Source organism: Schistocerca cancellata, chromosome 8 (assembly GCF_023864275.1).
Source record: "Schistocerca cancellata isolate TAMUIC-IGC-003103 chromosome 8, iqSchCanc2.1, whole genome shotgun sequence".
NCBI classification, from domain to species: domain Eukaryota; kingdom Metazoa; phylum Arthropoda; class Insecta; order Orthoptera; family Acrididae; genus Schistocerca; species Schistocerca cancellata.
This window is the reverse complement of record NC_064633.1, coordinates 97,246,146-97,534,503: the sequence shown is the minus strand read 5'-3', so window position 1 is coordinate 97,534,503 and position 288,358 is coordinate 97,246,146. Positions and strand designations below refer to the sequence as shown.

The 288,358-nt window shown below is 40.0% G+C and overlaps 1 protein-coding gene across 2 annotated transcripts; it reads right to left on the bottom strand.

The window, feature by feature from the left end:
• Nucleotides 1-81,211: 81,211 nt before the first annotated feature.
• LOC126094685 (GRIP and coiled-coil domain-containing protein 1) lies at nucleotides 81,212-217,064 on the bottom strand. 2 transcript variants are annotated; one of them, XM_049909206.1, is made up of 12 exons: nucleotides 216,675-217,063; nucleotides 216,387-216,544; nucleotides 186,563-186,724; nucleotides 170,535-170,680; nucleotides 154,556-154,832; nucleotides 150,039-150,203; nucleotides 143,121-143,325; nucleotides 142,888-143,026; nucleotides 136,697-136,832; nucleotides 114,656-114,892; nucleotides 92,063-92,286; nucleotides 81,214-81,641 (listed from the first exon to the last, which is right to left on the bottom strand). In XM_049909206.1, the coding sequence occupies exons 1-12, from the start codon at nucleotides 216,757-216,759 to the stop codon at nucleotides 81,461-81,463; spliced, it is 2,115 nt and encodes a 704-aa protein (XP_049765163.1). In that variant the 5' UTR covers nucleotides 216,760-217,063; the 3' UTR covers nucleotides 81,214-81,460. The 2 variants fall into 2 exon arrangements, with proteins under 2 accessions (XP_049765164.1, XP_049765163.1); XM_049909207.1 differs by lacking the exon at nucleotides 92,063-92,286 and having other exon boundaries at nucleotides 81,212-81,641; nucleotides 216,675-217,064.
• Between the last annotated feature and the right edge of the window lie 71,294 nt (nucleotides 217,065-288,358).

Sequence of the window (288,358 nt, the reverse complement as noted above, 5' to 3'; positions counted from 1 at the left end):
CGTAGTCCTTTCTTCTGCATTCCTGTGATATTAAGACTTGTCTTGACATGCTGGTCTATTTGAAATTTTTTTTTGCACAAAACGTTTTTTTCGCAAACTCGATAATGTAAAACAATTCCGTCGTATGTAAATGTCCAGGATGGTCAGTCATCCACGAAACGACGTTTCTTTTTTCGGGCGGCATGGCTCACAACACCTTACACACTACACATAGTAAACAATGTCAACTGTGTATAATTAAATAGAAAGCTAAACTGAAACAATGAACGCGCGACTAAAAGCTTGCGTAGTTTACTTTAATTGTTGCTAACGTGTACGGTATGACTATGGAGGGGATTAACCGAGGGCGCGGCGCGGGAGCATTGACTCTGTCTGCCCGTTCCTGTTCCTCTTCTGTAATGATTTCGCTAGGCAGCGGCCTCTCGGTTAGCGATTGCACGCAGTTCTAGGTCGCAGTAATCTGTGAGATTTCAAAACTAGATCGAGCTAGAGACCGCCAGTCTAATTTTTTAAAATACTGTAAATACTGGGCGAAAATATGCATCGTCACTAGTTTTTAGTTGAAATATGCAATAACCAGAGACTAGGAGCCAAATATGCAAATGCATATGCAACATGCAAATGCATACAATCCGGTCTCTACTCATGACTTTTTGTCATCTCAGACTATGTTACACATTAATCCATATAAATCACCTTTTTATGCATTTAGCGCATAATGCAAAAATCGTGCGTTTTCTGAGTTTTGCTCCACAAAACAGAGAATTTTTATAAAGAATGGTAAACCATTTTATTCGACAATAATCTAGGAATTTTCATCAAGCAGACATATAATCTCGTTACTTAGTACTGCTGTATTTTGGCAAACCAATAAAAAGCAGTCATGCTTCTTAGCAGTCTCCCTTTATCTTCGAAATCCGTTTAATAATCTTCTTTTCTCAATCTGGAGTTGAGCATGGAAGTGATCAAGAGTAGACGAGCGCGAAATTTTTGGATACCGTCATTATTATTGACAGGGTGGTTGGAATAAACAGATTTGATATTCTTCTATTCGACAGAGAAGATAGAACAATATCTGGTGGCGAAAATACAAAGAATCTGGAATTATTTAGTCTCACACTTTCCCAAATTTCCTCATTTAAGTATGCATCTGTAACTTCTTGCAATGTAGAATGGTCATTTGCTGCATTAAAAAACGTTCTGGCAGACAAACGCATGAGGCTAAATAAGGAGAATTTGGATTATTATTTATTGATCATATGACTTTTAGTTCGTAAGTCTCAGAGACGTCTGGCTCGCCTTTGATCGAGCTCTTTTCATTTAAATAGAGAGGCTTCATCTTTAAGGAAATTAGACTCTGTCAGGGAAGAAAGCAATTCTGAAGCAATCGGCTGTGGCCCACAGTAAATGACCAATCCCAGCATTTCCCTAAATTGAAAATGAGAAAGAAACCACAAAAGCCAGTTTCAAAGTTGTCAGTGGAGGATTTCGAACTACCACTCACCTCGAAGCCACGGATTCTTCTCTACTCAGTGCCTCAACGTGCAGAGCTACTATGGTCAATGGAGAAACTGCTTGTAGCACATTGTTTTAAAGTAAAATGAAATGCATCACAACGAAAGATGGAATTCTGATATTCCATGTTTTTCTTTTAATTTTGCATGTTCGGTCATTTGAGTGTGCATGAACCCATGCATATTTTATGATTTAATAGTGCATGGAATTCCAGCCTAAGTTATTATAGTATGACACGTTCGTAATTTTAGGACGAAAGCGGGGAGAGGAGGGGGGTATATACAGGATTCAGGGCGCAGTCGCCTTGGACGAATTCAAGCCACCCACTGAAAAAAAAATCTTTTAGAAACGAATGAACTATAGAATGTGCTGTCATCACAAACCTCTCCCCATTGTTCCGTATTAGAACTGATTTTCATAAAAGAATACTACCCACCTGACCATATTCGGCGATATCTTGCTATTTGCGCTAGTAATGATAGAATTTTAGCAACTTTTTAAGGGAATGCTACCATTGCCATATGATCGATAAATTTGTTGATTGACGCGATTTTTGGCGACACACACAAATCCGAGTCTATTTTGATGCTGTGATTTTAATTTAATATTATTTCTAATAACGTTTATCGCTCAAACTTAACTGAAACTTAACCTATTCATTTATTACCCACAATATACAAGCGCAACGCCAACTGACTACCATAAACTGAAAACATAACTTCCAATAATTAACACAAAAGAATGGCCCTGAATTGCAAGAAATCCTAACTATAATTCAAATCCAAAAAAATGAAATTAAAGAAATATGAAACTACCTCCAACTCTGTTAATTGTCTAAACTCATTTCAATCACGAATCCCAACAGTGCAAAACCCGTTCTTTTTCATAAGTCACATATCTCACGGAACACAAACTACAGCAATTACAGCAAGTAGCAACTACAGCCAGCTAAATAAAAAGATTCTAACTACTATGGACTCTAACTAGGAGGTATATGATTATCGAAATCAAGATTTTGTTGAAGAGCAAACAATGTATTTAGAAAATTTTACCTTATTCATGTGACATCCAATTTCAAAAATTATATAAATGTCAGTAATTCCACTGCACAAACACTGAAACCAAACATACATCATCATACATTTTCTTGCATATTTTCTTATAAACACATGATTTCATCTCACTTTACAATGTATGTCCTAACATCATGGAGTCTCCACTATGAATACCATGTCCATACACTTTCCCATCCACTCACTAACTGCTAGTCCGTCCAACCACAGAATCTTTTGCCAAGGGCACAGAGCACTGTCAGCAATATTAACACAGTCTATAGCGCTGCCAACAAACAAACAGGCTACTTACACCTTGTGAAATACAGAAAAATATGTAACCCAAAAGTTCTACCAGTCTCCAAATAAAAACTCCAGTGCTAACATTAAACTGCTATGGGTTGTTATTTAGGCTATTATAATAGTGCAGACATATTTTTAACTACCTTAACTCTGGTGGACGAATCAAAATCGGAATTGATCGTCTTTCTTGTTGTCTTTCTTCTTATCGAAAATTAGAAATTATCACATCAGCACACAGAACAAAAACCATAAACGCAGCACACTGAATTGATCCATGGCCTTGTTGACTATTGATAGTGCATATCCCGTTTTCGTCATGTGATTGAAAATCAAAATATCTTTCAATTTCACTACAGGGCAACTAGGTCATGTGTAATTTCATTTGGGTGATGGTGGGGGACCAGATGCCTCGCATGCACCTCTTGGCTGTGTCCTTGTCTCTAGTTATTCAACAACTAGGCAAGTAATATTACGTAAAGGTAACATTAGTCAACATACCTGTCAGTTATTCAAACAAATTTGCTAAGATGTAACTGAGGAAACAGTATACTTTAGTCATTTAAAATAGGCTGACACTTAAGTTGAAATAGTTAACTTCAAAAACCAGCTAACATTCAAAGTACAGTTATCATGAAGAGGGAAAATCGTTTACCATACAGATCCTTTCAGTGTGATAATGAAGAAAACACAGGGAAAGAACTTGCGAACTGAGTGTTAACATAATATTAAAGAAATATCTTACCTACATGTCCAACTAATGACCATTCTAAGAGATACAGTACATTTAGGTTAATATAAGGATATAAACAACATTAGCCTCCGTTGTTCACTGCATGCTGCACTGGCATAGCCCTCCTCTGCATATGTGGCAGTACCCGTCTGTCAATTATGTGAGCCCATCTTGGATTTAGAAAATAGTATGTAGTAATCTCAATATTCAATAGAAAGACTAAGATAGCTGCCACCCACGACAGGACACAGTGAATATAACAGTACCTGTTAACACAAAGAAACTGAGCAGCCAAGGCTAGTTACACGTGCCCCATATGCACACTGTTCTGTACCACAGGCCTGCCAGGGTATTGACAATGGATATGCACTTTGCTAGTGCTCAGTGTTAATGCAACTCGCCACATCAGCTGCCAGCAGAAGCGTTCATGAAGCAAAAGGTACCACAGCCCACCATCCCGTTACAGTCCCATCATCTGCACTCCTTACTCTCACTACTTCCTCCACAGATAAACCACCTGCGCACCAACATTTTGGTTGATGTTGGTGGTGGAAGTGCTGCCAATTTAGGCTACTGGTTCGGACAGTACTAACAATGGAAAAATCTGTATAAATGGTTATGTTGATTAATTCACGATTTATAAATCTGATATAAATATATTTTTCTCAAGACATTTGATTCTCATCTTTACCTACAGTAATGATGGAAGTTGAAAACATTAGGTAAGGCAGGATTTTCCCATTACATTCGATGCTGGGGTGCTATTCCAATACTGGAGAGCATTGGCAGTAATGACGATCTAAGAAGGGGGAAGTAAGCTGAAGAAGTGAATTGAAGTTTGTGTTAGGGAGGGCGCTGGACTAGGGTAGTTCTTGCAGCTGTCTTAGCTGTAGTGCTGGGGTGGTATAGTTTTCATGTATTACTGTGTGAGTGATTACCATCTTTATTCTTGGTTTCTTTTTGTTTCAGTGTGATAGTACATCATTAGCAACACATACACCAACCTTCCAACTATTGCAAATGTTTTATTTCATTCTAGTTTGAAATTATCTGTATGTGCACATAAGTATGAAATATTATTACCATGTGTGTTTAAAATTTTTGCTATAACACAGCATTGAGTAGTCCAATGCATTCACAGTCCTACTATTACTAAAACAAGATAATTAAATAGTTAATCCAGACACATCATGATGTCTGCAAAAATGGCAAGGAATTTCACCATATGCCTAATCTGGTAACTTTTTGGGGTCCTCGGAAATGCATTGTATCCTGGTCAGTTGAAAGCAGCTGTATGGTTTTGAAGCCGGCCGCTGTGGGCGCTTCAGTCTGAAACCACGCTGCTGCTATGGTCGAGGTTAGAATCCTGCCTTGGGCATGGATGTTTGTGATGTCCTTAGGTTTAAGTAGTTCTAAGTCTAGGGGACTGACGACATCAGATGTTAAGTCCCATAGTGCTTAGAACCATTTGAACCATTTTACTTTTCGATGGTTTTGAACACTCATGTACATTACCACCAGGCAAAATATAGGCTGGTTTCAGTTGATCAGTGTAAATTTTGGTTATAATCGGCATAAAATGATCCCTGAAAGTTGGCAGTTCTCTTGCCAGCTTTCAACTGTGATGCGCAGACAGCTACAGGCGAAAACTGCAGTAGTGTATAGAGCTCCAGCGACACTAAGGCGTTGCCATACAGACATTCACAAAATCACATTATGTGGATGGTTCAAGTAGGTGCGTAAAGTTGCCATGCCCATGCGACTGTCAGGGATCTACCTACACCGACTCAACTATATTTTATCTTTAATATTGATGGAGAAGAGCTTGGGTAAACATTGAATCACCTCTTAAGGATCTTAATATGGTTGTGTTAGTCCATTCATTATCTTATCAATTCTAACAAATGCATGACTTATACTTTCAAAATCCTTAGCTATGAAAGGAGTGTCTTTGACCTTTTGGGAACGTTTTGCACGTTCCATGTGGTTCAGTTTTTTCTTCAGTCAGTCACAGAAGATGGAAAGTCAACACCCATTGTGATATGAGGTTCCTGATATAGACCTCCAGCTAATTTCATTGTATCAACAAATAACATTCCTGCTATTGCAGAACTGTTGCATTCCAGAAGGAGCACTGGGAATCAAGTAATATTGTAGGTGATTTATTACTCCATGTAACAGCACCATACGTTCACAAAGCATTCTCCAGGTTACAGTGAAATGTTTCAGTTTCTCCAGTATACTTTGGGAGGTTTGCAGTAGTTCTAGTCACTCTACAGGTACAATTTTTTGCTAAAGCTCAGAGTATGCTAGACTGATACTGTGACCCTTGGTCTGTTATTATCTGTTGTGGTGTTCTAAATCTGGTAATCCAGGTATTAAAAATGCTGTTGGTACTGTCTCTGCTTCAATGTTTCGAAAGGTCACAATTTCTGTCCAGCTGGTAGATTTATGAGTACAAGTTAAACAGCAAATAAATCCTTTGGAGGAAAGGAGGACCCGCTACATCAATATGCACCACCTAAAATGTTCATAGACAATGGACACCATTCCAGTTGGTTATTTAGTATGCCTTGTAATTTTACTCTTCTGGCAAACTGTCACTCCCTTTCCATTGTTGTACATCCTTCTTCAAATCTGGCCAATCAAATCTGGATAATATGAGTTCCACTGATGATCTAAAAATGTGAAACAATGTGGTCTTAAAATTTTTGTGAATGTATGCATGAGTGGTTTCTGTTGATAAGTCGCTGCATCTTGAATTGAGAGTCTGATCTTCAGCTTCGTCTTGTGATGTAACTATTTCATCATCATCAATCATCTCTAGTTCTTACAGTCTAGACAGATAATCGTCCACAGCATTTTCTGTTCTGAGAAATATAATGGAAATAATAGAGCTGCAGTGGTATAGCATTATTATTCTTCTGCTTGAGCACATAAATTAAAGGGGATGATCTCTGTGGACAGGACCTCGAAGTAGATATCTGATATATTTTATCACTAATTAACACTTGTGTTCTCTGTCAAAAACTGAGTAATTCTTCTGGGCAAGGGAAAACTACTTAGAAAACTAGGCCTCCCCCTGCAGTGAAGCTTGATGTATTCACAAAAAACGCGAGTTCATGCTCTATGCTTGGGAAAGCTAGAAGTGCAGCTTAGGCCAGATTTCTAGAGATTTTTCAAACTGTAGTGTTGCATCTGGCGTCCAGTCAGAGTTTCTTTTTTCATTGTTCTTACTTCATTTCAGATGGTCATTTAGAGGAGGTTTTCGCAGAATGTTCTAGTTAACAGTGACAGAAGTTAAGCATCCACAGAAATCTTGCAATTGTTTTACATTGTCTGGATGATGTGTATTTCCAATGTTTGTTACAATCTCTGGGTATAGTTTGGTGCCTTCTGATGCAATGATGCACCCAAACAGAACTTATTTTCTAATTGTCAAATGTAGGTTTCCCAAGAGGAATCCTCAGACCATTTTATCAAGATGTTTGAAAAGTTTGAACAGAAGTAGTACATAAATTAGAATTCTGGCACAAAGAGCATATTGGATTAAAAATTCCAGGATATAAAACAGTATTTCAATTTCACTGTATCCCCCATCAAAAATTTGCTATACACATGAACTGAAATTCTCATTTAAAATTTAAAAATCTAATACTTTTTTTTTCTTTATACCTACGAAACAAAATTCCATTTAAAATTCAAAAATCTAATAAATTTTATCCTTTACAAATAAAAATCATCAAACCTCATCTGTCTGTACCAACAAAGCGAAATTCCAATTTATTAAAAAAAATAATAATCTAATCAATTTTCCTCTTTATAAATAAGGTCTGCCAAACCTTACCTATATCATTGAATCAACTTTAAATTAAAAAACTCAAAGATACTTTTCAACTATAAATATTTTAATTTTTGAAAACCTAATTCTTTCTGTATAAACAAAACCAAAACGAAATGAACACAAAAGCTGAGCTGTATCAAAAGGAAAATAGGTATTAAGTTGTAAAAGCAAACAGATATTAAGTTATAATGATTTAGAAAAATACTGTAAAGAAAATGGTTATTCAAATGCAACTTGACAAGATCTAATGGATTTTTTTTAATTATTTTTGTAAGAGAGAAATGAAGATAGAACTAAGTTATAAAATACAAAAGAACTTCAAACAATTTGTAAAACAGAAAAACTAAATAAAGAAAAACTAATCAATCTTATTGTAAATACTAATGACAAGATTAATAACAAAGATAATGATAATGAATTGAGTAAAAAACCTATAAAAGAATTTAATAAAATGTAAAATGAAAAAATAAAAAATTATTCTCATCTTAATAAACAACAATCAATCGATATTATCAATAGATCTAAGAAAGATTCCAAAAAATATTTAAATATTCAAATGTGTGTGAATTCCAAACCTATGCTAAGAACAAAACTAACACTAATGCAAGAGGGAGGACTCGAACCTCTGGCCAGAGGGGTTGCACAGTCCATGACATGACACCTCAAACTGAGTGGCCACTACATGTTGCTAAGGAAGATTAATAGTAATGATAATGAGAATTATTTTCAAAAGCTTGTAGTAGATAAACGTCAAGAAATGAAACAAAAAAATTATCATAAAAATTTACCAGGTTTAAATTTTCTAGATGATGAAAATTTTTTCAAATCACCTAAACGAATTTACAGAAAACTTTCTGCTTTTAAATTAAGAATAATTACTTAAGGAATTAATGATAATGGTAATATTGTTGAACCACAAGAACTTTTTAATTAAGGAAGAAATAGCGACAAAATTATAAAAAAAACATTTCAATACAAAGAAGTACAACTACAGTTAAAATGAAATTTTATTATAATTTAAAATGACAAGATGAAATACAAGAATTTAATTTTAAAACAACTAATCAGAAATAGACGTCTAAATTGTGAAGAATTTTTAAAATTTTAATTATTTACCAAATTCAGTAAATTTATGTCAATGAATAAACAAACTTTAAGAATTATTTGTCAACGAAATTGTTTCAATGCTTTGAATAATTGTGTGATGATATAACTAATCTAGCGACGGTTTCTTACAATATAAAACTAAATTTCCAAGTACCTTTCTTGTTATTACTTTTTAAGTAACATTCATAATCATTATTTTAATATCAAAATATACACTATCTTCTTTAATCAAACAATAAGCATAATGAAAATGATATTCAATACCAAATATGTTTAAATTTTCAATAATTAGCTCCCTTTACATACAAAGTTTTTTCATTTCAAAAATTACATTAGTTTTATTTACTACATTAGCTTCATTTACCCAATTATTGTTCGTATTATCAAATCCTAACCATTTAACATATTTTTAATACCTGCCTTACTTAAAACATTTTGAACAAGATAAACATTTGGAAAATTCGTTTTCAGTAGCTCTTATTCATACAAAATTACCTTTCATTTGTTCACCAATTAAATATTTCAATTTATATGTGATATGGATGAGAATGCATAACAGCTTCAGTTTCTAAAATTTCTGGTGATAGATGCAAGAATATCCCTTTTCAAAAATTTCTTTCAATCAACCTGTTCTTAGTTTATCTCCATTTTTAAATTTAACATTAGGATCTAACAAATTCGGTATGTAAACAGTTTCCCATTAGAGTTTTGATTTTCATTGTTTCTATCTATCTGCTTCATTTTTATTTTTGAATGTTCTGTGTTATTATATTCATCAATTAATTCAGAAGCTACATCAACTCATTTATTATTTCCTTGAGGAGCTAAATTGTTCAACATCTCTTCTTTCAGTGTTCTATTAAATCAATCACCAATAGAAGCTTTTAATTCACTAAAAGTTGAACAATGATTGTTACTGTTGTTGTGGTCTTCAGTCCTGAGACTAGTTTGATACAGCTCTCCCTGCTACCCTATCCTGTGGAAGCTTCTCCATCTCCCAGTACTTACTGGAACCTACATCCTTCTGAATCTGTTTAGTGTATTCATCACTTGGTCCCCCTCTACGATTTTTACCCTCCACACTACCCTCCAATGGAAAATTTGTGATCCCTCGATGCCTCAGAACATGTCCTACTAACCGGTCCCTCCTTTTTGTTAAGTTGTGCCACATACTCCTCTTCTCCCCAATTCCATTCAATACTTCATCATTAGTTATGTGATCTACCCATCTAATCTTCAGCATTCTTCTGTAGCACCACATTTCGAAAGCTTCTATTCTCTTCTCATCCAAACTATTTATCGCCCATGTTTCACTTCCATACATGGCTACACTCCATACAAATACTTTCAGAAACGACTTCCTGACACTTAAATCAATACTCGATGTTAACAAATTTCTCTTCTTCAGAAACGCTTTCCTTGCCATTGCCAGTCTACATTTTATATCCTCTCTACTTCGACCATCATCAGTTATTTTGCTCCCCAAATAGCAAACCTCCTTTACTACTTTAAGTGTCTCATTTCCTAATCTAATTCCCTCAGCATCACCCGACGTAATTCGACTACATTCCATCATCCTTGTTTTACTTTTGTTGATGTTCATCTCATATCCTCCTTTCAAGACACTGTCCATTCCGTTCAACTGATCTTCCAAGTCCTTTGCTGTCTCTGACAGAATTACAATGTCATCGGCAAACCTCAAAGTTTTTATTTCTTCTCCATGGATTTTAATATCTACTCCAAATTTTTCTTTTGTTTCCTTTACTGCTTGCTCAATATACAGATTGAATAACATCGGGGAGAGGCTACAACCCTGTCTCACTCCCTTCACAACCACTGTTTCCATATCATGCCCCTCGACTCTTATAACTGCCGTCTGCTTTCTGTACAAATTGTAAACAGCCTTTCGCTCCCTGTATTTTACCCCTGCCACCTTCAGAATTTGAAAGAGAGTATTCCAGTCAACATTGTCGAAAGCTTTCTCTAAGTCTACAAATGCTAGAAACGTAGGTTTGCCTTTCCTTAATCTTTCTTCTAAGATAAGTCGTAAGGTTAGTATTGCCTCAGGTGTTCCAATATTTCTACGGAATCCAAACTGATCTTCCCCGAGCTTGGCTTCTAACAGTTTTTCCATTTGTCTGTAAAGAATTCGCATTAGTATTTTGCAGCTGTGACTTGTTAAACTGATAGTTCGGTAATTTTCACATTTATCAACACCTGCTTTCTTTGGGATTGGAATTATTATATTCTTCTTGAAGTCTGAGGGTATTTCGCCTGTCTCATACGTCCTCCTCACCAGATGGTAAAGTTTTGTCAGGACTGGCTCTCCCAAGGCCATCAGTAGTTCTAATGGAATGTTGCCTACTCCCGGGGCCTTGATTAATGAACAATGATAAATACTATATTTTTTCATCAAATCCTTAAAATAATATTGTAATATTCCTTACCATTATCTGTTTGTAAATTTTTTAGATTTCTAAACTCAAATTTTTTTGAAATAATGAATTGTATTTTTACCTGTTTTATTTTTATCTGTAATAGCTCAAGCAATTTTTTGAAAAATTACTAAATATTTATAATTTATAATTTTTTAAAATTTTTTTTAAAAAATTACTGAATATTTATACCCTTTCTTATTTTTAAAATTCCTTTCAGGTTACCTGAATCCATTTAGACTAAATCATCTTGCCATATATCATCTATTCCAAAGGAATTACACTTTTTCTTTTATAATTTCTTCTCATTGGTTTATATAATTCATTAATAATTTGTTTGCAAATACTTAATCCACCACCTACAAAATTTTTTAACGAATTTAATCGTTTCACTTTTATGTACTACACAAAGACATTCCATTTTTAGTTGTTAATTCATGAGAATTATGTGTTTCAGTATAAATTTTTAACCTTCAAGCAGCAAAAATATTTAAATTATTTCACCAAATAGAATTGGCTTTCCATCAACTGGAACAGTTTTAAGAGAATCTTTTAATCGTTCAGTCTGAAAATTTGCTCTGTGCACTATTTTGATTAACTGAATATCAGGAGTTATCATGTAAAGCTTAAGAAAAACACTTTCCAAAAGATCAAAATCATTCATTGTTAAATCTCTGTTTATGTTTACACCTAAAACAACAGCTTTTTTTTTAGAATAAAATCATTGTAGCTATGCATTTTTTGCTCTTCTCTGATCATAAAAATAAATTCAATTATTTGTTTATTATTTACTTTTTCTTTAAGAGTATTTAATTCCGTTATAGATTTTTGATTGAAAATCTTCAAATATTGAAACTAATTCATTATAAATTTTCATTTCTAATGATTGAAAATCTTTATTTTTTCTAAATCATTTTTGAGTTTAGCACATGACTTATTTCCATAAATATGCATTAATTAAATTTAAAATATCATTAAATATATAATTCGTACATAGTTTTAAAACAAATACTCACAAATTACTTAATCAAAGTTTTGTATTCCTTCAATATTGCACTATAAATCTTTTCTCCCAAACAGTTAATAAACAGATTATTAGGTACATCTCCTCCATATGAATAAAAAATAAATTTCTAGTTTTTAGATTTATAATCACAAATCTAATGACTACCAACATGATTAGATGTATCTAGATCTGCTATTCAACAATCTAAACTTTTTTGTTCATTGGGTAATTAATCAATCATAAAAATGGCATGACAATATCTAATTGTTAGTTTTTAATTAATTTTTATATGTCAAAGTTAGATAAAGGATTATTAAATGTATATTTTCGTTATTTGTTTAAAATTTTTTCCACACTCACTTCCTTTCTTTTACATTGCTAAATTTTTTCTAATTTCAAATTCTTTATCAACTTTTTTATAACTGTATTATCAATTGCTGTAGAACCGCCAGCTAGTCAAACAATAGCAGAGAAATATGGTCAAGCTGCCAGTAGTATTGGTAAAAATCTGCCTTCAAGTTATGTTTTTGTTTCTTATTCATAAGATGCTCAATAATCTTGTTGACTACAGGAACAGCTAATGTAACAAGTTCATTTCCACTAATCCTTTCTCTACCTTTCTTTTTTGAGCTTTAGTGAAAAATGGTTCAATACTATGTAATTGTTCATTATTGAGTTTAAGTTTATTTGATTTTGTTCAATTTTGCCACTAGGTAGCAAAGTATAATCAATTGTAAAGGTATTCATTTAAATAGATTAAAAATTAATAAAGATTTTTTTTTATAAATCCCAGTCTACAATATTCAGTCTTAACTTATGTTTTCCATACATTATTCCTCTAATTGCAGTTGAAATTATTTTTTCTCCTAATGAAGCATTGGAAGCATACACTCTTTCTTTTGCAAATAACTTATGTTCTTTCTTTCTCAGCTTCATGTTTTTTACAAGCCTTGTCTAATGGATCAATTCTTTGATCTCCTCTATCTAATCCTTCTTCTTCTGGATCACAAAGTTGATAGCCTGGAAGATCCATTTCAAACAGTAATTTTTAATTAAATTATTAACTAATCCTTTTCCATAATTTAACTTTTCCAAAAAGTGTGTGGTAAAAATTTAATTAAATAAGGAACTTCTTTTGTATCTTTAATAATATAACAGTTAAATTTATTAGTTAATATTTGAGTTATTCCAACTTTTTCATTAATATAATTTTTATTGTTTGCTAATTCTTCTCTGTGGATTACTGATAATTTATCAATTAATTGATGGACATCATCTATCCGAACATGCTCAACTAGTTTATCTCAATATTTTTTTATTTAACCTTTTTAAAATGAATGACTAAGATATCTTTCTTATAAACTTAGAAAATATTCTTCAACAACTGTTTTTATCAAATCATTATATTTATTTCCTTTATGTGATTTAATTTTAAATGGATTACTTTCATCATATACGGCATATGAGTCAAATAAAATTCTAGCATAATTTTGTAAATCATGAGAATCGAATTCTGTATCTAAATCATCGATAGTTACTTGTTTTTTTAGTTAAAACATTCATTGTTCCATCAGTTCCTTCATATTCTTTTTCACCAATTTCTAATTTATCACCATTGAACTCTACTGGTATTTTACCAGTATATTTAAAAGTACCAACAGGTTGTAATCCAAAAATACAAACGGCGTACAAAAAGTTTTTCACAATTGTCTCTGACTCTTTTATTTTTTGATGGAGGAGAACGAAACTTTTTGTGAATATATTTGGAAAATTTAACTAGAAGTTAGTATATAAAAGTATTTTCTTTTATTTACAGGTGAGCCAAATTGGACTGTGAAGTAGATGTCTGGTCGCAACAATGGTTGGTGATGGAGTTCCTCTTCAAGGCTGGCGATGACTCTGCCACATCGATTCACAGGAAGTTTCTCCCTGTTTATGGGAAGCACACAGTGGATCACAGGAGTATCCAACGGTGGTTGCAGAGGTTTAAAGAAGTTGATTTCTCTCTACTGGACTATCCACAATGCGGTAGATCATCAATAGCAATGAGTGATGTGAATAAGGAGACCACTGATCAAATCATCCAAAATGACAGATGTGTGACAACAAGACAGCTTGCTGAAATGACTCATTTGTCATTGGGTAATGTGGTACCACTGGTAAAGTCACTAGGGTACAGAAAAATCTGTGCATGTCGGGTGCCTAGATTATTGACAAGAGCAAAGAAAACGATGAGGAAGAATGTGAGAGGGTCTCATGAAGATCTTTACTGAAGAGTGGAAACAGTGTTTTGACAGCGTCATTACACAGGATAAAACATGGTTGTTATTGTCTGAACCTGAGAGCAAAACCCAATCCACGGAGTGGTGTCATCTGGGTTCCACTCGGAAGAAGAAACTAAGACTTTCACGAACAGCTGGCTAAAAGCTGATGGCCTCCTTCTTCTGAGATCAGTGTGGTGTCATTTTCATTGACTTCTTGCAACTTGGCTCCACAATTAACCAGGACCATTACTGTTTGCCATTGGACAAGCTGCAGTGTGCCATCAAGGACCAATGCCAAACCCCACAAGCCCTTATGACACAAGAGAAAATCATGAATATGGGTTGGAAAATTGTTCCTCATCCTCCCTACAGTCCGGACTTGGCTCCATCTGATTTTTACCTCTTAGGTCGTCTGAAGGCCCATCGATGCAGTAAAACATTTGATAGTGAGAAACACCTTATTTCCTGTGTCAAGCAATTGTGTAAAAGACAATACCCAGAAGTTTACCTAAGTGCATTTACATCATGGAAAGAACATCAGACCAGATGTGTCACAGTTGATACAGGCTACATTGAGTAGGCTCAATGTATAGCTAAATTCTATACATTACTTCTCTAACTGCAATTGATGTTATCGTTTCTCCTAATGAAGCATCAGAAGCATGCATTCTTCAAAACTTCAAAAACTGCAACTGAATTATCTTCACATTCATCTAACAGGTTAATTTCATCTCTTACAACTGCCATCTGGTTTCTGTATAGATTGTAAATGGCCTTGCCCTACCTGTATTTTACCCCTGCCACGATCAGAATTTGAAAGAGAGTATTCAAGTCAACATTGTCAAAAGCTTTCTCTAAGTCTACAGATGCTAGAAACGCAGGTTTGCCTTTTCTTAATCTATTTAAAATAAGTTGTAGGGTCAGTATTGTCTCGCGTGTTCCAACATTTCTACGGAATCCAAACTCATCTTCCCCGACGTCGGCTTCTACCAGTTTTTCCATTCGTCTGCAGAGAATTCGTGTTAGTATTTTGTAGCTGTGGCTTATTAAACTGATTGTTCGCTAATATTCACATCTGTCAACCCCTGCTTTCTTTGGGATTGGAATTATTATATTCTTCTTGAAGTCTGTGAGTATTTCGCATGTCGCATACATCTTGCTCACTAGATGGTAAAATTCTGTCAGGGATGACTCTCCCAAGGCTACCAGTAGTTTTAATGGATGTTGTCTATTCCTGGGGCCTTGTTTCGAATTAGGTCTTTCAGTGCTCTGTCAAACTCTTCATGAACTGTCACATCTCTCCCATTTCATCTTCATCTACATCCTCTTCCATTTCCATAATATTGTCCTCAAAATCATCGCCCTAGTATAGACCCTCTATATACTCCTTCCACCTTTCTACTTTGCCTTCTTTGCTTAGAACTGGGTTTGCATCAAAGTTCCTGTTATTCATGCAAGTGATTCTCCTTTCTCCAAAGTTCTCTTTAATTTTCCTGTAGGCAGTATCTGTCATACCCCTAGTGAGATAAGCCTCTGCATCCTTACATTTGTCCTCTAGCCATCCCTGCTTAGCCATTTTGCACTTCCTGTCGATCTCATTTTTGAGATGTTTGTATTCCTTTTTGCCTGCTTCATTTACTGCATTTTTATATTTTCTCCTTCCATCAATTACATTCAGTATTTCTTCTGTTACCCAAGGGTTTCTACTAGCCCTCATCTTTTTACCTATTTGATCCTCTGCTGCCTTCACTATTTCATCTCTCAAAGCTACCCATTCTTCTTCTACTGTATTTCTTTCCCCCATTCTTGTCAACCTTTACCTAATGCTCTCCCTGATCTCAACAACCTCTGGTTCTGTCAGTTTATTCAGGTCCCATCTCCTTAACTTCCCACACTTTTGCAGTTTTTTTAGTTTTAATCTACAGTTCATAAGCAATAGATTTTGGTCAGAGTCCACATCTGCCCCTGGAAGTGTCTTACAATTTAAAACCGGGTTCCTAAATCTCTGTCTTACCTTTATATAATCTATCTGAAACCTGTATCTATCTCCAGGCTTCTTCCATGTATACAACCTTCTTTTATGATTCTTGAACCAAGTGATTAGTTTATGCTCTGTGCAAAATTCTACCAGGTGGCTTCCACTTTCATTCCCTCCCCTTATTCACCTACTACGTTTCCTTCTCTTCCTTTTCCTACTACCGAATTCCAGTCCCCCATGACAATTAAATTTTCGTCTCCCTTCACTATCTGGTTAATTTCTTTTATCTCATCATACATTTCTTCGTCATCAGCGGGGCTAGTCGGCCTGTAAACTTGTACTATTGTGGTAGGCATGGGCTTCGTATCTATCTTGGCCACAATAATGCGTTCACTACACTGTTTGTAGTAACTTAACCGCATTCCTATTTTTTTATTCATTATTAGGCCACTTCCTGCATTACCCCTATTTGATTTTCTAGTTATAACCCTGTATTCACCTGACCAAAGGTCTTGTTCCTCCTGCCACCGAACTTCACTAATTCCCACTATATCTAACTTTAACCTATCCATTTCCCTTTTTTAATTTTCTAACCTACCTGCCTGATTAATGGATCTGACATTCCACACTCTGACCTGTAGAATGCCAGTTTTCTTTCTCCTGACAACAATGTCCTCCTGAGTAGTCCCCACCCAGAGATCCGAATGGGGGACTATTTTACATCCAGAATATTTTACCCAAGAGGACGCCATCATCATTTAACCATGCAGTAAAGCTGCATGCCCTCGGGAAAAATTACAGCTCTAGTTTCCCCTTGCTTTCAGCCATTCACAGTACCAGCACAGCAAGGCCGTTATGGTTAGTGTTATAAGGCCAGATCAGTTAATCATCCAGACTGTTGCCTCTGCAACTACTGAAAAGGCTGCTGCCCCTCTTCAGGAATGACACGTTTTTCTGGCCTCTCAGCAGATAGACCTCCGTTGTGGTTGCACCTACGGTACGGCTATCTGTATCATTGAGGCATGCAAGCCTCCCCACCAATGGCAAGGTCCATGATTCATAGGGGGGGGGGGGGGGGGAAGATACTCTCATCATTTTTTCCAAATTTAAGAAGTGTTAAAATTCGAATGAAGAAGTGGACTACCTGTTTATTTACTTCATAATTACATAAATGCATTTCCTTTTCTTAATCCCTCTACATTGCCTTGGGTCAATTAACATTAAGTTTGTATTAAGAGTTCGTCTGTTAGTAAAGGTAAGGCAGAGATGTTATCACTCTGTAGCTTGGTTACTGCCAACATAAATTTGGGGTAAAAGCAGTGATGATGCACCTGTTTGCCAGGGGAAGTTCGTGGTTGGTAACAGGTTCCCCTCACCTCCAGGGTGGATGAGAACAGCCAGAGACGGCCACCATGACTGTGTCACTCTGGGGGAAGCTGTTGAACTGAGCGGTCAGAATCGACAGTGATCTCCGTCTCTGCCGCCAATTTCTTTGTGGGATGAGGTGTAGTTTATTATATTTTTATTAATCCGCCCTTTTTCAGGATATAAGTAGTTAGCATGTCGTTATGATCATTCACTGTTTTTTTGACAAATTTTCCCGTAAAAATTATAATTTTCAGTTAGGGTTTCTTTTCCATCGGTGAGCCCAGGGGTCTCATATTAACCATTTGTAGTAATGCAATCAGTTAGTGGCTTCTACACACGAAAGCAGCAGTAGTATCAGAAATCATATAGCTCCACCTTTAGCAGTAGCGTTTTGCAATTTTAAATTTCTGACTGGTCTTGTTAAAGTATCTTGTGGCCTCACTCGACCTAGTTAGCTTAACATGTGGTCATAACTGCTGATGAGAAATGTAGACGATTATTTCGTGTGAAGCCTGCTAGGATGGGCATGTGTTGTGTGAGTTCGTGTCACATAATTTTTTAACAAATTCATAAATTTTGTGCACAGATCTCTCGATTCATAACAAAACCTCATTTGCAAGCAGCAACCTAGGCGATGCTCCACATATTAACTAATTGGTAAAGTATAGGTTGTGCATGTGAGCAGTTGTATAGATTGAAATCGAGAATGAACAGTGAGGTGAGTACAAAAAATTTGCCTTTGGTGTCGATCACCCACATAATGTCGAACTGCACCAATAGTGAGCTACCAGTTCGTTCTTGAAAACAGTTAAGGTGAGGAAGATCATGTGTTCTGTACACTGTTAATTTTTGTGTGCCAACTTTCATAGGATGTTTTATTTTTAAGAAAGTGTTTTTTGTATATGAGAAATGTTTGTGTCCGATTCGTTCTCCCATTATCCCATTAAGAAAGTTTTCTATAATTTTGACTAAGGGAATGGTGCTGAGAAGTAATGGAAAGAGCGACCATTGAGGAACCAAAGCTCAGCCCATTCATTCATAACAATTCAGTCCAAGTAATAACATGAGGTGCAAATCTGAATCACTGTCCAAGCAGACAGACTACATATGCAGTGTAGATCCCTCCCCTCTTCCAGTGCACAACATTAAAAAGGAACAAGACTAGATTTCTGACATTTAAGCACATTCAGTGCTAAATAAGATAAAATTTATTTGTCTTTTCTTTGTCAATTGCCATTATTAGATCGCTTAGGTAGCGAGTAAAAGAGATGGTTAAAACATATGTAAAGTTTCTGGGTAAATATTTAAAAATGGCATATGGATTTAATTTCATGGATTCAGTGACTGCTCATAACACCCCCATCCTGTGTAGAGAACAATCTTGGTACTAAATTGATGATAATCTAGTGGGAATGAAGATTAACAAGGATAGAGAATATAGATCATGTTAGAGCATGGAATTTATGTACTTGCCCACTTTGTTGCTTGAGCCCTCCCCCGCATTATCTGTTGCGAAATATTAATATAGTAATCAGCTAATCAATCTGATACTAACTTTGGGCCGATCCCTTTTCAATTAATCCTTCTGAGCATTCAGCCAAGCATGTGAGCAGTGTGTACATGCAATGCCTTGGCACGTATGCAACTGGCATGCTCTAACATAGATTAAGAGAGTGAGGAAAAAAGATAACAACAGAGAAGGTAACTGTTCAATACAAATGATCAATTTCTTTTCAGTTTAACGATCCTGAAGCTATAATATAAGAATCAATCATTAACGTTGTTTTCCCAGAACCACTTCATCCTATGATAGCATATTGAATAGATTTTGGTAGAAGTTTACTGTATTTTTCCTGGAATTCTTGCATTTGGTTCCCAATCTGTCATTTCTTTATATAATTTTTGTTAATATAAACAAGTAGATTAATACAGTTGAGAGATAATTCATCTATTCTAAAACAAAAAATTAACTTTTCCAATAATTGTTTCACTAGTTGGTTTTTATTCAGTTCTTTATCTCCAAATATTACACTGAAAAATAATAAACTTTATATCAAATTTATCAAAAAATGATAAATTATATATTAATGTAGAAACGATAGAAATTCCTGTTGGTCAGTATACTACGAAAAATTTAAAAAATTATTGAAAGGAAAAAACCTAATATTAGGATTACAGAAGACAAAATTGTAAGAGTTGTTATTGAAAGTTATGTTAAATTACTTATGGATAAAGAAGATAGTATTGGTCAAGTTTTAGGATTTAATAATCAAATTATTCAAGCTAATGAAAATAGTGTTGCTAACAATGTTCCTAGAATTATTACATTTGAATTAATAAACATAAATTTTAATCCAGCTGATGGAATGTTTATTATACATAATGATCATTTTCATAAAGAAACTAATATTATTTCTTCATTTGAAGCAAATGCTGGATTTGGAGGACTAGTCATTTATGAACCAGATCATCCTATAAGTATTCCTATTTTTGATACTATTCAGAATTTGGAAATAACTAAAACTGATGAAAATGATAATCTGGTTGACGTCAATGGTGCTTATGTAACAGTTGTTTTAGAAATGAACTAATAAATTTTTACCTTAATAAACAATGAACAATACTGAGAGTTATCAATTTTACTCATATCCCATTCATGAGAAAACGAAAAATAATTTAAATCTTCCTAATAAGGAAATACAAATTAATATTAATATTGGTGATGGTTGGATTCATCCTAACTGCTTACAAATTTATATGACATTTGATGTTATTGACACAGATGGAACAGATTTTTCTGCATACGATGGAAAATCGAATACTAAACTAATTGATAATTATGTATTAAGGATATTTGATGTTATTACAACTAAAATAGGAAACAATATTATGTCTAGAATAGAATATCCTTTTATTTCATCAACTCTTATTCAATTTACATTATTTCTATCAAATAAAGGAAATATAGCAGGTCATATTCTTAACAATGGTAAAATTAAAACCAAACAACATGAAATACTTTATCCATGAGAATTATTTGGTGGCTTTTTTTAAAGATTATACAGAAATTATGTGGGAGAGTGACTTGATTGTAATTTTTACTTGGAGTTCTAGAAAAGATCAAGCAGATTCTATCCTTCATTGAACTACTGATAATGATAATAGTTGTAAGGTGTCAGGCAAATCCAACACCTTCCATGAAAACCCTGACTTGATAAGCAAATCAAGTAGTATGTCACGTAACTCCAAATAAATCGTGACATTAAATTAACCAAAGTAATACGAGTAACGAGTAAGCAAATGGAATACCGATTTTAGCACATCCTGATCCAACACAAAAATTTTGTATGGCCACTGATAGCGCGAAAACAGGTTTAGGAGTTGTTTTATTCCAAGAATACGAGCAGGCAGGGCTAAGATCATATAGAACAATAGCATTTGCCAGTTGTGTACTCATAAAAAGCGAGAAAAACTATTCAGTCACGGAGCCGGAAGCATTGGCCATTGTATGGGGATTCCAACGTTTTCGATACTTCCTATTCGGAAGAAAAACGAAAGTATACACTGACCACAAAGCATTAGAATTTCTGTTATCCGCCAAACTAACTCATGGGAGGTTAGCCAGATGGATGTTAATACTACAAGAATTTGACTTCACTATTACACACATACGAGGACCAGCGACCATGCTTTATCATGATGTCCACAGGGTGCATCCAATAACATAGGTTGGGAAGCAGCACAAGACCAGTTTACAATGTACTGTATGAAACAAGTACCTTTCGAAAACTACATTACGACAGCATTGAAAAACATAGGCAAAGAACAGGACAAGGATCCCGAAATACTAGGAATCAAACGCAAGTGGAGAAGTAAGGATTTTACAGACATTCGACAGCACTATCTCGTAAAAAACGATGTTTTATTTTTTAGACGAAATGTTGTAACGGTTGAATGGTTAATTTATATCCCAGATGAACTAATTAATAAGTACATATGGTATACACACTTAAGTAATGGCCACTTTCGACCAAAGAAATGCTTTTTAAAAATAAAACAAGCATGCCATTTTCCTAACATGGAAAGACGAATTAGAACAGTATTAGTCAAATGCAAAAAATGTATGAGGGCTAAACACGTCACTTCCCAAACCAAACCACCTATGTTTCCAATAATCCCTAAAAAATTAAAACAAACAGCTGCAACAGATTTGATGGGACCCCTCCCAAGCACAAATAATGGATATATTTTCATATTTGTCGTTTTGGAACTTACTTCTAAATATGTTACCTTGACACCATTAAAACGGGCAACAAGTCTTACTATAAGTAAAGCATTTAGACAAGATTTTCTCAGACAAGTAGGTCGAGTGGAACAAATAATTTCGGATAATGGCCCACAATACAAATCAGTGCAATGGCAGAACACGTTAAAACGACACTAAATAAAACCCATCTACATATCTAAACAAACCTAGCGTAAATCCAGCAGCATGATATATGAAGGACATAGGCACTTTATGCTGATTATATGCAGGCAAAAGACACAACACTTGGGATATATACCTTAAAGATTTTCAAGACGTAATAAATGAAATACCACATAGTACTACACTTCTACCTCCAGTTACTGTACTTAAAAATATTGAACCCACAAACATAACCAGAGAAAATGTTAGATTTACTATTGTACCACGTAGACAGCACAAACAAGTCATAGCAACAGCACTCTCCAACATCAGAAAGGCAGCCATTAAAAGAAAAGAAAGAGGAGATAGAACAGCAATTAAAAGAACATTCTCAGTAGGCCAGAAAGTATTTGTAAAAGCACACCATATCTCCAGCAAACAGAAATACAAAATACATAAGTTTTACGCTGCATACAAAGGACCTGTCATAATTAGCCGAATTGATCATGATAATGCTGTGGAACTAATGAACCCAAAAACAGGCAAAACCTTAGAACTTCACCATGTGAGCCATATCAAAAAGTTTGAAGATTAATTTTATTACTGGTAAATAATCAGCACAATATTTCAAGATGATGTTGCAGATAAGATCCTCAGGAGAAAGAAGAATGAAGAACGAGGAAGGTGGGAAAAAGAAATAGTGCCATAGATTAAGATGAAGGGATAAAGTGTAGATAGTCTAACAGCATGAAATACTAAAATGCTATACACCATAACACTACACAAAAATAAAAAACGAATATGAGGATTCTTGTAGAAGTTAAGGCTCAAAATATCTTAGAATTGTAACACGGAAAGGGCGCCGAAATTTGTAAAGCTTTTTAAGAAGGCATAAAACAATGTAGGTACTAGACATATGTTAGATGATTATAAGTAAAACTTTTTGTAAGAACCATTGTAAAAACTCCAGCAAAGACCAGATGCAACGACCCAGAAGTTGCAACGCGAGAAGTATCAAGAAAGAAAAGGATGTAATTTGCAAGACACGATTCCTACAAGGCAGAAGCGTCGAGAGAAGGGAAAGGACAGCGAGACCAACAGAGGGCTCTTGTAGCTGAAGTGTACAGAAAATCTGCTGGGACAGAACACGGAACCACAGAGTGGTGGAACCCTGCTGGGGCAGAACACGGAAGGCCAAGAGGGTCTTGGAATGCCCCCACTCAGCAGAGCGAGCAAAAAACGGCCTGACGAGAAGACCACTTGGGCAAGCCACCACTGGCAAAAAAAAAATGTTTTAAAGTCACAAAGTCACACTACTGCTATTAAACAGCACGCTGATGCACGAAACTGATGAAAACTTCCACAAAGTAAAAACGACATGCCCAAACAATTTATCAAACTGTCACTAAGAGAAGAACTTTAAAGCGACTAGTTATCAATAAAAATTTCCATATCCTGCCCAGAGAAGAACCAAGAAGCAAGTAAGAAGCAGAGAAAAAGCAGGAAGAACAGAAGTTGAAGATTTGCAAGATAGAGACCAAGAAAGAAGATGGGTGAAGAATAGACGACATACCTTCCCAAATCCCTATCCTATTGTAAACTAGTCATCTGCGAAGTATTACAACGAAAAACGACCGCTTTCAGCGGCACATAACGATGACTTTCATGCATACAAAGTCAGTAAACCACGAGATTCTGCACTCACAGCTCCATTCCATTATGGGACCTCCACAACAGCAACACATACTTGCAAAGCCAACAAGGAACGACGAACGAAGCTGTACATCAAATACTTGCCCACATCCATCTCGCTCAAGTCCATCACCTTCATGCAAAAACATTCACCAACTTCATGCTTAAACATTCATAGGATTGTGTGAATGTGTGAAATCAAATTATGTGATGTAGGTATTGTGCAAAAGAAATGTGTGAAAAATTAAATAAGTTGAGCACACCAGACAGCTAATAAACTACAAAATAGACTATCGATAAAAATAAGTCATTAGTTCTGAAATGGACAGTATATAAAGAACAAAAGTAAGGCATAATAAACACTGAAACTATATGCCACTTATTTTCTCCTCATAAAAATAAAAGAATAACTATATTTTACTTATTTTCTCCTTATAAAAACAAAGAATAGAAAATTCTCTTGTTGGATGTTTTCCCTTATTTTTAACATTTGTACAATTTGTTAGGATAATATCTCAATACTTGTGTATGTATATTTCTTTGTCAAAGCAATTCTTGGAAATAATTCTTATTTGTTACTGTAAGAATGTTGAAATAAGTGTCTAGAAACAAAAACATTTTACTTGTACATGATATTTAGAAAATTTGTTAGAAATAGATTTTCCTTAATTACTACATTTATAAAAAAATATTTCTAAGAAAGTCGATGTGAAAGACTCCTCACTTTCGATAACAAACTTCTTAAAAAAAACAAACTTTACACTTAAATAAAGAAAGAAAATAATTAAAAGTTAATAATAATAATAAGAGCATAAAAATATTCTTCTCTTGTCAATATAAACATATTTTTGAGAATAATGTGGAAGAATATAAAAATATATGGCTCTGAGCACTATGGGACATAACTTCTGAGGTCATCAGTCCCCTAGAACTTAGAACTACTTAAACCTAACTAACCTAAGGACATCACACACATCCATGCCCGAGGCAGGATTCGAACCTATGACCGTAGCAGTCGCGCAGTTCCAGACTGTAGCACTTAGAATTGCTTGGCCACTCCGGCTGGCTATAAAAATATAAATTAGTAATACAAACTAGCATAGAACCAGACTAACGTGGCTGAACAGTAGGCAACAAAATTTAGATAAAGGAATAATTTTTGACTGACTTAGACAACAATTCACTCATTGCCTAACTTCAGTGCAACAATTAACTTCGAAGGGTGGTGATATGTAAGGTGTCAGGCAAATCCAACACCTTCTATGAAAACCCTGGCATGATAAGCAGATCCAGTAGTATGTCACATAACTCCGAATAAATCGTGACATTAAATTAACCAAAGTAATACGAGTAACGAGTGAGAAAATGGAATACCACAGACTAACACAAGAATGCCTAAATGCATGTCATACCTTCCCACTGTGAGACAGACGCAGTTCTGAGGGGAGAAACGAGAAGAGAAGCTGAGAGCAGAACCATGTTAAGCTAGAAGGCCCTACGTTAAGGGACGGACACCCACGTCGCCAGCTAACCACCATGACCACCCCCCAGCCCATGTTAAAAGATAGAGCCCTCCAGAAGAACAGTATAGATCTTATGATAACACTAAAAGGGCCACACCAGCTGCAAGTTTTAGTGTGAGACTTTTTCGCGTCTCTGTTACGTTGCAAACTTTAAAAACATTGCCCCACCACGAAAAGTATAATGTTTCTCATTGGATAAATAGAATTTTTGTAGGCAGAGATTAAGGTTAACACTGCGAGCCTGATTGGTCAGATGAAAACACAGCCAGATAGTTTTTTTTAAACCAACTTCAGTAAATTGTAGTAAGGAGAAGTTGGGAGAGAGTTGCTTCGGAGATGGCGAGCTGTATGGAGCTGCGCCAGCCGCTGCCACCTGACGAACACCGACAAGTTAATGAACGCACATGATGCCGTATTTTTGAGCGCATAAGGCTTCACTCAGAACTGCAGGTCTGATCTGTTACACCCCCGTTTTGCCTAATACTAGTGTCGATCATCAATTAAAACTCATGGTATTCACATTTGCTACGTAAGTTAAAATCTGAAACTAGATGATTTTTCTGTCATATAATTATTGAGAAGCCACATCAGCCACTGTAATTTACGACAAGTTAGATAAGTAATTTAAGATAATTGAGGGTCACTGTAGACCATTTTCATAGTTTTCTCTTTTGTGAAACTTAATTTAAACCTAGATTATAGATGTGATATGGCATAGGTCATCCTTTGATCCATTGTAGAACTTGGAAACCCATTCAGGGAATATTCGTTCGCATTTTTGTTGAATGCAGTTGGTTTTTATCATCCTGTATTAAAACATTTCCTTTTATCAGTAGTGCAATTTATAAATAATGTTTTGTGATTAGAATAAAATTTCCAATGGTAAACTTAACTGCTTTTTCTATGTTATTTTACCAGCTAACTAAAAATAGGGGAGCCTTGAACCCCTTCCACTAAATTTCGTTAGTATTAAGGTTCTTTTACAGGGACTGCAGTGGAGCTGACGCTGAAATCATTAAGTATTTGTTTATATCATCGCTAGTCTCACTGAACTCTTCTGAACTCTACATGTCTTGTGTGGTCTGGCGTCTCCTTACCAGCAACAGGTCCCAGGTTCAAACTAATCAATTCCCTAAAAAACACACTCAGAGCGTCGTTGCGTGAAAGTAGTAGGGAGACACGAGAGAGAACAACAGACACCACACAGAATGTTAGATAGTACACTTCCAGAAGAAGGTAAAATTGTTGTAAAAGGTATGGAAATTCGTGTTTCTGTTGTTAAATACGAACCTGAATATTCACTTGAACTGGAACAAGGATGACTGAAAAACCCAAAAATTCCAATTTCTTTCTTTGAACTACAAACAAGTGAATTTGCTGGGTTATATGGAAAACGAAATTCTGAACTAGATACCACAAATGATAATAACTTCACCAAATTTCATTTGCCCCACTTTATTATCGTTGTTTTCCAAACTAATCGAAAAAATAATCAGTTAAATGTCTCTTCTTTATTCGATCATGTTAAATTACAGAACATCTATGTGAAAAATGGAAGAAATGCAATTTTTCCTCACGAATTATGGAATCCTGATCCACTGAATAACTTTTTAAAAGCTTATGATGCTTTTAGAGATTTTAAAAGAATAGCCCAACTAAATAATGATATAAATATAAGTCCATTCAATATGATTCAAAATTATTCTGTCTATGTAATAAAAAGTCTGGAAGAATGAATGTTATGACTACTCAAGAAACGTCATCGAAATTATATACATTCTTTAATGAAAATATACCTAATGATACAATTGTATGTTATTTGGTGGATTTCTAAAGATTATAAAAAAATTATGTGGTAGAGTGACTTGACTGTAATTTTTACTTGGAGTTCTAGAAAAGATCAAGAATGTCATGTAAATGTATGGTAAAAAATATCTGACTAATGATACACAACATTGAATGCTCAAAGAAAATTTTTAATTACATATATGACGAAGAAATTAGAGAAAATTAAAGAAGTTTTAACTTCTTGTTATCATTTACTTTTGAAATATTTTCAGAAAACTACAAAAGTTAAAACTGAAAACTTTAAATGTTTTGAAAACTTCAATTTTTTCCTAGATAAATAAAACCAAAAGAAAATGAACAAAATTTATAGTGTTGAAAATCTGGGATACGAACTTAATAGTTACAGTAATGGTCATGCATAAGCGTTCACTAAAATATCTGAAATGAAAAAATATAAATCTTACAATGTTTCAAAAGCTGAAATTTTTATCAACTAAATATAGTGGAAAATGTTTATTACTTTTAGATGATAAATTTGAAATTACTGTTCAACATCATTATACTAAAATCTTTTCAGAAGACAATGAAAAGTTAGAGAAAATAATTAGAAAGAATTTTATACACTGAGGTCAAAAACAAAATAAAGATCATTCAATTCATGTTATTAACTGCAATAAATTTTTGAGTTTTTAATTTTGTTTTGATTATTAAGTTTTAATTACATAATTTACTTTTTAATTAAAATTTATATTTCGTTTTTACAGATACAGATATAATTTTGGTTGGGGGTTATGGTGAAACTGAAATTTTGGTTTATAGCCTGGAATTTTTAATCCAATATGCTCTTTGTGCCAGAACTCTCATTTATATACTACTGTAAGCGTTCTTCTTCCAAATTAGTTGCAGTGTTTCTACATTATCTCTGTATGCCGAACAGAAATCAACTCCTTGTAGTACTTCATTTACAACTATTTGAAAAGTGCTAGGTGCATTCCGTAAACTGAATGACGAGAAATTTAATTCATAAAATCTGCTCTGATAATTGTTTTTTTCTGTTTTACCTTCTTGTGACAGTGGGATATGGTAATAAGCTTCTAAGAGATCTATATTTGCAAACTTTTTTGACTGTGAAGGATTAAGTTGACACCATTTGCTCTTGTCATTGGATAGCGAGTGGTCTGGGAGGGTGCAGTAATTTGCCCAGCGATAATCTCTGCAAACACGACAGGAACCATCTGGTTTTATAACAATATGTAGAGGGACTGGCACAATGTGATTTAGATGGATGAATAATGTAGTCATTTAACATGTACTGGAACTGATGCTTCGCAATATAGATTTTGTATGGGTCTGATCTATGAGGCAGAAGACTGGAGACAACCAGGTGTTGAGATGTAATGCTTAAACATCATGTTTACCTCCATTTAGCAGTACACATAGTTTTGTTATCTCAGGAAATTTCTTTAAAATGTCGGTGAATATATCTACTAGAGATATGAAAGGAATTAACCACTTCATTCCGTTTCAGTTTCAAGTGAGTGTTGTTGTCAATTAATCTTTTGTTCTCGATCTTAACCAGAAGATGAGGCTGAAGAATAAAATCGGAGCATTAAATGCCTTTTAAAATGCCTGTGACAATAAGTGACCACTGAATGCCTGTTAATCCAAGGTCAATATTCAGCAACTTTCAGCCACAGGTTCGAATCCGAGAACCATTCACTGCAGTTTACAATCATCAACTTTTATTCTGTAATTTTTTTTATTGCTGGTAGTACCGAAGACAGTTGCCTTCAGCGTAATCTTTGATAAACATTCGATGTTGGTGGCCTGTAAAAGCATCAGTAGCAGGCTCCTTTCCCGTTCTTGTGTCTGCTTGTTCGTGTTTCCCCGATTTCACCGTTCACTGGGCTGAACACATTTTCTGGCCTGCAGTCTGCCACAAAACGAAAATAGTAGTAGCTCCAGTCGCCCATTAAGACAAAAAGTGTGGAATGTCTTTGTTTTAACTTACATTGGTGTGTTTTCCGTTTCCCGCTTTGTCTTTGTGTATTCCACTTGCGTAACGTGTATGCTTTTGTGTTGTATGCAAGCCACCAATAATTTAATGAAGTGTTTAGTGCTAACACTGGTCTTAATTGTGGATCGTCATTCCCATATATAGTGACTCAGACGGGCACAATACAAATGATAAATATATAAAAGGTTCCTCACCGATTACTGTGGACGACGCCTCTTGCCAGTTGCTGTGCGCATCATAGGCTGCTACTTCTACCATTCCACAGTCAGTGTTACATTGAGGTCACGCCGGCGACTTCATGTAATATACAGCTGGCGGACACTTCATTAACAAAATGCATCGCGTCTTCCCTGCTGCGTGGAAAATTCATCGTCCTGTCTTACGTGCCGCAACAACCAGATCTTTCTTATGGAGTCTACAATATGATGGATGATAATCTGAAAATCATCTTGGCAATTAGACTCTCAAACCCTGTTATTACTGTCTGACATGCACAACATGCTGCAAGTGGACAAATATACGCGTCTTGCGGACAACAGCACATTCTTCTCTACAGGCAGCAGGCGATTTCCCCCAAGAGTAGTGGGTTGTGCCACTCGCATATAAAGCAGCAGAACTTTGACTACCCGAGCTGCAAAGCGAGCAGAATTGCAATAACCTTGAGATCTCCACAAATATGCCATTTGTATTTCTCGTATGAGATATGTGTAAATAGCAGTTTGAAGTTCTCATAAGTCTGCTACATGTTAACTGCATGAGAAATCGGAAGAGAAGGAAATTTGTTCCCACTGTGGAAAAGTACTACTAGAATCTATGAGCAAGCCCCAAACACTAATATTGAAATAATGGCCAGGAGCCTCCATAACTGATTCGACGCCGTTACAAAAAACCATTTCACCTTCCTTGGAGAAATATTCAGAAAAAGGAGCATGGCGGTTACGATAAATACTCACTTCGTCTCAGAAAGAAGATAATTCCTTTCTCTTATCGTTAAGTTAGAGGCTCTGCCTGTTGCTTTGACAAATTTAAATCACGAATAAGTTTGTTGAGGTACCCTTGAGAAAAAAATGTGGCTCACTTGATTTCACATGAGGCGTGAAACGTTGGGTCAGCATCCATACGTCCCTCTCTTGTCTTCTAGATATCAGTCTCCACATTCATCGTCACTCACTGTCACATTCGCAAGAGGCAATGGTGCCAGCAATTCTTTCTTTACTGTGACTCTTAGGTCTTAAACGAGGTGGTAAATTAGGATATTGCACTGCTTTTCTTGTTTTAGAGGTGATGCCAGCTAGTTTTGTCACCCACAAATAACAGTCAGTTGTATGATCCGTTGGTTCTCTTCACATCATGGGTTCACCAAAGGACATGTATTATTATTATTATTATTATTATTATTACAAGACGATTAGTTTTCGTGTTTCCGATTTCAGAGTTAACTCTCAAAATATGAACATACAGCGCACTTCACAAGATCAGAGGTCTTTCACTACTGAGAATGACACAGCAAACACAATACGACGTGGTGCCTCAGGATGATTCATCGGCCTCCTTCTGGAGGAGGGGGAGGAGGAGATTAGTGTTTAACGTCCTGTCGACAATGAGGTCATTGACGACGGAGGACAAGCTCGGATAAGGGAAGTATGGAGAAGGAAATCGACCATGCCCTTTCAGAGGAGCCATCCCGCCATCTGCCTTAAACGATTTAGGGAAATCACGGGAAACCTATCTCAGGACGGCCGGATGCGATGTTTGAATTGTAGTCCACGGTCATCTCAGTATCCTGGCCGTGAATGTCGAACTGCGGGTCATCTATGTAATGCCTTGTATATGTTTTGATTGTTTACGAACAATTACATCCTCAAAAACTATATAAAAGTAAATTAATTAAGCTATACTAAATGCATCAGTTTCAAGTTTTTCTGTAGATAGAAGGTACTGTAAACAAAAACTGAGCCTGACAGAGAAAAACAACTTTTCATTTTCAAATTCAGTAACCACGACTTAGCTGTGAACACCATTCACATTCTTTGTAACAAAAATGCTGCTGACCAGCGATATTATTTTCCATACTTCGACGACGCTTATCACTCTGTTTCGTGTCAGACCGCACCAGTTGTATAAAACGATGGACATAACACATATAACGAGTATTTAATTTTTCATTTTTGTCCAAAAATTACATTTGTAGTAGTTTCTTAGGTTAAATAACAGTCCTATACAAAATATCGATAATTAAGAATTTACACCCGCAATGAAAAATGGAATTTTGCATGCAATATAAAATTAGATATGAGAAGACACGCATTTTTTCATAAAAAAAATTGAAATGTATTAATTAGCATATGTCTGATGAATTTTATGTAAATGATTTAGGTATTCGAACTGAACGAAGAAAGAAATTTAAAAACAATAATGGACTCAGGCAGTTCCACAGAACAGCTGATTACTATTCTACAACGCTACCGATTACGCCAAGCATCTCACTGATAAAAAATGCCTTAACTACAGTAACTGGAATTGCTCAGAAAAACTTCAAAGCCGATTTTCTCGGTAAACTTGCGAAAAATGTTAAGAAGGACTTGCTTCTCGCTAATTTTAACAGAACAGCTGATTACTATTCTACAACGCTACCGATTACGCCAAGCATCTCACTGATAAAAAATGCCTTAACTACAGTAACTGGAGTTGCTCAGAAAAACTTCAAAGCCGATTTTCTCGGTAAACTTGCGAAAAATGTTAAGAAGGACTTGCTTCTCGCTATTTTTAACGGTTTTCTACGCGCTTGTTTAATTTCGGAGCGGGAAGTAGCGGCAGCCATTTTCCCAGTACAGGGAACCTATTAAGAGCGCGACAAAGCCCAAAGCGATTACAGATCGACTGCACACGATTTTTGAAATAAAAACTTCATAGCTGAAGTATAATTGAGAATAACTTTGATACATTAGAACGTCTGAAAGTTTCATTTACACTACGGTAACGCGGCAGTAAGGTCTCTAATACATAAGTAGAACCTACTTTCAAGAATGGAACAACACCAGTGTACATGCTGACCATTCAGCACGTTTGTGTTTGTTTATATCAGGTTTATTCTTATGATGGGCGATGTACAGTTACTTGGCTGCAGTGCAGCTTCAGCGCTCTCAAACGACTCTAGCAAGTTCCTGCGACTCCTGGCAAGCTAAGACCCCTACAAGCTGAGCTGAACTTCCGCCATGTTTTCCCCAAAGTACAGGATATTCATACTTCTTTACATACGAGTCACCATGCGAGTGGAGATTCCTAATTAAATGTATCGAAGAATTCGTCGTAAATATGGGTAGCTTCTCAGCTGTGAACTGCACAAACTCTTGAAAAATAGTTTTCGTATGTTTAGGTTTCCTAGCAACCCCGAACGCAAAAAAAAAAATGGGGCATTGACTGCCAGAAGACAAGTTGGAACCACCCAGCGCTCAAATGTGTATTGTAAATACACATTAATAAAAGTAGCTATAAACATAAAATCAGTTGTATGCAGTTGCATTTCTTCCCAGTCGAAAACTGTACTGCAGCAGTTCCTCTCAAAAGTTTTCGATTCCTGAGATACTTTCCCAACTGGGGAAGTGGAGAGGAATATTTTTGTTGTATTTATATGTCTTATCATAAACATACATCCACAAACTCAGTAATAATTAAGCCCATTTCTTATATAAGCACGGCAGAACGAGTGATAATTCAGATATTTTTATAACGGATTGGTCATTGTCAGGATACCCGCACAAATAAATAGCCTTCAAAGAATAAAGTTTTTACCACAACTCAACAAGCAACAAATCTGCCATGAAGTACATAAAATGAATACTGGTTACATGATAGATGAAATTATTAATAAAAATTCGTTTTACTGTGAGATGAAACTACACTTTCCCCCACTTCTGTACAATAAATATGCGGCATTTCTTAAAGCACGTACTTGTGAATAAAATGTAAACATCCTTTTTATTTTATTTATTTATGCATTTATTTTACCTGGCAAGATTAGGGCCTTCAGGCCCTCTCTTACACCTAACCAGGCATACTCAGATTCAACAAATTTCAGTTTCTACAGAACATTAAGGACATATAACATGTTATAGAGTATTAATGTTACAGAAAAAATTAGAGATTATAAAAGTACTACAATGATAATTATAACAATCAAAAAGTAATTATAATAATCAAGAATAATAATAATAGTAATGACTATGTATAGGAAAGTGAACATATTTTTTCTTTTATGAATGTCAGTCCTATTGCTAGTTGGGAATTTTCTCGTTATATTCTTGCAGCTTGTGAGTTATTTTCATCAAGCAGAGACATAAGACGATAGAATGGGGTGAAAGAGATATAGAAAAGGTAGATAAGTTAGAGGAGGAGAAATAGAATGGTAAAATTCGAAGCTATGATGGAGAGGAGAAAGAAAAAGATGAGAGGGGCACGACAATGGTGGCTATACCGTCCCTAATATGTAAGTCTTGAGTTCCCTCTTGAATGTTAAGTGGTTCTGGATAAGACGCAGATCACAGGGGAGCGCGTTCCATAGTCGTATGGCTGAGATGGAGAATGACACAGAGAAAGATTTTGTGTTATGTAAAGGTACAGCCAAGATGCTAGATGTATCCGATCTGGTATTGCGGTTGTGGAATGATGATAGGTGTTTAATGTGAGAAGATAAGTATTGGGGGCACCAGTGGCTAAGAAATCGTTGAAGTAAGCACATCGTGTGGAGATCGCGTGCCTTATGTAGGCGTATCCAACCTAGCTGGGAGTATGAAGGACTGATATGATCATACAACCGTATATTGCATACGTATCTAACGCAAGCATTCATCACTAGCTCGAGGCATCTCGAATTTTCACTATTTGTGCCGTGTTGAACTACATCACAGTAGTAAAGATTAGGCAAGACTAGTGTTTGGACTAATTTTTGTTTAACATGGGTTGGAAATATTTTTCTAAATTTTTGAATTGCATGTAGGGAGGAGAGCGATTTCCGGCAAGCTGTGACTGTTTGTTCTTCCCTGTTTAGGTGTTCATCCAAGATTATTCCAAGGTCTTTTACTGTTTTTTGGTATGGTAGTTGGGTACCATTGAGGAGTATTTGAGGGACTGTTTCGCGAAAGTACCGACTGATTAACTTTGGATGAGATATAAGTATGACCTGGGATTTCTTGGGGTTTAGTTTCAGACCTAGGTTCTGTGCCCATCGAGAAACAGAGCAAAGATCTGCGTTCATACTCGCTACTGCGTCAGCAATGTTCTTGGGGCTTGCACTTATGTACAGTTGGATGTCGTCGGCATATAGATGGTAGTTGCAGGAGTGAATCACTGAAGAAATATCATTAATGTACAGTGAGAAGAGTAATGGACCAAGGATGGAGCCTTGGGGAACTCCAGAGCGCACGTTTTTCCATGATGACTTTTCCGACCCACAAATGACTTGTTGACTTCTGTTTTTGAGGTAGCTGTCGAACCAGTGTATAGCGCTGTTTGAGAAATTCAGCTGTTTCATTTTAATTAGTAATATATCAAAGTCAACTGTATCAAAAGCCTTGCTAAAGTCAAGCAGTGTTAGGATGGTAGCTTCACGTCTGTCCATAGCATGTTTAATGTCATCAGTTACTTTGATTAAAGCAGTTGCTGTACTATGGTGCTTTCGAAAGCCTGACTGATATTTGTTGTGGATGTTATGAGTTTTGAGGTAATCCGTCAGCTGTTCATGGACGATGTATTCTAGGGCTTTAGATATTGCAGGTAGTATGCTGATCGGCCTGTAATCACCTGGCGACTTAGGGTTGTCAGTCTTGGGTATAGGTTGAATTAAACTTTGCTTCCACTCAGTAGGATATGTACTACTGACAAGAGACAGGTTGAAGATGTCTGTGATAACTGGAGTAATAGTGTCTACGACGTTCTTAATCATGCCAATGCTCACTCCATAATTTCCTACTGCCTCGGAAGAGATTCTCATAATTGCCTTGTGTACTGTGCCAGTAGTTACATGTTTTAGGTAAAACTTGTCTCTCGAGAGATTGATATCTTGGGGCTGGTAATTTGTCGCTGCGTGGCAGTTTATAGCTGTTGAGAAGAAATCATTGAATTCTTCTGCAGACTCTTGATAAACAGCGTCAGATCTTCGCTTCCCTATACCGAAACTGCGCAGCTTTTTCCACAGTGCAGCAGGTTTTGTTATACCGCATACGACAGAGCGGGCATGTCTGATTTTGGCATTCCTCACGCATTGCTTGGTTCTATTTCGGAGTTTCCTATAAGCTTCGTACGCCTCGGGAGTTGGGTTACGCTTGAAGGCCCTATGTGCAGCATCACGTTTATTCATTAACTGGCGTAATGCAGTGGTGAGTCACGGAGCGGGAGCTCTCTTTACCTTGACAGTGCGTTGAGGAGCATGTTTATCATACAGTGTAATAATTTTGCGACATAATTCCCGAATTTTTCCGTCTAAAGTCGGTTCATTGCTTATATCATGCCAAGGGATGTCTGAGCAATCCTTTTGAAGAGCGTCATGGTTAACATTTTTTAGGTTTCTGTAGGTTACCAGGTGAGATTTTTCTTTGGTAGTATGCACTGAGTAATTTAAGAATATCACGTCGTGAGCAGAGAGTCCTGGAGCGGATGTCTGATTGGCGCGAATTATTTTATCTGGTCGCTTTGTTGCTATTATATCTATGAGTGTATGGCTGTGTGGCGTGTGATGAGTTGGGTCCAGCGGTGTTAAACTCATATCATTGGAGTGGAACAGTCTCCTTAGTTTTTCTGCAGAGGGAGATTTTAACTGTAAGTCGATGTTTGTGTCGCCCATAATGATTATGTGTTCATACAGTGTCACGAGCGAGGACAGGGCAGACTGAAAGGAGGACATAGCACCGACGTTTGGAGGCTTATTAACATTAATTGCTATTTGGTTCACTTCATACGTGCAATCTCAAATATTTTATGAAAAATACTGTAAGAAGTTGCGTGAATACGTTAACCACCCACAAGGTAAACACTGCTGAACCCTCAGAAATTGGGAAAACATGGTGGACGATTCAGCTTGTTACGAGGGTGAGTCAAATGAAAACCTTAAATATTTTTTTAAATATTATTTATTGTGCAGAAGTGGTAAAAAGTGTGTCACTTTTCAATTTCCCCCACGATCAATGCAAGTCCTCCAGCGCTTACAAAGTGCATAAATTCCTTTAGAAAAAATTCTTTTGGTAGTCCTCACAACCACTCATGCACCGCGTGGCTTACCTCTTCATCAGAATGGAACTTCTTTCCACCCATTGCGTCTTTGAGTGGCCCAAACAGTTGGAATCACTTGGGGCAAGGTCTGGTGAGTATGGTGGATGAGGAAGACACTCAAGATGCAGGCCTGTGATTGTTGCAACTGTTGTACAGGCAGTGTGAGGCCTTTCACTGTCATGTTGCAAAAGGACACCTGCTGACAGCAGTCCACGTCACTTTGATTTGACTGCAGGTCACAGATGATTTCTTAGGAGATCTATGTATGATGCACTGGTGACAGTGGTCCATCTAGGCATGTAATGCTCCAAAATGACACCTTTTTCGTCCCGAAAGAGAGTCAGCATAGCCTTGCCTGCTGATGGTTCTGTTCGAAACTTCTTTGGTTTTGGTGATGAGGAATGGCACCATTCCTTGCTCGCTCCCTTCGTTTCCGGTTAGTGGAAGTGAACCCAGGTTCCGTCCCCAGTAACGATGCTTGCAAGGAAGCCATCACTTTCTCGTTCAAAACACCCAAGAAGTGCTTCACAAGCATCAACACTTCATTCTATCATTTCAGTGCCGTGGCACCCATCTTGCAGACACTTTGTGAAACTGGAGCACATCATGCACAATGTGGTGTGCTGACCCATAACTAATCTGTAAACATGCTGCAATGTCATTCACTGTCACTCGGCAGTTTTCCTTCACTATGACTTCAACTGCTGCAATGTTCTGTGGATTCACAACTCGTTGTGCCTGACCTGGACGAGGAGCATCTTCCACTGAAGTCACACCATTTGCGAACTTCCTACTCCATTTGTAGACTTGCTGATGTGACAAACATGCATCACCGTACTGAACCTTCATTCATCGATGAATTTCATTAGGTTTCACACCTTCACTACGCAAAAACCGAATAACAGAACGCTGTTCTTCACTGGTGCAAGTCGCAAGTGGAGCAGGCATCTTTATACTGATACTGCGACGGTATGTGTGCATCTGCACTATGCTGCCACCCAACAGGCCATTCCGCAAGCTGTTTGTAGCACACTTACCAACTTACAGGATAAACGCGCGAAATTTCGATTTGTTATTACAAATTAAAGGTTTCAATTTGACTCACTCTCATATATGAAGAGCCCAGGGATAAAACCGGAAAAGTCCAAAATTTCTGGTTTTTTTTCATAATTTAATATACCAGCCAGTGTAGTTTTAGCTGATTTTACAGAACTGGTCAAAAACGCGATGAGTCAAGAGATATTCTGATATCTTCATAAGCATGTGAAGGTGAAAAACATTAAAGTCCACACAAAATCCTGACAAGTCCAGAGAATGCAACGATAAAATTTTATGACTTAATGATTCCCAGCCCGCGCAGGTCTGTTTTCACTAATGTTATCGTTGTTTTATCATTGTTGCCACAGTCATTGTTGTTCATAAGTTGACCATTGTTGTTATCTTTGTGTAGTTTGCGAAGGAAATTAGATCTAGCATTGTATTCTGTCAGTGTAAAATGAATAAAGAAGACAGTGACTCATCTAAATGCGAAGAACGCTATAGAATGTCATAAAAGAAGCTGACAAAGAAAAGGAAGAAGTATGGTCGCGTTAGACATGCCTCCAAACGTTTAAGATCGCAGTCACATGAAACAGGAGAACCATGTAAGTGCAAAAACAATTGTTTTGATGTTGTCGGTGAAGAAAATAAAATGAATATTATTAATAACATGAACCACTTTCAAAATCACGATGAAATAAACCTCTATTTAATTGGTTTAGTCACAGTGGTCCCTGTACAGCGCAGGCGTCCTAGAAGAGAAGAGCAGGAAGCAAAGTTTTGTGATGCATCATATAAATTCAGTGTTTGTATTACCATTAATGGAAGTGTCCAAGAAGTACATGTGTGCAAGTAAGCATTTATGTCGTTACATGGAATAAAGAAGGGCAAGGTAGATCATTTACTGAAGAAACTTAACTCTGGAGACCAAACTCTACGAGACGGCCGAGGGAAACCGCGCACAGGTTTTGAAAGATGAAACACGTGCAATAATAAGAGAGCACATTAAATCATTTAAAGGTCGCAACAGCCACTACAGTTTGACGAAGTCAGAAAAAATTTACCTACCAGAGTCTTTGAATAAAAAAAAATATGTTCCATACGTTCATGGAGAAGTTGCAGGATCAGGTGTCGTATGAAACATCCCACACTATATTCTACTCGGATTTCAACATAAGTTTTGGATATCCACGATCTGATACTTGTGGCTCCTGCGATGAGTATCTAGCCAAGAAGAAAAATTTGGAGAAGGAACTGACTTTAACATCATCTGTTGAAAATAAAGTAAGGCTTCATTCCGAACTTCGATCTAATGAAATAGCCCATGAATTGCATATCTGAAAACAAAAAGTGTTCTATGACAGGAAAAAAAGGCAAAGATGGAATGTCAAAAAAATCCATCGAAGATTGCAATTACGATGGACTATAGCAAAAACTTTCCTTGTCCAAATATAAAGACAAATGAAGTTTATTATAAACGACAGCTTTCTGTATTTATATTCAATGTTCATGTTTTGGCAACAGGGGACAGCTATTTGTACCTGTATCGAGAGAGCGCAGGCAGAAAAGGAGCAGACGAAGTTTCATCGTTCCTTCATCATTTTGTGCACAATTTTCTAAATCCAGAAGTCAGACATCTGGAGATCTTCTGTGACTCCAGCGGAGGGCAAAACAAGAATGCCACTGTGTTCAGATGCCTTCACCATCTGGTCCATACAGAAAAACGATTGGACTATGTAAAGATGACATTCCCCATAACAGGTCATTCGTACCTCGAATGTGATAAAAAATATTGGTATGATAGGCCAAACGCAGGTCTGCAGACAACTGGCTGTATGATGAGAAAGGATTGGTGTCAGGTTTCTCAGAATCCACGCACACACCCCTCGCCTTTTGTCATCATTGATGTTGAGGAGCAACCAGAGATAATCAAATACTGGACGGAGCATCTGGATAATACAATATACAAGAAGAAACTCCCTTTCCAGTCCAGGCCAATAAGAGAATTGGAAGTCACAGGACACCATGCAGCACTGGTTCGGAAGCTACAATGGAGCATATGAGCAAGCTCCATTACTTCTTCGTGGAAAGACAGGGCAAGATTCCAGTCTGAAAGAAGGCGAATTCAGCCTACACTCTGCTAAATATGAAGGTATAGTAATTCTTTTACAGCAATGTGATTTGAAAGTTTTTTTTATTTACTGAAATAAGTATTTTTTAGTATTAGGCATATAGCTATTTAAATTAAGGGATTATGAATTTTTGCAGGTTATCTTAAAATGTCTGCTCAGAAATACAGAGATTTACAAAACTTGAAAAGATTTTGCTGTAGTGAAGTGCAAGTGTATTTTGATTGTGCTTTGCATTAACCCACCATCGAAAAAGCATAGGACCTTTTATAGAAGATTATTAAATGATTATATGAGATCATTTGTTGTAACATGAATTTGAAATCTTGTAGTTACCTGCAATATGTTATCGACTTGTCATATTTTTCCTCCGTCCCACCTTACCACCTGCCTTCGTAATAAAGATGCATCTTATTATTTAAATGCTATTCAGATGTGTATAATGTCAGCAGTTCTCTGAAAGATATATTAGCGTTAGCAGCGTTAGTCAGTCATGCCAGGTTCAATCACATTTTTGATGCATGTATGAGATCTGCCTTTTTCGACTGAAAGCTCACTGCAGACAACTGGCTGTATGATGAGAAACTTTTCGCAGTGATGTGCAGACACTTTACTGTGGAGCATGCATGCATGGTCATGCTTAATCCTTCGAGCCAGTTGTCCAAAACGGGAGTGATACCAACACCAACTGGGGTGCTGGGTGACGTCATGACGAGCGCTGCTAGCTCCCATAAAACAGGCTGAATCGTCTACCATGCTTTCCCTATCTCTGAGGATTCAGCAGTGTTTACCTTGTGGGTGGTTAACGTATTCACGCAACTTCTTACAATATTTCTCATAAAATATTTGACATTGCACGTATGAAGTGAACCAAATAGCAATTAGTCTTAATAGAGGTATTTAGAACGCCGTCTTCATATAGAAACGTACACTTCAAACTTGCATGATAATTTGCAAATATTATATGTAATGAGTTAAGAACTCGGTACCAATGTCTTCAAATATGGGTGTTATTCAGTAACAATCTGTGGCTATTTATTAACTTTGCCTGCCTATAGCCACTTGTAAAAAAAGATGTTTACGTGCTTTAAGAAATGCCGCATATTTATTGTAGAGAAGTGGGGGAAAGTGTAGTTTCATCTTACAGTGAAACGAATTTTTATTAATAATTTCGTGTATCATTTAACCAGTATTCATTTTATGTACTTCATGACAGATTTGTTGTTGCTGAATTATGGTAAAAGCTTTATTCTTTGAAGGCTGTTACTTCTGCAGGTACCCTCACAATGATCAATCTGCTATAAAAATATCTGAATCATCACTAGTTCTCGGTCTGAGGCGCCTTGCCACGGTTCGCGCGGATCCTCCCGTCAGAGGTTCGAGTTGCTGAATTATGGTAAAAGCTTTATTCTTTGAAGGCTGTTACTTCTGCAGGTACCCTCACAATGATCAATCTGCTATAAAAATATCTGAATCATCACTAGTTCTCGGTCTGAGGCGCCTTGCCACGGTTCGCGCGGATCCTCCCGTCAGAGGTTCGAGTCGTCCCTCGGACATGGTTGTGTGTTTTGTCCTTAGCGTAAGTTAGTTTAAGTTAGATTAAGTCGTTGTAAGCCTAGGGACCGATGACCTCAGCAGTTTGGTCCCATAGGAACTTATCACAAAGTTCCACTCATTCTACCGTTCCTACATAAGAAATGTGGTTAAACATTATTCAGTTTGTGAATGTATGTTTATGATAAGACGTATAAATACATCAAAAATATTCCTCTTCACTTTTCCAATTACGAAAATATCTCAGGAATCGAAAAATTTTGTGACGAACTGCTGCAGTACAATTTTCGACTGGGAAGAAATGTAACTGTGCGCAACAGGTTTCATGTTTGTAGCTAGTTTTCTTAAGGTATGTTTAGAATGCACATCTGAGCGACGGGTGGTTCCCAGTTTTCTCTCCAGCTGTCTATGACCCACCTTTTTCTTCATTCATGATCACTAGGAAATCTAGACATCCATTCTTTCAAAAGTTAGTGCTGTTCACAGCTGCGCAGCCACCCATATTTATGACGAATTCTTCAATACATTTAATGAGAAATCTCCACTCGCATGGTGACTCGTATGTAAAAAAAAGTACGAATATCCTGTACTTTGGGGAAAACATGGTGCACAGTTCAGCTCAGGTTATAGGATTCTTAGTCCACACTTTTCCCACTTCGCACGTTCAGACGCCTGCAACGCATAAAATTATCTAATCGTCTCGGAATCGGGCGTTAATGACCTACCAGCGAAGTTTGAAGGGCGATATTTTGTTGCATCTTGGCTCATGACCGCAAAAGAGTTCGGACAACTCAGCAAGATGAGGAGTTCGGGTTTCACGAAAAAGTTCTGGTGGACGTTCCTTATTGTGGATGTCACCAAGCCTATTCTCACGTTAAAACATGGAAATAACCTGTTATAATGAGTATGCGACCAAATTTTGACTGGCGAACATTTACAATGACTATTGGGGTGCAAGAGTGCAACGTTTGCCAGCCGCGAGGTGGCACAATTTCTGGAAGTTGTCGATATTAAGCTGTGCATGGGTACATTTGTGTCGACTTCTGCCAACTTCAAATTCAGGGATATAACAGCTGTAGTACTACAATAGTGCATTGAACTCGTGCCGTGTGTCAACTGAAAAATAAGTATCGTAACGAGTGTGTTTGAAGATGAGCAAGTCTATGATATGCTTTCACATAACTTTATTTCCGTGTGTAATTTATACCAAAGCCGCTGATTATCTACACGCACGCATGCCTGAAGTTACATCATTTTGTAAAAGACAGACAGCATTCCCTTTCTTACATCACTCCTCAACGTGGCGACAATGTTTTCCTTCCTGCTGTCTTACACTCCGCTCAAGCGTAACTTAGTTACCTCTAACAACTTACATCAACTTTTATCGATATTTATATAGCGGAACTATTGCGTCTGACAATACTAAAATTTGAAACAAAAGAAAAATAGCTTAAACAGTAAACTGGCTACAAAAACTTGAATTCTTTTAATGTTTTAGACTTCAGAGTGTCTGATTTGTATTCATAGTGATGTAAAAGTTATATACCTAATAAACAAGTTAGACCTATTTCCAGTGGTATAAAACCCGATGGCTGTGTGTTAGTGTCACTGAGCACTCGCTGAGCTTGTGGTTGTTTACATGATGGTTAAACGACGAACACAATCTGTGGTAGTATCAAAATGTTTCGTCACTCTGATAATAAGAACGAAGTTGCAATACTCAGCGCGACTGAAAATGTGTCGTTTGTTCAGTTCATCTGAAATGATATTTCACGGTGATTTTCTCATTTATATTAAATAGTGAAGAACGATAAGAAGACGTGGAATACGGAGCTGAAGATGTTCTTGCTCAACTACATTTGCGAAGAAGGAAATATATGAAAGACGATTCCATAGTTTCATCTACCATGGAAGCACTCCAGTTATACAACAAAGATCTGTATCCAAATGTTAACAACCTAGTGAAGATATTGGCCACACGTCCTGCAACTACAGCCTCAGCAGAGAGATCACTCTCCACTTAACAGAAAATCAAGACATAGCTGCGAAACCCAACGGTACAGGCAATATTGTCTCACATTAAGTCATACAACAATTATTAGATTATCATTTATTATTATTTACAGGTTCTAAAAGTAAATAATGTATGCCGGTGTATCAGTTGAATTTAGTTGATAATTGTGACTAGCTTAGCCCACGCTGCTTCGTTGGCATACAGAGATTTGTTTTTGTTTTTATTTAATCGAATTTTTATGTTGTTCGGAAAGTGAACCACCTAAGTTTTGCATTATAATTAAGGCCATACAAGCACGGACTTTTCCGATTGTACTTCTGACCAAGAAGCAAGTCTGGTAGCTGAAGTCCAAAGTTTTTGTTAATCACGTCTTTTCCGTTCTTGTGGAGATATTTCATAGCAGCTTCCATCCACTAACGAATATTTCTTTATATTTAACTGAGAAGTGAAATACCAACTTTCATAAATTTAGCTTTAAAATTTGTTAATGTAACGAAACAGTTCCTTAGATTTTCATCCGCTTTGCAGTCCCTCAGGGCTTGAATTTCCAAAAACACTAAAACACGCATTGTTTTATTTCTAACCGAGAAGTCAAACACCAGCTGTCATGATGTAGCCTTAAAAATCCTTTAGTAGTTAGCCTTAAAAATCCTTTAGTAGTTGTTTAGTAATCATTTATATTCAAAAAAAAGTGTCACCCACTATTTTACTCCCTTAGTGGTTGAACTTTCAAAAATACTTATTTTTTGTTTTCTGACAGAAACCAAATACCAGTTTTCGTAATTCTAGCTTCAAAATTCCCTTAATAGCGACATGCTTTCAAAAAATCTTTCATCCCCTTATGAGTGGAATTTCGGACAGTCAGTTTTTAAACAATGTCTGCAGTTTAAGATCCACACCCTCTCCAAATTTCAAGTTTCTATCCTTAGCGGTTTGTGCTGGGCCATGATGAGTCAGTAAATCAATCTGACTATTTCACTTCCTTAAGCATTTAATTTGCAAAAACAGTGAAATACATATTTTTCCGTATCTAACCGAGAAGCCAAACACCAAATTTCAAAGACTTAGCGAAAAAACTGATTTCACAACGAAATCTTTTCATAAAACGTTTCACCCCGTTTCACCCCCTTTGGGACTGAATTTCCATTAACACAGACATGCATATTTTTTTCTAACAGAGAAGCCAAGTACAAATTTTCATAGATTTACCTTCAAAAAGGAACACTGAAATATTTCCATAGAAACCTTCTTCTCCCATTTCACCCCTTTAGAAGCTGAATTTCCAAAATCAGTGAAACACGTATGTTTTTGTTTCCAACCGAGAAGTCAAATACCAAAGTTCATAGATGTAGCTTTAAAAATACTTCAGTTGCTCTTTAACAATGACATCTTTGCAAAAAAAGCTTTCACCCACTATTTCACTCCACAGGGTTAAATTTCCAAAAGTGCTGAAATACTGATTCTTTATTTCTGATCGAGAAACCAAATACCAATTTTCGTAGGTCTAGCTTCAAAATTGCCTTAATACTGAAAGTTTTCCAAAAAAAAAAAACCTTAATCCCCTGTTTCATCTCCTTACGGTTGGAATTTCGAAAAATCCCTTCTTCAACGACGCATACATTGTAAGAGCCACACCCTCTCCAAATTTCAAGTTTCTGTCCTTCGCCAGTTGGGCTGGGCGACGATGAGTGAGCGAGATTTAATCTTCATGAAAATTGTGTTTATGCTTAATATATGACACAAAGGTTTTTAAAATTGTACTAATTATTGTGATATTATTAATATCTAACAGATATTCCGCTTCAAAATGAATCGTCGTTCACTGATATCCAATGTAAGGGTCTTGAGTTACACAGTGCACAAATTGTCACATTCAGAAAATAACAAAAACCGTACCTAATTTTAACCCAAACAGCAGTAAACATTTAAGAGATATCTTTAAAAAATTGTTTTCTTTTACAGTAATTGACATATGTAGAAACTGAAACTTACTGGCGGATTAAAAATGTGTGCTGGGCTGTGACTCGAGCTCAGGACCTTTGCCTTTTACGGGCAAGTGCTTTACCGATTTTTTAAATCTCATTTTGTTCGTTATTGTTCGTTGCCTTTATTCGGGGCGGATGTCCCATGAAACCTATTCAGCTTTCATTGGATATTCACTCAGTTTTTTTGTTATTATTACGGAGGGCAGCTAAACCTCCGACATCCGATTGAGCTACCCAAACACGATTCATGATCTGTCCTCATAGTTTCACTTCCGCCAGCAGCTCGTCTGCTACCTTCTAAACTTCACAGAAGTTGTCCTGTGAAACTTGCAAGACTAGCACTCCTGGAAGAAAGGATATTGTGGAGACAAGGCTTAGCCACAGCAAGAGAACGTCTGTGAACTTTGGAAGGCAGGTGACGAGGTACTGGAGGAAGTACAGCTGTGAGGGAAAATTGTGAGTCGTGCTTGGGTAGCTCAGTCGGTAGAGGACTTAACCGTAAAAAGCAAAGGTCCTGAGTTCTAGACTCGGTTCAGCCGCGCCAGTAAGTTTCATATCAGTGCGGACTTCGCTGAAGAGTAAAAATGTCATTCAACATGTAGAAATTATTAATGATTTAAAAAAAAAATACAAGGCTAATTTTGTCGTGTTTCGGCCAGTCCGAAAGGAAATAGCCCATGTACTTCGAACTGCCGAAGAGTTGCACTTACCAACATGATTTGCTACCGGCATATTACCTTGGGTCAGTGTCAGCTTACTTTGTCTTGTATAAAACGACGCCCAATTGTGTTTTTGGCTCCCTACGAAATTATTGGATGGCAGAGGCACTCGGTTACAGACGTTCAATAAACTCTGCTACTGCTGAGTTGAAAGGTGATTGTGTTCTTTATTTGTTCAAATGTTTCCTGTACATTACTGACATGATGAGAGTTCCATGCTAACTTACGTTGTTATTTGAATGACAGAAGTTGTGATTTTTCCTAAGCCATTCTTAATTGGTAGCCATCCTGATTCCTAATGTTTGAGTTTTAAGTACTGAGTATTTTGAGTGGCCTTATTTTGAATATACTCTGTCTCTTAATGCCTCTGGTATTACTGTAAGAGGCTGATTTTTTTAACCATTTAACTGGATTTTAAATAATAATGCACATTGTGTAACTGTTTCAAAAATGCAAATGTAAATGGTACCACAGATCTGAGATTTCTCGGGTATTTTAACTGCGGCATTGACAACTGGCTAGTGTGAGAATTCAGTTTGACAGCTGCGTAAGTAATTTTGTTCTGTGTTTTCTTTTAATGACCGTGTTTTGACTTCCTACAACCTGTGTATTGTATTGTATGGTTAACTGTGAAGTGGGGGGGGGAGAGGGGGTGAACATCCTGTACTTGATAAAAACTAAAAAACCCATCTTCCAGAAGAAAAAATTATCTGCACCCCTGCTCAGACTGAATGAACAGACTATTTACAGCAATTGTACATGTTCACGTGATGTTCACAAAGGGACAAACAATGCAATTTCGTACATCGCAGCATCTGTGTGTTTCTCTGTAAACGTGAAATCGCCATTATTAAGTCTGTGGAGCACAGCGTTCTTACTATAATGAACATTGTTAGTGAACTCATTGTGAAATGACAGCTGTGGAAGACGAGGAAGCATGCGTTAGTGTGTTGTGTGCTCGGATAACTGGTTGAACTGCTGGACTCGAGATGGCTTTGGTTCAAAAAAGAAGATTATAACGACCCCTCCTACGGCGACTTCGGATGACGCGAAACAGCAGTCAGGGTCACTGCTTGGAGTATAGTGTAACAATACATACCACATCACTACTATGCCGGGACTGTCGGCTGCTTCCAAAGCCGGCTGATTGGCGCCACGGTGAAGAAAGAGTTTGAAGAATTAATAGATGGATGCGTTATTAGGTATTTAGATAGTTCGTAGGCGTCATCTCTCCACTTAGTAAAGAAGAAAAAAGGTTCCTGGAGCGTTTGTGGGGACTATCGCACTTTACATTATACAAGCACCACTCACTGCCACACTGTACGACCCAACTTCACAAGGGCAACGCTCCGTAACGTGGAATCCAGCTATGTTGTCTGCATTCGAAGACGCTAAATCCAGCTCAACAGATGGAATGTTACTAGCACAACCTCTTCCTTCTGCACCCCTAATTATTGTTGTGAATGCTAGCCAGACTGCGAAAGGAACGGCCCTAGAACAGCAAGTGAATGGTATGTGGCAGCCACTCGGTTCATTTCCCATAAAGTGACGGAGACAGAGACAAACTGGAGTGCCTACGAAAGGAAATTTCCGGCGGTCTACAAAACCAATAGGTATTTTCGACTGCATGTAGTGGCACCGACCACGAACCAATTTCCTTGGCGTTCAAGACTACCACGACTCTTTCTCACCATGTCATTTCTGCCACACAGCATTCATCAGCCAGTTTACTACTGATATTCGTCACTTCCGAAGTTCTGATAATGTGGCTGATTATTTCTCTCAAATAAATGTACTTTCCACAGGCATCAATTACAAACACTGGCTAGGGCACAAAACACCGACGCGGAGCTACAGGAGTTTATCAAGAAATTAAACATGGGATTGTATGTACAGAAGTTATCAACGGCCATCTTCATTGTATGGTGTGACATTTCTCAAAGCTGATCGCGACCTTTCGTTCCATCACGTTCTCGGAAACAGGTTTTTAACGCCGTCCACTGACTCGCTCATTCTGGAGCCAACGCCACTATACGAGTGATGACAGACAGATTCGTGTGGCTAGGTGTGCAGCGTGATTGTCGTATAATTTACAACTTGCTTAGCTTGTGAATCACCTACAGTGGACCTCCTGGTGCACAAACCAATTGGCACATTCAAGGAGCCTACACAACATTTTTCTCATGTCCACATAGACCTTGCATGCCAGCTCCTCACTGTGAAAGGCTTCAAATATGTATTCGCCGGAACAGATAGGTCCACCCGAAGGGTAGACAGTGTACTCATCGCGGACATTTGGCAGAGATGGTCACACGCACAGTTCCAACCACACGGATCTCGCTATTTGGCTGCCCTACGGCCGTGATGAAGAACTAGGGCTGCCAGTCCGAGTCACCCTTGTTTCATGAACTGGCATATTTATGTGGTTGCATACAACATCGTACCACCAGCTACAACCCATCTAGTAACAGCGTCGAGGAACATTGGCATCAGAGCTTCAAAAAAATGGTTCAAATGGCTCTGAGCACTATGGGACTTAACTACTGAGGTCATCAGTCCCCTAGAACTTAGAACTACTTAAACCTAACTAACCTAAGGACATCACACACATCCATGCCCGAGGCAGGATTCGAACCTGCGACCGTAGCGGTCACGCGGTTCCAAACTGACGCGCCTAGAACCGCACGGCCGCACCGGCCGGCTCAGAGCTTCAAGTCGGCCCCAATTTGTCGAAACTCTTCTCGGTTGACGGCTTTGTCTGACTTAGGGCATCACATCTCAATTTTTCATTCAAATAATCTTTAGAAGCTGCACTCCATACGACTTTTCTTCATCTGTAATCATCGATAAATTTAAGCGTGCTTTCTTTGGAATCAACAGACATTTCTGCACATAATTCGCTTCACTGCATAACCTCAATACATTACACAACGGAATACACATCAGTCCCAGCTTCCTGTCTTCCGCTAAGAAGCGCAAAGTTTCTCACAGAAGGCGGAAAGCGATGCGCTAAAGGCACAGGCTCCATCTTCAGGAAATTACACATTGCGTAGTTGCGCTGTTGGAAGCTTAGGCGCATGAGCAAAGATGAACAGAATAAAGGCATTGTGTGGACGCATCTTTAGTTACGTGCGCTTTCTTTTTCCTGTTTTGTCTTGCACTTAACAGGAGTAAAGTGTACGCTTTTGTGTGTAACACGTTGGTTCAAATGGCTCTGAGCACTATGGGACTCAACTTTTAAGGTCATCAGTCACCTAGAACTTAGAACTACTTAAACCTAACCAACCTAAGGACATCACACACATCCATGCCCGAGGCAGGATTCGAACCTGCGACCGTAGCGGTCTCGCGGTTCCAGACTGTAGCGCCTAGAACCGCTCGGCCACCTCGGCCGGCGTAACACGTATGTCATCAATAATTCAATGAAGTCTTTATGTTAACAATGTTCTTAGTTAACTGCAGAAGATCTTCTCCACAAGTATATCTGATCCGAGTACGAAAACGACATTGTCTTTGATTCCTGTTTTCTCTCAGTTGCCTTTCTAGTTCATCTATTCAAGCATGCAGTTCATGTAACTGACAAGAAACTCAAATCCGCTGAGACAGAAACTGAAGCTGCATGGGAGATTAATTAGACAAGACTCATTATCAATGGTGGGCATAAAATTATAGCTAGATTCTTCTATCAACCACCAGACTTACCACCTGGTGTAACCAAAAACTTTAGAAAAAATATCAGTGTGCTTGTGTGTAAGTTCCCCCAATAATACTATAATCATTAGAAGAGGCTATTACAGTTTGTTAGTGGTGGACATGACAAAACACACTTTGAAACATTACTAAATGCCTTCTTTGAAAATTACTTACCTACAACGGATAGTTTAACATCCCACTCGTGATGGAAATATTTTAGATCTAATTGCAACAAAAAGACCTGACCTCTTTAAGGTCGTTCACATCTAAACTCTTATTAGTGACCAAGGGCAGTTGTACCAACAATGATTACCGAAGTCTGAAGAGCAACTAAAACAAATAGATTTGTATGTTCAGAATACTAGCTAAGCAAGCAGTAGTGTTATAACCCAATGAGGAAGTTAAAACTTAGGATAGGAGCGTGTAATGGAATTATGCCTCAAGCTTGAAAGAATAGTTGACCATGTGATGGATGGATACATACCCAATGGAACGGTTTGTCTTAATTTTATCCATTATTTGCAGTGTTTCTTCCGTGGTTGTATTAGTTTCGTAATAATAAAGAACAACTGCCCTCAGCCACAAATCGTGATTTTATTAAAATGCGCGTTGCATTTTGAGCACTGGGCGCTCATCTTCAGCTGCTTTGACAGTCTACATCAAGATTACATTTCGTTTAATTCTGCAAATATTATCTGTGTATTTGTAAAAATGCAGCATCTACACGCTCGAAATCTTGAACTTGTTTTGTATTATGTTTGAAAATGTGTCAAAATGTTTCTGCAAATGTGCTGTTCAGGGCCGGCGCAAGGCACGTGCGAAACGTGCGACCACACGAGGCGGCACTTACCGAGGGGCGGCAAATCTGCCAGCCTTTTTTTTATTTTTTAAGGACAAACTCAACATTCATGCCCAAGAGGGGATTCGAAACCAAACCTCGGAGGGAGCGGCTTCGGGAACTGTGGCATGGCGCCTCGACCACCTGCCGGCCGCCCCCCTTGAACAAGGGGAGGGAGAAGGACTAATTTCTTCCTCGCCACTGTGGCAGCAGCGGTCGTGTTTACGCCGAAGGAACAGAGAGGGGGAAGCAATCTGGCCAGTATTCTTATGAGTGGAGCGCTGCCAGCCTGTTAGGCGCCGTGCGTTTACTCACAACTAATTTTGCAGAAGACGAAATCTAATTTAGAAATTCGAATGCAATGTTCGATACTGCAGTTACATGTTAAGCCTGAACCAATTTTGCTAAGCCCTTCAATGGCACCTTCCGAGTGTTTTATTCTTCCAGCGTTATGGAAAAAAATGGTTGAACATTACTACAGTCAAACATGTCCAACACCTACAATGGCTAGAAGTATTCCGAATGGATAAATACACTGCGAGTAATTAGAAGGGATAAAGACATTGCTAATAAGCCTACCATAAGTTGAATTTCGACGTACTTCTGAAAATTTTTGGTATCCGTTTCTGAGGGTCGGACGTTTTGGTTTATGAGCCATGAAACACCTGTCTCCGCCCTCAGGAACAATGATTAAACTCTGACCGGCACTTTTGTTTGGCAATATTACTCGCACACTATCACTTTGCCAAGATTTATTTACTGTGTAATGCGTGTGAATCCATGTTTCATCTTAGTAAACTACTGGTCGCTTTGGTTCTGATGAAAACCTGAGAAAATATGGTCTTTTAGCAACAATGCCCTTTCGTCCGCACAAAACAAAATGGTTCAAATGGCTCTGAGCACTAGGGGACCTAACATCTGAGATCATCAGTCCCCTAGAACTACTTAATCCTAACTAACCTAAGGACATCACACACATCCATGCCAGAGGCAGAATTCGAACCTGAGACCGTAGTGGTCGCGCGATTCCAGACTGAAGCGCCTAGAACCGCTCGGCCACAACGACCGGCCCACAAAACACAACGTTAATTTTGACACCTTCTAAAACGAAAATCCATTGACAGAACATTGCTTCTAAGGGTTTCCTTGCTAGCTTTGAAGCTCATTTCTGTTTGACAAAAGATGTGCAGTTTTCGCAAAGTTCGTATTTCTTTATATTGTTCGTAATGCCATAGAAATTGCTGCCTGATAATACATTTATCCATATCATGGGTCACATACTTATTGTGAGCTTCTTGCTTCCTCTTCTTGGGCGTTAGTTTAACCGTAGCCTCGCTGTACCTGGTGACGTGACCCAGCTCCTGGCACTGCCTCGTCACCACTTCGCCTTTCCAGGCAATAGGTATTGTTGCATTCTCTACAACGAAAACTACAGAATTCGTTTCGGTAGTTGGCCGAGGGAGTCAAAATTGGTCAGAAACACTTTCATTGCGTTTCGTAAGAACAGAAGAATTGGTGCGTCCGAATTTCTTGCAACTTTGGGTGTAACAGGTAAGTGCTTTTCATATAACGTACAATTAGTGTTGCGCATGCATGTTACTCATAAGTTAGAATTTTTCTATTTCAAGATTGCAGAATAGGAAAATTTATTTTTCTTATGATCTGTTAGTTCAAAAATCGGCAAGTCGGCAAATAAGCACGCGTCGTCCCAATAGCTAGAATGAAAATAAAGTGAAGAAAAGTGAAGTGATACGGCGATGACTAATTTGTTACCCCCTTATTCCATAATTAGACATGGAAGAAGTGACACACGGAAATTACGACAGATGACGAGTTTCAGTTCTTTGAAATTAACAACCGCAGTGCTGTGGGTTAATATATTTCGACTAGCATTAGTACCCGCGATGCCCGGGACTTTTTATTGCATTATTGTGTTACTCCACCTCCTTATTCTTCTTCTCTCTATTGTCTTCCGCCCCACTCTTTGACCGTTTCACCTGCGTCTGTAGTGAAATTCGGGCTGAAATTTAATTTCACGCGGCTTAATTCTTATGACTTCATCTCCTGAACAGTGTATCCTACAGTAATATAATTTTCAGTTTACGTGCAGTGGAATATCAGAAAATTGTTTGTGAAGTGTGTTGCAAATGAAGTTAGTACACTGACATCAACAGTTAGTTTCACATAATCGCTCTTTACAGGCTGGATTGAAGCATGTCCGACGGTACAAAAAGACTGTCTAGCAGTGAATATAGGAAGCAGCAAAAGTATGCACTACAACGATATTTCAAGCTAAAGAGAGAACGACCTAGCAGCGGCGAGGGAGGAATAATGGATCCTGAAAGTACAGAAGCTAGTGGAGCTACCGCAGCTACATCTCTATCTTCAGGACATGACCAGAGGGTTGACGAACACAGTACCGCGACGACCGTATACAGTAGCAATGATGACGGTGGGCCATCCACAACATATTCAACAGACCTCGTCTGGACTCAAGACCTGCTTTGTGACGAAAAGCTCCGAGATTGAAACATCAGGCAGAACTGAAATTAGGCGACACGATTCGGAAAATACCGGAGGAATATCAGCCGAGGTACTCACCACCGGAGAAGGGATTGAAGGCGAGGCTAAATTGACTCTGATCCCGGAAGATGGCCGGAAATTATTAGTGACTGCATTCAAACGACTTTGGTCATGCAAGGTCCTCCCGAGTGCATTAAGGAAGCTGAAGAATGTCATAAAAACGCTGACAACCGGCGTTTCAGCCCTGTGTAGGCCCTACTACAGCTATTCTTTGAAGAATTTACACGAAGCGGATAGACATTGGTTGGTGTACTCAAAGAGCAAGGATGCTGTGTTCTGATTTTCTTGCAAACTTTTTTCGTCATCTACAGTAAAAATTGTAAAGAGCGGTACAAGCGACTGGCGGCAGGTTGCTTCGTATCTCGAAAGTCATGGGAAGTCTACCGAGCATTTGAATTCACATAAAAAGTGGATCGTGTTTTCCGAGGGACAGAAAAAGTCACGAACTGTCAACGCCCATAATCAAAGGCTTCTGAATATTGAAAGCGAACATTGGAAAAATGTTCTTAAGTGCTTAATAGGAATAATTCATTTCCTGGGTCGGCAATGACTGCCTTTGAGAGGAAGTACGGATACACTCTTTCAGCCTGACAACGGAAACTTCTTGAAACTCGTTGAATTATTCGGAATGTTCGACACTGTGATGATGGAGCACCTGCACAGAAACGTAGCAAGATGAGAACAATGGTCATCATTATCTTGGAAAAGAAACACAGAATGAAATTATTCATCTTATTGGATCATCTATAACCAACAACATTCTATTAATGATGAAATCAGCAAACTATTACAGTATAATTCTGGACTGCACACCAGATATTTCAAAAGTTGAGCAGATGACAGTTGTGGTACGTTTCGTCCAGGAGACAAGACTCGACGGGGTATACGATGACCGAATTCGGGAGCATTTACTGGGATTTCTTCCAGTGCCCGATTCTTGAAGATCCACTTTGACGCAGGTCGTACTCTAGTTCTTGGAAGATAAAAAAATCCTATTGTGTAATATGAGAGGGCAAGGATACAAAAATGGAGCAAATATGAAAGAAAAGAAGTCTGGTCTCCAGAAAAGAATTTCAGATGTGAACAAGAGAGCATTTTATGTACCATGTAGCAGTCACTCATTGAATCTTGTTGTAAACGATGCCGCTATGTCTTCTAAATACGCTATTTCCACGTGAAAAGCTTGTATGACTTCTTCTCGTCCTCCGTTCGACGTTGGGATGTCTTGAAGAAGTATCTGCCTAACCTGTGAAGCCACTGAGCGATACTAGGTGGGAAAGTCGCATCGATGCACTTACGTCCCTGAGGTTCCAAATTGGAGGCGTTTATGACGCACTGGTTCAGATATCAGAAGAATTCGACGCCATGAGCGTTCACGAAGGAACGTCACTTGCGAATCCAATAAAAAATTACACCTTTCTAACTTCTCTGGTAATCTGGTACGACGTTCTACTTCACATCAGTGTAGTCAGTAAGACCCTCCAAGACCATTGACATAAATGTTTCTGAGGCCGTGGAAATGCTTGAGAAAACGAATGCATATTTTGAGACCTGCAGAACAGAAGAAAAGTTTGTGTCTTTCTTGACAGATTCCAAAGAATTGGCTACAAAATTAGAGCTGGAAGATCTAACGTTACCACGGATAAGCGTTTCCCGGCGACGAAGTAAGAAGCCAATACACTTTAACTATAAAGGAAGGGATGAGACAATAGATGACCCACCAAAACGGTACAAGATTGAATTCTGCTATTATTTTTAGATATAGTAACCACATCTTTGGATGAGAGATTCAATCAACTGAAATCTCATTGTGATTATTTTGATTATGACATCGGCGAGCTGAAGAATGCACCTCCAGACAGCCTGGACACAAAGTGTAGAAACCTCGCAGCGATTTTGCAAGATAATGAGTCAAGCGACATTGATGCACTGGAGTTGAGGGAAGAAATGAAGGTGCTTTCAACATTGTTGAAACCTGGAATTGGTCCAAAACAGACTCTGGAGTTTATAGGGAGGCATAATTTTGTTCCTAATGTTAACATTGCTCTGAGAATTCTCCTAACACTCCCAGTGTCAGTTGCGAGTGGAGAGAGGGGTTTCTCAAAACTGAAATTGATAAAGACATACCTCCGATCAACGATGAGCCAAACTCGTTTGAATGATCTTGGAACAATATCGGTTGAGCACGAGCTTGCAGAGGACTTTAATTACACAGATCGTGTGAAAGAGTTTGCACAAGCAAAAGCCATGAAGGTTCGATTCGTCTAGTATTTTTTTAAATTTTTATATTATGATCAGTGTCTTGGTTATTTACTGTTTTGTTTCTTATTTTGTTCAACATTAAAGAGTTATTGTAAATATTATTGCTCAAACCAAATTATCGTTAAATTGTAAATATATTTTGTTTTCTGTTGAATAAATTATCTGTTCACAGCCATTGAAAAATGTTTATTTACGTTAACTGTAAGTTAATGCCGCGCGGGATTAGCCGAGCGGTCTGGGACGCTGCAGTCATGGACTGTGTGGCTGATCCCGGCGAAGGTTCGAGTCCCCCCCTCGGGCATGGGTGTGTGTGTGTTTGACCTTATGATAATTTAGGTTAAGTAGTGTGTAAACTTAGGGACTGATGACCTTAGCAGCTAAGTCCCATAAGATTTCACACACATTTGAACATTTTTGTAAATTCACAAGGCTTATTAAAGTTAGCTAGATTTCTTCAATCAGGTTTTACTTCATTTTTGAGCTGGTGCCCAGCGACTGTTTTGTAGAAATTTGTAGAGAACATCACCAATCAGTCGCAATTTTTGTTTTTATTTTCCAGATCTACATAGATTTAGGGACAGTGTGGCTATTCTCAATGCTTTGAGTTATGTTTACATCTACACCGTAGGTTGAACGTAACTGTCAATATGACAGTTTAGATGTAAGCACATATTAGAAGCTTTGAGACTGGCCACTCAGTGGCCGAAACCTGAAAAGTAAAAACAAAAATTGCGATTGATTGCTGACATTTCCTACGGATTTGTTTAAATAAAAGTGCACAAATGTTTTTGTAAAAAAAATGGAGGGTGGGCTGCAATTTAGCAGCTCGCACAGGGCGGCACTTGGGCTTGCACCGGCCCTGGTGCTGTTTAATTGAAAGTGTGTATTTGTACATAAACGTTCACCACAACCATACATCTACTACTAGAAACGGTTAGTTACTTTTCGATTTATCATAGTTTTATAAACTTAGATTTCATAATGCGGTATTTTGTAATGTAACAATGTGGTCTTGCCAGGCCCAGAATTAAACGAAATCTAAATTTGATATAGACTGTTAAGGCACTTGAAGATGAGCATTTTAATAAAATCACAATTTGTGACTGAAGGCGGTTTTTTTTATTATTAACGACAGTTCATGATCGGAGAGGTCCACCAGGATACAAAGTCACAGAAAAAAATAGCTTCTGAAGAAACAGGGAGTGATGTGTAATGGGTGTAAAACAAACCTTAGTACTATAGGTAGGCTAGAGAGATGCTGAATGAGACACAAGTGGCTGTAAAGACGGCAGTGTATGAAGCCTTCAACAATTACCATAGCATAAACTGTTAAATGATGTTTCACAAAACCAAGGGAAAGCTGATAATCGTTCTTAGTGACATGTCCAGTCACTCACTGATGAGACAGCAACTGAAATTGAGGTTAGCAAACCAACAACAGAAATGCTTAAATCCATTTTCAAATGTCCCTTTAGAAAATAAAATTCAAGAGAAGTGCCCTAGATTTATCCTTGTAATATTGAAAAGATCAGTGAAATTGTGGTGTCACCGCCAGACACCACACTTGCTAGGTGGTAGCTTTAAATCGGCCGCGGTCCATTAGTACATGTCGGACCCGCGTGTCGCCACTGTCAGTACTTGCAGACCTAGCGCCACCACATGGCAGGTCTAGAAAGGCGGACTAGCACTCGCTCCAGTTGTACGACGACTTTGCTAGCGACTACACTGACGAAGCCTTTCTCTCATTTGCCGAGAGACAGTTAGAATAGCCTTCAGCTAAGTCCATGGCTACGACCTAGCAAGGTGACATTAACCCTATCCGGAACGAGTCTTATTTGTATTATCAAGAGCGATGTACCACAATGATGGAATAAAAGTTAAGTATAACCTAAGCTGCATACTTTTCTCTATAGCATTCACAACTTATCCTGTTCCAGACTTCACGCCAGTCGGTGTGAGTTGATGCGTGCCCCTCGGTAACCTCACCCTGTGTCTAGACTGTCTTGTCTAGACACAACAGAAATAGTTGAAATCAGGCGCGGCTCGTGGTTTCTATACTGGGGAAGGCTGCGGCATTTATCAATCGGAGCCAATATAGACCTCTGGTTACGTTACAGATTAGTCTGACAAACAACTAAGAATTCAGGGGGAGGGGGGTGGGCAGATCACTCTCTACCCATAATTTTACGTACTGTGTCTTCTATAATCAGGTATTTATTAAATATCATTAGGAGCTAACTTTGAGGTAAAATCTTTGGTTAGTGTTTTTATACGTCATCATTACATTTTCTGACACTTTGCAGCAAATCATATGAAAAGACGCGTTTCGGAGAGGTCTTTAATGCGATGAATGTAAACTTTGCAGCTGCTTAATATTTTTGGTGTTTCCAGTTCTAAATTTAAGGCGTTTATTGTAGTTTACCTCCAAAGCTCGAAGTTAAATGTTTTTTGCTGGAATTATGTTTCTTCACCTTTGCGTGAAAATTCTTTAAGACAGTGATACCAGTTTCAGTCCAGGCACTATCAGTACTATTTGTACGAAGACAGGTGAAACAGAATAATGCGTTTTTCACTTCACAACCACTCAGCTGCATCGTACATTGCTCTATTAAAACTGCGTTTGTATCCTTGCCTAGATTTGCACTGTTTCTGTTCTTGATTGATCGTTAGATCGGGTCTGGGTGCACCAAGTTCTTTCACTTGCATCCTATGGCCGTGTTCCAAGTTTTTACCTATTAAATTGCACACTGAATTCATATTGCGCTGGTTTCACACTCGCGGTATGTCGCAGATATTCACAAGCAAGTAAAACTCACTAAAACCTTGCAAAATACACTCCGAAAAAGAAACTTGCTAATATCACACGATATCAACAAAAGCAGTCAGCATCAGCAAGCAAGGAAAGTAAAGTCACGGGACAAATTTCGTGCGCTTTGTCCTCTAATCACTTATGAAACTCTCGCTAGATGGCAGTACTCTTGTTACGGTTAGAGAGCCTGTAGTTACGGTGGTCTAGTGCACTCTGGCGGGATATTTGCAAACTTATTATAAATGTGGATAAAGTAGCCAATGGTAGAAACAAAACAACTATGTAAAACATTATCATAACAATAATACTAAACGTCAATTAATGACGCATCGAAGCGTAGTCGAGATGTGCAGAGACAGAGATTGGATAGCGAAGTTTCGGCCACTCTCCATTCCTTCATTACATAGATAGTGGAACGTGAAAAACGTGTGGTGGTTGGTATGACACCCTTAGGCTGCAGGCTCTGAGCCTTCCGGTCGCCCATAAACAGCGGTACTATGTAGAAGCCACGCCCCCAAATCGCTACTACATGCGGCTTATGGACGTTCCAAGGCGCAGCCTAAACACTACTAACCGTTCGGAAAACATCTATCGATACAAACAGTTCCAAAATCGTTGACCGTCGTTATTTTAATCGGAATGGGAAATGTGCGAAATTCGTCCTGATAATTTAAATTTTGTAATATGTTCTTGCGAAATTTACTTTAACATATATTTTGGGGCGGCTCCGCCTCAGAGCCTTTAATTACGAGCCGCGCCTGGTTGAAATTGTCAAAACTGAATAGAGCTCTTGGGCCCAGTGGAATCCCTATCAGGTACTGTACTGAATTTGCAGCTGAGTAAGCCATTCTTTTAACTACAGTCGACTATAGACTCCTCAAACAAAACACTGTGCCCAGTGATTGGAAGGAAGCATAATTCACACCCGTCCACAAGAAGATTACAGAAATGATCCACAAAACGACTGACCAGTATCCTTGATATCCATCTGGTGTAGAATCTTAGAATACATTCTAAGCTCAGGAGTGATGAGGTATCTTGAACAGAATGACCTTCTCCATGCCAACAAGGATGGACTTCACACTTCTTTGACATGACACACTGATAGCCTTGGAATAAGGCAGTCAGGTAAATGCAGTATTTTTTTCAATTTCTAAAACGCATTTGATTCATTACCATATTTACCCTGATCAAAAGTACAGTTGTAATGGGTATCAAGAGTAGTTTGTGACTGGACTAAGGATTTTTTTGGTAGGGAGGGTGCAGCAAGTTAGTTTGGGTGGAGAGCCATCAACACATGTAGAAGTAACATCACTTGTGCCCCACGGATGTGTGCTGGGACCATTGCTGTTGGTGTTGCATCTTGATGATGTGGAAAATATTACTAGTAACCTCAGATTTTTCACAGAAAAGGCAGTTATATATACTGAAGTACTGTCTGAAAGAAGCTGCAGTAGTATTAAGTCAGATCTTGACAAGATTTCAAAACGAGGCAAAGATCGGGATCTACCTTTAAATGTTCAGAAATGTAAAACTGTCACTTCACAAAACATAATACATAGTATCCTATATCTATAAGATCAACAAAGCACTGTTAGAATCAGTCAAATCATACAAATACCTGGACATACCATATGAAATAGAACAAACACATAGGCTCAGACATAGGTAACACATGTGGCAGAATTCAGTTTATTGGTGGAATACTAGGAAATGCAATCATCCTGCAAAAGAGACTGCTTACAAAATACTCAGGTGACACATCCTAAAGAATTGCTCAAGTGTCTGCAATTCATATCAAATAGGACTAACAAGCAATATTAAAAATATACAAAGAAGGGCAACATGAATGGACACATGGACACAGGTTTGTTTGATCCATGAGAGAGTGACACAGAGATATCGCAGAAAGTGAACTGGCAGATGCTTGAATATTGGCAAGAGTTATCCCAAGAATACCTACTTATAAAGTTCCAAGAACCAGGTTTAAACTACGATCCTTGGAATGTAGTACAACCTCCCTCACACTATTTCCATAGCATTATGGCTCATGAGGGCTAAATTAGATTAATTAAGCACATCTGGAGGCATTTAAACAGTCATTCTTCCAGTGTTGCATATTTGAATGAAATGGGAAAAAGTCTTAGTGACTAGTCCTCTGCCATGTACTTCACAATGGTTTGCGGGTATAGATTTATATGTAAGATCTACAGCTGATGGCAGCATCCTGTGATGGAACTGATTGTAGTTCATTAACTGATTGTATTTCTATCATTTGATCTCACATTGTGTCAGTTTATCTATAATTTCTTCAGAAATAGTTAAAATGCTTTGAATACAGACAGAAAATATGTCTGAACCACAAAGTTTTTAGAATCTTTTCATTCACTTTTTTCCTACATAACTTTCATTTTTAACAGCCTCTGGGTGGGTTTTAGTTTGCCTAACTGCATTTCACTGACTAAGCTCGTTATTTGGTGCTCTTCCTCTCCTATAGAACTTTTAAGAGAATTCTGAGCAATGATTCACCGTTATAAACTACAACTTAAAAGTATATGTGAATAAGTAAAAATTATGACAACTCATACAATTAAATAATTTTAGATTATAGTACTGATATTTAAGGAGAAGCTACTGTCAGTTGTTAAAGCAGCAGAGAGATTTCGTAGGGAAGAGGATCTTTCTTGCTTATGTTCAACTTTTCACTTGGTCATTCTGCTGAGGTATTGATAAGCATGTGTGGCAAACTTGTAATTTGATTTAGACAGAGTAATAATTAATTATTTGCACCCATGTCTATAATGTAGTCACCTATGGATTTTTTCATATTTGTTTTTATGTTGTATAGTTTGTGTTACAGAAAAGATGCTTCTGGAAGTACATCGCTCGAAAGCCAGCAGACTGATCGTGTCTTGCTGTTTAAGCATTCCATTTCAAATAGAACCTTCACCTTTTAATACGGAGTCCGAATCACTACTTAAGGTGGAACTTAAAATTAACTCTTTTCACTCTTATTGAGCTATGGTATGTTCAGCAACACCCACAGTCTGAGACACTCATCTGTCAGCAAAGTTGTGACTATCTTAATTTTCAGGAAAACAAGTCAGTAATTAACAGAGTAATTAATAATGTTGTGTGTGGATTTAAATTCAATACATCATGCCACCGGATTTGTAACATGTCCTTCAGACGACAAATCTTTACTTATACATGGCGTACTGTTGAGCATATTCAGTTACCTTTACCATTTTCATACAATACCAAGGAGGCATTACAAGCTCTTCCTGTGGAGGGGAATGTAATTATACAATTGGATTTAGTCTGAATTTTTGCTGGTCAGAGTTTTTCTAGGGCCAGTTGTACATTGCTGCAAAATAGTTCCCTTTATTGATGATCTCAAGTTTATAATGTCCTAGCACACCTGCTAGACATCTTCTAATTAAATTTATGTAGCTGCAGCTAGATTTTATAAATGAAACTAGGCATCACAACATACTTGTTTGGATTGCTCTTGTTTATTTAATAGCAGCAGTTATGTATGTAACCTCAACAGCAGACAATTTACCAGACAATTCTATCTTATGCCCTGAAAAGAGGGACATCCTCTCTTACAATTTGCAACTAATTGTTTCCGAGTCTGATGGCACAGGTATTCCAAACTACAATAAACCCACTCAATGCTCAAAGCTCTTATAGTTCAATCACATACAAATCTTCTAAACACAGCTAAGTACAAAATTTATTCAGTACAGGAAACATAGCTCCTAAGGCAAATACGTCTAGACCCTTTTGAGTCCACAACTCAAATGCAGTCATGCTAGAACTGAAACATCTTGATTCTTCGAAGTTGCATAGAGGAGTCTCCAATCCACAAAACCAAGAGTCACAGCTCAGTCCAACATGAAAATGACTGTACTCTCTCTAGTTTCCAATCCTAGTTCCATTACATCTCCACTTCCATTCTCAGTTAAGCTTTCAATATCATTTCCATCCCTTTGGACTATCTGTGCTTCTTCCACCATTCTATTTTGTCATCATGCCCTGCCACATAACATAAATTTATAAAACTGGCCAACCTTAACAACTACAATTAAACAGAAGTGAACAAGAACCAGCCTCAAAGGAGTGTCCCCTTCATCACCCAGTACCACCCTGGGCTGGAACAACTTAACTACAACCTTTGCCAGGGCTTTAATTACCTATCTTATGCCCTGAAAAGAGGGACATCCTACCTGAGATACTTCACACCCCTCCTAAATTGTGCTAACCTCCACAATGTCCTGCTCCATCCCTTTGCAACACCCAATCCCAGTAACTTGCCACAAGGATCATACCCCTGTGGAAGACCCACATGCAAAACCTGCCCAATCAGCCCACCCAGAACTTCATATTCCAGTTCTGTCACAGATTTATCCCACCCCATCATGGGCTGGGCCACCTGGGAAAGCAGCCATGTCATTTACCACCTCTGCTGCAATCATTGTGCAGTTTTTTATATTGGTATGACTACCAAACAGCTGTCCATCAGATTGAAGGGACTGTGCCAATAGCAAAGTGGACCCCCCTTCAGCACAACATGCAGCTGAACATAATATACTTGATTTAAAGGGCTCACTACCTGAGCCATCTGGAGCCTTCCCTCCACCATCAGCTTTTCTGAATAGCAGAGATGGGAGTTCTCCTTACAACACATTCTCCGCACCCGTAATTATCCCGGCCTCAACCTATGGTAACATACTATCCCCACATCCTCCACCCAACAGTTTCCACCCCCTCTGTCCTATCATCATCTCCCCTTCCTCACCTCCCACTCTGTTTATTTGTAGCCCTGTGCCAACACAGCCACCTCTCTTTCCCTGTTCCTCTCCTTTTTATCTCCACCTTCCTGCCCCACAATCTCCTGATGCTTCACCTGTTGGCTGTATAGTCACTGCACACTCCATCAAACAGTGTTCAACTCTCTCCCCATCCGTACATTACTATCCCTTCCCCTTCCCCACCCCCTCCAGATTGCTGCTTGCATCCCACATGATAGTTGCATTCCAGCCTGAAATTCTGAATGTTGTGTGTGCCTGAGGTGCACATGGTGCAACTTGGTAACAGGCAGACTGTTACATACAACTATGCAAAGATGCATTTGTAAAACAAATGGTTTTATATTTTTTTACACCATTCACGCAAAAAGTTCCAAGACTGATTTTATTCCTGTTGTGTAAGTGACATCAGTGTAGTACCTATAGTGGTGGCTTGAACTAACAACTGTAAGCAGATGTACATTTGACCAATCATTTGTAAACAAGCAGTATCAAGTAGTGGATGTACTGCCTTAGTATGTCAGTTATATCGTGTTACAAATCACAATGGATCAACATTTCTAAATCAATTGTTTAAGACATTCTGCAGAAAGTTTTGCAGAACAGTAAAGCGTGTGCAAAGCTTGTTCTGCATATCTTGATTCCCAAACAGAAACGATGCATGGACGTGTGCTGCTACTTGATCTAGATACACGAAACAGAAAATTCTTTTCTCATAAAATCATGGGTGATAAGACTTCGGTATTATCAGTGCAAACTTACCACAAAATGACAAAGTGCAGGTTTAACTGTTTGACAACATAAACAACATCCAAAACAATGTGATGCCCGAGTTGAGCAACATCCAAAGAAAGCACTTCTCTAAAAGTTTCACATTGTTGTATGATCGTATTGTGTGTTATACTCATGTAGAGGAAAACTATGTAGAACACCTGAAGCATTAAAACCACAATCTCAACATTTCTATAATTTTTATTAATACAGTCTCAAAACGTTTTGGACTGATCGGACACATACTCAGAGAACCTACATCAGACATACTGAATGAGTTAGTAACAAAATCATGACCTTGCTACATACAACACTCGCTACCTTTGGGAACAGTTAAGAGTGTGACTGAACATGTCTACATACAACTTTATTTACACATAATGTACAGATCATGGAAGTCACATAATGCCTTTAGTTACAAATGTTGTGCTACAGATATAAGTCAGAGTTGCCATTTAGTGAATCCCTCTTATCCTCTTCACCCTGGTCTACCTCCACAGGCATGACCAGCTGAAAAGACCTGGTGATGTACTTCCACTGGTAATGACAAGGATGGCTGTGTGTGGGACACCATCTCTGCTTTCTTTCAGCTCCTCTACTATTCCTTCTTCTGCTTGTGCCATGGCAGTACTTCCTGCAGAAGGATGATTTTATCTACTCGTTCCTTTGCAATCTTCCATTTGGGCGTTTTGCTTCATGGAAATTGTGCAAGAACATGAGATACTCTTCACTTGAGCACTTGTAGAAATCTTGTACTGTTTCCTGATGAAGTCTGTTGTGATTTATGACTTGAGCCCTGTTGGCAATGTTGTGCCTTCCTGTGGGGGAGTCTGCTATGGGGAGCACATCTTCAATTTACTGTTACACAAATCTGTTGGTCAAATCGACTATTCTATCCCACCAAGCTGCACACTGAGTTATAAACTCCAGTAGGGGGAATTGTGGGGATTGGCACAGAGTCTTGTTGTTCGCCTGGCTAAGGAGCAACTGTACTCGAAAGGCAAGCATGCAATCTTCATGACATTGCAGTTGTAATAACCAGCACCACCTCCTCCCACTTCTCGAACATCACAAAGCAAAATGGCAGAACTAGCCCACTTGTGCTGTGTGTAAAAATGATAGTTAATATTTAAAAAATTGAATGGCTCATATGTAATGTTTAACCACACCTCAGAGTTCCCACGCCACCACTTGATCTACTATGTTTTATTATAAACAATTACCACCATGTGGACTACAATACAAATGTTTAAACAGTTCTAGACCATGCTGTGCCGAGTATCAGTAAGCTGCAGATTTCTGAGAGAGCTGTAGAATGGGCTACAAGCTCACCATGAAAGATCTGAACAAGTTCCATGGCATTCAGATACCAGTCACACAGATACAAGGCAGATGGGGCATCCCAGCCAATGATGCTATGTGCTCATTTCATTTTTCCAGGGCTTTTGGAAATCATTCGGTCATTCACAGCTCCCAGCCACACCAATGCAGGCCAAGTCTAATGACACAGTGACGTAAGGCAATGACTGAGCTAGGAATGGCGAGACACATAGTAAGCATAGCCGTAACCTTCATAGTATACATCAAGCACAACTGGTGAAGACAAATACTGGCAGATATTTTACTAGTTGTATAATATTGGACTTCAACTTTCAGAATCAGATACCTGCAAGACTTGTAATAGGCTGTACAATGTACTTACCAATCCATGGAGTCCAAACGATGGGAAGAATGAGGACCTTAAACAAAAAGGGCTGTATTTCAGAAGAGCTGAAGACTTGATGGTGAAACATGAATAACCAAGTGCCACAGCTAAACAATGCCCTGAAAACATACACACAATTTCTATTGATCAGCAGCAAACACTAACCACACCATAAGTATCTTGTGGGCCTAATTTTCATTTGAGCAAGACTTTAACAAATAATGTGAACACTCAAAACTGTGCCACAGATGTCAGAATTATCCTAATGTGGGAATGAAGTTTAGCTGCTATGGGCAGTAACAAGATGGGTAGCTGTTTATTGAAGTGCATCCATAATATTAAGACACAAAGGAAGAGGATCATATTTATGGACAGCTGTAATGGGCAGAATAAAAATTGCAATACGCTTGCCTTGTACAACTATTATATACCTATATGGGACCTAGAAAAAAATTTAACCTTGTTTTCTGACTCCAAGCCACTCTTTCATTTCATTCAACTGAAATTTTACAGAAATTGAGAAATGCTGAAGGAAATAGCTAGCTATTATCGACAAAACAGACCAGTCGAGGGTATAAAATGAAATTTATAGTTGCAGTTTTAACCAGTGAAGATGGTTTTGAGCATTTCAGATAGAAAACAAAACTGCACGCAACAAAGAAAAAGTGTATTAATGGAAAAACATCAAGTTCAAATGCATTGTTTGCGATAAATTTGAACATACAAACTGCATGTCAATGAAGGTCAAAATCACTTGAATGCAGATTTTTTAAATGTTTCATTACAAAAAAGAGGTAGGGAGCACCTTAGAGCTACCAAGAAAATCTAACAGAGTACATCCTGTCAATCAAAAAGTAATTGTGTGATATAAAACAGCTGTTTGCATACATACCACCTATACATAATTATTATTTTGAATATAATAGAGGGAAACATTCCATGTGGGAAAAATATATCTAAAAACAAAGAAGATGTGACTTACCAAACGAAAGTGCTGGCAGGTTGATTGACACACAAACAAACACAAACATACACACAAAATTCTAGCTTTCACAACCAACGGTTGCTTCATCAGGAAAGAGGGAAGGAGAGGGAAAGACGAAAGGATGTGGGTTTTAAGGGAGAGGGTAGGAGTCATTCCAATCCCGGGAGCGGAAAGACTTCCCTTAGGGGGAAAAAGGACAGGTATACACTCGCATACACACACATATCCATCCACACATACACAGACACAAGCAGACATCCCTTAAAACCCACATCCTTTCATCTTTCCCTCTCCTTCCCTCTTTCCTGATGAAACAACCATTGGTTGCGAAAGCTAGAATTTTGTGTGTATGTTTGTGTTTGTTTGTGTGTCTATCAACCTGCCAGCACTTTTGTTTGGTAAGTCACACCTTCTTTGTTTTTAGGTATAATTATTATTTTGAATGCTTTCATCTTCAGTACTTCTCGAATAGACAGGAGATCTAGAAATACTGTCTGGCTGTCAGTTTTATTGCATGTGTGGAATCTCCATATATGTAAATGTGAGAAGTTTTGACTTTCAAGTATTCTGTTTTCGGATGTAAAAGAGGATGGTTGAAAAAGTTCAGAAAAGCTTTGTGTATTAATTTAGCCATTACAGACAAACTGATGTCATTACTTTTTGATTATATTAAGGCCCTTACTGTAACAGTAATTCTTTTTTTCCTTTCTTTCTTATCTTAAGCGACTCTGGTATACTACTCTCTGAAACAAGACAATAAAATCACACTCTTGCTCTAATAACTCTTCCGGGTGTTTTTGAGGAACGATTTTTTTACCCATCTAACAGATTACATAGAAAAAAATAGTGTAATAATTTGTGGAAAAGTTACAAACAAGTCCATTGTGATTTACCACTTACAGATTTAACCAAACACACAACACAGAACTCAAAACTATGCTCTCTTGGGTTAGCACTTCCTTTCACCAACCCCTTCAATTTTTCCCACAGTCTCTGTTCCATTCTATTCATTCATTTGGCCTCATATGAATTCATTTTGGCTGTTCACAAAAACTGCTGCTGTCTAGAAGGATGTTGCAATGGTAAAAGACTGAAGCAAACTGCAGGAACATCTGTGGAGGATTAATAATCGGTGCAGCAACTAAACCTGTCAATTACTATCAAAAAGAAATTTCCATTTTCAAATATTGCCTTCAAGTGAGCAATGCTTTCTTTCTTGGTGAATAGATTGCCTTGTGAAATATTGTCTATTTCTGTCAACTGAAGCCTTCACTAAAGAACTGCTTCCTAACATGGAGAGATACAGCTAAAACAATGTGATGTGGCTGCTTACGCATTTATGCAGCAAATTGACACACAGTCCATTAAGTACTTTGTTTCTCTGACAATGATAATTACATTGTAACTTTGGGTGTGCCCCAAAAAGTGTGTTGGGACACTTGCTGTTCACATTGTGTAGTAATGACCTTGCAGACAATAGTAAAATCAGGAATTTTGCAGGTGATGCAACTCTCTATACTGAAGTGTTATCTGAGAGAAGCTGCATAAATACTCAGTCAGATCTTGATAAGATTTTGACTCAGTATAGAGACTGGCAACTTGCTCTAAATGTTCAGAAATGTAAAATTTTGCAAATTACAAAATCAGTGAATATAATATCAATGAGTCGCTGTTGGAACTGGCCATCTCATACAAGTATTTGAATGTAGCACTTTGTAGGCTTATGAAATGGCATCATCACATAGGTTCAGTCATGGGTGAAGCAGGTGGTAGACTTTGATTTATGGGTAGAATACTGGGGAAGTGCAATCAGTCAGCAAAGGAGATACATACAAATCACTCATGCAACCAGTCCTAGAATATTGCTGAAGTATGTGTGGCCCATACCAGATAGGACTATCAGGGGATACTGAACATATACCGAGAAGCATAAATGGTCACAGGTTTGTTTAAACCTGAGAGAGTAACACAGAGATACTACAGGAACTGAACTGGCAGACTCTTGAGTACTTTCCAAATAAAGTCTATTAACAAAGTCTCAAGAACTGGCTTTAAATGATTACTCTGGGGATATACTACAACCCCCCACATATTACTCACGTAGGGATCGTGAAGATAAGATTGGAATAATCACTGCATGCACAGAGGCATTCTTACTGCCCTCCATATGTGAATGAAACAAGAAGAAACCCTAATAACTGGTACAATGGGACGTATCCTCTGCCATGCACCTCACAGAGTACAGATGGATATGTCAATGTAGCTCTCCTTTGCTGTAATGTCTAATTCTTCATACTTACTGATACACAGTTTAGCTTATGAATTTCCAATTATGCTGAATGTGGTACTAAGCGGCATAATTATGAAGTACTAAAACCACTATAATGCCAATGTTTTGACTGGACTTTTCAACAGTGCTCTTTAGGGAGCCCTAGAACAGACCACCACTAAGTCACTTGAAACATCAGAATTTTTGTTGTCTGTCAGCATTCTGATATATGTCAAAGGTAAAATTACCTGCTAGGACAGGTTATGTGACGAGATTTTATCTGGAAAAAGCACTGCAATTTCCAAAATATATAGGATATTATAAGACAGGGTGTATACGCTGACAAGGAAAAAAATTCCCGGATTTTTCCCGGATCTCCCAGTTAAAAATACGTTTTCTCCAGGATGAAAATACACATTTTCCGTAGTAAGTGACACTATACTTTGCGTCGGAACTGTAAAATTTAATTAATCCTTTGAGAGAATATGGTTTTATACAGCAGCGTAGAATTTCTCGGTACTTTAGAAAACGAAACTCAGGGGAAAAAACCACGTTTTGGAAAGATCTTTCACGTGCAGCAACATGTACGCTATTTATTCTCGTATTACGGAAGTATAAATTCGAATTCCATCAACAGGAAAAGTTAATGGTTTAAGTTAATATACATAACGTTGCTACAAGAAATGCAAAACTTTCGCATATAATATTTGTCTCTAAGATTAATAAGCTACAAAAGCTAAGCTTCCACATATAATGTTGATCACACAAATACGCCAGTAAAATTTTTAATACTGACAAATGTCTCATCTTCTGGTCTCGAAATTCTTCTAAATGGCTCGTCATCGAAGAGTTGATTTTTTAATGAGAGTAAACGCTCTGAGATTTAAGAAATTCATCGTACATTCTCGCACATAGTTCATCTTGTGTAAAAGGAAATTTACTTTGGAACTAACTTTCGAACCGCAATATTTTCCTGCGACCTGTTAAAAATAGGTTCATTTCAGCAGTTGCCAGAAAGCGCCAGATAAGAGGCGTCGCCGCACTTGCGCAGCTACGGTGACGTAGGAAGCCCATTACGTTGGTAAAAACATTGAAAAATCTTTCCTATATTATGTTATAAAAGGGAGCGAAAGGCTATTTACAACTTGTACAGAAACCAGATGGCAGTTATAAGAGTTGAGGGACATGAAAGGGAAGCAGTGGTTGGGAAGGGAGTAAGACAGGGTTGTAGCCTCTCCCCGATGTTATTCAATCTCTATATTGAGCAAGCAGTAAAGGAAACAAAAGAAAAATTTGGAGTAGGTATTAAAATCCATGGAGAAGAAATAAAAACTTTGAGGTTCGCCGATGACATTGTAATTCTGTCAGAGACAGCAAAGGACTTGGAAGAGCAGTTGAACGGAATGGATGGTGTCTTGAAGGGAGGATATAAGATGAACATCAACAAAAGCAAAACGAGGATAATGGAATGCAGTCGAATTAAGTCGGGTGATGCTGAGGGTATTAGATTAGGAAATGAGACACTTAAAGATGTAAAGGAGTTTTGCTATTTGGGGAGCAAAATAACTGATGATGGACGAAGTAGAGAGGATATAAAATGTAGACTGGCAATGGCAAGGAAAGCGTTTCTGAAGAAGAGAAATTTGTTAACATCGAGTATAGATTTAAGTGTCAGGAAGTCATTTCTGAAAGTATTTGTATGGAGTGTAGCCATGTATGGAAGTGAAACATGGACGGTAAATAGTTTGGACAAGAAGAGAATAGAAGCTTTTGAAATTTGGTGCTACAGAAGAATGCTGAAGATTAGATGGGTAGATCACATAACTAATGAGGAAGTATTGAATAGGATTGGGGAGAAGAGAAGTTTGTGGCACAACTTGACCAGAAGAAGGGATCGGTTGGTAGGACATGTTCTGAGGCATCAAGGGATCACCAATTTAGCATTGGAGGGCAGCGTGGAGGGTAAAAATCGTAGAGGGAGACCAAGAGATGAATACACTAAGCAGATTCAGAAGGATGTAGGTTGCAGTAGGTACTGGGAGATGAAGAAGCTTGCACAGGATAGAGTAGCATGGAGAGCTGCATCAAACCAGTCTCAGGACTGAAGACCACAACAACAACAACTAAAATGCATAGTTCGCCTTAAAGCGCACATTCGTTATGGCCAGATTCCAAATGACGTAGGCCTCGATCTGATATTAAGCTTTTCGGTGTGTTTTTCGGAATGTAAATTTTCTTGCAGTACCAGTACTCTATCATCTCATGTTTGGTTCTTTATTATGGCATAATGCCATACGTGCTAGAAGATGAAACGTGCACTTGAAATGCAGCGAACAGTTGAAACTAGCCAATACTGTGGAATTAAACACTTCGTTTCAAATAAATTAACTGCCTCAGCAGGAAAGCTTAATAAAACCCAAATTTCTTTAGCAAACCGACAAAAATAACTTCATTGTTCTGCAAGGCGATTAATGCTTGATTGTCAGAGAGGTGGAAATAAAATAAAATCTGAAACTAGTAACATATATTAGCCTTCCATAATCATGTGAATGTGTTTTAGTCCACTCGATCGCTGCCAGCCACAGAAATCCGTCTTGTTTTCATTTGACGTGTGAGCAGTAAACGAAGAGGAAACAGAAAAATCACTAAATGTAAATACGAGTCACGTGGGGACTCTCTCCGCCCCCCCCCCCCTCCCCCTCTCCAACACTATAACTCAGACTGCTCCGCGCATCGCTCTGTGGAACTCTAACATGTATATTTCGTAATGGATGCCATCAAACTATATCAGGGCAGTGGAAATTAAAATGTCATGTAGTTCCTCTCCTGCTCCCAGTCGGCCGATTTGACATCCTGTCCCTCTTAAAAATTAAAAAAAACCGCAATTAATACTGGATGGGATTATTTGTAACAGGGAGAACAAGAACTCTTCAGAAAAATCTGACTCTTTGTGCCTATTAGCTAATAACCTGCTTTCTGTGTGACATAAAATTAAATATAAGATACCTAAAACAAGACAAGAGACAAGCGCGACAGTACACATTTCTTCAATCCTTAGGTCCTAGCGATTTTTCTCTCTAATCTTGCTATGGCTTAACATGGTGTGGTTTCCTTTCTGCGAAAGAACTATTACTTCATCAAAGTTCGTCAAACGTTTTGTTACATGAATAATCGAAATGTCGTCGTCTAATACTGAAAAAGCTGTTAATACAAATAGCACCCAAGACTGGCGTGGCTTCTCAGTCTGATTACGTCTACTTGTCACTGTGCTGGATAAAACAAAATAGCCCTTTACAATATTGCAACAGTTGTAACACACACGACTGTTTTGCCAGTAATCATCATTTTTATAGTACGACAATATAATTCACCAAGTACCGATACGAAATACCTATTTGGCGTACTACAATCAAAAAGCTTTATGTTAGAAAATAGTTTCACATTTCTTTCATACGCTCCAGTCTCTCATGCGCGAGACCAAAAAGTGGTAGAACGAAATTTTTGTATAAATTTGGAATAGTCATATTCTTCTATAGTTTGTGTGATGTCCCCGTTTCTTCTCCTTCCTCGTTCTAACAGCCGCCCGATGTGGCCGAACGGTTCTAAGCGCTTTTGTCCGCAACCGCGTTGCTGCTAGTGTCGCAGTTTCGAATCCTGCCTCGGGCACGGATGCGTGTGATGTCCTTATGTTAGGTTTAAGTAGTTCTAAGTCTAGGGGACTGATGACATCAGATGTTAAGTCCCATAGAGTCATTTGAAGCTCGTTCTAACAAACAATCTTGTCATCACTAACTCTGTAACTATTCCTACCACTGTCAAAACTCATTCCCCAGTTACCTTTACTAACCCCGCCACAATCACCGGTTTAGTTATCCAGTGATTATTCTCCGGTTAGGCGTTATTACGTGTTCGAACAATGCGTTTTCCGCGCTGCTCCCAGAATGGAACTTAAGCGGCTGCTAGCCGGGGACTACAACTGGCCCTGTCTAGTGTAGCGATCTGGCCAAAAATTTTCTGTCAAAATTTCACTTTCTTGGATACACCTGTTATTCCTGTTAGTCGTTTATTTCCATCCTGGTAGTCTGAATCTATGGATTTCGCTAGGAATTATGACAACACTGAACATTTGTAAACCGAATCAACCACATACACAAGCAGCAGTTGGCATTCACCGGTTCGGCTTTATTCTACTCAACTCGTATAGCCCCGTCCCGTTTTGTCTGCAGGAAAGTTCATTTCCAGCTGCGACAAGGATTCCCCTGGTAGAGACATCACGTACATTATGCACGCATTCAAAAATCAACTTACAATTCATTCAGAAATCAACTTAGGATGTGTTCAAAAATGTCCAAAATCCAGCAGGGGTGCGTTTGATGCTAGGTGCTTACTGAAACAGGGTCTTTACCCCTCAAGAATATGAATTTGACCCCCCCCCCCCCCCCTTCCCTGAAATTGCCGACCGGATCAGATACCCCGATTTGCCAGTCCGCCGTCTAGATCCAGGCCCACTGCGCACGCGTGAGTCTGGCAGCTTGGTCGCACCAGTAAAATTTTTTCCGTGTACCCCATGTCGCTGGTTGCTGCTTACACAGCCAACAGCCACATTTCTGTAGCCAGAAGCGGGAGAAGGTATTACTCATACGCGACTCAACTGAGCGTTTGCATGAGCCCGCTCGTAACTGTTTAATTGAATCTAATGTAAACAATTGTGACGTCACGCTCATCGGAGGCAATTTGTTGTTACGATGCATTGCATAGTATTCTAAAGCCTTTGACACATTTTGCTGTTGGCAGAAGCTTGTACGCGCACTGTGTTATTTTATATGGCGCATTTCCTTTGCAATTTAAGTTTTATTTTCTTTTTTCCTTTCGTTGTTGTTTTAATGCTATAGTATTATTCTACAGTAGCAGTATACAGTAGTATCCTTTGTTAGAGTATCGGTTCTTACCAGTCAAAATTACAGACATTTAACTGGAAACTAACACAACGAAAAATTCCCGGAATTTAAAAAATTCCCGGATTTTTCCCGTTTTTCTCACGGATGAAAAAATTCACGTTTTTACCGGATCTCCCGGGTCGTATACACACTGTAAGAAAAATGTATATGTTTATATGTACATGTTTATGAGGGTCAGAACTGAGGGAGGTAGCTCCAATTGCTGTGAAGGGCAATAAAGAAACATAAAAAGGCTCTAACACTCTTTAACTATGTTAACAGTCTTCAAAACAAACCAGAAATTACTCATCATAAATTTCTTAAATCTAGGCATTCGTACCTTCCAGATGACATTGATTTTGGTTTAATCAACAAGAAAGCACACCTTCAATGTGAAATTTGTTAATTCAGTGGTTAGCTAGACATACTGATGGCAGCTAAAAGAAACCATTTCAACACACAGATTTCGTGTCAACTGAAGCCCTCGAAATTGTATAACAGAATGAAATTAATCACTATTGCTGGAAAGGATGTGAACTAGTTCAAAATTATGTAGTTGCAATTTGAGATGGGTGCAATTTACCATTAAGTTTGAAAAAACACACAACTTTGACTCTGAATTCTACTTGGTAAATCTGAAGATGGGAAGCACCCGTGGGATAGGGGTAGCGTCTTTGATTAATAATCAAAATGTCATTAGTCCTGCGTTCGAAGCCCACCACTGTTTATATTTTGATTAATAGTCAGCATTTGTGGCCGAAGACTTTGTAAGTAGGCTGTTTAGGTTTTTTTAATGGTAACGCCACGTAGCGCTCTGTATGAAAATCACTGGCTGTGCTGTGTGCAGTCTGTGGCTGTGTGGCATTGTTGTAATTTGCCATTGTAGTGTTGGACAGTTGGCTGTTAACAGCGCGTAGCGTTGCGCAGTTGGAGGTGAGCCACCAGCAGTGGTGGATGTGGGGAGAGAAATGGCGGAGTTTTGATATTTGTAAGACTGGATGTCATGAACTGCTATATATATTATGACTTTTGAACAATATTAAGGTAAATACATTGTTTGTTCTCTATCAAAATCTTTCATTTGCTAACTATGCCTATCAGTAGTTAGTGCCTTTAGTAGTTTGAATCTTTTATTTAGCTGGCAGTAGTGGCGCTCGCTGTATTGCAGTAGTTCGAGTAACGAAGATTTTTGTGAGGTAAGTGATTTGTGAAACATATAGGTTAATGTTAGTCAGGGCCATACTTTTGTAGGGATTTTTGAAAGTCAGATTGCGTTGCGCCAAAAATATTGTGTGTCAGTTTAAGCACAGTCATGTATAATTTTTCTAAGGGGACGTTTCATATGGCGACCCTGCCAGGATACCTCACTGGAATCTTCTGATTTTTTTCTTGTAGTTTGTGTAATTAGTGTAGCTTTTGTTTATTGCTAGCGCGTAATTGTAGAGAGAATCTCCTTTGTAGTTGCAGTCTTTCATTATTGTACAGTAAAACAGTTGTGGCATGCATGTAGATTTGCACCAAGTATTTCGCAGCTGCGCTTGCAATTATTCCTTGATGCCTCAGAACATGCCCTACCAACTGATCCCTTCTTCTAGTCAAGTTGTGCCACATACTTATCTTCTCCCAAATCCTATTCAACATTTCGAAAGCTTCTATTCTCTTCTTGTCCAAACTATTTATCGTCCATGTTTCACTTCCATACATGGCTACACTCCATACAAATACTTTCAGAAACTACTTTCTGACACTTAAATCTATACTCGATGTTAACAAATTTAATATTTCTTTTATTTCCTTCACTGCTTGCTCAATATACAGATTGAATAACATCAGGGAGAGGCTACAGCCCTGTCTCACTCCCTTCCCAACCACTGATTCCCTTTCATACCCTTCGACTCTTATAACTGCCATCTGCTTTCTGTACAAATTGTAAATAGCCTTTCGCTCCCTGTATTTTACCCCTGCCACCTTTAGAATTTGAAAGAGAGTATTCGAGTCAACATCTTCAAAACCTTTCTCTAAGTCTAAGAATGCTAGAAACTTAGGTTTGCCTTTCCTTAATCTATTTTCTAAGATAAGTCGTAAGGTCAGTATTGCCTCACATGTTCCAACTTTTCTAAGGAATCCAAACTGATCTTCCCCGAGGTCCGCTTCTACCAGTTTTTCCATTCGTCTGTAAAGAATTCGTGTTAGTATTTTGCAGCCGTGACTTATTAAACTGATAGTTCGGTAATTTTCACATCTGTCAACACCTGCTTTCTTTGGGACTGGAATTATTACATTCTTCTTGAAGTCTGAGGGTATTTCACCTGTCTCATACATCTTGCTCACCAGATGGTAGAGTTTTGTCAGGACTAGCTCTCCTAAGGCTGTCAGTAGTTCTAAGGGAGTGCTGTCTCCTCCCGGAGCCTTGTTTCGACTCAGGTCTTTCAGTGCTCTTTGAAACTCTTCACGCAGAATCATATCTCCCATCTCATCGTCATCTACATCCTCTTCCATTTCCATAATATTGTCCTCAAGTACATCGCCCTTGTATAGACCCTCTATATACTCCTTCCACCTTTCTGCTTTCCCCTCCAAAGAGGGGTCTCCATCTGAGCTCTTGATATTCATACAAGTGGTTCTCTTTTCTCCAAAGGTCTCTCTAATTTTCCTGTAGGCAGTATCTATCTAACCCATAATGAGATAAGCCTCAACATAGTTACATTTGTTCCTTAGCCATGTCTGCTTAGCCATTTTGCACTTCCTGTCGATCTCATTTTTGAGACGTTTGTATTCCTTTTTGCCTGCTTCATTTACTGCATTTTTATATTTTCTCCTTTCATCAATTAAATTCAATATTTCTTCTGTTACCCAAGGATTTCTACTAGCCCTCGTCTTTTTACCTAATTGATCCTCTGCTGCCTTCACTACTTCATCCCTCAGAGCTACCCATTCGTCTTCTACTGTATTTCTTTCCCCCATTCCTGTCAATTGTTCCCTTATGCTCTCCCTGAAACTCTGTACAACCTCTGGTTTAGTCAGTTTATCCAGGTCCCATCTCCTTAAATTCCCACCTTTTCGCAATTTCTTCAGTTTTAATCTACAGTTCATAAGCAATTGATTGCGGTCAGAGTCCACATCTGCCCTTGGAAATGTCCTACAATTTAAAACATGGTTCCTAAATCTCTGTCTTACCATTATATAATCTATCTGATACTTATTAGTATCTCCAGGCTTCTTCCATGTATACAACCTTCTTTTATGATTCTTGAACCAAGTGTTAGCTATGATTAAGTTATGCTCTGTGCAAAATTCTACCAGATGGCTTCCTCTTTTATTTCTTAGCTCCAATTCATATTCACCTACTATGTTTCCTACTCTCCATTTTCCTACTACCCAATTTCAGTCACCCATGACTATTAAATTTTCGTCTCCCTTCACTACCTGAATAATTTCTTTTATCTCAGCATGCATTTCTTCAATGTCTTTGCCATCTGCAGAGCTAGTTGGCACATAAACTTGTACTACTGTAGTAGGCATGTGCTTCGCGTTTATCTTGGCCATTATAATACGTTCACTATGCTGTTTGTAGTAGCTTACCCGCACTCCTATTTTTTTATTCATTATTAAACCTACTCCTGCATTACCCCTATTTGATTTTGTATTTATAACCCTGTATTCATTTGACCAGAAGTCTTGTTCCTCCTGCCACCGAACTTCACTAATTCCCACTATATCTATCTTTAACCTATCCATTTCCCTTTTTTAAATTTTCTAACCTACCTGCCCGATTAAGGGATCTGACATTCCACGCTCCGATCTGTAGAATGCCAGTTTTCTTTCTCCTGATAACGACGTCCTCTTGAGTAGTCCCCACCCGGAGATCCAAATGGGGGACTATTTTTCCTCCAGAATATTTTACCCAAGAGGACGCCATCATCATTTAACCATACAGTAAATCTGCATGCCCTCAGGAAAAATTACGGCTGTAGTTTCCCCTTGCTTTCAACCGTTCGCAGTACCACAACAGCAAGGCTGTTTTGGTTAGTGTTACAAGGCCAGATCAGTCAATCATCCAGAATGTTGCCCCTGCAACTACTGAAAAGGCTGCTGCCCCTCTTCAGGAACCACACGTTTGTCTGGCCTCTCAACAGATACCCCTCCGTTGTGGTTGCACCTACGGTACTGCTATCTGTATCGTTGAGGTACGCAAGCCTCCCCACCAACGGCAAGGTTCATGGTTCATGGGGGGAGGTTTAATACACATATATCTCACAAATTAGTAATGAAAATAAAAGTAAACATGGAAACAAAATCCACTTACATTAGTAAATGCGAGGCCTATCTTCAATGTTTTACACAAAAATATTCACAACCCTTCCTCATCCACTGCCTCCTCTTCCTTCTGCACCTTCCAATACTTACGTAATACAGAACAAGGATTTCCACTGGAGACGTAGGATAATTTTTTCTTAAGCAATAATCTTGTTGCATTCTTCACAGAATTTGTGAAACTATTTTTGTAACGTGCTCTTCCAGAAGACAAAGGTTCATTTTACTGATCATCAAAGCACTCAAGATTGCTGTATTCATACCAGATGAAAATTCAATATTGTTTTTCCTAATGACACTAAAAACTCCATCACAGGCAGTATTACAGTAATGAAAGCATAAGTTTGCTCAGTGAGAGATACTTCTTATTGTGTGATGCATCACATATAGTAGATATTTTGCATCAAGCAATATCTGCTCTCTTTTTCTACTTTTCAAAAGTCGTCAGACTTCACTTTGGTGTTTTCTTTCCTTCTTATTACAATCAATGTGAGAAGTAAATCCATGACTGTTGTTACGTGGAACATCTACAGATGCTTCCACCTTTTTTTTTATTTTTTTCACTTTCATTCCTGGTATCATTTGCAGTGTTTAATTTCACATCTTCATTTGTGTCACACTTGTCTTTATGGAAACTGTAAACGGTTGCTAAAGGCACAAAAAAGTCTAATTTCCTTGAATTTTACACAAAACAACTAAAAAATTCTTAGCAGCCAACATCATATAAACAGCATTTCTCTTCTAAAAAGATCAATAATACCACCGAATACAGATAATGTCACAAAGTTACTGGAAGTTTTATTAAGTGAATAACTGTATCAGATACTGTGCTGTGTGTAACAACCAAAGACGTTGCTCCTTGCATAAGAAAAGCGAACATTATTATTGCATTATACCTGATTTTCCTTATCTCTGTTGTTGAATGTAATGTTAATGATTCTGACTTTCTTCTTGCTCTGATAAAGATGAAGAGAACTTATAATTGTGAATATTATGACTCATTAGTAAAAGTAGTATCCAAGAAAGAAAGAAATGAGTGTTCACCTCTTTTAAATAATTAGGTGAGACTTGAACGTAAATATTACTCTTTCCTCATCATTCTAATTACTACAAGGAAGTTTCAGCTACACTGCATCGATTTGGAGTACGAGACGCTGAGGAGATCAGCGAATGAACCTGGAATTACTCAAGAGTATGCAATAACAAAACTGTCACAGCTCTTTACCAACATATTATCACATGACAAAACACATACAAGATGAGTTTAGTTTCAATGAACATTTCGATACACTATTTGAAAACCGAGAATACATGCTTATCTTGTCTATAAAATATAAAGTACCTTATAAAGCAATTTAATGTGTATTATTAAGAATGGATAAATAGGTGAACTCTGGATATGGAAGTCATTTAGTTAAAAATACCGCAACAGCTTACAGGCGAATGCCTGGAACTTTGTGATGTTCAGTTCCGAAGTAGTTTTATTCCTATTCTTTTAGCCTGACATGGACAGAATGAAAAATTTTGTTGCTCAGCATATGCTACCTTAGTAAGTTGTGGTGACAAAATCATTCAGACAGGCTTACTACGTACACAGGAAGGAAATCATTACAATCAATAAAACATTTTAGTAGCATCTGATTAGTGAAATATAAATAGTACCTTTCCTGATTTTTTTTTTATATCAAATTTTTGTAATTTTTTAGTAACCTCTCATAGTTCTGCAATTAAGGTGATACACCAATAATGATTATGGACAATCCGTAAAAGGTGACAGTTCTGCACAAGCAACACTTTATTAGCATGTTACATATTACTAATGTCTCAATGATTGTCAACCCATTAATTATTTACATTTATTATTCATTTAAGGGTATATTAGAATATAAAGTATATAATTTTAATTGGATGGGATAAATACGCAGTTCACCTGTCAATGACAGTCACAGAACGGTACTCCAATTTCATTGACAAAAATCTCATTGTATAAAAATGGATTGCTTTGCCACACCATTGATCAATAATATACACAAACAACTCCGTTTTTATGTAGGTCAAAAAACTTTGTCCAAAAACTTATGGTAGGTTCATGTTGTGAGTTTCTCAGGTTGGTTATGTCTTGTTGGACTCTAGGAGCAAATTTGCCACCAATTTCTGGAAATCAAACAAAATTTGTTGGTAACAGTTTTTCTTGAAATTCTAAACCCATAGTGGGATGGATTTGAATACAGTACAGAAAAACTTGAAATTATGCTCTTAGCCACTGTAGCAACAATTCATTTCATTTTATGCTGCATGAGCAGAGTGATAAAGTGATATCAAAACTTGAACAATCATTTTATTGGAAACTGTTCTCAGTACACAAGCCAAAATATGTGACCCACTGCTTTCATCCTTCAAGGCTTTGACAGTGTCAGAGAGTAACCTATGGAGGGTTCCCTTCTGAGCTACCAAATAATGGCTCACAATCCATCCTCACAGCTTTACTTCTGTCAGTCCCTCTTCTCCTACTTTTCAAACTTCTCCACAGCAGCATGAAAATTCATACAGGAGACAATCTCCTAGGCTGTCATTATGCCATTAAACCACATTGTCCTTTGTTCCAGGAGTACTAGTCTCGCAAGGAATTTGAGAGAGTTTTTGTGAAGTTTGGAAGATAGGAGGAAAGGTACTGGAGCAAGTAAAGAGGTGATGGCAGGTTGTGAGTCATACCTGAATAGCCTACTGCTACAACACTTGATCACTGAGAAGAATGGTCCCAGGTTTGAATCACGGTCCAGCACACAGTTTTAACCATCCAGAACGTTTCAATGTATGACCTATTGAAAGTACAGAGTGAGTTTTTACAAATCTTTCATTAGTTAAACACACTGGACAAAATGTGAAACTGCCAATTGTATCTTGATAGAATATAGTTAACTATTATTTTTGCTTGTTTTCTCAGTATCAACAATTTCAACTTGCGGATGGGTGGGCAACTTTTAGGCAAGCTGCTAAATTGTCTATACATTTTCGCTATTCTGAATTGCACTCACAAGATGGAACCAACATTTCTGCTCGCAGCCTAATAAATGTCACAGGATGTGTATACGCCAACTGCACTGTTGACAAATATACAATGAAACGTGAGAAACTTAAACGCCACTTTTGAAAATGAAATGACTATTTTGAAATGTGTTGTACAAAAATGAAATAAGTAGGCCAAAAACACTGTGAAATCAAATAAAGTATTTATTATCTCATACACTACAAGTGCAAGTTTTATGATTTGGTCCACTGAACCCTCAGAAAGATAAGTGAAAAGCAACTTCATCAGTAAATGAAATGGATGGGATTTTTCAAGGATAGGGGGAAGAGAGCACACACACTCTCTCTCTCTCTCTCTCTCTCTCTCTCTCTCTCTCTCTCTCTCACACACACATACACACACACACACACACACACACACACACACTGTGTGTGGGGGGGAGAGAGGGAGGGTGAGAGAGGGGGGAGGGGCGGTTAAGGGGGGGGGGGGCGGACAGGGATAAAATATCTTACTGGTGCCATGCATAATATATCCACTGGAATCAACACACATAGGAAATACTATACGTCCAGATAAACTCTAATTTCATAATACTTCAGGATCACAGACACAGTCGATTCACTGTTACCTCAAAAGTCAACCACTACAGTGTTTCTATTACTTCACCAACTACGATGTTAGTAGAGGCTTCGTTGTGTACTTTAACATGCTCCACATGAGTCATAGATGTTTATGGATTCGGTTAAGTTTCTCTTGTTCTAAATCGCTAAATTTGAGCACTGCTGCAATAGCATTTAGCATGTGTTTCTTGGAATTGGACTCATTCGTCGTAAGAAAACAGAGAACAACATTCTTCAGATACTCCAAGTTTGCTCCTTCTCTGGACTGACAACGATTTAATCTGAAATAACACAGCATATTGATGTCATTTACAATAATAATAATAATAATAATAATAATAATAATAATAATAATAATAGTGATAACAATGCAAACAAAAGAAATGGTCTATTAATAAACAATAAATAGTTTACATATTAGCATTCAAAATATTTAAATTTACAAAATAGTTTTCCATAAAAATAATAGAAGTGAAAATACAAATGGTTTGTGGCCAAACAATACACCAATTTCTCTTCATATATAGTACACCACATGATAAAATAAATTATCTATTAATTACAGAATCATAAACTCAATTAATGAAGTCAAGAAAAATAGGGGAAAGATCAATTCAGTATCAGTAACACGTGCAAGGAGTGGCTAATGCAGAATATTAATTTAGTTTGCATTGCTACAATGTTTAGATATTATGAATGATCTAAGATTAATGTATTCGAAAGTTCTGAATGGAAAACAATTGAATGAGTAAAGATAAGCACAAAGCAAACACTGAGAGTGTAGGACAGTGTATAGGAATATAAACAAGTACTAGAAGAATGCAACGTCATTTCTGTGTTCTTCAAGTCACATAGACATACTGTTTGGCCATGATAAGCTGCCCCACATTAGGACTACTGAGAGGAAAGGAGCGATGAGAGAAGACAGCACCAACTCCTTCCCACAAAGTTGGAACCATTACTTGTATCTTTTGCTTACACGAAAGCAGAGGTAACAAATGCAGAAATATTGGCAGTGCTTGGAAACAAATCATTATATATGAACTAGTGCCAGTTCTCTCTGCTACGGGCAACCAGTAAAAAGTATTGTGGCCAAACAGTACACAAACACAATGGGTTATCACATTATGGGGAGAGGTTATGGTGAGTCAAGTAGATGAGATACACAAGAAAGGAAAAATGAAGAGATGGGAGGCATGAGAAAGGGCAGAAAGGAAAGAGGATAAGAATATGGCATTTGAGGTAGCTCTCCTTCATGCAGGCAGAGGTAGAACTGATTTACCTCAAAAAGGTGTGAGAAGGCAAGGGATAGGGTAAATAGGTATTTACATTTTGCAGCGTGCAGTTGCAGTTGTAGTGGTTATAAAGCTAAGTACTGACAGAGTTATTTGTGCACTGTTACACAGTTATTAACTTTAACAGTTTTTAGTGGTGTTTCATGCTGTTTGTGGTAATATAACGATTTAATAAACTTTTGGTAACATTTTCTCAGTAAAATTTTCATTCAGTGTTTTAACTTTATTTGAATTTTTGGTTTTAGCTAATAATTTTGTCAATTTTTGTTGGTACTGGTATCAGCTGTGGTGTAGTAGTATTAATACAAATAGTTGCTTTCTTAGTAGACAGAGAATTTCGAGACCGCTACTGTTAGTTCTATAAATAGTTCTACTGGTGTAACTGAACTTTGGTAAAGTAGACGTACAGTCTTTTTTTTTTTCTCCAGTAACTGTAAAATTTTACCATGAGTGAGAAGTGTGGGCTCTGTCATAGGTTTGTGAGTAGTGGGTTACGGTGTGGGATTTGTTCAAAGTATTTTCATTGGGGGGAATGCAGTGGGGAAGCCAGTGGGCATTCTAGCAAGATCATCTCCAGGAAATGCAGAATCTGTGGTAGAAATAAGTTGGAAGAGGAGCAGGAACATACGATCTGTGCCCTTCAGGTGCAGTTACAATGCACAAAGGAGGAGCTAGATAGGTTGAGGAGGGTGAAGGGTGGTGGGGAATGGGAACTGGCAGTTGGCAAGAAGGCAGCTAGGAAGAGGAGGTATTCAGACAGTTATACTTTGCATATATGCAATAGATTTGATCAATTGTCAGAGTTGAGTGGAGAGGAGCCTCATGTAGCCGTAGATGTAGGGAACATGCAGCAGTCCTCAGCACTCAGGAGGCCCAGGTCAGTTGCAAAGCCTAACAGAAAGAAGAAGGTTCTGCTGCTAGGTAGTTCACACAGTAAAGGTGCGGCTAGCAGTTGCAGGAAGTATTGGGGAGTGAGTAACAGGTCACCAGTATTGTGAAGCCTAGTACAGGGTTGGCTCAAGTGACTGACAGAACAGGGGAGTTATGCAGGAATTTTATGAAGGAGGATCAGGTAGTGACAGTGGGTGGAGCAGGGAACAGTCTTGATAGGGACGAGGAATATGATGTAGGTAGCGACCTGGTAAAGATGGCTACTCAAACTGATGGCACTAATGTGCATTTCATGCAACTGTTTCAGCATCATGATTGGGCTCATCTTAATGCGGCTGTTAGGTGTGTTAACATTGGGCTGGGGAGGGTGTTGATGGCAGAGGGCATGGGTCACATATCGATGGTGCTGGTTGGGTCTATCAGTAGATCGGTTTTCACAAGGCATGGCCTGCACCTCAATTGGTATGGGAAGGAGAGTCTGGCAAAGCTTATAGAGGACGGTACAGTAGATGGTGGTGGTGGGATCACTCATGCAAAAATTCTTGTAGTAGTTGGTGTTAGAGCTGCACCTTTTTTAAACTGAAGTCAGCTGACAGGTATACCTGCTTAAAGGAAGTCTCTCTAACTAATGGCTCACCTTCAGAGGATGTAATGTTTCCAAGAAGAGATGGAATTAGAATATTTCATCAAAATATAAGAGGTATTAGAGATAAAGTTAGTGAACTGCTTACAGATGTTGACACTGAAATTATTGGTATATCAGAGCACCACTTAAATAATTTGACAATTCAGAGGCTTCCTTTACCGGTATACAGATTAGCTGCCTGTTTTTCAAGGAGTACCTTGCAGGGTGGGGGGAGTGGCTATGAATGTAAAAAACAGTATTCCATTTGAGTCCATAGACTTATCACAGCACTGCACTGAACAGATATTTGAATGTTGTGCAGGGGCAGTTGAATTTAATAAAATTAGACTTCTAATTGTTGTTTCTTATAGGTCCCCTAACTCTGACTTCAGAGCATTTCTGCTCAAGCTAGAGAGGGTTCTTGATTCACTTTGTAGGAAGTACCAAAAATTAGTTATATGTGGTGACTTCAATATAAATTTGGTACATGATGGTGCAAGAAAAAGGATGTTCGCGTATCTCATAAATTCTTATGATCTGATGCAGACAGAGTTTTTTCCAACTAGGGTGCAGGGCAACAGTAGCACAGCCACAGACAATATTTTTATTCATTCTTCATTACTAGATGGGCATTCTGTTAATAAAAGGGTAAATGGCCTTTCAGACTATGATGCACAAATTTTTACATTAAAAGGCTTTAGTACTCAAATGTCACATTTAATTAAACCTATGTAGGAAAGTTAATCCAACAGCAAGAGAAAGGTTTTTAAACCTCATCAAGGAACAAGAGTGGCAGGATGTTCATAGTGCCGATAACATAGATGATAAATATAATGCTTTCCTTAACACATTTCTCATGCCCTTTGAGAGTTGTTTTCCATTAGAACATTCTAAACATGGTACTAGCAGAAATAGGCAGCCCGGGTGGCTGACTAGTGGGATAACCACTGAAAATGCTATATTCTCTTTTGTCTATGAGGTACTGGATGGATTAAATAGAAGGTTTCGAATGCTAGGCATATTTTTTCATTTAACTAAGGCATCTGATTATATTGATCAGAAAATATTGCTCCAGAAGTTGGAACATTATGGAATATGGGGAGTAGCTCACAATTGGTTCACCTCTTACTTTAGCAACGGGCAGCAAAAAATCATTATTCACAATGTTGAGAATGGCTGTGATGTGGGGTATGAGTGGGGTACAGTCAAGTGTTTGGGGGGGGGGGGGGGGGCAGGGATACGTGCTGGGGCCACTCCTGTTCCTTATTTATATAAATGCTATGCCCTCAAGTATTACGGATAACTCTAAAATATTTCTGTTTACTTGGTAGTAGAGGATGTTGTGTGCAACCCTGTCTCGGTTTCAAATAGTGCAGTTCATGACCTAAGTTCGTGGCTTGTAGAAAATAAACTAACACTAAATCACAGTAATACTCAGTTTTTACAGTTTCTAACACACAATTTAACAAACCCTGACGTTTTAATTTCACAGAATGGGCATATGATTAGTGAAACTGAACAGTTCAAATTTCTAGGTGCTCAAATAGTAAGCTGTTATGGAAAGCCCACGTTCAGGGTCTTGTTCAAAGACTTAATGCTGCAATTTTTACTATTGGAACGGTATCTGAAGTGAGTGAGTGTTTCGACATGAAAACTAGCCTACTTTGCTTATTTTCATTCACCTACGTTGTATGATATTATATTTTGTAGTAATTCTTCCCATTCTAAAAGGATATTTTTGGCTCAGAAACTGACAGTTCGGGCAATAAGTAACCTCTTGTTGACCCCTGTTCACGAGTCTGGGTATTTTGACATCAGCGTTTCAATGTGGGCCTCAGAGGGGTAGCATATCCATGCCAGACTGTGTTAATGTATACAGTGTGTGTACAATTTCATATGGATACAAGCCATGGCAGGGGTGGACACAGAAATGACAATTTAGATGAGAATATTTTGTAAGCAGGTTGCATAGGGGAATATCACTTCAAGGGAGAAGGAAAGGATTTTGAGAAAATGAATTCTTTCAGAGCACAATGAAAGGCAATCGCAGCCATCGAAAACCAGATATGCTTCTTTGGAGCCATCAGTGGCTTAGGTAAGAGTATTGGAAGTACTGGAGGATATGATTTGGGTTACCTGTGCATCATGTCTAGACATGGTGCTAGCTGTGAAGGCCTTGGCAAGCTCTTCGGCACATTGGGAGGAGGACTGCTCAATAGCGTCGATGTGCCTTCTGCAAGTGGAAAGATTACAAGGGTGAAACTTTTTGGTGTGGAAGGGATGGCATTTGTCAAAACAGAACATTACTGGAAGCTGTTAGGAATAATAAGTCCTCACAGGGTTATTAAAAAAGTGAAAGTTTCCTTGCAGAAAAGCAGCTTGTCGGGACAACGAGGACCAGGTTTAACACACCGGAGACGAGATGTTACACTGTAGAGGAATAAGTACAAAGTGTCTAGTCTTGGGTCAAGATCAAGAAGATATCATCAACAAAGTTGAAACAAGAAAGGAGTTTACAATTTTAAGGGAGGTATCCTAGAATGGCCCTCAAAGGGTTTGGTGTGCACATGTCCATAATTGTGTTGTACATCTGTTTGTATGTCTTTCTTTCACAGCAACTCAATGTATCGTCTTTACGGTGAGTAGTAGTAGTCTATCTTTTTCATATTGTTGATATTTCTTTCAAAAAAGACATAGTTAGTTGTGTGTGAAGAAGCAGTGTGTCATCTATAAGAGGAATAACACAGTATGTGAGATTTTAAATGACATCATAATCACTGTTGAATGTAGCAGCTATTTAATTCACAATTGCAGTTTCAGCCTTTGTGTAATTTTCAAGTGGTACTGCAAAAGCTAAAAGAATACAAAAACAAGGCACAGAACATATATATGTCTGCTGTCTGCTTGTGTCTGTATATGTGTGGATGGATATGTGTGTGTGTGCGAGTGTATACCCGTCCTTTTTTCCCCCTAAGGTAAGTCTTTCCGCTCCCGGGACTGGAATGACTCCTTACCCTCTCCCTTAAAACCCACATCCTTTCGTCTTTCCCTCTCCTTCCCTCTTTCCTGATGAGGCAACAGTTTGTTGCGAAAGCTTGAATTTTGTGTGTATGTTTGTGTTCGTTTGTGTGTCTATCGACCTGCCAGCACTTTCATTTGGTAAGTCACATCATCTTTTGTTTTTAGGTATATTTTTCCTTCGTGGAATGTTTCCTTCTATTATAACCATATATATATATATATATATATATATATATATATATATATATATATATATGAATATAATAGAGGGAAACATTCCCCGCGGGAAAAATATATTTAAAAAGAAAGATGATGAGACTTACCCAACAAAAGCGCTGGCAGGTCGATAGACACACAAACAAACACAAACACACACACAAAACTCTAGCTTTCGCAACCAACGGCCGCCCCGCCAGGAAAGAGGGAAGGAGAAGGAAAGACAAAAGGATATGGGTTTCAAGGGAGAGGGCAAGGAGCCACTCCAATCCCGGGAGCGGAAAGACCCACCCCAGGGGGAAAAAAGGACAGGCACACACTCGCACACACACACACATCCATCCACACATACAATGTATGTGTGGATGGATGTGTGTGTGTGTGTGCGAGTGTGTGCCTGTCCTTTTTTCCCCCTGGGGTGGGTCTTTCCGCTCCCGGGATTGGAGTGGCTCCTTGCCCTCTCCCTTGAAACCCATATCCTTTTGTCTTTCCTTCTCCTTCCCTCTTTCCTGGCGGGGCGGCCGTTGGTTGCGAAAGCTAGAGTTTTGTGTGTGTGTTTGTGTTTGTTTGTGTGTCTATCGACCTGCCAGCGCTTTTGTTGGGTAAGTCTCATCATCTTTCTTTTTAATATATATATATATATATATATATATATATATATATATATATATATATATATATATATATATATATATATATATACACCAAAAAACAAAGATGATGTGACTTACCAAATGAAAGTGCTGGCAGGTCGACAGACACACAAACGAACACAAACATGCACACAAAATTCAAGCTTTCGCAACAAACTGTTGCCTCATCAGGAAAGAGGGAAGGAGAGGGAAAGATGAAAGGATGTGGGTTTTAAGGGATGTCTGCTTGTGTCTGTGTATGTGCGGATGGATATGTGTGTGTATGCGAGTGTATACCTGTCCTTTTTCCCCCTAAGGGAAGTCTTACCGCTCCCAGGATTGGAATGACTCCTACCCTCTCCCTTAAAACCCACATCCTTTCGTCTTTCCCTCTCCTTCCCTCTTTCCTGATGAGGCAACAGTTTGTTGCGAAAGCTTGAATTTTGTGTGTATGTTTGTGTTCGTTTGTGTGTCTGTCGACCTGCCAGCACTTTCATTTGGTAAGTCACATCATCTTTGTTTTTTAGTATATTTTTCCTTCGTGGAATGTTTCCTTCTATTATAACTATATATATATATATATATATATATATATATATATATATATATATATATATATATGGTTATAATAGAAGGAAACATTCCACGAAGGAAAAATATATTTAAAAACAAAGATGATGTGACTTACCAAATGAAAGTGCTGGCAGGTCAACAGACACACAAACAAACACAAACATACACACAAAATCCAAGCTTTCGCAACCAACGGTTGCCTCGTCAGGAAAGAGGGAAGGAGAAGGAAAGACAAAAGGATATGGGTTTTAAGGGAGAGGGTAAGGAGTCATTCCAATCCCGGGAGCGGAAAGACTTACCTTAGGGGGAAAAAAGGACGGGTATACACTCGCACACACACACATATCCATCCACACATACACGGACACAAGCAGACACTTGTAAAGGCAAAGAGTTTGGGCAGAGATGTCAGTCGGGACGGAAGTACAGAGGCAAAGATGATGTTGAAAGACAGGTGCCGCCGCTCATACCTCACCTGTCTTTCAACATCATCTTTGCCTCTGTACTTCCGTCCCGACTGACATCTCTGCCCAAACTCTTTGCCTTTACAAGTGTCTGCTTGTGTCTGTGTATGTGTGGATGGATATGTGTGTGTGTGCGAGTGTATACCCGTCCTTTTTTCCCCCTAAGGTAAGTCTTTCCGCTCCCGGGATTGGAATGACTCCTTACCCTCTCCCTTAAAACCCATATCCTTTTGTCTTTCCTTCTCCTTCCCTCTTTCCTGACGAGGCAACCGTTGGTTGCGAAAGCTTGGATTTTGTGTGTATGTTTGTGTTTGTTTGTGTGTCTGTCGACCTGCCAGCACTTTCATTTGGTAAGTCACATCATCTTTGTTTTTATATATATATATATATATATATATATATATATATGGTTTTATCTTTTAGATATATTTTTAGATATATATATATATATATTTTTTTTGAACTGCTGAAATATATCATGTAGACAGCATTACATTACCAAATTGGTGAAAATAATAAATCACTTACATTTTGCTTCAGCACATGCCCGACTTTAAAATCCTCCTTCAAGTGTACATGTTATCATTGAAAGTGAGCCTTTTCACTGTAGAAATACATATCAGATGACTGCGCAGTTCTGTACATCACAGAACGATGTAAATTACATGAAATTATTTCATGTCATTTACATCATTTCACGATATACAGAGCTTCACACTTATTGGATGTTATTGTATTTCTACCGTGAAAAGCCTTACTTTTGACAATGACATGTATACTTGACACAGGATTTTGAAGGCTGACGTGTGCTGAAGGAAAATGTAAGTGATTTAATATTTTCACCATTTTTATAATGCACTGCTGTCTACATGATATATTTCAGCAGTTCTATAGGCCTCAACCTCCGCTAATTTCAAGTTGCCACCCCTCGTACATCACTTGTCACTCAACAACATCTTTGCCTCCGTACTTCCACCTTGACTGACATCTCTGCCCAAACTCTTTGCCTTTACATATGTCTGCTTGTGTCTGTATATGTGAGGATGGATGTGTGTGTGTGTGTGTGTGTGTGTGTGTGTGTGTGTGTGTGTGTGTGTGTGTGCGCGCGCGCTCTCTCGAGTGTATACCTGTCTCTTTTCCCCCCTAAGGTAAGTCTTTCCACTCCCAGGATTGGAATGACTCCTTACCCTCTCCCTTAAAACCCACATCCTTTCGTCTTTCCCTCTCCTTCTCGCTTTCCTGATGAACTCGCTTTCCTGATGAAGCAACCACGGGTTGCGAAAGCTTGAAATTTGTGTGTGTGTTTGTGTGTTTTAAATTGTGTGTATTTACCAGCGCTTTCTCATTTGGTAAGTCACAGCATCTTTTTTTAATATATTTTTCCCATGTGGAATGTTCCTTATATGAATATGACCCAAAGGTGCGAAATTGCAAATGTGAAATAAATAACTTCTGCGGTCAATAGTAAATACGACATCCTTTAAAAACTCTACATGACTGTGAACCCTGACCATTAGAAGTACACAGAGAAGTGTTGTTAGTAAAGACAAGCTGCTGTAAATATCAGGACATAATGGAAGAAGTGGTTGGTGTCTGTGATACAGTACGTTAGGCTGCAAGCAGTTTTCAGAGGCATTTGTTTGTTATGATGGAAATCTTCACAGTGGAAACATCTAAGACACTAAGTCAGTGAACTTTAAAAAGCACACATTGGGTTGAGGTGTAATGGGTAACAAAAAAGCAGACAGATTCATAAAAAGAGGGTCTGAGAAAAAGAGGATCTGAGATGGCCTGTCTAGGGATCTGAGCAAAACACCACTAAACACAACCTTTCATCTGAGCTCGGCCACAGGGGAGTGCAGTTAGGTAGGTAGGTTGGTTTTGTGTGTGTGTGTGTGTGTGTGTGTGTGTGTGTGTGTGTGTGTGGAGGAGGAGGGGGAGGAGGAAAAACAGATGAAGTCCAGAAGACATGATGGTTGGATATGAATGTGCCTGTGTGCATACACAGTCATCGGATTTGTAACTGATTAGACTTGCAATTCTCTGTAACAGGTAAAGCACCCATCAGAGTGCATTAATGTTGTTTGTGACAATGGCCTGATGCTGGATTGCATGAGAGCATGCAGGCAGGTATACCCGTCGTCAGAGTTTTGGTTGACCTCACATCTGATTGCCACAAGGGAGGACTGCCATATTATACATAAAGCACATCAAAAACTCCATCACATCTCCACCTGCCATCCAAGAGTAAGTAATGGATACCCTGCAACATTCTGTGTCATCCTACAATGCTAGTCGGAGATTAGCAGTAGCCAGACAGGGAATTACCACAATGCAAACAGCTGCGTTTGGAGTGGTGCCATAACCGGAAAGGATGAACAACTGACAATTGGTGTCACATTGTGTCCAGCAATGAATCTTAATTCTGCATGACCCCTGATGGCCATTACTGGTGATTATGGTAGCAACATGGGGAGGACACAAATCTTCCAGTGTTTCAAAGAGGCATGTTAAGGATCAGTTACCAAACTGTGGTCCAGCTTGCCTCAGGAGAGGATCCAATGACTTTATGACACCCTTGTTAACTGAATCAGGGCATGCATCCAGATCGGAGGTGGTGCAGTGATATACTGCTAAATGGGCTCCTACTGTCAAGTTCTTTGTAAATATGATTCGATTTTGTAAAGACTGACATAATGTCACACAATCCATCACCCCATGACATACCATTTCATTTCCTTGTCCCCTTCTGGATGTTTCACTTTTGGTCATGCAATGTATGTGCTGCTCCACTATTCAATGACTTCATCAATGTGATATTATCTTTACTCATTCCACTGTAACCCACCCAGAGATTAGGTAAGAAAGGCTCCCGGAATCTTTATTCAAAGGAAAGTGAGTAGGATAGTACAAATGAATTATGTAAGTCAACAAACATTAACCTAAAAACAAAACTCTACTGTTAGCGCATTGTTACCTACTGACCTATCAATTTCCTCCTGTAGGCTCTGTACCTCATCTGCATGTTTTTCACGATCAGTGGCAGAAAGTCTCCTGAGTTCACGGAGTGCCGCTTCCAACTGATGGCGTTCCCTCCGCAGTGATGAAATCTCCACATCACGCCGAGCCAATTCGTGGGCATAGTGTAGTACGTGTGGGCTGTCACTGGTGTTCCCCAAATTTGCCAGAACGGTTTCTGCATCCTGGACCTTAAAATTAATCCCAAATATTGGAAATCAATGAATCTGATATCAACACTCAAACTTAACAACTAGTGCTTTGTTTCCTTAAGAAATGAAATGTAAGAACAACTCCAACAGCACACACCAAAAATGTTACCTGAAGTTTCCAGAAAGGCTTTCGGATCATTATGTACGCCCCATGTATACACAAAGACAGAGTGTATTGAAACACAATTGTTGTTAATTAACTATGATTTAACTTTGTGGGAGATTATGATACACTGATTAGATAAGGAATGTCACACCGTCACATTGTACATATCACTTGCTTTAGATTATGTGATCCAAATAGACAAAATGTTGTGAAAGAGACTCTGTCAAAGATATTGTTTGGGCTGTAAATTTTGAGTTTCACACTCAGATGATCGTATTTTATGGAGTCATAAGCTTGACCATGTATGTCAAAAATTATATCCACTCTATATGTATTAAAGAGATTATCTTCACACCTTAATTCCAAAAAATGGACAGTGTATTTTGGATTACCATATCCTTTCTCGTCTCTGTGAGGCACGACTTACCAATTTAATATGAAAAGGGATTTTGTACTGCCAAAGAAATCCTCGAGGATTGTAGTGAAACTTAAATCAGGAACATTTAGCAAAACCTATTTACTCGTAATTTATGGTGTGTCTGTTCTATAAACCACTGTTTGTGAAAGACAACACTCAAGTTACAAACAGGAACACGTAAATTCACAACCCTCATATGAAGCTTAAAATTATTTCCATACGAACAACAGAACATTAGCTTTGACAGCAAAAAGCCTGTAGATAAAAGAAACTGTTTTTCACAATTTCTATTTGCCACAAATGCCCATATAACTTGGAACTAACAAATGATAATATAAGCAACAATCTTGTCCTAAACACTAAGATTAGTACTAAATTGCATGTAAAACCAACTCCTCACAATCGAATGAATTACTGTCCTATTGCATGCGCCAAATAAATGTTGAAAGGCATTCAAAATCTTCTTTGTAGGTATGAATAATGCCATAATTTTATTTTGAAGTCGCTGCCTATGCAGGTAAAATTACATTTGACAAAGTGCAAAATAAATTTGAAATTTAAAGGTCCAGTTCACATTCCGCTTATGTATCTCTTTCTCAGCTTAATTTTTTTTTTTTTTTTTTTTTTTCTGTTCCACATATTATTTTATAATTAGTTACATCATTCAAATGGCAGTAATTATTTCAAAGGTGTTGGTTTCACTTCCATAATCTTTCCAGAACTTCTACATCAATAGGACACTTTCTTTTTTATTTTACTGTTGTGTAATTCCTCCTATTTGTTCACTACAGGTGCAACCCTTCATTGTTCAAAAAGTTTCATCACATTTGACCCTACTCTTTCTCTTTTATTTACTCTTTGCCTATGAATCATTACTGTACAACAACTCTTGTGACAGTTCTTATCTATTGGACATTAGTGAAATATTGAATACTGTAGGTTAGCCTCAATTTTTGTAGTCACAAGTGATCTTCCACATAATATTTACACAGTTTGTTCTCATGCTAATTTTATTTGAAGCTTAAATTCTTGCTTCCACTGTTGTGCAGTATCAATACCTATACACATGGACATCCACATAAATTTATCCAAGAAGGGGACAAGACTCTAAAATTGCAATGTTTATATAACTGATTCAACGTATTTGGACAAAACTCATTGCATCTAAACAGATTGGTAGTTATTCACTCAATAGGTAGCTTACTTTCATACAGAAAAAGTAAACAAACATGTTTACAGTAGTACATATAAAGTACAGGCTTTTATATTATTAATTAATGCTACCTTTTTCCATTTATGATATGAAATCATTTCCTACTATAAATCCAGAAATATGAAGTAGCCACAGAAGATAATTTTAAACATAAACCAATAATGTTGACACTGAAAATTAGAAACACAGAGAAAAAACGGGGTGACAGAAAATCCAGGTGGATATCGACAAAAATAGCTTTGATTAAATGACAATGATTAATTCTCAAAGTGGATAAGGAGGAGGAAATATGCTAAAAACAAAAATGGTTATTCAACTTTGATACAGTACATTAATAAACCCTTTCTTCTGGAGGGGGGGGGGGGGGAGGGGGATTACAGAACTCCATGTCTGATCATGTATTTGGAACTTTTGCATTATCCTCATGTCTTCAATATTTTTAACGTTTCATTGGAACTGAGCAGATGAGTTTAAGTAACATTTTTTGGTTTATTTGTGTAAAATGTAACCATCGCACCACCATCTGACACAGTGAATATTGGGAACCTCTCAAAACCACACTCATATTGCCCTTCAGACGAAACTCATAAAAAGCAAGGACAAAATGGGACAGCCCACATTGTGAATCAACACAAACTGTGTTGCAGAATTTGCTCCTTCTAGATTTCAAGAAGATGTCAACTTTCAGATAATAAATCTTTACAGTCTTGGTATTTAGCTCTTCTTTTTGTCTCTACTAACACATAAAATGGTATTTATTTCTCTCGAGTGGTGAAGTTGGGTCCATAACAAAAATGAGTACACATACAGCTTAACATGGTATTGTCCTTCAGGATCTACTAAAATCACTGTGTCATGTAAAACTGAGTATATGAGTCACAGTAAGTCCCCAGATGTCAGATTTGTGGACTATCAAGAGATAATCTATGAAACACACACCAAAGTACAATGTGATTTTACTCGTGGATAGCTATGGAAGAAATCTAGCTGAAATTCTAAATAACTCAAACAATCATCATCAAGTGAGCAGTGTTGTGAAACCCTGTGCGAAAACAAAAAACACCATACAAGGTGCCAACTTGACAGGTAAAATGCTGCATAGAAATGATTTCATAGTTTGTGTAAGTGGTGCCCCAAGTGATGTGGGAAGCAATGAATCTGGTGTTTGCATTGAAGCTCTGAAGAATTTCCTTGAAGACAATAAGGAGAAAAACACGATTGTCGCTACTGCCCAGCATCGGTACGATCTGTGCAAACATGGAAATAAGAAAAACAAATATTAAAATTAAGGCACTATGTTCAAACTATGGAAATTGTTCAATTCTAGGTATAGGAAAGTTGAATAGAGGTCAACACACTAATCATGGGTTTGATTTGAACTATGCAGGTAAACATTGTGTGAAAAATAAATCAAATAATAAAAGAAATGATCAAACTGAAAAGCCTTATATTTAAAAACAGTTCATTCACAAGTGAAAGTAGTCCTACAGAAACATTTCTAATGAAAAACAGCCTTCACAATATATATGGGGAGGTAAAGTACTTGACAACATCAAATGACAGTAAACTCAAAATAATATCACAAAATGGTCAATATATTACCAACAAAAAAGAACAAATTAACAAATTTTTAAGTCTCAGTAGTCCTCATATTTATCTTGTGAATGAACTAGGGTGCAAAACCAAAGAAGTGTGTAGCATTAATTTAAGTAATTATAAAATGGTCAGTGTCTTTTGTAGGAAACAACAAAAAAGTGGGGGTGTTGGTATTTATGTCAAAAATAATGTCCAGTGCAAAAAAGTTGATTGGGTAGATAAACCTGCATGTGAGAAAGTTTTTGAAATAGCTGCAATAAGAATAAAACTTAAAAATAGCAGTTTAATAATAGCTAGCCTGTACAGATTTCCTAACAGAAACGTGGAAGAATTTATCTTTCATTTACAGGTACTTGTTGACAAACTTTCACCTCATAAAAAACAGACTATAATAGTAGATGTGAACATAGACACCTTCACTAATAGTATAAATTATCTTAGATATACTGATATTTTACAGTCCTATAATTATACCCATGTGAATTCAACACCAATAAGAATTACATGTGACTCTCAGATATGTACGGACCATGTTATTACAAAACTTAAGAAAGGAAGATCTTGTAGTTAGAACTGTTGAAAATCACTATTCAGATCATTGGGCATTAGTCCTAGAGCTTCTTACAGACAAAGAAATAGTATCTGATGGGGACCTGTTTACCTATAAAAGAAAGCTTGACTATTGTACATTAAAAAAGAACCTCACACACACAAATTGGCATCAGGTAGGCCTATATGAAATAGAAGATATCGATGAAAAGTAGGACAAATTTTATACAACATTAACCCGCAGTCTTAATCAAGTGTGCCTATGTGTCCAAATACTAAAGAAAACTGACAGTTCCGACAGATTCACAAACCAGTGTAGTAAGATGAGTAGGGAGGATGTGATTGACCCACCACAGGTGCTAAATCCCAGTATTGGCAATAATAATTCATTCTTCCTCAGGTGTGTTACAGCATTGGATCCTGAAAAGCATTTCCAACTTAAAAGCAAATACACAAACCAAAAAAAAGTTTTGGATCACCCCGGTTCCCAGAACTCCTGAAGATGGACGTTGACTATTGGTATGGTATCACAGATACAGTCCCTTTGACTTTTCAGAGATGTCACTAAACCCGCTCAAAGACATAAACAACCTCACAAGAGCAGCACCTATTAGACAGGGGGTCTGACAGCTGATCAGTTCCAGTCATTCCACCAGGAAGAAGGTACACAGCTCGCATTGCCAGTAGTTCAAACATGCCTAGACGGTCAATACCACACTTCGATCACGTCTGCATTGTTACTTTGTGCCAGGAAGAGCTCTTAACAAGGGAAGTGTCCAGGCGCCTCTGAGTGAACCAAAGCAATGTTGTTCAGACATGAAGCAGATACAGAGAGACAAGAACTGTCGATGACATGCCTCGCTCAGGCCGCCCAAGGGCTACTACTGCAGTGGATGACCACTACCTACAGATTATGGCTCAGACGAATCCTGACAGCAACGCCATCATGTTGAATAATGCTTTCATACAGCCACAGGACGTTGTGTTATGACTCAAACTGTGTGCAATAGGCTGCATGATGTGTAACTTCACTCCCGACGTGCATGGCAAGATCCATCTTTGCAACCATGACACCTTGCAGCGGTACAGATGGGCCCAACAACTTGCCGAATGGACCGCTAAGGATTGGCATAACATTCTCTTCACCAATGAGTGTCACATACGCCTTCAACCAGACAACCATCGGAGACGTGTTTGGAGGCAACCCGGTCAGGCTGAACACCTTAGGACACACTGTCCAGCGAGTGCAGCAAGGTGGAGGTTCCCTGATGTTTTGGGGTGGCATTATGTGGGGCTGATGTTTGCTGCTGGTGGTCATGGAAGGCACTGTAACAGCTGTACGATAAGTGAATGCCATCCTCCAACCGATAGTGCAACAATATCGGCAGCATATGGGCGAGGCATTCGTCTTCATGGATGACAATTCGCGCCACCATCATGCACATCTTGTGAATGTGCTTCCTTCAGGATAATGACATCACTCGACGAGAGTGGCCAGCATGTTTTCCAGACATGAACCCTATCAAACATGCCTGGGATAGACTGAAAAGGGCTGTTTATGGATAACGTAACCCACCAACCATTCTGATGGATTGCTGGATCTATGCCGAATCGCCATTGAGGAGTGGGACAATCTGGACCAACAGTGTCTTGTGGATAGTATGCCATGATGAATACAGGCGTGTATCAATGCAAGACGACGTGTACTGGATATTAGATGTACTGGTGTGTACAGCAATCTGGACCACCACCTCTGAAGGTCTCATTGTATGGTAGTACAACATGCAATGGGTGGTTTTCATGAACAATAAAAAGGGTGGAAATGATGTTTATGTTGATCTCTATTCCAATTTTCGATACAGGTTCTGGAGCTCTTGGAATGAAGGTGAAGTAGAACTTTTTTTTTATTTGTGTACATCCAGTGGCCGCTATGACATCTCAGCAAAATTTCTGAAAGAATGTAGTAATGAATTAATAAAGCCACTACAACATTTAATAAACAGCTCTTTCGGTCAGGGGTCATTTTCTGATCTGTTACAAGTCACTGAAATAAGACTGGTGCGTAAAAAGAGGATAACGACAGATAGACAAAATTATAGACATATTTCATTGACATCAGTATGTTGTAAGTTGTTAGAAAGGCTACTTCTTGATCAACTTGAACCACTTTTCTGTAAGTACAATGTATTAAAAAACTGTCAACGCGGTTTCAGGAAGGGCTGATCTACAATAACAGCTGTAGCCATCTTTTTACAAGTGGTATTGAATAAACTTGATGAAGGAAACAAAGTTATTGGCACCTTTATAGACCTATCCAAGACTCTGTAAATCATTTTGTTGTTCTACATAAATGAGAAACTTATGGAGTCAGAGGCATAGCATTAGATCTGTTAAGGTCCTACCTTGCTGACAGGAGACAATGTGTAAAGCTGTATTATACAACTGGAGACACACACAAACAGCAAAATCATCGTATGGAATTCTTAACTGTGGAGCCCCTCAAGGAAGCATTAGCGGGCCTTTTTTGCTTATTGTGTACATCAATGATATAATAATTCCACAAAATTCAAACCTGGTAAATTATGCTGATGAATCCTCCTCCATAAGCTGGGGGTCTACAAAACAGTTAGCAGTGCAAAATAATGCAGAGAACATTAGCCTCATCAGAGAATATCTCACTAAAAACAAATTGGCACTAAATAAGGAGAAGACAATTCTGATGGAGATTCTGCTAAATTATAAAGCAAGCAAGTGGATACAGAACCAGAGCTATCAGTTGAAACTGTTGATAAACATAAATTCCTGGGTATTATAGTAGACGAACATCTTACATGGAAGGAGCACATCAGCTACACGTGTAAAAAAATCTCCTGTAGCACATACCTGCTAAAAAGCCTTTCTAGCGTAAGAGCGCAGTCTGTTTTAAGACAAATCTATTTTGGAATTATACACTCCCACCTGCAATATGGTATCAAGATTTGGGGTGGGCACCAACTGTATGTATGGACAGGGCTTTTAGAGCACAGAAAAGAGCAATTAGGATAATATCTAATACTAGTAAGCAGCAGTCCTGTAGAGAATATTTCATTAAGTATACCATGCTGACAATGTATTCATTGTTTGTTCTCAGAACTATACTGTTTTGTAAAAGAAAATATGGAGCATAGTGTAATTAATAGTGAAATCCATAATTATAATACATGAAAAAGAGAGGATTACCACATAAAATTTAGTGACAAAAGAGAAACAGATCATAGTCTATTTTCTGCTGGAAGACACTTTTTATAACAGATTGCCAAATAATATAAGACTGTTAAAAGGAAACATATTTAAGACAAAATTAAAGCAACTGTTAATTGATAAATGTTTGTACTCCATCAAAGATTTCTAATGTTATTGTGTATAATTTATCTTTACTTTTCAACTTTTTTTAGTGTTCTTGTGTTTGTAAACTGACTATGTCCATGACTGTTAAGTTATTATGGACAACTAAACCATTTATTATTATTATTATTATTATTATTATTATTATTATTATTATTATTACTATTAATGTAATGCAACAGCTGAGACAGGAGAATGCTATAACCAGCTTTGGCAGTAACATGGGACTGTAACTGCTGAACCCTTCTTGCAGTCCTCACCACAGGTGGCATCACGATCGCCAAGCGGTCACCATAAGGGGCACTCTCAGAAGAAACCATGCTCCCAGGACATAAGTCGCATTACCTGGAGGGACCCCATGACCACAAACTATCTGTAAATGTACTCCCGCTACTCGGAGAAACCAGTCTCTCCTGCCATTGTTTACATGGAACATTCAATGAACTGGCTGCTATCCGTTGAGAACTTTGACTTCAACTCTGGACATTGACACAGGCTCTGTTTCTGGCTGGCTACATTCTGTCTGTGTTATGCAAAACTTAAAAGTTTGTTAATTGTCTGCCTCTAATGTGTCTGTCTATTTGGAAAATAATTATAGACTTCAACAGAGAATGGGTCCTTGTGCTAACTTAATGAGCTTTAGTATATGCTTTTCCTATGTCTAAGTCTATACCTACATTGGTACTGCACAAGCCACAGCACAGTGCATCATATCCTGTACCACGACTTATCATTTCCTTTCCTGTTCCATTTGTAAACTGAGGAAGGAAAAACAACTGTCTAAATCCTCCACATGAGTCCTAATTTCTTGTATCGTATCTCTGTGGTCCTCAAGTACAATGCATGATGGAGGTAGTAGAATCATTCGGCAGTCAGCTTAAAATACTGGTTCTGTAAATTTTCTCAATAGTGTTTCTCGGAAACGACATCATCTTCCCTCCTGGGATTCCCTTTTGAGTTCCTGAAGCACCTCTGTGACACTCACATGATGTTTGTATCTGTGTTAGTTGCCTTAAATTTTGGTCTAGAGATAAATATGAAAAACACTAAATAATGGTTAGCAAATCCAACAAACATTGCATAAAGGGTCTGTAGATAGTGAATGACTGTGAAAATTTAGGATGTCTCATCAATGACACAGGAAATTGTGATAAAGAAATAAAATGCTGAATTGTTCATGGCCAAGCCACAGTGGTTGAACTCATTAAGATCTGGCAGGACATCCAAAACAACAAAGATGCATTTGGTGGAATATTTGTGTTCCCTGTGTCCATGTACGGCTGTGAGAGGTGGAATATGAAAGCTAGTGACAAGAGCTGAATTGATGCCTTCAAGATGTGGTTTTGATGGTAGATGTTACAAATGCCACAGAAAGAAAGAATAACAAATGCTTCCATTGCAGAAAAACTTAGCAACACAATAAATTTATCTTGCCACTTCAACCATAGATATGAGCAGTTACTTAAGCACATTTTGAGAAGATAAAGGGATAATTCAGACAAGGCAAAATCAAAAGCAGACCACAAATAAGAACAGTGATTAGAGTGTTGGATCTAGCAAAGAACATTACTGGCCTACCTCTTCACATTATGCAGGGTGAAGAAAAATTTCCACACTGACTTCGCAGGGCTATTCCTCACATACTAGCAATACAAAACCTTGTCACAAAATTTTGTCCGGTGCATATTTTCAGCAGCAAATGGACATTAAAGATTGGTAATCTGGCAACACTGCAATCATGTGCATAGTAACTACCTCTGTCTGGATATAGCAGTAGTGCTATGCAATTGGTGCAGTGGATAGCACTTCGAGTTCATGTACAGGAAGTGAAGGGTTCTATACTGGATTGCAGCTTATTTGTTTTTATTTGCTAAAAGTAGTCTGTGTGGTGCGGTATTCGCTGGCTTAATCGTCATACAGTGATTACAGTGGGTTTTCTACAAAACATTTACAGTTACGTACTACAAACACAGAAATGGAAATACAATTGATTTTATTAGTCAGCTTTTAAAGAAACTTTTTGCACATCATGAACATGAATTGTTTCGCACCACTGAATCTGCAAGATTCCAAACATTTTGTGTGTATCCGCCCACAGTGGTCCCATTGTACCAATTATTATTTTTGCCACGCTCAGGTCCATTACATTTTGTTAGAGCCTTACGTCACCAGTAGGAATAGCATCATGCTATGGAAATAATTTCGATGGGACAATTGGGGGAGAGTACACAGAAAATAGGTTTGGAATCTAGTAGATGCAGTGGCATGAAACAATTCACATCCATGATGTGCAAAAGGCTTCTTTAAAAGCTGACCAATGAAAATGATTTTTCTTCCAATTCTGTGTTCGTAGTACGTAACTGCAAATGTTTGGTAGAAGAGCCACTGTAATCTGTAACACAAAATGCTATCAACTGCACCAACTGCATAGCACTGCTGTAACACCTGTCAAAGGTCATTGCTATACAAGCCGTTACAGTATTGCCAGATTGCCAATCTTTAATGTCCATTTATTGCTCGAAACACATGCAGGACGAAATTTTGTGATAGATATTTTTGTATTGCTGGTATGTGTGGAATCGTGCTGCGAAGTTATAAAGCAAATGGACTCTTACATGTCTGGCAGTTGTGACTGATCATGTGATTATGTAACATTAGCTCCCTCTGATAAACTGCAAGTTTCGCTGTATTTTGTAACAATTTTCTGATAAAATGATATTTCTTTACATAATGATTATATATACTCCAGTAATCATTGCTGTTCTGTTTCATGTTGCACTCACAACCAGGGGAAAATGTGCACTCATTATATGAAACACAACTATTCATCATTCATCCTCCCAGTTGTCTGTCTTGCGACACTATCAGAGGTGATGTGCATATTGATGAGGAAGCTGAGCAAGTTGCATCTTTACTCCTATTCAGCTTCCAGCAAGTCGAATCATACTTTTCTTACACTCTGAACCATAATTTATGTTTTGGTCACCGTACAGTGATGATTACTTGTGTGATCTCAAGGTCACTATTATATGGCATTACAACAACAAGCACATGGTCCTTCCTTGGACCACCAGTGTGGAATGTGATGCTCAGAGATATCTCCTGTCAAATACATTGAGCATTTCTTAGGGAACACTGTCCAGTCTCCCAAAAACCCACAATACTATCTCTCTGACATGCAATTAATTCCAGTTGTCAGTAATACTGTTGTGGAATTCTACAATATTTACTACATTAGTCCATCTTAAAATAAATAAATAAAATAAGATCACTCTTCCAGAAGTCTAATATAGTTGTTCAGGGTCAGTGTGTTTACCGCTCTTTAAGTGACACAGTGCTATAAATTGTGAGGGATCATAACTTCATTGTGATGACATCATTATACTCTTTGGCAGCGCAGTTTGTGATGAATATGTGGGACAAGGTAAAATTGATGCCTTACTGGTACTTGAACTCTGATTCCTGTCTTTTGTGAGACAGTGTGCTACCAACAGTGCTATTTGTACATGTCTCATGAAGCCATTTGAAGTTTTAACTTGGGAGGTGTTTCCTCTATGGTTTCCTAGTTCCTGTGACACTGCTGGAATTGGGAAAGTACAGAAGGGAGCAAAAGGAAAGGTGAAATTTTGAGTCCATCCTCGATGTACACACATCTTACACAACTGGTAGCTTAATGTGTGGGAAAGGCAGGAACCTGGTAACTGATTAAACTAGTGATAGATGTTCAGAACTGTTTTGGTAACACTATTTTGAACACACAATCTTATTGGTGTAGAGTTGTGTAAAGGAACTAGTGTGTTAATAACAGAAATTTTTATTTTGTTTACTTGTACAGTGTGCCAGTTAGTATTTAGACTGATTTTTTTCCAGGAATATTAACAAGAACTGCACTAAATGTGGTTACCACTTCATCCACTAGATTGAGCCGAACATGCAGTTGTATTGACTGACATGCACTTGCTTCGACTGAGTGAATGCCTCAGCCAGCGCATGCATAGCTGCTATTAAAGTAACGTTGTACAAGTAGTGGTGGTCAAACATAGTTTCCTCGATGACAGAGCTGGGCTAAAACTTTACTGTGAATTAGGAAAAATATGAAGCCATGCAATGTGTTTTCAGTGCTGACTATCTTAGTCATGCACAAGTGGTCCGCTGTATATCAGCATTTAAGGAGATGTGCTTCCTCAGGTGGATGAAAATGTGGAAAAAGCTAAGGTAATTCTTGCTGGTGGTAGACAAATTACCATCAGAATGCCTGTGAGGAATGGTCAGGTCCATTTCAGAGAAAGATTTGTTCCCAGTTTGTGCCACATTAATTGACAGGAGGACAGAGAGAGCAATAAGCTGCTGGTTGCACCAGTTTCATTATCACAGTTGACGAGGATCATAATCTGTTGAAACAAATGGTAGCTGCAGTTAAAAGTTGATGTTTTCAGATCAATTCTGAAACAAAATAACAGAACATGGAATGACATGAAACAGGGTCACTGAGGGAGAAGAAACTCAAGATTGCAAAAATCATGATTAAGAAAATAGTGATTTTTTTATGCTTCTGGAATGATTCATTGTGAATTTATCCTTGAGGGTGCAACGGCGACTGAACATTACTTGTCAGGAGTCACAAAATGTGTCTAGCTTTGGAACAGATGCATCTTGACATGACACATGTGAGCAAAGAGTTGGGTTCTTCTGTAACAATAATCAGCAGATCACTGTGCCCTAACTGTGAAAGAGTTTACAGCATCAAACACATCCAAGTGCTCGAACACCCACCTTTCCGTTTTCGAAAATTAAATGTGTCTTAAGGGGGAATATTACAGTGACACTGAGGCCATACAATATGCTGTGACTGACAGACTGAAGGAGGTACATAATCAGGACTTCCAGCATTCTTTCAACAACTTTTATTATTGCTGTAAACATAGTGTGAAGATGGAAGGGGATTATTTTGATTCCATGTAAATGGAAAACTGAAATAAAGTTCTTAGTCTGGATGTAATGATAGTTGTCTCCTTACTTATTGGCAGTATTACTATTGAAGTGTTCAGATTTTTATGATTCATGTTCCTCCGCAGACAGAGCACAGCAGCAAATGGAGAGCTGTAGGGCACAAGAAAATTTAGTAAAGTAACAATAATTAAAGCTGCTGCTCTTCCAGAATTAAAGCCAGGTTAATAATGGCTGCAGAATAAAAATGCCTCATAAACTAATAAAAATCATGGCTGTTGCTTACTTGAAAAGCTCTGTGGTGGGAGACAGTCACATTCTCCTGCTCATACTACATAGACAATGAGTTAACATGAACTCATTTTCTATAGCTGCATAAATAAACATACACTCCTGGAAATTGAAATAAGAACACTGTGAATTCATTGTCCCAGGAATGGGAAACTTTATTGACACATTCCTGGGGTCAGGTACATCACATGATCACACTGACAGAACCACAGGCACATAGACACAGGCAACAGAGCATGCACAATGTCGGCACTAGTACAGTGTATATCCACCTTTCGCAGCAATGCAGGCTGCTATTCTCCCATGGAGATGATCGTAGAGATGTTGGATGTAGTCCTGTGGAACGGCTTGCCATGCCATTTCCACCTGGCGCCTCAGTTGGACCAGTGTTCGTGCTGGACGTGCAGACCGCGTGAGACGACGCTTCATCCAGTCCCAAACATGCTCAATGGGGGACAGATACGGAGATCTTGCTGGCCAGGGTAGTTGACTTACACCTTCTAGAGCACGTTGGGTGGCACGGGATACATGCGGACGTGCATTGTCCTGTTGGAACAGCAAGTTCCCTTGCCGGTCTAGGAATGGTAGAACGATGGGTTCGATGACGGTTTGGATGTACCATGCACTATTCAGTGTCCCCTCGACAATCACCAGTGGTGTACGGCCAGTGTAGGAGATCGCTCCCCACATCATGATGCCGGGTGTTGGCCCTGAGTGCCTCGGTCGTATGCAGTCCTGATTGTGGCGCTCACCTGCACAGCGCCAAACACGCATACGACTATCATTGGCACCAAGGCAGAAGCGACTCTCATCGCTGAAGACGACACGTCTCCATTCGTCCCTCCATTCACGCCTGTCGCGACACCACTGGAGGCGGGCTGCACGATGTTGGGGCATGAGCGGAAGACGGCCTAACGGTGTGCGGGACCGTAGCCCAGCTTCATGGAGACGGTTGCGAATGGTCCTCGCCAAAACCCCAGGAGCAACAGTGTCCCTAATTTGCTGGGAAGTGGCGGTGCGGTCCCCTACGGCACTGCGTAGGATCCTACGGTCTTGGCGTGCATCCGTGCGTCGCTGCAGTCCGGTCCCAGGTCGACGGGCACGTGCACCTTCCGCCGACCACTGGCGACAACATCGATGTACTGTGGAGACCTCACGCCCCACGTGTTGAGCAATTCGGCGGTACGTCCACCCGGCCTCTCGCATGCCCACTATACGCCCTCGCTCAAAGTCCGTCAACTGCACATACGGTTCACGTCCACGCTGTCGCGGCATGCTACCAGTGTTAAAGACTGCGATGGAGCTCCGTATGCCACGGCAAACTGGCTGACACTGACGGCGGCGGTGCACAAATGCTGCGCAGCTAGTGCCATTCAACGGCCAACACCGCAGTTCCTGGTGTGTCCGCTGTGCCGTGCGTGTGATCATTGCTTGTACAGCCCTCTCGCAGTGTCCGGAGCAAGTATGGTGGGTCTGACACACCGGTGTCAATGTGTTCTCTTTTCCATTTCCAGGAGTGTATGATTATTGATATGCTTCTATAGTTAAGAATATCAGTAAACACACATTGACTAAATCTAAAGCTTTTTATTTATGACGCATTTCGGACGTTTTACTCTATCAAATGTTGTTAATTCCACTATTTAGCTCAGCTGTACGATTGCCAGAAAACCAAATATGTTGGAATATCAAAAAAAGTTTTAAATTCATCATTCTGAATACAGAATGCTTGTGGTGGATTCATAAGATAAAATATTTTGTGTTGATGCTGCATACCTGCAGTCCTGTGCATCATCACTGTGTTCCTTCTTCAAGAACTGTGCATTGGATGTCCATTCCTTCACTTTTTACAAACTTTACAAGAGATGTTCAGCATCTCTTGGTTTACACAGATATGTTGTTTTGTCTTATAATGTGCAAAGACTATAATAAAGTTATACCTCAGTAAATATTTTTTGCACTTTCTATGTAAATACCAAAAAGAACTCTGTTAAGTTTATTTTTCCAATATGGAAACCATATAATGAAAAAAAAGCAATAATAATGTTACTTCTTTTGAATGTGTGTGTGTGTGTGTGTGTGTGTGTGTGTGTGTGTGTGTGTGTGTGTGTGTGTGTGTTTCTTAAAAGAATATTTATTTATTCATCAACATCAACTTTGTCCCCTTCAAAGTAGTCTCCCTCAGATATAATACACTTGTGCCAGCATTTTTTCCAATCCTGAGAGCACTTTTGGAACTAGCTTTTCATTATGGCATTCATCTGCTTCAGTTATTCTGTTTATGTCTCATCATTTGTGGCAAAACAACATCCTTTTATGGTTCTCTTCAACCTTACGAATGGTAAGAAGTCATAGAGGGTCATATCTGGTGAATACTTTGGCCGAGGCAACATAATGGTTTTGTTTATTGCCAGAAAATCATGAACTAGCATTGATGTATGAGCGAGAGTGTTATTGTGATGCAATTTCAATGATTGGTTTTGCCACAATTCTGATCATTTCCTTCAGTCTGCTTCAAGCAAATGGTGCATAAGGCAGGAACTCATGATTCACTTTACCATTGCAAGTGAAGAAAACATGTATTCATCGAACTTTTTTTTTTTTTTTTTTTTTTTTTTTCTTGGCTCTTCAGGCAGTTTCCACTGGGACAATTGGGGCTTAGTTCCAACATCATACCCATATACACATTTTGTCATCTGTTATAACCTTCTTTAGAAGTTCTGAATCGTCATCTACTTCTTCAGCAATTCCTGAGTGGTATGTACGCCATGTCATTTTTGGTCAAAATTCAACCATTTTGGAACAAATTTTGTTGTTACATGTTTCATACTCAAAACAACTGAAAAGATTGCTGGGCATGAGGCAAAGGATATGCTAACATCAGCAACCTCTCTAATTATGATTTGGTGATTTTCCAGAACCGTTTTCTTTACTATTTCCACATTGTCATCAGTAACTGATGTCCTAGGGCATCCAGGGCAGTCATTGTCTTCAAAGTCTTCTTGACCCTCTTTGACACGTTTGTGGCACATGCAAACTCTTGCCTTACTCATAAGAGATTTGCCAAAAGCCATACTTCAACGTTTTGAATGCACTGCTACATTTTATTGCATTTTTCAAGCAAAATGTAATGTAATTTTTTGATCCACCTTTTTCAAAAGTAAAAATTAGTCAAACTCTTGAAAACACGTATGACCTGTATGACTGTCAACAATAACTAAATATTCAAATTGACGGCTGAAAATGCAAATATACATCAGGAACATGTGTACCAACAAGGAACAAAATTGAAAATCAGACTATAAAGCCTGGGAAAATAAGAAATACCCATTACTTTTTGATCACATCTCATATACGTGTCTATCAATTGTATTGCATAGTTTGCCTCCTGAAGGTAAGTACTGAAAGGCAATCCTACTCATAATTTATTAGTAATATTTATTATTGTTTTTAATTATGTGGTTTCCATATTTAAAAAATAAACTAGTCACAGTTCTTGTTTATGTAGAAAAGTGTAAAACACAATATGTGCCGATGTATAACTTTATAGTAATTCTGGTCGGAGACGTTGGAGAGAGGTGTCATGTGCACGAGATGCACGATATTTGTTTGTTTGTGTGTGTGTGTGTGTGTGTGTGTGTGTGTGTGTGTAGCTTAGCTTGACATCTTTATGGTGAGTAGCAATCTATTCTTTCCTAGCATTGCTGATATTACACAATCTGGCCTTTCCATTGTTTGGTTTAGTTTAACTTTATACTAATCTTAGCATGTCATAAGACAAAACATCTCTGTAAGCCAGGAGGGACTAATCACTTGCAACACTCCTCCCCCCCCCCCCCCCCCCCCCCGGCCCCGGCCCACCCTCCCTCACGTCTACTTCCTTGGGACCAAATTGAGGAGCAAATGTCGAAGGTCGTGGAACATGCCAGCACATGAAATTACAACATACAAGTAATAACAGATAAAATTAAATGTTTATGAACCCAAAAAGGGACAAGTCATAAGTTTGTGTCAACACAATCAACAATACAACACAGGAATTAGTTTTGGTAGCTTATTGAAAATGGAAACAGCAGTGTACTGCACACCTTTCTGCACAAGAGTCAAGGAAACGTAATCCAAATGCAGATTGATTTCTGCCTAGTATTAACTGAGTGAAAGTTGCTAATTCTTGTGAAAAGCTGATATTCTTAACAAGAAATGACAATAAAGAATTTATATATTGAGAGGCCACTGTCAGAATACCCAGACTAATGAATAAGGGTTGACAAGAGGTTCACGAACTTACACCACTTATTGCCTGAACTGTCCATTTCTGAGCCAAAAACATCCTTTGAGAATGGGAAGAGTTACCCCAAAATATAATACTATATGTCATAAGCGAATGAAAATACACAAAGTAGACCACTTTTCATGTCAAATTATCACTTACTTCAGATACTCTTTGAATAGTAAAAGTGGCATCATTAAATCTTTGAATAAGATGCTGAACATGGACTTTCCATAATAGTTTCACATTCTGTACAATTTAAATGTCGAGTTTCATTGAATTGTGTGTTGGAAAATGTAAAAACGCAGTCTTACTATGATTTAGCGTTATTTTATTTTCCACCAGCCATGAACTTAGCACTATTTGAAACAGTGTCAATGTTGCACACAACATCCTTTACTACCATGCCAGTGTCATCAGCAAATAGAAACACTCAACGGTGTGTCATTTATATAAATAAGGAACAGTGGCCCCAGCACTGATCCCTGGGACACACCCCATTTGACAGTGCCCCCTCAGACCCCACATCACAGGCATTCTCAACACTGTGGATAATGACCTTTTGCTGTCTGTTGTTAAAGTAAGAGGTGAACCAATTGTGAGCTACTCCCCATATTCCATGATGGTCTAATTTCTGGAGTCTTATTTTGTGATCAACACAATCAAACACCCTAGTTAAATAAAAAAAAGCTGCCAAACATTCAAAATCTTTTGTTTAATCCAATCAATACCTCACAGAGGAAAAAGAATATAGAATTTTCAGTTGTTAAACCACTTCTAAAACTGAACTGCATATTTGATAGCAAATTACATGAAATAAAATGCTCAATTATTGGTGGTATAGAAATAGGTCTAAAATCATCTACGTTATTCATTTTTCCCTTTTTATAAAGCAGCTGTCCTACTGAGTACTTTAATTGTTCAGGAAAACTTACCATTTGCAAAGAAAAAGTTACAAATATGGCTAAGTACAAGGCTAACATGTGCAGTACAGTACTTTAATAGTCTTCTAGATACTCCATCATATCCATGAGAGTCTTTAGTCTTCAGTGGTTTAATTATTGACTCAGTCTCCCCTTTGTAAGTATCACAGAGGAGTATTTCAGACATCAGTGTCGGAAAGGCCTTTTCCAAGAATGTTATACGATTCTCTGTAGATACTAAGTTTTTATTTAATTCACCAGCAATTCCCAGAAAGTGATTGTTAAATACTATACATCTATCTGACTTATCAGTAACAGCAATATTTTTACTACAAATTGATTTTATACTGTTGACTTTGTGCTGCTTCCTTCATGACTGACCGTATGGTTTTAATTTTATCTTGTCAATTAGCTACTGTATTTGCATACCACATACTCTTTGCCTTCCTAATAACATTTTTAAGCACCTTACAATACTGTTTGTAATGGGCTACTCTATCTTGACTGCGACTACTTCTAACATTTTGATATAATCCCACTTTGTTGTACATATCCTTATGCCACTAGTCAGACACCAATGCTGCCTTTTACTGCTACTATCCTGTTTAGAATGTTATAATCGAAAGCAACTTTTAAAGAGCATAAGAAATGTGTTGAGGAAAGCATGATATACTTAATCTATATTAACAGCACTATAAAAATCCTGCCACTTATTTCTTAACAACGTTTAAAAAAACTCTACTGCCACTGGATTTACAAAACCCTTTTAGTGTTAAAATTTGTGGAATTCCATGCACCTTTTTACTAATAGAATGCACATCTAGTAATGAAGAATGAATAAAAATATTGTCTATGGTTGTGCTACTGTTCCCCTGCACCCTGGTTGGAAAAAACAGTCTGCATCAGATCATATCAATTTAGATCTTCCAACATAGATTTTCTTGCACAATCACATACAAAATTAATATTAAAATCACCACATGTAACAAAATTTTGGTACTTCCTATAAAATGAGCCAAGAACCCCCTCTAGCTTGAGCAGAAATGTTCGGAAGTCAGAGTTAGCAGACCTATAAACAACAATAATTAGAAGTTTAGTTTCACTAAATTCAACTGCCCTGCACAACATTCCAATACCTGTTCAGTGCAGTGCCGAGATATGTCTCCAGATTCAAATGGAATACTGTTTTTTTTATACATACATGGCCACTCCTCTGCTCCACAATAACTCCTTTAAAAACAGCCGGCTAATCTGTATCTTGGTAAAGGGAGCCTCTGAACTGTTAAATTATTTAAGTGGTGCTCCGATATACCAATAATGTCACAGTCAACATCTATAAGCAGTTCAATAACCTATCTCTAACACCTCTTATGATTTGATGAAACATGCTAATTCATTCACTACTTGGATACCTGGCCTCCTTTGAAAGTGATTACTTTGTTAGAGAGACTTCCTATAAGCAGGTATACCTATCAGTAGACTTCAATCTAAGAAAGGTGCAGCTCTAACACCAACTAATACAGGGATTTTCCCTTGAGTGAGCCTCCCATGGCCCACTACACTGTCACTTATAAGCTTTGCCAGCCTCCCCCCTCCCCCTACCTATTGAGGTGCAGGCCGTGCCTAGTGAAACCTGATCTATTGACAAGACTCAACTGGCACAACTGCAATGTGAACCATGCCTCCGCCATCAGCACCTTCTCCAACCCCTGCTAACATGTGTAACAGTAGCATTAAGATGAGGCCAATCATGATAGTGAAACAGTTTCATGAAGTGCACATTAGTGCCACCAGTCTGAGTACCTGTCTTCACCAGGTCACCACCTGCATCGTATTCCCTGTCCATATCAAGACTATTCCCAGCTCCACCCAAAATCATTACCTGATCCTCTTTCATAAAATTCCTACCTAACTCCCCGACATTGTCAGTCACCTGAACCAACCGTGCACTAGGTTTTGCAATGCCGATGACCTGGTTCTCACTCCCCAACACTTCCTGCAACTTTTGGCCCACATATCTGCCAAGCGAACTATCTAACAGCAGAACCTTCTTTCTGTCAGAATTTGCAGCTGACTTAGGCTTCCTAACTGCTGAGGACTGCTGCATGTTTCCTACACTTACAGCTGTAAGAATCTCCTCTCTACTAAACTCTGACAGATGGCCAAATCTCTTGGTTATACACAAAGTACAACTGTCTGAATATCTCCTCCTCGTAGCAGCATTCTTACCAAATGTCAGTTCCCATTCCAGTGTCCTTCACCCTCCTCAACCTGTCTAGTTCCTCCTTTACTTTTTGTAACTGTACCTGAAGGGCACAGATCTTATGGTCTTGCTCCTCTATCAACTTATTTCTGCTAAAAAGTTTGCATTTCCAGGAGAGAACCTCACTAGAATGCCCACTGGCTTTCCCACTGCATGCCCCACAATGAAAATATTTTGATCAAATCTCACACTGTGACCTCAGGTAAAGTTTGTAAACAGCGTCGCACTCAGGTGCAGTGCTCTTGAGGAAAATATAGAAAGAAGATGCACAGAAGCAGGTCTATGATATCAGTTCCCAGATATTTATTCTTACTAATCCACTGAAAGCATTCTCCATTCTGAATGATAAACTTGAAACACAAACACTAAATATTTTGATACTTTTGGTTTTTCAGAAGCAATGTATCTGAGCTAAACACCAGAATTGCGACCTAATGTTGGAGCAAACAATCCTAAATGTAATGCAAATAAAAAACTGAAAATTTAGCGACTAGTTGCATCTTGTTTTCATTTATATTTTGAACAATGTTCCTAACAAGGACATGTTTAGCCCATCAGTCTCTATCAATGACGAACCAGTTGGTAACAGTACTGAAACCAAATTCTTAAGACTTTGGATGCAGAGTAACATCAGATGGAATAAGCATATTGAATGTCTCAATGCAGAACTGAGCAAAACATGTTATCTTCTTTGTTCATTAAAATCATGCTGTAGTGAGAAAACAGTATTGAATGCATATCATGCATACTTTCATTCTCGTCTTAGATATGGGGTCACCTTCTGGGGAAACTCTAAAATAGCTAATAGCACTTTTAAACTACAAAAAAGGGCCATTAGAATCTTGTTTGGGTGCAAGCCTAGAGACTCTTGTAAACCCCTATTTAAGAAATCTGGTATTCCCCCATTACCGTGTGTATACATTATGGAAACCCTTTTGTTCTTTAAATTAAATGTAATAGGCAAGGACCAGAGGCTACAAAAAAACTGTGATATACATGAGCACTTTACCAGACAAAACAGGAACTTACATATGACTCAAATCAGCACAGCACTGTGCCAAAAAGGTACTTTTCCCATGGGAGTTAAGCTTTGTAACAAACTTCCTGAAAACATAAAAGCTATCACTGAGGTCAATACATTTGGAAAATCTCTAAAGTCATATTTACAGCATCACTGCTTTTATTCCATTGAAGAATATTTAAATTTATGAAATGTGTTATATAAATACTTGTGTGTAAAGTGTATTATTGTAAGCTTAAATATGTATGCCTTGAAATTACTTTCAGCCTGTATATTTATAACTTGACTTGTCCAATGTCTTATGCATAAGCTGCTATGTAGACAACAGGACCAATAAAATACAATACAATACAACAAACAGTCATGGAAACAGCCTACCAAACATGTGTATCTGTTAAGTATTTCTTTTCTTCCCTGAAATATTTAGTAGGCACTGTGTCAAACTTTGATTGATAGCTGAAGGAGTTGGGTAAATTATTTGTATAGAATGTAGTGAATTTTAAGATTCTGTGATCAGTTCAGTTTTATATAACAGAGATGGTGATTGCTGACATTTAGCGACAGGTTGAAAGTTTAAATGTAGCAGATGTATTACCTTTGTTGCTTTCTATCGGCCCCTAATGGGAAACTTGTGTTTCTGTGTCACATCTTAAGAGTTGTTCATTTGCACTGGCTTGTCATCTGTTATGCGAATAATGATTCAATTACCTGACAATAGCATCTGTAACAGCCAGCAAAAACTGTGTCATCTTGTACTGGCAGTATCTTTGGTTGAATCTTAATAAATTTGAAAGCCTTTTTCCTTTCTGCACTAAGTTGTATGTCAAATTCTTTTGTTTCATACATAAACTAAATGTTACTGTAACAGCAGGTTGGACTTTATATATATATATATTACATTTTTTTTTTTTTTTTTTTTTTTTATTTTTTTTTTTTTTTTTTTTTTTTTTTTTACACACGAGATGTGGCACCATACTAACCTATCTTTTACAATTTGCGGTGGCTTGCGGAGTACGTATGTAGATGTAGATGCAGATGTAGATGAATGTCTGTTGATTTTTCAATGTATTGACTTTCATGTTGCCTTTAATACCTCTAGTAAGACTAGCAATTTTCTCAACCAGTTTTTAATACAGCTTTCTTTTGGGTTACTCACGATGTATATCGTCACTGCTCCATTAAATAGTATGCCCATAATTTGTGCATATTTGATTTACTGAATATAACTGCCTAAAATACAGCTGACAGCCAATCTACAACAATTTTGTCTAACTTGGAAGTACATATGTATAATGGCTAATCTTTTTCTTAAATGGACAGCTTTGCACCAAAGAAATTTCTTAGGTCTGTTAAGAATTACTACTCACCTGATCACTATGAGGCAGACTCCAACTTCTATCATCACGTGATGATGTCTTCCTAGGCAACAATGATTGAAAACTGGATTTCAAAACTTGTATCTCTTGGTCCTTCTCCTCCAACAAAGCTAAAGTCCTTTCTCTCTGTTTCTGTAATTGTTGCTCTAATAAGGACAGACGAGCTCGAAATTCTGCTTCACAAGATGCAACTGCTGCCTTGCAGTTTGCCCTTTCAGCTTTCAAAAGCTGGAAAATCCAAATTGTTATAAATTTTAAAAAATACAATAAACACAAATTAAATATTTCAGTGAAATTTAGTATTTTTGCTGGTCAGAATATTTGGCCGAGTAATGCCTCATCCTGTTCAGACTGTGTACTTCAGCCACCAGTTTACTTGCACATGCCATTGAAATGCTCGGACCGAATGCTGACTGGCATGGCAACAATGTAGAAACAACTCCCTAAACCATATTACTTTTGGGTAACAGTGGAAGACCCATCTGGAAGTAAGCAATACCCCTCCCCCGAACTTTCCATTTTTCAGCTAAGTGATACAATATAACTGTCAGTCGAAACAAGAGTTCTAAATTCAAATGCCAGATGTCAACTGGTAAACTTTTATGATTTCAATTCAGTATTTCCCAGTGCACAAAACTCTCACGTTTCCACTTGCATTATTATCAAATGAGTATTTCACAATGATGTAACAGTTTTGAATAGCCAGTAGTCACTTCAGGATGTCAACAAGTAATAGGAGGAGACAGAGAATCCCTGCAGAATTTATAAATTTGCCAATTATTACCCAGCATACCAAACTAAAGATGTGGCCAGGATGGTAGGAGTGTCATATTTAGACTCAAGAAACAGGGTGGGGAGGCTCTGACCATATACAAATCTCCCACTGGCACATGCTGCATGTTTGTAGCATAACAACTACACGTAGACTGATGCTTCTGATTCACAATACTCCTCAGACACTATCACTTTGCAAGTACTTATTCACAGGATGAAAACACATTTTGTTTAAACAAACCACTGACAACTTGAATTCTTATGCCTCATATGTTTGTGAAAATCAAATGTAGTTTGCTATTTTTGGAACTATGTTGTCTCATTCATACATGATAACTCATTTATTTGGGCACATTTTAAAACAAATTTCAGAGAGAGAATGATTTTTCTCATAAGTGGAGAACATTAGCTGGGAACAGGGGTTAGAGAGGATACTGAATGGTGATATAGTTTAGTGTGCCAGGAAAATGAATGGTGATGTAGTTTAGTGTGCCAGCTATCTCTTAGCAAAGCCATTCACGCTGATAGGCCTTTCTAAAAAAATAATATCCTCAGTAACCAGATGAAATATATTTATCTATCATCTATCAACAAATCAACAACAGTTAGAATGGTGAGATAGATGAGTAAATATAACATTGGACTTTTTTTCATATTTCTGTTGGGATCAAAATGTATTGGTTTATATGACCGAAATTATGGTAGAAACCATTGAATTCATGTTAGATGCTGGTATATGGCTGCAAAACTAAATGAGGAACCAGTATTGCAGAATGTTAATGACGAAGGTTTCCCTTTAAATCTATAATCAAATGCCACAGTAGCAAGGTGTCCCACACACAATGCTCATGGTGTGAGAACAGTTTATGCTACATGTGTTTCTAAGTGACTACCACTCTAAAAGTTATAGATCTTAACACTTAACATGATAAAAAATATGTATGCTCTTGTAACATATTAAGTAAAGTGGTTGGCAGAAGAAATACTAGCTCACAAGAGTGTTTTTGATTTATTCCACTTTTATGTTTGGTTGGATTCAAGAGGCGAAAACAGAAATAGAGTAAGACAACACTGATATAGTAGATACTGCTTTCTAGTGGTATTTATGGTAGGTATTATTTGCTAACAGTGTTTGTTACATTCAAAAACACAATAATGTGACCACACTAATCCTTGCAAAACTGGGGGTTAGCACTTGCATCTGCTAACCCCCTGAAAAATGAAATCAATAGTATTCTCTCTATTATGTTCATCATTAAGATTAAAAATTTCCATCTATTACAACTGAAAATTTATTTTGTGTTTAATCATTCATTATTCACCTATTCACACTAGCCATCATCAGTGGTTTGTAACTCAAAGATAATGATTTATTACACATTTTGTTAGGAGATCTGGCAGCACATTTAAATTACCTAATAGTTTAATGATATACTGATGTGATTTATCATTTACTTTCATTTTTCTATTCTTCTCCTGTCCATCAATTCTTCTGTAGCCATTACAAGCAGGCATTACAGGTTTCCAATTTACAGCAGGTCACATTTATACAGTTCACTATACACAACCTTTATGACTGTGCACGGCCTTGCTCACTTGCCATAGGGTTGACTGAGGGATCATGGGAGCTGCTTAATAGGTGAGTGGCATAGTGTGTTGGGATAGGAATGGACAGAGGGTAGGTTGTTAATGGAGACACACTGACTGAGTGTGTGTGTGTGTGTGTGTGTGTGTGTGTGTGTGTGTGTGTGCATGTGAGAGAGAGAGAGAGAGAGAGAGAGAGAGAGAGAAGTAACATGAAACAGTATGTAGTGAAGTAGAGTTCTGTACAAAATAAACTAACATTTGCGTGAAGTTGGCATTCCCCTCTATTATCGATAACAGCACAAACATTTGTCCCAAATAACATTAATCCATATTGATGAATAGGGTATCCCACAAAGGGGTTTACACTATTTGAACTTTAATAAATGAGGAGGTATTAATGATAACCTGATCCAATAGTGATTACGATGAAAATCCTATTTTATGTTTTCATGTGGTCCAGACTTAAGAAACACAAAATTGAGAAAATGCAGAATCAAGGTAAATGTTAGAAAACCTCCAAAATACGAGTAAAAATATACATAATTGGCATATATGATTAAAAATTGTTATCTACACCGACATGATAGAAAATCTATATAAGTGAAGGAAATTTAATGTACAATGCAATGTTTATACAATAAATTGTGGTAATGAATTTCATCAGTTGTTAAAAACCACAGATGTGTAACAGCAAGTAAATACTCACCAAAAAATCAAAATTGATCTGTGTACAAGGTCATTGAGCTATTTTCCAACATGCTACAGCCACTACATATATCCTTTGTGCTCTCCCAGAAAAAAGCAAAAATTGATGACTAAACTACAAACATGTAGGGGAGTGTCTTCCTTCTGTAGTCAATGGCATACTGTTGTGACATGGCACAGTGACCTCCAGTGTATTGTCCATAAACTTTTCCTTGTTCGTTGTACTGAGGGATCGAGAACGTTTCACATGTAGGAACTGTAGGAATCACGACGTAGTAGCACTGCGAAGGTGACCAGAAATGAGGATCAATTTGTCAATCACGACGTAGTAGCACTCCGAAGGTGACCAGAAATGAGGATCAATTTGTCAATCACGACGTAGTAGCACTGCGAAGGTGACCAGAAATGAAGATCAATTTGTCAATCACTATAGTGCTGGGTTGATGTTTATGGATGTGTTAGTGACAGAAGACTCTCAGTTGTAGCAAGAACTCTTTATGGGAATGTGTTTGTGCTTGCACAATGTGTGAAACATTTGTGACAAGGAAGAATATGAACGTTATTGCTCATCGTTTCACTTGCAGCAATTTCAGTTGTCCTCTTAGGTTCCTGTCTAACCACACACTCGGAAATTGCTACATATTCAGAAATAAACAGTGAAGTATTTGTGACAAGGAGGAATGTGAATTTTATTGCTGCACTTGTTTCACTCACAGCAATACAAATTGTTCTCTCTGGTTCCTGCCTAACAACATACTCAGACATCACATATTTGAAAACATACATCCAAATATGTATTTCATCCTTTGATCTCTAATCACACTGAAATGCTAAATAAGACTGAATACTGCAGAACATACTTGTATTTTATTCATTCATTTATTCCGGGGAATGTTTTGTGACGGCTCCCAAACCCAAGGTCCTCGGCAGTACTCTTGGGGCAGCCACCACAAATTTTATAAAGCGTGAGTAGTGACCAGGATGTAGCTATGTCTGTTGGCCGAAAAATAATTAATGACAAGAATTGCGCTAGCTACAATGAAGAGATAACTTATCTTTATTTCTGACGATATGTGCACCAGCAATACAAGTCCACGTAATATCCAAGAGTAACCCGTGTACTGAGCCTAGTCGAATACAATAGCAAATATCACACTGCAATGGCTCCGCTATAAACTCCACGAGAGGCTAGCAATAGACAATCGACAATAGACTGTCCATCTTGGGGCCAGCACTCCTCCTTATATGCAAAAGGTAGACGGCGCTGTGGACCCGAGCTCAGCCATGGCGCAACCTCTTCTGTCGGTGGTGATGCCCTGAGACGCCGACAGCTGCGACAGGAACTGTGGCCAGCGATGTCACGGTCAGGGCACGCGTGCGCGAGTTGGGTGGTTGGTTGGGTCCGTGGATACAACAGAATGTGTTAACAATGCTAAGATGTGGAAAAAAATGTTAGTTGTAGCAAGATGAGAACCTACCATGTCTAATTCAATAAACCAAGATGCATTCATTACCCTACGAATTGATAGTATACATTTTCTCTCGTCTCAGTTACCATAATATCTCTTATCTCTTAAAGCATTGTATGTTTGATGCTTAATTAACTGACATTTATGGTAAGGTTGATGCGTGTGTGATACAGTTTCAATGTGTCACTGCTTTGAAACGACATACTGCGGCACACACACTACAAAGGAAATGAATAATCAAAATACACGCAAGTTCACACTGGGGTCATTCCCACACACTCACAAAAAGTGATGGTCAAAAGTTTACAAGTGACGCAATGATTGCAAAAATTAGCATGAAGTCTACTGGACCCTTGTGGCTGAGCAGTCTAAGTGGAACGTTCTGCATTATTGCCAAAGGCGCACCGTATGATGTAATGTAAACACAGCAGGTTTTGTGAAAGCACTTATATACATACAAGTTTTCCTTCACATGTGGTACTCAATTACACTAATGAATATGAAATAAAGTTAAGCCTGCTGTGATTTCAGTGTTTCTCTCCCCCAGCAGTCCATTAAATTTATAACAATCTGTCTGTTATTGCAACACATTAACATCATTGGGGACCGCAACAAAGATGAACAAGCCATCACACAACATGTTCACTGAACATGTACCTTTAACTGTGGTGCTGCGCATAACAAATGGAGGAGCCTTTATTGGCTGCAGTCACTAGAGGCACAATATGTTCTGGATTCTGTCGACAGACTCCAAGCAAAACTACTGTAAGTAAAACTAATGCACAGAGTGAAGGACATATGAGGTATAACTATATAAATTAAACCTAAATGGCAGTCACAGTCACTTCATTTGCTATACACCAACCACATCAGTTATACCTTGGAGCAAGCCACTAAGTAAGCTTGTTGTTTATCACTATTTGCTAAAAGTCAATGCATTAGTGTGGCATCAACATCCTATACAGCTATTAGCTGCAGGTGGAAAACAAATATCTGAGATGGCAATTTTCACCATTTTTTACAGTTTCAGTATATTTCATTATGTAGGCTATAAATTTTTATTATTTCCCAAATCAATATACAATGAGAGAACCAACAAAATTCATGTTTTAAGGTACAACTTGTGGTGGCAGTATGTTGGGAAATGGCTCAATTACCTCTTACATCATTAGCAAAAGGAATTCTCTTTTTGTACCCTACAGTATTACTAGTCGCAAAACCCACTTTTTTCCTAACAAGTCTATTATATGACATAACATTTTGAAATGTCTTTCTCATTTGTTTTTGGATTTGTGATTTGGTTATGTCAGTTGATGTTATGAGTGTTAGTAAAATTGCTACCTAGGAGGAGAAGAATGAAATTCTCGCACCGACTTTGATTTACAGCTTCTGTTCCTGTTTAGACTTTATAATCCAGTACCTTAGGAATTATCAAAGTTTGATACACTAAGGCCAGTAAACTTATTACATGTGTTAGTGTGGTGTGGTGGCTGCCCTGGCTATTGGGTGACATAACAAGTCGCCAGCCAATAAGAGTTCACTAGCCACAAATGACATATGTTTTCTCAATTCTGGTTGAGCATATTCTTCAAGATTCAATGTTTCAATTTAAAAGATTGATAATCAATATTGCTGCTGAATACATTACATCAGAAATACATGCAAGAGGACGAGACAGAGTTATAAGTGGTGCAGGAAAAGGTGGCGGCTGGGCCCCTTTGTCATGTATTGGTTCGGTGTGGAACGCTTCACATCAACCGTCCTGTTTTTCCATTGCTACTGCAATCTGGCAGTAGTGTCATCATAATTGCACACTGAAGCTGAATGTTGCAAGTTGCATTTGCAATGTCAATCATGAATTATGTCAGCATTTCCTATCTCACGTCTCCCATGTCTGCAGTGGCTTACAATATTCCCTTAACTCCACCACCACCACCACCACCACCACCGCCACCACCTGCAGAGCAAATTGTCTGTCTTTTGTGCCACTTATAGCTCATTCAGTTACATCAAATTTCAATTGGTAAAAAACGGGATGAAGTCAAGCAAGACATTGAGTAAGAACGTAGAATCGAAGTAACCTTTACTATGAAGACAAGTAAAATAGGGGAATTTTTGGCATTGATCTTACATGTTTTCCACAGTGGCTATGAATTTATGGCATAGAATCACGAAACATGTAAAACTGGAGAATGTAAAATTTGTTTATTTTCACTTGCCAGTTAACTGCACATACATATACAACAAGATGGCTGGAAACTTGTCCTTTGGATAAAGGAAGTGGATTTTGAAGTGTTATCGGAAATGTGAAAATATGAAAGCTGTGCAGAGACAACGGCGGGCAGAGTATGACACTGTACCACAGTCACATATAACAATGATAACATTACATACCAGATTTGTGTGGAAATTAAGTGTGAGTGATCTGATGAAGGAACTGTGTGCCAAAAAGAAATCAGTAATGGACAAAAGAGGGTAGACAAAGTCATACAAGCCTTCATAAGATCCCCAAACAAGTCAATATGGCAGGATGTGTGTGAATCAGGTGTACACAAATGAAGGGGCACTGCATTTTAAAGAGAGCAAAGTGGAAACTTTAAATTCCCAGGTGGATTGCTGGTAAAGAATGATGTCACTGTTTGGTTGATGAGATAACATTTCAATAGAATGAAACCTTCAATCGCCATAACTGTGTGTGTACTGCAAGAGATAATTCCCATGTTACAGAAGAAAGGACTGTTAATCTTCTTAAGTTATCAGTATGGTGTGGTATGTCTGACAGAAGACTTGTACAGCCTAGAGTTGTGCTCTACCAAAACTATGGTTCTTCTGTAGTTTTCATACACTACACAAATAACACAATAAATGGTTTAAGATTACCGGCATTCTTCGTAAGTTCAAAGGGGGACATCAAATGATACTACATGTGACCTCCAGCCCCCGCCCCCTTGAGTAGGGTGGGGGCAACTTTTAAATCTTAAATGGAAACACCCTTTTTTTATGACAGATTTGGATTCTCCATAAAAAAGTAATCAAGTTTCGACTGAAACATTTTTTTAAACCATTGACAGATTGCACTGAAATCGAGAAAAAAGTAAAATTGGGGAAGAACTCTGATTTATTTAGAATTATCTGAGAAAGACGCATCAAATCGATAAAAAATGTGCAGCAATTCTTTCGTTATGCCAAATTAAGGTATTTTTGTACAAAATGTACTTTATCCTATTTTTAGCATTACCCAGGAACAACAACATGGACGTAGTAGAATGATGTTCCCATGGGGTGCTTCATTAGTGAGCCCCCTTGCCTCTCACAATTTGGATAGCTTAATTAATGAAATTAGCCATGAAGAAATTGTTCAAAATTATCCCCATTTGCTTCAATGTATAAAGTCAATAATCTGCTAAAGTTGTCCACAGTTTTGAGCAGCACATCCCGTGGTATGGCTGCACATGCCCTTCGAATGCGTTGCTCCATATTGTTTCGGGTTGTGGGCTGATTTTTCATTAACAATATTTTTTAAATAATCCCACAAGAAAAAAATCAGGAGATGTTAGGTCTGGTGAACGAGGAGGCCACTGAATTGGTCTGCTGCATCCTATCCACCGACCAGGGTACCGTAAATTTAAAACGTTCCGCACATTTTTAGCATGATGGGGAGCTCCCTGCCACAGTTGGATAAACAGCAGCCAGCAGCAAGTCACAGTCTTAGCTCACTTATTTGTTTCATAGTTTAGTTCTTAATTTCTTTGTGTGTTTTTGGCTACTTGCATAGTTTAACTCACAAGTTTCGGGCATATTATAGTATTTGAGAGTTGTAGCACTGCGTTTTAGTACCCGTATAGTGTAAATTCACTTAGGCGTCAGTCATCTGTTTGTTTTAAACGGCTTGTGACATAAAAGAGAGGAAGAAAAATTGTTAGGGATGGATAGAGACTGCACCTGTTGTGTACGGATTCAGGGGAAACTGGCCATCATCCGTAAACAGCTGGAAGCTGTGTTGGCCATGGTCGACAGGCTCCAGGCTGTTGCCCTGGGCTGCAGTGACACTGGGACACCCGAGGCGAGTGCTATGGCACTTCTGGAACCTGTAGCATCACCTGGGATCTTGGATGCCGCTGCACCCTCGGATTCGGACATCCCTGCCGATCAACATTTGCCTGACAGTGATTGGCGAACCGTGGTGGGGTTGTGTATCCCTCGGCAGAAGGCGAAAGTTGGCACTGGCCGCAAGGCTGTACCCTTACGCCTCAGTAACAGGTCTGAGGTACTGCCCACTGCTGAAAGTACTTCCGAGCCAGCAAGGGCAGCCTCGCCTGTTGTGGCAGTGGCCGGTATTCCTGAGAGGTCCGGAAAAGTGCAGACGGTGGTACTGCTTGTCATTGGGAGCTCCAATGTCGGGCAGGTGATGGAGCCCCTTAGGGATATGGCAGCTAAGGACAGGAAGAAAGCCAATGTGCACTCCGTGTGCATACTGGGGGGAGTCATCCGAGATGTGGAAAGGGTCCTTCCGGATGCCATGAACGGTACAGGGTGCAACCAACTGCAGGTGGTGGCTCATGTCAGCACTAATGACGTGTGTTTCTATGGATCAGAAGAGATCTGAGTTGGTGAAGACTGCCAGTCTTGCTAGCGAGATGAAGGCAGAACTCACCATCTGCAGCATCGTTGACAGGACCGATTGCGGACCTTTGGTACAGAGCCGAGTGGAGGGTCTGAATCAGAGGCTTGGACGGTTCTGCGACCGTGTAGCCTTCAGATCCCTCGACTTACACCATAGGGTGGTGGGGTTTCGGGTTCCGCTAAATAGGTCAGGTGTCCACTAGACACAGGAGGTGGCTACACAGCTAGCAGGGGCTGTGTGGCATGGACTGGGTGGTTTTTTAGGTTAGGCAGTCTTGGGGAAGATCAAAAAGGGCTCCAGTCTCAAAGGGTACAGGGCAAAGAAACGACAAGAACTGACCAAGCAACAGTCGGAATTGTAGTTGTAAACTGTCGTAGCTGTGTTGGAAAAGTGTCAAAGCTTCAAGCGCTGATTGAATGCACTGAAGCTGAAATTGTTATAGGAACAGAAAGCTGGCTAAAGCTGGAGATAAATTCTGCAAATTTTTACAGAGGCGCAAAATCGTGTTCAGAAAGGACAGATTAAATAAAGTAGGTGGTGGTGTGTTTGTGTCTGTTGGTAGTAGTTTATCTTGTAGTGAAGTTGAGATGGATAGTTCCTGCGAATTACTGTGGGTAAAGGTTATACTCAACAGCCGTAACACAATAATAATTGGCTCATACTGACCCACCGGCTCAGATGATATAATAGCTGAACGGTTCAGAGAAAACTTAATCTCATTACAAATAAGTACCCCACTCATACAGTTATAATTGTTGGAGACTTAAATCTACCCTCGATTTGTTGGCGAAAATACACGTTCAAAGGCGGTGGTAGACAGAAAACATCTTCCGAAATTGTACTAAATGCTTTCTCTGAGAATTACTTTGAACAATTAGTTCATGAGCCCACACGAATTGTAAATGGATGCGAAAACACACTTGATCTCTTGGTCACAAATAATCCTGATCTAATAGAGTGTGTCATGAGGGATACAGGGATTAGTGAACACAAGGTCATTGTAGCGAGACTCAAAACCATATCAACCAAAACCACTAAAAATAAACACAAAATATATCTATTTAAAACAGCAGACAAAAATTCACTTGATGCCTTCCTAAGAGTGAGTCTCCATTCCCTCCAATTGTCGACCAGATATGGCTCAAATTCAAAGATACAGTATCGACAGCAATAGATAGATTCATACCGCATAAGTTAATAAGAGACGGGACTGATCCACCGTGGTACACAAACCATGTCAGAACACTGTTGCAGAAGCATTGAAAAAAGCATGCCAAATTCAGAAGAACGCAAAATCCCCAAGACCGGTTAAGTTTCATGGAAGCTCGAAATGCTTTTAATAGTTTTCACAATGAAACATTGTCTCAAAATATGGTATAAAATCCAAAGAGATTCTCGTCATATGTTAAGTACATCAGTGGCAAAAAACAGTCAATACCGTCACTGTGCGATAGCGATGGAAATGTTACCGATGATGGTGCCACTAAAGCAGAGTTACTAAATACAGTTTTCTGTAATTCCTTCACGAAAGAAGACGAAGTAAATATTCCAGAATTCGAAACCAGAACAGCTGCTAGCATGAATGACATAAAATTAGATATCTTACGTGTTGCAAAACAACTCAAATCACTTAAGAAACACAAGTCTTCCGGTCCAGATGGTATACCAATCAGGTTCCTTTCAGAGTATGCAGACACAATAGCGCCTTTCTTAGCAATCATATACAATCACTTGACGAAAGGTCTGTTCCTAAAGACTGGAAATTAGCACAGGTCACACCAATATTCAAGAAAGGAAATAGGAGTAACCCATTGAATAACAGCCTCATATCACTGACCTCAATTTGCAGTAGGATTTTAGAGCATGTACTGGACTCTAACATTACGAATCACCTTGAAGAAAATGACTTATAGGTATATAACCAACACGGATTCAGAAAATACTGTTCTTGTGCAACGCAGCTAGCTCTTTACTCCCATGAATTAATGAGTGCTGTCGGCAATGGATCTTAGATCGATTCCATATTCCTAGATTTCCAGAAGGCTTTTGATACCGTTCCTCACAAGCAACAATTAATCAAATTGCATGCATATGGAGTATTGTCTCAGTTGTGAGACTGGATTCATGATTTCCTCTCCGAGAGGTCACAGTTCGTAGTGATGGATGGTAAATTATCGAGTAGAACAAAAGTGATACCTGGTGTTCCGCAAGGTTGTGTCATAGGCCCTCTGCTGTTCCTGATTTACATGAATGATCTAGGTGATAATCTGAGCAGCCCCCTTAGATTGTTTGCAGATGACACTGTAATTTACTGGCAGGTAAAATCATCAGACGATCAATTCCAATTACAAAATGATATAGAGAGAATTTCTGTATGGTGCGAAAAATGTCAATTGGCACTAAACAAAGAAAAGTGCGAGGTCATCCACATGGGTACTAAAGGAAATCTGATAAATTTTTGGTACGGGTATACGATGAATCACACAAATATAAGGGCTGTCAATTTGATTAAATACCTAGGAATTATGATTACAATCAACTTAAATTGGAAAAATCACACAGATAATATTATGGGGAAGGTGAAACAATGACTGAGCTTTGTTGGCAGAACACTTAGAAGGTGCGACAAACCCACTAAAGAGACAGCCCACCACTTGTCCATCCTCTGCTGGAATATTGCTGCACAGTGTGGTATCCTTACCAGGTAGAATTGACGGAGGACATCGAAATAATGCAAAGAAGGGCAGCTCATTTCGTGTTATCGCACAATAGGGATGAGAGTGTCACTGATATGATAAGCGAGTTGGGGTGGCAGTTACTGAAACAAAGTGGTTTTCTTAGCGGCGAGATCTACTTACGAAATTTCAACCACCAACTTTCTCTTCCGAATGCGAAAATATTTTGTTGACGCCCACCTACGTAGGGAGAAATGATCATCATAATAAAATAAGAGAAAAAAAGAGACCTCGAACAGAAAGATTTAGGTGCTCCTTTTTCCCATGCACCATTCAAGAATGGAATGGTAGAGAAGTAGTGTGAAAATGGTTCGATGAATCCTCTGCCAGGCACTTATGTGTGAATTGCAGAGTAACGATGTAGATGTAGCTGCTCCATCCTGTTGGAACCACATTCATTGCCTAGTTTCTAAATCAACATCTTCCATTAGCTCCAACAAATCAGCACGGAGTAGTTGTAAATAAGATTCCCCAGTAACATTTTGGTCAAAAAATGCGGTCCTATCCTAAAATTCCACACCAGACCATTAATGACCATTTGTGTTGATTTTCAATAGGTCTGTGCCAGAGTGGATTGACAGGGGACCAATAATGACCATCATGACGATTTAATTCACCATTGTTTTTGAATGTGGCTTCATCGGGGAACATAATGTATCTAAAAAAATCATTGTCACCTCTTATTTCCAAGGCCCATTGGCAGAAATGCACGCGTATTTGCATTACTTTCGGCATTAATGCCTGTGTCAGTGTGATATGATACACACAATATTTATGTGCCTTCAAATTCCTCAAAACAGTTTATTTCAGTATTCCAGTTTGTCCTTGAATCACATGACAACTCATTTTGGGATCCAGTTTAACACAGGCGAGAACGCTTAAGGTACAAGCGTCATTTTCATTGTATTCTCGATGACGAGGTGGATGGTGCGTGTATCCATTTCGAGCTCGTTGAGTGCAATTTTGAATAATGTTTTTGCTTGGATGTTGTCTGTTTGGGAAACAATGCGCATACAACTGCAGCGTAATTGTTGTGGCATTCACCTAACATTAACATCATATCAACAATCTCTGTAGGAGGATACTGAGCCATGTTTCTCTAAAGAATAATTTACTTTCATCAGTTGATGTTTACGGTTCACAATCTGAAAGTGATGTGACATCTGATCACATTGCACCGACCTTTCTACTGAGCCATAGTTCACAGTTTGGCCACGGTAGCGCCACAATCGAGTGAGTAATACAATTGTGAAGAGTACCCTAACGAGATTTTAATACCATTCTGCTTCCCTCCATCAATTCCTGGATGAAACATTTGTTGAGAAGTGGGTAGGTCAATGAGGAAGTGTTGAGTTTCCTCCCGGATCTCCCAATCTAATTCCATTAGCCTTCTTTCTGTGAGGAACTCTGAAGGATATTGTCTGCATCAGAAAGCCACATACACTGGATTCCAATCCATTTCAATGGCAACCATAACACATGTGTGTTGATTAGTTCTGAAATGTTTCAGATACTGTATTGCTGCTGATGGAGTACATTCTGAACAGATCTAACAGTAAAACGTCATCAGTAATGTCGTGACTATCTATATCACTTAAAAACCCATAGTTTTTGTTATACATGTTTGAGTTATTAAAGTATAAATGGTGTATGTCCCTTTGTGAGAAACCTTGTATTTATTGTGTGCACTTTGCTGCAAAACCTTGTCCAACCTGCTGTAATTTGAACAGCTTCAACTTGCTCAGTTGTAACATTTTGCTTGCACATTCAACTACCTTTTATAACTGCAATGGTACTTTTTTTTCCCCTTGTCACCAATAAATTTTATTTTATTAACAACATGCTGCCACCATCTGATAACACACTAAATTCTGTAACAGAGTGTGATTCTACCTACTCATGAGAGCGACTTTCATTGCTGCTGTACCTATGGTTCATTATTGGTAATAAATGTGTATATAATGATGAAAAAGAATAAAATTATAGTTTTGTATTTTGTATCATTATCTATAGAGTTACTTGGTAAATTTATAGTTTCGGTAGCGGTCCTGTGTCTCTTTCTATTGACACTTTGAGGTTTGTAATCTCCCCACGGAAAATTACCCTCTACCACGCAATAATTAATAATGGTCAATCAAATCATCCACATTTATTTACGTTTGAAAAGTATCTGAGCAGATTTTCTAGTAATATATGCGCCGACAGCTCGTCGACGCCAAGGTATTTTTCTAGTACGTTTATTCTTTGGAACAACAGAGGTACAGAGATGTATGCTCCATGGTCATTATATAGAGAGAGGAGAGAGAAAGGAACAGCTTCGGAAAGTATCGGTTGGAAGATTTTCGGATTGCTAAAGGAGATTTTATTTACTCTTCTTCGTGCTAAAGCGAGACAGGAAAGTTTGTGCCGCTAGCGTGGTAGATAAAGAGAAAGAAGGACTTGTAAAAGTAAATTGCGTGAGACTTAAAATCCACGGAAACGGAACATGTACGGAAATGGATTCAATATACAATTTTCCTTAGAAATAAGGTTTGTGACCATTTTATTCTAGAGTGAATGACAAATGTGTTCTCTGTCTGAATCATTGATGATTGTCTGGGCCCTGTAATTAATTGGGAAGTTTCAGCTGTGACGAAGAGAGCCTGCAATCTCTGAGTTTTTATTGAAATCGTCCAAAAAGGCTTCGTCCACATCTGAAATTTTAGATCTGTCGTAAACTGAACGAAGTGTTCAAACGATCAATTTTCCCAACTGAATGCAGCGCTTAATAATAATAACGTATGTAAAGATCTGTACAGACAAAACATTACACTGAGTTAGCGGCAAGCTGCATTAACACACACAGACTTTCATCAAAACTAAAGCAGTAAGAGAAATCATTAGAATGGCCAATCCGTGACAGGACACGTTTTTGGACGTTGTTAAAATAATTTTGTTCTTTGTTTCATGTGAACTACGACGAGACAACTTAACGTGGAAGAGACAAGAAATACTCGCAGTCGTATTATTTGATCTACAAATAAAAGCAGCACGCTGGACGCAGAAAAAAGGCCAGATCTATACTTTTTTATTAAACTTGCTAGTATTGAGGAAGTAGACGTAGATTTGAACATTTACTAATTGTGTTCATAACAGAAGTAGTTTGACTGACCTGTCCTAGTTGCATTTACCTGTATAAGTACTATAAGGAAGTAGCCACAGAAGTATTCTTGTGAAGGGAGATATATATACATCTTGACTGTAGAACATTTATATGGTTTTAACTAGGGCAATGTTTAAGATGAGTCAAGCAGAGCAGAGCAACACGCAACAGCCTTCAGCTGTGAGCACTGATGATAATGATGTAGTAAGAAGTGTTGTAGAACCGATCGCTACAGATAGCGCAATAGAACGCCCGGTAGACACGGCTGGAGATGTAACAGCCAGTATGCAACATGGATTAGACCCATTGGTCATTATCATGAGGCAGATGCAGATGTTAACGGAGACCGTGAATAATATGAATACGAAATTAGCCTCAGTTACTGAAGGGCAAAACCATTTGAATACAAAATTAGCCTCAGTTACTGAAGGGCAAGAAAATTTGAAAACCGACATTAACGCGAAGTTCGCCGCAGTGAATGAAGGGCAAAATGATTTGAATGCGAAGTTAGCCTCAGTTACTGAAGGGCAGGAAAAGTTGAAAGCTGAGATTAAGCAGCAGTTACATGACAGTTTTTCCGAATTAGACCAACGGATAGAGGCAAAGACAAAGGAACTTAAAGATCAGGCCGAAGTGACGGAACGAAAATTAACTGCACAAATCGAATTGGTTAAAGCTCAATGTGAGGAATCTACTCAACGCGTACGTGTAGAAATGAAGGAGTACGTGGCTATTAAGATAGATACCGTACGCGAACAGGTGGAAATGGTTCCGCAATTAGTACAAAAGCAAGATGCCATATCATGTGCAATTGCGCAACTTCCTGAATTGGCACGTACGCAGACGAACCTAAAGGAAAGTGTGGAACATCTGACAGAACGTCAAGACGTTATAGACCACCAGATTAATGTATTAACGGGTAAATTATCCGAAATCACATTAGAAAACAAAAGGCTAATGTGTGAAAACGTTGAGCAAAATGTTAAAGAAGCATTCCAGAGTCTGTGCGGCAAACAGGAAGAGAATTTGTTTGCGAAAGGACTAGAGGAAGTGCGACAGCAGTTAGGTGCTGATCTTGAGCATTGGAAACAAACGATAGCAGAGTCGATACGCGTTTCACAACAAGGCTCAGAACAAATGAATACAGGCCAGCAGCAGAAGTTGTCAGTGACTATAGAGCCAGTTACTGCACATTCGCACACAATACCGACTTGTGTGAGTAATTCAAATATTAAATTGCCACGAGCTAGTTGTTCGCGTGAAGTTTTATCTGACGGAGATTACGAAAGCCTTTGCCATGCCGAAGAAAAAATGATAAAGCATCGGCAATTTCAGATTTTTAACACTGACAAAAGGGTGGTCCATCAGATTGTTTTTATTCGAAGTTTTAGAGGAGTTCTACCCCGAAATTGGTCGGAGTGGCAGAAGATCAGTTTCGTTACTGGGTATATACAAGGTTCGGGGGCGATCTGGGCCTCGGACATGACTTCTGTTTGCTCGACCTATGACGATTTTGAAAAAGCGTTTCTAGCAAAGTTCTGGTCAGAAGGAGTACAGGAACGCCTAAGGCAGGAGGTGCTCTACCCAGAGCCTTTCTCTTTTTCGAAAGGAAGCCTTAGGAAGTATTTTGAAAAATATATAAATAAAACTAGATATTGGGACAGACCTATGCCTTTGGCAGACATAATAAACATACTTAAGGCAAGATTACCAACTAGCATCCGGAATCAATTAATTTACGGCAACGATAATAAAGACCTGGAGTCGTTCCTCACAACGTTAGATCATATAGACATTATAGAAGAGAACAACCAGAAAGCCCGTAACAACAGATTCCAATATAGGGAGATAGAACCTCCGCCAAATGGTAGGCAAGGGAACGCACAGAGATCGATAAATAGTGGAGAAACCCCTCAAAATCTCAATAATAATACCGGCAATAGTCTTGCGAGGGGCTATCCAAGGAACAACAGGAATGGGAAACGATATAATCCCGTATGGGGGAACGAAAGGAATTTCAGACCACAAGCTTCGAACAATAACAGTAATAGAAAGTGGAACCAACCGGGGGGAATAAACTCAAATAACCAACATCAGTGGGGACGGACATCCGCGAATCAACCGGTAAATACCGAAGTGACGGATGAGGTCAACCACCAGGTGAATCAAAATCCAACAAACTTGTAAGGACCCACTCGTGCCCCGGAGGAGCGGTCAACAATAGGTTGAGGGGCAACAGGATATGTGTACCCATGCTAACGTATAATGATGGACAATTACTGGCAGATGAATTGACCGAGGACTTAGAACCCCAAGATGAGAATAAGGAACAGGTGGCAGTAGCCGACCGAGCGAGGTGGCGCAGTGGTTAGCACACTGGACTCGCATTCGGGAGGACGACGGTTCAATCCCGTCTCCGGCCATCCTGATTTAGGTTTTCCGTGATTTCCCTAAATCGCTTCAGGCAAATGCCGGGATGGATCCCTTGAAAGGGCACGGACGATTTCCTTCCCCATCCTTCCCTAACCCGAGCTTGCGCTCCGTCTCTAATGACCTCGTTGTCGACGGGACGTTAAACACTAAATCTCCTCCTCCTCCTCCGCAGTAGCCGAAGTGCAAGTCATTTTGGAAACTGTACCTATAGTGGCGGTTTTAGACACATCTGCAACCACAAATGTTATTTCGGAGGCTCTATTCAACAAGATCAGAAATATAAGACAAGTACCAATTTTTCCAGTTCAAAATTGCAAAATAATAGGCGCCGTTGGGGCTCGATCGGCGAATGGAAAAGTGCAGTCACTACTTAGTGTAGAAGTAGGAAAGGTAGCAATATTAAGCACATTCCTTGTTGTGAAAAATTTGGTGGTAGACTGCATTATCGGAGTCGACAGCCTACGTCAATACGGATGCAGAATAGATTTTAAAACAGGAAAAATTTGGTTAAATGTAAATAAACAAGAAATTGAGTTGGACTTGTTGAAAAAAGAAAGCCTTACCAGTAAATATAATAGTGGGATCAGTGTGCAAGTAATCAGGACTGCACAAAATTTTAAACAGCACATGAATAATGAGTTCAAAGTCAAAAGAGATTTCGGTCAATTAGTGTATGAGAAGTTAAATGAATCCGACTGCATCACTGAAGATCAGAAGAAGCAGCTCAAAGAATTATTATCAGCGTATGAAAACGTGTTTGATGAAAGGCCAGGAGTGATTAAAGGATACATATGCCATCTCTACGTTAAGCCGCACGAAACGTATTGTAGAACTTTCTATCCTGTTCCCTGGAGGTTAAAGGCTCAAGTTCAAAAGGAAATAGATCGCTACCCGGGATCGAACAAAATAAAAGGGTTATTTCCTCATAACGACTTAAAAAGATATAATGAAGATTAGAAGATAGGGAGGAATGGTGTTCCGAGTGACAGAGATGAACGCTCGTAAAAAATATAACAATAAACTGTATGTGTGTAGTGTTAAAAGCCTTTAAATTGAAATAGTTAGTCAGTGACATAGAGTATAGAAATAGTGACTAATTAGTACTATTGAGTGTTGTAAAAAAGATAGTGGAGATAGGCTTCACCTGTGGTTTGGGTGAACATAGAACTTCAGCATTGCTAATGTTATCAAGATGTATAAAGGATCTGACTGACCTTTAAGAAGAATGAAATGTTTCCCCGCAAATGACGCTGAATAATCTAAAGAGGTTCGAGTGAAGATTCATATATAATCTCATGTGAACGCTTAAATGTGTAAATTGTGAAGGGATGTGTTGTGGTAGTGAATCGTGAGTGACGGTTAACGCCGCAAAGATTATTTCCCGCACAAAACAGTTGACGTCGGCGCGAGAATTAAAATCGATATAGACGATACAGATATCCTTTGTAAGAGACTCGCACCAAACGCGAGGATAAACTGATTCATGTTGAACTTTAAAAGGAATAGGTGGTATAATTTGAAGTTAAGAGTTTTAATTTATTATTGAATGATTTAAGAAAGTAGTATTCATAGATTCAGTAGTAATTTAATGGTTCGTGTTCGTTTGGGAATTTTGTGTGAAAAATCCATTTCCATATATGAGCATGGATGAACGCCGTATGAATCAGAGAGTAAATGAAAGAAGTGAATCCGCATTCCTCAATGCTAATAACTTCTACATTTCAGCACTCAAGCGTAGAAATATATGTATTTAGAATAAAAAGTTTTTTTGAGTATAGCTAAATTATATGACTTATCAAGGAAATATGGATAATGTCTTGGAATAAAATGAACTACACTTTCCATTATTCGATGATTTGAATCCAAAATCTATAGCCAGTTACATGAATCCTTTAAATTACGAAGAACAAATCAGTCATAGAAAATCTGTTAAAACTTTTGGACTTATAAGCACAAGTGGGGAGGCAAAGTCAAAAGGAGTATTCAAACGAGAGTAAATCGGATGATGCTTTTGGCAACATCATTAATTAAGAGTTGAATTCCTTGAAGTACGTCGTAACAAAAAGGATCCATGAAGCCACAAGGACTTTGCTTTCAAAAAGGAGAATCTTGGACGGTGCAACCTAATCAGTTCTCTTACAGGAAGAGTTTCCCTTTTGGTCATTGCTAATTCTTTTGGAATGAATGTTGCATGTGAATTCGAGTATCCCTGTCCCTTCTACTCTTCCCATTGTGGGCCGCGTAGAAGATCAACGACAGAGGGGGCCGCATAGAAGACCGACTACAAATGTGGACGTCGGGGACATGCAAGACCCGGGGGAGTTTAGCACCGCAAGATATTGTCCTAGGAGCAAGATTGTAAAACGCAAATTCACGTTATTTATTGTAAAACGTTTTTTTTGCTAGAGGCACAAACTACTCTTCTCCAAATCGTGATACAAATTAAGCCCTATCTTTCCTTTAGAGATAAATTTCAAAATTATTTTTGTTCTTCTATAGGCTTTCCTATCTTCTATGTATCGTAGGCTGGTGGTCTAAGCTTAAGAGGTTTTCCAAGGTTTCCCTGCTTAAGAAAGTTCCCGAATGGGTAGACCCTGACATAAGTTCATGAAAGATCATCTTCCTTGGTTGTGCACAGCAAACATAACACCTAGATGCACGTAAAAGTAATACAGCCGCGGTACCGGTCTCTTCATTTCTTCTGTCTTCAACATTTCTTTTCTTCGTCTAGTTCAAACATAATATTCCTTTTCAGTCGGAGGACTGACAATCATCACTTCCGGGTTATCCACGCTAATAGATAGCTCGCGAAGTGTGTTCGGTGAATAAAAATTGACCTCACAAACTTCGCTCGCTGCGAGGGGCATTGTAATCTCCCCACGGAAAATTACCCTCTACCACGCAATAATTAATAATGGTCAATCAAATCATCCACATTTATTTACGTTTGAAAAGTATCTGAGCAGATTTTCTAGTAATATATGCGCCGACAGCTCGTCGACGCCAAGGTATTTTTCTAGTACGTTTATTCTTTGGAACAACAGAGGTACAGAGATGTATGCTCCATGGTCATTATATAGAGAGAGGAGAGAGAAAGGAACAGCTTCGGAAAGTATCGGTTGGAAGATTTTCGGATTGCTAAAGGAGATTTTATTTACTCTTCTTCGTGCTAAAGCGAGACAGGAAAGTTTGTGCCGCTAGCGTGGTAGATAAAGAGAAAGAAGGACTTGTAAAAGTAAATTGCGTGAGACTTAAAATCCACGGAAACGGAACATGTACGGAAATGGATTCAATATACAATTTTCCTCAGAAATAAGGTTTGTGACCATTTTATTCTAGAGTGAATGACGAATGCATTCTATGTCTGAATCATTGATGATTGTCTGGGCCCTGTAATTAATTGGGAAGTTTCAGCTGTGACGAAGAGAGCCTGCAATCTCTGAGTTTTTATTGAAATCGTCCAAAAAGGCTTCGTCCACATCTGAAATTTTAGATCTGTCGTAAACTGAATGAAGTGTTCAAACGATCGATTTTCCCAACTGAATGCAGCGCTTAATAATAATAACGTATGTAAAGATCTTTTCTAGCAAGCCAGCCGCTGAATATTAAGATGAAGGGCTCCACCAGAGATTCTACTAGGCTGATTTCATGTAACTTATATTTGAACTGTACACAGATAAAGGACAGAGAGAGAGAGAGAGAGAGAGAGAGAGAGAGAGAGAGAGAGAGAGAGAGAGAGAGCGAATGGAATTCTAGAAGTTACTCAGAATCCTCCCATTAGTATAATTTTTTTGTCTGTCTTTGCACGGATAAGCCTGATAAGAAAACCTAAGCCCTTGACTTTATTGTACAGAATTGTGTGTGAGGGTGAGAGAGCGATAAAGGCGACAGATACACTTCTGTACAGACAAAACATTACACCGAGTTAGCGGCAAGCTGCATTAACACACACATAGACTTTCATCAAAACTAAAGCAGTAAGAGAATTCATTAGAGGTTGACCAACAAAGGTCAGAAAAAGCTACTGCATTGTGTAATGAACGTGTGACTGTTTCACATAAATTACCAAAAATAAAACAACATTAGTGTCAATAACTTAACATTGATGGAAAGCATGCCATTTTTTCGCAAAATGTTTGGTTTCCCTTCTATAATAACCTTTGTAATGTAAAAAATGGAAGGTATTGTGGCAATAAGAGATCAACACGAACAAATGCTGTTGAGCTTTCGGACAACTAGCTGTGTTAGGTGAAGTGGGTGGGAGGATGATGGTGCAATGGGATGTATGGCACCCCTCTGCCATGCACATCACAGTGGTTTGCAGAGTATAGGTGTGGACGTAGAAAGAGACTGTGTGGAGAGAATGGGAAGTAGAGGGAAGAGAAGCTACTGTCAGCTAGAGAAGAATACAGCAAAATTTCACTGGTGATTGCAACTTGCTGCAGGTTGGGGGAGACAGAGAGAGAGAGAGAGAGAAGAAGGGGGGGGGGGTTGTCAATAATATAAAAAATTCTATAATAATAATAATAATTAACAAACACAACAAGCTTAGTAATGATTTACCTTTTCAAGATGGTCAATTTCTTCTTTGTATTCTTTTTCCACATCTTCAAGCTGTGTAGTCAATATACGAATCCTCTCCTTTAAACTTTTTATCTGACCTTTAAGACTGCTTATCTCCAGTTCTGTATCTTCATTTCTGCAAAAATTAGAAAATAAATGGCAACATAAATATAAAAGAGAAGAAAGTATAGTGAAAATTAAATTTTTCATGTGTCTTCGTACAGTAAAATCTGCATGTCGTGCATTTTCTCATCATGCAATCAATATTTTTATCCAGTCAGAGCTTCAGAAGCATATTGTACTGGAGCAAATAGTGTTATCTCTTCAATCAACAATAAACAAGATTTTTATTATGAATGTTAAAAAGTGGAGGAGGCAGTCGTATGGGTAAATCTGAGTTAGTATAGTTTACATTATCTCAATGCCCAGCTTTCAATGGCTATATCAACCTCCGAATTAGTTGGTAAGCCCACCAAGAGTGTCTGCCATCTTCCACAATAGATGGCAGGTGACTGACTATGCACCTGCAGACTGTGACACCAATCAATACTTAATGTACGTTGGTGATGCACTGAACACCACCTGCAGTTTAGCGATAATGCTCAGTGAAGTAATCAGGTCAATTCATATGCAACAGACTCAGTGACCAGACTGGTGCAGTATTTGGATCCCAACCAAGCCACACTGGAACTGACTGCACATTTCATTGTAGCTGTCACAAAACTGGTTTCTGTACTCATTAAGAAAACAAATAGCAACTATTTCTTGTTTCAACATTATGAAAGTTCCAGAAACTAGAATAATGGTTTATGAAAGCATGCTCTGCTGAAAATGTTGCAGCAGCAACAGCAGCAGGAGAAGCACCAGGACACACTGAAATAGCAAAAGACAAGTGTTGCCTACCCAGCAAGAGGCAGCATTTATTCTCTCAGCTTCCACCATGTTCACTGAAGGAATAGATGAGTGTAACATGTATTTGCTGTCTTAATATAAAACTCTGCTGGATCCCAGCCAGAAGATCCTACTATTCACTTTTTCTCTTGTTTCTGTCAGTTTTTGAAAAACTTATATCGAATACTTATACCCAATGCTAATGCACATGAAATAGCCTTTCCTTATATCTTCGGGGCATTACAGCTGCAAAATGTATGCAGTGTCTATATGTTTAGAATTTAGTCAATATTACTCCGTTCTAAGCAGGATGGGTTACTAATTTAAAAGGTTTCAGTAGAAATAGTCACTTTTTGTGTAATAATGATGCAGATTCTTTGAATTACAGGTGAGGAGGGGTGCAATCAGCATGAGATTTGCAATGTGGGGGCAAGAATTTGCAGTGCTTATTTCATGCATATGTTATGCATGATATGATATATATTTATATAAACGAGTGAACTGTTCTGTCAATTTCTTCGCTATTAACACAGGGTGCACTTGTACTCATTACTTATATAGCGAGTAATGTAGCACATGAAATGCTGAATTTCGTTTGCTTGCCCTTATTATACCAATGGCAGCAATGCATAGACAGAACTTCAACTTTTTAGCACTTGAAAATGGCGACGTGTCCAATGAATGATGAAGAAAAGAAAAATTTATTTTAAAAATATTAAACAGCAGAAATTGGCAAAATGATTTTTGTATTCAAAAAGTGAACAATGGTTGTGGGCATATCCATAAGTAAATTGATACTTTTTATTAATTGATGAACCACTTACCCTCCTGTCTGCACAATGCATCTTTCTGTAATTGTTCAAAGAATTTTTGAGTCTGTTTTTGCCCATTTTTGGGCTAGCCTCTGATACACTGATGCACACCATCGTACAACTGCAGGCAATTTCAAAATTTGTGTAAGGAATGTTTATGAAGTTTTAAATACCACGTCAAAAAAATTAAATTATATAATTAATTTCTTGTTTTTTTTCCCCCTTTAGGTAAATGACTGCAGTCCTGGTACACACCATAGCCTCCATGCCACCATACCATCTACATCTACATCTACATCTACATCCACACTCCGCAAGCCATCTGACAGTGTGTGGCGGAGGGTACCCTGAGTACCTCTATCGGTTCTCCCCTCTATTCCAGTCTCGTATTGTTCGTGGAAAGATGGATTGTTGGTATGCTTCTGTGTGGGCTCTAATCTCTCTGATTTTATCCTCATGGTCTCTTCGCGATATATACATTGCAGAGTCTTCCACTGGAGTTTATCTATCATCTCCGTAACAGTTTCGCGATTACTAAATGATCCTGTAACGAAGCGCACTGCTCTCCGTTGGATCTTCTCTATCTCTTCTATCAACCCTATCTGGTACGGATCCCACACTGTTGAGCAGTATTCAAGCAGTGGGCGAACAAGCGTACCGTAACCTACTTCCTTTGTTTTCAGATTGCATTTCCTTAGGATTCTTCCAATGAATCTCAGTCTGGCATCTGCTTTACCAACGATCAACTTTATATGATCATTCCATTTTAAATCACTCCTAATGCGTACTCCCAGATAATTTATGGAATTAACTGCTTCCAGTTGCTGACCTATTTTGTAGCTAAATGATAAGGGATCTATCTTTCTATGTATTCGCAGCACATTACACTTGTCTACATTGAGATTCAATTGCCATTCCCTGCACCATGCGTCAATTCGCTGCAGATCCTCCTGCATTTCAGTACAATTTTCCCTTGTTACAACCTCTCGATACACCACAGCATCATCCGCAAAAAGCCTCAGTGAACTTCCGATGTCATCCACCAGGTCATTTATGTATATTGTGAATAGCAACGGTCCTATGACACTCCCCTGCGGCACACCTGAAATCACTCTTACTTCGGAAGACTTCTCTCCATTGAGAATGACATGCTGCATTCTGTTATCTAGGAACTCCTCAATCCAATCACACAATTGGTCTGATAGTCCATATGGTCTTACTTTGTTCATTAAACGACTGTGGGGAACTGTATCGAACGCCTTGCGGAAGTCAAGAAACACAGCATCTACCTGTGAACCCGTGTCAATGTCACCATCACAGAAGCCAAAACCAAATCGTGCAGCCCATAGCCATTTTATTAACTGGCTATGCCATTCTCTTTTGGCTCCTCTAGCAGTGTGTTACAATACTATAGTGTCAGAATTTCAAAGTGTACCAGGACCGCACATGTGTACCTGTAAACAAACAAAAATTTAATTACAGCATTACCAATAGCAAAAAAATATGTGGAACAAAAGTGGTCATCACTAGCTCCAGAAAAGCCATGAACCCTGGACCTTGCTCAGGTGTGATAGCTTGCCTGCCTCAGCTATAAAGATTGCTGAATCATAGCTGGAACTGCACTGAAACATTATCTGTTGAGAGGCCTGACAAACATATCGTTCCTCAAGCGGGCAGCAGCCTTTCCAATAGTTTCAGGGATAACAGTCTAGATGACTGAATGATCTGGCCTTGTAACGTCAGCCAACATGCCCTTGCTATTTTGGAACTGTGAATGGCTGAAGCAAGGGGAAATGTATAACTGTTATATTTCCCAAGGCCATGCATATCTACTATATGACTTGATAATTATGGCATCTACCTCACTAAATTATTCCAGAGATAAAATGATGATGATGATGGTGATGAGATTTGGTTTGTGGGGCGCTCAACTGTGCGGTCATCAGTGCCCGTACAATGTCCCATTTTTTAAACAGTTCAAGCAAGCCACTGTCATGAATGGTGGTGGTGATGATGATGATGATGATAAGACAAACACTCAGCCCTGGGCAGAATAAAATTCCCAACCCGGCCGGGAATCGAACCCAGGACCCCATGACCGAGAAGCAGCAACGCTAGCCACTAGACCACGAGCTGTGGACAGAGGTAAAATAGTTCCCCATTTGGATCTCCACGTGGGGACTATTCAGCAGGATGATGAGACCAGGAGAGACAGAATATGAAGTAAATGAAGATCAAATGGAACATATGAGAGTGAAACAAGGCCTCAGGGGTAGATGACATTTCCTCAGAATTATTGAGATCCTTAGAAGGAACAACTGTGATAAACTGTGTCACCTGGCATGTAATATATAAGAGACAGCTAAAATACCCTCGGATTTCAATTAGAATGTAATATGTGGAATAATCAGGTCTACTGCCAGAAGTTTATGTCGCTTTGGCACAATATTTCGGCCACGTAACTCGTTGCCTTCTTCAGGTGCTACCTGAGACTGCCGTATTGGAGGATCTTGTCCAATATTTAAGCCCAGAGGGTGGTGGACAAGACAGGCGCAGACGTCTGTTGGAGCACCAGGGAAGTGCCAACACCTCAGGACCAGCACCAAGCGTGCGTGGACCACAAACAGAATACCAAACATGGGTCCGGCCCCAGATAGCTGCCACGACCACAGATGGTGAACGAGCCGAGTGCAGACATCCGTGGGAGCACCAGGGAAGGGCCAAAACCTCAGGAGCAGCACCAGGGGAGCGCGGATCGTGAACGGAACGCCCGACACAGGACGCGCCTCAGAGAGCTGCCACAGATAGCGACCAAGTCGGGCACGGATGTCCAAGGAAGCACCGGGGAAGAGACAACACCTTACAAGTAGCACCAGGCGGGCGCGGATGGCAAAGAGAGCACCCAGCGCCCTCTGGGCATAAATATTGGACAAGATCCTCCAATACGGCAGTCTCAGGTAGCACCTGAAGAAGGCAACGAATTACATGGCCGAAATATTGTGCCAGAGCAACACAAACTTACGGCAGTAGACCCGATTATTCCACATGTCAAGATCTCGCCAGGAAAGCTTGAAGAGTTACATTAGAATGTAATAATTCATATTCCAAAGAAGGCAGTTGCTCACAGGTGCAATTGTTACTGAAACACTAGTTTAACAAGTCATAGCTGCAAAATACTGATGAATTATGCACTGAAGAATGTAAAAATTGATAGGCAGGTGACATCAGAGAAAAACAGTTTGGGTTCTACAGAAATGTAGCAACACACAAGACCATACTGATGCAGAAGATTAATGGAAAACCTGCATTTATAATATTTGTAGATTTAGAGAGAGCTTTTGACGCACAGAAACAAGAATGTAATTTTAAGGGTTGAAGAATGTGAAAGAAAAGCAGTAGTTGAGAAGGAAGTGAGACAGGACTGTAGTCTATGCCCAATGTTATTTAATCATCTGTACAACGAGTAAGCAGTAAAGGAAACCAAGGAGAAATCTGTGAAGGAAATTAAACTTTACAGAAAAACTTTTTAGGTTTGCCAATGACATTGTAATTCTGACACAAACAATGAAGAACTAAAAAATCAGTTGAAATGAATGGATAAATTCTTGAAAAGAGATTATAAGATGAACATCAACAAAAGCAAAATGATGGTAATGAGATGCAACTGAATTAAATCGGGCAACTTGCTCAGCAGCTTGTTGCTGAGCATGACACCCTCACCAAGTTCAACAACTACTTCACAACCTGTGCCATTTAGTTCCTTCCCTCCAGAACAAGTTTATCTGAACTATCTAGATGGGCATTATCCTTACAACACACTCTTCACCCACATAATCCTCGGGGCCCCAATCTTTGCTAAGCCACTATCCCCCCATTCTCTACCCAAAAATTTCTCCTTTATCTGTCCTGTCACCCACTATCAATCTATACATCTGAATCATCATCACTGTGCACCGCACAATGGTGTCCATGTGTCACATGCCTAGCCTGTGTACCTGCCACCCAGACCTTCTGCATTCTTACAACTTTGCCACAGGTGTGTGTGTGTGTGTATGTGTGTGTGTGTGTGTGTGTGTGTGTGTGTGTGAGGGAGGGGGGCACACACTCAATCATCAAAGGATGTCTTCCAAAAGTTAGCGAAGTTTTCATTCTTTTTTGTATGCCTGTCAATGACTCAAAATGTCTGCTCTTCAGTGAGTGGTCTCCTTTACACCCAAATTATTTTAGGTTTAGAGACTTATTTCAGGTCCTATACAGGAGTTTTTGCCTGAAGAGTACTGTCTTTGTCATGACTCTTACTGTGATTTAAGCTTATAATAACTACAGCTGTCATCACAGTTTTACTGTTTGGAGCTTTCACTTTCTTTCCTACTCGAATTTTAAATTTCTTACAAAACAAAAATATTAACAACATAGTGCTGACAACACATTTAAATACTGTGTGTTAAACTGTACATAAGCATAAATGTTTCACATAATAACTACTACCGCAGGTTAGCTGGCACCTGTCGTTGATTCTGTTGTTTATATAACTCAAATTCTTGCTTCAGTAAGTTGTATTCATCTTTGCAGGCTCTGTGCTGAGCTACAGTATCAATAGGAAAGCCAGAGACATGGTTCCACAGCACTGAAAGAAAAGCAGAGTTTTTCAGTAGTTCTTGATTTTGTCCTATTTTAACAGTTCACAATTTGAAATAATTAAAAATAATTCCTACACTGACCTGGAAAATCAACTGTTTTCTCTGCATGTTTGCTGGCTTCTTCCAACAAGCCTTTCAGATAAAATATTTTATCTATAATTGACTGGATATCATTTGTTCCTCCCAGTTCCATCTTCATTTTCATCTCTGTTGGGTTTGCAACATTTTTGTTATCTTCGGGCACTGTACTTATTGTTGGATCTAAGTTAAGTTGCAATAACTGATCCTGAAATACATTACTAGTCAGTGGTCCTACAAGTAAAGTTAGACGATACAGAAAACAACACAATGCTGTGTTTACTTTTAAGCAGCTTCCTGAGAAATAGTTAAAAATGAATTAACCTGCCCTGTATCATTATTCTTGCAATGGAAGAAAAAAAGGAATTTAGTGTGTCCCAACGACGATGCGTTCATTAGAAATGGAGTAGATCCTCAGAGTAGGGAATGAAATCAGCATCCTCCTTTCCAAATGAAAAATTTCGGTATTTGCCTCTCTTCTACACTCTGTGATCAAAAGTATCCGGACACCTCAAACATATGTTTTTCATATTAGGTGCGTTGTGCTGCCACCTACTGCCAGGTACTTCATAGCAGTGACCTTGGTAGTTATTAGACATCGTGAGAGAGCAGAATGGGGTGCTCCGCGGAACTCACAGACTTCGAATGTGGTCATGTGACTGGGTGTCACTTGTGTCATTCGTCTATACACGAGATTTCCATTCTCCTAAACATCCCTAGGTCCACTGTTTCCAATGTAAAATTAAATTAAATAAATAATAAATCAAATAAATAAATAATTAATTAATTAAGAGGAAATGTAGCAAATGAAAAGTAAAATAAATTTAAATTTTGCTGTTTGAAGTGAAGGTCAGTAGACTCTTCACATGCTGAAAAATGTTTAATTTACTTTCCTATGATCTCAGGGATATGATTAGCTGTCTCCTCGCCTCACGAGGAAATTTAGAACAGTTTTAATTTAATTTCATGGGTATCGTGTTGGCAACATGAGAAAAAATGTAGTAAAGCAAAATCAGTAACATTTTATAAATTGGGTATAAATGATTGTTTCTATGAAATAAAAAGCAGAAATACCAAATTAAACTATTATTATTTCACAAAGTAAGGTTTTTTTTACAGACATCTGACATCTCACGCTCTAATCTCACAGTTTTGGACATAATAAAGAATTATTATAATAGTCTTAGCTCAGCTATGGAGTGGAAGGAAAAAGTGTTCATAGTAAAGTCATGTTGGTAATCGCCATTGGCAATAGTAATGGCACAATTAAACAAATCCCTAACAGGAATACAATTTCAGTTCATTTGAACAAACATGGAAGAAAATAGGAGTCTGATAGCGTAAGACGCTGTCAGAAAGGCGTGCAACTAAGGAGAGAAAGAAAAGACGAGCGCACATTCTTATATAGGACAAAATACAGATGATAATGCTACGCCACTCGCGTTATCCTGGGTGTATATATTGCAGTGCAGTTAATTGGCACAAAGATTAAATTATATCTTAAACTTCTGACATATCGATAGGAGAGGAAGATAGTATGTTATTGTGTCACTGGCAGGGCACACTATTACAATATGTTTTTCATATTAGGTGCGTTATGCTGCCACCTACTGCCAGGTACTTCATAGCAGCAACCTCAGTAGTTATTAGACATCGTGAGAGAGCAGAATGGGGCGCTCCGCGAACTCACGGACTTCAAACATGGTCAGGTGACTGGGTTTAACTTGTGTCACATGTCTGTACATGAGATTTCCACTCTCTTAAACATCCCTAGGTCCACTGTTTCCAATGTGATAGTGAAGTGGAAATGTGAAGGGACACGTACAGCACAAAAACGTACAGGCCGACCTCACATGTTGACTGACAGAAACTGTCAACAGTTGAAGAAGGTTGTAATGTGTAATAGGCAGACATCTATCCAGATAATCACACATAAATTCCATACTGCATTAGGATCCACTGAACGTAGTATGACAGTTAGGCGGGAGGTGAGAAAACTTGGATTTCATGATCGAGTGGCTGCTCATAAGCCACACACCACACCGGTAAATGCCAAACAACGCCTCACTTGGTGTAAGGAGCATAAACATTGGACAATTGAACAGTGGAAAAACATTGTGTGGAGTGACGAATCACGGTACACAATGTGGCGAGCCGATGGCAGGATGTGGGTACGGCAAATGCCCGGTGAACGTCATCTGCCAACAGTAAAATTTGGAGGCGGCGGTGGTATGGTGTGGTGTAGTCATGTTATGAGGAAGGGGTACACACCCCTTGTTGTTTTGTGTGGCACTATCACAGCACAAGCCTACATTGATGTTTTAAGCACCTTGCTTCCCACTGATGAAGAGCAATTCGGGGATGGCGACTGCATCTTTCAACATGATCGAGCACATGTTCCTAATGCACAGCCTGTGGCGGAGTGGTTACAGGTCAATAACATCCCTGTAATGGACTGGCCTGCACAGAGTCCTGACCTGAATCCTATAGAATACCTTTGGGATGTTTTGGAACACCGACTTCATGCCAGGCCTCACCCATCGACATAGATACCCATCCTCAGTGCAGTACTTCATGAAGAATGAGCTGCCTTTCCCCAAGAATCCTTCCAGCACCTGAGTGAACATACGCCTGTGAGAGTCAAGGCAAGGTGGGCCAACACCATATTGAATTCCAGCATTACCGATGGAGGGCGCCATGAACTTTTAAGTCATTTTCAGCCAGGTGTCCGGATACTTTTGATCACACAGTTTATATCTGAATGCTCGTCGGGGATCTGAACGCTCACCTTCCCAAATACAAGTCTAATACTTCAACTAACTACAATGCAGAAAACTGATATATGGTTTCAAGGAAAGATGAACAAACAAATCTGGATCACATCCTCGAACACCGTCCCCCGTCCCATGTCAAACTCTTTATGTGTGATCTAGAGGAAATTTTCCTAGCCACCCAGCATCCAGAACTCTTTGTCTGATTCATGTCCATTGATATCTTGATGATCTAGACTGAGGGTCAATACATTCTATCCTTACTCCTCCACAGCCTGAACGGTTTCTCTCACACCTGCTTCACCTGGTCCTCCTCAGCCCTGCGTGTAACCTTCCTAATGTTGACCTTCAACTCTCCAATTGCTCTATTAAAAGCAATTCCCATATCAAGCCCACTGGCCATCAAGCAACAATTTGGCTGCATACTGAAGGTGTCACTGAGGGCTTTCATAGCGAAGCCATCACTGTCCAGATACAGTCCATAAACACATCTCCAATATCACACCCACACATATTCCTAATCCTTCGACCACCTCCATCTACTAACTGAAATAGGATACACTACTCCTCCCCCCACCCCCACAAAAAAGAAAAAGACCCATGAATGAGGAACAGTCAGCAATCCTTCTGACACCTTACAAAGTGGTATTCCACTGCTCATGCAATTAACAGAATAGCCTGATCCATTCGTACGTTACACCTTATTCCCAACACCTTGCCACACGGGTTATACCCGTGTGGCAGAGCTAGGTGCAACACTTGTACTATGCACCCTCCCAGTATATCCTATTCGAGACCTATCACAGGCATGTCCTGTCCTATATTAGGCACAACCAACTGTCAAAGAAATCACATCATATACCGTTTCTGCTGTAAATTCTGCAGAGCCTTTATGTGGGAATGACCATTAACCAACTGTCCATGACCACGCAGTGATACAACATGGTGTTGCAGTGTGTCAAACTATTCCACACATTATGTTTCTCAAGAGATGAGTTATGTAAGGTGAATGTGCATTATTTTTAAGTAATGACTTCAATGTATTAGGATCAAAGTAGGTTAAGATGAATATTTATGTTACTGAACGAGACCAGTGGAGACTACCGTATTTACTCGAATCTAAGCCGCGCTTTTTTTCCGGTTTTTGTAATCCAAAAAACCGCCTGCGGCTTAGAATCGAGTGCAAAGTAAGCAGAAGTTCTGTTGGTAGGTGCCGCCACAAGTAACTTTTGCCGTCGAATATATGTGGCGCTACACTATCATGCTTTGAAGGCACAAAGATAAATACTGGCACCAAAACCTCTGCGCCAGTAAATAAATTTAAAAAAAAGAAAAAGGTGGAAAACGAGCTTTTTTTCTCCGCCCCAAGTTTCGACCACTGCATTTTCATACATTATCCAACGAAGTAAATACAAATTACGTATTGTTCATCATCGAATGTAGCAGCCTTTCAATGTACTACGAAAATCCGACTGGCAAGACTGTTTGGGATGATTGTCAATATGGCCAACTCTACGTTCTGAATTTGTTCCTATCTGTGACAAGAGATGGTTGCTAATAGGAACTTTTATGAATTGTGAATCACATGCAGTATTCTCTTCATCATAAGAATAATACGAATATAAACATTTTGCCATGTATTCTTTTGTGTTTGCTGCTACTTCATTTAAATCATGTCTGCCTAATAAACTTCGGAACTAGAGTGAGACAACAGCAATCGCGGAAGAATATACATATCATGCCATGTTTATATTAGTATTATTCTTACGCCGATTAGAGATACGGTCAGAAATGAAGCACGACAACTGACTAGATTTTTAAATTTAAGATGACTCTAATTTCTGTGCAGAAGGTAATGTACTAAAGAGGTATCTGGAAAGATATTCAAACGGAGAAAATTTTTCGCTAAACTCTCCTTTACAACATCTTCTATCACAGGCAGTCTATTATTTGGTTCTTGTTGATCATTATCAAAGAAAGCAGCAGTGTAAGTAACAACAAATTGCAGTCTCTTGCCATTGTTTCGCTAATGAGACGATTTTATTTATTTATTTTTATTTATTTTCAATTGGAAGCTGCGGTAGCGCGTACAAAAGCAAGCCATGCCTTGAGCTGCGACAGGTCGTAAACACTCACTATCAGAATGTGACAAACAATGCGTGACACAGTACAATAATGCATTTTCAGCTTAGAGTGACGAAACACCTATAACAAAGTAACGGCACTTATCAGATCAAAGAAAAATAAGCAATCAATTCAACCCAGACGAAGCACGTGAAAAAGGAAGGGTACCCGTATAAATATGGACGGAGCACCTGACGCATAGCAATGGCTACCTGGTAAAGCTTAACTGCTAAGCTTACGACTCGAACCAAACTACTGTAGCTGTATCGTCATTCATTCGACCTAAATTGTATCTCATATTACAATGGGCCAACTTTGTTTCGATTTGGAGGTGCGGCCTAAAACTTTTCTCTACCCTTGAATTTCGAATCTCAAATTTCAGGTGCGGCTTAGATTCGGGAAAAATTTTTTTCCTTGATTTCGAGTCTCATTTTTCAGGTGCGGCTTAGATTCGAGTGCGGCTTAGATTCGAGTAAATACGGTAGTGCCACAGGCCTCTTTTGTGTTGGGTCTGATTAGCACCATCGTGAAAAACCTACCAGCCAGTGGCCATAAGAGAATATGGCCACTCACTGGTGTACTACATCACTGATATTTAATTACTGTACATTGTTGAAGACAGATGAAATGTTTTGATAACACAAATCAGTTACTCATTGTCCAATTGCCACACTGTGGAGCCTGTTTTATCTACTAAGCTGTTAACAGTATTGAAAGTAATACATTTGATTATGACAGAATGTTGTGTTGTATATTGTGTGTGATTATTTATAAAGAATATAATAAAGTTTATTCATGAGTGTTTGACTAAACATTACGAGTGGAAAATGTGTAGAAAAATTTAAAAATCTATCAGAAAAAAGGTTGAAGACTATAAATGTACATCTGTGTTGAATTGATTTTAAATAAATTGACATGGGCAGTGTTATAATTTGACAGTGATTAAAACAATTTTAACCAAAACTAGGAAGTGAGTAGTCCTAGTGATCCGGTATTACCTATTTATTTTTGCCAAGGTACATTATTACCTATTTATTTTTATCATGATACAGGCAAAATCTACAATCAATAATGAACTTTGTAGCAGCCAAAATTCAGAAGTAACATGTTGGCTGCAATGTATGATTTATGTAATTATCTTTGAAGCAACAGTGTCACTGTACATTTATCATACCTATAGAAAAATCAACATGACAAAACAAGATATTTTAATAATAAATTTTCTGCTCCCATTAGCTTTACTCTGTGAGAATCTAAGAACCAACCTTTAATGATGGATGAAAACAATAGACCATAAATATTACTGTGAAGAAAGGATGAAAAAAATTGCAAAATAGCAAACACACTGAACCGATGTACTGAACATAATGAGGGTTTCTGTCCACTCCCACTGTATCTATCTGCTTACTGCTACTGCACTGCAGCAGGGCCTAATTGCAAACTAGAATGTAACACTACACTGAGCACAACATGCTCAATTTCAGTAGGTGCTTCACAGTCTACACTGTACAAAAATTCCCTCACTATCAAAAACGCTGGCTTCTCTCAAACCACAATCTTCCTTAGTCCCTGCCCCATACCTGCCTAGTACCATGTCTCCTCATGTCACCCCATCCTTGCTTCACTCATTTTACACTCATATCCTACTCTCTGTAGCCTCGCTCTTCCTCTTTTCTATCTTTTCCTTCCAGTCTATTCCTATACATTGTTGTGTACCAAACATAACACCCCCTAGCTGCACAAGAGCAAGCTTACGGATGCCACATCCTTGTCCTGAGCATTTTTTGCCTCTTTATCCCTGAAGAAGTAAACTGTCACATAGCTTAGAAACATATTCAGTCATATTTATGTGCCTTCTGGCAACTCACTGTATAACCTACACAATGAATTGTTAACTTCAGTCTTTCTCTCTCTCATTTTTAGTTTCTTCTACTTCAGAATTCTCGGGATACAAGAGCAACAAAACTGAAAACAAAAGCAAAATTAAGTGTTAACACAGAGGAATGCAAATTACAATTATAGATACCTTGAGTTTTTGTATAGCAACTTGGTCCTGCTGAAGCTGGCGATCATACATGCCAACTGCTGATGACAACTCAGCAAGCCGAGCTTCTAAGCTAGCCACACGTTCTTCGTGCATAGCAGCCATATGCTTTGCTTGTTCCTCAGCATCAGCAGCCTTTTTCTGTTCCTGAAAAATTAAAATAATTTCACAGCAATAACTCACTGTAAAAATCTGATATTATTTTGGTAGCACAGAGAAATATGTTTCTCAATACCGTTACCAACAGATGAATAGAGTCTGTTTTTAGACAATGCAACATTTTAAGAATCATTAGAGGAGTGACACTTACAGAAAATCTTATGATGAACTAAGGCGTGCATATGATTTGTACACAGTGTGACTGCACATTCATAGGTTCCGTAAAACCTTGTGAATAATTGTATACGATCCATTGGATGCAATTCCCTCTTTTGCATCATGCAAGGATTTTCCAACATCCCGCAACTGCAAACTCATTGATGTGTAAGTGTGCCTTGTCACTATACATGATGTTGCTCAGAAAACTACCTTCCTCTCATCTACTTCAAAATCATTCAACAAAATCTAATCTATTTTTGTGATCATCTCCATTCATTCAGCTACTGCAATAACTGAATTCTGTAAAAATAAGAAAGTGGAACATATTGGAGAATTTGCTATACTGAAGAATATCCACTAGCCAATTTTTCAGAATGGCAAACAACTGACTTCACTGGACAAACAGCCACAGTGTCATTAGCCATTGCAATGTTTTGCAAGGAACAAGAGTACGCATAACTCAGTTGCTGCACAACTTATTCCATTCTGATAAAATATTTTCATTATTACCATATGATGTGCTTTAGTAAACTGCTCCATGGTTAGACACACAATAAAGAAATGTGAGAAATTCAGACTGGAACAACAATTAGAATATTTATGGAAATTGATAAGATTCACAACAATGTGTTCAATGAATAAACAGAAATATACTACGTAATTCAAAGCTGGCGCACTTTTTTAAAGACCCTTTATTGGAATGTTTTCAGGGGTAGTGTAAAAGTGATGTATCAGTATTATAGAAGTCATTACAACTTTAATATTTTAAACAGTGTCATGTAAGTAAATATCAGAGTTTAAACCATATTGAGCAAGTAGCCTGCAAGTAGTATTTTCACAATACAATGTATCACAATTTGAGGGAACATAAAAGCAGTGAAATTGGGAAAAAATGGAAACCAACCATAAATGATGTGACAAAGCAATGATGTACCTAACAGCTTCTGTCAGCACAATACTGGAGCCCTACCACACATATGGTAATGTCTGCTTCCCCAATTAGTTGTTACATACTGCAGAAAATTAGAGTAGGGGCACAGGTACACATGCACACACTGGCACGTGTGTGTGTGTGTGTGTGTGTGTGTGTGTGTGTGTGTGTGTGTGTGTGTGTGTGTGTGTGTGTGTGTGCGCGCCTTTCAATTAATAGTTATACATAGGGCATAGAGGAAAATATAGACACTGTAAGGTGATTTGTTCTTCCAATGTAATTGTAATTAAATAAATTTTAGTTTTTTCCCCTGAAAAAGACAGCATAAAATGACCCAACAATATAGCATGGCTGTTAGACTCAATGACCCAAGGAGACGATTCTCAGATAGCCACAAATATACCTGTGGCACAACCATCAATAACATTTTAGCACAGTTCATAGCAGATTTCAATGGTCCCAATTTTGTTTCCAGGAACTAAACAATGATCTCAATAATTTGTTTACATTTATTATTAATTAATCTATAGTAAATATGAGTTACTTTTTGGCAGCACTTTTACTATGTTTCAATTTTACAAATATGAGTGCTGCTGCTGAAACTATAGTTCTTTTGCAGTGATGACAATAGTGCTAAAGAGTTGGTATCGACCAACTTTCAGAATCTGAAACGCTATGGGTCTAAGAAGAAATACAGAATAATGGCTGCATTCAGAAATGTCAGGCAGAAATGGAAGCAAATTTTAGTAAACGAGGAAAAGCAAAAATAGAATTACATACACACAATAACAGTTAAGCGCTATAGTGCTATTCCTTACATTACCTGTTTATCATTCAATGCTTTGCATCAAATACCAAAATGCATCCCTGACACCCTTTTAACCTCTTATCTCTCATTTCCTAATCCTTCTAATCTACCTACCTGTCTCCCTCTTAGCTGATGTTTGCTGTAGAGCTATACCTTCTCATCAAGTCAAGTCACTTAGGTGGAGGAAATGAAAGGCCCTCTATATCAAATTCTACTGAAGAATTCACATCTTGGTCTCGTTTCGATTTATTTTAACAGATAACATATCTGATATCCATATACCCATCTTACAGATTAAATATTTATACAAAAGGAACTCCAGGTAAAAATAAATAAAGACACGCAAGCTTATACTTGTGGGTGTTTAAGGGCTGTCACCAAAACACACACACACACACACACACACAGAGAGAGAGAGAGAGAGAGAGAGAGAGGGGGGGGGGGGGAGGGAGAGAGAGAGAGAGAGAGAGAGAGAGAGAGAGAGAGAGCGCATTCTGACTGGAGGGGAGGGGAAGGGAAGGGAGGGGACTTGTAGCATCTCTACTTCTCCCTACAACTAACAGCCCCACCAGGAAGGCACTAGCATCCTCTCCCAGATCTACTAAGTTATCCCCTCTCCCCACCTTGTGCCTCCTTTTTACCCTCACCATCCATCCCAGCAGATAGTTGCTACAGCAGACACAGTCGGGCTCTAGCACCCTGAGACAGTGGCCACACATGTGTGTGTGTGTGTGTGTGTGTGTGTGTGTGGTTTTTTTTTTTTTTTTCCTACTGCAGAAGGCCTCAAGAACTTGTCCAAAAGCTTTAATATTTTGGCAGTCTCTTTCATTGTGCCTTTCTCCGACTCAATGCTTCTTTATATGCTGAACAGTAATTTGCTATTTTAATTCCATCCTGGACTGTCTTCAGTACAGCACGGTGTTTACAGTCCAAATGATGTTATTAAATAACTCCTGTTTCACAATGCAACATGTTTATTTACAAATTCACTAATATGGATGCTTTGAAATTAACTAGAAACAGTTTATTAAGTTCTATGAATGATACTACCAACTAATCAACTTCCTTCTCAACAAAATTATTACTATCAAACAGTAACATTGTGTAAGATGATATACTATAAGTTTTATCTGTCAAAGCCAGTTTATTATGGTAAAAAAGGAGTCTAGGGAGTCTATTAATAATGTATAAAGTTTTCCACCATGGAAACAAGATAACGTTCACCAGTTAAAATCATCTTTTGACTGTATTTCTTTTCTTTTTTCTTCAAGTACACCACCATCAGTGTTGCATATAGGCAATAAAAAAATCGTAAACTCAACACAACCTTACTTACGAATCACCTTTCATGAAAAGTTAAAACCTCAACTTCAAGATCTGTTACCTCCCCGAAGACTATGTAAGATTTTCCAAGGTAGCTGTTTTGCATTCCTTGTCATAGATAAATGTCATCTTTTAATGTATTTCTATGTACAAGGGTTATTTGGAAAATAAGGAACAATCGGTCACGAAATGGAAACTACAGTGAAAATCCAATGAAGTTTTGCACAGGTGTGTTGGGCTGTGTCTAGTACGTCCGTCGAACGCATTACATCATTCTTTTTAGTTCTGAGTACACAGGGAGCACCTAAAGATACCTAGAACAATAGTGTCTCCCGCCAAGTACAGGGGCCTGGTGAGAAATTTCACCTGAAGCTATGCAGCCAACATTACATAACGGTCGTGTGTCTTCTTCTTCGAGACAATTCTCAGCCGCATTCTGCAGGGGCAATGAAGATGCTCCTGCATCGTTTTCAATCGGATATATTTGATTACCGACAATACAGCCCATAAATGTCTCCCTCTGAGTTTCGTCTCTACTCACATGAACTGCTGGCTAACAAGACAACATTTTGGCACAGACAATGAGCTGTACGCCAGCGTAGAGAATAGGCGGAAAGCATAGGCGGCTGCCTTCAATGACGAAGATATCGAGAAGTGGGTAGAATACTAAGTCCGACAGGTGACTATGTACATAAGTAGCTGGAAGTTGTACCTAACTGTTGCAAATAAAACAGTTTTGATTTTCACTGTGGTTTCCATTTCACGATCTATCGTTCCTTACTTTCTGAACAGCCCTCATATTTTAAGTAACTACTTCAACATTCACAATACTAGCAGCATGTGTGCGCGCGCACACGCACGCACGCACACACACACACACACACACACACACACACACACACACACACACACACACACACTCTCTCTCTCTCTCTCTCTCTCTCTCTCTCTCTCTCTCTCTCAATACAGTGCAAAGACTGCGATTGAAAATTTAATTTCACATTAAAAATATCTGATAGAATTACAGTTTGTGCAATAAGGTCTGTCAATAACACTGCATAGCCCATAGCAGCAAAAAGTATTACTATTTAGCTTAGCACAGATTAATTGTTCACATACCTGTAAAATTGCAATCTGGTGTTGAGTTTTCATGTTTGCCATTTCTTCCTGTAATTCAAGCAATGCAGGTGGAGTTTCTTTGGCTTTACCTTCTGCCTTTTTCAGTTTTTTCCTTACTGACTCAAGTTCATTCTGTAGTTCTCTAATTCTTTTTTCGAACAGTTCCTTTTGATTTAAATTTAGATCTGAAACAACTGATTTACTTTTTAGTTCTTCAACTTGATTTTCCAGCTGTTCTTTCGTTCTTCTTTCTTCAGATAATAACATCTGCAACTCCCTAAAAGAGTACCCAGGAAATTATTATAAATTTGTTCACTGCTACCCTGTCATACATTATGAACCAGGAGCAGATGTTGAAATATAAACATTATCATCCTGGCAGTCCAGTAGCAAAATCCTATGTTATCCCATTTCTATCTTTTGTGATATATAAAGGGCTTACAAGAATGATGGAGCATGGTCCAGCAGTTCTGCATTTCACCTTCAATGTTTGGTATTTCGACCCCTCAATACGCATGGCACTGATCTAAATGAAACATCAGAAATGTGACACACTTGCTGCACCCTGGCCTATTGGCCTGGTATGATCTGTCATAGAAGTGGTGCTGGCAGTGAAAGCCTTAGTACATACTAATATCTTTTCTGTTTTTCCTTTCTTCCCATTCATTCATGCCAGAAAATGTAGCAAACAAACAGAAGGTCAAAAAGCACCACAGCTATTGAAATGAGAAGTCACCTACTCAACAAAATAGAGCAAAAGATTTGAAGGAATAAAAACATTTACATCTAAATTTGTACTACCGGTATGCAGACCATTTTATGGTGTGCTGGAGATGGTGGTGTGTATCACTGGTTCCCTCCCGTTTGTGAATGTTGCATAGGTACAATGACTGAGGGTAGCCCTCTACATAAGCACAAATTGCTTGTGCATCATTGTTGCAGTTATTTTGTGAGAGACGTGCAAGAGAGAAAACAATAAATTTTTTTAAACATACACACTCAGAATTTGATCATCTTCATGAAACATAATTCTGTTCTTGTTGAGTTTGCCACTAGAGTGGAATGAATTTCTCCCAGATGCTTTCCCATTCACTAAGCAAACACAGAAAAAAACACACAGTTGTTCTCTGAATCATTCGTATTAATATTAACTAGCAAAAATCCTAAACTGTTAAACAATAATCTCCTTTGGATGAATTATATTTTATTGTAATTCCTGTAACGAATTTCAGTCTGGCATATTCCATTAATAATTTTATGTGGCTGTTGCACAATAAACTTCTCCTAATACATGTGTCAATGTATTTTTTTAAACTAGTTATAAGTGCATAGCAGAGGTCCCTTCACACTGTACAAAATGTTAGGGTTTCTATTCGTGTATGCCACCTGTAACAAATGACTGCTTAAACACATCTACGAACCTTGTCTTTGTAGACTCGGTGGGTGTGCTGTGTAGGCACTGTAGTATATTCACAGATTCCTCACTTAATACTGATTCTTAAAACTTTGCCAAGGTACAATGCGTCATTTCTTCAAGCATCTGTAAATTTGGATTTTTCAACTTTTCTGTGATATTCTCCAATGAGTCAAACAAGCCTGTGACAATACATTCTGCTCTTTTTTGTACACCTTCAACATTCCCTGCTGTACTCCACACATTTGAGCAACATTCTAGGATGGATTGCAAAAGTGTTTTGAAAGCAATATTCTTTGAAGATTGCATTTTTCTAGTATGTTACAAATGAGTCTAGTCTACCACTTACTTTACGTGAGATTGAATCTATGTCCCATTTCATAACCCCACAAATAGTTACACCCAGGTATTTGTAGGAGTTGGCTGATTCCAACTGTGTGATGCTTTGAGACACTGTAATCATGGGTTGTTACATTTATGTACTTTTGTAAAATGTGCAGTTTTATATTTGTAAATGTTAAAAGCAAGGAGAACCTTGTTGTTTGATGCAATGGACTTGTGTTCTGTCTGAACTTCTGATATCAATGCACCATCTTTCCTTGCTTACATCAATAATATTTATCAACCTGATGATGCTTTGGATCAAAACTAGTCAAAAATAACACAGATTATTCATAAAGCAGCTTTTGGTGGTTTTAAAATGTCTTAATAACTATAGAGCATTATCGATAGAAGGTGTTTTGGATACATGTATCTGTTCTACTAGTCATTTCTTTTTAGGTGGTATATGGAAAGAAAAATCTGCAACAAACATGGCACTCACATACACTATAAAAACGCAAGACTAATGCCAAAATTCAAATGCTGCACTGGACTTCCCCAAGTCAGAACTTAGTGAATGCTATGCTTAAAGAGTCCCAATCCTGGGTAACACTAATCATATTCAAAATGTCACTAATGTACTAATTTTTCCATATATTATTAATTTTTTTGTTATCTAGTCAATTCACTAATTTCACACAAAAACCTGACAAGATAAATTATTTGTTTAGTACATACAGAGCATCAACAATGTTTAACATAAGATTCTCTATTCAAGAACCGCCAAACAGTAAAACTGTAAGCTCTCCTTCGTGTTGCATCAACTACAAATGAGTAAATTTATTGCAAAGACAAATGAAAATTGAAACTAAATACTTAAAAGTGCAACAGACACAAATTTTGATATTTAACTAGTAACACCCAAACATTACACAACTTCTTCAGCAGTTAGCTCAGCACATACAAACTGACAAATTTTTGCCTACATGGATACTAATATGAAACAGCTGAATATACAGTTACTGTGAACTATATCTCTCTTATTCCCCATAAAAAGTGCTGTAGAAGACCATCATCAAGAGTTTAGAAAAACTACAAATGTATCAGTCATCCTCTTTGTCTTGACTGCTGCACACAGCTATAACTACAATGCTGACAAAACAGTAAGAAATTTCTGGCAGAATGTAAATAATAAAGGAGTAGAGAAGACTACTCACTCTCACTTTAATCCTAAATTACATTTATAATGGTAACTGTGTATCCAACTGACACTGCCAACAACATTATTTAACTTGCTATGGTACTGTATTGCCAGATATTACAAAACTTTCTGAAGATCTCACTTGTGAAACCGTATAACTGATATGTATTGGTTTTTTACCCTGCATCACATGCCAAGTTATATGTAATGACAACTTGCCTGCCTACAAAAGTTGCTCTACCTGAAGATAATTTTTTAAATTGTTTAACTGTTCAAAACTTGCCCATGATCTTTTGTGTGACAACTATACAAACTTATACAGGTTACACCCATTTATTTATTTATTTATTTATTTATTTATTTCCACAAATCAGATGATGAGAGCAAGCTTCTGTCAAAATCAGTCATAGTAAAATAAATCATATTTAGTCATCTTGGCTTCAGAAGAAATTTCTTTGCATTATACAAACTTGCTGGGCCTGCTTAACTTTGATCTATATTTTTTTATATTAACAATAAGAATTAGTAAGCAAAAGATTTTAAAGTCAGCTTCACAACACTTTATACTTGGAAAATTTCAAAACAGATGTGTCTATACTTTGGCACTAACATTTTCAATGTCTCTGTACAAGTGATGAAAACTGTATTTTAGCAGCCAAAAGGAATGAATGCAAGAATAACTATATTTAATAGACAGATCCAAATCACCTTACCACACTTCTAATAGTAGTGGAATCATTTTGATAACATTGGCCAGTTTCACTCAGATCCACGAAACAATATTAAATAGCTCAAAGTATAACACCATTAAATCTCTACTTCGTGGCAACTCCGACAACCTCAGGTTTACAAATCAAAGTACCAACAGCCTCCCTTTAACCTCTTAACTGGTTCCTTTCAGCACCATCAGAGCCTTAGGAAAAGATAATAGAAAGTATGTGAGTCATCCAAATGAAATCAAACATTAGTTTCCACTGAAACTGCTACATGTGGACATTTTCATCTTTGTTTTTTGACCTCTGTTTTTGCAGCTCCAGATATACTATCTGCATAAGTTACAAACCATCTTTTGCAACTGTAATGAAAGTAGTATTAAGATTACACACATTTCACTTTGTTCTAAAGGATCTTCAGTTCTCATGTTTTATTGACTACTATAAACAGTATTACTTCTTGTTGTAATGGTACGAATTAACACTGTTTATAGTAGAAAATAAAGCATGCATACTGTTTATGATCATAAAAAACCAAATTGTAAGAGAAAAAACACTTTGTTAAAGTGACCATTGAAGATGCTTTAGAATTACGTAAAACACGTTCGGTCTTAATAAGACTTTCATTACTGTTGCAGAAGACAGAACGTAACCAATATTACATGTACTATATATGCTTTGCACACATTTTGAAAAACCTAACCACATTCCTCCCTTTGATTAGAGCCTTCTCCAACAAGCTGTTAGCGCCATATATTAAGGTAGAGGTGCCTCCAAAAAGTCATGCCCATTATGTCTGATACAGAATCAGGTCACTCCAGATGACTATTCCACAGCATCTGATAACAAAAAGAAACTTGAGACATTACTTTGCCCCAGCTTGCATCTTAAGAAAATCTCAAAAGCTGGAAATCTATCATTGTCTTTCTGTGTTTCACAAAATGATAAAGCTTGTATTCAGTAACATATGCAGATCCACAATTGACTATGCCCAATCGAATCCAGAGTAACTTCACAAAATGATTGAACATTAACCATTTTAGCTTACATTTCGATAACCCACTATTTAGTTTTCTCCTCAGTACTGAGCATTCATAGTAATTTTGTTTCCTCTATCATTACTTGCAATCTTCTGTATGGAACTCCCCTCTTTTAGCACTTCTTGTTACTATTATTTGTTCTACAGTCAGAAAAGTTTCCACTGTTATTTTATTTAAACCATTCTCTGTCATTATATTAATGTATTTACTTAAATACGACTCAAACTCTAAGTCAGAGATTTAATCTTCCAATGGTTCAGTCTAGTTTCTTTTAAATTGGAAGTCACCTTTATTGTTGCAGAAATTGCAACCTTTGGATGAATGTGAACAAGAGTGGCTTCAATGACTTGTGCATGGCTACAGTGTTCATGCGTAGTCCACTGAATGGAAGCCTTTAGAAGACCTGAGTAAGACATTTTCTGTGATATAGCTTGCACTTACACACAATAGTGTATCAACTGGGGGAGGGGGGGGGGGGGTGATGCAGGTCGTGCAGTGCGCCCCGACCTGCTTCCCCCCCCTCCCCCTCGCACTTCAAATCCTGGAGGGGGGGGTTGGGAGTTGGAGAGGGGGGGTGGGCGAGATATGGTTTCTGCCCTGCCTGCCCCCTTGCCCCCCAATTCAATTGGAGTTTTATTTCATCTATAGGCAGAACCAGTGAATAAACCACGCTGCCACCAAGAAAAATGCAATCAGTATTTTTGTTGGCAGTGATTTTTGCTTTTGCTCTCCCTTCATCTCATTTTTCATTCTGTGATTCCTAATGAAGCACAGCCTTTGTATGCATATGTAACAAATTCTACAAAGCAGTTTCGAACAGTAGTCGAGACTGATCAGTCCCTCAGGGCTGGCTACGTCATATAGACGAACTACAGTGAGGCCAGTGCACTGAATTTGGGGGAGGAGCGTCAGACTTAAGGTAGAAATCTTGACTGTAAAAAATTTGTTTTGCTGTCCCTTTACATTGGTAGCTGTTGTCCTCTGCACCTTCAAAATTAAATACCATTCAAAACACACATTGTCACCACTCTCATGACTTACTGTTCAGATCCCCTTGAATCTAAGTCCACATACATTTTCAGATCTGTAGTTGATTAAAACTTTTTTTGATCAGTTTAGTCTCGAGGTCGCATAGACACGAGCCAAGTGCAGTCCTATCAAAAATGACAAACACCGGCCAACAATGCTATGGCATACACACACAGTGGAAATGCTTTTGAGTTACAGGGAGCACCACATCTCGATACAAAAGCAACAAATCGTGCCTGGATCTACACTGGAATACTCAGAACTTGCTTGACCATCCGTATCAGTGGCAAACAGATCAGTTCCAAGGACTTAAGCAGGAAAAAGGGAAGAAATGTTCCAGAAATAATTAACAACGGTCAGTGAATAAACATTCCCTACCACTATGACAAGGCAATCAGAGGTTCAATCAGTAAAGGTATCAATAATCACTATGTAACAATATTAGTTAAACTTGTACAGAAAGGCTCAAACTACGTACATGTAACATTGTATCGAGAACTAAGATGGAATAATTCTTCTTAGTTGCATGAAAACCAGTATCTGGGCGCAAGCATTTGAGCTAGGTGTAGAATTGCAAGAAAATCCCTCCATAACCCACTGCAGCTTGTCCTGAAATTAGGCATCCATGAAAGTGTACTTGGATCATCCTTTTATTCCACAGCAAGAAAAAGTCCACTCTTGTTGCAGGATCAGAAAAGTGAGACGTATGTTCCAAAATACTACCATATAGCAAGTTGTTATAAAGTTCATAGTCCATGACATGCACGACTAGTAACAACATCCTCCATTTATGTCTCATCAGAATACGTAATACATTCATGATTTGACACTCACTGCTTTGTTTAGTGGCCACATTTCTCATAGTCAGCCCTGTGATACTAGTTAAGTAATGCACTCAATCTGTTGTGACAATTATTGCTTGGATAATGTCTTTCTTACTGAAAGAAGGATTTATAGACAATTTTATTAAGAAGTCTAGTATGCACTGATTTATTATCCAGACTCATTATCACAATCCTTCCAAGGGGACACCGCCTTATTGTAGGCACCTTCATTGCCGGGCGGGAGGGTTTGCGTACTCCGATGAAGCCGAGAGTTGTGCCAGCGGTAGCGTAGCTACAGTGTCACCCAAGTCTTGATGGAGGAGACAGACGAAGTGAGTCCTGCAACATAGGGAGGGGAGGGGGGGGGGGGGGGTGGCTCTATGGGCGTAGGGAAGCCAATCCTCCTAGGGGAGTGAACCCTAAAAAAATCCAGGTCCTCCAAGAAGGGGGTTGGGCGTGAGGCTAACAATCTCAGCCCGGAAAAAAGAGCTTGTTACGGAACCAAAGGACAAAGAAAGCCGGATGGATGTAATGGATAAATGGCCTTGGCAACGGACTGGTATTTACCGACATGGAATGTTAGAACACTGAACAGGCCTGGAGGACTATAGAACCTTAAAAAGGAAATGAAGAAATATAATGTGACGATGGCAGCAGTACAAGAAGCAAAATGGAAAGGAAGTGGAATATTAGCATCTGGGACACGCACACTGTTTTACAGCTGTGGAAGCAGATGATGTGGAGGCACAGGTTTTCTGGTTGATAATGCTCAAAAGGCTGCCACATTGAACTTTAATGCTGTTAGTGAAAGAATCTCTGTATTACGAATGAAAGCCCGTTTCTTCAATTTATTCTTTATATGCACCAACAGAAGATGCAGAATTGTTGGAAAAAGATGTGTTCCATGAGCAACTGGACCAGGAAATAGCAAGGGTGGCAAAGCATGATGTTAAGGTGATTATAGGGGGACTTCAATGCTCAAGTAGGAAAAGAAATCGCATACAGGAAAACAGCTAGTAAGGGGAGTCTGCATGAAGTTTCTAATGATAATGGTATCAGACTAATTGATTTTGCCATCAGCAATAACATGATTATTAAAAGCACATGGATGCAAAGGAAGGATATAAGGAAAGTTACAAGGAGCTCCCCAGATGGGATCACAAAAAATCAGATTGATCACATACTCATTGATAGACGACATGCTTCAGATATATTAGAGGTGGGTAGCTGTCATGGTGCAGATGGAGATAGTGATCATCATTTGGTAAGAATCCAATACAGACAGAGGATAGCCAATTATAGACAGATCAAGAAAGCTATCACACCAAGGTTTGATGATACCAAGTTAAAAAAATAATAAAATACAGTACAACAGTATAAAACTATTCGACAAATAGACCTAATGAAGCCAAAGAGCAGGCAGGAGAGGATATTGAAGAAAGATGGGAAAAGGTTAAAGGAATAACATGAGACAGCTGAAACTGTACTGAGCGGAAAGAAGAAATCGAGAACCCAGCGCTGGTTAAATGAAGAGTGTACGAGGAAGATAGAAGAAAGAATTGAGGCAAGAAAAAGAATGCTAGAAGAATACCAGGAGATGAGAAGGGAAGCATATAAGGAATATAGGAGGAAAAAGAGAGAATCTGAAATATAGTGGACTGATGAGTTAGAAGGGAGAAATACTGCTCAAGAAACAAGGAAATTCTATATGAGGGTTAAAGATAAAAGGAAAGGATTCCAACCCAGAGCAGTTTTCTGTAGAGATAAGGAGAGAAATCTGATTGGAGGAAAAGAGCAGATTTTAGACAGATGGGTGGAGTAGTTCAGTGAACTATTGAATGCAGAATCAAAAAACGAAGGTGGGGCTGATGCTGGTATGGCAGAAGAGGTGGAGCAGGAAGTAAACAGAGATGAAGAGCACCAGGGATCAATAGCAGAACCCACACTGGAAGAAGTTAAAGTTAGTATCAAGACTTTTAAAAACAATAAGGCTCTAGGCAATATTACAGCAGAAATGATAAAATATGGTGGAGAAAAACTAGTAAGGCTTTTGCATGAGATTTTCGTGGAAATATAGCGGAAAGAAAATATGCCGAAACAGTGGGGTACAGCAATACTCTGCCCTATACACAAGAAACATGACTACGCTGACTGCGGGAATTATAGAGGAATTGCACTGCTCTGTATAGTATATAAAGTATTAGGATAAATCGTGGCTGGGAAGTTAAAAACATACATAGAAGAGTATCTACGAGACTACCAATGTGGTTTCAGAACTAATAGATCCACTATAGACCAGATTTTCACTATCAGACAGATCCTTGAAAAATGTTATGAGTACAACATCGATGTCCACCAGCTGTTCAGTGACTGCAAACAAGTTTATGATAGTATAAAAAGAGATCAACTTTGGAAGGCAATGCAAGAGGCAGGAGTCACTAACAAACTGATACGATTGGTAAAAATGGCTTTGAGAAGAACAGTATGCAAAGTAAAGACTGAGGGCACTTTATCAAAGCCATTTGAAGTTAACTAAGGACTGCGGCAGGGTGATGTGCTCTCCACTATTCTGTTCAATGTCGCCTTGGAGATTGGAGAGTGTAATGCGAAAGACACAAAGCAACAACCCTGGGGAAACACTGTTTAATAGAATGACTCAGGAGCTTACATATGTTAACGACACTGATTTGCTATTACATATGTTAATGATACTGATTTGTTATCCAGGAAAAAACAGGACCTGGAAGAAAAGCTTGAAAAAGTAGAAAGAAATGGTGCGGAGATGGGGGTGACAATTAATCACTCAACGACTAAGCATATGTTAACATCTAGGAAAAGATATATTTAAAAACAAAGATGATGTGACTTACCATACGAAAGCGCTGGCAGGTCGATAGATACACAAACAAACACATACATACACACACAAAAAATACATCATCTAGGAAAAGATATAGTGAAGGAGAAAGAAGCATGACTTTGAACAGAAAAGAATATGAATGCTGTGAAAGCTTTAAATATCTTGGGTCACTGGTAACTGAGAATAATGATATGAGAGAAAAAAACATGCAAGGATTGCAGCTGGTAAAGTATTTAAAGCAAGGAGCCTTAGTAGGAACCTGAAGCTGGCTGTGTATCATACAGTAGTTAGACCTGTGGTGATTTATGGTACAGAAACCTGGACTATGACACAAAATGATGATGAGTTATTGCTGAGATGAGAAAGGAAAATACTTAGGAAAATCTACAGGCCAGTGAATGATAGGGGTTTTTGGAGAATCAGAAATAATAAGGAGATCAGAGAGTTGTACAACAAACCAGATATCATGACTGGAATAAAGAGTAATGCACTACACTGGTTGGGACATGTAGAAAGAATGGTGGAGAACAGCACAGTCAAGAAAGTTTTCAAAGGAAAACCCGGTAGACGTCGTATAAGGGGCAGACCAAGGACCAGATGGCTAGACAATGTGGAGGAGGACTTGAGAAGGATGGGAGTGAGAAGATGGAGAGGCAAGGCAGTGAGCAGAGAAGAGTGAGTGGAGGTTGTCCAGGAGGCCAAGGCCCTACAAGGGCTGTAGTGCCAAGGAGTAGTAGTGGTGGTGGTGGTGGTGGTGGTGGTGGTGGTGGTAGATTTTTATAAATGAAGTACCAAAACTCAATGAATGTAATTTGAAGAATTTGCAGTGAAGAATAGCCTCACTGCCTATTTCACATTTTGTGCACTTTTGGTCATGTATTGCAGCATACCAACCGAAGCTAACATACCGAAGTAATTTCTTATCATGGTAGGAAAGCTGTATCTTTCCAGTGATGAGTAAATGGATTGTATGTCTTGGTGGTATGCCACACATGATAAGTTTCTGCACGCCATGCAGAGTGCAGCGTGACAAGTCACTACACACAAACAGTTCAAGATACTGAAACAATGTTTTCAGCACATAATGTACGCAAAGAGATAAGTAGTTCTCTGTACAATAAATACTGAGATTTTTTTACCTCTCATAATGTGGAAGTATATTAATGCCATTTGTTAGCTTATGAAAGGAATATAGTGCTATAATGCAAATCAATGTTTTATTTACACTTGTCAAAAACAGCAGCAAGTAAAAGTACAAAGTTGTATCTGGCAAGAAGTTTTAACATATAGAGAAAAGCATTCTATACCAGTTTCATCACAAATGTTACATTTAATGGTACAAATACAGTTCAATTTACTCAAATTGATTTGACAACTGAAAATTGAATGTCGAATAAACACTAAAACACACTGCTTTACACAACAGCTCACCACTGAACAAATATAGTAGTACACATCATCTTTACAGCTGAAAATATTTTGTTTACCATGCAAGTTTCCTTCCAATAAATCATAAATCACAATCGACTTGGTATGAATTCTGCAAGTTTGTTGTTAGGTCTGACAATGTTCTTCCATTTACACTGCAGTATTGCTTTAAGGTCTGATTTGTACCCTTTTTTGTAATTTACCATGTAGATGTTCAAAAATGTTTACAGTGATTCCTCTTACTTGCGACACATACAATTAGTGAATTAGAGAATCATTTTTAAATCTCAGTATCTAACTTTTTATTCCCTTTTTATGTGTACATCGTTTCATGGGTCGTGGCTGATATTTATATGTGACTATTACTATTTTGTTATTTTAGGTGTGGAACTGCACAATGTCACAAAAATCTATAAAGGAATTTTTGGAGGTGGTACTAGTGCTAAAATATCTCAGATCATTTGCATTAGCATTACTAATGACAGTGGCCAGTCTCAATCTGATAGTAGTAATACTAGTCAAAGATACTTCGAGAAAGCATAAGCACTGATACTGTTAGGCTAAATATTTCATATGAATGTTTCTTCCTATGCTTGTGTTGTTATACACAGAAGAGCCAAAGAAACTGGTACACCTGCCTCATATCATGTAGGACCCCCACAAGCATGCAGAAGTGCCACAACACAATGAAGCATGAACTCAACTAATGTCTGAAGTAGTGCCGGAGGGAACTGACACCATGAATCCTGCAGGGCTGTTCATAAATCTGTAATAGTATGAGGGGGTGGAGATCTCTTCTGAATAGTACGTTGCAATGCATCTCAGATATGCTTGATAATGTTCATATTTGGGGAGTTTGGTGGCCAGTGGAAGTGCTTAAACTCAGAAGAGTGTTCCTGGAGCCAGTCTGTAAAATTCTGGATGTGTGGGGTGTTGCATTGTCCTGCTGGAATTGCCCAAGTCCGTCAGATTACACAATGGATATTAATGGAGGCATGTGATCAGACAGGATGCTTACACGCCCAACACCATTACAGAGCCTCCACCAGCATGAACAGTCACCTACTGACATGCAGGGTCCATGGATTCATGAGGTTGTCTCGATATCCATACACGTTCATCCACTCAATACAATTTGAAATGAGATTCGTCCGACCAGACAACATGTTTACAACTAGCTCCAATGTTGGTGTTGACGGGCCCAGGTGAGGCATAAAGCTTAGTGTCATGCAGTCATCAAGTATACACGAGAGGGCCTTCGACTACAAAAGCTTATATCAATGATGTTTTGTTGCTGACACTTGTTGGTGGCCCAACGCTGAAATCTGCAGCTCTTTGTGGAAGAGTTGCACTTCTGCCAGGTTGAATAATTCTCTTCAATCATCATTGGTTCAGTTCTTGCAGGATCTTTTTCTGGCCACAGCAATGTCAGAGATCTGATGTTTTACTGGGTTCCTGATATCGACAGTACACTCGTGAAATAGTCATACAGGAAAATCCCCACTACATAGCCACCTCAGAGATGCTGTGTCCTATCACTCATGTGCCAACTATAGCACCACACTCAAACTCACTTAAATCTTTATTATCTGCCATTGTAGAAGAAGTAACCGATGTAACAACTGTGCCATACACTTGTCGTCTTATATAGGCGTTGCCAACCGCAGCGCCATATTCTGCCTGTTTACATCTCTCTGTATTGGAATATGCATGCCTATACCAGTTTCTTTGGCACTTCAGTGTATTCTGTGCTCAACATTAACATACATTGCTTGATGAAAGCTATTTCTAAGTTAGTGTGATGTGTGCAAGATACATCATGTTGCACGATTTTATCCTTAACGATTTCAGGTTGAGGCAATGGACAAAAAAGTTGTGGCCATAGGACTGTCAAAGCATGCAGACACCCCAGTCTCACATGAAAACACAATGGGCTCTACTTCAAGTTTACTTGTTTTAGAAAAAAAAAAATTCCACCCACCTCAGAAGCATAAGAAATCGAAGACCTTGTAAATCAGAATGGTTTGTGGCTTATCCAGGGATACGTTATGAAGAAAAGAACATTTGGCCCATCCACTTGGTGAACAATAGACGACCACAGAAAGAGAGAACTTTTCTTAAAAAAGGTTTATGAAGAAAAAGAAAAGAAGGGAAAAAAAGAAGAAGAAGCCATGGAAAAGCCCAAGATACACAAGAAGAGTCTTTCTCATCGAGGGCCTCTCGTAATTATTCCCAACGTGAAAACAGCAAACCTGTGATTGTCCAGGTCGCGATCAGGAGAAAGCTAGAACTGCTTTACTAGTAATTACCAGTTCACTCAGGTTCCTATGTTGAATAGGAAACACACTGAGAGGTCATGAAACGGTCTCTGGGAACCCCTTGATACTTCTTGATGAGAAGAAGAATGCTGTGCCAGAACTGAAGATATGGCTGATACACCATGACCATGACATTTGGGTGGTGCCAGCAATACAAAATTAAGTACTGGAAATTATGGCTCCCACGATCCAGCGAGAAATTGTGCAGCAAATAAAAAATTCCCCACTTCATAGAATTATGGCAGATTCGATGAAGGATGTGGCTGGCCAGGTGCAGTTCAATCTTTGTGTACGTTGTGTACTCAAGGTACCCTCCGCCACACACCAGCAGGTGGCTTGCGGAGTATGGATGTAGATGTAGATGTAGATGTATGTTGTGTTGACCCTGAGACACTCAAAATAAAAGAACTTTTCCTGGTTTTTTATAGTCTGCAGGACTCCAAGGTGCAAACACTGGCAACTATCATTAAAGACATCCTTCTAAGACTGTCACCAGATATTGGGTTTCTACACGTCCACTGTTTCGATGACGCAGCTAACATGTTGGGGCAGAACAGAGGTGTGAAGGAAATCCTTATTCAAGATCAGCCAAGGAGTTGTTACATCCACCACAGCAATCATTGTTTAGGTCTGGCGCTATAGGAAATTACAAGAAGCTGTGATCCATTGTGTGATGTACTGGTAACTGTGAAAGACATCTCACTATAATTCTAGAATATGCAAAAAGGAAAGACATGCATGAAGATATGGTGGTCAATGTGGTGTCAATCAAACCAATCCAAGCCCAAAAGCTCAATGACTGATTCCAATGCGTCTTTAAGAGTAAAATCTTTGACATGTTTCAGGGACAACTATGAGCAGGTCCAGAAAATGGTGACAGATAGTGAATGTATGCAGCTCAGAGACAAAAGAAAGTCAGTCCTTCGGGCCTATGCGAAGTGGCTCAAAAAGTTTGAAACTATTTTTTATATACCAGTAGCAACTGAAGTGCTTGGACTGTGTCAGGAATTGGCCAGATCCCTACAGGATCGAAATTTCAATGCAGCTGGAGTGAAACACTCTGTAGAGGTTCTGAAAGTAGCTCTTGCAAGTCTTAAAACTATGGACACATTTGATATGCTGTTAGAGAAATCAAAAATTTTCTAAAAACCTAAATATGAAAGACCCAAATATCTGATGGCCAAGAAAAATACCAGCAAAACTGCACCACACTAAAACACATCTGTTCCCAGAGAACTGTCTCAAGAATGTAAATTTAGGAAAGATTTTTTGAAATTCTTGATCTCCTTTTGAATGGAACTGAACAAAGGTTCAACCAAAAGGATCTAAAGTGACTATCCCATCTTGAAGAGATACTTATTACATCCTCCTAAACACATCCCCCATCCACAAGATGTTTGTAGGAATTGCTTGGAGTACATACAACAGACTTTAACCAGGGCAGGCTTCATGCACAGCTCAAAATGCTGCAAACCATCACGACTGGTATATAACCATGTAATGTATTCTCTACTGGAAGAAAACTTATTTCTGAACCAGGTAGGGTTAAAGACCTCCTTTACGAAGTCATTCACCTCATCAATCTGATTCTGACAGTTCCCATATGGTCAGCATCCTCTGAGAGGTCCTTCAGTGCCTTGAGGTGAGTTAAAACTTGTCCCACATCAACAATGACTCAGTTGAGACTCACCCATCTACTCCTCCTCCATGCTCATCAAAACAAGGCTAGAAAAATTAATCTTATGAATGTCATGACACAATTTGTTCCCCAAATTGTTCAAAAATAAAATTACATTTTTAGTCTAAATAAAAACTAAATAAATGTCTACTTTTTCAAACAAATTATGTTTTTTTCATTAAATATCTGTAAAACAGTAATAATAAGATATTTCAGTCTAAGTAAATATGAACTACTTTTCGTAAATGGTCTCAAAACAAAGTAGAACCAGTGTCTTCCCAGATAAATGATGTCTTTTTAAAAATTAAAGCAACAAAATTGATTTCAAGAGCATGACCTATAAAATTGGGTCTATATTAGTATTAACGAGTTGTTTCTCTCTGTAGAACAACATAGCGCTGATTACATAACACACCTTCCAACACTATTGGTGTGCCTGTATTCTTAAAGGTTTTGCTGAAAGACAAAATCAGTAAATGGGTTTACTGGCCCCCCTCAAGAAATAGTTGGTACACCACTGTCTACACAAGAATACATGCAACAAATGAAAACAGTAGAAGGAAGATTACAGTTCTAAGTCATATCACTTGTGAATATGTTCAGATTGCAGAAGGCTGTGGAAGGAAACCATTGTGGAACACCCCTAAGAAGTTCAAGGAAACCACAGAAGGAAGAAAGGAAGATTGGGTTTAACATCCCATTGACATTTGACATCGACGTCATTAGAGATGGAGCACAAGCTCTGACTGTCTCAAGGTCTGGGTCGATTTATGGAAATTCTAAATCTGGATGGCAGGATGCAGGTTTGTAAAGCCATGCTCCCAAAAGCAAGTCTGGTGTACCAACCACAAGTAGGAGGGGAGGGGGAGTTGAAGGCCACAGAAAACCTAAACCTCGATGGTTGGACAGCTATTTGTACTACTGTCCACTCAAATGAGAGAATGGTGATTTAACACTGCACCACCTTGCTTAGTATAAACAGCAGAGGGAACATCATTTTGGTCTATCATCAATTTGATGAAGGAAATGGCCTAAAATATTTATTGCTAATACATTCAAATGAGGCTATTAAAACTAGAAAATATCTGTTTCCTTCAAAATGCTTAAAGCACTGAACTTTTGGGATAAGCAGACCAAGGCAGTAAGTTCATACCTCATCATAACAGCGTGGTCATTTCTTTCTTTGTCTCTCTCATGTCTTTCAACAATTAGTCTGGATTTCACACACTCCATCTCAAATAGGTGCTGTTTTGTTAGGTTCTGCATCTTTTCTTCCAGGCCTTTGATAATCTTGTCTCGCTGAAAATAAATGTTTATTCAGTCAGTTAGTTGATGTTTACGCACTATGGAGAAAGTTATAAAACTTAAAAGTGCTTAAGATTTCAACAAGCAGACCAGCTATCTCCAAAGTGGTACACAAAATCATTAATTTTGACAAGATAAAATTACAGATAACATTCTAATATTTAAGTGTCACCAGTGATAACAAATCCTTGGTCAAATAAGGATGCACTCCTACCTGCAACTATTCTTTAAATCTATTGATTCTATCAATGTAGCATTTTATGCTGAAAAATTGTCCTCCTGTCACCTGTAGTAAGGACTAGCTCTGATAAAACTACATGTGAAGTCAAAAACTGGTCACTTGTTGCACAATATACGTAATTGTTCACTTTCTAACAATTGTATACTGCTCACTCAGAGTGGTGTGTGTGTGTGTGTGTGTGTGTGTGTGTGTGTGTGTGTGTGTGTGTGTGTGTGCGCGCGCGTGAGAGAAAGAGAGAGAGAGAGAGAGAGAGAGAGAGACACCATCAGTACACCTGTCTGGCCTGTGTGCGCGCGGGAGGGCACGGGGCGCGGGAGGGCAGGGGGAGTGGGAGGGGGGGAGAGGGGGGGAGAGCACGTGCATGCTCGTAATCATTGCGTGCATCTTGACATATTGCCTCGACAACAATGTGTTTACCGTTCTTTGTTTTCATTACTAGTGGATGTCTTGGGTTCGTTTGGTTGTCTCTGTCACCCCGTTGCTTCTTGTGTGTTGTTGTCATAAGGTCTCTCTCGATCATCCGTCATTGTTTCGTGTCTGTCCTTTCTGTTTGTCTGTTTGTTCGTGGGCTGCCGTGCTTTCTCGGCCACCCCGCGACTGTTCCGGCCGTATCACATTACACCGACCATAACGCACACTACAATGACAGAACAGTCAGTCCCATAAATATATTAAACTACAATTAATCCTAATGTTGAACATGCACCCAAAAGTGCACACTGATGCTATTGTCTCTTGATACTGCCATCTTTCCACTGCAGCCCCCCCCCCCCCCCCATTTTCATCAATCTTTATCAATCTAGGACTAGCGGGTTCAATGAACGGAGCAATGCACTAACCCCTTCCTTTCTTTTTTAGTTGTTTACAAAAATTATCAAATTTTGAAAAGCAAGACTGTTCCGGTGTTCCAGTGTAGAACTATTAGCCATTAGCCATTTGACAATATTCATTTATCGTATGATTTTAATTCTATTTACTCCCCGTACACCAAACTATCATTCTAACCATTCACTAATAATGTTCAATACACTGTCTTATCTCTCCTCTTATTTTACTTTCATCATATGATAGAGAATTTCACATATTTCCAGATTATAACATGCAGCCATTATACAGGAGTGTCTGCAGAAGTCTCTTAGTGGCTCTCTTTGGCTTGAATTATTTCAATTAATTCGAGATGTGTTCGAGCATGCATCATTTCCAAGCAGGGTCTGCTAACCAGCTCACTTTGAATCACAAAAAGTGTGTAGTCTTGCATTAGTAAGCAGCAGTGTTTTACTTGTAACCAAGTATCAATTACATTATGTCATTAACCCATCATTCCTGTCCTGTTGACAACACACGCCATATAGTGAACTCAACGGGAGGGGTGGAAACTGTGAACTGAGTTGCAGCCCCATACAAAGATGCGTACACCACTATAACAGTTATCAGCAAGAATGCTTAAAAATGCGCTAGGAGAAGAATCGGATGAAACTCATCAGGTTGTCAACCAACCAAATGGAGTGCATCGGATAAATGAGTTTCACACAATGGAATACTACAGATGTCGCCTTGACTAATCCAACCCAAGAAGACCAAGGACAAACGTGACACGACAAAGATATCATCAATTGGCAGAGAGCTAAGTCAAGAAACTTGGAAATAAGAGCGGATTTGTTAATTATTTTCAGCAATATCTTACCCAACAATTATGATAGTTCCTAAGCATATATAGGGAATCACAGACCCAGGGGCATTTATGGTTTTCATGGAAGAAAAGGATAAGAACATACGGAAATTTCATGCAACAATTATCAGGAATCTGCCAATCGAAGTCCTCATTTATGTACAGTATTGTTAACATCTGTAATGCTGTCTGGAACAGGACTGAAGTAGAATGAAATCAACTCTTTCATCAAGTGATGTAGCACTAGGAGAATTTGAAATATTAGTGAGTAAACCAATGACAGTATGTGAAGCCTTCACAGAATACTTAAAAGAAAGCAATTAACTCAGCTAAAATGAGTAGTTCATTTTTCCAAAGGAGTGTAGCAGAACACAAAGTAATGACAATAATTTCAAAATAAAAACATCTCATGGCTGGGATGGTATATCACCTACATCACTTGAAGTATGCAGAAATTAATTAATAAAGCCACTAACACATTTAATAAACAGCTCAACTGAGCTGGAGACCTTTCTTGCTATTTTAAAAATTGCTGTGATATTACCAGGTATAAAAATGGAGCAACCAGTGACAAATAATTGTAGGCCTACTTCATTATCTTCAAAGTTTGTTAAGTTACTTAAAAGGGTAATTCTAGACCAAATAGAATCTTTCTTCCATTAATACAATCAACTAAGCAATTCACAGCACAGGTTCCAGAAATAAATTGTTTTCTATGAATGGCTAAACAAACTTGATAAAGGAAACAAAGTCACTGAAACTTTTCCAGATACATCTAATGCATCTGACTCCGTGACTCAAGCAGTTTTATTCCAACTAGAAACTTATGGTATAAGAGGAGTGGCACTAAATTTCTGAATTTCTTAACCTTGAGATAGCTTAGCACACTGTCTTTTATATTATATGAATGAAGTTATAATGAAAATCAACAAATGAGACTCTGAATTGTGGGATGCCCCAGGGAATTATTCTTGCATGTATTAATGACAAAACACTGTGTTATAACTTCAAGTTGAACAAATATATTACAAGGAAAACGCAATACATGAAAATCACAGATCAAGTAAACAGAGTAAGACGTGTGTACACTTTAACAGTCAAATCATAACTGAGTCCAAGTCTAGTGGCCGCTGGCTAGCTGGCCACTTAGGTGGCGCTGCTGCTGTATGGCTGGCAGACAGCACCGCATGTAGAGGACGCGCGTAACTGCGCGGCGGCACTTTGAAAGATCGGCGAGTGACAACACTTTTCCCCCCTTTGAATTTTTTGTACAGGTCTTGATGGAGGTGGCCTGTAGATTGCTAACATCCTTAGGTGTTGTCTGACTGGCCGTAAAGTCTCGAGGAGGTGGTTTCCCGTACGGACGGAAGTGTCCCCGTTGGTAACGGGTCGAGATGACAGGAGACGTGGGGGTCAAATCTGCTGGGGCCCTGTGCACCAATCTGCCTGTTGTGACAAGTCCGGTTGTTATAACAGGAGACATGGGCGATGTGTCCGCATCTGTAGGAGAAGGAGGCGAGTAGAGTTGCTCCGACAGATGATGGTCATCTGGTTCCTGCATGGGCATGTCTCCTGGCGGCGTCTGTTCTTGTGCTGGCACCGATATGATGGTGAGAGGACTGTGGTGTGTGTAATGAGAGATTCCAGTATCTCGAGCGTCAGATAGAGATGAAGGTGGTGTAGCGGCATCTGGAACAAGCATTGCCAGCACACGAGGCCGAAGCTGGTCCGAATGACGCTCTGCAACACCCGTGTCCGTGCAACAGACAATGAAAGGAAAGTTAGAGCAGGCGTCAATAACGAGAAGCCAGTAAGTACCTAAAAATGGTCCCGCGAAGTCAGCATGAATACGCTCCCAGGGCTTCTCAGGTGAAGGCCACTGTGACAAAGATGACTTTGGGGCGGCGGCCTGTGACACACAAGGGCCGCATGCAGCGACCATGTGTGCAATTTCAGAGTCGATGCTGGGCCAGTACACATGACAGCGCGCCACAGATTTTGTGCGAGAGACACCCCAGTGCCCCTGGTGAAGGAGGCGCAAGACCGAAGCACGCAAAGACGCAGGTACCACAACACGCGGTGAATCATTTTCGGTGGAAAGGAGGATAACACCATCCCTAGCCGTAAGGCGGTAACGCAAAGCGTAGTAGTTCCGCAATGTATCAGAAGTCTTAGCGGACGGACGATCTGGCCAACCTTTCTGAATACAGCGTAAAACCCCGGAGAGGATAGGGTCAGAACCCGTAGCAGCCACCAGCCGGTCCCCAGTGATGGGGAACCCATCCACAACCCGCTGCTCGGGAACATCCAGGTGGAAACACAAAAGTTCGTCCCTATCGAATGCCAGATCAGGACCCATGGGAAGGCGAGACAGTGCATCAGCATTCGCATGTTGAGCCGTCGGCCAGAAATGAATCTCATACTTGAAACGAGACAAGTAAAGAGCCCAACGCTGGAGGCAGTGTGCAGCCTTGTCGGGAAGTGATGATGATGGATGAAACAAGGAAACAAGTGGTTTGTGATCTGTAACAAGACGAAATTTGGAGCCATAGAGAAAAACACCAAACTTATGAAGAACATAAATAATGGCCAAAGCTTCTTTTTAAATTTGAGAATACTTTTGTTGGCCATCCATGAGCGTTTTGGAGGCATAAGCAACGAGTTGTTCAGAACTGTCACAAAAACGGTGCACAAGGACTGCACTGCACTGACCCCGTATTGTGAGGTGTCCGTGGCAAGAACAAGATGTTGCCCAGGTCGGTAAGTAGCCAGGCACGGGGCCTGTTTCAGCATAATCTTCAATTTCTGGAAAGCCGCATTGCATGACCTGGACCAGTGAAAAGGCACGTTTTTATGCAACAGGTGATGCAACGGCTGAGCCACCGAAGCAGCATATGGTAAAAACTTGTGATAGTATGCTATTTTCCCCAAGAAGGCCTGCAGTTCCTTAACAGATGTAGGGCGAGGAAAGGCATCGATCGCAGCGACAGTTTGCTGAAGGGGACAAATACCATCCCAAGAGAGTTGAAACCCCAAGTACGTGATAGATGCCTGAAAAAATTTTGATTTCTGATGATTACACTTAAGACCGGCAGTCTGTAAGACATCAAAAAGTGTGCGGAGATTTTGAAGATGTTCATCAGTGGTGGAGCCAGTGACAACAATGTCATCCTGTTAATTTATGCACCCTGGGACAGTGAGTAATAATTGTTCCAAGAATTGCTGAAAGAGAGCAGGGGGGCTGGCAACCCTGAATGGCAATCATTGGTATTCATAGAGGCCAAAAGGCGTGTTAAGGACCAGAAACTGCCGGGAAGCAGCGTCGAGAGGAAGTTGATGATAAGCTTCTGACAGGTCAAGTTTAGAAAAATACTGGCCTCCAGCAAGTTTAGTGAACAATTCTTCAGGTCGAGGCATAGGATAAGTGTCGATAAGGCATTGAGCATTTACAGTGGCTTTGAAATTGCCACAGAGACGAATATCACCATTTGGCTTAGCAACGACGACGACAGGAGAGGACCACTCACTGGAAGTGACAGGAAGCAAGACCCCTGAAGCAGTGAGACGATCCAGATGACAGGATTGGAGAACCCAACTGAAGATACGTCTGAGAATTGATGATAGTGGCAGCAGAACCAGTATCCACCTCCATGCGAACATCTCGACCAAGTATCTGGGCAGTGAGGAATAACTTCCCTGAAAGGGAAGAAGTACAATTGACAGACAACACAGAATCAGAACCAGCGTCATGTTCATGAACATCATGTACGCGATCGGATTTGCCAACAGATGACACATAACCCCTTTTTTTTTTGCATTTGTGACACACGGCCCAATGTTGTCGACAGTCTTCTCGTGAATGTTTCGTAAAACACCCCGGACATGAAGGAAGTTGCCGTGGGTTTTGCTGCAGTTTCTTAGAGGTTTGTTTACGGTTAGGCCGAGGCTGCACTTGGGAGCATACTGCGGCCACGTCGGCCGGCGGGGACACGCCACATGCTTTGGCAACATCGCACAGAGGTTGTATTTCCCCGGCGTCGCCCCATGCCTCTATTTGAACTCCAGCAGCACGAGAAATTTCAAAAGACTGAGTGATGGATAGGACTTCATCTAGAGTCGGATTTGCCAACTAAAGGGCTCATTGCTTAACTTCTTTGTCGGGCGCCGATCGGATAATAGCAACCCGTACCATGGAATCGGTGTAGGATTCTTTGTGAATTTCAGTAACAAACTGACAGTTTCTATTGAGGCCGTGAAGTTCAGCAGCCCAAGCACCATAGGATTGATTCGGTTGTTTCTGACAATGATAAAAGGCAACACAAGAGGCTACCACATGTGTTTGCTTTTGAAAATAAACGGACAGAAGTGAGCACATTTCAGCAAAAGACAAAGACGCAAGATCTTTCAAAGGAGCCAATTGCGACAACAACTGATACATTTGAGGTGAAATCCATGAAAGGAACAGACACTTACTGGTTTGTTTGTCCGTGACATGAAATGCCATGAAGTGCTGTCGAAGACGTTTTTCGTAATCGGACCAGTCTTCCGGCGTCTCGTCGTAAGGAGGAAAAGTAGGTAGAGACAACGATGAGAGACGCCCCGCATTTGATGCCGTGACGAAATCACGAATCGCATTTGTGAGAAGCGTTTGCTGTTCTATGAGACCTTGCAATAGTTGCTCTAAAGTAGCCATGGAAACGTGGGTCAACGATGGAAAAGAAAAATCACTACCTCGTTGTCAACTGTTATAACTTCAAGTTGAACAAATATATTTCAAGGAAGACGCAATACATGAAAGTCACAGATCAAGTAAACAGAGTAAGACGTGTGTACACTTTAACGGTCAAATCATAACTGAGTCCAAGTCTAGCGGCCGCTGGCTGGCTGGCCGCTTAGATAGCGCTGCTGCTGTATGGCTGGCAGACAGTGCCGCATGTAGAGGACGCGCATAACTGCACGGCGGCGAGTCACAACACATTGCCACAAAACTCCAAGCTAGTGAACTATCCAGACAATACATCACTTATTTGCTAGGGCCATACTCAAAGCAAGCATTGCAAAACAATAAAGAGAACTTTGATCTGAGCACGGAATATCTAATCATGAATAAACTTTCACAGAATAATGACAAGACCGTTGTAATGAAGTTCTTGTTAAATTAGAACCCATCTCAAGTGGACATAAATACTACAGTTGAAACAGATGATAAACTTACGTTTTTAGGCACTGTGACTGATGGACATCTTACATGGAATGAGCATTATCAGCTACATTTATAAAAAGTTTAGTTCCAAGATTTATTTGTTAAAATGTCTCATATTTATACTAATTCCACCTGTCTTTTAACAAATGCAATATGGATTAGTTCATTTGCATTTGCAATAGGGGATTGATATCAGGGGTGCAGTCCCCACAGTCTACATGGATAGGTACCCAATATTAATTTACTGCCTGTACTCTTTAAACCTTGAGCAGGAGCACCATTTTTCCTAACATGAGTGGGTGCACGGTGCACTTTGTGCACATCTGAAGAATAGCTGGATTTATGTTACCAAGGGCTTCTGGAGGAGCCAAGGTGGAAATCTGCTCCAACTTTTAGGCCGGTCACACCCGTATATAAAAGGTAATTCTTTGTGCAAATCCCATAGGGCCTCGTTGCTCGTTGCCAGTTACGAAAAAGCCTCTCATTGGAGGCCAAGCAATGGTATGGTATGCAGGTTTGTATGGCATGGACAGTGTTTTATATGCCTGGCACACCATAAGTAGGCACTGCCTGATGTGAAGTGGTCGTTCAGCAGCCTCTGCACAGAGGCTTGGTATGGGGCTTGTTCTGAACACCCCAGTGGCCATCCGAATCCCTTCATGATGCACCACATCAAACATCTTTAAATAAGGGGGTCTTGCAGACCCATACACCGTGCACCATGATCTAGCTGAGAGCACACAAAGGCTTTGTAAAACTGCAGCAGACAAGTCCTGTCTGCTCCCCATGTACTGTGATTATCACATTTTAAAATACTTAAAGCCGTAAGGGACAGTGTTCTCAGATCCTTAATATGTGGCAACCATGTAAGTTTACAGTCAAATATGAGGCCCAGAAGTCTCACTGTGTCTTAAAATTAAGAACAGTGTCCCTCATCCTCATTGTCAGCTCAGGAAAGTTTAAAATGGAATGAGAATGGTTAAAAAGAACACAACAGACTTCTCAGTTGAAAACTGAAAACCACTCTTCTGCACCCAATCATCCAGAAGTTGAAGAGTCAATTTCCACTGACGTGTTTCTGTTGCAAGGCTTGCAGAAGAGTAAAACACAGAAAACTCATCCACAACACTGGACAGGACTTTTTACTACTGATGTAATGCTACTACAAGCTATGGCAAAGACAGTCAACTTAAAACACTACCTTGAGGAACACCATTCTCCTCTTCAAAGCAATCAGACACTACGTCACTGATTCAGTATTGAAAATATTGTGGTGAGAGTAAGGACCGAATTAAAATTGGGAGACATCCATGAAGACGCCATTTGTGAAGTTGCTCGAGGATAGATGCCTCCAAGTAGTATTTTAGGCCTTCTCTATGTCGAAAAATATATCTAGATGGTGGTGCTGGTGCAGAAAAGCCTGTTGTGTAGCCACCTCCAGGAGGGCCAGGTTATCAAAGGTGGAGCAATACCTCCTGAACCCACACTGAAAGCAACTAAGGAGTTGCCTGGAGACCCAGACCCAGATAAGACAGCAGTTGACCATCTGCTCCAAGTTCTTGCCCATGCAACTAGTGAGGGCAACACTACAATAACTACTTGGGCATATACGGTCTTTTCCCAGGTTTTAAAAGAGGAATTAAAACTGACTCATGCCATGAGTTGAGAAAGTGACGTGAAACCTAAAAAGTGTGAGGAGGATCTCTCTGTTTTGTCTAGTGAGGTAGCATAACATACTTTTATTGATTCTGTCGTGACCAGGGTATGTGTCACAAGCGGAAGCAATGCAGAATCTAGCTCCCACAATGCAAAATGGGCAGTTGTAATCTTCATCAATGGTGGACCGAAAGTTCAAACTGCTCCTCTCAACAACTGCCCCATGGTGCTTGAGGCCTGGATCCTGGCTGGTTGTTGCAGAAACTCTGGCCAAGTAGGCTGCAATAGTCTGAGCACAATATCTCATGGACTGGTTTGGATAGTGTCATTCCCCATTACAGGAGCCATGGAGCACCTCCCTCCACACCCAGTAATTCTCCTGATGGTCTCCCATGTAGCACAACTCTTCATCGGATGATTAATGGTGTTCAAGACTTGTTGCCATGACCTTTTCTGGCTCTTGTGAATAGCCCTGCAACATTTTGCCCGTGCCACTCGAAATGCTGCAAGATTCTCACAGTTGGCTGGAACTTGAATCTATGCAGAGCCATGTGCCTAGTCCTGATTGCAAAGTGGTATTCGTCACTCCACCAAGGGACAGGCTGCCTCTTCAGTTGTCCCGTGAACTGTGGAATAGATGCTTCAGAAGCGCAATGGATCATTCTGGTAATAAGATCCACCCGTACTTTGACAATGACCCGATGCTCAAACTGGGCTAGCCAACTATGAAGTGTCCAGTCTGCTCTACTGAGCACCCATTAATGCAGTTTCCTTTGTCCCCTTCCATCTGGAAGGTGAATCCAGATCAGGAACTGATCACTTCCGTGCAATACATTGGCCACTTCCCACTGAGCAGTGTGAGCAAAGGCCGGAGAGCGAAGCGAGAAAGCAACGGCAGAGAACGACCCAGTTGCAGTGCAGAAGTGCATGCTCTGTCCTGTATTTAGCAGACAGGTACATGATGATATGAGAAGCCTCTCAACAGATCTACCCCTGCGGCAGGTAGTTGCAGAGTCCTAAAGTTGTCATTAAAATCACCACAAAGGATGAAGGGGTGGGGGAGCTGTGTAAGGTCATTGAGAGCCTCCTCATCGGGTACATCATGGGGGACACATAATGGAACATATTGTCAATGGGTAACACACGTGCACTGAGATAGCAACTGCTTGTAAATTCATTGTAAGGGAGAGAAGCGAGGAGTGGTAGTTGGTACTGACGGAAATACCTACACCTCCTCTAGTTCTCTCTCCACTCAAGTAATCCTTTTTGTGGGGTACGTAACCTTGTAGCTCACGGGTGTATGATTGATGGAAATTAATCACCTGGAAACACAGATACAATGGTCTACTCTGAGATAGTAGCCGAAGTTCCCTCACATGTATCCTGAACCCCTCCAAGTTCCTCTGAAGTATGGGAGCCATCTATCATGGGGTAGCACATTCATCCTGTCTCTCCACTGGGGTGGGGAGACTGCAATTGGTGGAGCTTCAGTCGTGGGGTGAGATGATTGCTCCACACATACCTCATACTCCACCAACTCTGGGCAAGAGTCAGATGAAGTATCAGGGAGAATCACATCAACATGGTCCAACGGTTTATTACTGGATTTGATCTATTGTTGCTGCTTGTCATTAGCTTTTTTCTGTTTTGATGGCTTTCTTGGAGATGAAGTAGGAGTAGTAATGGCCATGCTGAGCTTCTGAATAGCCTCTGCCATTGAAGATGCCTTGGTTTCTCCCATGCTGACCATTGTTGTACCTTTTTCTGTCATTCATGGAGGGGAGGGGCTGGGGGGGGGGGGGGGGGGGGGGCTACAGGCACTGAAATACTTGCTGCCTTGCAAGAGCACTGATACTTACAGTGTTAGTGTTGACATTCGCAACCTCTGGGTGGGTAGAGGCATCAGCTTTTGGAGTAGGCTTTAGAGAGAGGATTGATGCACACTGTGGTGTCACCAGCAGACACCACACTTGCTAGGTGGTAGCCTTTACACCGGCCGCGGTCCGGTAGTATACGTCGGACCCGCGTGTCGCCACTGTCAAGGATTGCAGACCGAGCGCCGCCACACGGCAGGTCTAGAGACACTTCCTAGCACTCGCCCCAGTTGTACAGCCGACTTTGCTAGAGATGGTTCACTGACAAATTACGCTCTCATTTGCCGAGACGATAGTTAGCATAGCCTTCAGCTACGTCATTTGCTACGGCCTAGCAAGGCGCCATTATCATTTGCTATTTATCTTGTGATGCATGTACCGTCAGACCAATGTTCACCAATTATGGATTAAAGTTCAAAGTATTCCAGCAGCTACGTATTATTTTTACTAGACTCAACTCCTTTAACTGTTCCAGACCTCACGCCAGCCTGCGTGAGCTTAAACGCGTGCCTTTCGGATAAGTCATAGTGGCTTGGCTGTCTTGCCAAGTCACAACACACACGATGTAGCAAATGTGGGAGGCTGCGAGGACTTTTAGATCTTCTTGGCCTCACCAAAGGGGATATACTTTGTTGTTGTTATTCCATGTGCTCAGCATTCCTTTACAAAGATTCTGCAGTCCCTGCTCCACACAGGGCAGTTTCAAGGGCACTTTCGAGAGCAGTTTACACATTTGGCAAGAGACAAACAACTAACTCCTTCATGAGTTACTGCAGTTGCCACATTTTCCTTCTCCCTTATATCCTAGGGTGATATGCCCAAAACACTGGCATTTAAAACACTGCATCGGGTTTGGGACATATGGCCGTACATTTAGCCGGTCTTAATGTGCTCTGAGAGTTTTCTGGTATTGAAGACAAGAATAAAGGAGTCTGATTTCACCATGTCTCCATACACCCTTTTCATAATGTTCTTAACATCAACATTCCTCTCGGGAGCAAACTCACTCTTCAATTCTTCTATATGAATATTAATTAGGTCCTTACATGACAACACCTTTGCTGAAGTTCAGGGTGCTGTAGAGCTCCATGTCCATGGCATATTCCCCCAGGCATTTAGCTCTCTGTAGGTTCTAAGCAAAGAAGGGAAAGCAGAAAGGTGGAAGGAGTATATAGAGGGTCTATACAAAGGCGATGTACTTCAGGACAATATTATAGAAATGTCAGAGGATGTAGATGAAGATGAAATGGGAGATATGATACTGTGTGAAGAATTTGGCAGAGCACTGAAAAACCTAACTCGAAACAAGGCCCCTGGAGTAGACAACATTCCATTAGAACTACTGATAGCCTTGGGAGAGCCAGCCCTGACAAAACTCTACCATCTGGTGAGCAAGATGTATGAGACAGGCAAAATACCCTCAGACTTCAGGAAGAATATAATAATTCCAATCTCAAAGAAAGCAGGTGTTGACAGATGTGAAAATTACTGAACTATCAGTTTAATAAGTCATGGCTACAAAATACTAACAAGAATTCTTTACAGATGAATGGAAAAACTGGTAGAAGCCGAACTCGGGGAATATCAGTTTGGATTCCGTAGAAGTGTTGGGACATATGAGGCAATACTGACACTACGACTTATCTTAGAAGATAGATTAAGGAAAGGCAAACCTATGTTTCTAGCATTTGTAGACTTAAGAGAAGCTTTTGGCAATGTTGACTGGAGTACTCTCTTTCAAATTCTGAAGGTGGCAGGGGTAAAATACAGGGAGTGAAAGGCTATTTACAATTTGTACAGAACCTAGATGGCAGTTATAAGAGTCGAAAGGCATGAAAGGGAAGCAGTGGTTGGTAAGGGAGTGAGAAAGGGTTGTAGCCTATCCCTGATGTTGTTCAATCTGTATATTGAGCAAGCAGTAAAGGAAACAAAAGAAAAATTTTGAGTAGGAATTAAAATCCATGGAGAAGAAATAAAAACTTTGAGGTTCGCCAATAACATTGTAATTCTGTCAGAGACAGCGAAGGACTTGGAAGAGCAGTTGAACGGAGTGGACAGTGTCCTGAAAGCAGGATCTAAGATGAACATCAACAAAAGCAAAACGAGGATAATGGAATGTAGTCGAATTAAATCAGGTGATGCTGAGAGAATCAGATTAGGAAATGAGACACTTCAGGTGGTAAATGAGTTTTGCTGCTTGGGGAACAAAATAACTGATGATGGTCGAACTAGAGAGGAAATAAAATGTAAACTGGCAATGGCAAGGAAAGTTTTTCTGAAGAAGAGAAATTTGTTAACATCAAGCATAGATTTAAATGCCGGGAAGCTGTTTCTGAAAGTATTTGTATGGAGTGCAGCCATGTATGGAAGTGAAATGTGGACAATAAATAGTTTGGACAATAAGAGAATAGAAGCTTTCGAAATGTGGGCTACAGAAGAATGCTGACGATTAGATGGGTAGATCACATAACTAATGATGAAGCATTGAATAGAATTGGGGAGAAGAGAAATTTGAGGCACAACTTGACTAGAAGAAGGGATCGTTTGGTATGACATGTTCTGAGGCATCAAGGGATCACCAATTTAGTATTGGAGGGCAGCTTGGAGGGTAAAAATCATAGAGGGAGACGAAGAGATGAATACACTATGCAAATTCAGAAGAATGTAGGTTGCAGTAGGTACTGAGAGATGAAAAAGCTTGCAGAGGATAGAGTAGCATGGAGAGCTACATCAAACCAGTCTCTGGACTGAAGACCACAACAACAACAACAACAACAACAGGTTAACAGCCTGTTGGGAACTGGATGTTTCAAAAAACAGCATCCCATTTCACAATCACTTTATAGATCTGACAGTCCCAGCACTTCCTTTTAAGCCCTTCTGGATATAGAAAGGCAAGACTCTCAAAACTTACTTCTTTCCTTTTTATTACTAAAAACACATTCTGTTTGCCAGCCTACATTCTGTTACTCTTTAAAGTACACCTAGACAAAGCCCTGTATGCCTAGGGAAGCCTTATACAACTGAGGTCAGCACTTTCCCCAGAGGTTGCCCACTAACAACTGTTCGTTTATTCCATCCTCGCGATGCAAGCCATCAAGCCAAGATCCCCATTCCAAGTGACACACACAGCGTTCTGCCACCGCGCCGCATAGGGGTTGCAGAGGCACATCCAGAGTTTATGGTGACAGAGGACAGGCAGCATTTATCAGTCCCCAGCTCAGGAACTACAGGGTCGCCAAGCCAGTGTTCAGCAAAAGAATGCTTAGCCCCTGAGAGGGCTGCAGATTAGAAGCATCACATTCAGTATTCTCTCACCATAAGAATAATACGAATATAAACATTTTGCCATGTATTCTTTTGTGTTTGCTGTTATCTCATTTAAATCCTGCCTGCCTAATAAACTACGAAACTAGTGTGAGACAACAGCAAACGCGGAAGGATATACATATCATGCCATGTTTATATTCGTATTATTCTTATGCCTAATAGTGATACAGTCAGAAATGAAGCACGGCAACTGACTAGATTTTTAAGTCTAAGATGACGCTAATTTCTATGCAGAATGTAATGTACTAAAGAGGCGTCTGCAAAGATTTTCAAACGGAGAAAAATTTTCGATAAACTCTCGTTCAGAACATCTTCTATCATACGCAGTCTATTATTTGGTTCTTGTTGATCATTGTCAAAGAAAGCAGCAGTGTAAGTAACAACAAATAGCAGTCTCTTGCCATCTAATGAGAGGATTCCTCTTTTTTTTTTTTTTTTTTACTGTAAGCGGCGATAGCGCGTATATAAGAAAGGTAAAAGAACAGACCTTCAAAATTATAGGCCAATATCCCTAACTTTTGTCTGCTGCAGAATCCTTGAACACATTCTCAGTACGATAATAATAAACTTTCTTGAGGCTAAGAGAGTTATGTCCACACAAATCAGCATGGTTTTAGAAAGCATCATTAGTGCAAAACTCAGCTTGCCCTTTTCTCGCGTGATATACTAAGAAGCATGGACAAAGGGCAACAGGCAGACTCCATATTATTAGATTTCCAGAAAGCATTTGATACAATGCCCCATCACAGGATATTAACGAAGACATAAGCATGTATAATAAGCTCACAGATATGTGAGTGGCTCAAAGACTTCTCAAATATTAGAACCCATGATTTGGCTGACAGGATGGGCAACAATCTGCAGTTGTTTGCTGATTATGCTGTGGTGTATGGGAAGGTGTCGAAATTGAGTGACTGCAGAAAGATACGACTAGGACAAAATTTCTAACTGGTGTGATGCATGGCGGCTAGCCCTATGTGTGGAAAAATGTAAGTTAATACAGATGAATAGGAGATCAAACCTGCAATGTTCAGATTATTACTAGTGTCCTGTTTGACAAGTCAAGTTGTCTAAATACCTGGGCACAATTTTGCAAAGCGATATGAGGTGAAACGAGCATGAGAGAGCTGTGGTTGGTAAGGCAAACGGTTGACTTTGGTTTATTGAGAGAATTTTAGGAAAGAGTTGTTCACCTGTATAGGAGACCACATATAGGACACAGGTGTGATCTATTCTTGAGTGCTGCTCGATTGTTTGGGATCTGTACCAAGTCGGATTGAAGGAAGACATCGAAGCAACTCAAAGGCAAGATGCTAGATTTGTTACCGGTAGGTTCAAATAACACAGAGATGCTTTGCGAACTCAAATGGAAATCCCTGGAGGGAAGGCGATGTTCTTTTCAAAAAACACTATTGAGAAAATTTAGAGAACTGGCATTTGAAGCTGACTGCTGAATGATTCTACTGCTGCCAACATACATGGCTTGTTAAGGACAACAAAGATAAGATATGAAAAATTAGGGCTCATATAGAGGTGTAAACTTGCTCAATCTGTAAGTGGAACAGGAGGGGAAATGACAAGCAGTGGCTTGTGGGGTATCTATATTGATGTAGATGTGCACGAGTCAGGGCTGAAATGTCCTGGAGCTTAACTTATATTCATGATGTATGAATCACTCCATTCCACACTGAGTAACTGAATACTGAAAAATGAGATATTTAGTTCCAATATGTAACATACTATATAACATATTTCTACTTGATTGCTACTTGATTGGATTACTAAATACATTAGTATTTAGTAAGTGAATTCTTTTATACAATAAACCTAATTCATTTTTTACAAAAAACAAATACAGAAAACTGTGCTATGGTGAAAAGTAATTAAATATAACAAAAGTGACCTCATCTCTCTCATGGCGAAGTTGCTTCTTGTCCGCTTGAAACCTTGCTTCCATGCGAGATTTTTCAGCTGACAAAGTAGCTAATGAGTCTGTCAGAGTCTGGAGTTGTACTTTAAGTTGCTCTACAGATTCCACATCCTCCGCACTTTTACTGTTCTCAGCCTAGAAAACATATAAAAGTAAATATCAGTTGCAGAAAAATGGAAATATCAACAATACAATCAATAAGAGCTCTTTCACTATTGCGCTCTCTCTCTCTCTCTCTCTCTCTCTCTCTCTCTCTCTCTCTCTCATGCGCATACATAAAGATCCTCACAAGGTTTGGTGTTCCAGAGTTTGTTCAACTATGTGTTAGAAGTTACTGGAAAGCCTATGTAGCACCCGCCGTGTTATACTAAATATTTTGTTCTGAAAGAGAACTGCAATGGAAAACATTCTAATTTGTGGCAGTTTGATTATTTAAAAATATTGAACAGCCAATTACTATGAAATCTGTTGAAACACTTATGACACTCTTCAAATTTGTAACTAAAACAAAGAATGCCTCCCAGTAAAGTGAGTACTTGCTAGTGAGAGATATAAACACCTTCCAATTTGAATTATTTCACTGAAGGGCCATTCCACGCCAAGTGGTCTAATTTTGGAAAAAGTTTCTGCGTGACTATCACAGAGTGGGACAAAATATTGTGTGGACGCTCATCCATATTCCCAATGAACAACTGCTACAGTTCTACTTTCACCAATTCAATACTTGCAGAGATACAGTCATTTGTTTGACCCCGTAGCATAGCTTTCAACAGTGCACCTGAGTTTTTGGCAACTTTGAGACATATCATGAGCTCCAGCAATATTAGCTTGAAAGAAACAAAACTAAGCCATCTTATCAACTTTTTGCTCTCTTTTATATGGAATAATAAAAAAGCATGTCATGAGCAATTTTCATATAGATAATTTGAAGCAGTCACCCAAACAATAGCTGGTTGAAGGAAATGTGAAGTTTTGGCTATTTTATCTCTGGACGTAAGTGTGTGATAAACCTGGATTTGTTCAGCCCACTACGATGAAAAAAGTATTTCCTGCAAACAATTTTGTACAATTTTTGTTAGAAAGGCTGTGTTCTAAGCCCCCCTAAAAAACTAGTTCTGGTTTTGTAATGTGACCATATAAGGCTCTAAAAAATACTGACAATGCAAAGGTGCTGCAAAAGTACACCCATATTCCGCTGGTACTCAAATACAACATTTACAATTGTTTAGCAGTACATGTAGAAAGTAAAACTGGAAGTCCTAATGAATAGGAAGTGAATTTGAATCACAAAACTTGAAATGACACAAAAAGGTGTTTTTTTTTATCATCTGTAAAGTGTTCAGTTCTATAAAATTCTTTTTATAAAAAATTAAAGGGCATAAAGACTCCAATAATAAGGATAGTGTTCTCTTTGTGTATATCTCTAATAATCTCTGGTTATCACCTGAGCTTCTCAGTGGGGCAGTTTGAAATCTGCTACATAAAGAGTGCATGCTACTTTGCTGTGAAAAATGTCCTGGACCAACAGCTATAGCATCTACATTTGCTAGCTATTTCATATAGCATGATCCACAGGAAATTACTGTCTATAAGTAATGTATCCATACAAATCAGGACAGTCTGGACATGAAGCAAATGGAAGTGGATGATTTTATTGAAGAAGTAAGAATAAAAATTTAGTCTGTCATGCTATCATTACATCATCAATCAATTTTGCTGAAGATTATTCACTTAGGGTTCAGGATGCACTGCAATGTTTCCATGAGGAAAATAATCAAGCAGCCACAAAATTGGAAGGTGGAGTCTTTGAGTTTCTGCATTGTCAGTGCCTGTGACACGGCATAATTACTGTTCATGTCTTTATCGAGGAGCTGATCAAATATGTAAAAACACAGTTTTCTCACATTTTCCACATCCATTACTTCAGTGATGGCTACAATGCCCAATACATAACTATCAAAATGACTTGGAATGACAGAATGGAATTTTTTTAGCACCAAGTCATGAAGGTCCCTTTGCAATGGGACTGGAGGTTCAACAAAGTGATTAGCAGCAAGAGCAAGCTTGCAACAGGCAGTTAATAAGCAGATTCTTAGTCCCATAGATCTGTTTAGCTTCTTCAATGAAAGCATTAATTGCATTAAATTTGATTTCCTCAGCAAAGAAGAAATTGAATAAAATAAAGTGTCACATGAAGAGAGATTTTAAACATGGGCATACTCTAGCAGGAACTAGAGAAATTTGTCATGTTTTGCCAACTGATGGAGTAACAGTTCGGGTCAGTTGTGTTTGAAGTGAAGCATCCTATTTTCCAAACAAAATTAGTGACAGAGAAGGAAATATATTAACACTGGGGCTCCAGCCAGGCCAATATGCTGCATGTATTTATTAAAAAGAGGGGTGGACTGGAAAATTCTATAAGACTTCCGCTGGGCATAAAGACACTTAAATAAGCTTGGCCCAGCAGATTCATTTTACTGGCTGTCAAGAAGTGAAAAGTGCAGGGCGCTGGACAGCACATTATTGCAGTTATAACATCTCTATCAGTGACAGAATCTGGCTGGCAGTACAGTTTTTCTTGTGTATACTACACAGAATTAATGAAACCTATAAAAAATATTGTTGTACTTTTGCTCTGAAATATCATGTGGATGCACAACAGTATCTAAACTCTTGTGGGAATACATTTAGGCTATGAACAAGTGGATTAGTGGGAACGTGGCACTACTCTGTAGCATACAGCAAACAGAGATTTGGGTTGGACGTAGGATGTGCTCAGATAGCCAAGGTGGTTAACAAGACCGCTCATGTAAAGCAGAAAATCTGGGTTCCGGCACAAATTTTCACCTGTCACTATCGAGTTCACTCAGTGCCCCATTACAGCTAAATGTCAGATATTTCTTTCATCATGTATTGAATACAGCTGCCAATCGAATCAATGCTGTCTATTCTGTTGGACATGCATATCCAAAAGATTACAAACCATCCCTAAATAGCAATGAAAAATGTTGGATTAAATTTAAGCACCAGCAGCATATGGGCATATTTTCACTGTACCTATACCTTGTCATTACTTTTTAGAGGCTTATATGCTCGAATTGCAAAACCAAATCTCATTTTTATGTGGTTTATAACACGGCTTTCTAATGAAAATGGTTTATAAGAGTTTGCAGAGTACAATCTTTTCTAGAAGTGAGCTAAAAATATGAATTTCTTGTATTTTTTACAAAAATCATCAATTTTTCTCTAAATTTGTGAACTACTGGAAAGCAAGAGGGGAATGTAATTTTATATTTGAAGACCATGTGACATTTCAGGTTACTCCCGGAGACTTGAAAATCTAAACTTAATATTTTTTCCAGCTTTTTTTTGTCTGCCTTTGCCTCAAATTATCAATATGAAAGTTGCTAATAAAATCTTTTTATTATTATTCCACTTAAGAGAACACAAAAGTTGTACAAGATGTCCTAGTTTTGTTTCTTACAAAAAAATATTGTTGGACATATCATGTCATGTCTCAAAGTTGCTTACACCTCTGCAAGCACTGAACTGATGATTGTGAGACTTCACCAATGTTCATTGGGAACACGTGTGAATGTTCACACAAAATTTCACCAAAATACATGCTGGCCACATGAGAAGCTCTAGACCACTTGGCATGGAATGACCCTAAAGGAAAAAATCCTCAGTGTTATACACAAGGTGCCACATTTGGGTGAGAAAATATTCACCAAAAATGACAAAAATGATTATTGAAAGTAACAGACTTCCTGCTGATAAATGCTCTATTCCAAATTATCTTTGAGTTGTAACAAATTTAATCTATTTTTTTCTTCATTTTTTCTCCATAGTGGTGTTCACTCAGCTTCTGAAACACCATGGAATGCAATTTATTTCCAGCAGTGTGAGGCAATATCTCAACCACACTTCCTGTAATTGGGTGATTGGTCTGCTAGTAACTTTAAATTGCCAACCATTATCTCCACACTTAATAAATTTAGATGTTTGCTTGTAAGGTTAAATGAAAACAGCACTGTACAGAAGATAGTTGGCTACACAAGATAAAAATGCAATAGTGAGTCATGGGCAAGGCTCTCATTTAACAGATTTGTGATTGGAGAATTCCATTTTTAGTTGTAAGAAATCAGTAAGATTTCTGACCTTCACATTTAAACTTACCTGGTTGGCGCACCTAAGTGAAGGCTTGGGGTACTGACAAGTCTGATTTTAGTGACTTCCAGGCAAGCAATATGCAGCTTACATTGTATTTTCTCCAGTATCAATAATGTTTTGAAATAGAGTGTACCTGCAGTCGTGCCTCCTTCAGTGGTAGCACAGTAGTAAAGTTGTGTTAAGAAAATAACAACAACTAGATATTTCCAAAATCCAACCATTAAGAATGAAATCATTTGACAAGATAAGAATAAAATTCCATTCCCAATAAAGCCTAGGAGAAAGGAATAATAAATGAGAATCTTCAGGAAAGTATGTAAAGGGAATAGTTTAGATATGAAAATTATATTTGTGGACACAATGATGTATAGCATGGAGACCACAATCACAGTATTGTAGACTGAAAATAATGGAAATGACAGTAAAAGAATAAAACACGGCATAGCAAATTTAGCTCTGTAGTGCCCCCAGAATTTTACGATAATTCATCGGCGCTGGCAAGTGTTCAGCGTAACCTGCCAAGAATAAGCAAATACGGCCCAGAAGCTCCGTGGTCGGTTGCAAAGAGTAATGTAACATTGTACTGTTAAAAAACAAATGGAGAGACTCGAAATAGTGACTGTTTATTAGACGTTGAACTGCTGTTGAGAGAACGTGGACTGGACGTGGATAGTCAGCCACGATAAAAGCTTATGTATTAATTGTGTTCAAAAATGTGTAATTAACTGATTCTGGGTGCCCGGTAATGTGTGGGCTTACGTCATAAAGTCTAGTTTTTTTTTTTGTACAAAGTGGAAATAAATATGTTCTGGTGCATTGAATGATATTGCAAGAGCAGCGTATTTTTTAAGTAAGAAGAGAGAGAGAGAGTGAAAATTTCCCCTTCCTAGCAGTGAAATCTTCAGAGAAGCGTCCGGTGCTAGCAGAAGACATCAATGCTGCAAGAAAGCAGAACCAGCATTCTTCAACAATTAAGTCCACGAAAACACTTAAGCTGTATAGAGAGAGCTTAACATTACACCAGGCTACTGCAGCTCCTTGGTGACGAGCAATGAATTAAACAAAGGAAGAAACAACAAAATGAAGGATTGGTAAAAATTTGGAGTTAAGGGCACATTCCTGTGTTGGAAAAAGAAGGGGGAAAAAAGATTTGCGATAATACCCCACAAACAGGAAGGTCATTAGAGATGGAACACAAGCTTAGATTGTTGAAATGATGGGGAAGGAAATTGGCTGTGCCCTTTCAATGGAACCTTCCCAGCAACTGCCAAGAGTTATTTAGGGAAATCACACAAAACTTAAATCACTATGGCAGATACAGTTTGAACAGTCATTCTCCCGAATATGAGTCCATTGTGCTAACCGCTGTGCCACTTCACCCAGTGAGGATAGAGAAAGAAACCAACAGTTGTCCTGTTCAAGTAAGGAACTCAGTATTAAGCGATTTACAGAAACAAAGGAATCTTAAATCAAAATGAGTGGTGTGCATTTGAAAGCACATCTTCCTGAGTGCAAGTAAATTGTGTAAATAACTGCATCACACTGTTCTCTGATGTAAAAGTGACTGTAATGTAGAAAAATATAATTGCCTGTTTGCTGTCATGTAGAATATGTTCTGCAGTATGATTCTATGTGTGTTCTGGATTGATTCAATTTTACAAACATAATATTTCTAACATGTACAATCTGTGTACCTAACCAAATATGTCTCACCTTAAGTAACTTTTTCTGAACGCAACCCAAAAACAAAACAAACAATATTATGAAAAGGCTAGTTGCTACTCACCATATAGCAGAGATGCTGAGTCGCAATAGGCACAATAAAAAGACTGTAGGAAAGTGAGCTTTTCACCAACAAGGCCTTGTCGAAAATCGACAACACACACACACACACACACACACACACACACACACACACACATGACCACAGAGTCTGGCAGCTGAATCCAACATGCGAGCAAGAGCACATGATGGGAGAGGCAACCGGGTGGTGGTGGCAAGGAGGAGGCTGGGAGGGGGAGGTATAGCAGCATAGGGGGAGGGGTAGGGGATGATAAAGTGGTGAAGCATTGCTTGTAGGAGCATACAGGGAGAGATGGTAGTAGGGCAGCTATATGCAATCGGGAGGTTAGACAGAGAATGAAGGAGGAGGATGAAAGGAGGGAAAGAAGAAGATAAGTAAAAAAATGAGGGTGCTTTGATGGAATTGAGGGCTGTGTAGTATGGAAGGGATTTCTTGGTATGGAGGTATTGCTGGTGGCTGGTGAGTTTGATATGGACAGTGATATTGATTTGGAGGTCAACATAGAGAAAAGTGGCTTGCTGGGTTGAGTAGGACCAGTTTTGAAGTGAATGAGGGAGGAGGTGTTGAGGTTCTGGAGGAATGTGGATAGGGTGTCTTCACCCTCAATCCACATCACTAAGAAGTCGTTAATGAATCTTGATCAGGTGAGGGGTTTGGGTTTCTTGGCATTTAGAAACGATTCTCTGGAAGGTCCATGAATAGGTTGGCAAAGTATGGTGCCATGTGGGTGCCCATAGCTGTACCGCGGATTTGTTTGTAGGTAATGACTTCAATGGAGAACTAATTTTGGGTAAGGACATAGTTGGTTGTGGTGACTAGGAATGAGGTTGTTGGTTTGAAATCCGTCAGGCATTGGGAAAGGTACTGCTCAGTAGTGGTAAGGCCATGGGCATTAGGGATGTTAGCATAAAGGGAGGTGGCATTAACAGTGATGAGCAGGGCACCATGTGGTAAATGCACAGGAACTGTGGAGAGTAGGTGGAAGAAGTGGTTGGTATATTTTGTATAGGAGAGTAGGTTGCAGGTCCCTCCTGTCTGAGATACTTTCCACCCCTCCTGAAGCAGTGCTCTGTCACCCACCCAACTTCCACAACATCCTAGTCCATCCCTATGCCACTCCCACCCCCAGCCCCTTGCCACAAGGATCATATCCCTGTGGAAGATCCAGGTGCCAAACCTGCCCAATCCATCTACCCAGCAATTCCTATATTACGGGCCAGGCCACCTGTGAAAGTAACCATGTCATTTACCATATCTGATGCAATCATTGTACAGCTTTTTATATAGATATGACTACCAGTGTGGTATGGTCTCTGGATTGTGAACACAAGAACAACAACAACATAACTACCAACCAGCTGTCCACCAGGATGAACGGCCACCACCAAAATGTGGCCAAAAGCAAAGTAGACCGCCCTGTGGGACAGCATGCAGCCGATCATAACACACTTTATTTCAATGGCTGCTTTACTACCCGAAACATCTGGAACCTTCCCTCCACCACTAGCTTTTCTGAACAGTGCAGATGGGAGTTATCCTTACAACACATTCTCCACTCCCATAATTATCCTGACCTCAACCTACTGTTACATACCATTCCAACACCCTCTACCCTACAGTTTCCACCCCCTCTGTCCTATCTTCTCCTCCCCATTCTTGTCTACCACCCTGTTTACCTGCAGCCCTCTGCCAATGCACCGACCTGCCTTTCTCCGCTCCTTTAAGTTTTTGTTCCTATTTTCCCCATCTCACTGCCCCACAACCTCCTGGTGCTGCGCCTGTTGGCAGTCTAGACCCAGCACACATTGCCAGACAGCGTACGTCTCTCTCCACACCCGTAGACCACTATCCCTTCCCCTTCCCCTTGAGTTGGTGGTCGTGTGTGTGTGTGTGTGTGTGTGTGTGTGTGTGTGTGTGTGTGTGTGTGTGTGTGTGTGTGTGTTTTACTGACAAAGGCTGTGGCCGAAAGCAATATGTGAGTGTCTTTTAATTGTGCCTGTCTGCAACTTAACATGTCTTCTTTAAGATAAGTAGAAATCTTTCTTTTCCTGTATTATTGATATTCTTACTTGGAATTTCCATTGTCTGAACATTAACATTTTTATTTATATACATAGGTGGTTGTGTGGTGCCACCGCCAGACACCACACTTGCTAGGTGGTAGCTTTTAAATCGGCCGCGGTCTGCTAGTATACGACAGACCCGCGTGTCGCCACTGTCAGTAATTGCAGACCGAGCGCCACCACACGGCAGGTCTAGAGAGACGTACTAGCACTCGCCCCAGTTGTACAGCCGATGTTGCTAGCCGTGGTTCACTGAGAATTACGCTCTCATTTGCCGAGACGATAGTTAGCATAGCCTTCAGCTACATTTGCTACGACCTAGCAAGGTGCCGTATTCAATTGATATTGAGACACTATTAATGTATCATCAAGAGCGATGTTCTACAAATGTGGATTAAAGTTAAGTATTCCAGAAGCTACGTACTTTTCTTTATAGCATTCATTACGTATCCTGTTTCAGACCTCACGCCAGCCTGCGTGAGTTTAAGCGCGTGCCTTTCGGCTTCCTCACATTGTGTCTAGGCTGTCTTGTCTAGACACAACAGGTTGGTTGGGTGGATAGCCAGGAGTTTGGCTCAAGCTGATGTGTCTGCATTTGGGAAACAAAAGTTTTGGAGGGGTAATCATCCCATGTGTATGTGGGTGTGGGGGGCTGTTGTTTCAGGGCCTGGGTTTTCTGACTTTCTTTTTAGGGTGGTAGGGAGATGGACACAATTGGTAGCTGCTCTTCCACCTTGCAGTCACATTTAGAAGAATGTTGCTGGAGGAACAGTGTCCCTAATAATTTTTGTTTGTTTCAAAGTTTGCCGAAGGTTACTGAGAAAATGTACCAGATGAAGATAGTTAAATGTACAGGATGAAGGTTGTTAACTGAATATGTTTTTGGGGCAGGAGGCTTTTCTTGGTGAGGTATGGGGGGACGGGGGATGTGAAGGTTTGATGATTTTTGTTGTTTAAGAAATAATATATAATTATATCTAAAAAGAAAGATGATGAGACTTACCAAACAAAAGCGCTTGCAGGTCGATAGACACACAAACAAACAAACACAAACATACACACAAAATTCTAGCTTTCGCAACCAACGGTTGCCTCGTCAGGAAAGAGGGAAGGAGAGGGAAAGACAAAAGGATTTGGGTTTTAAGGGAGAGGGTAAGGAGTCATTCCAATCCCGGGAGCGGAAAGACTTACCTTAGTGGGAAAAAAGGACAGGTATACACTCGCACACACACACATATCTATCCGCATATACACAGACACAAGCAGACATTTGTAAAGGCAAAGAGTTTGGGCAGAGATGTCAGTCGGGGCGGAAGTACAGAGGCAAAGATGATGTTGAAAGACAGGTGAGGTATGAGCGGCGGCAAATTGAAATTAGAAATTAGCGGAGATTGAGGCCTGGCGGATAGCGAGAAGAGAGGATATGCTGAAGGGCAAGTTCCCATCTCCGGAGTTCTGACAGGTTGGTGTTAGTGGGAAGTATCCAGATAACCCGGACGGTATAACACTGTGCCAAGATGTGCTGGCCGTGCACCAAGGCATGTTTAGCCACAGGGTGATCCTCATTACCAACAAACACTGTCTGCCTGTGTCCATTCATGCGAATGGACAGTTTGTTGCTGGTCATTCCCACATAGAACGCTTCACAGTGTAGGCAGGTCAGTTGGTAAATCACGTGGGTGCTTTCACACGTGGCTCTGCCTTTGATCATGTACACCTTCCGGGTTACAGGACTGGAATAGGTGGTGGTGGGAGGGTGCATGGGACAGGTTTTACACTGGGGGCGGTTACAGGGGTAGGAGCCAGAGGGTAGGGAAGGTGGTTTGGGGATTTCATAGGGATGAACTAAGAGGTTACGAAGGTTAGGTGGACGGCGGAAAGACACTCTTGGTGGAGTGGGGAGGATTTCATGAAGGATGGATCTCATTTCAGGGCAGGATTTGAGGAAGTCGTATCCCTGCTAGAGAGCCACATTCAGAATCTGATCCAGTCCTGGAAAGTATCCTGTCACAAGTGGGGCACTTTTGGGGTTCTTCTGTGGAAGGTTCCGGGTTTGAGGAGATGAGGAAGTGGCTCTGGTTATTTGCTTCTGTACCAGGTCGGGAGGGTAGTTACGGGATGCAAAAGCTGTTTTCTGGTTGTTGGTGTAATGGTTCAAGGATTCCGGACTGGAGCAGATTCGTTTGCCACGAAGACCTAGGCTGTAGGGAAGGGACCGTTTGATGTGGAATGGGTGGCAGCTGTCATAATGGAGGTACTGTTGCTTGTTGGTGGGTTTGATGTGGACGGACGTGTGAAGCTGGCCATTGGACAGGTGGAAGTCAACGTCAAGGAAAGTGGCATGGGATTTGGAGTAGGACCAGGTGAATCTGATGGAACCAAAGGAGTTGAGGTTGGAGAGGAAATTCTGGAGTTCTTCTTCACTGTGAGTCCAGATCATGAAAATGTCATCAATAAATCTGTACCAAACTTTGGGTTGGCAGGCCTGGGCAACCAAGAAGGCTTCCTCTAAGCGACCCATGAATAGGTTGGCGTACGAGGGGGCCATCCTGGTACCCATGGCTGTTCCCTTTAATTGTTGGTATGTCTGCCTTCAAAAGTGAAGAAGTTGTGGTTCAGGATGAAGCTGGCTAAGGTAATGAGGAAAGAGGTTTTAGGTAGGGCGGCAGGTGATCGGCGTGAAAGGAAGTGCTCCATCGCAGCGAGGTCCTGGACATGCGGAATATTTGTGTATAAGGAAGTGGCATCAATGATTACAAGGATGGTTTCCGGGGGTAACAGACTGGGTAGGGATTCCAGGCGTTAGAGAAAGTGGTTGGTGTCTTTGATGAAGGATGGGAGACTGCATGTAATGGGTTGAAGGTGTTGATCTACGTAGGCAGAGATGCGTTCTGTGGGGGCTTGGTAACCAGCTACAATGGGACGGCCGGGATGATTGGGTTTGTGAATTTTGGGAAGAAGGTAGAAGGTAGGGGTGCGGGGTGTTGGTGGGGTCAGGAGGTTGATGGAGTCAGGTGAAAGGTTTTGTAGGGGGCCTAAGGTTCTGAGGATTCCTTGAAGCTCTGCCTGGACATCAGGAATGGGATTACCTTGGCAAACTTTGTAAGTAGTGTTGTCTGAAAGCTGACGCAGTCCCTCAGCCACATACTCCCGACGATCAAGTACCACAGTCGTGGAACCCTTGTCCGCCGGAAGAATGACGATGGATCGGTCAGCCTTCAGATCACGGATAGCCTGGGCTTCAGCAGTGGTGATGTTGGGAGTAGGATTAAGGTTTTTTAAGAAGGATTGAGAGGCAAGGCTGGAAGTCAGAAATTCCTGGAAGGTTAGGAGAGGGTGATTTTGAGGAAGAGGAGGTGCGTCCCGCTGTGACGGAGGACGGAACTGTTCCAGGCATGGTTCAATTTGGGTAGTGTCTTGGGGAGTTGGATCATTAGGAGTAGGATTAGGATCATTTTTCTTCGTGGCAAAGTGATATTTCCAGCAGAGAGTACGGGTGTAGGACAGTAAATCTTTGACGAGGGCTGTTTGGTTAAATCTGGGAGTGGGGCTGAAGGTGAGGCCTTTGGATAGGACAGAGGTTTCGGATTGGGAGAGAGGTTTGGAGGAAAGGTTAACTACTGAATTGGGGTGTTGTGGTTCCAGATTGTGTTGATTGGAATTTTGAGGTTTTGGAGGGAGTGGAGCTGGAAGTGGGAGATTGAGTAGATGGGAGAGACTGGGTTTGTGTGCAATGAGAGGAGGTTGAGGTTTGCTGGAAAGGTTGTGAAGGGTGAGTGAGTTGCCTTTCCGGAGGTGGGAAACCAGGAGATTGGATATTTTTTTAAGGTGAAGGGTGGCATATATAATTAGTTAGATTTATGTCTTATGTCTGAGTATTGCATGTAGGATAAGTATTAGTTGGTGGGCAGTGGTTGGTTTTGGTGGTGGTGGTGGTGGTGGTGGTTGGAGGGGGGGGGGGGGGGTTGGGTTGGGTTTGAGAGGCAGGGGTGACATTTATGATTGTTTCTAGGTTTTTGTGTGTTTGCGTGGGGGGGGGGGGGGGGAGCTATGTCCACTGTAGTTTTGTCTGTCATTGGATTTTGGTTGATAAATACTTATTTTCATTGTGATTGTATGATGGTTATGTGTGTGTGTTTGCAATAGTGTGTTTCCTGTATACTGAAATTACTGATGATGCAAGATTGTAGAGTTTTTAGTTTGTGTTGTAAGTTATTGATAATGGTGTTGGATTGTGACTGGTAGAAACTGCAGAAACATTTCCCCTACCAGTCACAACAAAGGATTATTTATTCGTGACTGGTAGCGGTTAATTTTTCTACACCCTATAAAGGAACAGTCATGGAGTTTGCCAGCATCCACTATGGATAAAATTCACTAGACATTGTTGAGCTTATTGTACCTACATTGGTGAGGTTAGGTTTTTGATATTAGTTATGTGCGCAATTTTTGCTTTTGTGGTACAGCAAACTTCATTTTATCTACATAGATCACGGAAAGTGTAGATATCAGATTCGTAAACTTGTGTGTGGTTTCTGTGGGATCGTGGAATTCGTCTGGGCTGTACAGGTCAACTGAAACTCCCTACAATTTTTTTCTGGTTTTTTATTGTAGTTTTGTTGATTGCTGTGGATTTTGTATGCTGGATTTCAGTATTTGTTTTGGTATGTATTCAACATTAGCACTGTTGTATAATTAGTTTGTCCCTATCCAAAACCACACAGCTGTCCTGTTAGTTTCATGGTATTTCTGCGATTAAATATTTTTCATATTATTTGTGTTTGTATGCATGTGTAATGACAGAGGTAATGATCAGTATATTGTATAGGCTTGAAATAGAGGTGTCCATCATCTTGATGTCAGTGGTTGGCACTGTCATCTTTAGCACCTATGCAGGATATTCTTGAGTTTACATCATAAATTACATGCTTTTGGACTCTGAAAACTTTACCTTGGCTTGATGAGTTACCACACAAAATGATCCCTATGACATTATTGAATGAAAGTAGGAGCTAAGTAGTAGTAGTAGTAGTAGTAGTAGTAGTAGTAGTGGTAGTAGTAGTAGTTGTCATTGCTTCCAGTCTGAAGACCGGTTTGATGCAACTCTTTGTGCTGCACTCAACCTACATCCTACATCCTTCTGACTCTACTTACTCTGTCTTACTCCGTTCATCTCTTGGTCTCTCTCCACAATTCTACCCCCCCCCCCCCCCCCCCCCCCCCCCCAATATTTCCCTGGAACACTAAATTGATGCCATAGAATGTGCCCTACCAACAGATTCCTTCTTCCAGTCAGCTTGAGCCACAAAATTTCTTTTGTCTACAATTCTATTTAGTTCCTCCTCATGAGTTACATGGTCTATTTATCTAATCTTCAGCATTCTTCTGTAACACCACATTTCAAAACCTTCTATTCTCTTTTTGCCTAAGCTGTTCCTCATCCACATCTTATTTCCATACATGGCCACATTCCACACAAACATCTGACAATGACTCTCCATTCAAGATAATATGCTGTGCCCTCCCTACCCAAAAGTCCTCAATACAATCACAAATTTCGCTTGATACTCTGTATGCTATTACTTTTGACAATGAGCATAGGTGCAGTATTGAGTCAAATGCTTTTTGGAAATCAAGAAATATTGCATCTGCCTAGTTGCCTTGATTCAAGCTTTCAGTATGTCATGTGAGAAAAGTGTTAGTTGGGTTTCACATGATCGATGTCTTCGAAATCCATGCTAGTTGACACTGTGGGGGTCATTTTGTTCAAGAGATCTCATTATGTTTGAACTCAGAATATGTTCTAAGATTCTACAACAAATCGATATCAGGGATATTGGACGGTACTTTTTTGGATAACTTCTACTACCCTTCTTGTAGACAGATGTGACCTGTGGCTTTTTCCAAGAACTTTGCACAGTTTTCTGTTCGAGAGATCTACAGTAGATTATACATGGAAGAGGGGCTAACTCAGCTGCAAATAATGTAGAATCTGACAGGAATTCCATCGGGGCCTGGAGCTTTGTTCAGTTTTAATGATTTCAGCTGTTTCTCAACACCACTGACACTAATACTTACTTCATTCATCTTTTTACTGATATGAGGATTAAATTGGGGCAATTCTCCTCAGTTTCCCTTTGTAAAAGAACATTTGAAAATGGAGTTAAGATTCCAACTTCTGCTTTGCTACCCTCAATTTGAGTTTATCTCATTCACTAGGGTCTGGATACTAACTTCGGTGTCACTAACAGCCTTTACATAAGATGAGAATATCATTGGGCCCTGAGAAAGAGCACTTGACAATATTCTGCTATGGTAGTCATTAAAGGCATCATGCATTGCTCTCTTGACAGCTAAATGCGTTTCGCTCAGCATCTCTCTATCTATAGCCCTACGCTTTGTTTTACTCTTACTAAGCAGTAATCTGTTTCTTTAGAAGTTTCTTTACAGTGACTGTATACCACAGACTTTCCCTCCCCTTAAGAATTGTTCTACTTGGTTCATATCTATCTAGTGCATGGTCAACTGTTCTCTTAAACTTGAGTCATGCTTCTGCCCCATGGTGAAAGTTTCAAGTTGCTCATTGAGATATGACACTACTGATTTTTTATCTAATTTATTGAAGATATGTATCTTTCTACTTCTTTTGGTTGTCCTTTGTACTTTGGTAACAATTATCGCCACAACCATGTGATGGTCCCTGGTACCAGTTTCAATGTGAACATCCTCAAAGAGGTATATTTGCTGCCATTAGATCCAATGTATTTCCATGATGAGGGGTTCCTAACTACCTATCATAGGCAGTTTTCAAAGAAGGCATTCAGTAAAGTTTCACACCATATCTCATCGCACCCACCACTAACAAAATGGTAATCTTCCCAATTAATTGTTGGATGATTAAAGTCTTCATTGTTGATTACATGGTATGAATGGGGACCTTACCTACAAGTGAGCTGAGGTTTTCTGTAAAGTTTTCGGTTACATCAGGAGATGAGTCTGGTGGGCAATAGTAGGGTCCAATTATCATTTTATGAGCACCCCTGATACTTAGTGTTGCCCGTACCGTTTCTGCCTCTGTGGATTTGAATTTCTTGTCTACTGCAACAAATACACCACCTTCATTTTCCATTTGCCTGTCCTTTTGATACACACTCAAATTTTCCCCAAAAATCTCACTGCTATCAATTTCAGGTTTCAACCAGTGTTCAGTATGTGAGCTACACTGCTTTTCATGAGCACTTCAGACTCTTGCACCGGGGGGTGGAATTTCTTTCGATCTTACATTGTTACTTGTGGATTTCCTACAGCTACTGTTATCTGGATTGGATGGAGAGTCGCCCAATCTAAAACAAGAAAAAAAAAAAAGAAAAAGAAAAAGAAAAAAAGTGTGCACCTCACACACAGTCAGCTACTCACGTAGCAGCCTCAGATTTATTTTTTATTTTCTATTTATTTTTTAATTAATTTTGTTTTTAGGACACCTAGACAACTAGGGTCATATGCGCCCATGTCAAAACTGTACAATTATCAAATGAGCAGCAACCAGTCGCAAGATCATGTTTTCTTTATTTACTTTTGCAAATCGATTTCAATTGATTAACAGCCATCATCAGTGCTTTCAATGTGTCCCTGAGTAATAACACTGTCTTAAACAGACATCAAACATAAAGTTGACGTCTGTTTAAGACAGTGTTATTACTCAGGGACGCATTGAAAGCACCGATGATGGCTGTCAATCAGTTGAAATCTGTTTGCAAAAGTAAATAAAGAAAACATGATCTTGCAACTGGTTGCTCCTCATTTGGTAATTTTATGGTTTACAGCACACTGCACAACTTGGGAACCATATGGAGCCCCCCATTCAAAACTGTACAACATGAAGACAAAGAGAAGAGTTAAAAACAACTACATGTTAATACTAATCAACAAAAGAGAAGGCAGCTACGAAAAGGGATGTGGAGAAAGGTCAGTGAAATACGCCATAAAGAAATGGCGGTCCAGAGCAAAAACTTAAACGGCCTTCATCATATTGCTAAGATGGACAAAAAGTAAAACGGGGTCAACAGTCAGCACATTGTTGTCTAAAATGGCTGATAACTCAGACAGCAAACAAAAACGGAAATGTAAGCAGATAAAACAAGAGCATTCCATCAGAAAATGGCAGACAGTTAAAAGTTGGATGCAACATGCACAAAGTGATGGGGGAGCACCACTTAACAAACACAGTGCCCAATACGCAGCCTAGTTAAAATGATATCCTCGCAGCGAGAGGGCCGAGATAAGGTCATCCAAGCTACTGGGATATGCTTAATAGCACGAAGCTTGTTCCCATGAAGGGAAGACCACTGGTGATGCCAAGGTGATACCACCTGCAGACAGATGGCAACACAGAGATCATCAGAGGGAATGTAAGAACTAGCAGGCTGAGGCACGAGGACTGCAGCCTTGGCAGCAGCAGCAGCAGCAGCAGTCTCGTTTCCTGTCAGACCGACGTGACCGGGAACCCACATAAATATCACAGTGGCTCTGTTAAGTGTGAGCAAGTGACAGCTTTCCTGGACTAACAGACGGATGGTGTACAGCAGACAGAGACTTTGAAGGCAGCATCTGCATACAGACTCTCAACCAGGCTATGTAAAAGGTGCCAGTGGCCAAAAGGATGCCACAATGGTGGATAGTACTGAGATGGCGTAAGAGGGACGGACATGCAGATGCATAAATGAAACACCCATAGTTTAGTTTGGAACAGAAAAGGGACTGGTACAAACAGAGGGTAGTTCGGTCTGCACCCCAGGAAGCACCATTGAGGACATGTGGGACATTGAGGGACTGCATACAGCAGGCTGCCAGGTAAGTAATACACATGGGAGGACCAAGAAAGTTTCCTATCGAAAATGAGCCCCAGGAATTTGTAGTTTCAACAAACAGAAGAGCAACAGGCCTAAAATGTAAAGACAGTGGAAGAAACCAATTGCGCCACCAGAAATTCATACAAACGATTTTGTCAGTGGAAAAAAAAAAAAAGCCACTGTCAGTGCTACATGAGTAAAGACGATCAAGACATCACTGAATATGCCACTCAATGGGACAATTCTGTGGCGAACTGCAATTGATGGCAAAATCGTCAATGAATAGGGAGCCGGAGATGCCTGGCGAGAGACAGGCCATTATAGGGTTAATGGTGATAGCAAAGGGGGATGACACTCAAGACAGAACCCTGAAGCACACCATTTTCCTGGATACAGGTGACCGACAAGGCAGAACCCACATGTACTTTGAAAACTTGCTCTTTTGAAAATTCCTGAAGAGTATTAAATGGGGCAGGTGACCAAAGAAGCCCCACGCGTAGAGAGTATGGAAGATACCAGTCCTCCAGCAGGTGTTGTAGGCTTTTTCCAGATTGAAAAACAAGGCCACAGTCTGGATTTCCGCCTCTCCGGGGGACACCACCTTGACAAAGCACTGTACGTGCGGGTGGAGAGACATGCCTATCCGCTTGAAGCTGAGGGCTATGCCGAAGATACAGGATCTTCTGCCGGAAAGACCTTAGCCGATGGATCAGACTAAGAGTGTACCACAACGTCTTCCTTTTCCACACCTATTCCTTAACAAATTTCCTTCCCCAACCCAAGGTGTGATGCGATCCATGCCGAGGGGTGTATGGCACATGGGAAGATGTGTTGCAAATGGAGCCTTAGGGATACCGGGTGACCTCGCTGAGTAAATAGCCTTACCCCGCATGGGGTTTCCATGGTGTGGGCTGAGTAGATCCCCAAATCTCATGGGACCAAGACGGACAGGACTGACAAAAATAAATTAAAACAAACAGAGGGGCAAACTGAGACCTCAGACACCCAAACACCAGGATCAGGACCGATGAAATGCATTCCCACTACTGAATCAGATCTGAGCAAGAAGTGGGAACTGTAACTGACAAGTTTGACCAGATCACAAGATTAAAGCCTTGTCTAGGGCCCAGAGGAGGAAACTTCTCAGGGAACAGAAACAAAAGCAAGGAAAAGAATGGCTTTCAAAACAAATGTGGAGGGAATTAAAAGGGCTTGCGCCTAAGAAAAAACTGTGTCAGGTTGTAGGGGATATGCAGACCACCACAAAGTCAAAGACAGGTACCAAGACTCCCTCCTCTCAGGATCAGCAAGCCCAGAAAAACTCAGAAAAAGTTGGGGCAGGAAATAGGGAGACAGGCTTACAGTACTGCAGTCTCAGTTTTTAAGATGGCGGTTATTCAGGAACACTATCCACTGGTAGGCACCACCTCGACCTCGCAGCAAGAGCAGCTCGTACAGATGGCCCTCTTTGATAAGATTGGGTGGAGGGGGGGGGGGGGAAGGGGGGGGGGGGGGGGGAACTGGCCAGGACCCAATTTCAGGAGGGTCTATCTAGATCACAGTGCCCTCATTTTTGTCTGCGAGGGGGTGAATACAGTGGAATGGCTCAAGGACAAAGTGCCCATGATATCCCTGTGGGAGGTTACGAAGCTGCTGGTCAGGACCGCAGCTGAGCTTCTTAAGATCACAAAGGTATCAACATGGCTACCATAGATCCTTAAAGATGTCTCTCCAAAAACTCTGTTCGAGAAGATAGTGGTTCAGAATCCAAAAGTCTCGACAGAGGATTGGAGGATAATCAACCAGAAGGCTGTACCGGAAGGACAAACCTTGGTGGTGGGGGGTCATAAAGAAGTCCCTGAAGGTGATGCGAGAGCAAGACCTGAAATTGTTTTTAGGGTTCTTGCAGGTTGCCATCAGGGTAATCAAAGACCTCAAAGGCAATGATGGCAGCAAGACGGAGACTCGAGGTGCTACAGATTAATCTGCAACACAGTAAAGGGGCCACTGCTACCCTGAGGAGACAGGAAGTCGACATGGCCCTGATACAAGAACCTTACTTATATAAAGGGGGTGTATCGGCCTCAGTGGCACTGGAGGTAAGCTGAATTGTGCTAGAAATCCAAGAAACTTCAGAGCATGCATCTATGTGAGACATGGAATTTCTTTCATGCCAATGATGGATTTCTGCTCCAGGGACCTGGTGACCATCAGGATGCAGCAAAGTGAAGAAGGTATCACGAGGAAAATTGTTTTGGTCTCAGCACACCTTCATTACGAAGACAGCTCTCCTCCTCCTGCCTTGGAGGTGAGGAGACTGACAGATGCTTGCCATCAGCAAGGCAACCACCTGGTGGTTGGATGTGATGCCAATGCCCACAATCTAGTGTGGGGAAGCAAGGACACCAACAGTATGGGGCAGCAAGGACACCAACAGTAGAGGTGAGTACCTTCTTCAATTTCTCTTGTCTAACAACTTGATGGTCCTGAAGAGGGCTGACAAACCTACATACAGGACTAGCAGAGGGGAAGAAGTAATTGACATAACCTTTGGTTCCATGATGATGGGCAGCTATGTCAAACAGCGGCATGTAGCATTAGAGCCATCCTCATTGGACCATGTGCATATTAAATTCATGGTTGAAATGGGAATCAGACAGACCACGGCCTATAATAATCCCAGGAAAATGGACTGGGAAACATATAGGAGGGACCTTGATTTAGGCTTATCGGAAATTAAAACCTTGATAAGGAACCCAGTAGAGTTTGAGGAAGTAGCAAAGGCGAAAGTGACCTCATACCAGGACAACTGCTAAATCACCATGAAGTGCAGAAATAGGAGTATGCCTTGGTAGAACACTAACTTGGAAATGCAAAGAAAACAGGTACGAAGACTGTTTAACCTCTCGAGATGTAAAGGACAATGGGCAAAATATTGTGAGGCTCTTGTCAACTACAACCTTGCAATTAGATAATCAAAGAAGGCATCCTGGAAGGAATTCTGTGAGGAAGTGGAGGCCACAACTGCTCAAGCAAGACGACTTCACAAAATCCTCAATACAGTACCAACTAATCCAGAAGGTACATTGAGGAAGGAGGATGGGGAATATACAAAGACAGCACATTAGACGCTGGAACTGCTCCTCAAATCTCACTTTCTTCAATACGCTCTGGCGGATAACATACACCAGAATGTGATTCCTGGGAGACACTGGTTCTCAGGCATTCAAAGAGAGGACTGGGAATCGGCCAAGGAGAGTGTCGACTTCAGTAAAGTCCAATGGGTGGTGGGATCATTCCAACCATTCAAGTCACATGGCCCAAATGAAACCTTTCCAGCTCTCCCGCAACAGGCAGGAGAGAATCTTATAAGAGTCCTATGCAGATTATTCAGGATTATACCAGCAGCAGGAATCATTCCCAATGCCTGGAGGGGCAGTGAAGGTTGTCTTTATTCCAAACCAAGGCTATGGTTATGAGGCCAATCAGTCTGTCTTCCTCCATTCTTACAACGTTGGAAAAACTGGTTAATGTACATGTTGGGGAGAGAGGCTAACTAGAGTTCCTCTACATTCAAACCAACACACATACCAACGTGCAAGATCTAGGACCACTATATGTAGTGGACTAGGGTCACACTTAGTGGAAGGAAGGTAGAGGCTACCATGATGAATGAAAAGATGGTAATTAATACCACTAGAAGTTGTCCGCAAGGACAAGTTTTGTCCCCTTTATTGTGGGATCTAGTGGTGAACAAACTCATTGAGGAACTGAATTCCAGACAATGCTTCTGCAAAGGATATGCAGATGACCTTGTCATAGTAACACTTGGCAAATTTACTGACACAGTTGGGAATTCTTGGACATTGTGCAAGACTGGACCATCAAACAGGCTCTAAGGGTTGATCCTAAGAAGAATGTTGTGGAAACATTCACGAAGAAGCATATCGAACACTCAAGTTGGAATCTAAAGCTTTTCGATGAAACTCTACCTGTGAAGGGGGCAGTCAAATATCTAGATGAGAAACTAACATGGACCCCACACATTAAGAGCATCTGCCCCAAGGCAAAAGGCACTCCAGTGAGTACCAGAAGGTCTTGTGGCTAAAACTGGGGCCTAAGCCCCAGAGGTATGCACTGGATATACACCACTGTGATTAGACCTAGGATCTTCTATGGGGCCGTAGTGTGGTGGAAGAAGGTAGAACAACAGGGTGCAGCTAAGGAGCTGGCTAAGGTACAGAGGCTCCTAGCCATAACAGATGGAATTAGCAGCACACCAACCACTGGGATGGACGCCATGCTGGATGTGCCTCCACTACACCTTTGGGTCAAGATGACGGCAGCAGCTGGTGCATACAGACTCAAACCTGGTAAAAACTTGATCTCACTGGGATACCCAGAATCACACACTAAAATAGTGAGTGAGGTAAATATAGGAATGGCCGGGGAAATGCTGGCTGACTATATAACAAGTCCCAACTGCTTCAACGCACTGGGGCCGGGGTGTACGGCATTCAGCCAAGACTGGAGTGCATCATCTCTCTAGGAAAACTGGCCTCGGTATTCCAAGCTAAAATTACTGCAATCAGGGCATGTGTGGAGGAGAATATGTGTAGCTGCTATAAGGACCATAGCATCTACATCTATTCAGACAGCCAGGCAGCCCTGAAATCATTGCCAGCTCCTGCAACAATATCTAAGATTGTTACAGACTGTCACAGGGCTCTGGTGGAGCTAGGGGGAAGCAATAGGATACCTAGTGTGGGTCCCTGGCCACTCAGGGATCAGTGGCAAGGAACTAGCTGACAGATAGGCCAGGATGTGGGCAAAGACTCAATTCATTCAACTGGAAGCTGTCAGACAATCACCAAGGCTATGATCAGACTACAACTACGGAACTGGCTTAGAAGACAGCACATAGAATACTGGACCATGGTCTATAAACAAAAACATGGTAAGGTAATGATGCCAAAGTCGTGTTTTAAAAGAAGCTCTATAATCCTGGGCTTGAACAGGAAAGATACTGAATTCATGGTTGGACTGATGACTGACCACGGCAATTTCAAAACAGACCTACATACAATGGGTATAATGGAAGAAGACCCTAAATGTAGGATCTGTTATGAGAGTGAAGAAACTGTATCACACCAAGTCTTCACATTGGAGAGCAAGAGAGACAGAATTTTCGGGACAACTAGACCTGAGAAGAAACTGTGTCCGACATAGAACTGGTAAAGGGATTCAAATCCACACTGTGCAGCGATTAGTAAATTGTGAGACTCGAGCCACCATACCAGTCGGGCATGAATCATACGTCCCATCACCTTGCAAACACAGCTGGTGAGAGAAATGGGGCAGTAGCTGGAAGGAAGATGTTTGTCCTTACCAGGCTTAGGTATGGGTATGAAAGTGTCTTCAAGCCAGCATATGGGAAACGTGTCCTCTGCCCAGATGCAGTTGTACGTATCAAGCAGAAACTGCTTGCCCGCAAGAGAAAGGAGCTGCAACATCTGAATGTGAACAGCTTCTGGCCCTGGGGCGGAGGATCGAGATGAAGTGAGAGAACGATCTAGCTTCCTCAAAGTAAAGGCGACATTGTAGCGTTCACGATTCTGAGAAGAGAAGGGTATCACCCGATCTGCCTCTGCTCGTTTCTGGTGGAGGAACGCAGGGTGACAGTGGGAGGAGCTTGAAATCTCTGCAAAATGGTGAGCCAAGGTGTTAAAGATAGCAATAGAGTGCACAATGACACCGTCTGTTAATGTCAGGCCAGAAATTGGGGAATGGATCTCGGTCCCAGAGAGCCATCGAGAGTTGGCCCACACGACAGAAGAGGGAGTGGAACTGTTAAAAGAACTCATGAATGAAATCCAGCTAGCGTTTTTGCTATCCCGAAGAACGCGACAACACTGTGCAAGCATCTCTTTATAATGAATGCAGTTTGCCATAATAGGATCATGGTTAAAAAGGCAGAGAGCACATCTCCGCACGCGAATTGTGTCACAGCATGTCTCAGTCCACCAAAGGGACACGACGTTGTAAAGAGGAAGTGTAAGGAATGGAACGTTCTGCAGCTGATGACAACAGGTGTGCGAGGAGTCTGAAAACAACAAGGGTGCTCCTGCGTTAAGGCAGAAGACCTTAAGTTGAGTAAGAAGGCTAGCCAAGAGGACATCTCGCCAACAAGTTCTGGGAGAACTCCTAAGGGTATAATGCACATTAAAGTCACCAAGCAACAGAAAAGGGTGAAGCAGCTACCCAATAAGCTGGAGGAAGTCTGCCATGGTGACATCAAATGACGGAGGGACGTGAACAGTCAAGGAAGGATGTGAAAAAGGTCAAATGAAGAAGGAAAAGGCAAACTACAACAACTTGAAGGCAGGGAGATGGGTTGGCTATGAATATCATCCCATATGAGCAGCATGACTCCCCCATGAGATGGAATACCAACCTCAGGGAGGAGGTCAAAACGGACCGAGATGAAATGCGAAAGATCAATGCCGTCGTGAGGAAGCAATTTTGTTTTCTGAAGGCAGAGAACAAGTGGATGGTGGATGCTACCAGAGTCTAAGACCAGCCATAAATCCTCTCTGCTGGATCTAAGGCTGTGAATGTCCCATTGGAGGAAACTCATGACCAGGAAAAAATGAAGGGGTGTCGCCTTGGTGGTTGCTGAGTGCCAGCCTGCGAAGACTCACTGCTACAGGGCATGGAGGCAGGATGATTCTGCTCCATGAGGTATGTGGAAGTGTCAGCTTTCTTCTGCTGGTGGTCTGTGGAGTCTAGCACAGAAAAATGGTTAGTGGTATGCACCGGTGATATGAAGGTTGGCCAGGTGATGGTATCATGTGGCGACACAATTGAAGAGGATCTTCGAGTCAGTGAAGGGAAAAACTGTTTTCCTTAGTTTGACTTCTTCAGGCTTTTCCGGTTAGCAGAGGAAGACTCAGGTGTTAGTTGGGTGGAGGAAACATAGGAGGTCTTCACAGGAGTATTCCTTCTGTGTTTTCCAGCATGCCAGTTGTGTAGCTGGTGACTTCACCTCTGAGGCAAGAGGTTGATGGTTTGTTGCATAGCTGGATGAGGCCCCCAGGCATACACACTAATAGCTCCTGGTGTCCTTTCCTGTCCCTTGCTGTTATTTCTCTAAAGGCTATAATCATTCGCCGTATGCTTGAATGCCTTCAATTAATAGACCACATACCCTATTGCATTTGCCTCCTCCTGACACCGGACAAAACATGTTTCCCCAAAACAGGTGAAGTGAGTTCTACTAGCTCAGTTTCAGTTTCAGTGAAAGACAGCATCTCAAACTTATTGGTTAGGAGGATCAGTGCAACACCCTGACTCTTCCCTGGTCTCCATCCACCCTGTACAAGATCCCTCGATCTACCATTGATACGCCACTCATAGTCAAGTGGACGGGTAATGACAGGTATTGTACTTTCCGCAGAGGAGACCGGTTCCAAAGGAGAGAGTAGTACCTGAGTTACCTCTGGTACATGTATCACAGGTACACAACTTTCCGGAGCTCTCCCAACACACCGATTCACAGGAGTTGCCAACTGACAGTAGCCAGGGTGATTTCCAGCTGCTTATGAATGTCAACCAACTCATCCTGTGTTTGAGAACAGCATTCACAGTGGGTCTGCAATTTTGCTGGAGCAACATGAACAAATAAATTTAACTTAAGCTGGCGGATTATCTTTTAACCCGTTGAGATAAAAATTTGCTAATTCCCTATAAGAATTGAAGCAGATAAACAAAATGAGGTTCCTATTAAGGCAACAGAAAAACCTGTGGTACAAATTCCTAGTATCTTAAAACGTTTTGATGTTAATTAGTTGTTATCAAACTCAAAAGTAGAGTTAATTTATGATTCCCTCTTCAAGTGAAAAACTAGATGTAACACAACATGTTAGCTAGAAAATCTGTACAGTACCTAAATCACAAATGCTGATTTTCTACAAACTGCTAGTATTATGCGAAGGACAATGGCAGCTTCTGAAAATTCTCAAAAACACACATTTATTTGCTCTGGTATACAATGAAATTCAGAGGTGATTCTTTGGCCGAACTGTGACTCACAAATGCTGATTTGCTATGAAATAAATTACATATACAAAACATTCATAGCGTTAACTTACGAAAATAATGTGATTGTACAATGAAATTAGAAAATGACTGTTCTGAATGAGGATAGCCCTGTCATTCACTAAAATTTCAAAAGACAGTACTAATTTACCATGGCACTCGCGGATGTTTGGAATATCACAATAAAAATGGGTATTGATACAATCAATGAAAAATTATGCAGAAGCAATGCGACACTCCACTCTGACAATGCGACTCTCTACTCTGGCCATCACTAGTTATTTTGCTGCCCAAATAACAAAACTCATGTACTTTTAAGCATCTTGTTTACGAATCTAATTCCCTCAGCATCACCTAATTCCATTATCCATGTTTTGCTTTTGTTGTTGGTCCTCTTACATCCTCCTTTCAAGACACTGTCTATTCAATTCCACAGCTCTTCGAAGTCCTTTGCTGTCTCTGACAGAATTACAATGTCATCAGAAAACTTTGAAGTTTTTCTTTCTTCTCCCTGAACTTTAATGTATGCCAAGTATGACAGTTTTCTTACTTTTGTATCACCTATGTTTCACAATATCAGCATTGCAAATAAAGATTCATTTAGGTATCTTAACAGTTCTATGGCATGCTTCTCCTAATTGAATGTTAAACCAATAACTTAACACAGTCACCCTCCGCTAACTGCTTGTCATCAAATTTTACACGTATGCAGGGGCCAAGTGTGGAGAGGGGAATCTGTGTTGCATTTTCTGAACCGCATATAGTTTGTCTTTTTGAAGTTTAATGACCAAGAAATACCTGTGAACCATTTAATAATGACTACAAAAATTTCATTAACAAATATTCTCCAAACTATGCTTGATGCATGATTTACTGCAATGTTTGTACCATCTGCAAACAAACTTGAGATTTGGTAATATTATTGATGAAAGATCGTGACCAATCACGAAAATTAAAAGCTCTGCGATAGAATCTTCTAGGGTGCCACATGCAAACAGGTCCCAGTTGGATAATAGCTGGTGGCTCAATACAGACTTTTTCCCATTGAGACTGTTTCCTGTCAGAGATACTGGTACAATTTGAAAGATTTTGCAGTATTTCCTGCTACTCCATAGTATGCTAGTTCGCTTCAAGGGATATGATTTACACATTGAAATGTCTCTGACAAATCACAGAATATATCAGTAGCCCATAATTTGTCTAATAATGAAGTACATTCTTGTCGTATACAAAGAAAATGTAAAGAATAAAACAGAGCTTGTAAATATCCTTCTCACTATTGGAACCTTTAAGAAATTCAAACTAACTTTGACAATATATCATTTGTAGCCACATGCTTAAAAATTTGCTTTTATAACACATGGTTAGTGTGATATTGGACCCTCCCCTCTCCCATCCCCCACCACCACCCTCCAAATCTTGGTTGTGGCAACAGGCTGAGCTACAGCATAGCCTGAGGTCAACATCAGATGGAAAGGTGACAACTTTGTTGAATGTGAATGTTATATAAAGGCAGCAGTAAAAGACTGACCAGTAACATAGCCCAATGTTTACATTCACACCATAATTAAATGCATTTTACCATATTTAATAAATTTTTCATCACAAAAATTAAAATTATTAGGTAAATGCACAATGTGATAGAATGGCTTATTTTTATTACTTTCAGTCCCTTGGAGTTCATGGAACAGTTTTCGGTGTAAAATTAACAGACAAATGGAATTTTTACGTGACAGACAAGGGCTGTCTGAATCATGCCACGTAGCTCTATAGAGGTTAACAGAAAGCCCCTATTTAAAAAGTTGTGTGTGCTTGCAGTACCACCCCCCCCCCCCCCCCACACACACACACACATATAAAAATGTGTATTGATTACAAGAGCTGAACTTTAAGACATGCAAACTATAGTGACTGCAACTGTGATAATTCAACTCATAGTCAAACACATGTGAACCACTTTGGTGTTACTCATTATAATGCAATTCCAACATAAATAAATAGGTCTAGTAAAGAAACAGATTTTAGTGCAAAGTTAAAACGTTTCTTGTTGAGAAGATTACTTACAGCACAAGTGAATATGTTATGCTTGCATAAATACTAGATCCTTATTTACTGTTGAGTACTTTTTCATCTGTTATCAAATGTACCACCTATTCTCTGTGTCTCTTCGCACAATAATGTTTCTGCTATTGGTTTTTGGTTTTCTCTGGTGAATCAGATGGAAGAAAAGTTATGATGGATATAGCATTGGCAGCTGTTCATATGCCTAAGTATATTTTTCATCTTATACACGATATTCTGCAGACTAGGTACCTGTGATTTACTTTTTTAAACAAAAAAAGATAGTTAAGGCAGTGTTAATGCACTGGACTGGAATTTAGGAGAAGCAGTGTTTGTAGCCCACCCAGCATCCTGGGTTTTCACAAGCTGCAAAGGTGAATGTTAGAATGTTTCTTCTGATTTACTGCCATGGCCAACTTCCTGCCCTCCCCATGCCACCTAATCCTATGCTACTTTATATACTATTATTATTATTATTACACATTCTTGCCTCCAGGACAGTGACTAACTTGAATGTTACATGATTATTCATTTGTTCATTGTTTCCTCCTCCTTTTCTTCCCAAAAACTCTTCATTCCTTCGTTGTGTAAATTTTTTCCTTTGTTCTGTCCACAGTTTGCCTGTTTTATTCCTTTCTTTTACTTTAAATTTTGTGTTCATTATTTATCTCTTTCATTTATTATTTCAATACTGATTCCTTATTTCATTAGGTCTTTATTTATTGACACCATTTTTTTTAATTGAACTGTTTATTACATAAAAAATCCTCTTTATGAGTCTGTTGTTGTTAATTCCATATATGTGTCCATGGAATATTAGCTGGCATTTCCTGTTCATGTCTGTGTTTTCATATAATTCCTTGGTTGGTCTCTTAATCCATATACCATCTCTGTGAACTGCTCTAAAAATTTTCTGATAATTTTATCTTTATTTTTTTCTGTCTTGTGATGCCTGATGTTCCAGTTGTGGTCATTTCTGAAGCACGGAGTGCTTCTGGTAGTACAACTGCACTGAAGTGCCTGAGTTTAGCATGTCATGAAATATTTCTTTTATTGTGGTGCATCCATGTAACTTTGTACACTCTCTGAAATTTCTCTGTGCTGTTGGATGCCTTGCCTGATCCTCCTTTTTGTATATATTCCCCATAATATTTGAATTTTTCCACTCTGTTAATCTTTCAGTATTTTGTGTACATGGCTTGGTGGTGGTTGTTCTTTCTATCCATGTATCATGGCTTATCATACGATATTTGTAGACCTGTTTTCACAGAGATTTCATGCAAATATTCCAGTGCTGCTTGTCTTTTGTTGCTGGGTACTGCCAGGTCACTTGCAAATTCCTGGCATTTTATGATCATCTTGTTTGCACACATTCTTCCTCACTGTATTCCTTTCACTTTTGCATCCTATTGTTTGATAATTTTGTCCAAGACAATGTTGAATAAAAATGATGAGAGACTATCACCTTATCTGTCCCCTGGGGTCTCTCGAATGGGTCTGAGATTTCTCCCATAAATTTTATTTTCGATTTAGTGTCCCTCCATGTCTTTTGAATGAGTGCCCCAGTTTTTCTCTCTATTCTATATTCTTCTAATGTTTCAAAGAGAATCTGCCTGTCTATGGAGTCCTAGGACTTCTTAAAGTCCATAAATGTGACTACAGCATTGTTTGTCTGTTTGACCTTCAGGAGCAATTGTTCAATACAGAACCTCCCTTTTCTGAAGTCTACTTGGTATTCCCTTATCTTTATATCAGCTTGTGGTTCGAGTCTGTTGAGTAACACTTTGGAGAGAATTTTGTAGGTGACCAGAAATAATGAGATACCTCTGTAGTTATTAGGGTCTGTCTTATCATCCTTTTTGTGGAGTGGGTGAATCAATGCACATCTCAAAAATAAAATTAAACATATATTTGAGAATGAACAAGTCTTCAATGAGTATTTTGGTGCATATTATGCACATATACTGAAGATACATAATGCAAGGATGATCTGCTATGTGACTTTTACCAAGGACTTCATCTAAATTTTTTGTGAAATCCTCTTGCTTATATGGATGTTTAACTTCAGCATGTTTCAGCCAGTGGGGAAATGTTCCAGCAACAAATGTCTGGTTACACAGAAAAGCACTAAATTCAAATGAACACATTTTAATTAACTTTTCTGATATTTTATGACAACCACTAGAATTTTTATTTCAAAGTTTTTATAGTACACAGTACTACTACTGGTATGGAGAGGTTCATATACAAATTAATGTAGTTATTTGTAATTGTTCGTCTGATATTCCATGTCAGTATCTACTAACTGTAACAGTGATTAACTGCTTGTTGAAAAGTTTTGGATCGCTGCACACATCTACTAGCAATGTCTCACTCCTAATGCCATCTGCTCGCTATCTGTGGTTCTACCAGTCTCCTCCTTCACTACATTACATAGGCCCTAGTATATTTGTTACCTTATGTAACCATCTTTTTCTCACAATTCAGTTGCTTAGAAGGCTGAACCTTAATATTGTACATTATGTCTTGTAATGAGGTAGTGCATCAACACCTTAGAGAAGGTTGGTGATAAAGTGCAGAGAATTGCATGTCACTCTACTTTCATAGATGCTTGGAATTTTAACTCATACATATCAAATTCTAAACACAGTGCAGGTATTCGACATGGAAAAATTGGATGAAGTTATAAAAAAAAATCCTGGGCAGTTTTCTGGACACCTCTCACTGGTAAGAAAGTTAAGGTATCTTACCTTCTCTGATGCACCAGATGTACTGGCATCATCTTTCTCAGGTATGGAATTTTCGTCAGTTGGAGGATGAGTTGATGACTTTGACCCACTAATTGCTTTGAGACTGGCTTCCAGGGCCTCCTTTTCTTTTGACAGCCCCTTATATGCAATAACAAGGTCTGCAAAAGAAACAGTGTTACAAAGTGTTTTATCTATGCACTGCTTAGTCTGAGGTTTTCCCGTTATAAAATATCAGAATATTGTCTCAAGCATAATTTCATCTCTCCTGTAGGCCTTCGTGTCACATACCTCTTAATTTAGTCTCATATCTTGCTATCTGTTGCTTTTGTTTCTCCACAATGCTCACTAAATCTTTTTTTCCCATGCGATCCATGGTGTTATTGTGCTCCCGGCCGTTGTATTATGCTGTACTTTAGTTGACACACGGCAGCGAAAGTGACAAATGAGCCATTTTGACATGTGGCAATGTCATCGAATTGCTATCAGTACAAATAACTACTATAACTGCTATGACAAGGTTCTAAGACTTTTCCGCTCCTGAAATATATTGATACAAATTGTACTAATTCAAAGAAGGTAACAATGGATAACATATTACAGTCATCACACAACTGTATTCCACGTTGTAAACACAACAAACAATATTCTGAAAGAACGCCCACCTCAGAGAGTTTTAAAATTGCAAAGAAATTGAGCAGTGTGTGAAAGTTATTTCACACAACTCTAAATTAATATTGCTGCTAATTCTAGACCGTTATTTTTAGTAGGTCTATGGTCTAGACGCACAGTGGCTAACTGCCCTATTTTCTTGTCCAAGACACTGCATTCTGGGAGACGTTTATAGCATATATGGTCTACCGTTTAACAGGGACAGCACGGGAAATCTTCCCCAGAACTCCGAGTGTTTCTACTGCGAGTACAAAGCATTTGACATTCACGGCACTCGGCAGACATCAGAGGCAGTAATTGGCGGGTAAAATAAACACTGAACAAATGTGGTTCTAGCCTACTACTGTACAATATTCTCATTGAAAGTGTGTACATGTCAGACTCAACAGAGGCAGATATTGGCGGGCTGTATAACGTCGAACAAATCGATTAATAGCCGACTACTAAAAATTTTTCTCACTGAAAGAATATAAATATCTCGTAAATAAATAATCTACATCACGACCGAAAACTCATCATTGAACAAATAAAATTACACAAAGCTAGTCCAAATTATAGGATTTCATTCATAACAGACTAATAACGGCACAGGTTGGTCGCGTAATTATTCATTTTTTGCAATCATTTCAATAATGGCAGGGTATATATCCATCAGACATAATGTCACTAAAACTCATGAAAGGAAACACATTTACATTCTACGGGTGACTTTGCTCAATGTATCAGAAACAACCAATAAACAATATTTTTAAAAAAATGAATATGTGGAACCTAAATTTGTGTCATATCACGATACTCGGTTTCTTTTGCACTGTGAAATTGTAGCAATTAAGTTATAATTCTTGTCTGTTTTATACTTTATCGTAGCATTGTATAGATCTCCAAATGGAAATTTTGAATTATTTATTAATTCCCTTGATACGGTATTATGTAAATTAATAAGAAGCAAGAACATATAAATGTGATATTATTAGGGGATATTAATGTCAACACAAGATTCCCAAGAAAGCAAACGCTTCGAAGACTGTATCCATTCTGTTGGGAGACATATCCTCTAGAAAACTCCAACTAGTAAAGCTCTATAGACCATGTTATTACTAACTGTGAAAATATTGCCACAGCTGCTGTTGTAAATGGTCACATCTCTGACCATCTAGGCCAAGTATTAGTGCTAAAGGGTGATCCTTGTAGAAAGCCAAAGAAAATTTATGAATACAAAATAAATCTATTATCAACATTGCCAAACTGAGAGAGAGCCTTGGTCATGAATCTTGGCATCTAGTATTTCAAGCCGAAGGAGTGAACAATAAATGGGGTGCCTTCCTAGATAAATTATTTTTTCATCTAAATAATACTATTCCCATCAGAAAAATATTAATAAGAATAAGGCAAGTCAGTAAAGACCTATGGAATTCGATAATTCTTCCAAAGAGCTGAAAGAAAAAAATGGAAGAAATGTATTTGATACAAAGAGAGACCAAAAACAATGAGCTTAGGTATAAATATGAGCAATATAAATACCAGTTTCGCAAGCAAGTCAAAAGAGTGAAGGCTGAAAAGATTAACTCAAAAATACAAAACTCAGACCGTATCTCCGAGACCTGCTGGTCAATAGTAAATGAAATAAGAGACAATAAAACAAAACTATAAGGTAACATCAACATACAGATATCTAATAACAATATTGATGTCACCAATCCACAGGTGATCAGTAACATTTTTAGAATGAGATTTTCACTCTGCAGCGGAGTGTGCGCTGATATGAAACTTCCTGGCAGATTAAAACTGTGTGCCCGACCGAGACTCGAACTCAGGACCTTTGCCTTTTGCGGGCAAGTGCTCTACCATCTGAGCTATTGAAGCACGACTCACACCTGGTCCTCACAGCTTTACTTCTGCCAGTATCTCGTCTCCTACCTTCCAAACTTTACAGAAGCTCTCCTGCGCAGGAGACGAGATACTGGTAGAAGTAAAGCTGTGAGGACTGACCGTGAGTCGTGCTTCGGTAGCTCAGATGGTAGAGCACTTGCCCGCGAAAGGCAAAGGTCCCAAGTTCAAGTCTCGGTCGGGCACACAGTTTTAATTTGCCAGGAAGTTTCAGTAACATTTTTAATGACTATTTCACAGATATCTTAGAATCTGACTTTTGTACCACAGATAAAGTACCTGTTGGAAGGCTTCAGGGTGTATACGACCCAGGACAACCGGGAGATCTGGGAAAAACCCAGGAATTGTTTCATCCCGGTGAAAACCGGTAAAAACCCGGAAATTTTTTAGAATTCCGGGAATGTTTCATTGTTTTAGTTTTCAGTTAAATTTTTGTGACTGACTGGTAAGAACCATTACTCCAACAAAGGATATTACTGTATACGTGTCTGCAGGATAATACTGCAGCAACAAAACGTTAACAAGAGGAAGAAAAAAACGAAAATAAAACTTAAGTCGCAAAGAAAATCCACCATATACAACATCAAAACATAGTGCTCATACAAGCGTCTGCCAACAGTAAAGTGTGTCAAAGGCTTTAGAAAGACCATGCAATGATTCATAACGACAAATTGCCTCCGATGAGCGTGACGTGACAGCTGTTGACATTAGATTCGTTTGAGCAGTTGCAGGCGGGCTCTTGTGCGTGCGAAGTTGAGTCGCTTATGAGTGAGAACCTTCTCCCGCTTCTCTATGGATGTGTGGCTGGGCGCCACTATCTAGTATTGCCCCGGTTCGTAAATATCGTACACCTGGGGCTGATGCACAGAGCAGTCTGAATTGTAGTGGGGAGGTGGGTCGCCTCCACGTGAACTGTGTTTACGTTTAGAGATTTTGCTGTTTCCTTTTCGTTTGTTACTCTCACATCAAATGAAAACAAAACGGATTTCTGTGGCCGGAAGCTATCAGATGAATTAAAATATGTTCGCATAATAACGGAAGACTAACAAAATATGTTATTATTTTCATGTTTTATTTCCACCTTTCTGACAGTCAAGCATTAATCACCTTGCAGAACAATGAAGTTATTTTTGTCGCTTTGCTGAAGAGATTTGGCTTTTATTAATCTTTTGTGCTGAGGCAGTCAATTGATTTGAAACTAAGTGTTTAATTTCACACTGTTGGCTAGTTTCAACTGTTCGCTGCATTTCAAGTGCACGTTTTCCATCTTCTAGCTCGCATGGTATTATGCCATAATAAAGAACCAAACATGAGAAAATACAGTACTGGTACTCAAGAAAATTTACATCTGAATCTGGACATACGAATGTGTGCTTTAAGCCCAATTATGCATTTTTAATATGGTCCAAGAAATTGAGATGAAATTGAAGTGTCCTCTGATGTCTTGTTGCTGGCCAGGGTGGCCGTGCAGTTCTAGGCGCTAGTCTGGAACCGCGTGACCGCTACGGTCGCAGGTTCGAATCCTGCCTCGGGCATGGATGTGTGTGATGTCCTTAGGTTAGTTAGGTTTAAGTAGTTCTAAGTTATAGGGGACTGATGACCTCATAAGTTAAGTCCCATAGTGCTCAGAGCCATTTGAACCATTTTTGATGTCTTGTTTCTTTTGTGACATAGTGCAAGATCTTTTAATGTTTTAGACGTATGAAAATATGGGCTTCCTGTGTCATCGTAGCTGCGCAAGAGCGGTGGCACCTGTTATCTGGCACTCTCTGGTAACTGCTGAAACGAATCACTTTCTAACAGGTCACGGGAAAACATTGCGCATGGTGGTTTGGAAAGTGTTACTTTCAAGGTAAATTTCCTTTTACACAAGATGAACTATATGCGAGAATGTAGGATGAATTTCTTAAATCACAGGGCGTTTGACTCTCAATTAAAAATCAACTCTTTGAGGATGACCATCTAGAAGAATTTCGAGCCCAGACCATCAGACATTTACGTTGTTATTAAAAATTTTACTGGCACTTTTGTGTGATGTACCTTAAAACGTAACACGCGCAAAAAAGATTAACATTATATGTGGAAACTTAGCTTCTCTTGCAGCTTATTAATCTTCCAGACTACAATTATATGTGAAACCTCTGTTTTTCTTGTAGAAACACTATGTACATTAATTTAAACCATCAACTTTTCTTATTTGTGTGTTCACACTACTTAAGAGTGATCTTGCTATTGGTTGACTACATCATGTGTTCTATGTGTCATCAGCTGGCGAGATCACATGACATGACTATGACTGGCTTACAAAAGCGCGTCACAATCTCGATTTCAATGCCTTGGAAAGTAACATGCGGTGTTCGGTGGAATTCGAATTTATAACTTCGTAACACGAAAATATGTAGTGTACATGTTGCTGCTGCACATCACAGATCTTTCCAAAACATGTCCCCCCCCCCCCCCTCCCCCCCCGAGTTTCGTTTTCTATAGTGCCAGGAAATTCTATGTCAGCGTGTAAAACCACAAACATTCAAAAGACTGATAAGTTTTACAGTGCCGAGGAAAAGTATACTCTCACATAACAAGGGGAAAAATATATTTTCACCCGGGAGAAAGTGTATTTTCAACCGAGAAATCCTGGAAAAATCTGGGAACTTTTTTTCCTTGCCCATGTATACACCCTGGTCTTGCTGAGGACAATTCTGAACCTAATCAACTGAATGAACTTGAAATCGAGGATATTTTGCAGCTTATCAGAGAATGTGAAAACAAAAATATGCTGGCTGGGATGAAATTTCTCCATTTTTACTTAAACAGTGCAGAAATAATCTAACATATCCTTTGATGCATCTAATAAATAGTGTCTTAAAAGAAGGAGTGTTCCCTGACATACTAAAATTAGCCATTGTTAAATCTCTCTACAAAAAAGGTGATAAACAACTTGCTTTAACTTCTGTTTTTAGCAAATTAATTGAAAAAATAATTCTAGAATATATGTTAGAGCATTATAATAAGCACAACATCCTGGGAGATTTTCAGCAAGGCTTCACAAGTGGTCGTAGCACCATGACTGCATCACTTCAATTTATGCAGAAAGCTCTTCACAAAATTGATGAAGGCATGCAAGTAGCTGGAGTTTTCCTAGACTTATCAAAGGCTTTTGATGGGGTTGATCATAATGTACTTCTGTCAAAACTGGCCGGAGATGGCATAAGTGGACAACTATTACAACTCATCACATCATATTTAAAAAACAGAGGACAGTGTACCTCAATCTCACACAATAATGGAGAAAAATTAAAAATATATCTAAAAACAAAGATGTACCTGAAACAAAGATGATGTGACTTACCAAATGAAAGTGCTGGCAGGTCGACAGACACACAAATGAACACAAACATACACACAAAATTCAAGCTTTCGCAACAAACTGTTGCCTCATCAGGAAAGAGGGAAGGAGAGGGAAAGACGAAAGGATGTGGGTTTTAAGGGAGAGGGTAAGGAGTCATTCCAGTCCCGGGAGCGGAAAGACTTACCTTAGGGGGAAAAAAGGACGGGTATACACTCGCACTCACACACATATCCATCCACACATATACAGACACAAGCAGACATATTTAAAGACCATTCGTGGAATGTTTCCTTCTATTATAACCTAAAAACAAAGATGATTTGACTTACCAAACGAAAGCGCTGGCACGTCGATACACACACAAACAAACACAAACATACACACAAAATTCTAGCTTTCGCAACCAACGGGTGCCTCGTCAGGAAAGAGGGAAGGAGAGGGAAAGACGAAAGGATTTGGGTTTTAAGGGATAGGGTAAGGAGTCATTCCAATCCCGGGAGCGGAAAGACTTACCTTAGGGGGAAAAAAGGACAGGTATACACTCGCACACACACACATATCCATCCACACATATACAGGCACAAGCAGACTGTATATGTGTGGATGGATATGTGTGTGTGTGCGAGTGTATACCCGTCCTTTTTTCCCCCTAAGGTAAGTCTTTCCGCTCTCGGGATTGGAATGACTCCTTACCCTCTCCCTTAAAACCCAAATCCTTTTGTCTTTCCCTCTCCTTCCCTCTTTCCTGACGAGGCAACCATTGGTTGCAAAAGCTAGAATTTTGTGTGTATGTTTGTGTTTGTTTGTGTGTGTATCGACGTGCCAGCGCTTTCGTTTCGTAAGTCAAATCATCTTTGTTTTTAGGTATATTTTTCCCACGTGGAATGTTTCCTTCTATTATATTCATATCAGAAAAATTAAAAGTTATACATCAAGGGTCAGGAATATTAAATTTGGTGTGCCTCAGGGATCGATAATTGATCCCTTCCTTTTTTATATGTTACGTTAATGACTTCCCAAAGATAGTAAAAAATGATACCTTCATTACAATGTATGCAGATGCCATTTCAGGGCTTTGATGGGGAAATGATATTCTTAATCTCAGCATAGAGGTAAAAATATTTATAGATATTGCAAAGGGAAAGTTTGAAAATGACAATCTAAAAGTCAACTTACAAAAAAACAAATATAATCCCCTTCAATGTTGGTTTTCTGCAAACTTGCATTGATTCTCAGGATTTAGGGAAAATCTGCAGTGAGTGTAAATTCCTTGGTATATGCAAAGATAGCAAACTACTATGGACACAACAAATTGACAATGTATGTGCAAGGCTATCATCTAGCCTATATGTTTTAAGAAGAATAGCTCCATACGTCAATACCCAAACAATGAGGATGATGTATTTTGGTTTGATACATCCATTTCTAGCATATGGTCTTTCATTGTGGGGCAGGGCTTCTACATCTATCTACATCTACAGCCATACTCCGCAAGCCACCTGACGGTGTGTGGTGGGGGTACCTTGAGTACCTCTATCGGTTCTCCCTTCTATTCCAGTCTCGTATTGTTCGTGGAAAGAAGGATTGTTGGTATGCTTCTGTGTGGGCTCTAATCTCTCTGATTTTATCCTCATGGTCTCTTTGCAAGATATACGTAGGAGGGAGCAATATACTGCTTGACTCCTCAGTGAAGGTATGTTCTCGAAACTTCAACAAAAGCCCGTACTGAGCTACTGAGCATCTCTCCTGCAGAGTCTTCCACTGGAGTTTATCTATCATCTCTGTAACGCTTTCGCGATTGCTAAATGATCCTGTAACGAAGCGCGCTGCTCTCCGTCGGTTCTTCTCTATCTCTTCTATCAACCCTATCTGGTACAAATCCCACACTGCTGAGCAGTATTCAAGCAGTGGGTGGACAAGCATACTGTAACCTACTTCCTTTGTTTTCGGATTGCATTTCCTTAGGATTTTTCCAATGAATCTCAGTCTGGCATCTGCTTTACCAACGATCAACTTTATATGATCATTCCATTTTAAATCACTTCTAATGCGTACTCCCAGATAACTTATGGAAGTAACTGCTTCCAGTTGCTGACCTGCTATATTGTAGCTAAATGATAAGGGATCTATCTTTCTATGTATTTGCAGCATATTACACTTGTCTACATTGAGATTCAATTGCCATTCCCTGCACCATGCGTCAATTCGCTGCAGATCCTCCTGCATTTCAGTGCAATTTTCCAATGTTACAACCTCTCGATGTACCACAGCATCATCCGCAAAAAGCCTCAGTGAACTTCTGATGTCATCCACAAAGTCATTTAGGTATATTGTGAATAGCAATGGTCCTACGACACTCCCCTGTGGCACACCTAAAATCACTCTTACTTCGGAAGACTTCTCTCCATTGAGAATGACATGCTGCGTTCTGTTATCTAGGAACTCTTCAATCCAATCACACAATTGGTCTGATAGTCCATATGCTCTTACTTTGTTCATTAAACAACTGTGGGGAACTGTATCGAACGCCTTGCGGAAGTCGAGAAACACGGCATCTACCTGTGAACTCGTGTCTATGACCCTCTGAGTCTTGTGGACGAATAGCGGGAGCTGGGTTTCACACGACCGTCTTTTTTGAAACCCATGCTGATTCCTACAGAGTAGATTTCTAGTCTCCAGAAAAGTCATTATACTCGAACATAATACATGTTCCAAAATTCTACAACTGATCAACGTTAGAGATATAGGTCTATAGTTCTGCACATCTGTTCGATGTCCCTTCTTGAAAACGGGGATGACCTGAGCCCTTTTCCAATCCTTTGGAACGCTACACTCTTCTAGAGACCTACGGTACACCGCTGCAAGAAGGGGGTCAAGTTCCTTTGCGTACTCTGTGTAAAATCGAACTGGTATCCCATCAGGTCCAGCGGCCTTTCCTCTTTTGAGCGATTTTAATTGTTTCTCTATCTCTCTGTCATCTATTTCGATATCTACCATTTTGTCATCTGTGCAAGAATCTAGAGAAGGATCTACAGTGCAGTCTTCTTCTGTGAAACAGCTTTGGAAAAAGACATTTAGTATTTCAGCCTTTAATCTGTCGTCCTCTGTTTCAGTACCATTTTGGTCACAGAGTGTCTGAACATTTTGTTTCGATCCACCTACCACTTTGACATAAGACCAAAATTTCTTAGGATTTTCTGCCGAGTCAGTACATAGAACTTTACTTTCGAATTCATTGAACACCTCTTGCATAGCCCTCGCTTTGTGTAATTTTTGTTTGTCTGCAAGGCTTTGGCTATGTTTATGTTTGCTGTGAAGTTCCCTTTGCTTCTGCAGCAGTTTTCTAACTCGGTTGTCGTACCACAGTGTCTCTTTTCCATCTCTTACAATCTTGCTTGGCACATACTCATCTAACGCATATTGTATGATGGTTTTGAAGTTTGTCCACTATCTGTACTTGAGACAAAACTTTTGTGTTGAACCGTCAGGTACTCTGTAATCTGCTTTTTGTCACTTTTGCTAAACAGAAAAATCTTCCTACTTTTTTTAATATTTCTATTTACGGATGAAATCATCGATGCAGTAACCGCTTTATGATCGCTGATTCCCTGTTCTGCGTTAACTGTTTCAAATAGTTCAATAGTTCGGGTCTGTTTGTCACCAGAAGGTCTAATATGTTATCGCCATGAGTCAGTTCTCTGTTTAACTGCTCGAGGTAGTTTTCAGATAAAGCACTTAAAATAATTTCACTGGATTCTTGGTCCCTGCCACCCGTTATGAATGTTTGAGTCTCCCAGTCTATATCCGGCAAATTAAAATCTCCACCCAGAACTATAACATGGTGGGGAAATCTACTCAAAATATTTTCCAAATTATCCTTCAGGTGCTCAGCCACAACAGCTGCTGAGCCAGGGGGCCTATAGAGACATCCAATTACCATGTCTGAGCCTGCTTTAACCGTGACCTTCACCCAAATTATTTCACATTTCGGATCTCTGTCAATTTCATTCGATACTATTGCACTTCTTATTGCTAAATATGCCTCCCCCTTCACTGTCCAGCGTTTCTCTGCAGTATACATTCCAATCTGAGTTCCAAAACTCATGTAGACTGAGTTAGTAAACTCCAGAAAAGAGCCTTGAGAATATTAGGCAAAAAAGATGCTCAAACATCATGTAAGATTGTTTATAGATTTTAAAATTCTGACTATCTATTCTATGTATATGTTTGAAACAGTAGTATTAACTGTAGAAGATAAGAAATATACATGTCATAATGCAGGAATTCACGATCACAATACTAGACAAGTACAAAATTTCCATATGAAAAACAGAAGACTGAAAAAAACAGCAAACAGTCCATATATTAATGGAGCAAAATACTTCAATGTACTGCCAAATGAATTGAAGGTAATAATTGGAGAGACATTTAAAAAACATAATTTCATGCAAATAAATTACAAATTTTATGTTTCACTTTGCTCAACTGAGTGTAGAGGAGAACAAGCCATTTAAATAACAATGAAACACATTCTTAATGTTTTGCAACAAGAAAGTGCTTCTCTTTTGGCCTTATATTATGCCAAACGCTGTCAGAGAATTCAGTTAATGAAGACTTTGTGAATGTGCACTGTTCTACTGTGTGAATTTGCCAATTCACAAATTTTGAGAATAATGATGTCTGTCAAATGCAGAAACTTGCAATTTTTCCAACGATTGCAATAATACCATACTTAATGTGAATTATGTTAATTAAAGAAAACATAGGTTTATGTTATGTGTACACTATTACACAATGTATGAGAGAAGACATCTAACAAATAACATTTACTTTTAAAATCTGAAAAAAAGACACACAAAGTTTCAAGCAATCGGTTCAGAAAGGTATTCTAACTGTGGTAAGGATAGATCGGAATGAGAAGAATTAAAGAGAACAGAGTGTAGATACCCCACTGATACATTCAAATCTTTAGCAAGAGAAGAAAAACAGACGACAGGTGGCGAGGAAGAAACTGAAGACTCCAGGCAACAAAGAATGTGTCCTAATTGGTTGGCAGACAACACCTCAATAAGTACATCCTACTGACTGTCACATTAGTGTACCACTATCCAACCCCTATCCTGCCTACAGTGTTGCTCCCATCAACCCTTTGTAGCATCCAGGCACTGCCTAGCTAATATTTTCAACTTGCCACATCCTCAAAACTCTCTAACAATACTCCACTCCCTACTAATACTTAGGAGCCTAAACAATCCCAGAACACCGTTGTTAGCCTTTTCACCAAAATCTCCAGCCCTGTGGTAGTTTCAGTGCTGTCCAAACTTCTCATCTTCAGCTCTACATCCAAATTTAACTATGTCGGACTTGTCAGAGAACTATCTCCTTCTCCCGTTTCCTGCAATGAAAACACTTCTTTGCTGCTAATACCTCTAACCAAAGCCGACCTAATCCCAACACTGGAATGTGCCTCTTCCAGTTCATGTCACCATCCAACTGTGATCCTGCCACCTGGTCATCTTCCAGGAAATCTTTACCGCCAACTTGATCTCATCATTCTTCCACATGTTCCTTCTTAAAAACATGAAACTTTCAGTAGAAGAAAGGACAGCCATACACAGCCTCAAAACAAATCCTGACCAAATCATCCTTCCTGCCAACAAATGTTCCATCACTGTCATTGTGAATTGCAGTGACTACCTGGCAGAAGGCCTCTGCCAATTGTCTGACTCCCCCACCTATAAACTCTGCCGGAGTTGTCCCATCCCAGCAGTCCAACAAACTTCCAATCCTTGCTTAAAGCCTTAAGTTCTTTCAGGACCTCTCTCCTGAATCCATTTCCATCCTCGCCCTTATGATGCCCCCCCACATACACCTACATGTTCCCCAAAATCCATAAACTCAACAGTCCTGTATGCCACATTATAGCCACTCCCACTGAAAGAATTTGAGCCATCACTGACAAACACCTCCAACCTATTGCCTGAAAATTGCTCCCATGTCAAAGATTACAACCACTTCCTTCACTGATTCTCCACCATCCACACCTCATTACTTCCTGGATCCCTACTCATCACTATTGACACCACTTCCATACACATCAACATCCCTCATGCCCAAGGTCTTGCCACTATTCAACAGTGCCTATGGCTTCATAATATTACTGATCGGTAATAATGTATACTGCTGCTTAAAGTGGCCACGAATGTCTCCACCTGAGTTACAAATACCAGATTGTGAAAAAGAAAATTGTGCCTGTCTGTAACTCAAATGTGTCATCTTTACAGTGAGTTGCAATCTATCCATTTCATAATATTACTGATCGGTAATAATGTACAATGCTGCTTAAAGTGGTCGCTAATGTCTCCACCTGAGTTACAAATAACAGATTGTGAAAAAAAATTTACACTCTGAATTAAATCACCTTATAAATGTCACCTAAAAGAGTGAAAAAATCTCTTTCTTGTCACCAGCTAGAAGTTAATGCTCATATTCACTTTGCACTGTTTCTCCCAGTTGTTACATTGTGCCGCTTTAGTCTTTTTTATATAGTGCAAACTACGAGGGTGAGTCAAATGAAAGCCTTAAATATTTTTTTAAATATTATTTATTGTGCAGAAGTGGTACAAAGCTGTATCACTTTTCAACATCATTTCCCCCACGCTCAATGCAAGTCCTCCAGCACTTACAAAGTGCATAAATTACTTTAGAAAAAAATTCTTTTGGTAGTCCACACAACCACTCATGCACAGCATGGTGTACCTCCTCATCAGAATGGAACTTCTTTCCTCCCATTGCATCTTTGAATGGTCCAAACATATGGAAATCACTTGGGGCAAAGTCTGGCGAGTATGGTGGATGAGGAAGACACTCAAAATGCAGGTCTGTGATTGTTGCAACTGTTGTACGGGCAGTGTGGGGCCTTGCATTGTCATGTTGCAAAAGGACACCTGCTGACAGCAATCCATGTCGCTTTGATTTGATTGTGGGCCACAGATGATTTTTTAGGAGATCTGCGTATGATGCACTGGTGACAGTGGTCCCTCTAGGCATGTAATGCTCCAAAATGACGCCTTTTTCATCCCAAAAGAGAGTCAGCACAACCTTCCCTGCTGATGGTTCTGTTTGAAACTTCTTAGTTTTTGATGATGAGGAATGGCATCATTCCTTGCTCGCTCTCTTCATTTCCGGTTGGTGAAAGTGAACCCAGGTTTCATCCCCAGTAACGATTCTTGCAAGGAAACCATCAGCTTCTCATTCAAATCACCGAACAAGTTCTTCACAAGCATCAACATGTCATTCTCTCATTTCAGGAGTCAACTGCCATGGCACTCATCTTGCAGACACTTTGTGAAACTGGAGCACATCATGCACAATGTGGTGTGCTGACCCATGACTAATCTGTAAACATGCTCCAATGTCATTCAGTGTCACTTGGCGGTTTTCTTTCACTATGGCTTCAACTGCTGCAATGTTCTGTGGAGTCACAACTCGTGCCTGACCTGGACGAGGAGCATCTTCTACTGAAGTCACACCATTTGCGAACTTCCTACTCCATTTGTAGACTTGCTGCTGTGACAAACATGCATAACCCTACTGAACCTTCATTCGTCGATGAATTTCAATAGGTTTCACACCTTCACTACGCAAAAACCGAATAACAGAACACTGTTCTTCCCTGGTGCAAGTTGCAAGAAGGGCAGCCATCTTTATACTGATACTGCAATGGTATGTGTGCATCTACACTATGCTGCCACCTACAGGCCATTCTGCAAGCTGTTTGTAGCACACTTACCAACTTAAAGGATAACGGCGCGAAATTTCGATTAGTTATTACAAATTTAAGGTTTTCATTTGACTCACCCTCGTAATATAATTGCGTAGGCTTCCACAGCCAGAGTCAGTTGACATAAAAGTTTTCTGGGTACGGTACCGCGTCATAATGTGTAAAACTACTGCTGCCGGAGAAAAAAAGTAGTGCAAACTACTCTAGAGAGAAACCAGAGATTTCCTTCTTGATTTACTTCTTTTGCCTTTGATATCTGAGGACTATAATTCTATTCTTCTTCTTCTCCTTCTTTCTTTCTTCATTTTGCACACTTAATAAATGTGTTTGAGACTGGTAGCTGGCTTGATGATTTCTGTCTTCTAATCCCCTCACAAACCCATCATCATTTCACTATGCCCTTTTGCTTATTCTTTTGATCATTTGTGAAATGTTCCAAATGCTAGACAATTTATTATACTTTCCTCTGTGATGTTCATGTTTTGTAAATCTTACCTAGTTTTGACGTGGCTGATTTTGACCTACCCTGAATAAATAATGTGCAGTATATTTTGATGAGCCAATTGTTGTTGATTCTATAAATATGATCATAGAATTTCAAGTGTATCTTGTGTACAGCTCTATTGAACTTATCTGTTTGCTGTCAAAGTCAGATATTCTCCCCTTCATCCAGATTCCATATTCTTATATGGAGCTACATATTTTCCTGAGAATTTTTTATTTATGTTTTCCCATTTCTGTAACTTTAGAATGTCCTCCTATAATTATTTTCTGATTCATGTAGCGTTTCTGGTAAAAGAACTGTCTTGTAATTTCAGTAGGAAAGTTCTCCTAGGATGTAAAACTTTAGAGTAAGGGAGACCATTCACCAAAAGGCACAAGCATTGAATCATCAAGAGGCACACACAAAAAAGAAAGAGACCTTTCAAAATGAATCCTTTCTTGAACTAGAGTACACACACACACACACACACACACACACTTTCTTTGCAGTGTCTTGTAATTTTGTATTATGAGATATTATTTTTCTTTATAGTGCTTTCAAGTGATTCTGGTGCCTTTAGAAGTTTCATGGCTCTTTCTGTGTTTGCAATACTGTTGAACCCAGGTGGCAGTATGATTTCTTCAAGGCATTTGAAGGAGGAACAAAATATACGAAACATCAACTGTCTTACAACTGAATTAGCTGAAAGAGATGAGATACAGTCTCCTGTGTGGAAGGATCAGATAACAAGTGGCACAAGATTTACAACCTTTTTCAGAGGTACTTTGGTTCCTGCTGCCCCATTAGAGAAATGAAGACAGGGCTAACACACACTATGAATGGAAGAAATAACAAACTCAGAATTCCTGTCAGTCTTGTCAAATGGCATAATGTTAATGGTCTAGATATTCTGTAATGATCAAGAAGACTGGATATTTTCAAACAAAAGTAATGCAGCTAAAAATATGCCTTTAAAGCAGAACTTTCAAACCTTAGACAATAGGTCCACAGTAATGTAATATCAGTCTACTAAAGTAACCAAGCCCTCCTGGGCAATAAATACATATAGAACAATCCTCTCAACTAGCAACAACAAAATAACATGAATTGCAAGTAATGTTAATATCATAAAGACCCAAATGCAGTTTTTAACCTTTTTAATAAACACTTCCTATGAGCAACAGGTAACCCAACATAGACTGTAGACATGCACTGACAGATATTAAATCTCATAACTCAAGCAGCAGATTTTGAATCTGAAGAGTTTAATGAACATGCAATAAGAAAGATAATCCTCACATCAATGAACAAATTCTTAGCTAGATGGAGTGATATGTCAAGTGCTGTAACAAACACCTATCGAAGGACTCTTAAAATGGGCCTTGCACGCATAAGAAGGAAAATATTGAAAAAAAAGGCTTAACTGTCACCCCATATCATTGATCCCTACCTTTAGTAAAGTTTCTGAAATGGTTATCCTTTCTCAGCTCTTGGATGTCATTAAAAAAATAATAAAAGCAGACTGTTAAGAGAAACACAGTAGGGCTTTAGGAAAGAATTGAGAACAACTACTGCAGTTACTGAATTTCTTCATTAAGTTTATAGTCTCCTAGGTGAAGCCATGATAACAGAAGGCAAATCTGAAAATCTTCCTAAAGCCTTTGCCCCAGTTAAGACGGACGAATTATGAAGAAACTGCAGATAAGATCATGAACTCATGCAGGCAGTTACTGTCTGCATACTTACCAAACTGCAAGCACAACACTAAATTTTCATACAAAAAATGTAACATGGATGTAGCTGGCATCAGTTTAAAGTGCGAGACCAATGAACCAATACCATGTCCATGTAAGGAAGAAGAATGCATGCACAGCTAAACTCAACACCTTATTTCTAACGTCGCATAGTGTGATGTACATCTAATACAGTAAAAGAAAAAAAAATATTCAGTTAAGCACAATCAGTGTCTCCATCAAAAACCAAGCAAAAAAATAAAAAAGTAACAAGTAAATAAAAGTTCATTGCATGGAAAGTCTGTGCCTCAGCAAATAGCAGTCAACTGCCAGTGTTCCTTGGGACCAACTCATGAACTCACTGGATGTTTTGCAATCAGCTAATTGCTAGCTGTCAGGCATGAGACGATCATGACCTCCCACAGTTTCTACACAGCCCCCCCCCCCCCCCCCCCCCCCCCCCACAGGAGAGCAGAGTATTGTTCTCTGGATTGGCCTAGGCGTCATTTATGTACTTTGCCGGAAAGCCCACACTGTGACCAGAGTGCATCTTACGAGCAGGCTTCATTGTTGAGGGTCCTGGAGCTGGCTGCCCTGCAACAGTTGAGGGATGGGCTTGGTAGGAGGGGGGTGGATACTGGCAGGCTCTTCTATGACAAACACTGGTCTGACACCTTTTATAGAAACGGTATTTCATTTTCCATTGACTATGAATGTTTTGTCATCTATGGTCACAGCTCAGTGTGGGGCTGTATACAGTGTGGCTGAATTCCTTCCCTCCATAGCATCACACGTGTATGTTCGCTTAATTCCTTATGTACAAAAGTTTGGTGCTCAAATTGTCAGGATGCTGTTCTTGTGCAGATTTGTGAGATTCTCTCTCTTGGGCTGTCAATGAAATTTGGACAGTCTGTGCTGTCTTTTGGTATGGTGCCCAAAACAGCAAACTCACCTGGCAGGTGTAAGGTTTCACTGTACACTAATAATTCAACCAGTGGTGCATCCAAGTCTGGCTTTGCATATTGTCCCAACCCCAGCAGAACTAGTGATAAGGCTGACATCCAGTTTTTCCCGTAGCACATTAGGGCCACCTTAAGGGAACAGTACCACTGTCCTACCATGCCATTGCTGGTGGACTGGTAACTCATAGTAGAATGGTGAACTGCTCCGCTCCACAGAAGTTGCTCAATTTGTAGGTGTTGTGGAATTGTCACCCTTTGTCTGTAGTTATATGGAGCAGGCATCCAGAATGTGCAATCCACTATGACATAAGGAAGGTGTGGAGATATTATCAACTAGAACTGTCTCTAAGTAATGTGTAAATGTGTCCATGACAGTTAGTAAATTACTTTGCTCTTCAGAGGGGGCAGGGGCCTGACAACATCACTGTGTATGTGCGCAAAATCTTTCTGTCATATCAGGGAAGCTGCCTACTGCTGAGTGCACATGCCATTCTGTTTTACCACACTGACATTGTGTACACACATGGGACCACTGCTGGCAATCCTTCTCCACTCCTGGCCAGACATAATGGTTGAAATCTAGTTTCACTGCTGCCTTCCCTCCCACATGGCAGACTATGCAGAGTTTTAAATACTTGTCTATGGAGTGGTGCTAGCATGAACAGCCTAGTTTTGCCATAAACTCCAGTATCTGAGGCTATAACTTCAGCAAGCTTGAACTGTAAGTCCATTGCAGTGTCACCTGGGCAATTGCAAAGATCCGTGTCAGATTCTTGAGCTTTCACCAAGTGCACCAAGTCAAAAATATGTGTTACAACTCTTATGCAGGATAAACAGACTGTGACCTAAATGTATCAGATGTTCCTAGAAAACTATACCTGGAGAACACTTATCATTATTTTGCCAGAATGCAAATGTTAAAGGCTTGTGGTCTGCATAGATCTGTAAAAAGTCTGGCCTTGAACCACATATGAAAAAAAATTTTTTAGCATTGTATATGGCTAACAATACTCAGATCAATGGAAGTGTCCAATTCCACCCATCTACTTTAACCTGAGACGTAAGGGTGTTGTGCTGTGTGACATCATTACAGCACGGTGTTTTTGAGTTGGTTGTGTTTGTAGATGTCACCTTGTTGGGTTTCATGCTGCCCTCTGGTAGTGTGTGTGTATGTGCTGAGTATAATGTTTTGTATTGGGTTCAATTGAACCTTGGTTGGATGTGTGAAGTCATTGGCAGTGTTTGTTATTCGAAAAGTAAGGTTTGGAAGTTTTTTTCAATGAGTTATCAATTTTTTTTGTTTATGTGTTTGGCGTTTTTGTTAGGTGTTATTGGTTTATTATTTGTAGTGTGGTAAGGCGTTTAATTTGTGTGTACGTGTGTGTGGTGTGTGTGTGTGGGGGGGGGGGGGGGGCGACTGACATAGTTTGCAGTGCCGGAATTTGTTGTTGATAAGTAATTGTGTTTTTGCTCTACTCTTCTTGAGTTGTGATGTTTTCTGTATTTATGGTGTATGAATGTCTTTTAAATTATATAGGGATGTTTGATTTGTGGATTTTTGAGGTTGTGGTTTTGGTTTTATTTTTTGTAGTTTTAGGTGTTGGTGTTTTGGTATTGTCATCTGTGGTTGGCCTGCTATATAGGTCAAGGGAAATGTCCAATTCCAATTTTCATAGTTTTAGTTGTACATGTTGGTGTTTTGGTATCGTCATATGTGGGAAATGTCCAATTCAAATTTTCATAGTTTCATTTGTAGGCATTGGTGTTTTGGTATTGTCACCTGTGGTTGACCTATATAGGTCAGGGGAAGTGTCTGATTCCAGCAGATGATTTTTGTGTCTTATTTACATGTATTTTTGTATTTGATGCTGTGTGTATGTAGTGACGTCATAGGCGCCATTTTGGAGATGCTTAGAAGAGCCATTTCCACCATATTTATGACATCATGGGTCAAAGCAGATGGGTGGAATTGGACACTTCTGTAATCCCAGTCACATTAATGTAATCACCTGTCACAAGTCTGAATCACTGCCTTTTGCAATGCAAATTGCTGTGAAACATGCAGGAAGAGAATTAATGAGGTTTTGGAAGGTACTGACTGGCATCTGGAGTCATGCCAACTCCAGAGCTGTGGCCAGCTGCACTAGGTTTCTCGATTTTGAGAATTCGTGCATGAACACCCCAATTGAGGTGGTTCCACAGGTTCTTGATTGGTTTTAAATCCAGGAAGTTTGATGGCAAGGGGAGTATGATAAATTCATCCTGGTGTTCTTTGAACCATGCATACACACTGTGAGTTGTGCGACATGTTGCATTGTCCTGGCCCTAGATGGCATTGTGCCAAGGAAAAATGAACTACATGTAAGGGTTGACATGGTCCCCAAGGATAGATGCATACTTGTGCAGATCCATCATGCCTTCCAAAATGACAAGATCACCGAGGGAACTCCACAAAAACATTCCCCACACCATAACACTTCAATGATTGTTGCAGAGTGTTTGCTTTCAAGTGTATCACGCTAATGGTCATCTGTCCGATAGAACACAAAGCATGATTCATCTGAAATGGCCACTTTTCACCATTCAGTGGCTGTCCAGTTGTGGTATGGGCATACAAATTCCAGCTTTCATTGTTGATGAACAGCAGTCAGCATTCGTAGTGGGTGCATGAACCAGAAGCCTGTTGCGGGAGGTCAGTGATGGTTAAGAATAGCACCATTTTGCCATGCATAGTATACTTTAACCTTGGTGGCATGCAAACAATTTACAAACTTAGCCACTTTGGAAATGCTTCCACCCTTGGCTTGACTTCAGTGATCATGACCTTTTGGATGCCAGATAAATCCCTCTGTTACTGCATTATGACAATGACTGCACTGTTTTCCGTGTCCACTTGACACACTTTATATACCCTCCACTGGTAGTGCTGCCACCTACCATCTGTGAGTGGTTATTTGCACACTGACATCAGACATAGGCAGTGGTCACATTAATGTAACTGGGCCATATAAAACAGTGTTCCAAATTTTACTTAAAGAGTAAGCCTTGTCTTTCTTTATTAAGTTGTCTGCCAGTCTAATTTCAGTTAATTCCTTTAAAACACAATTTCAGTGACAAGATGTAGTGTCAAATATTTGCTTCTTATCATATAATATTCTTTGTCCCTCAATAAGACAGTGCTCCACCATCGCCAATTTCTCAGTATGCCATGATTCTGTGTGGCGAGGTTGCTCATTGCATCTGTCATAAATGGTGTGTACATTCTTCCCAACACAGATTTCCCAGCAATACGAAGGGATTTTGTAAACACTGGACTTCCTCCACCCTCAGTCATCTGTTACAGAACCAAGGAGTGCTCTAATCTTGTCTGGCGGAAAGAACATACTTTTAATATTATATCTTTTTACAATACATCCTATCTTTGAAGGTACGTCCCCAGCATATGGTTCTGGTGATGGTCCAAACTCAAAGACATGACAGATCTGTTTGTCAGTGCAGCAATTCTGCTCCAGGCATGAACTTAAGGTGTTCAACTCTTGTGTCGTTTTCTGCCTCTGAGATAGCACAACCTCTCTTTGACAATATCTGCAGGACCCAAGCATGATGGTACAGTGAATGACAACTGGTTGCATGTAGATAGCAGTCCATTTGCATATATTTTTGGTAAAAATTACAGCCTTCATTCTTTCTGTAGATCAACACATCTAGAAATGGAAGCTTTCTAACACTTTTGACCTCTGCTGTGAACTTGATGCTGGGATGAAGGCAGTTAAAACATTATGGACTGTGTATTTTTGTTCCTACTTACCACTGTAGCTGAGTATTGCTTGTTACCTGATTTGCATGCAGTCCACACAATGTAACTATTTTTCAGGTCCTCTAATCATCTTTCAGTATAGCCATTTGACCATACAAAAGGGTATTTTTTCAGCTAGGTGTTTTATTTTTGCATGTAAGTATAAATATACTCACATCTTAGTTCACCATATTAGTGAGCACAGCAACAAATGCGTTACAGTACGTCACACAAACAAAAAAATACATCTATTTTTTCAGTGTCCATTTGTTGATCTATTCCTTTGTTATAAAATGTGCTGCTATTTCTTTATGTGTAGTGCTGCATTGAGACACATAGACAATTTGCAAGTATTATCAATGACCCCTTTGATTTGATTGCCCTTCATAGTTACTGTTATTTCTTATATTGTATTTAGCTTAGAACCTATATGGATGGTGCACTGTTAAATATTTCTCTCTATGAAGCAGGACCATACAAAATTTGCAAATCTAAGTTGTTTCACATTTATCTGTGGGGAGCCCAAACTATTGGCTCTGGTAGGAAATTTCATTTTTCCATTGTTTGAAGTAGAACAGGTTCATGCTGCTTCAAGTGAGCTGACAGGCTACCAAGTGGATCTTTATATGGTGCTCTCCCTGTTTCATTAGAAGATTGGCTGGGCATATCTCTCTTCTTCATTATCATCTCCAATAATCTAGTATTTCATCACCAATAGGAGAGGCTCCTTATACTTTTTTTCTTTCTCTGTATTCAAAGCTTTGTAAATTCTACACAAATTGAAAAGTCCACAGCATATTAGATAAAGGATGACTTTATTTGTCCATTTCAATTTCCTTAGGATAAAATAGTATGAAAGGTACTGATCCACATGATCAAATCATTTCATATGTGCTCTGTATTGATTTACATACACAGCTTTCAATACATCCTCTTCAGTTTTTCTATTTTTCTTTCCTGTATTTAAGATGGAAGCGTCATGAATTCACCTCTTCTAAAGGAGACTATGTCACTTTATTCTTGATGCTCTAGCTTTCAGAATTTGTTGTAAAGCCCTGTTCACCCTAATAGTACCATAGGCTCTGGCACTGTTTTACAGCTGTAACTCTGCATTAGAGCTGCTGTTACAATAATTATTCTGGTAGATATGGTGCCACATATCAAGATAAGGGCCAAGAACTGAGATGTATTGCAGATACAGCCTGTGTCATTCTCACACACCATCCTAACAAGTAGCCCACACTTTGTAGTCTTTGCAGCATTGTATGATCAAAACTTCAGGTTTTCTCTCCGAAGAATCATCCACTCATCCAGAGACAACTGTTGCTCTTGTTTGTAAAGTCTCCTGAATTTTTTGGGGAAATAATTCATTACTCTGAAGAGCCTCCCAGACATAATGTTCAATTTTGTGTTGTCATTAAAATGACACAATATCCAATTCTGTTCAAATCTATTGCAACTCATAATCTGTGAAAATACTATGGTTGCTAGTAGAGAGTCTGTTGACTAATAATCTTTCCTTCTAACTTTCTTGTTTGTCCTATTAGAAGAATTAGGATAAAGAGTTTCTTCATGTCTCTTTGTGCAACAGGAGATCACTTAAGTGTTTAAAGCAATGTTTTACATTTCACTAAGGTTTGCTCATGATAGGAGCACAACTCCTCATGAAAGAGTTCAAACAAGTCATCATGAAACATCAGGTTAGTCATAGAGGCAACAGAGTGACATTTTGTTGGAAATGTATGGTAACAACTGCAGTACGATCTTTGAACAGCCAAAAGAGTGATGAAATGTCAGTTTCACACCAATTATTGATATCATTATGAAAAAATGAGTCATTCACATGAACAGAATCACCTTCATCATTATTGTCAGAATCACCTGATAACACTGCCACCACCTGCTCCTTCACCGGCCTAAAAATGTCACTGTCACTGTAATTGCCCTCAGAATCATAAATACATTCCTACACACAGTTATCTGCATCCTCATTCTACTGAGAATATCTGAATACTCAGCAAAAACCTCTTAAAGCATTTCAGAATTGTTCATTTCCTGCTGTTTTTTGAATAGGACCACCTCTGAAAGGAAGAGGAACTTCAGGGTGGAAATGATAACTCACAGTGCTAAATAAGCAAGAGTTACATCAAGGCAATTGCATTTGCTATGTTGGCTATGGGTGTAAACATCTAACTAAATGAAGTCTATAGGTAGAGTATAGTAAACACAAGTTATCTCGTGATCCAGCCACAACAGATGGTGTGTAAAACATTAATAAAATTTGGAACCACCATCGTTGTGTTAAAACAACCTAGGAAACAGTTCAGAGGGTCTGTTCCATGTGGCCACACCATAAAAGTATCAGTGCGCCTCTAAAAACTGGTAGGTTTTAAAAACCCTGTTCTCAGAGCCCTGACTTCCAAATCTTCTATTAATAAATTACTGACTATGGGGGATAATGGACATCCCATAGCCATTCCATCAGTTTCCATCTGTTTCTAGACATACTGCTCTACAGAAAGGATGACAGACACAGTGTTTATTGAAAACCAATGCACACAGACTGGTATCCATATGCAGCAGCAAGCTGTCATCCACAGTATTGATGCATGGGGGTCCTGCAGACATTGGCAAAGAGGGCTTATGTTATCTCAAATGCAGAAAATTCGACACAAGAGCTGAAACACCTTAGGATTATGTTCAAGCAGAAAGGGTACACATACAAACAGATCTGCTGTGTCTTTGAGTTTGGATCTTTGCCACAATCAGTAGAAGATACACATAGATCAGGACTTCCTACCATATGATGGGGGTACATCTTCTAACATATGAAGGATTAAAAAAAATAATTAATCAAAAGTATGTCTCATTGAACAGCCAATATTAGAGCACTCCATGGCTCAGTAAAAGATGAGCTAGGATCGAGGCAGTTAGCATTTACAAATTCCTTTGCAGCTGTATGAAAACCTATATTGGCCAAACCATCCATGCCATTCACCGAGCGAGGTGGCGCAGTGGTTAGCGCATTGGACTCACATTCGGGAGGACGACGGTTCAATCCTGTCTCCGGCCATCCTGATTTAGGTTTTCCATGATTTCCCTAAATCGCTTCAGGCAAATGCCAGGATGGTTCCTTTGAAAGGCCACGGCTGATTTCCTTCCCCATCCTTCCCTCACCCGAGCTTGCACTCCGTCTCTAATGACCTCGTTGTCGATGGGACGTTAAACACTTATCTCCTCCTCCTCCTCCTCCTCCTTCATGCCATTCATGAAAGATGAGTTGAGTGCTATCACCACACATCATTATTCTTATTCGTGGGCAATTTCAGAGATCACACATCCATACAGTTCACATGTCTGCTTATAGAGGCCATCTGGGTCACCCTCTGACATTCTGTAACCTGTATTACTGTCGTCCAGTCAGCATCAAACACATATACACGCCTTACCACAGACTATCAAAATCAATAAATAGCTATGAAGTCACAGGACACAAGCTATTTAATAAGCTGCCACATGCCATACAGGATCTTCCTGAACATACATTCAAAGAAAGACTGCATGAATGGTTTATTGCCCACCCGTTCTATGATATCAATGAATTCTTCAACTGTAAAATGCAGTAATCCAACAGATGACCCACTGTACATTTGTTGTAATATAAGCTAAAATATTTCAGTATTCAATACCTTATCACACTGTATTATAAATTGTAACTTCATTTGACGTTGTCAATTGCTGTAATGGCCTAAAGACAATAAAATCTTTATTATTATTATTATTATTATTATTATTATTATTATTGTGTTCGGTGCTACCCACAATCTGTACTTCACTGACTCTTAAGTGTTGCTCTGTAAAGTACTGCGTCCCCTAAACTGTGTTGTTCTTGCTATAGCAAACTTGGTGACTAGTGAGGGTTATCTTTTCTCCAAGTGTTAGTGTCAGAGCTCAGTCACTCACCAAATATCTTGATGGAAGAAATAATCCAATGTATCACTGCCCATCAGCAAGCTTTCGCCGAACAACAGTGAGCTGTCACCGCTTCTCTTAATCAAGTGGCATCTGCGTATTCATGGCAGGTTACTCCCTCATCACTGCAACCATAACCCTTTCCAGCGTATGATGAATTTGCTGACGACTGGAACTTCTACAAGGTACAGATACACCAGGGACCGATGACCGTAGCAGTCTGGTCCCTTCAATCCCACAAACCAACCAACCAACAGATACACCAGCATTTCCAGGTTTTTCACATGGTGATGCAAACCTGTGCAGGGCTTTCTTCCTTTCCTAGATTTCAACACACTGTTATCAGTTGTCGTGCCAACTGGTGTCTTCGCAAGAACTGACCAGCTTATCATTTGATGAAATGTGCAAGCTTCTCTCAACCTACTACTGTGACAGAACACATATAATGGCAACACATGTGGAATTTTAGCATTGTCAGAAATGCCCAAACCAATCTCACAAAGTCTGGACTGCAGAATTACATGGGTTGAGTTGTCATTGTAAATTTGTCACTAGTAAACGTCACAAATCCTAAGGTGATCACATGGTGCATTATGTTATTATTCATCTGGTCCCAGATAGGGAAGTTCATGAAAAAGCACTTCAATGTGAGAATCTGAAGCTCAAGGATGTGCTCAATATAGCACACACACTCCTTTAAAGTATTATGGGCTTCAGGCAATCAGATTACTGCATGGGGGAGGGGGGAGGAGGGGGAAAAGGTATTGAAATTTGCTCAGTCAACCTCTTTTAGGCTCACTGCAAGTGTTCAGGATGATGGGGAAGCCATTGGAGCTATACAACCTTCGACTCGGCATCACATGGAGCAGCATCAGTTATGGGCTCAACAGTAAGAGGCTGCATCACAAAGCAGCCGAGTCACCCCATTCTGTCTTGCCCACACTGCTTCGTCCAACAGAGTGTGCTGCATGCCCCAAGTGTTGGGCAGTTAGCAACAAGTACTGAAAAGAAAGGTCACATTGCATCAGTGTGTGATTCCTCTTCAAATGTGGCAGACACAGTAGTACCAATGGACATAAACTGTATCTCTACAGTGGCTGTTTCACAGAACAGATTGTTTATTGACTTGTATGTATTTATTAAACCACCAAAAATGGAAGTGGACACAGCAGTTGCAGTAACTTAAGTAAACACACAAATGTATGTGGACTTGGGCTCTGTTCCCATTATAAATGTTTCACAGAAGTTGGTTAGCTACAGCAGACAGGAGATTCTGACCCCAGATCAGTCCTCTGCTCCTGTCTCTTACAAATCTGTTGTTCACCATCTCACCTTCCTTGTTATGTATCATTCCCATGTTTGGGTTAGATCCATTTAATACTTTTAGTTTCTCCTTTGCTGATGAGGTAAATTTAGTGTCAGATCAAATTCCATATGAGTAAATGGAGCCCCTCTGCTCTGAGTTTTTATCTCTGTTTTCCCCTGGGGTTAAGCTGTGCTATCGGCTTCCACACCCACATTACCATGAAAGAGTCCACCTGCCCTCATTTTTTGCAGGCACAACAGGTGCCTGTCGCATTGCATGACTTTGTCAAGGCTAAATTGGCCGTTTGACATCACTCGATGTCATTCGACCCATTTCTTTCAGTGAATGGGCTACACCACCGGTCATCATTAAGAAACTGATGGATAAGCTTCACCTCTGTGGTGATTTCAGAGTCACGATTAATGCACAGTCCATGATGGGTATGTACCCTTTGCCACACCATAATGAGATGCTCACAAAATTATTAGGTAGCCACTGCTTTTTCAAGATTTATTTGTTGGAAGAGTACCTCCAGCTCCCCTTGGATGAGGCCACGAGGCAGCTTCTCATTTCAGCCTATCCCAGTATCAACATTCCAGAAGGCTTTTGACTCCGTTCCTCACAACCAAACTGCATGCCTATGGTAATCGCCTTAGTTATGTGACTGGATTAGTGATTTCTTGTCAGAAATGTCACAGTTCGTAGTAATAGATGGAAAGTCATTGAGTAAAACAGAAATAATATCTGGCATTCCTCAAGGAAGTGTTATAGGCCCTCTATTGTTCCTGATCTATATTAACGACATAGGAGCCAATCTCAGTAGCAGTCTTAGATTGTTTGCAGATGATGCTGTCATTTACCGTCTTGTAAAGTCATCAGATGACCAAAATGAATTGCATAATGATTAAGATAAGATATCTGTATGGGACGAAAAGTAGCAATTGACCCCGAATAAAGAAAATTGTGAAGTTATTCACATGAGTACTAAAAGAAATCCGCTAAATTTCGATTATGTGATAAGTCACACGAATCTGAAGGCTGTAAATTCAATTAAATACTTAGGGATTACAATTACAAATACCCTAAATTGGAATGATCACATAGACAATGTTGTGGTTAGAGTCAACCAAAGACTGTGATTCACTGGCAGAACCCCCCCCCCCCCCCCTGCGGGTCCGGGGATTAGAATAGGCTCGAGGTATTTCTGCCTGTCGTAAGAGGCGACTAAAAGGAGTCCATCCCCCTCACGGGGGTAGTTAGCGCCTGCGTCCGGAGACGGACGGTTCCACGACCTATAATTGATGTATTTTTGGTTTTTCACTCCTCGTTTCTTACTTCCTCTGGTTGGTTCCTTTCTTTGCTCTTCTCCACCTCACTGTCTTCCTTACTCTTTCCCTTGACTTCTTCTCCTTGCCTCCTCATTGCCTTCTTCTCCTTGCCTTCACATTGCCTTCTTCTCCTTGCCTTCTCATTGCCTTCTTCTCCTTGCCTTCTCATTGCCTTCTTCTCCTTGCCTTCTCATTGCCTTCTTCTGCTTGCCTTCTCATTGCTTTCTTCTCCTTGCCTTCTCATTGCCTTCTTCTCCTTGCCTTCTCTGGTCTCCGCCTCGGCGTTTGAGACAGTCTGTCCTCTTTCTCCCTCTCTCTCTTCTTTTTCCTCTTCTTCCTTCCTCCCTGTGCGTGCCTGAAGGCCGACCCACGCGTTCGCATGCGTAGCCGGTGACGGGGTAACGCGTAATTCTCCACCCTGGGTAGACATGTAAGGCACGCACGTACCCCCTGGTAAAGGCCAGGCCCAGGGAGGGGTGATTGCCTGAGCTGATACCTTCTGACCATGCCGATTGGTCCCTCCGTCTGTTTCTCGGGAGGTGTGACCTGAGGTGTAAACATTCACCTAAGGCGGGAGTGCCCTCTGAGAGGGTCTCCACAAGGAAGGAGCGCGCCATCGGAGATGCTGGCAATCATGGGGGATTCCTCCGCAATGGATTTCACTCCATCTCTCTCGAATTCTGCCCAAAAACGGAAACATGACCAGCCAACAGTGACCAAAGTCCTACCGCCTGCCCCACAGTTCTTCGTCGTTTCTCGATCTGACGGACAGAAAGGATTTTTCTTCTGTCAACCCTTTCGTTATTCAGAAGGGCGTAGATGCCATAGCCGGATCTGTCAAATCTTGTACCAGGTTGCGTAACGGTACCTTATTACTAGAAACTGAGAGCGCCTTTCGGGCACAAAAACTGCTTCGGGCCACACTCCTGTACACGTTCCCTGTCCGGGTGGAGGCTCACCGAACTTTGAATTCGTCTCGTGGTGTGGTCTATACTAGATCCCTCGACGGATTGACTGACGAGGAGATTCAATCTTTCCTCGCTGAGCAGGGCGTGACGGCTGTCCATAGGGTCATGAAAAAGGTCAACAATGACCTTGTACCGACCCGGACACTTTTCTTGACCTTTGATAGTGTTAAGCTGCCATCGCGCATCAAGGCGGGCTACGAGGTTATTTCTGTTCGCCCCTATGTCCCGACACCTACGCGCTGCTACCAGTGTCAGCGTTTCAATCACACTCGACAATCTTGTTCCAATGTGGCTAAATGTGTCACTTGTGGCAGGGTTGCCCATGAGGGTGACTGTCCACCTCCGTCTCCTCGTTGTGTGAACTGTCAGGATGACCATGACGCATCCTCCCGCGACTGTCCTGTCTATAAGGAAGAACGCTGTAGCCAAGAAATTCGGGTCAAAGAGAACGTGTCCACCTCAGCTGCTCGCAAGCTCTTGGCTAGTAGGAAGCCCACGCTGCTCCCAGCAGGGAAATACAGTACTGTCCTCGCCTCTCCTCGGACTACCAGGGAGGTGGCAACCCAGACATGCGATCTGACCTTCAGCACCACGGTCGTCCGTTCGGCCAGTGCGGTCGACGTCTCCTCTTCCTCCCATCACCCCACAGACACCAGCCCCTTCATCAGCTTCTGCTAAGACGAAGACCCCGAAGTCAGATGAACGGGCCTTCAAGAAGGAACCGTCCCGTGCAGACTTCCTACGTACCTCGACCTCCCAGCCTTCGACCGGTACTTCCACCAAACGACCTTCCAAGAAGGCTCATAGGAAGCACAGTTCTCCTTCTCCGCCACGGCGCATTTCTTCTCCTGCGCCACCCAGCGGTTGCCGCCCCAGGCCGTCATCCGTTTTGCCTGGCCGCACCGCTGGTAGCCGAACATCTGGCCGTTTACCGGCGGCGGAAGCTTCCCCTCCCGGCCATCCTCCCAAGATGGCCGATGAACCTATAGACCCAATGGACGATGACTGTCCGCCTACTGATAGCGGCGGCAGTGCTCGCTCGAAGTCAGGCCCTCAGCGGCCTTCGAGGTGACCCCTTCTTTCATCTTCCTTTTCTTCTTACGATGGCGCTTATTCACTGGAATATTCACAGCATTCGCTCCAACCGAGGGGACTTGAAGTTGCTGCTCCGCTTGCACCGTCCGCTCGTCGTAGCCCTCCAGGAAACGAAACTACGCCCATGCGATCAAATTGCCTTGGCACACTACACCTCTGTGCGTTTTGACCTACCCCCTGTGGTAGGTATCCCGGCTCATGGAGGGGTTATGTTGCTGGTACGGGATGATATTTACTACGATCCCATCCCGTTGCACACCGGCCTGCAGGCAGTTGCCATCCGCATTACTCTCCCCACTTTTACATTTTCCATTTGTTCCGTTTACACTCCATCGTCGTCTGCCGTTACCAGGGCAGACATGATGCAACTTATTGCTCAGCTACCTGCACCATTTTTGTTAACTGGAGACTTCAATGCCCACCATCCCCTTTGGGGCTCTCCAGCATCCTGCCCGAGGGGCTCCCTGTTAGCAGACCTTTTCAACCGGCTCAATCTTGTCTGCCTCAATACTGGTGCCCCTACTTTTCTTTCGGACACATCTCACACCTATTCCAATTTAGACCTCTCTATATGTACTTCCCAACTTGCACGCCGGTTTGAGTGGTATACACTTTCTGATAAATATTCGAGCGACCGCTTCCCGTGTGTTATCCATCTCCTGCAGCATACCCCCTCTCCGTGCTCATCTAGTTGGACCATCTCCAAAGCAGACTGGGGGCTCTTCTCTTCCAGGGCGACCTTTCAGGATCAAACCTTCACAAGCTGCGATCGTCAGGTCGCACACCTCACGGAAGTCATTCTCACTGCTGCTGAATATTCCATCCCTCACCCTACTTCTTCTCCACGTCGTGTACCGGTCCCCTGGTGGACCGCAGCATGTAGAGACGCTTTACATGCTCGTCGACGTGCTTTACGCACCTTTAAACGCCACCCTACAGTGGCGAATTGTATCAATTATAAACGATTACGTGCACAGTGTCGTCGTATTATTAAAGAAAGCAAGAAAGCCAGCTGGGCTGCTTTCACAAGCACCTTCAACAGTTTTACTCCTTCTTCTGTTGTCTGGGATAGCCTGCGCCGGCTATCTGGCACTAAGGTCCACTCACCAGTTTCTGGCTTGAAGGTCGCGAATGACGTCCTTGTGGCCCCTGAGGCTGTCTCCAATGCCTTCGGCCGCTTTTTCGCAGAGGTTTCGAGCTCCTCTCATTACCACCCTGCCTTCCTCCCCCACAAATAGGCAGAGGAGGCTAGGCCACCTAACTTCCGCTCCTCGAATCGTGAAAGTTATAATGCCCCATTCACCATGCGGGAACTTGAAAACGCAGTTGGCCGATCACGGTCCTCCACTCCAGGGCCTGATTCTATTCATATTCAGATGCTGAAGAACCTTTCTCCTGCGGGTAAAGGTTTTCCTCTTCGTACTTACAATCGCATCTGGATTGAGGGACATGTTCCCGCATGCTGGCGCGAGTCTATTTTTGTCCCGATTCCTAAGCCGGGGAAGGACAAGCACTTGCCTTCCAGTTATCGACCCATCTCGCTTACCAGCTGTGTCTGTAAAGTGATGGAGCGAATGGTTAACTCTCGATTGGTTTGGCTGCTTGAGTCTCGACGCCTACTTACCAATGTACAATATGGATTTCGTAGGCGCTGCTCTGCTGTTGACCATCTGGTTACCTTGTCGACCTTCATTTTACGACACCTGTTGGAGGGCGGGCATTCTCCACGCCATGCATACATGGGGCCTTCGCGGTCGCCTCCCTCTTTTTATTCGTTCCTTTTTAATGGATCGACAGTTCAGGGTACGTGTGGGTTCTGTCCTGTCGGACACCTTTCGCCAGGAGAATGGGGTGCCACAGGGCTCAGTTTTGAGCGTCGCTCTCTTCGCCATAGCGATCAATCCAATAATGGATTGCCTCCCAGCTGATGTATCAGGCTCCCTTTCTGTGGACGATTCTACCATCTATTGCAGCGCACAGCGTACGTGTTTCCTGGAGCGCTGTCTTCAGCGTTCTCTTGACCGTCTTTACTCCTGGAGCGTCGCCAATGGCTTCCGTTTTTCTGCCGAGAAGACGGTCTGTATTAACTTCTGGCGCTACAAAGAGTTTCTCCCACCGTCCTTACGACTCGGTCCCGTTGCTCTCCCATTCGTGGAGACAACAAAATTTTTAGGTCTTACATTTGACAGGAAACTTAGTTGGTCTCCACATGTGTCATATTTGGCTGCCCGTTGTACCTGTTCTCTAAATGTCCTCCGTGTTCTCAGTGGTATGTCGTGGGGAGTGGATCGAACCGTCCTACTTCGCCTATATCGGTCGATCGTCCGCTCCAAGCTGGATTATGGGAGCTTCGTATACTCCTCTGCACGGCCATCCATCTTACGCCGCCTCAACTCCAGACAACATCGGGGTTTACGACTTGCGATCGGCGCGTTTTATACTAGTCCCGTCGAGAGTCTTCATGCTGACGCTGGTGAGTTGCCACTCACCTACCGGCGCGATATACTGCTTTGTCGGTATGCCTGTCGGCTACTGGCAATGCCTGACCACCCGTCTTATCGTTCCTTTTTTGATGACTCTCTCGACCGTCAACACGGGTTGTATGTCTCTGCCCTGCTACCCCCTGGAGTTCGCTTTCGTCGCCTCCTTCAACACCTTAATTTTTCACTCCCTGCAACCTTTCGAGTGGGTGAGAGCCACACGCCACCTTGGCTCCAGGCTCAGGTTCACGTCCACCTTGACCTCTGCTCGCTCCCGAAGGAGGTTACCCCCAGTTCAGTCTACCACTCCTGTTTTGTCGAACTTCGTTCGAAGTTCATTAATATGACCTTCATTTATACAGATGACTCTAAGACCAACGACGGGGTCGGGTGTTCTTTTATTGTCGGGGCACAAAGTTTCAAATACCGGCTCCATGGCCATTGTTCGGTCTTCACAGCTGAGCTCTTTGCCCTCTACCAGGCTGTTCTTTACATCTGCCGCCACCGACATTCTGCATATGTCATCTGCTCCGATTCCCTGAGTGCTATCCAGAGCCTCAGTGATCCGTACCCGGTTCACCCTTTCGTGCACCGGATCCAACGCTCTCTTCAGCAGCTGGTGGACGTCGGTTCTCCGGTTAGCTTTATGTGGGTTCCTGGCCATGTCGGTATCTCTGGGAATGAAGCTGCAGATGCCGCGGCCAAGGCTGCGGTCCTCCAGCCTCGGACAGCTTCTTGTTGTGTCCCTTCATCAGATTTTAGCAGGGTCATTTGTCGGCGCATTTTATCGCTGTGGCATGCCGATTGGGCTGCACTTACAGACAACAAGCTTCGGGCCTTGAAACCTCTTCCCGTGGCTTGGACGTCCTCCTCACGCCCTTCTCGGCGGGAGGAGGTAGTTTTGGCTCGGTTACGAATTGGAGACTGCCGGTTCAGCCATCGCCATCTGCTGACGGCTGCACCGGCACCGTTCTGTCCATGTGGGCAATTGCTGACGGTCCGCCACATTTTAACGTCCTGTCCGGATTTTAACACACTGTGTCTTGATCTTGGCCTGCCATGTACTCTAGAAGCCCTTTTAGCGGATGACCCACGAGCAGCTGCTCGCGTTCTTCATTTTATCAATTTGACAACCCTCTCTAAGGACATTTGATTATGCTGTTTTCTTTTTTTTTAATCCTATGCCTCAGTCTGTCTTTTATCGTGTTTTCCGTTTCGTTGCTGTTTTAAACTTGTGACTCGTGGTGCATTCCTAACATAGTCTGGGCGCTAATGACCGTTGAAGTTGTGCGCCCTAAAACCACAAAAAAAAAAAAAAAATAAAAAAAAATCACTGGCAGAACACTTAGAAGATGCAACAGGTCTACTAAAGAGACTGCTTACACCACGCTTGTCTGCCCTATTCTGGAGTATTGCTGTGCGGTGTGGGATCCACATCAGATGGGACTGACAGATGACATCAAAAAAGTACAAAGAAGGGCAGATCATTTTGTATTATTGCAAAGTAGGGGAGATAGTGCCACAGGCATGATACATGAATTGGAGTGGCAATCATTAAAACAAAGGCGTTTTTCATTGCGACAGGATCTTCTCATGAAATTTCAATCACCAGTTTTCTCCTCCAATTGTGAAAACAGTCTGTTGGCACCCACCTACATAGGGAGAAATGACCATCATGATAAAATAAGAGAAATCAGGGCTCACACAGAAAAATGTAAGTGCTCAGTTTTCCTGTGCGCTGTTCGAGAGTGGAATGGTAGAGAGACAGCTTGAAGGTGGTTCACCGAACCCTCTACCAGGCACTTTATTGTGAATAGCAGAATAATCACGTAGATGTAGATTTTTAGCATTGCTAATGCGCCCACAATTTTTCAGCATTTTTAGGACAAGTGACAGCCTCTGTGCATCAATTACCTCGACAATACTGTTGTGTCAGATTCTTCCACTGAAGACCAGCATAGCAATCTGTGATCGTTGTTTTCTGTTTTGCCGTCTGAGGTCAAGTACAATCTTGGCAAAACTCAATTTTTTCAGCCATCAATTCAGTACCTAGGTTCTGAATTTTCTTGCGTAGGGGTCAAACTGTTGCATCACCATGTTGACTCAATTGCAGCTTTGCTGTGGCCAACTTCCATTAAGGAGCTGCATGCATTTATAGGTAAAGCTGCATACTGCCGTAAGTTTTTGCTAGATGCATCCACTGTTGCTGAGCCCCTGCACACACTTCTGCACAAAAATGTGCATTTTTCTGGTCCCCAGCTTGTGACCAAGCTTTTTCTTTGTTTAAATCTGAGCTGCAATCTTCCCCATGTCTGGCCACTTCTCAGCCAGATCAGCATCTCATCTTGGCTACAGATGCCTCTCAGCATGGTGTTGGTATACAAATACATGGACCAGTCTGAATATCCCATTGCTTATGATTCTAACATGTTAGCTCCTGCTTAGCAGCAGTATTCCATATTGAAAAGTAGGCTTTGTGTTTGCTCTCAAGAAATTTCACATCTTCTTGTATAGTTGTAAGTTCCAGTTAATCACAGATCACAAGCTTTTTAACCCTTCAGCTTCCATGCTGGACAAGGCAGCACATCATATGCATTGGTGGGCTCTCTTCTTCTCCTGTTATCATTGTCAAATCCATTACAGGCTGACAGCTCAGCACACCGATGCTGATGCCTTATCTCACCTTCCAACTGGGCTGGACCCAGCATTTGATCAGTATGAGTTGCTTTGTTTCTATTTAGATATTGAGAATGAGAACACAGTCAATGGTTTTCCCATCACTAATACTATGATAGCACCTGCCATTGCCGCGGATCCTGTACTTAGTTTGGTCCTCTCTTTTGTGCAGCCCAGGTGACCAGAAAAGCCCCCAGGCCATGCCTTGGATCACTTATGTAATTACTTCTCCCTCCAGCACTACCTTTCAGTGTTTGATGAATTTCTTTTGTTAGCTAAGTAGAACACTGCTTTCCGTGTTGTGATTCCTAATTCCTTGTGCCGTAATGTACTGTGGCTTCTACATGCCAGTCATTGGGTGACCTCTTGCACCAAAGCTTTGGCCTGCTGGCACGCGTATTGCCTGGGCTTAGATGGGGCATTATGCTGCTTGCACTCACTGTGTTCAACAACAGGCTGCCCCACAGGCATCTTTTTCACCCTGGATGACATTGCAGTGCCTGTGGGAGTGTCTACATGTTGATTATCAATAATGGCCCCCAGTTTGTTTCTCAAGAATTTGCATCTAGTGGTGTTCGCCATCTCACAGCTCCTCCATTTCATCCTCACTCTAATGGCGAGGCCAAGCACATTGGACAGATGTGGAGAAATGTATCTGGTTCGTCCACTGGTGGACAAGAGGTCAGTGGAGCTCCTACATGGACACCAACCATAAGCCCTCCTTTACCTGCTGCATCTGAGACACTGTCCACCAGGATTGCCGGCACTATGACAGTTCTGGTCAGGTACACCTGTCTGGGCTTGTGGTTTCGGCCGTTGGCCGAACAGCGTTCCTAACATCATTGAGCATCGCTGGGGCCAGCATCTGTGTGTCTCCACACTCTTGATGTGCAGACATCCCATCACTTTCATCAACTTATAGCTGTTCTGCCTGCTGTATTTATTTCTTCGCTTGTTTGTTGTCCTTGGTGTCGACGTACTGGCTGCTACACTGGCTGAAAAATAGGTTGTGGAAGTACAACTACTGTCTACTGTAAATGATGTAGTCGACAGATGCACAGTTGTGTTTCACAGTCTTTTACTTTCACTTTTCACAACCTCTCATTTACACATTTATATGGCCAGTGCACTAGTGTTTAACTTTTGATAAGCCTCATTAATAGGTTGCAGGCGAACATCCACATACTGCTATGGGAGTTTCCTGTTGAACATCTACGAGCAGTAAAACCTAACCATAGAGTTCACATTTCTTGAAGAATAATCAGGTACATACGGTTTAACACATGGCCTATTGGCGTAACACTTATTTCACTGTTAAGTTGATTCATTGTTGTTGTTCTAACCAACACAGGTTCCTTGTCTGAAACTCGGCCGTGGACTGACTGTCTCGTGACCAAAAATTGGGCCCTTATATATCATCACACTAATAGGTGCTGAAACTACACATTGTTTTAAGTTTAATGTACAGAAATTACAATTAAAACCTAACTCATTCATTTAAATGAATACATCAAAAAATTGGTTCTTTGTAACAGCTTCTTCTACTACAAGAGTTAGGCCGAATTATTTGTTTAAATCATGAAATGAAATATAGTTATGCAAACAATACTTTTAACAAAACCCTTAATTACTTTGGAATTAATTAAGTGCTGGATTTGCTAACATGTTTTTGAGTCAAATAAATACTTTAAGATTACTAGTATTTTGTCTTCCAAATATTTATAATTAGTACAGAATTTATATTTGTTTATAAGTCAACAATATAATTTAAGTTACGAAACAATTACTGATATCACCCAATAACAAAAGATACTAACTAGGAATAGTCAAAATAAATTATAAAATCACTTACATACATAAAACTAAGCACAAAATTAGTTCTGGTGTTAAATTCTTTCGAACTGAGGGCCAACCTTTCTATATTATTAAAATACAGATTATACTCACGTATGTTAATGGTAATTATTTCAAAAATGAAAAAAAAAAAAAACAAATTTAAGTAGGCAGATGGCAAAACAAGAGGGGAAGTAAAATTATCCCAGGTTGCTTCATCACAAGCTGTGGCTGTGCATGGTGGGGCCTGTTCCAGAGGGCCCACTGCCTCTCCCACCTCCACTGCTGCCAATACCTGTTCCTGTGTTGCAGATGGTCTGGTTCACATCGCAGTGGAGATAGCTGCCTGGCAGATTGCTATCTGAGATCCCTGCCTCCTCGACTGCCATCACCAGTGCAGCTCCCACTGCACCTGAGGCTGCATCTGCGCCGCATCTGTTGCTGTGTCCTGTGTGTTCTTTGTCTCCAATGTCCCAGCTTATGCCACCAGTGCCAACAGCTGACCCCAACGAGGAAGTCACTGTGGAGACTCTGTCCCCAGTCCTCCCCTAAGCGTTCTCAGAAGATGAAAGATACTGTTTTAAAAACATAATTCTATGTCTGTGTTAAATATTTGTTCACCATACTTGAACTTTTGTGAATAGACTGTTAGGTTAGAGCACTCAAACAATATTACAGGTCATCAACAGAGTGTAATATGTGGCTGTGCACTTATCTGTGCATAATTTAAGTCAATGAGACTCGAACTGGCCATAAGCAGCATGGTGCAATTAAAGTGTTTGAACTGTAATCTTGGTGTAGATTAAATCATTGACAATAGCCTACTTTTGAAAACTACTTTTTAGCCAGATTCGATGAAGGAATAGCTACCAAATGGATATGTGTGCAGGTAACAGCTAGGCTACAGTGTGTTATGATGCACCATTGACACTAATGGTAGAAGCCAGCCAGAACACCAGAGGAACAGAAATCATCATCTGGAAATATCAGGAAATCATTTGGAAACATCACAGTTCACAGTCTGACCCCATTGTCACAGTTTTACACTAATTATTATTGGAAGATTGACATTAATTATACAAACACTGTCCAATTACTCATTTAAAACAGTCACTGCATTATTGAATAAACTCCTAGACATGAAATTTAGATAAATTCTGGTACACTTTCCAATATAATTTATACTGCATCATCTGTGGCACATTTCCCTATATCAGTGGACAGTGGTCTTGCTTCTTTCAATTCACCACAGATTTATCTAAAATTGCTTCCAACTTGCCTCTTTTATAACTTTACAACAATTAAAACTGAATTTACCTATTGTTGTTTGCTGGATTTTCATAAAAAATGAAATGAGTGTACGGCATCACTGGCCAGGTGGCCCCTATCCAGGGAAGTTCGGCCGCCAAGTGCAAGTCTTATTTCAGTCAACGCCACATTGGGTGACTTGTGCGCCAGTGATGAGGTTGTTGTTGTTGTTGTTGTCTTCAGTCCTGAGACTGGTTTGATGCAGCTCTCCATGCTACTCTATCCTGTGCAAGCTTCTTCATCTCCCAGTACCTACTGCAACCTACATCCTTCTGAATCTGCTTAGTGTATTCATCTCTTGGTCTCCCCCTACGATTTTTACCCTCCACGCTGCCTTCCAATACTAAATTGGTGATCCCTTGATGCCTCAGAACATGTCCTACCAACTGATCCCTTCTTCTGGTCAAGTTGTGCCACAAACTTCTCTTCTCCCCAATCCTATTCAATACTTCCTCATTAGTTATGTGATCTACCCATCTAATCTTCAGCATTCTTCTGTAGCACCACATTTCAAAAGCTTCTATTCTCTTCTTGTCCAAACTATTTACCGTCCATGTTTCACTTCCATACATGGCTACACTCCATACAAATACTTTCAAAAATGACTTCCTGACACTTAAATCTATACTCGATGTTAACAAATTTCTCTTCTTCAGAAACGCTTTCCTTGCCATTGCCAGTCTACATTTTATATCCTCTCTACTTTGACCATCATCAGTTATTTTGCTCCCCAAATAGCAAAACTCCTTTACTACTTTAAGTATCTCATTTCCTAATCTAATACCCTCAGCATCACCCGACTTAATTCGACTACATTCCATTATCCTTGTTTTGCTTTTGTTGATGTTCATCTTACATCCTCCCTTCAAGACACCATCCATTCCGTTCAACTGCTCTTCCAAGTCCTTTGCTGTCTCTGAGAGAATTACAATGTCATCGGCGAACCTCAAAGTTTTTATTTCTTCTCCATGGATTTTAATACCTACTCCGAATTTTTCTTTTGTTTCCTTTACTGCTTGCTCAATATACAGATTGAATAACATCGGGGAGAGGTTGCAACCCTGTCTCACTCCCTTCCCAACCGCTGCTTCCCTCTCATGCCCCTCGACTCTTATAACTGCCATCTGGTTTCTGTACAAATTGTAAATAGCCTTTCGCTCCCTGTATTTTACCCCTGTCACCTTTAGAATTTGAAAGAGAGTATTCCAGTCAACATTGTCAAAAGCTTTCTCTAAGTCTACAAATGCTAGAAACGTAGGTTTGCCTTTCCTTAATCTTTCTTCTAAGATAAGTCGTAAGGACAGTATTGCCTCACGTGTTCCAGTATTTCTACGGAATCCAAACTGATCTTCCCCGAGGTCAGCTTCTACTAGTTTTTCCATTCGTCTGTAAAGAATTCGTGTTAGTATTTTGCAGCTGTGACTTATTAAACTGATTGTTCGGTAATTTTCACACCTGTCAACACCTGCTTTCTTTGGGATTGGAATGATTATATTCTTCTTGAAGTCTGAGGGTATTTCGCCTGTTTCATACATCTTGCTCACCAGATGGTAGAGTTTTGTTAGGACTGGCTCTCCCAAGGCCGTCAGTAGTTCTACTGGAATGTTGTCTACTCCGGGGGCCTTGTTTCGACTCAGGTCTTTCAGTGCTCTGTCAAACTCTTCACGCAGTATGGTATCTCCCATTTCATCTTCATCTACATCCTCTTCCATTTCCATAATATTGTCCTCAAGTACATCGCCCTTGTATAGACCCTCTATATACTCCTTCCACCTTTCTGCTTTCCCTTCTTTGCTTAGAACTGGGTTTCCATCTGAGCTCTTGATGTTCATACAAGTGGTTCTCTTATCTCCAAAGGTCTCTTTAATTTTCCTGTAGGCAGTATCTATCTTACCCTTAGTGAGATAAGCCTCTACATCCTTACATTTGTCCTCTAGCCATCCCTGCTTAGCCATTCTGCACTTCCTGTCAATCTCATTTTTGAGATGTTTGTATTCCTTTTTGCCTGCTTCACTTACTGCATTTTTATATTTTCTCCTTTCATCAATTAAAATCAATATTTCTTCTGTTACCCAAGGATTTCTACTAGCCCTCGTCTTTTTACCTACTTGATCCTCTGCTGCCTTCACTACTTCATCCCTCAAAGCTACCCATTCTTCTTCTACTGTATTTCTTTCCCCCATTCCTGTCAATTGTTCCCTTATGCTCTCCCTGAAACTCTGTACAACCTCTGGTTCTTTCAGTTTATCCAGGTCTCATCTCCTTAAATTCCCACCTTTTTGCAGTTTCTTCAGTTTTAATCTACAGGTCATAACCAATAGATTGTGGTCAGAGTCCACATCTGCCCCTGGAAATGTCTTACAATTTAAAACCTGGTTCCTAAATATCTGTCTTACCATTATATAATCTATCTGATACCTTCTAATATCTGCAGTATTCTTCCATGTATACAACCTTTCTTTCATGAATCTTGAACCAAGTGTTAGCTATGATTAAGTTATTCACTGTGCAAAACTTTACCAGGCGGCTTCCTCTTTCATTTCTTAGCCCCAATCCATATTCACCTACTACGTTTCCTTCTCTCCCTTTTCCTACACTCGAATTCCAGCCACCCATGACTATTAAATTTTCGTCTCCATTCACTATCTGAATAATTTCTTTTATTTCATCATACATTTCTTCAATTTCTTCGTCATCTGTAGAGCTAGTTGGCATATAAACTTGTACTACTGTAGTAGGTGTGGGCTTCGTATCTATCTTGGCCACAATAATGCGTTCACTATGCTGTTTGTAGTAGCTTACCCGCATTCCTATTTTCCTATTCATTATTAAACCTACTCCTGCATTACCCCTATTTGACTTTGTGTTTATAACCCTGTAGTCACATGACCAGAAGTCTTGTTCCTCCTGCCACTGAACTTCACTAATTCCCACTATATCTAACTTTAACCTATCCATTTCCCTTTTTAAATTTTCTAACCTACCTGTCCGATTAAGGGATCTGACATTCCACGCTCCGATCCATAGAACACCAGTTTTCTTTCTCCTGATAACGACATCTTCTTGAGTAGTCCCCGCCCGGAGATCCGAATGGGGGACTATTTTACCTCCGGAATATTTTACCCGAGAAGACGCCATCATCATTTAATCATACAGTAAAGCTGCATGCCCTCGGGAAAAATTACGGCCGTAGTTTCCCCTTGCTTTCAGCCGTTCGCAGTACCAGCACAGCAAGGCCGTTTTGGTTATTGTTACAAGGCCAGATCAGTCAATCATCCAGACTGTTGCCCCTGCAACTACTGAAAAAGCTGCTGCCCCTCTTCAGGAACCACACGTTTGTCTGGCCTCTCAACAGATACCCCTCCGTTGTGGTTGTACCTACGGTACGGCTATCTGTATCGCTGAGGCACGCAAGCCTCCCCACCAACGGCAAGGTCCATGGTTCATGGAGGGGGGGGGGGGGGGGGGGAGTGATGAGGATGAAATGATAATGAGGACAACACAACACCCAGTCCCCAAATGGAGAAAATCTCCTACCTGGCTGGGAATTGAACCTGGGCCCACTTCCATGGGAAGCTAGCATGTTACCACCCAGCAGGCAGACAGGGTTTTCATAAATTACAATGAAAGATTTACATTCCTGAGTAACTGAATAGTGGGGGGATATTCATTTTAACAAGGACTTTTAGATACAACAAAAACTTCTATTGAATTATGCTGGTTAGTTTGCCTAAATAAGGGATTCTATTCCAGTAAAGATATTTTAACTAAGGAGTTCAATTACTCAAACTAAATGAGTTGCCAACATATTTTTGTCTCTGATTGTATGAAGGCTTTATGACTGTACTGTACTGTTTTATTTGCTGGAAAAACTGTCTGAGTTGCTTTGTGTGCTGTTCTATTGAGACAGAATACCAAGATATCATCCATACAACAGAATACAAAGTCTGAACCTCTTAGAACATGATGGATGAACTGTTTGCAAATTTTTTCCGCATTCTTCAGTCTGTTCAATGTGAACTTGTACTTGAATAAGCCAGACAGTATTATAATGGCTGTTTTCTTAACATCTGGTATTTTTGAGTAAGCTTTCTCATAGTCAACAAAGCTAAATACCTGGGAATTTTCAGTTGTATTGTTTAAGTCAAACATATGCAGAATCAGATATCTGTCTGGCACAGTCCCTATATTCAATGCCCTGTAGTTACTGCACAAGTGCCACGTGTTGTTTTCTTTAAGACCATATGGAGCAGCAAAGTCCACTGACTGTCAGAAGGTACCATTATACCTACCTGTATCTGACAGTTTAAGTCATTTTGAGCTGCCAAAAAATTTTTTGGGTGTGAGCTAGTGAGGCTTTGCTGCCACTGATGATCCAGACAACATCCTAATACAAGGCATGATGCTGTGTTTGTACATCCGCATTGCTGTAGATGGTGGTGTTAGCTCCAGGAAGTCTTGTAAAATGCTGTGAAAAGATAGGCTTTCCTGCAGTAGTGCCATCTCCATTAGAAACTGCCTGCTGTTGAGATCAGCTGAGAGGCATAACATGTGTAGGAAGTTGGTACCTAGAATTAGGTCCATGATGTCAGCTGCAGTGAAGCACCAATGAAATATCTTGTGCATGCTGAGATCCAGTTCCATGCACCTCCTTCCACACAAGTAGGTAGATGAGTTGTTAGATGCTGTTAGTATCTGTGCTATTATTGTGTTCTCCACCTTAAAATGGTGTTGAAGCAATACACTGAGATCTGATGCTGTGCCCACCAGGAATGTGGTTCCTGATATGTCTGTCACAAAAAGTCAGTGTGAGTCACCCTCTGCTACTTGCATGAAACTGACTTGCTTCGAGGTGTTGCTGTCTGCAGTTTTGTGGCTGATGTAGTAGCTGTAACTTCCAACGTGATAACTTGAGCATAGGTAGGCGGCTGTTGCAATAAATTTTTCGTGAACATCTTCACACATGGTGCATCTGTTTGCACTCTGTGGGTGTTTGCATGAATGAATGTCTCCTTTGAAATTGGCATGGTAGTCCCAAGGGGTGTCGGGGGTCAGAAATGGAGAGTATGCCTACTTTCGTGTTTTTGATTTGATTTTAGGAGGGAAGCTAAAACAGCTTAAGTCTAACCTGCCACTGCCTGCACCGAAACTAAGTGTGGTATCACTCCCTGTATGTCTAGTAAAGCCAACTAATGCCCTTAAATAGTGCAAGGAGTCCCTCTACCAGTTTTTTGTTAGACTCAAATTCTTCAGATTCCGATGTCCCAAAGATTCTATGTCTTTTACTCTCCAATCCATGCATTCGAAGATTGTGTGTGATGCAGTTTCTTCACCCTCTTCACGCATCCTACTTTTGGAGTCGCTTTCCATTATACCAATTGTGTGTAGGTGTTTTTTGCAATTCCCATGGCTGGTAATCAGTCCAGTCATGAGTTTTATCTCTTTTCTGTTCAATCCCAGGATTACAGAGCTTCCTTTAAAACATGGCTTGAGAATCATTACCTTACCATGTTTTTGTTTATGGATCTTGGTGCAATACGCTATGTGCTGTTTCCTAAGCCAGTTCCATAGCTCTAATTTGATCACAGCCTTGGTGATTTTCAGGACAGGTTCTGGTCCAATAAATGGAGTTGTTGCCCCCATCCTAGCCAATCTGTCAGCTTGTTCATTGCCACAGATCCCTGAATGGCCAGGGACCCACACTAGGTTTACTCTATTGCTCCCCCCTAGCTCCCTGTGACAGTCTGCAACAATCTTAGATCTTGTTGCGGGAAATACCAATGATTTCAGGGCTGCCTGGGTGTCTGAATAGATGTAGATATTACGGTCCTTGTAGTACGTTCACATATTCTCCTCCACACATGCCCTGATTGCAGTAATTTCAGCTTGGAATACCGAGGCCAGTTTTCCTAGAGAGATGATGCCCTCCAGTCTTGGCTGAACCCCATACATCCCTGCCCCAATGCCTTGGTCTATTTTTGACCCATTGGTGAACCAAACTATATTCCCCGTACAGTGTCGAGCTGTTTTTTCCCACTGCTCCCTGCTTCCAATTATTATATTGTAAGGCTTGTCGAAGCAGTTGGGAGTTCCATAGGTGTAGTGGAGGTATGTCCAACATGGCTTCAATTCCAGCGGTTGGTTTGCTGCTAATTCCACCTGTTATGGCTAAGCAGGCCAATCTCTGCACCGTAGCAAGCTCCTTAGCTGCAACCCACTATTCTACTTTCTTCCATCACACTACAGCCCTGGAGGAAATCCTAGGTATAACCACAGTGGTGTATATCCAGTGCATACCCCTGGGGCTTAGACCCCAGTTTTTGCCACAAACCCTTCTAGTATTCACTAGAGTACTTTTTGCCTTGGAGCAGATGCTCTTAATGTGAGGGGTCCACGTTAGCTTCTCATCTAAGGTTATCTCTAGATATTTGACTATCCCCTTCACAGGTAGAGTTTCATGGAAGAGCTTTAGATTCCAACTTGAGTGTTGAATATGTCTCTTCGTAAATGGCACCACAGCAGTCTTCTTAGGATTAACTCTCAGATCCTGTTTAATGCACCAATTTTGCACAATTACCAATCCTCCTTGTGCCATATTTCTAACCGTGTCAGTAAATTTGCCAAGTATTACTATGACAAAGTCATCTGCGTGTCCTTGGCAGAAGCATTGTCTAGGATTTAATTCCTCAATGAGTTCGTTCACCACTAGATTCCACAATAGAGGGGACAAGACTCCTCCTTGTGGGCAGCCTCTAGTGGTGTTAATTACCATATTTTCATTCATCATGGTAGTCTCTACCTTCCTTCGACTAAGCATGGCCCTGGTCCACCTGCATATAGTGGTCCCCAGGTCATGATCCTCTGCTGCCCTTACCATGGAATCAAAGGTCATGTTACTGAAGGCCCCCTTGATATCCAAGAAGATGCAGAGGGCTATTTCTTGGAAGTGAACTGCTTTCTCCGCCTTCCCAACGAGTTTGTGGAGAGCTGTCTCACATGATTTACCTTGTAGATATGCATGTTGATTTGAATGTAGAGGGGCCTTACTTAGCCACCTCTCCCCAACATATACATTAACCAGTTTTTCCAATGTTTTGAGAATGAAGGAGGACAGATTGATTGGTCTCATTTCCTTGGCCTTGGTACAATCAATTCTTCCTGGCTTTGGAATGAAGATGACCTTCACTGCCCTCCAAGCATTGGGAATGATTCCTACTACTAGGCTAACCCACAATAGCCAGCATAGGATTCTTATGAGCTTCTCTCCTGCCTGTTGCAGGATTTTATTAAAGTCCACACATTCCTTGGCCGATTCCCAGTCCTCTCTTCCAGTGCCTGAGAACCACTGTCTCTCTGGGATCACATTCTGGTCTGTGTTACCCGGCAGAGCATATTGAGGAAAGTGAGTTTTGAGGAGCAGTTCCAGCATCTCATGTGCTGTCTTTGTATATTTCCCATCCTCCTTCCTCAATGTACCTCCTGGATTGATTGGTGCTCTAGTGAGAATCTTGTGAAGTGTGGATTGTGGAGCCATGCTCTCCACTTCCTGACAGAATGCCTTCCAGGATGCATTCTTTGCTTGTCTGATTGCAAGATTGTAATTGACAAGGGCCTCATGATATTTAGCCCATTGTCCTTTAGATCTCGCAATATTAAACAGTCTCCATACCTGTTTTCTTTGCATTTCCTAATTGTTATTCCACCAAGGCACACTCCTTTTTGTGCACTTCTTGGTGATTGTGCAGTTGTCCTGATATGAGTCACTATGGCAGAGGTAACAGCCTCTGCTACTTCCTCAGATTCTACTGGATTCCTCATTGAGGTTTTAATTTCCGATAAGCCTAAATCGAGGTCCCTCCTATATGTCTCCCAGTCTGTTTTCCTGGGATTCCTATAGGTCATGGTCTGTCTGGTTCCCATTTCAACCTTGAATTTAATGTGCACATGGTCCAATGAGGATGGCTCCATCACCATATGCCATTGTTTGACATAGCTGCCCATCATCGTGGAACCAAGGGTTATGTCAATTACTTCTTCCATTCTGCTATTTCTGAATGTAGGTTAATTGCCTCTGTTCAGGACCTCTAAGTTGTTAGCTAAAAGAAATTCTATACTAGGTTGTGGGCATTGGTGTCACATTCCACCAGCAGCTGGTCACGTTGCCAAACACAAGTCTCTACCAGTCTCCTCACCTCCAAAAGAGGAGGAGAGCTGTCTTCGTATGGAAGGATGCTGAGGCCAAAACAATTTCCCTTGTGTTACCTTCCTCACATTGCTGCATTTTAATGGTCACTAAGTCCCTGGAGCAGAAATCCATCATTGGCATGAAAGATATTCCATTTCTTATATAGATGCATGTTCGGAGTTTCTTAGATTTCTATCATAAATCAGCTTACCTCCAGTGCCACTGAGGCCCGATACACCCCCTTTATAAAAATAGGGTTCTTGTATCAGGGCCACGTATCCCGAGGCAGTGACTCAGGGCAGCAGAGGCCCCTTTGCTGTGCTGCAGATTAATCTGAAGCACCTCCAGTCTCCATCTTGCTGCCATCTTTAAGAACCCTGATGGTGACCTGCAAGACCCCTAAAAACAATTTCAGGTCCTGCTCCCGCATCGCCTTCAGGGACTTCTCTCTGACCTCCAGCACCAGGGCTCATCCTTCCAGTGCAATCTTCTGGTTGATCACTCTCCAGTCTTCTGTAGAGACTTTTGGGTTCTGGGCCCTTATTTTCCCAAACAGAATCTTAGGAGAGACTTCCTTAAGGATGTTTGGTACCCATGTTGATATCTTTGTGGTCTTAAGAAGCTCCACTACCATCTTAACCAGCAACTTCGCATCTTCCCATGGGGATATCATGGGCACCTTGTCCTTGAGCCATTCCACTGTATGCACCCCCTCACAGACAGAAATGAGGGCACCATGATCTAGATAGACCCTCCTGAAGTTGGGTCCTTGGCCAGCATCTCCCCCCCCCCCCCCCCCCAATCTTTTCAAAGAGGGCCATCTGTACCAATTCCTTGTGCTGCAAGGTGATGGCCACCAGTGGATAACCTTCCTCGATAACTGCCATCCTAAAATCTGAGACTGCAGTACTATAGGTCTGTTTCCCAATTTCTTGCCTCGGTTTTTTCTGGACTTATCCAGGGAGGAAGGAGTCTTTGAATCCTCCATTATTTGCTTGCTACCTGTCTTTGATGTAGTGGGGGTCTGTGTATCCCCTTCGACCTGAGACAATTTCTCCCTGGGGGTCTTAGGTTCAAGTCCCTTTAATTCCCTCTACTTGTCTTTAGAAAGCCATTCTTTCCCTTCCTTTTTCCTCTGTTCCCTGAGTAGTTTCCTCCTTTGGGCCCCAAAAAAACCTTTGATTTTAATCTGGTCTAGCTTCTTGGTCACAGTTCCCACTTCTGACTCAGGTCTAGACCCTGATTCAGTAATGGGAATGCCTTCTATCAGTTCTGACCCTGATGTTTGGGTATCAGAGGTCTCAATTTGCCCCTCAGTTTGTTTTTCTTTGTTTTCTTCAGTCTTGTCCATATTGGTCCCACGAGATTTGGGGATCTACAAGGTCCACACCACAAATACCCTATGCAGTGTAAGGCTACTTACTCAGGGAGGTCACACAGTATCCCTGAGGCTCAATTTGTGACATATCTTCCCATGTGCCATGCACCCCTCAGCATGTATTGCATCAAACCTTGGGTTGGGTCAGGGAATTGGGTAGGACTAGGAGCGGATAAGGAAGATGGGATGTTGTGGGACATTCTTAGTCTGATCCATCAGCTGAGGCCTTTCCAGCAGTAGGTCCTTTACCTTCAGCATAGCCCTCAGCTTCACACAATATACAAGCCTCTCTACCTGTACACACAGTGCTTCATCAAGGTGGTGTCCCCCAGAGAGGTGCTGTGGGTTAGTGACAGTCTCTGGCATCCATTAGTGGCTGTCTGTGATGTTTAGGTGCCAGAGAGGTGCCACACATACACTCCTGGAAATGGAAAAAAGAACACATTGACACCGGTGTGTCAGACCCACCATACTTGCTCCGAACACTGCGAGAGGGCTGTACAAGCAATGATCACACGCACGGCACAGCGGACACACCAGGAACCGCAGTGTTGGCCGTCGAATGGCGCTAGCTGTGCAGCATTTGTGCACCGCCACCGTCAGTGTCAGCCAGTTTGCCGTGGCATACGAAGCTCCATTGCAGTCTTTAACACTGGTAGCATGCCGCGACAGCGTGGACGTGAACCGTATGTGCAGTTGACGGACTTTGAGCGAGGGCGTATAGTGGGCATGCGGGAGGCCGAGTGGACGTACCGCCGAATTGCTCAACACGTGGGGCGTGAGGTCTCCACAGTACATCGATGTTGTCGCCAGTGGTCGGCGGAAGGTGCACGTGCCCGTCGACCTGGGACCAGACAGCAGTGACGCACGGATGCACGCCAAGACCGTAGGATCCTACGCAGTGCTGTAGGGGACCGCACCGCCACTTCCCAGCAAATTAGGGACACTGTTGCTCCTGGGGTATCGGCGAGGACCATTCGCAACCGTCTCCATGAAGCTGGGCTACGGTCCCGCACACCGTTAGGCCGTCTTCCGCTCACGCCTCAACATCGTGCAGCCCGCCTCCAGTGGTGTCGCGACAGGCGTGAATGGAGGGACGAATGGAGATGTGTCGTCTTCAGCGATGAGAGTCGCTTCTGCCTTGGTGCCAATGATGGTCGTATGCATGTTTGGCGCCGTGCAGGTGAGCGCCACAATCAGGACTGCATACGACCGAGGCACACAGGGCCAACACCCAGCATCATGGTGTGGGGAGTGATCTCCTACACTGGCCGTACACCACTGGTGATCGTCGAGGGGACACTGAATAGTGCACGGTACATCCAAACCGTCATCGAACCCATCGTTCTACCATTCCTAGACCGGCAAGGGAACTTACTGTTCCAATAGGACAATGCACGTCCGCATGTATCCCGTGCCACCCAATGTGCTCTAGAAGGTGTAGGTCAACTACCCTGGCCAGCAAGATCTCCGGATCTGTCCCCCATTGAGCATGTTTGGGACTGAATGAAGCGTCGTCTCACGCGGTCTGCACGTCCAGCACAAACGCTGGTCCAACTGAGGCGCCAGGTGGAAATGGCATGGCAAGCCATTCCACAGGACTACATCCAGCATCTCTATGATCATCTCCATGGGAGAATAGCAGCCTGCATTGCTGCAAAAGGTGGATATACACTGTACTAGTGCCGACATTGTGCATGCTCTGTTGCCTGTGTCTATGTGCCTGTGGTTCTGTCAGTGTGATCATGTGATGTATCTGACCCCAGGAATGTGTCAATAAAGTTTCCCCTTCCTGGGACAATGAATTCACGGTGTTCTTATTTCAATTTCCAGGAGTGTATTTTTGCCTTCCATCTGAACTGCTGATGATACCAGTTACTGAATTCTTGCAGTTCCTAGTTGTCCTGTTTCTGAAGTGAAGGTATGCTGCCCCACTTGTGGCATGCTCCTGGTGCTGCGTCTTGTGAGTGTCTTAGAGTCACTAACTATACACTCAGCTCATGCACACTGTTTGCCAGCTGATTCTGTGTTGCCCTGTGTGCTCCTGTAGCAAAGTGCGTTCTTGGTCTGGTGGGGTGCCACATCTCGGCCATGAATCATTCTGAAATCATTTCCTATATCATTGTTTCCTGCTGTTCTGGAAACATTGCTCAGCAGGCATCAATTTTATCTGTTATAATGCTTAAAGGCATCTCTGTGCTTGCCAGAAAAACTGTCCAGATCCTAATTGGCAGCTGTTTAAGCTGTGACAGAAGAGTACAATTTTCAGATAGCATCTCTGTTCTGGTCAGCATCTTATGATCAGACAAATACTGTCTGGGGAACCTGTTCCCTAATTGCTCTTCACATAGCAACTTTTGAGTACTTAGTTCACGTGACAGTGTGGAATTCTGGATTAGACAATTTTGTAATGTTACATGAACCATGGACCTTGCCGTTGGTGGGGAGGCTTGCGTGCCTCAGCGATACAGATAGCCGTACCGTAGGTACAACCACAACGGAGGGGTATCTGTTGAGAGGCCAGACAAACGTGTGGTTCCTGAAGAGGGGCAGCAGCCTTTTCAGTAGTTGCAAGGGCAACAGTCTGGATGATTGACTGATCTGGCCTTGTAACAATAACCAAAACGGCCTTGCTGTGCTGGTACTGCGAACGGCTGAAAGCAAGGGGAAACTACGGCCGTAATTTTTCCCGAGGGCATGCAGCTTTACTGTATGATTAAATGATGATGGCGTCCTCTTGGGTAAAATATTCCGGAGGTAAAATAGTCCCCCATTCGGATCTCCGGGCGGGGACTACTCAAGAGGATGTCGTTATCAGGAGAAAGAAAACTGGCGTTCTACGGATCGGAGCGTGGAATGTCAGATCCCTTAATCGGGCAGGTAGGTTAGAAAATTTGAAAAGGGAAATGGATAGGTTAAAGTTAGATATAGTGGGAATTAGTGAAGTTCGGTGGCAGTAGGAACAAGACTTCTGGTCAGGTGACTACAGGGTTATAAACACAAAGTCAAATAGGGGTAATGCAGGAGTAGGTTTAATAATGAATAGGAAAATAGGAGTGCTGGTAAGCTACTACAAACAGCATAGTGAACGCATTATTGTGGCCAAGATAGATACGAAGCCCACACCTACTACAGTAGTACAAGTTTATATGCCAACTAGCTCTGCAGATGACGAAGAAATTGAAGAAATGTATAATGAAATAAAAGAAATTATTCAGATAGTGAAGGGAGACAAAAATTTAATAGTCATGGGTGACTGGAATTCGAGTGTAGGAAAAGGGAGAGAAGGAAACGTAGTAGGTGAATATGGATTGGGGCTAAGAAATGAAAGAGGAAGCCGCCTGGTAAAGTTTTGCACAGTGAATAACTTAATCATAGCTAACACTTGGTTTAAGAATCATGATAGAAGGTTGTATACATGGAAGAACCCTGGAGATACTAAAAGGTATCAGATAGATTATATAATGGTAAGACAGAGATTTAGGAACCAGGTTTTAAATTGTAAGACATTTCCAGGGGCAGATGTGGACTCTGACCACAATCTATTGGTTATGAGCTGTAGATTAAAACTGAAGAAACTGCAAAAAGGTAGGAATTTAAGGAGATGGGACCTGGATAAACTGAAAGAACCAGAGGTTGTACAGAGTTTCAGGGAGAGCATAAGGGAGCAATTGGCAGGAATGGGGGAAAGAAATACAGTAGAAGAAGAATGGGTAGCTTTGAGGGATGAAGTAGTGAAGGCAGCAGAGGATCAAGTAGGTAAAAAGACGAGGGCTAGTAGAAATCCTTGGGTAACAGAAGAAATATTGAATTTAATTGATGAAAGGAGAAAATATAAAAATGCAGTAAGTGAAGCAGGCAAAAAGGAATACAAACGTCTCAAAAATGAGATCGACAGGAAGTGTAAAATGGCTAAGCAGGGATGGCTAGAGGACAAATGTAAGGATGTAGAGGCTTATCTCACTAGGGGTAAGATAGATATTGCCTACAGGAAAATTAAAGAGACCTTTGGAGATAAGAGAACCACTTGTATGAACATCAAGAGCTCAGATGGAAACCCAGTTCTAAGCAAAGAAGGGAAAGCAGAAAGGTGGAAGGAGTATATAGAGGGTCTATACAAGGGCGATGAACTTGAGGACAATATTATGGAAATGGAAGAGGATGTAGATGAAGACGAAATGGGAGATACGATACTGCGTGAAGAGTTTGACAGAGCACTGAAAGACCTGAGTCGAAACAAGGCCCCCGGAGTAGACAACATTCCATTGGACCTACTGACGGCCTTGGGAGAGCCAGTCCTGACAAAACTCTACCATCTGGTGAGCAAGATGTATGAGACAGGCAAAATACCCTCAGACTTCAAGAAGAATATAATAATTCCAATCCCAAAGAAAGCAGGTGTTGACAGATGTGAAAATTACCGAACAATCAGTTTAATAAGCCACAGCTGCAAAATACTAACACGAATTCTTTACAGACGAATGGAAAAACTGGTAGAAGCCGACCTCGGGGAAGATCAGTTTGGATTCCGTAGAAATGTTGGAACACGTGAGGCAATACTGACCTTACGACTTATCTTAGAAGAAAGATTAAGGAAAGGCAAACCTACTTTTCTAGCATTTGTAGACTTAGAGAAAGCTTTTGACAATGTTGACTGGAATACTCTCTTTCAAATTCTAAAGGTGGCAGGGGTAAAATACATGGAGCGAAAGGCTATTTACAATTTGTACAGAAACCAGATGGCAGTTATAAGAGTCGAGGGACATGAAAGGGAAGCAGTGGTTAAGAAGGGAGTAAGACAGGGTTGTAGCCTCTCCCCGATGTTATTCAATCTGTATATTGAGCAAGCAGTAAAGGAAACAAAAGAAAAATTCGGAGTAGGTATTAAAATCCATGGAGAAGAAATAAAAACGTTGAGGTTCGCCGATGACATTGTAATTCTGTCAGAGACAGCAAAGGACTTGGAAGAGCAGTTGAACGGAACTGATGGTGTCTTGAAGGGAGGATATAAGATGAACATCAACAAAAGCAAAATGAGGATAATGGAATGTAGTCGAATTAAGTCGGGTGATGTTGAGGGTATTAGATTAGGAAATGAGACACTTAAAGTAGTAAAGGAGTTTTGCTATTTGGGGAGCAAAATAACTGATGATGGTCGAAGTAGAGAGGATATAAAATGTAGACCGGCAATGGCAAGGAAAGCGTTTCTGAAGAAGAGAAATTTGTTAACATCGAGTATAGATTTAAGTGTCAGGAAGTCATTTCTGAAAGTATTTGTATGGAGTGTAGCCATGTATGGAAGTGAAACATGGACGGTAAATAGTTTGGACAAGAAGAGAATAGAAGCTTTCGAAATGTGGTGCTACAGAAGAATGCTGAAGATTAGATGGGTAGATCACATAACTAATGAGGAAGTATTGAATAGGATTGGGGAGAAGAGAAGTTTGTGGCACAACTTGACCAGAAGAAGGGATCGGTTGGTAGGACATGTTCTGAGGCATCAAGGGATCACCAATTTAGTATTGGAGGGCAGCGTGGAGGGTAAAAATCGTAGGGGGAGACCAAGAGATGAATACACTAAGCAGATTCAGAAGGATGTAGATTGCAGTAGGTACTGGGAGATGAAGAAGCTTGCACAGGATAGAGTAGCATGGAGAGCTGCATCAAACCAGTCTCTGGACTGAAGACCATAACAACAACAACAACAACATAGCAATAAGTTTGTAACACCTCTTCGGCTTAAACAATTAGAGTTTTATTTAAGTGAGCTAATGTGCAATGAAAATGTTCTGCATTGCTTCTGATATCATGCCGCCAAAAATGTTTTCAGCTAGCATAAACCATAAATACAGCCTTGTTAGTCAGAATGGTAACAATGTTATTTGATCAAGAGTGCTCTTATTGTTCTCATGATGAATATTCTTCATTTTTCTGTATTTTTTGTAAGCTCAGCAATTTTTGCTCCTGCTTGCAGCACTTTTTGCTGTGGGGAAGTTCTTTTCCATTAAGAAGAAATTTAAAAACAGAAATGTGAAAACTGCATATAATTCACGACAGTTTAAAATAGAATATATTGATATTTCGCCACTATTGGAATTTTGTTACTGGTATGTAATAACTTCCTCACAGGATTGACTGGAGATTAAATTGAATACTAAACATCTGTTAAACACTAGCTAGATACAGTTTATATAACAGGCAAGATAATCAATGTTGATAGCTCACATACAAGAAACTGACTGAATAACAAGCACATCACATTGATTACACTCTCACTGTTCATGGTCAATGTGTCGACTCCCAAGGTCGCTACACCATTGGTGCCTCCTTTCCAGGCAGGAATAGTTATAATGGGTTAAAACATACAGCTAAGGTATACCTCTCCAGGAACTAGATATAAGTAAAATGATCAGTTTATTCAAAGATTCTTACTCAACAAAGGCATTTTATGAAATGTATAGACATATTTAATACAAACTTCAATATTTCATTTGGGTACTCCCACAGAGATAAAAGGGAAAAACTTAAGTACACTGAACTGACAAAATAAGAGGTACAGAGTCTCAATTGAAGAATTTAAAAACTTTAAATGATTTTCACAAATTGGAAGACAATGTGTTATATGAGAAAGAAGAAAGTTGAGAAGGAAAGGTGAAAGAGCATGTGAAAGGAAGCCATATGTACGGATTTTAACTATCTGTCTCTGTCTAACATTATAACTAGCACTGTATTATCTTTGTATGATTTCAACATCCATCATTTATCAATTGTAGAGGGTAGATTTTTCCTCATCCTGAATGTGTTGTCAAAAAATGTAGGGAGTGGGGAGGATGAGTGCTAATTGTAACATAGTTCTACATCCTCACAAAAGGTATTGATGATGTCTGTTCAACAATTCATACATTTTGTTACAAATACCTTTACTTAGCTGTGAAAAGTCTTGGTATATTTTATGGTTCATGTTCTGGCAAAAATAAGAACTACTCCCTTACTCATTTTTTGCACAATATGGTTACATTAAAGAGAGAATTTGGCACTTTAAAAGTAACATTTCCAATTAAATTATAATGTAACTGGAAATATACTCAGCAAGCAATGGCAGGGAAGACACGTATAAAGGTTAAGTAACTGTGCAAGCTTTCAGAGCCAATGGCTCCTTTTCCTGGCAGAATGGTTAAGGAGAAGGAAGAGGGATGAAGGAAAAGGGCTGGTGAGGTTTAATAAATGGGGAGAGTTCAGAAAAGTCGCCCAGAACCCAGGAAGATTTTCCAGATGGGATGAGAAGGGAGAACTGATTGTTGTGGATTGAAGATGGAGTAATAAGCGAAACACAGATTACTGATAAAACATCATGCAAGAGTTAATAAAAGTGGAAAGCTAAGTGTGTTGTAAGTGGTAGAGAAAAATTTGTGTTTGAGGAGGGAAGGATAGACAGGTCAGAAAATTGAAATGGAGTGAAGAAAGGAATAATTACTAAGAAGAGACAAAGAGACTGAAGACAATGACATAAGTAAGGCCAAGTGGGTGCCGAGAACCAAGGACGTCTACGTGTGGAGTTCTGAGAAACTGGTATCTGGGGGAATAATCCAGATGGTACGTGTGGTGAAACAGGCACTGAGGTCATGACTGTCATGACATAGAGCATGCTCTGCAATAGGATAATGTGTGTTGCCAATGTACACCTATTGTCTATGACCATTCATCCTAACTGATGACTTGATGGTAGTCATACAAATGTAAAAGGCCAAACAGTGTTTACATAACAGCTTGTACATAACATGGGAAAGCTATTCTAGGTGTACATTAAATTAATTCACAATTGCGAATAAGGACTACCATCAGCTGTAGACTGGAATGACTACAACCCGGATTTTCTGCTTATCACAAGCAATTGCCTTACCATTTGGCTATCCATGCATGACTCACAGCCACATCCAAACCTCCATATGTCGTCGCTGCAGTGCCTGTTCCTTTGGACACGCACGTGCATTGTAATCAGAATAACACAGGCACTCCCAATATGGTATTTATCTGCCGATACCAGGCAAGCGACTTTCAGGTACAATGTCTGACCTGTACAGGGATATACATAAAGGATCTATGAGTTCATAGATACACGGTTGACAACGTATTGAAGTTTACGTCTGGCCATGCATTGTGCACGATGGTAAGGCAACCGCTCATGATAAGTGGTAAATCTGGGTTTGAGTCCTAGTCTGGCACAAATTTTCATTGTTGTCATTCCATTCTACAGCCGATAGTAGTCCTTATTCACAATTATGAATTAATTTGATGTATTTCATAACTGCTGTGGTCGTCACAGTGTCTGTTCCAAAGGAACTTTCCATTGTAATCAGTATAACACAGGAACTGCAATATCGTATATATTCTAGGTTTGGTGGGCAAAATGTTGGACAGAATGGACCTCTTTTTAGGGCATGATTTAAAAAAAAAAATCATTCAGTCTCAGCATTTCTTTTCAGTAACTATTCCTTTCTGCACTCCCTTTTACTTTTCTACAGGGTGATTCTTTCCATCATGTACAAACTGTAAGAGTGATTGATGAGGGGATACGGAATAAAAACAATCTAATGAACTTATGTCTGAAAATGCGTGGTTTCTATGCTAGAGATCACCTATTCAGTCATACATTGTTACAGGGACTGCAGTCTAATACATGCTGCATCATGCAGCCACAGTTGAGAGTAAGTGTGGAAAATGGTTTCCATGTCCCTCAACATATGCATGTACTTGCTGTAGCATGTTCTGTCTCATATGTTCACATCAGCCAGGCTGCATCCGAACAGTATCAAAGGCGGCATGAATATGCTGCTCTAATGTCTCCACATCTGGAATGGGCCCAGCATACATGATACTTTTGAGATAGCCCCATAACCAGAAATCACATGCGTTGAGATCCGGTGAATAAGCAGGTCATGCTACTGGACCCTCTCATCCTGTCAGTTGACTAGGGTTTGGCACTTTTTCCCACACATACACACACACACACACACACACACACACACACACACACACACACACACACACACATACACACACACAAGGATTACAGAAGTGTCCTATTCCACCCATCTGCTTTGACCCATGATGTCATGAATATGGTGGAAATGGCTATTCTAAGCGTCTCAAATATGGCAACTATGATGTCACTACATACACATGACAATAAAAACGGAAATACATATTTTTTATACAATAACATCTCCCTCCAAAATTACAATCAAAGTAACGGGACAACCATGGGAAATTGGTGGTTAGAGGGCGAGGACAAAATTTAGGGGGGGGGGGGGAAAGAAGCCACAATCCCAAAACACAAAATGATGAACAAAAAGGAAAAAACAAAAAAACAAAATTACAACATTCTGCTAAAAAATAATATAATAATAGTAATAATAATGACAATAATAATAATAATAATAATATGCAGGAATCAGACACTTCCCTTGACCTATATAGGTCAACCACAGGTGACGATACCGAAACACCAACACCTACAACTAAAACTATGAAAATTGGAATCTGACATTTCCCTGGACCTTTGGAGGTCAACCACAGATGGCGATACCAAAACACCAACACCTACACCTACGAAAAATAAAACCAAAGCCACAACCTCAAAAATCCACAAATCAAACATCCCTACATAAATTAAAACACATTCAGTACACCATAAATGCACAAAACATCACAACTCAAGAAGAATAGGGAAGAAAAAAGGAAAAAAAAAAACAATTACTTACCACCACCAAATTCCGGCACTGCAAGCTAGGTCAGCCAGCCACGCCCCCCCCCCCCCTCCCCCCGCCCCACCCGCACACATGCACAAATTAAATGTCTTACCACACTACAAACAAGAATCCAATAACACTTAACCAAAATGTGCCAAACACATAAACAAAAAAATTGATAATTGGAAAAACTTTCAAACCTTATGTTTCGAATTACAAACACTTCACACATCCAACACCAAGGCTCAAATGAACCCAATACAGCACATTATACTCAGCACATACACACACACCACCAGAGGGCACCATGAAACACAAGATTACATCTACAAACACAACCAACTCATTAACACCATGCTGTAATGACGTCACACACCACAACACCCTTACGTCACAGGTCAAAGCAGACGGGTGGGATCGGATGCGTCCATTGGGCAGTGTATCTGATATTAAAAACAATGGACATTGAGTCAGCAAGCAGAATGTATTGACATTGGTACTTGATAGCGATTCATCATTTTTGCCAATTTTCATGAAAGGGGTGCTGTGCCTTCACTTGTTTTAGGAGGCATCAGTGTCAATTTCTGGGGCATGTGTTGTTAGTCTTCTGAGGTGTACAAAAGTGCTGCCATTCATGGTATGAATCAGATTCTGCAAGCATTCTCAGCTAAAGATCTTGGGCAGATGGACCATAGAAACACTGTATCTAGATGTCTGCATGATCTGGCTGTAGACCTAACAAGAACATCATTGGTCCACTAACAGTAGGTTTTTACAGCTATTCAGTGTTACTAGCAACCTCATTTTGACAGCAGTGGGAGGCATGTTAAAATGGGACTTGAGAGGGTGATGATAACTGCCAACAAGGCACAGTTTTCAGTGGTACCAGTCGGGAATATAGGTGGTAAACCACTGGGCTACCACCTAGACATCAGACACACACCAATGTCTTCAACATTGCACGAATAGCACCTATGACATGACAGTCACACTGCATCCACTACTGCAAAGTGTGGCCACCAGAGGGAGAGGCCACAGCTGGACAACTATGCACAGCAACTGCACAGTCACCTTTGAGCACCACCTGTGATACACCGTATACCTCTGTGATCACTGCTTGGATATCACCCTTAGTCTTCTCTCACTCATCATATCATTTACCACACCAACTAGAACTGTATTGTACCTAATTTGCTGCGTGGCTATGCCATTCATAGTATCTCTTGTGAACCATTGTCTTGTGAGATCTTTAAATATACTTGTTCTGTGCATGTCATGTAATGTTTTTTATGTTAGTTATGGCATAACTGGTAACAATCGTGGGCATGTTTCTTGTTCATTATGTGACCATGGACTTTGTGCACTAGGCTTCCTTACTGGATGTGTCGATGGAAATCATGCTACATCAGTCCCTGCAACAGCAGTTACAGGGACAGAAATATAAGCAAGTCTTGTTGTCCATGTTGCTCTCCCACCTGTCAGCTACAAATTCGCCACCATTCCTGCCTTACGATGAGATGACAAAAGAATGAGCAGCATATGAGAAGCACCTATGGCAGCACTTTCCCACATTCCAGATAATGGATCCAGCCATGATAAAATCTTTTTTACTGTCGTGGGTGTCACCCAGTACATACCGGCTTTCGTGCAACTGGCACCTCTGAATGAATCACAAACCTGACTTTTGACAAAATGTGTGCTGTATTACGTTCATTATTTCACTGATACTGCCATCATGTCATTGCATCCTGGGTGATTCGGGAGGACGACGGTTCAATCCCGCGTCCGGCCATCCTGATTTAGGTTTTCCGTGATTTCCCTAAAATCGCTCCAGGCAAATGCCGGGATGGTTCCTTTCAAAGGGCACGGTGGACTTCCTTCCCTGTCCTTTCCTAATCCGATGAGACCGATGACCTCGCTGCCTGGTCTCCTTCCCCGAAACAACCAACCAACCATCCTGGGTGAAATTTTATCAGTGTTGTAAACAGCCTAATCAATCTTATCACATCCAGTAACTAAGGAATTGCTGCAGAGGTAATGATTAGGGATGCAATCATATGGATGGCTCCGTATAAGGAGGTGCATCAGAAAGCTCTACAATTTGAGGATCTTGTTTTGGAGGAGGATGTTTCAAAAATGGCTCAATCCTTCAGAGTTCCCCAGGCTGTGGGCCATTGATTAGAATTCTATAGCAAGGTGGTGCTGCCACATAAAACCTTGGAGAGGAGTCCAACTTTGGCAACACAGCAAATGCAGCAACAGTAGAGCTCAGACATGGTTACACTCCAACTCCATCTCATAAACAAGGAAAGAAGTCTTGTCCCTCCGACTGGCACTCATTTCAATCATGCCTTTACTATTTTTGAACACATACCAGAAGAATCAGCCCTGACATGTGGGCACAGTGCAAGGAATGCGGGAAGCAAGGACATCTTGCATCTATCTGCTATGCTCTGGATAAAAAACAGCTGTCTCATCAGGAAGTAATGGACATTAATGTGATTTTGTCGGAGTCTCACGCCACAGCAGTATCACCTAAGAAACTGTTCATCATGCTCACTTAATACAATAAACAAGTTCAACTAAATTTTGACACCTGTGCTTTTGAATTCCTGTTAAACTTTCAAACATATCTCCAGCTGAGAACCCTGACCCTTTAATCCATAGCTCACTGCTTGATGGCATACAACAAACAACACTTTCCACTCAAATAACAACACATAATTGTGGTGACATACAAAAATGTCATGTGACATCTCATCTGCATTGTGGTTCACAGATTGAATACAGAGAATCTATTCAGTACTCCTGCTTTCCACTTTCAGATTTGCCATCCATGACTTGGTCCAACTGGTCTCAGAACAAGTACAGTCTGGAAACTGGAAAGACCCAGTAGGGAGTACCCAGACTTTTTCTCTTGGCTTCTAGAGAAAGTGAAGAACCTTACAGTGTACAATACATTGCAGAAATCAGTGCATCCTTGCTTCTTCCATGCACGACCTGTGCCCCTTGCAGTGGAGGATGGCATCAAGAATGAGTTAAATAGACTAACAGCCTTGGACGTCATTGAATTTGTGTTTGCAAGTGAATAATCAATGCCTTCAGTTATTGCGAAAAAAATGTTGCACCTGTGTGTATACTTTAAGGTTACACTCAGTTCCCAGTCAGAGATCAATATGTATCCCATTCCAAAACCAGACAAGATTTTTTCTGCACTCAAGGGAGGCCAGTATTTTTTGAAGGTCAATCTCTCTAAGCTTACTTACATCTACCCCTGTATGAGGAATTGCAGAATGTCTTGGTAATCAACATGTGGCATGAATTATATCATTTCAAATATTTAGTTTTCAGGATGGCCAGAATCCCAGCAATCTTCCACAGGTTCATCGAGCAACTACTGCAGGATATACCAGACTGCATAAATGATCTAGATGACATTGTTGGGACAGGGATCACAATGGAAGGAACACTTAGCAAACTGGTGGTGGCTGTTCCACACTTTCCACTCCACAGGCCTCAATTTCAATCTCGAGAAATCTCTCTTTTTTTTCTTAACTGTTGGTGGAATACCTAGGACATATCATCTCTCACATAGGTATTAGGTCCACATAGAAGTTGGTCAAAGCTGCCACTGCAGTTCCTCGTCTAGTGGGGCTCCAGTCCTTCAGAAAAATAACATATTACTGAAAATTTATCCTGGGTGTGGTGTCAATTGTGCACCCACTCAGCTACCTGCAGAAGGAGGACAAGTCTTTTGTATGGTCGGAGGCACATGGGCAAGCATTCAAGATCTCGAAGCAGGGCCTCCTATTGGCACTGCATCTCACCACATTTCAACTGAGCAAACAGCTAGTGGTGGTGGTAGATGCCTCTGAACAGGGCCAGGAGGCCGTTGTGCATATAGTGGTGTGGACAGCTCTTAAAACCTGACTGCATTTGCATCAAAGATGTTCAGTGCTGCACAGAAGAGATATTTGCAAATTGAAAAAGAGGCACTTGCGATTATCTTTGCACTGGAGATACTGTGCTTCTAGATGGACGATTAGCTGGTGGACATTTCTCCTGTCATGGAGGGGGGAGGGCATATGGCTGTGGCCATGCCTGACAACACTATCTTCCAACAGGTTCAGCTCAATATTTGGCATTACTTCCACCTCCACCACCAGCTGATCCTGATGGGCAGAGTTATCTACTAAACATGGATAAGTGCTTTCCCCAGGTTGCCCACTGGAACCTCTGCACCGGACAGTCTTACAGCTCTTGCACTAAGGTCACTGGGGCACTTCGCAGACTAAACTGCTCACCTGGCACCAAGTGTACTGACTGGGCAAAGACCCACCCATTGAACATCTTGTCCACAACTGTCATCAGTGCGAGCAACAGCAAGTGGATCCCCACCAAATGTTTTCATCATACCTTTCCACTCTCTTCTGTTGGACCCTCTGCTATCTCCTGTCCTGCTTCTAAGCTGTTCCTGCCCTCTAGTTATCAGCCCTGTTCACCAACCATGGCCACACCCTCATTTCCCTCCGTTTATAGGCCACCTGACGTGGGCTGGGTGTTGGAGGAAGACCTGGCTGCAGTACTGGCACCTATGGCACAGCAGCACCCTTTTATGTCAGGAACCAACATGGACATTGAGTGGCCTCTGCTACCAGCATTGGAACCATCAAGACTCCGAATTCACCACCAGGCCTCATATGCTGGCTGGGAGCTGGTAAAACTAGAGGAGCCATCCAACTCTTCCACAAACATCGGTGTGGTTCAGAGTGCTGCCCAGGTGCCCATCTGAGTGGGGGTAACTCACCAATATGCGGCTCACTGGTTCACCTTGGAGGATGGGGTTGGTAACCCACTGAGGTACCACCTAGATGTCGGGCACCAGCCAATGTCTTTGATGTCTGCTGTAATCACATGACTCTGACATACTGCATGACAGTCACTCTGCATTTATTATTGTGAAGCTTGACCACCAGGCAAAGAGACCATACACAATGGCAGCCCAGATGCATTACAGTACTACCAGCAACGTGAAATATACATATATACGCGATTGCTGCCCAGTGACTGCCCTCAGTCTGCTCTCTCTTATTGTGCTATTTACTATGCTAGCTAGAACTGTACTGTACTTCTCTTGCCACATAGCTATGCCATCAGTTATATCCATTGTGATCTATTGTCCTGTGACATCATTAAATACACGTGTTCCGCAAGTGTCGTCTCATGTTTTTATGTTGTGAGTTACAACAGTATTCACAAGATGGTTATACTATACATGGCCTACACCAGATTAGGATTGTGAAAGGTTAGTTGGTGCAGCTTATAAGCGACAGTATAGTAGGTGGATCTGTTCTTGCTCAAGGTCAAATTCCGTTGATAACATGTAGAAGGGCTAGACCTTTCTTAGTATGAAGTCAGATAAGAGTATCACTTCTTTAGCAAAGGTTCCTTTAGCTCTCAACTGGGTACGCCTATGTATAAAGTGCACCAACCACAAATAACACTGTCTTGTAACATTCCATTGTTGTTTTACAGTTGTGAGCCTGTACTTGTTCCTTCATCATTGCTTCAACCAACACAGTGAAAAGTTGCATTGTTATATGTCCAAGTGAGCAGGAGTAATGTAAAATAAAGCTATATGAGAACAAAATAACCCAGACTCTGAGATGGCAGCACAATCCCACAATGAGGCAGTTGTCTGTGAGATAATTAGTAGTCAAGTAAGTATTTGGCAGAGATATGATGCAACTACCGTATTTACTCGAATCTAAGCCGCACTCGAATCTAAGCCGCACCTGAAAAATGAGACTCGAAACCAAGGGGAAAAAAATTTCCCGAATCTAAGCCGCACCTGAAATTTGAGACTCGAAATTCAAGGGGAGAGAAAAGTTTTAGGCCACACCTCCAAATCGAAACAAAGTTGGTCCGTTGTAATATGAGACACAATTTAGGTCGAATGAATGACAATACAGCTACAGTAGTTTGGTTCGAGTCGTAAGCTTAGCAGTTAAGCTTTACCACGTAGCCATTGCTATGCGTCAGGCGCTCCGTCCGTATTTATACGGGTACCCTTCCTTTTTCGCGTGCTTTGTCTGGTTTGAATCGATTGCTTATTTTGGTTTAATCTGATAAGTGCCATTTTCTTTGTTATAGGTGTTTGCGTCACTCTTAAGCTGAAAATGCATTACTGCACTGTGTCATGCATTGTTTGTCGCATTTTCTCCGTTTGAATTTTTCTCCATTTGAAAATCTTTGCGGCCGCTTCTTTATTACATCAAATTCTGCACAGAAATTAGAGTCATCTTAGTTTTAAAAATCTAGTCACTTGCCATGCTTCATTTCAGACTGTATCATTATTAGGCATAAGAATAATACGAATATAAACATGACACGATACGTATATTCTTCCGCGTTTGCTGTTGTCTCACTCTAGTTTCATAGTTTATTAGGCAGACAGGATTTAAATGAGATAGCAGCAAACACAAAAGAATACATGGCAAAATGTTTATATTCGTATTATTCTTATGGTGAAGAGAATACTGTATGTGATTCAAATTTCATCAGGTTCCTATTAGCAACCATCTATTCTCACAGATAGGAAAAAATTCAGAACGTAGAGTTGGCCATATTGACAAACATCCCAAACAGTCTTGCCAATCAGATTTTCGTAGAACACTGAAATTGTGCTACATTCGAAGATGAACAATACGGAATTTGTATTTACTTCGTTGGATAATGTATGAAAATGCACTGGTCGAAACTCGCGGCGGAGAAAAAAAGCTCGTCTTCCAATTTTTTTTAAAATTTATTTACTGACGCAGAGGTTTTGGCGCCAGTATTTATCTTTGTGCCTACAAAGCATGCCTGTGTCGCGCTACATATATTCGACAGCAGAAGTTAGTTGTGGCGGCACGTACCAACATTTTTCATAACTTCCGCTTGCCTTGCACTCGATTCTAAGCCGCAGGCGGTTTTTTGGATTACGAAAACCGGAAAAAAAGTGCGGCTTAGATTCGAGTAAATACAGTGTGCTGGTTAATGCTCCAAGACGGTCATTACAGTGGGGTAACACGTGTAGGTGGCGACAGAGTGATACAATGAAAGTGTTTTATTAAATGGCGATTTACCTCACGTAATATAACTTTATTTTAACATGATTTAATTAAGCTAAGATTAAACTGTGATTTTGCTCATACATGTTTTTATATACGTTAAACAGCTATTAATTACATGTGCGCTCACTCGTGTTATGGAAATTGCCATGCCCACTTGAGGGTTGATGCTGAATGCTGAAAGTTACTTCAATAAGTGGGAAAAGCATGTCAGAAGTCATAGTACACTTAAAACTAAACTCTGCCTGAACAGGCCATGAAGGCCCCATGGTACCGACCAGCTGCCGTGTCATCCTCAGCCCGAAGGCGTCATTGGATGCGGATATGGAGGGGCATGTGGTCAGCACACCACTCTCCCAGCCGTATGCCAGTTTACAAGACAGGAGCCACTACTTCTCACTCAAGTAGCTCTTCAGTTTGCCTCACAAGGGCTGAGCACACCTACTTGCCAACAGTGCTCGGCAGACCAGACGGTCACCCATCCAAGTGGTAGCCCAGCCTGACAGCACTTAACTTCAGTGATCTGATGGGAACCAGTGTTACCACTGTGGCAAGGCCGTTGGCCATAGTACACTTACTAAAATATTAGGAGAATTAAAGTAGCTGAATTGCTAAGGAGCTTGACACGGTCATTAGTTGTATCTTACAGGAACATCTACGTAGTGAAGAAATACTAATGCTTCCTTCGAAGAGGTACAGTTATTTCATTTCTATTCAAGAATTTCTTAGCAGAAAGGAGGATTTATGACAAGAATGATGTTACATTATAAAGAATTCAGATATCAAAACTTTCTAAAGATCAAATGTTTTGAGGTTTTGCAGGAGTTTGGGTTACCAAGAAAAAAATTTTCATTATAGGCCTCTACAGTTCAGACTACAGGCTGTTCCTCTCCAGACTTGTGTGCTAAGCTCACTTCTTAAGAAAGACATGAAGCTGATTTTGTTTGGGGATTTAAAAAAAAAAAAACTTTCTAATTAATTATCCAAAGAAAAGAATGTTAATGGATTTACTTGTATCTTTCAATTTGGTACAGACACAATACTTTCCAACTATAGTTCAGGGAAGCAGCGGCATGATCATAGACAATATCTTCATAGATTGTTCTCCATTTGAAAGACATAGTGTGGGAAGAAATAATAATGGACTGTCAGATCATGATGGACAGATAGTAATATTGAAAGTAATTAGGTAGTGCTATATCGGAAAGTAGTGAACAAAAGATTTAGAGATAAAACAACACATGCAATTCAGAAGTTGACAATCAACCTGAAAAGGGAAACAGTCTCTACTGACCTTACTGCCAATGAGACATTAAACTATAATCTCCTTTCTTTTTAAGGGGAAACTTGGCATGAAGGTCTACAATACAGAACAATATACAGGGCGGTCCATTGATCGTGACTGGGCCAAATATCTCACAAAATAAGCATCAAACGAAAAAAACTACAAAGAGCGAAACTTGTCTAGCTTGAAGGGGGAAACCAGATGGCACTATCGTTCGCCCGCTAGATGGCACTGCCATAGGTCAAATGGATATCAACTGTGTTTTTTTTTTTTTTTAAAATAGAAATCCCCATTTTTTATTACATATTCGTGTAGTACGTAAAGAAATATGAATGTTTTAGTTGGACCACTTTAAATTAAAATACAGAACATAGGTACATTTGAACATTTTATTTCGGTTGTTCCAATATGATACATGCACCTTTGTGAACTTATCATTTCTGAGAATGCATGCTGTTACAGCGTGGTTATCTGTAAATAGCACATTAATGCAATAAATGCTCAAAATGATGTCCGTCAACCTCAATGCATTTGGCAATATGTGTAATGACATTCCTCTCAACAGTGAGTAGTTCGCCTTCCGTAATGTTCACAAATGCATTGACAATGTGCTGACACATGTTGTCAGGCGTTGTCGGTGGATCACGATAGCAAATATCCTTCAACTTTCCCCACAGAAAGAAATCCGGGGATGTCAGATCCGGTGAATGTGCCGGCCATGGTATGGTGCTTCGACGACCAATCCACCTGTCATGAAATATGCTATTCAATACCGCTTCAACTGCATGTGAGCTATGTGACGGGCATCCATCATGTTGGAAGTACATCGCCATTCTGTCATGCAGTGAAACATCTTGTAGTAACATCGACAGAACATTATGTAGGAAATCAGCACACATTGCACTATTTAGATTGGCATCGATAAAATGGGGGCCAATTACCATTCCTCCCATAATGCCGCACCATACATTAACCCACCAAGGTCGCTGATGTTCCACTTGTCGCAGCCATTGTGGATTTTCCGTTGCCCAATAGTGCATATTGTGTCGGTTTACGTTACTGCTGTTGGTGAATGACGCTTCATCGATATATAGAACGTGTGCACAAAATCTGTCATCGTCCCGTAATTTCTCTTGTGCCCAGTGGCAGAATTGTACACGACGTTCAAAGTCATTGCCATGCAATTCCTGATGCATAGAAATATGGTACGGGTGCAATCGATGTTGGTGTAGCATTCTCAACACCGACATTTTTGAGATTCCCGATTCTCGCGCAATTTGTCTGCTACTGATGTGAAGATTAACCGTGACAGCAACTAAAACAGCTTCTTGGGCACCATCATTTGTTGCAGGTCGTGGTTGATGTTTCTCATGTTGCTGAACACTTCCTGTTTCCTTAAATAATGTAACTATCCGGCGAATGGTCCAAACACTTGGATGACGTCATCCAGGATATCGAGCAGCATACATAGCACACGCCCAATGGGCATTTTGATCACAATAGCCATACATCAACACGATATCGACCTTTACCACAATTTTAACACGGGTAATGTATCACGAAGTAAATACCATCCTCACTGGCAGATGTTACGTGATACCACATACTTATACATTTGTGACTATTACAGCGCCATCTATCACAAAGCGAAAAAAGTGGTCCAACTAAAACATTCATATTTTTTTACATACTACAGGAATATGTAATAAAAAATGGGGGTTCCTATTTAAAAAAACAAAGTTGATATCCATTGGACCTATGGCAGCGCCATCTAGCGGGCCAACCATAGCGCCATCTGGTTTCCCCCTTCAAGCTAGACAAGTTCTGTTCTTTGTAGTTTTTTCATTTGATGCTTATTTCGTGAGATATTTGGCCCAGTCACTATCAATGGACCACCCTATATACATAAAATAACAATAAATATATGATAAATCTTTATCAAATTCTTTTATACCACTTCCCCATTAAAAAAATTGCAGGCAGACTTGCAGTTCTAATAAGCAACTGATGTGGATAACTTGGAGTGTGTGGGTGTATGTGTGTACTTCAACTTAAAAAAGTGAATAGTGTTCTCTGTTATGTGTGTCTATACTCTTCACATCAGTCTGCTACCAGTGAGCGAGTGCCTTTGTCTTACTTTACGTATTGTTCCATCCAGGAATTTTCATTACTGTTATAATAGCATTAGAAAATCATGAAGGTGGGAATGGGAGCTATATCATTATCTGAAGGACAGTCAGAGAGCCTGGTAACGGATTTTCAATTACTGCGAAGTGCTGAGAAATGTCATCAGACAGGTTAATACAATGCATTGTACCAAGAGAATTAACAGCTTTCAGAACAGAATTAAAACTATGCAGTGAATTAAGAAAGAGGTATCAAAGCAGAATGTGGGTGCTCAACATATTACATTTCTTGTATGAGAATGAAACTGTTAGTGATCTACCAGAGCTGTACAAAAATTTAATAATCTCTTCTTGTTAATAATCAACAAGTTAAATCAAAATTTTGTTGTTACAGATAAATAAGAACTACTTTTGAAAGCTGTTGTTCCTGGACAGCTGTATCACATGGAGCTACAGGAAACAACCGCAGAAGAAACTAATCAATTACTACATCAATAAAGAGTACAGTCTCCCACTGGTATAATAAAATTTCAGGTGGAATTATGATCAGTGTACAATACAGTAGTTCTGTATTCAGTTACCTGTGTTATTTATCTGTATATTCTCTTGCCAATTTTCAAGCTTTAGTAATTATTTTGTTTATAAATTTTAAATAGTTTCTGAAAATTCTGTATTGATACATTTCTTGGTCAAGTAGTTGTGTCTCACATGGTTCCACAGAACCTGATGGATAAATAAATAAACAGCTGCAGTCCAGCTATGCTGTTTCGTAGCTGCCCTCATTGCAGATTTATTCTGCTGTTCCAGCCAAAGTGGTGAGAGGAGGACATCACCACACTGTTCCAAGTCAGCACTCCAGTGTCTGCATGATGTTTGGTTCACACCAGGACTGATCCATCGTCTCTTGTTGTGACTGTCACTTTGTGATGGTTTGCAACACTCCTGGGACAATCACAGGCACACTGAAATCAGATGTGACAACTAGACCATGCACTACCAAGTCTTTTCATTCCATCCTTAGGACCATCACAGTCTCCAAAGCCACTTCTGATTCGCTCTCCCTATGTTCCAATCACAGACATCACTGGAAGTGGATGTACCAACATGCCCACTGTCTTCCCCTTCAAGGGGTGCCCTGAAGCAAAGGACAGTCAAACAACCATTACTGGCACCCTACTTATACCAAATAGAAACATCAGCACTGCACGATCACATGCCAGGCATCCTGTCCCTCATTTGGCCATGCCATTTTGGGGCTTTTGGGATGGTACAAGAGGAGAGGTATTTCGCAGCCCACAACCAAACTGGAAAACACATAACTGGTGTGTAACAGCTACAGCATCTCTTCGAGACACTGTTAGCCACCCGGTGTATGGTCTCTTGCAGTATGCCTCATTACTAGCCGCCAATACAATAAAAGCTGCTTCAGCACTTCACTATCACAGCATTCCACAGAGATCTCTGTGAACTTTGCTATTCCTTGTATCGTATTTGGTTTGCTATTTGGACTTCAACATTTTCCTGTGTGGCAGGTTTTCTTATCATATCTTGTCTGTCTTACAATACTGGCCATTAAAATTGCTACACCATGAAGATGACGAGCTACAGACGCAAAATTTAACCGACAGTAAGAAGATGCTGTGATATGCAAATGATTAGCTTTTCAGATCATTCACACAAGGTTGGCGCTGGTGGCGACACCTACAACATGCTAACATGTGGAAAGTTTCCAACCGATTTCTCATACACAAACAGCAGTTGACTGGCGTTGCCTGGTGAAACATTGTTGTGATGCCTCGTGTAAGGAGGAGAAATGCGTACCATCACATTTCCGACTTTGATAAAGGTCAGATTCTAGCCTATCGCGATTGCGGTTTATCGTATCATGACATTGCTGCTCACAGTGGTCAAGAGCCAATGACTGTTAGCAGAATATGGAATTGGTGGGTTCAGGAGGGTAATACGGAACGCCGTGCTGGATCGCAACGGCCTCATATCACTAGCAGTCGAGATGACAGGCATCTTATCCGCATTGCTATAACGGATCGTGCAGCCACGTCTCGATCCCCGAGTCAACAGATCAGGACATTTGCAAGACAACAACCATCTGCACAAACAGTTCGACAACGTTTGCAGCAGCAGGGACTATCAGCTCGGAGACCACGGCTGCGGTTACCCTTGACTCTGCCTCACAGACAGGAGCGCCTGCGATGATGTTCTCAACAACACACCTGAGTGCACAAATGGCAAAACGTCATTTTTTCGGATGAATACAGGTTCTGTTCACAGCATCACGATGGTTGCATCCGCGTTTGGCGACATTGCGGTGAATGCACATTTGAAGTGTGTATTCGTCATCACCACACTGGAGTATCACCTGGCGTGATGGTATGGGGAGCCATTGGTTACATGTCTCGGTCACCTCTTGTTCGCATTGATGGCACTTTGAACAGTGGACGTTACATTTCAGATGTGTTACGACCTGTGGCTCTACCTTTCATTCGATCCCTGCGAAACCCTACATTTCAGCAGGATAATGCACGACCGCATGTTGCAGGTCCTGTACGGGTCTTTGTGGATACATAAAATGTTCGACTGCTGCCCTGGCCAGCACATTCTCCTGATCTCTTACGAATTGAAAATGTCTGGTCAATGGTGGCTGAGCAACTGGCTCATCACAATACGCCAGTCACTACTCTTGATGAAGTGGTTTCGTGTTGAAGCTGCATGGGCAGCTGTACCTGTACACGCCATCCATGCTCTGTTTGACTCAATGCCCAGGCGTATCAAGGCCGTTATTACGGCCAGAGGTGGTTGTTCTGGGTACTGATTTCTCAGGATCTATGCACCCAAATTGCGTGAAAATGTAATCACATGTCAGTTCTAGTATAATATATTTGTCCAATGAATACCCGTTTATCATCTGCATTTCTTCTTGGTGTAGCAATTTTAATGGCCAGTAGTGTAATTTATTATGCACATACCAATTTTCTGGTTTATAATGCCACAATTGTTAGATGTTTTGTGCTGAAGTTATTATCAAAATAAACGTAGAGTGCTTTCTACAAAATTTGGCACCTATGCTGTTTCACTGCCTGTGCATTTCACTTCGTTCTTTTTTCTTAGAAAATCATCTTAAGTTGTAATATCACTATGTAGGCCCCTGCGTAATTCACATTACTTCATACACATTTTTTAAGTATCAAATCTGACACTATTTTTCCCTACTTTACTTAGCAGTTGGGTTCATTGAAATGACGAATGTGAACATTCTCTATCTGCTGCAGCAACACAAATCTAATATGATGATGTACTACGCAACTTTCATCACAATATCTACAATACACAGCCATTTTTCTGATTATATGTTTACAGAATTTCTTGTTTGCATTTATACTTATATTTACTATTCAACAAACAAGTCACAGGGCTTATTACAAGCCAAAAGGAGTCTTTGATACACAACAGAAAGGGGAAATCGAAAATAATATATTACACAGTATTTAAGTAACATTTATTTCTTTGTTTAAATAACTTATATGTAAAAATATACGTATTCTTTATTTATATTCAAGAGAATACTTCTCCTTAAACATATTATAAATAGCTTATTCAAATCCAGTACATGCAAACACTGCCAATGCATGACAGAAATGATCTTAAAAATGGATTTGCAAGTTACACAGCTGACAGTTCCCACATTTTTGCTCTTCTGGAATGACATACCAATGTAATTATAAAGAGAAAGGAGTGGCAGGAAAGCAATCAATCAGTTGCTGCAATGTGATACAATTACATAAAAATGTACACATTTAATGGCAACATTTTATGACAATTCTCTTTATTAGTTAATATTTAGCGTTAGTGGATTTGATGATGGCCAGTGGAAGACTGGGTTTAGTGCAAAAATAACAATATCCAGTTATGTTTCATACACCACAATCCATGGGAATGTAAAATAAAATACAACACGTCTGCAGATATATGGTCACTGTAAGCACTTTCCACTCATTCTTGTCAGGTTAATAGTTACTGTTAATCTACACTGTTTAGCAGCTATCTGTTTGTATTAATTACAGTCTTTAAATAATTTTCTATCATCATATCCTCTGGAAATCATCACAGAATTGATTCTTTGTTTTTAATCTGTATCAGATTTTCTCTCATCATCTACGCCAGTAACAAATTCTATTTATGTCACAATGTTATAGAACAATTGTGAAAGTATCTGTTACCTTTCTACTAACCAATATTCATAAATATACCTTCCATTTTATACTAACAAAATTGTTTCAGAGTTGATACTAATTGATATTTGGACTCCTGTTTACAATATATATTTATGAACTGTATAAATCATATAGCAATCGGACAGAAATGAACTTCAGAAACAATACTAGATTGCAAAATACAAGTGTATTTCCAAAAGAAACTGCAGAATACTGTAATGTTAACGTACCAGAAGCTCTGTGTTTTTGTGTAGTCCTAAGGATCAGTCTTAATATGTT

What these genes read in the sequence shown, in the direction of transcription:
- LOC126094685 (XM_049909206.1), bottom strand. Translation starts at nt 216,759, where the DNA reads ATGGATCGCATGGGAAAAAAAGATTTAGTGAGCATTGTGGAGAAACAA. An exon ending in TTCGCCATGAGAGAGATGAG is followed by an intron (nt 170,681 to 186,562) that starts GTCACTTTTGTT and finishes ATTTATTTTCAG; the next exon opens with CGAGACAAGATTATCAAAGG. An exon ending in CAGGTGCCAGCTAACCTGCG is followed by an intron (nt 136,833 to 142,887) that starts GTAGTAGTTATT and finishes TAATTTTTGCAG; the next exon opens with AAATGAAGATACAGAACTGG.